This window comes from Scyliorhinus canicula, chromosome 1, assembly GCF_902713615.1.
Source record: "Scyliorhinus canicula chromosome 1, sScyCan1.1, whole genome shotgun sequence".
NCBI classification, from domain to species: Eukaryota; Metazoa; Chordata; class Chondrichthyes; order Carcharhiniformes; family Scyliorhinidae; genus Scyliorhinus; species Scyliorhinus canicula.
In genome coordinates, this window is record NC_052146.1 from 131425046 (window position 1) to 131661569 (window position 236524).

General features: G+C 46.2%; 1 protein-coding gene across 2 annotated transcripts; it reads right to left on the minus strand.

Annotated features, from left to right (window-relative positions):
* Window positions 1–77656: 77656 nt before the first annotated feature.
* Window positions 77657–189712, minus strand: LOC119967479 (transcription factor AP-2-beta-like). Of its 2 annotated transcripts, none has more exons than XM_038800091.1 (7): window positions 189688–189712; window positions 186706–187167; window positions 176584–176644; window positions 117787–118012; window positions 117233–117351; window positions 101924–102065; window positions 77657–78646 (listed from the first exon to the last, which is right to left on the minus strand). In XM_038800091.1, the coding sequence occupies exons 2-7, from the start codon at window positions 187150–187152 to the stop codon at window positions 78355–78357; spliced, it is 1287 nt and encodes a 428-aa protein (XP_038656019.1). In that variant the 5' UTR covers window positions 187153–187167; window positions 189688–189712; the 3' UTR covers window positions 77657–78354. The 2 variants fall into 2 exon arrangements, with proteins under 2 accessions (XP_038656019.1, XP_038656011.1); XM_038800083.1 differs by lacking the exon at window positions 189688–189712 and adding an exon at window positions 187807–188093.
* Window positions 189713–236524: the final 46812 nt, after the last annotated feature.

Genomic DNA, 236524 nt, shown 5'->3' on the forward strand with positions numbered 1-236524 from the left:
TTTTTGTGCCTCTGTGCCTCTGTCTCAATGAGGTGATCTTTATTCAGCGGTGCTCATGTGCACAGAGGTGATTAATAGACATTTGATAATTATTGCTCCAAAATAAACTCGTATTAATCAGTTTGAAAGTAACATATGTTTCGCCTGAGGCTGCAGACCCTCCGGCTTCCCCGCTGAGAGAGGCTGCGAGGCAGCAAGGGTATTACTGCACTCTTCACAGACACACAACCAGCCAGCAGCTTTCATTGAGAATTTCATGGCATTCAAACTCTTGAAATGGAGAAAATATGTTGATTGAGTTTGTTGTATAAACCTTTTTTAAAAAAAAAACATTTGGAACTTGTTTAATATAAGAGGATTTGATAGGGTAGATGAAAGGAAAATATTTCCGCTGCTGGGGGCATAATCTTAGAATTAGCCATGCCACTCGGAATTAAATCATAAAGCACCTCTCCACACAAAGGTTTGTGAAAGTTAAACTTCCACAGAAGACAGTGGATTCTGGGTCAACTGAAGCTTCAAAGACTGGGAAGTGTTTTAGATAATGGGAATGAGGTACAGATCAATCATGATCTAACTGAGGGGCTGAATGGCCTGTTGCCAATACCTGTACCGAACTATTCAACCTGAACTCACTATTTGCATCAATAATGTAATCTTAATATCATTGATATTCACCTAAAATGTATATTTTGTAACCAACGTTTTTGATCAGTTCTCCAAAACTAAATGTGGAATTATTTATTGAAACTTATAAATGATGTCTGAAAAATTCAAAGGGAAGAATTACACCACTGAGAACTGTTATGGAGCAATGTTTAAAGGTACGCTAGGCATAAATTGTCCTGTTCCCAATGTAATATTAAAGAATTTTTAGTCCATGCACCTGGTTTGCACACAAGCTACATAGATACAAAATTAGTGAAATTAATCTGGTAACTAAAGCTGTTGTCATACTATGCAAGACCTCTGAGCACCACCTTTTTTTGTCACTCTGGTCTAACACAGCTCGCTTAACAGAAAATGCTCAAAATATTAAGCATGTCAGGCAGCATCTGTGAAGATATACAGTTAACCTTTCAGGTTGATCTATTTTGCTTTGGTGATTGAAGGTAAACCTGCCAGATTCATTTAGGCCATCTACCGTGAAGATCTCCACCAGGCTCAGCAAATCGGTTATTGGGTTAGAATATGCTGAATGAGGGTGGCGCAGTGGTTAGCATTGCTGCCTCATGGCGTTGAGGACCCGGGTCACTGACTGTGTGGAGTTTGCACATTCTCCCAGTGTCTGCGTGGGTCTCACCCCCACAACCCAAAAAGGTAGGTAGGTGAATTGCCTACTCTAAATTGCCCCTTAATTGGAAAAAAAAATTGGGTACTCTAAATTTATTTTAAAAAAAGAAAGTGCTGCATGAAACCTATGCATAGGGAGCAAGCAGATGTCTTGCAAAGTATATCATCAACTGAAAAGTGCGAAACACAAGCAGAACTAGAGTTACGATACAAGCTGTGCCTTGCTATTATTTGTACCATACCTACAAGAGGGAGTACTCAGGCTTAACATGCATAAAACTCAGCTCCTCTAATATTTTCAATGTCCACTGACTCAATGTGAACAAAGATTATACTGTATTTATAACTGGCATAGGATCTAAAAGACTTTTGAAATTGCATTCAAACTGAAGTGGAGTTAAAACTCCACCTGCTAAGAATGTCAAGTGCAAGATAAGTGCCCAAATAGGATCTTGTATCACGTGTGTTTAGTGCAGTTAAAAGCAAACCTGACACCAGTGTTATGTTGCCATGTTTGGACCGATGCACACTCAGAACCACTTTGCATTGATACAAAAAGGACAGTAATAATTGTAGCCTAAAGCAACCTAAAATTGTCCCTGTCTTATTTACACAAGACGCAGACTGATAGTTTAATTTTGTATAGAGAGCTAATTATTTCCAGTCCCAATTTCTCCATTTACCACTGCCCCCTTGGACTTCCAGCAGAATAATCAGTGTTCTTCCATGTTTCCCTCCCGAAATACAGTCTAAACCCTCAACCTTTTCTCCCCACCCCGCCCCCAATGCTTTTTTCATGTCCAGTTTTAGTCGGACTCCTCTTGTTTGGTTTCACCCATTTACTTATCCAATTGTAGTCAGAGCATCTGTAACAATGGTTTCTCTGCCTCCTCCTGCACTGTTGCCTCTGAAGCTCTCCATGGATCCATCTTTGGTCCCCTCTTCTTCATAAGCTGCTTCTTGGCAACATGTGTAGACATTGCATCAGTTTCCACATGTATGTTGGCAAAGTCCAGTAGCCTCAGCCCATCTAATGCAGAAACTCTGATCCATGCTTTTGATGGCAACAGATGATTATTCCAATAAATGAACAGAAAATGTTGGAAATGGCCAGCATCTGTGGGGAAATGGTCTTTGACTTTACATCAAAGCTTAGGAAAGTTAAATTTGTGTGAAACGGGGAAGGTCTACAATTGGATGGAGAGCAAGACTGATAAATGACATGGTTTCATGATACAAAAGACCAAGGGACAGGTAATGGGACAAGGAAGAAACATGAATTAAGAGCCATTCAACCCCTTGGGCCAATTCCAACCATTCCATAAGATCATAGCAGGTCTGATTGTGACCGGAACTCCACTTTCCTTCCTATCCCTACACCCTTCGGCCCGCTTGTGAATCAAGAATCTAGCTCTGTCTTTAAAATATTCAACGACCTCTGCCTCCACCATTTTCTAGGGAAGAGCGTTCTAAAGACTCCCAACACTTGAGAAACAAATTCTCCCCATCTCCATCTTAAATGGGAGACCCCTTATTTTTAAACTGTGTCCCCTAGTTCTGGTCTTTCCCTCAAGGGGAACATTCTTTTGTCAACCATCCTGTCAAGTCCTCTCAGAATCTCATGGCTGGGATTCTCTGACCCTGCGCTGGGTCAGAGAAACCCTAGGGGGGCGCGATTCTCTCACCCCAGCGCCGGCTTCCTGAATCTCGGGCGCCAGCGGGATTCCCGCCCTAATGGTCAGGGACTGTTGAAAGCGCCCCCCCCCCCCCCCCCCCCCCCCGGCGATTCTACGGGCCCTGAGTGGCCGACAGGTTCGGCCGAGTCCCACCAGCGTGGGTTATTCAGGTCCCACACGGCGGGACCTGGAAGCTGAGTCTGCGGGAGCTGTCCTGGAGGGGAGGGGGGGGGAATCCGACCCCAGGGGGGGGCCCCCACGGTGGCCCGGCCCCCGATCGGGGCCGACCGATCGGTGGGCGGGCTGGTTCCGTGGGGTCCTATGTTCCTCTGTGCCAGGACCTGCAGGGCTCCGCCATATTGTCCGGGGGCCGGCACAGAGAAGGGAACCCCCACACATGCGCAAAATTATGCCGGCCATTCCATGCATGCGCAGAAATACGTCGGCAGTAGCGCGGAAATACGCCGGCCGTTCTGCGCCAGCTGGAGCTGCAGGGACCACTCCGGCACCGAACTAGTCCCCTAGGAAGGGGAGCATTCTCCATTATCAGGGATAGTTGATGCCAGAGTGGTTAGTGCCGCTTTTCACGCCGGCATGGGGACATTGTCCCCTTATTGGACAATCCCGCCCCATATGTTGCAATATGATCACCTCTCAATCTCCTAAATGCCAATGGATACAGGCCAATCTTTCCTCATAGAATAACCTCATAGAATATCATGGGCATCATGATAGCACTGTTGTTTCACAGCTCCAGGGTCACAGGTTCAATTCCCGGCTTGGGTCACTGTCTATGCGGAGTCTGCACGTTCTCCCCATATCACACAAAGCAAAATAGGACCAGAGGAGGAAACTAAAATTATTGAACTGAATGTTGAGGACAGAAGTTGGACCTTCTGGACTCAAAACACTTTTGAATAGGGCATTATTGGTTGGCAGGCAAATACAGGAAATAAATGGATTTTTAATCAATTGCATATCTTTGACTAACAAGGTGTATTTTACAACTTGATATGATGATCTATATTCATAGCTAAGATCTTCCTAGTGCGTCCGTCATTTAATAAAGACATTATTAAGGAAATTAACTTTTCTGACTGCTTTTGTTGATTAAACTAATACAAAAACAACCTACTAATCTGAATATATATCACCTATTCCAATGCACTGCAATATCACTGTGGAGAAAACTTTGATGCAGAGGATAGATACACTCATGCTGTTAGCATTTAGGGCTGTTTAGCTCAGGGCTAAATCACTGGCTTTGAAAGCAGACCAAGCAGGCCAGCAGCATGGTTCATATTCCTGTAACAGCCTCCCCGAAGAGGCGCCGGAATGTGGCGACTAGGGGCTTTTCACAGTAACTTCATTGAAGCCTACTCGTGACAATAAGTGATTTTCATTACACAATAAAGTTGACATTAAATCAGCCCAAGGTCTTTGGTCTTTTGAGACTGATTAAAATGTAAATTTGTAGCACTGGATAGCACTGCTGCCTCAACATGCCAGGGACCCGGGTTCAATTCTGGCCATGGGTGACTATGGAGTTTGCACTTTCTCGCCGTGTCTGGGTTCCCTCATGATGCTCCTCGCTCCTCTCACAGTCTAAAGATGTGCAGATTAGGTGGTTTGACCATGCTAAATTGCCCCTTAGTGTCCAGGGATGAGCAGGTTAGATGGGGTTACCGGAATAGGGCAGGGGAGTGGGCCTAGGTAGGGTGTTCTTTCAGATGGTCGGTGCAGACTCGATGGGCCGAATGGCCTCCTGCACTGCAGGGGGTCTATGGTATAAAGCATTGTTTAAAAAATATGCACATAGACAAGGTCATTCAGCATGTATGACATTACGTTAGGACTTTTCATCAGAACTTGGTCATTCTAAGTTAACGCTTATAGATGTGAGCTGATTTAATTCTGTAAATAAGGCTGCCGTTTGTGTAGATGGTTAGCATTTAATGGCGAAAATCAATCGTAACTATTAAATAAAGACGAGAGTGGAGTTTAAATTTCACCTTTATGGTCTGTGAGCTAATGTGGCGGGGGGATAAAATGGCCTTTTAAAACCCACCATCCATTAAAATCAATAGGATGCAAATTATGCATATTCTATAAAGGGCAGGCAATTCGTCCCAACGCATTACTGCTCAGGCAGTGAGGACGATATTATTCCATTGTTTTCTCTAACGAAATTGCTTTTATGGTTCAACGTCTGGAGACTTTACAGCCACAACGCCACCAGCGAGAGACACATTAATCGTTTTTGCATAAAATGGACCGATTACAACAAACTTTCCCAGATATTTAAAACTTTGATACGAATGTGAAATAAGATTTCATTCTAACTAATAAAGCGAATGGCCGTTACAATATGAATTCCAACTTTATAGTTCAGAGACTGCTGTTCGCCCGAATTGATACGGAGCTCGATTGTCGCCAGTGCGATTCGATATCACATGAGGTATATTAAGATATCCTTTGCGATACTGAACCGCCTGTCGAGCAAAATGCATTTTACTTCCAAAACTGCACGAGGATCACATTTTACTTGGAAAGAAAGAGAAATTTGGAACTTAACGCTAAAGTTCAACTCACGTTTATCAAACATAGGAATTTATCACATTGACATCCAATTAAAAAATATCTATGCTTATTGGAGCATCTGTACTAATAGCCCTGAAACCCAATTCCGAGGCTTTCTGATGAAGGGTTATCACGACCCGAGATGTTAATTCTGTCTCTCTCCACAGATGCTGTCTGATCTGCTGAGTATTTTCAGTATTTATTTCGGATTTCCAGCATGTGCAGTATTTTGCCTTTCTTTCAGGAAGGTTTATCTTTTGAGGATGTTAGTAGCAGTTGCAAGTACTAAGTAGCGATCAGTTTGTTTTCCTGAAGTTGCCCACAACAAAGAATGTTGTTGTATCTGGATGGACTTTTTTCAAAGTGTGCTTTTCTGGATTATTATTGTTGCCGTCGAATCTGGATGGACTTTTTTCAAAGTGTGCTTTTCTGGATTATTATTGTTGCCAGTCGAATGAATCTTAGAAACAGAGTGATGCATGGTGGGGGGGGGTTAGTTAAAGTAGCGAAACATGAAAGTCAATATTCCGATCTATTTGCATGTAGCTGATGCTGGCTATTTTTGAATTTGCAAATATTTCCCACGAAATTTCCAACAGACAGAAAATGTAATCCCTTAATGTCTGACACCAACTGAATCTGACAACTCGTTTTTTTTTTAAACCATGATTTGTCAGCACCTCACCCGGCAAACGCTATCAACCTTTTGTGGGAGCCAGTTAATACACGAGGCAGGGACTGTCTGCCGGCGATGGACGAATGCTTAAGGCGTTCCCCCAACATTTCTCAGTCCGCTATTCAACAGATGTCTTGAGCAATTTTTTTTTCGTGTTCGCAACATTATTCGTTTTCACATTTAACAAATTGCACATTCATACCAAACAAGGTGCCTTCTCGTTGCATCACATCTTACAGAGTGAGAGTCAGTGGCAAATGTCTTCCAGTTGACTTGAGAAGCTTCATTACAGGGACGACACTAGCGGATTCTCTTCAATCCCGGTAACTGTACGCCTCCAAAAAGCTAGAATATGTCAATAATGTTTCAATCTTTTTCATGATAAGATGACAAACGATTCAAATGAAACGAAAGAGTTTCCTTAATGGCTCCCAAGATTATATCCGCTAAGTATGAAACATTGGAATTATCTCCCAGAAGATATTTGCCAAAATGAATAAAAGAAGCTTCTGGCCGCCAAAGGTGGGGAAATGAAACTGTTTTAGACAACAGTTCATCCAACGTCATTACTAAAATCACCATGGAGTGGGTCTATATCAGTGCAATTTACTGTGCGAATGATCTGCATAAATGCTCCATGTTGACTAACATGTATATTCACTGCTTTGGTTTGTTGTGAAGTCCTCCTGAATGCGTGGGTTTCTTCCCACAGTCCAAAAATGTGCAGATTAGGTGGATTGGCCGTGCTAAATGGCCTCTTAGTGTCCAAAGGTTAGGTGGGATTATTGGGTTACGGGGATAGGGTGGGAGAGTGGGCCTGGGCAGGCTGTTGTTTCAGAGGGTCGGTGCGGACTCGATGGGTCGAATGGACTCATTCCGCACTGTGGGGATTCTATGGTAACAATCTGTTTGAAGAAAAGCGATTGTGTCTCCGTGTTATGTAGGCACAGACCTAAGGACCTTATTCCATCAGCTCATTTCAAGCAACCCCAACTGGGATAACATTTTCAGCCCAATAAAGCTGCATGTTGCTTACTTTGTTCCAGTGTTCTCCTCACTGACTCTGAAAGTGTTCACTTCTCCAGGGTATTGTCTATGGAGGCTGTCAGCATCGTCAGTAGCAATGAGGAGTCAGAACCCTGGATGATTTCTCGACCCAGTGCTTCGGAGGACAATTGTAACACCTGAAATGCTGTCTTGAAAGATGATTAATTGACTCAGTGGAGACTGGAAGATGGGATATTTACTCGCTGCTAGTACTGTATAGGGATTGCTTTATTATTCCACAGTCCAAAACGTCAACTCTTTCTTCTCTACTGCATCCCAACAAATGGAACGATGAGAAAATAAAGCGACGCAAACTGACTTCAGGCATTCCTCGGTTCTTAAACAGTTAACAGCGCTGATCATTTACATTTTGTAAAGATTTAGCTCTTCTCTACTCGTAATACTTGGCCTTTGCTGCCTCGATTTCTCTTGTAATCAGCACCATATGTTTAATTCCCAAACCATGAGGAAATCCGAGGTCAGGTTAATGGAGAGCGGGAGAAGGCACTTGGTTTCAGGGAGTGCCAGGCTAAATGATTCAATGGTCAAACTAAACGCTCGTGTGACTGTGTCCCCTAATTCTATTATACACATTAAATTCATTGGGTCCCGAAGCATTAGCCTCTTTTTCTAAACGCTGAAGTTTTTCAGTTAAATAGCATTGTTGATGACAGATTAGAACTCGATAGGGTGTGCGTGTGTTTGGAAACAGCTGCAGCCGTCAGCTGCCTCTCCCCATTGTCGAGGTCAGAGGTACTCGGTCATTGACAATACCTGTATTATTACCAGTTTAATGAAGCACAGAATGACAGGGTAATCCTGGCCTGTCACAGATCACCATTCACTGCCAACACTCTTGGCGGCCCTGTCACAGGAACCTCCTCTAAACCCCCACATATTTGTTTCCAAATCAAGGCTCTACAGGAGCTTCTGCCTTCAGAGAGATTAATTGCCAATAATCTGATGTCAGGAAAGAAATGGGACCTGAGTGATAGCTTACATTTTGGTATCATTTTTAATCTATATGGTACATTTATTGCAAATGGCATTCCAATTGTCGAATAAAACAACAACAAAAAAAGCACAGAACAGAACTAAGATGTAATTATTTTTAAGTTGTGCGGACATTTGTTTAAAAGCCCTCTAGTTTGTGAATTTCTCTTATTCTACTTCACTGATAATGTTGGGTTTTCTGGAACTTGCTGGAGGGGAGACTGGATGTGAGTCCTTATCTGTCAATTCCGGCTCATGAAAGTCCTGGGTACAGCCGAATATTTTAATCAGCTGAATACCAAACACTGAACAATCTAGGTTCTCAGTCACTCCAAAATAATCTGTCACTCGCAAACTTCACAAATGAATTGTCTGATACATAGAAACACACATAGAGAATAGAAACAGAGGAGGCCACTTGGTTTTTCGAGCTGTTCCGCCATTCGTTATGATCATGGCTGATATCAAGTCCAATACCCTCATCCTGCCTTTCCCTTCCCATAACCATTGATTCCTTTAGCCCCAGGAGTTTTTTCTAATTCCTTCTTAAAATTACACAATATATTCCCCATAACTACTTTTTGTGGTAGTGAATTCCACAGATTCACCACTCTCTAGGTAAAGAAATTTCTCCTTAGATCGAAAGGATTTACCGCATAACCTCAAACTATGACCATTGGGAACATTCTTTCTGAATCTCCCCAATCTATTGACAATTAGGATTTGCCACCAGAAGAAAATGGAAATATCTCTTAATTCAGTGTCAGAAGCACATCTAGGGGGGCGGGGAGATTTTGGAGTTGAACTTGAATAAACTTGTATCTTGGATTCCATCTTCCTTGTTTTAAATGCTGTAACCTTGAGAAGTTTTGGTCTGTATCCAGCTCTGATAGGATGGTACTTGTGAGCCCGAGTCCAAATATCATTCCAAACCTGACATTCCAGTTTTAAAAGACACCTTATATTAAGTGACCCCCAGGGAAGACGTGCCTTAGCCACCCTCTTTCTCCTTCCATCCTCCTATCAATGGCAGAGAGGCCTGCAGTTTCTCTTTGGCAAGGGAATCCAACTGTGTTAAGTTTGACACAGCTCGCACGAAGCGTGAAAATATGTGTTTCCAATTGCATCAGTTTTGCAATGCTTGGATCATTTGTATTGTTGGCGGCAATGAATCCTGCGTATTGCAGTTGAAAGGATTATGTTACTGTCAACCCATTTTTAAACTGGTGCTGCAGAACATCAGCAATCAAATGGAACCTGCAAACTCTGAACATCACTCACCTCTTTCTATCTCATTTTATTTCTCTGTCCAATAGCTGGTTGAAAGAGGCCTCCTAACACCAAATGTCCCAGGCACTATCAGTGAATTTGTACTTATCAACATCACAGTATCAGTAAAGCAGTTTCTTTTTTTTTGTTATATATGGTACCTTGGTGCTTAAGAGTCTCCTAATCCAAACCATTGAAAAGTTGGTGAGTTGAGTTTGTGTAAGCCTGTTACAGAATGCATACTGTCTACCCATTTCTCTTCTTGTTGCAGTATTTATGGCCAGAGCACTTAGGAGTCATGGGCAAAAGGATTCTCAAGGCTACTACTGGAACTTAGCCATTGAAATACATACATCTTACTAGTAAGCTATTTGATGCTTGACCAATTACTGCCATGTAAAGCATTAGCCTTGCAGAATTATCCAGTGATGTTGCAAAGAAGCCTGGACTAGCCCCCTGATCCCCATTGATGAGCTTGGCTGGTTGTATCATTGTAATACTGTAGACTCGCCTAGGTCATGTGCGAGATTGCTGAGTCTGCCACAAAGAAGGCATTCAGTTCTGATTTCCCATCTCCAAGCATATCTTCAGGGAGAAAATTTGACTCCAAAGAAACGCTGCTTACCCATCAATGGGTCTCACCAGTTATTGGTCAGCCAATGGGTCTCACCAGTTATTGGTGCTCTAACGTTTAGAGCTCATCATCTGTTAAAGAAAAATTATCACTGGACTTACTTGAACCCCGAGTGAGCCCCGCCCTCTAAGCAGGAGAAAGCTGCGATGCTATGAATCAACGCATACTCTCCGCCAGGAAACATAACCAGATTGAAAGGTAGTTAGAAACTGGAACTGGGGAAAAGGGTGGTGGGGGGGGGGGGGGGGGGGGCAAATACAGCAATAATTTATCCGATTAGTTTAGTCAGTAAACAAAGTACTTCATAGTTCCAAACGAAAATTGTAGGTGTGCCCTGTGACAGAAGCAGCAATTGTCAAAAACCAACAGCTTGAATCAAAATAAATCTACCAAGGGATCTATTTCAGAAACAAGAATATACACACCATCATGACTTACACGTGCATCAATGTTTGAAGGTAAAATCGAACACAAGATGTGCCCACCCTATGGTGAGCACACAATTGCACAGTACTATGAGAATACATTAAGGTGAAATGTATTGCCACTGCATTTCCAATAGTGTTGTAATTATGAATTTAACATGACAGTATCAAGGAGGGGTGAAGCTGAAGGGTAATTGTAGGAAAGTATTTTGCTCAATATTTATAAAACACATAAAATATAGTTTTTTTTAAATATCGTAAACATTTTCCTTCCAATTTTTTAATTTTTTAAACCCACAAGTTAAACTTAATTTTTCCCAAAATGTGTTTATTTTCCTGTGGGAGATGAAGATGATCTTACACACAACAAAAGGAAAATTATAGAATTCGGTTGAGTTTTAAAGCAAAGAAAGGGGGCCTTTGGTGCATCGTGTCTGTGCTGGCCATCAACCACATATCTATTTTAATCCCATTCTCCAGCACTAAGTCCATAGTCTTGTATGCTATGGCATTTCAAGTGCTCATCTAAATGCTTCTTAAATGTTGTGAGGGTTGTCGCCTCTCCCACCCTTTTAGGCAGCGAGTTCCAGATTCCCACCACCCTCTGGGTGAAAAGGTTTTTCCTCAAATCCCCTCGAAATATCCCCTTAACATAAATAAATGTGTCCTGGTTATTACCCCCTCTACCAAGGAGAAATGTTTATTTCAATCTACCCTATATGTATCCCTCATAATGTTATACACCTCGATGAGGTCCCTACTCAGCCTTCTCTGCTCTAAGGAAAACAACACAAGCCTCTCTTCATAGCTGAAAATCTCCAGCCCAGGTAACATCCTGGTGAATCTCCTCTGCGCCCTCTCCAGTGCAATCACATCTTTCCTACAATGTGGCGACCAGAACTGCACACAATACTGTAGCTGTGGCCCAATGAGTGTTTTATACAGCTTCATAATGACTACCCTGCTCCTGTATTCTACGCCTCGGCTAATAAAGGCAAGATTCCACATGCCTTTTTTAAATACATATAGAATACCCAATTAATTATTTCCAATTAAGGAGCAATTTTGCATGGCAAATCCACCTACCCTGCACATCTTTGGGTTGTGGGGGTGAAACCCACGCAAACACAGGGAGAATGTGCAAACTCCACATGGACAGTGACCCAGAGTCGGGATCGAACCTGGAACCTTGGTGCCCTGAGGCAGCAATGCTAACCACTCTGCCATCGTGCTGCCTTGCCTTTTGACCACCTTATCTACCTGTCCTGCTGCTTTCAGGGACCTATTGCCAAGCACCCCAAGGTCCCTCTGGTCATCTGTGCTCCTAGCCTCCTGCCGTTAATTCTGTCCCTCAGAAGTTTTCCCAATAATTTCCCTCCCATCAGCAAAGTAACCTTGACAACACTGAATCCCAAAATGTATGGGTCCCTTTTTCTTAAATTATTGATGTTACATACTTTATCTTTTCTGAGTTAGGCAGCTCCTAAAATGATGTCTGCAGTATTAATATTCTATTTCCAAGGCTTTAAGTTATCGTCGTCAATTCCTCATGAGGCCAAAACCTTGGATGTGAGACTAAGTGAAAAGTTGGACCAGCAGCAACGTTCTTCTAATGCTGTACACGTACACGGCTGCACAGCCCATCATGAAGTTAGCACACAGGCTACTGACAAGCTGTGTCCCCTTTAAGACACCGTGCGTGCCCAGCTGCGCAGAAAAAAAATTAAAGGCGCCATGCATTGACATAAATAGGCCTCGCACAACAAAGGAAGTGGGAGGACATGGTCATCAGTGAACAAAATGTACCATGGCGCAAGTTTATGGGGGAAAAACATCGTGCATTAATTCCCCGGGGACAGGCAGTGCCTCAGGCCCCTCTGCCCACTCCGCCCATGTGTGTTTCTGCAATGATATAATTGAGCAACGCCGCGCAGGTATTACCCCATTGGCGCTAAGAGCCTGCGGCCCTGTCTGCCCCCCAACGAACTCGATGGAAGTCTGCGCAGCAGCTCTATCTGTGGCGCTAGGTGAACAAATGTGCCCCCCTCCCCCTCCCTACACACACACAGACTAGAAACAACCGCGGTTAGCAGCAGTTGTTGAAAGATTATGTAACGATTGAAACACAAGTCGAAACATGGGTCACCATAACATTGAAGGAGCTTTTGAAAGAATACTGCAGTGGACTGAGTTACTTGGACCACGAAAGTGGGCCAGGTGTGTATTTCCAATGTGTCAGTAACATGATTTCTTACGCAAGATGCAACGCTGGGACTTGATAATAATCTGCTGCTCAGGATATTGTCATGAATTAGTTTATAGGAGAAATCTATGTTGCAGAATTTGACTATAACTGCATACTTATTAAATGCTAACATCCCCTATTTAATTTTCTGGAATCTTGAACCCACTACATGTGTAATAAAAAATGTAATTTTCAGAATCCCGATATCACTGAATCGCAGAATTGTTGCAACGCAAAATGAAGCCATTCAGCCCATCATGTCGCCTATTCAAATACGCGTCTCATGCCCTCTTGAGTACCTGGATTGAACCTGCCTCTACCACACTTCCAGGCAGGTCATTCCTGAGCCAAAAAACTCCCTGTGTGAAAAGTTTTTTTTTTGCTTCTTTTGCAAATCACTTTAAATCCGTGCCCTCTTGTTGATCCTTTTACGCGCTGGAAGAGCTTATGACAGTATTTTATTTCAGGTCAATTTCACATAAGTTCAGTATTATTTAACTTAATATTTACTTTCAACAAGAACTATTAATATTGATCCAATTACAGTATACAACTTTTCATTCGGTTGCAAAAAGTCTTCTAAGAGAAACTGAACTCAAATTATTGATACTAGAATCACTGTCATTGTCATTCGACTATCAACAGTTTAAGAATCTAATTTTCTGGGAGTGTGGGGGGGTGCTCTCCAGTGGCGTGCAGAGGGGGGGGGCCGACGGTGCGCTGGCCCCGGGCATCCATTGGATGGGGGCAGCGGCGTGCAGAGAATGGATCGCGCCTGCGCACCACGGTCGCCGCTGGTGAAGAGGCGGCTTTGCACTCGGCGGCTGGAGCGGGAACAGAAAGGGCGCGAATTCTCCCGAATCGACGGCAATGCCACCATGGGTGCATTTTATTTATTCTTTATCTTTATCTTTTGATCCATTTTAAAACTCTTCTCTGCACCCTCTCTATAGTTGTCAACTTACTAAACTGTCGTGCCCAGAATTTGACATTTGGGCCAGGGGCACCCATTTGGGACAGAACCAGTATTTTATAAAGATTCATCATGGCCTATTAACTTTTGCCCTCTTACCCTTTATACTTAAAGCCCAGGGTCCTATAAATGGGAGATTCTCAGAGACTTGACTGCAAGCTGCTGGAGCTCGGATCTTGAACAGAGCTTTTATATCTGGATTTGGGGACCCTTTATGCACTGGCATAGTGCAAAAACAGGCCCCACATGACCAGGGTTTTGTGAAGAAGAAGGGATCTGGAAATGTGTCGACTGTGAAAATTATATTTATGGAAATTGGGTGAAGTAATGCCGGTGTTTGATGAGACTTGGTGCTAAAGCTTTAGAGAAATGAAGATGGAATTTGATTTGAAGAAGTTCAACGTTTTGAAGGATATTGTGGCTGAAATGAATGCGATACGTGCTGAATGGGCTGACTGAGAAATGTGTGAGATATGTCTTTGTATCTGCTATGTGTAATTTATCGGTCATATTATTGCAATTTTCCTGTTAATTCATGTTTAATTTACGTTGATTTTGGTGTGATTGCTAATATAAAAGTGTAGTCTTGTATATTGGTCTTAGTTGGGTTGTTTGTAGTTTGTTTCCACAAGGGTCATAACAGTATTTCCATGATGTTGCTGCTCTTATCCTTCTCCATGGGGGTTGCAGAGGAGGGAGGCACAACTTTCGAGACATAACATCTCACCCATAACATCTCACCCATTGCTGCAAAGCAAAATGACTGAAGAAGAGAACAATATCCCCAGAATCCCAGCGCTAAGGGGAAATTGACTAACTCTTACAGCGCAATTTAACTTCAGGCAGCCGTCCTATACCTTAGAGATGACAAAGATAAAGAGGTCAGTGAATAGCTCTAGAACGGGTGCAACTACGTTTTTTATAGGTTTTTTGGTGATATTTAATGAAATATTTACGTGGGATGTAGTAAGAGTGAAGCCTGGATGATCAGAGGACTGCTATGGCATTTAATCTCGGAATAGGAGACATTTATTCCTTAACATGCTAATATTCGAATACAGATACCACTAATTTGCAAGTCTATGATATAAATTGCACAAAATTATCAGTGTGAAATAATTTGATACGAAGGAACAAAGAAATGAAATATGGTTTATCCGTCTGCAACTGACCGATTGTTTACCATTTTCTGGAGTGAGAGGAGGTGTTCAACAAAAAATTCTTGAAGTTAACCCAAAAGCTGTGTTTGTGAACTGCGAGAACCACAGCCTCAATTTGGCCTGTGTCCATGCAAGTGAGGTGCAACCTGTTGTTGTTACATTTTTTGGCATTCTAGAAAATCTCTTTACTTTTTTTTCTTCATCTACTTCTCGTTGGGAAGTGTTAAAATCATTTGTCACTCGGACTGTGAAAAGACAGTGTGACACAAGATGGAGTTCCAGCCATGATGCTGTGAAAGTAATCCACGAAGAGTGTGACAATGTTATTGCAAGCCTTCAACACCTGCTGGAAGGAGAATTTTCAAGGGAAACTAAATCTGATGCAGGATCGCTACTTAACTCTATTCAACAGTTCCCGTTTATAGCTTTATTAAATTTTTGGTACTCAGTTTTATCATCAGTGGAGAAAGTCTCAAAACATTTGCAGGATCCGAAAATGGGGTTCCATGAAGCTTCGTGTGATCTGAGAGGACTTATTCATATCTTGAATTTGAAGAATGACGAAATTATCCACAATGCAATAGATTTAGCCAATGAATATTGTGAAAATTGGGGAATACCAATTGCACGAACAAGGAGAAGAAGAAGAATGCCTGGAGAGTCAGCAAGAGATAGTGGACTGATGGCACAAGAAGAAATGAATAGAGTAATGGTAGAGATTGTGAACAGATTAAAAACTGAAATTGAAGACCGCAGTGTCCGTCTTCAAAGACTCAGTGACCGATTTTCTTTTCTTCTGAACTTGAATTCAGTAGTGATTGAAGATGAACAAGAAAAAGAGAAATTAAAAAAGGAATGTTCAGACTTTGCAAATTATTATGACAATGATGTGGTTGCAATTCAGTTATATGACGAAATTATTGATTTTGTGATGCTCCTTCGAGCTGGAGGGAATAGAGTTCCCCCTGATCCTAAAGATGCTCTGGAGTCTTTACTGCAGTATGGGAGGGATGTCTTTCCGACGCTGTGTGTTTCATACAGATTACTGCTTACAATTGCATTTTCAGTCGCAAGCTGTGAAAGGTCATTTTCAAAACTGAAATTAATAAAAACATATCTGAGGTCTTCTATGTCACAGGAGCGACTGACCAACCTGGCTTTAATAAGCATTGAAAAAGAATTTCTCACAGCTGATGTAAAAAGTGAAGTAGTTCAGGTGTTTTGTGACAGGAGGTATCATTTGGGGAAAAAAACTTAATAAATTTGATTGATTTATATTAAAATCGAATAAAGCGTTTATTTCATGTTTCATCTGTGTTTATATATTCAAAATGTTTTCCTTTCTCATAATATTTCTCAGTATATTAGGCCTTATACTTGAGTCTTTGGGGCATACAATCAAGATTTGCCCCGGGCATCACCAGACCTCTGCATGCCACTGGTGCTCTCTGCCTGAAGGAAGGTTCAACCCAAGCCTTTAAATAAAGCATTAATACGGCAGACACTCCACAATCCAATCTGGTTTTTGGAAGCTACCTTACTCAGAGAAGATAAAATATGTAATATTAATAACGCAGTGCCATAGCCCCCACCACAGACAGGGCAGAGTCCCAGATGTATGTTTGTAGGGTTTACAAGGAGATATCTGTTTGAATACATTATGAACACACCGCCCATGGCCATTACATCTTGGGGTGGGATTTGAACCCAAAGCTTCTGGTTCAGAGTCAGGGACACTACCCACTGCACCAGATGACCTCAGTTTGGGAGTGAATCTGGTAAAATAGCTACAGTTATTATAAACGTGCAATCAGATTTAAAATTCTGCAATGTTACCAAATTACCCATTTTCATTCAGTTGGAGTCTGGCCCTATTCCATTGAAAATCCATAATTTCCCTCGATCTGGGGGGGGCGGCACAGTGGCTCAGTGGTTATCATTGTTGCCTCTTGCCGACGAGGACCTGGGTTCAATTCCGTCCCCGGTTCACTGTCCGTGTGAAGTTTGCACATTCTCCCCTTGTCTGTGTGGGTCTCACCCCCACAACCCAAAGATGTGCAGGGTAGGTGGATAGCCCCTTAATGGAAAAAAATAATTGGGTACATAAATTTATTTTTAAAAACTTCACTAGGTCTGGAAGAGGAGGAGTCAGTTAATTCGGAGGTGTTCAATACTAATTGTTCAATCTTACAACTACCACTGCATCACTTGCATCTACTGTCTCTAAATTATTATGCAACGTGTCTGACATCAGTACGAGTGGAAGTTTTCCACCAACAAAATATTGGAAAGAGTGAAGCCATTTCTTTGGGTCCCTGCTATTAACTCCACTCCCTAAGCACTGAATCCATCTCTCACCCTGGCAACTGTGAACCAGACTATTCACAACCTTGAAATCATATTTGATCCCAAGACGAGTTTCAGGCCATACCTCCATGCCATCACGAAGAGGACCTATTTCCAGCTCCATAATACCACCCAATTCCACTCCAGCCTTAGCTTATCTGCAACTTAAGGCCTTATCCACGCATCTGTACCTCTAGACTTATTTATTCCAACGCACTCCTGGATGGCCTCCCATATCCCTGTTAAAGCATCCAAAATTTGGCAGCTGGTGCCCTAACTTGCACAAAGTCCCAACCATCCACCACCAGAGTGCTCCTACATTGGCTTCTGGTTAAGGAATGCTTCTATTTAAAAATTCTCATCCTTGTTCTCAAATCTCTCCGTGACACATTCCTCCTCATCTCTATAGCCTCCTAAAGCCCTCACAATTTTGGTGCTCCTCTAATTGCTACCTCATGAGCATCCCCATTTTAAAAACATTGAAATAAACTTCAACATGTAGCATTACACGGGACTGAGGATTAAGGTTTCTGTGTTCAAGTCTGGATTAATATTTCTTAGTGGCAGTGGACACAATATGTTTGGAGTCCCTCTGTACACGCCACTATCCCACTGCAAATCTTCCCCTACACAATTACCGCCTCCCGCCCCATTCCAATTCCCCCCAACCAGCTTCCCAGCATGATTGTCCCGATCGCATAGTGCTCCCTCCAACACAATCTCACTTCACAGGGTCCCCATGCACAATCCCCTCCTTTCCCCAGGATTCTCCCTCCCTCAAACACATCCCCTCCGCAGCCACCCCCCCCCCCCCCCCCCCCCCCCCCACCACCACCACGACCCATTGAAACACTAAACACACATGGTTTGAACAGACAGGCCCATAAAATATTTACATGCAGGTTTAATGATATAGTAGAGCAAATCAGTATATACCGCACTTAAATGGAACTGATCCAGTATGTCGTTTTGTTTGCACCTAGGGAATTTTACCAGAGGTTGCATTTTTGCCTGGGGCCCCTGGGCACAGGCCAGGTAGATACAATCATTCATCCATCCCAGACTCATTTGCAGTTTTAGGAAGTACCAGCGTGAAGCAGCAACTGCTCAGTCTCACCAGGAACATAATGCTGCAATTTAATGAGGAAATGCCATACCTGTAGCAACATTGGCTGTTATCCGAATAGCTCTAACATGGAATGGGGATTTGCAAGTAGGAGCAGCTATTGGAATATCCAAGAGTAACTTGCCCTGTAAAGGGGACATCAGAGCTACATAGAGGAGGGTTTCTGGTATTTGGAGATTTGGAGGAGGGGTTCTGGTATATGGAGGAGGGGTTCTGGTATGAGGTGCTCCAGAGAGTGAATGCCTCCACCTCGTGCGCGAGGTTGGGGCTGATACAGCTGAAGGTGGTATACAGAGCACACCTCACAAGGGCGAGGATGAGCCGATTCTTTGAAGGAGTAGAAGATGTGTGTGAACATTGGGGTGGTGGGGGGGGGGGGGGGTCGCTAATCACGTTCATATATTTTGGTCCTGTCAAAAGCTCGAGGATTACTTGAAGGAGGTTTTTAGGGTAATTTCTAAAGTGGTGCACGTGAAACTGGACCCGGGTCCCCTGGAGGCCATATTCGGGGTGTCGGATCAGCCAGGGTTGGAAACGGGTGCGGAGGCAAATGTTGTAGCCTTCGCCTCGTTGATCGCCCAAAGGCGGATCCTGTTGGGATGGAGAGCAACCTCTTCACCCTGCGCCCTGGCGTGGCAAGATGACCTGTTGGAATTCTTGACTCTTGAGAAGGTTAAGTTTGAACTGAGGGGAAGGATGGAGGGGTTCTACAATTCATGGGCATTATTCATCATGCACTTTCAAGAACTGGATAACATCGAACATTAGTTGGGGGGGGTGAGGGGTGGTTGTGGGGGGAGGGGGTTGATTTTGTGTTGATGGTGACTATGGGGGATTCCTGATCCTTTTTGTCATTTGTTTATGTGAACATGCGGGCTAATGTTTGGGATTTGGTGGGAAGATGGGATTGTTGTTATTGTTATGGGGATTGACATATTTGTTACTGGTTATTGTTTGTTGTTGGTGGGTGTAAATTTGGGAGAAAATGTGAAAAAGGAGAAGAATAAAAAATATTTTTTAAAAAAGGGACATCAAGGGGCAGCATGGTGGCCTAGTGGTTAGCACAACCGCCTCACGGCGCTGAGGTCCCAGGTTCGATCCCGGCTCTGGGTCACTGTCCGTGTGGAGTTTGCACATTCTCCCCATGTCTGCGTGGGTTTCACCCCCACAACCCAAAAATGTGCAGAGTAGGTGGATTGGCCAGGCTAAATTGCCCCTTAATTGGAAAAAATAATTGGGTAATCTAAATTTATAAAAACAAAAGGACATCAAAGCTGCCATGCCAGATCTGGGAACAGTTCTGCCCTGTAAAGCATGGGAGTGTGGCTTACATTTGTGTTACAGTCCTTGAACAAAGTTTATATTTTAAGTGCCGAATGATTGGTAAAATGGTGATGTCCTAATTTTCCCAATTGCCCATCTCCTTTGACACCTGTTAAAAAATGGAAAGAAATCACAAAGCTTCCTTTTTCCAAAATGCAGCAGAGATGTTGATTCTCACCCACAAAGGGTTAAATATGTTCAGAGTTGGAGCCACTGAAAGGTCTTAATAACCAGAAAAAATATTCTGTCATCCCTTTGTTACATATTTTAATTATTCTACATAAGATTAAGTTTAGAGATGGTTACTGGGGCACTTACGGAGGAAAGGTCAGTGCCCCCAACTCCCTCCCCCAGACTGGTAGGAAATGATTGACAGCTGTGTGCTAAGTTGATTTTGAGTAATTAATGTATTTTTCTGGCATTATAACAAATTAAAATTGATCAAGGCAATATGTGAATGGGTTATGTCTTTAGGATGCACCTGGGTCCTAGTGCCCACTGATATTATGTTTGCAAATCTGGTGGCAAGCTAATCCAGTCATCTCTCCTGGATCTGTAATTTCTGAGTCCCCTACATTAACATGTTTAAATGTGAATCTTGACCAGGGGTTTAACAGAACTAGCGATATCAACAGCATGGCTACAAGATCAAGGCAGGGACTGTGTAATCTGCCCCAGCTTTTGACTCAGACGCTGTTCCTCATCCAAAAGGCACAAGGGAGGAATGTGGAGGCACACTCTGCAATCAGCTGAATGTATGTAACTGCAACAGCATTCAAGAAACTTCATAGTTCGTTAAACAGGGACCCCCTGACTTTGAAGGCATCAGCCAGTCCTATCCATCACTAATGCACAATGCTTGCAGTATTTACATGCTGCAGAATACACTACAGCAACTCACCCACGTTTCTTTGATCAGCACATGCTCCCTGTGAATCTTATCATCAAGAAAGACAAGAGTAACCAAATTACACATCATTCTGACTTAGCCATATGTCACTGTTCATTCATCATCCCTAGGTTAATATCCCAGAATGCTCAACCTATGGCCATCGTGAGAGTATCCTCACTATGATAATGTTACCCACATCATCTACATCCAGAGGACTAATAAAACATGGCTCATTTGCTACAGTAAGTTCCTTATCATACCGGGCAGCACGGTAGCACAAATGAATAGCACTGTGGCTTCACAGCGCCAGGGTCCCAGGTTCGATTCCCTGCTGCGTCACTGTCTGTGTGGAGTCTGCACGTTCTCCCCGTGTCTGCGTGGGTTTCCTCCAGGTGCTCTGGTTTCCTCCCACAGTCCAAAGATGTGCAGGTTAGGTGGATTGGCCATGCTAAATTGCCCTTAGTGACCAAAAAGGTTAGGAGGGGTTATTGGGTTATGGGGATAGGGTGGAGGTGAGAGCTTAAGTGGGTCGGTGCAGATAAGATGGGCTGAAAGGCCTCCTTCTGCACTGTATGTTCTATGTTCATCTATGTTCATTTACCCATGAAATACAGCCAAGTTCACTGGAACAGAAGATCAGGTGGAAAGTGACCAGAGGCTGTCGGTTTGCTATTGACTGTCTCCCACTAGAACCAAAGCTGAATTTCACTTCAGATTTGACTTAAAGTCAGTTCTAAGCAACTCAAGTGCCTAAAGCATGAAAAGCACTAACAAAATGGCCTAATACTCAGTATTCACACCTTTGCCCTCTGCCCTACCACAGGCATCTAATCACTCCTCTGCTCCTATCCTATTTCACCATACAGCAACTGAATTCTTTTTCAATTTTTTTTTTACAATTAAGGGGCAATTTAGAATGGCCAATTCAGTGGCCCAGCACATTTTTGGGTTGCGGGGTGAGACCCACAGAGACCCACAGGAAGAATGTGCAAACTCCACACGAACAGTGACTTGGGGCTGGGATCGAACCTGGGACCTCGGCGCAGTGAGACAGCAGGGCTTTTAAAAAATAAATTTTAAGTACCCAATTCATTTTTTCTAATTAAGGGGCAATTTAGCGTGGTAAAATCCACCTAGCCTGCACATCTTTGGGTTGTGAGGGTGAAACCCACGCAAAAAACAGGGAGAATGTGCAAACTCCTCACGGACAGTGACCCAGAGTCGGGATTAAACCTGGGACCTCGGCGCCGTGAGGCAGCAGTGCTAACCACTGTGCCACTGCCGCCCTTCGCAACTGAATTCGTAGGACACAGTTGAAGTAAAATAAACTAATTTAATGGTGCAAGGTGCTTGACCACTCATTGTGTTAGATTAATACTCTCCTTTACAAAAGAGTATGATGTGTGTTCCTCAGTCTTCTGTCTAAATGATACTGCAGTGGAAGGAAGAAGTGTGCTGCTAACTGCTGAGTCTGAACCTCAGTTTGGTGCCGGCCCTGTACCTACAACAGAAGGAGACTTATCTTTATACTGAGAAGAACTTATATTCATATAGCACCTTTAACGTAATGAAATATCCCAAGTCCCTGCATAGGAGCAACTTAAAACAAGATATGACACCAAGCCACAAAAGGAGATATTGGGCGGAATTCTCCGACCGTTCATGACAGCAGGATTCTCCCGTCCCTGCAGTGAATGGAAGATTTGCCTCAGTGCCAAATTCTCCACGCTCGCTAGCAGCGCTGGCGGGGCGGACTTGCAACGGAGAATCTTGGCCAATCATGACCAAAAGCTTGGTCAAAGAGGTAGCTTTTAAGAAGTGTCTTAAAGGAGGAAAATGAGGTAGAGAGTAAAGAGATGTAGAGAGGGAATTCCATGGCTTGGAACTTAGGCCTAGTTGCCCAGGCAACTGAGGGTGCAACTACTAATATTGGGGCCACAATGATTGGAAATGCATAAAGCCAGAATTAAAGGAGCACAGATATCTAGGAGGGCTGGGGGTTGGATGAGATTACAGAGATAGGGAAGAGCAAGATCACTGAGGGGTTTGAAAACAAATATGAGAATTTTGAAATCCAGACAATGCCTGCGAAGCCAAGTAGGTCAGCAAGCACAGAGGTGATAGGGGAACACGATTTGCTGCAATTGTGACACAGGCAGCAGAGGTTTGGATGATGTTATGTTTCTGGAGGGTTAAATGTGGGAGGCCAGCCAGGATAAAAATAGTCAAGTCTGAAGGTAAATATGCAAAGATGTGGGTTTCAGCAGCAGATGAGCTAAGAAAGAGTGAAGTTGAGCAATGTTAGCGAGGTGGTAATTGTTGCTCGTTATGCTCTCCTTAATTTGCTCTGTTTTAATTATGCTTGCTCAAGAGTCGCCAGGTATCTTTTTGATACCGCCACAAGGTTCAAAACCGAATACTGATCAAAGGCTCGATACACCAGTTAGTAAGTTTGAAATCAATGCACATTTATTTACACACACACAGTCAATTATATTCATGCACAAACTCTACTCACTAAACTACAACTACTACTAAAAGCCTATACTTAGCTTCGGCTGCCCACTCAGTCAGAGGAACAATGGCCGTTGTCCGGTTCTGCGGCTGCTGGCATCGAACTGGTATAGAATAGTAGCTAGGAGCGCCTATCTCCTAGCGTGCGTTGACTTTAGGCTTACTTGGCTGGTGCTTGGCGGGTCTCTCGTCGCTGAGAGCCAAGGCCAAGATGAAGATGAAGAAGAAGAGAGCGATCTGTCTTGGGGACTCCTCTTTATACCCCAAAGGGGCTTCGCGCTCTTTTGGGCGGTTTTTGAACTTGACCCCAATTAATTGGGCCATGTCCTAATCATTTGTATTGATTTCTCCAATAAAGGGGTCATTGCTTGATCGCTGGGCGGGCCCTAGGTGACCGTTGGCCTGCCTTTGTTTTAGTCTCCACTGGCGCCGGGGAGTCTGCCCTGGTACCGATTGCTTAAATGTTTCTCTTTTGTCCCCGGAGATAGCTCATTACTATGCTAATGGCTTGTAGTATCGGTTTTGTCTGGGAGCTGCAAACTCCAATCCACAGGCAAACCTTGTGCCTGCTTGTTTTCTTAGCACTGTCCAATTTTCCCTTTACTCTTTGCAAGTGTCCATTTTGAAATCGGGACATGGCCACCCCAGGTGGCTGCATAATCAACAATCATAGAGATGGCACAGATATGAGGTCAGAAACTCATCTCAGGATCAAAGGTCAAATTTACTGTCTTGTTCTGAGGTTAGAGGTGCAGGAGTCAGGTAAAATTCTATCAGGTTGAATTGAAGAACAATTGATCAGAGGTACAGTAGTCTAACAGTTATGCTACTGGACTATTGGTCCAGAGTCATCAGTTCAAATCCCACCATTGCAGCTGGGGATTTAAATTCAATTACTGAAATAAAATCTGAAATAAGAATCTAAAACCTTGGTAATGGTGGAAATGAAACTGTCAGATTGCTGTCAAGACTCATACGGCTCACCAATATCCACAAGGGAAGGAAATCTGTTGCCCAGCTGGTCTGGTCTATGTGTTACTCCAGACCCACAACACTCTTAACTACCCTTTGAAATGGCTTGGAACGCTGCACAGTTGTATTCAAGAAGGTGGCTCATCATCACTGCCTTGTCAAGGGCCATTTGGGATGGGCAATAAATGTTGAACCTACCAGCCACATCCTGTGATTGTTTAAAAAATGGTCTATGGTGTCTATTGAAATTTGGAGAGGAAGAAGGAAGCACAAGAAGAAGAACCATAAGCTATATTCTGATAGCATATATATTAAAACTGGAGCAGGAGATTATTTGCATGGTCCCAGTTAAGAGAGCACAGAACTGTGTCAATTATTGCAGTTTGAAAAATAATGGTCCATTTTTAAAATTCAATCACAGGTTCAACATTTATTGCCCATCCCAAACGGCCCTCGACAAGGCAGTGATGAGCCACCTTCTTGAATACAACTGTGCAGCGTTCCAAGCCATTTCAAAGCCTTTTCATCGCTCGAACCTCCTCAATCTCCACTGACTCCTCAAGCCCTGCCCTCTCCTTCTCACCTGGGACACTCCAACATCCCCCAACAAGTCCCTCATACCTGTTTCAACCCCAGGGGCTCCAATCTCTACAACCTTTCATAAAACTCCTCAAACGCCTTGTTTATCCCAGACCTAAATAATCTCTAGCACGGCCGCCTGCTGGGAGAGCTGACCCGCGAACAAGCGACCGGCCTTCTCCCCTTTTCGCCAGCCTCAACTGTCATACCACTTTCCCTCTGGACAGAAGGTCAAACCGTTCCTGCAATTCCTTTCAACTCACCAGATGTTCTGGAGTGGGATACTCCGCATACCTCCCATCCACTTCCAAGATTTCCTCCTGCAGCTCCTCTCTTGCCTCCCTGTCCACCTGAGCCTTAAGCAAGATGATCTTGCCTCTTGCCACCACCTTCTGCGCCTCCCAGACCACTCTCGGCAAAACCTCCCCGCTCCTATTGAACCCCACAGAGTCATCAATCACCTTTCCCATCTTTACACAAAAATTAAAATCCGCTAGCAGCCCCACATCCAACCTCCACGCTGGCATCTGGGCAGGTCCCTTTTTCAAGAAAAGGTCCACCAAATGCAGAACATTAACTGAAATAACAATTGCCGAGTAGTCCGCCTTTCTCACTCCCAACAATTACTTTCCTATAATGAAGAAGTCGATCCTTGAGTACACATTACGCATTGGTGAAAACAAGAAATACTCACTACCCCCTCGATGCAAAAACATCCACGGATATGCTCCCCCCATCTCCTTCATAAATGCATCCAACACCTTCACCGCCCCCTCACTGTCCCTACCCCTGTCCAAGGGGATCAGCGAGTGCGACTTAGACCAATCGACATGAAATGAAATGAAATGAAAATCGCTTATTGTCACGAGTAGGCTTCAATGAAGTTACTGTGAAAAGCCCCTAGTCGCCACATTCCGGCGCCTGTTCGGGGAGGCTGGTACAGGAATCGAACTGTGCTGCTGGCCTGCTTGGTCTGCTTTAAAAACCAGCGATTTAGCCCTGTGCTAAACCATCCCCATTTGGATTCAACACTATAGTTAAATCCCCACCCAGAATTAACGGATGCATCCAAATTCAGGATGGCAGCCACCATCTTCTTCATACACCCTACATCATCCCAGGGCATACATGCTAACCAACAATACCAACCTCCCCTCCAAAGCACCCATTACTATAACGTACCTGCCCCCCTGATCTGCCATCACCTTCTCCTTCTCAAACTTCACTCTCTTACCCACCAGTATCGCTACTCCCCAGGCCCTGCTATCAATGCCCGAGTGGAACACCTGACTCACCGAGCCTTTCAGAAGCCTCACCTGGTCTTTCACCTTCAAATGGGTCTCCTGCAACAGCACCATGTCAGCTCTCAAGCTCTTCAAATGCAAGAAGACTCTTGCCAGCTTCACCGATCTAACCCCCTCACGTTCCACATTACCATTCAGACCAGGGGTCTCTGAACCTCCCCCCCTCCTGTCAATCAAAATCACTGCCCAGCCCCGCCCAGTGAGCAGAACCCAATCCTGCCCCTAGTTACCATCAACCAGCTACCCCCCTTCCCAGAAACCCCACAGCCACTTCCTCTCGAAACCATTTATCTCTGCATGTTCCCTAGCCCCCCACCATTCACACCTCCCAAGCCCATCGAGACTTATCCACATAGCTCCCGATGACCGTGGCCCCTTGCCCCACCTCGCTCCCATTCACTAGCCAACTTGCATTTGCTAGTGAGATGGCCCCTGCCAGAGCCCCCCCCCCGCCCAATATAAAAAAAACACAAAAAACCCCCACACAGCCTTTCCCAACAACCCAACATAATAGACCCCCAAGCAAAGAGAGACAAACCCCAACATATTACCCAACATCCCTAAACCATCCCCTCCCAACCACAACCGGAAAGAAACAAAGTCCAAACTCAGTTTAGTCCCAGTCCTTCAGTTTTCATGAATGCCTCCGCCTCCTCCACCAACTTTGGAGATCATTGCTCGGCACAACATCGAGGGCCGAAGGGCCTGTTCTGTGCTGTACTGTTCTATGTTCTATGTTGAAAATCGCTTATTGTCACGAGTAGGCTTCAATGAAGTTACTGTGAAAAGCCTCTAGTCGCCACATTCCGGCGCCTGTCCGGGGAGACTGGTACGGGAATCGAACCGTGCTGCTGGCCTGCTTGGTCTGCTTTAAAAGCCAGCGATTTAGCCTGGTGAGCTAAACCAGCCCCTGTTCTAACTCAAAGTAATAATTCTTGAAGTTCTGCATAACTCTCAACTTTGCGGGTAGTGGGCAGCATGGTGGTGCAGTGGTTAGCACTGCTGCCTAATGACGGTGAGGATCCGGTTCGATCACTGTCCGTGTGGAGTTTGTACATTCTCCCCGTGTCTGCGTGGGTTTCACCCCCACAACACAAAGATGTGCAGGGTAGGTGGATTGGCCACGCTAAATTTCCCCTTAATTGGAAAAAAATGAATTGGGTACTCTAAATATAATTTTAAAAACTTCACCGGGTGGACCACCCAAACTGCACGTTACTCTTGTACAAAGCTGCTTTTGCCCTGTGGAAGGTGGCCCGCCGTCTTGCCAGCTCCACCGTGAAGTCTTGGTATATACGAATACCACTGCCTTCCCACATCATCTCTTAATGCTTTGGCCCTCCAGCCCCTCAGGCAGTCCCACAATCCACAGATTCTGCCACTGTGACCTGTTCCCCAGGTTCTCCACTTTGGCTCTCAGTTCTCTGTAGCTCTCATCCACCCTCTGCAGCTTCTCTCCTATCGAGGTGAACTGGTCGCTGTGCCGTGACAATGCCTCCTCCATCCCCTTCAATCTAAAAACTGAAAGCTCTAGCAGAAGCTACCCAACTTGCAACCTCCGCCTACACGTACCAGAGTCTATTGTTGACGTGTGAGTTCAGACATAGGTTTGTTCAACCACGCAAGTAACATAATTGAGCTAATTTTATTGTCAATCAATTATCACATGAACATGTTTTTCTTAAAAATACCTATTGTATTTAGGTGAGAAGGTTTCAGAGTACTTTGGATCACAAAAATTGAAAATATATTGAAATTAACAATTATGTTATTTAATGTACCCAGGGGAAACATTCCTTTCCGGGATGGCAAATGGGAACTCAGGCTGACTATCCTCTGACTAGGGAGATGAATGATCATATTTTTATTCTAAACTCAATAATATATTAGCTATGACCTGAAAATGAACCTGGGACTTTGTGGACTGTATAGCTTCATTACATGCTAGCTTTACCAATTCAGTCATTAGGCAATCTCATAGTTTGCATTTAATCTTAATGTAGAGCAAGTGTGTGCTGGGAAAAGTTGACTTAGGCTAGTGGAAATATATCTGCAAACAGAATGATAAGAAGAACCTAATGTAAATTCTGACAATGTCTTCTGCAGGCTGCCTACAAGATATGGGTAAACAACGAACAAAGGAGCTTATGCAATTTTGAAAATGGAAGGAAAACTATCTGTAAAACTGCAGAGCAGATTATTATATATTTAATCTAGTTGTTATACACCTGACTATGTTGCTCACATTATAATAAACTTTACAAAAATCAGGCAATATATAATGTGAGTTTAATTGTATAATCTGGAGGAGAACTCAGCTCCAGCCAGGCAGTTTCTCTTTGTGTTTCTCTCTTTCTCTCAATGTTTTTCCACATTTGAATACTCTATCCTTATTTCTTCCTGTGCCTTGTTTCTGTCTGTCAGTTTTTGTCTCATTTTCCATCTTTCATTCTGAACATTTCGATGCCTGTGTTCTACGTGAGTAATATTCTTTCTCTGGATCACTGTCAAGTTTTGCTTATGCATCTTCCTTACACCATTTTCCTTTGCAATGAAAATATTAACTACATCTTTCTTCAATATAAAATAACCTTTTTTTCCCTCTTGTTCATTTTCTCATTATTTCTGCCTGTCTGCTCTCTCACCCACACATATTTGGATATTGTTATCACTTTGGTGGAATCACAACAATAGGTGTTCTACTCCTACATGTTCTGAAAATTCTAATTTACACACAATTAAACTTTATTAGAAATGAGTGAACCCCAAAACTAACATTGCGCAGATTGAGGTAAAATGTCAAAATATCCTTTACTGGGGCAGCACGGTGGCCTAGTGGTTAGCACAACCGCCTCACAGCGCTGAGGTCCCAGGTTCGATCCCGGCTCTGGGTCACTGTCCGTGTGGAGTTTGCACATTCTCCCCGTGTCTGCGTGGGTTTCGCCCCCACAACCCAAAAATGTGCAGAGTAGGTGGATTGGCCACGCTAAATTGCCCCTTAATTGGAAAAAATAATTGGGTAATCTAAATTTATATTAAAAAAAATATCCTTTACTTAGGAAGCAGTTCATATGAATTCAGTAGCACACCGATAGCAAGGTAGACTATGGTTAGATTAATAAATAGGTACACAGTGGTCCTGTCAGCCTTCACTAACAGAAATAAATATAAGCAGGAAAGGTTAAATGCATAACTTTCGTGCAAGTTGCAGCCTGGGCAGTAGCAATTTGTGCAGCTTGATGTTTTTCACATCGCCGTCACACCTTGCAATAGTTGCTATACCTGCAACACCAAAAGCAATGATATGTTATCTGTGTTGGTCTAACATCGACTGCAACTGGATGCAGTAAAACGAGAAACAGGCTTCCGATACAGGAGATGGTCCATCACTGTTTTATTGAACCTGTTGATTGCTGTACATAATCTGCTGTGGGTTGACACTCCATTAACCTAACGGATAACCTCCCACTGGCTTTACCAGACTAGCTCTCTATCACATGGCGATGATGTTCATTGGCCTGTGCACAGCGACTATCTCCTTGGCCGTGTCCTGTGAGAGAGGGAGAGCCTTAATGCCCTGTGGGCTTTATAGTGGTGGTGTCCTGTCTGGTGATTGGTTGTTCTGTGCCGTGTGTATTCAATGGTTATCCTGTGTGTTAATCACTGCCTGTCTGCACCTCATGATATACATGAGTGGATATTATGACAGGTAACTCAATGGGCGAACAAAGGGATTAAATGCAGTGACAGCACACAAGGCTTGCACACCATCCAAAGATTTATTAACTCTTTCCTTCACAGTACCTATCATATAGATCCTGCAACACGTGGCAGCATGTTGGCACAGTAGTTAGCACTGCTGCCCCACAAGTACAAGGACCCGGGTTCAATTCTAGCCTTGGGTGACTGTGTGGAGTTTGGTAAGAAGTCTTACCACACCAATTTAAAGTTCAACAGATTTGTTTCAAATTACTAGCTTTCGGAGTGCAGCTCCTTCATCAGGTGAGTGAAGGAGCTGGGCTCCGAACGCTCGCGATTCAAAACAAACCTGTTGGACTTTAACCTGGTGTTGTAAGACTTCTTACTGTGCCCACCCCAGTCCAATGCTGGCATCTCCATATCATGCCTACCATGGACACCGCAAACTGCCAGCTCTAAGTGGAGAGGATCTCCAAGAAGATCGCGCATATAGATACTGACATCAAGTTTCCACAAAGATGCAAGAAAGCAGACAAGATCCCAAAAGGGCTACAGATCACAAACCTACTCAAGTCGACCTACAACACAGACTACGCTGAGAGACTCTGCCATCGCACCTCTCTCACACTCCTCAACCACCTCGTACACCAGCTCTACAGCAGACGCCGCAACCTGGAAACCAAGATAGAGTCCATATTCCCAACTTGCGCTCAGGACGCAGCAGACCAGCTGCAAGACACTGCCAAACAGACGAGGCAACAGTACTACCTATATGCATACCAAGAACAGGAAGCTTGAGAAACTCGGCATCGCCGACAGCAGCAACCGAGCCTCCCAGGTACCATAATAGAAAACAATACATTGTCAACTTGTCGGACTACACCCTTCAACCAGACGAAATCAAAGTCCTCAGCAGAGGGCTCAATTTCTGCATCACCACCAAAATAGACCCCCTCAATCTCGCGGCAGACATGGAGGAATTCATCAGGGGAATGAGGCTCTGCGAGTTCTTCCACAGACCTCAAGAGGCCGACAACGAACCCAATGAGACTTCCAATGAACGGAACAGCAGACCGAGAGATTTGCGGTGCATCAACCGAAGAGGAAAGAGTCGAACTTGACCTCTCTGGAAGGCTGCTGCCCTAGACTCAACATGTATGCTCAAGCCATCAGGAGTCGCATCAATGCCAGATTCATCAGTCGCATTCACAAGACAGCCCCGAACGTCACCCAAGCACAGCACACGCCATCCGCGCTCTCAAGACCAATCGCAACATTGTCATCAAGCCAGCAGACAAAGGAGGGGCTACCGTCATACTGAACAGAATGGACTACTGCAAAGAAATATACCAACAACTCACCAACCAGGAACACTACAGACAGTTACCCACAGATCCGACCAAGGAACACACACGCCAACTCAACAGGCTGATCAAGACCTTGGATCCAGACCTTCAGAGCACCCTACGTGCTCTCATCCCATGTACTCGCGCCTTGGAGATCTCTACTGCCTCCTGAAAATGCACAAGGCCAACACACCAGGCTGTCCTATCGTATCAGGCAATGAGACCCTGTGTGAGAACCACTCTGGCTACATCGAGGGCATCTTGAAACCCATCGTACAAGGAACCCCCAGCTTCTGTCGTGACATGACAGACTTCTTACAGAAACTCAGCAACTCTGGACCAGTTGAACCAGGAACATTCCTCGTCACAGGACGTCTCGGCACTCTACACCAGCATCTCCCATGGCGACGGCATTGCTGCAACATCCTCAGTACTCAACACCGACAACTGCCAATCGCCAGATGCAATTCTACAACTCATCCACTTTATCCTGGATCACAACGTCTTCACCTTCGACAACAAGGTCTTCATCCAGACACATAGAACAGCCATGGGGACCAAATTCGCATCTCAATACGCAACATCTTCACATACAAGTTTAAACAAGACCTTCTCACCGCACAGGACCTTCAACCGACGCTATACACCAGATACATCAATGCCATTTTTTTCCTTTGGACCTACGGCGAAGAATCAGACTCACCTGATGAAGGAGCTGCGCTCCGAAAGCTATCGAAACAAACCTGTTGGACTTTAACCTGGTGTTGTAAGACTTCTTACTGTGCCCACCCCAATTGTCCAACGCCGGCATCTCCACATCATGTGTGGAGTTTGCGCTTGGTCTGCGTGAGTTTCCACTGGATGTTCCCGTTTCTTCCCACAGAAGGTTAGACGAGGTTACAGGGATGGGGGATGGGGAGGAGGTGGGCCGAGTTAGGTAGGGTGATCTTTCAGAGGGTCGGTGTAGACTCCGAATGACCTCCTTAGGAATTGGAGGAAGTCTATGGTTTTATATTAGATGCACGTCATCCTAGATTTCCTCAAATTGATACATCAACAGAATTCCACACCGATTCTTTATTTTAGTCAAGGTGAAGGGTCTATGACTCAGAATGTTGACTCTGTTTCTCTCGTGGTGGATGCTGGCGGCTGACGGATGCTGCTGATGGATCCTGCATCCATAATATTTTGTTTATTTTGTTTTAGTGGAAACGACCTGAGATAATATGGTGCAGAGACTTTTAGAGACAGGTTAGTCCCTTCAATCCTTCCTGATAAACAATGTAACAAAAGTGGACTTACTTATATTGCAACATTTATTCTTTCCTGTAACATAAATCCCGTGACATCACAAACTAACCTAAATAATCTTTGAAAGAGTGATAACAAAAGGTAATGATCAATTTAGGCAATGTGGACCTCTGATAAGATAACCATTCAGCATCCTGTGACTCTGTCTAATAACGTTGTGGAGATGCCGCCATTGGACTGGGGTGAGCACAGGAAGAAGTCTTACAACACCAGGTTAAAGTTCAACAGGTTTGTTTCAAATCACTAGCTTTCGGCTGTTCCTTCCTCAGGTGAATGAAGAGGTATGTTCCAGAAACATATACATACAGTATAGACACAGTCAAAGATGCCAGACAATGCTTAGAATGCGAGGATTTGCAGGTAATTAAGTCATTACAGATCCAGAGATAGTGGTAACCCCAGGTTAAAGAGGTGTGAAATGTCTCAGGCCAGGACAGTTGGTAGGACTTTGCAAGCCCAGGCCAGATGGTGGGGGATGAATGTAATGCGACATGAATCCAAGGTCCTGGTTGAGGCCGTACTCATGTGTGCGGAACTTGGTTCTAAATTTCTGCTCAGCGATTCTGCGTTGTTGCGCGTCCTGAAGGCCGCCTTGGAGAGCGCTTAGCCAGAGATCAGAGGCTGAATGCCCTTGACTGTTGAAGTGTTCCCCGACTGGAAGGGAACATTCCTGCCTGTCGCGCGATGTCTGTTCATCTGTTGTTGCAGCGTCTGCATGGTCTCGCCAATATACCACGCTTCGGGACATCCTTTCCTGCAGCGTATGAGGTAGACAACGTTGGCCGAGTCGTACGAGTACGAGTACGCGGTACATACTCGTGCGACTCGGCCAATGTTGTCTACCTCATACGCTGCAGGAAAGGATGTCCCAAAGCGTGGTCCATTGGTGAGACCATGCAGATGCTGCGACAACGGATGAACGGACATCGCACGACAATAGTCAGGCAGGAATGTTCCCTTCCAGTCGGGGAACACTTCAGCAGTCAAGGGCATTCGGCCTCTGATCTCCGGGTAAGCGTTCTCCAAGGCGGCCTTCAGGACGCGTGACAACACAAAATTGCCGAGCAGAAACTTATAGCCAAGTTCCGCACACATGAGTACGGCCTCAACCGGGACCTTGGATTCATGTCGCATTACATTCATCCCCCACCATCTGGCCTGGGCTTGCAAAATCCTACCAACAGTCCTGCCTTGCGACAATTCACACCTCTAACCTGGGCGGAATTCTCCAACCCCCCGCAGGGTCGGGGAATTGCCCGGGGCCGGCGTAAACCCCCCCCCCCCCCCCTGTGGCCGGAATTCTCCGCCATCTGGGAATCTGCGGGAGCAGGAATCACGCCCCTCCAGTCGGCGTGCGCCCCCGCGGCGATTCTCTGGCCCGCGATGGGCCAAAGTCCCGCCGCTGTCAGGCCTCTCCCGCCGATGTGGTTTAAACCACCTCTGTGCCGGCGGGATTGGCGGCGTGAGCGGGCCCCCGGGGTCCTGGGGGTGGCGCGGGGCGATTGGACCCCAGGGGGGGGGTGCCCCCATGGTGGCCTGGCCGCGATCGGGGCCCACTGATCAGCGGGCGGGCCAGTGCCGTGGGGGCACTCTTTTTCTTCCGCCGCCGCCACGGCCTCGACCATGGTGGAGACGGAAGAGACCCCTCCACCGCGCATGCGTCAGTGGTGATGTCAGCGGCCGCTGACGCTCTGGCGCATGCGCGGACTGACACCGACCGGCGAAGGCATTTCGGCCAGCTCTGACGCTGGCCGGCGTAGCGCCAAAGGCCGTTGGCGCCAGTCAGCGGAGCGGGAGCCACTCCGGAGCGGGAGCCACTCCATAGCGGGCCTAGCCCCTAAAGGTACGTAGAATTCCGCACATTTGGTGAGGCCCAACGCCTGATTGGTTGGCGCCACTCCGCTACGCCAGGACCCCCCCCGCCCCGCCGGGTAGGGGATGAATTTCGCCCCCTATCTCTGGATCTGTAAAGACTTAATTACCTGCAAATGCTCGCATTCAAAGCATTATCTTGCTTCTTTGACTTTGTCTATATATATATATTCTGGAACATACCTCTTCATTCACCTGAGGAAGGAGCAGTGCTCCGAAATCTAGTGACTTGAAACAAACATGTTGGACTTTAACCTGGTGTTGTAAGACTTCTTACTGTGCTCTGCCTAATAATGTTACAGTTCTAAATGTGTTTTCAGAGAGTAAACATGCAGTGTTACTACTCTGCTTTTATTGTTTTATGGGGTAATGTATTATTGCCAAGATTGCGGATGATACAAAGATAGGCGGGAAGGCAATGGTGAAGATGACACAAACAGACTACAGAGGGATATAGACAGGTTAAGTGAGTATACTTGGCAGATTAAATATAATATAGGAAAATGTGAAGTTCTGCAGTTTGGTAAGAAGAATAAAGCAGCTGAGTATTATTTAAATGGAGAAAGATTGCAGAAAGCTGCAGTTCAGAGGGATTTGGGGATCCTTGTGCATAAATCACAAAAAGCTAGCATGTGTTTAGCAGGTAATAGGGAAGGCAAATGTTGGCCTTCATTTCAAAGGGAATAGAATATCAAAATAGGCAAGTCTTGCTAAAACTATACAAAGCACTAGTTAGATCACCTCTGGAATACTGTGAACAGTTTTGGACCCCATCTCTAAGGAAATAAATACTGACATTGGCGGAAGTCCAGAGAAGGTTAACTAGGTTAATCCTGGGTAAGGAGGTATTTTCTTATGAAAAGAGGTTGAGTAGGTTAGGACTGTACTCTTTGGAGTTTAGAAGAATGAGAGGCAACCTTATTGAGACCAAGATTCTCAGGGAGTTTGACAGGGTAGATGCTGAGGGGTTGTTTCCCCTTGTGGGACAGTCAAGAACCTGAGGGCATAAACTCAGAGTAAGGGGGTCACCCATTTAAGACAAAGAGGAGGAGGAATTTCTTCTCTCAGAGGGTAGTGAATCTGTGAAATTCTTTACTGCAGAGACCTGAAGAGGCTGGGTTATTCAGCATATTCAAGGGGCAGCACGGTAGCATTGTGGATAGCACAAATGCTTCACAGCACCAGGGTCCCAGGTTCAATTCTGGCTTGGGTCACTGTCTGTGCGGAGTCTGCACATCCTCCCCGTGTGTGCGTGGGTTTCCTCCGGGTGCTCCGGTTTCCTCCCACAGTCCAAAGATGTGCAGGTTAGGCGGATTGGCCATGATAAATTGCCCTTAGTGTCCAGAATTGCCCTTAGTGTTGGGTGGGGTTACTGGGCTATGGGAATAGGGTGGATGTGTTGATCTTGGGTAGGGTGCTCTTTCCAAGAGCCGGTGCAGACTTGATGGGACGAATGGCCTCCTTCTGCACTGCAAATTCTTTGATGACGCCGAGGACCCGGGTTCAATCCCGGCCCTGGGTCACTGTTTGTGTGGATTTTGCACATTCTCCCCATGTTTGCATGGGTCTCACACCCACAACCCAAAGATGTGTAGCGTAGGTGGATTAGCCATTCTAAATTGCCCCTTAATTGGAAAAAATAATTGGGTACTCTAAATTTAATTTTAAAAAATTAAGTATATTTAAGGCTGAGATAGACAGATTTTTAATCAGGAAAGAAATCTAAGGTATGGGGATAAGGCAGGAAAGTAGAGTTGAGGATTATCATTTCAGACCTCATTGAATGGCAGAGCAGACTAGATAGGTGGAATGGCACATATGGTAATAATAGCCATTCTATGTGCACATTAACAACGAGAGTATAATCAAGGGAAGGTGGCCCACGAACAGATGAAGGAAGGAAGCTTCTGGTTAAAAAAAAGGCAGAAATATGAAATAAGTACTTTTTCTCAATTTTCAAAGGAGAAAAGTATTTTGAAACCAGAGGGAGGGTAGACAGAAGTTGGTAGAGCTTATTGTTCAAAGAGAATTGGTACCACAGAAATTAACCTTCAATTATCAGAGGCTAATAGTCAGCACCGGGCCATTCTGTGGGAACGATGGAGAGAACAAAAAGCCAAGATTTGAATTACTATTTTCCAACATTCTTTGGAAATGACAACTGTGTTAGAAAGCAAGTGGGTATAAAATATGATACTCCACAAAAGACACAATGATAAACCAGAAGCTTAAAAATCATTTAGTCTTATTTCAATTGTTGTGGTAAACTGTTGTTGTTAATTTCCACGTGAATTTCTATCATTGTCTGGCATAGCTCTGGTGGAAGGAGCATGGAAATCTCAGAGAGGATTTTCTGGGGCTTCTGCAGATGATCTTTCAAAGTTACAGCGAGCAATCAGGAGAACTCATTTTGAACCTAACATAGGACAGAAAATCCTAAACATTTGGAGTAACATATTTAGGGCCAGTCAGCACAAATTTTAGACAGGCAAGTCATGCTTGATCGATCTGCGAAGTAGTAATGGAGATAATACATAAAGAAAGCACACTAGATATACTTTATATGTAGTTTATGCGGTCATGAAATAAATAGTGACTGCTTAAAAATGATTGTTTTTTAGTAAGGAGCAATTTAGCGTGGTCAATACATCTACCCTCCACATCTTTGGGTTGTGGGGGTGAGACCCCCCACAGACACGGGGAGAATGTGCAAACTCCACACGGACAGTGGCCCGGGTCTTCGACGCCGTGAGGTAGCAGTGCTAACCACTGAGCCACCGTGCCACCTAATAGTGACAGCTTTGATTACTCTACTATACTCAAAATTCTGTGGAAAGGAATTCTATGCCAGAGAACTGGAGGGTGATAAATGCGATGCTCCTCTTCAAAAAACAGATGGAGATAAGACAATTATTCCAAAATCCTTTGGTGGGAAAATACAACATCATTAGTTTAACACAAACACAGAAAATACTGGACAATCGCCGCAGATCTGACAGCATCTGTGGAGAGAGGGGGGAGCTAACGTTTCAAGTCGGGATGACTCTTTGTCAAATTTGGTTATATCACGGTATGAAAATGGTGAGAAAGGTGATAAAGGATTCAAAATATAGGCTAGCAGTGCGGTGGTCCAGTTCAATGATGAAGAATGTGCATTGATGAATTTTGGAAGTGAGAATAGACAATGAATATATATTTTAAATTGTATGGTTTTAAGGAGCTTGGTAAACAGTTTGTTTGGCTTCACCTGCTGTGTTCAAACCATAAAGGAACCCCCATCGAACCATTTTGAAATCCAGTGTTTAATATTTACATCATACATAGGGCAGCACGGTGACGAGATGGTTAGCACTGCTGCCTCACAGCGCCGAGGACCTAGGTTCGATCCCGGCCCCAGGTCACTGTCCGTGTGGAGTTTGCACATTGCCATAAGACCATAAGACATAGGAGCAGAATTAGGCCACTCGGCCCATCGAGTCTGCTCCGCCATTCAATCATGGTTGATATTTTCTTATCCCCATTCTTCTGCCTTCTCCCCATAACCCCTGATCCCCTTATTAATCAAGAACCTATCTATCTCTGTCATTCTCCCTGTTTATGCGTGGGTTTCACCCCCACAACCCAAAGATGTTCAGGGTAGGTGGATTGGCCATGCTAAATTGCTCCTTCATTGGAAAAAAAAATAATTGGGTACTCTAAATTTTAAAAAAGTATTTACATCATCGGCAAACTTAAGATTGTTACAACCCCCTGGGCTAGTGTGCAGTCAATTCCAGCCCCACTTGGCCCGGAGTCACAACACAATTGAAATTAATAAAACACCTGTGGCTGCCCAATAACAACAGTCACCAGGTTTGTAAATTTAAACACAATTAAGTTTAATAATAACAGTAACTATAATTAATTATGCAGCAGATACAACAAGTTAACTCATATCTAATTCCTAACTCCTCACTTAAACTTGCCCCACCCTCTACACACACAAGACAGACAAACATGGAGGGGAAAAGAGGGGTGAAATATAATGATGAAAATAAAAAGGTACGTGTCTTTGTTTCAGATGATTGTTTTCTTGCTCAACTTTCTTCAGTCTGGGCTTTCAGTTTGAGGTTTCTGTTTCCAGTTTGTAATGGTTTTCACTGTAGATTCATTCAAGTCTCTGAACAGCCAAGCAACCTTTCTGGAGAAAAACAAGAGAGAAAGAGAGAGAGTAGCTCCTTTCCTCTGAGCGTCCAGGACTCCAACTGTCCTTCCCTTGTGCTCTGAAAAATCATCCCACTCGGGCAGGATCCAATCACTGCTTTTGGCAAATTCATTGGTCACCAACAAATCATTCGAACTGAGTCCCAATGATCTCTGAGGTGCTGTAAATTCTGAGTTCTGTTCTTCAAAGGCCAGAACTCACTTCTCCTGCTCGACTTAAAGATATATGTCCATTAAGTATCCATGGATCAAAATAATAACAGCAAAAATAAAGAAAGGGGACAAAAGGGGATCAACAGGAAGGGCCCTCACAAGATTATATCTCATCCCCTTGTCCTGACAGGTTCTTTACAGTTTCTTAGCTGTTTTGTTGGCTCAGTCCCAGAAACGGGTGCCATTTTCTGAGCCAAAATGGGTGAGAGTTGACAGCTCTCAAATTATGTCTTGTTGGTGGCCCCCAACCAAGAGAGATAGCTGCAATTAAAGATCTAATTAAAAGACTTTGAAGTGTAAATAAAATCTGCAGTAGAAGATAACTCAGATGTGACACAAAGAAAGAAGAGCACAAACTCCTACTTGGTTTTAATCCAACATCTAAGCACGTTGATGACACGTTGCAACTCGGATAGGATGAATTATGCAATAGGATTCTGTGACTCTTTAGGAGGTGCCTGCTGTTTCTTCCTCTCTCACTTCAGAATCTGAGAAGGCTTTTGGAGCCCGTGAGTGTGCAGCAAACGAAGTAGCTAGCAGCTGACTGAAGTAGCTGATAATAATGATGGGATAAGTGGCATCTCAACAAAACATTAAACCAACTCTAAACAATAAACATTGGACCTCAAGCAATGCTACGAGGAGTTTGAGTTTGAGATATAGATTTATTTATCTTTCACATTCGTGCTTTGTGTGAACCTAAACATAAATCATTTTTAAAAATCTGACTGAACATTTCATGCACCCTCGCAGGCACCAATTGATGTGCTGTTAATTTTGTTTTTGTTTTAGTGAAACATTCAGTTGGTGTTGATGTTTTCTTCAGCTCTCCCACTTTGTAGATAGATTTTTGTTTCCTTCAAATTATGTAACATAAAATACTTTCACAGTTTATTCAGCCATTACATATATAGGTGTGTTTTCAGACGTATATTCGATGAAACAATCATATACTTAGATGTACAATCCCATATGTATTTAATGACACTACTGAACATCCTGATTCACTAGTGCCTGTGAGAGGGATACAAGATGCACACAATGATCTAGGCACAAATGTGCTTGTAGGCGGATATAGGCGGAGGCAGCCTGGTTAACCTTTGGTTCAGGGAATGATGGGGGCAGGACTATATTCTGATGGTCATGTTATTTTTCTGCAAGTATGAAACTACAAGCATATCGAAATTTCATGGGTGAATCGCTTTAACTTGATTAACCACCCCTGGCATAAGTGATTTGTCATTGCTTGAATTATTTCCTCATGAATCATCTCTGTCTTATAAATTGCAATTATCCAAATCTCCATATCAAATGAGTGTTATAATTTCCCTCCTAACTTCGAGTGGCGTCCATCTTAAATATCATTGCAATTTACAAAGAATTGGGACAAATATTTCCTTGTAATCATAATGTTGTCAAGAAGATAAATGTACTCATCTTTCAGGCCATTATGTAAGGTTTTTTTTAGAAGGTGAAATCTAGTAGATGAGAAATTTATATTTGTAATTCCTGCATACCGTCATCCTGTTCCTGGCTATATTGTCAGCGGACGGTTCCAAGAACAAAAGGGAGATATGACGCTGACCCATAGGAACGAGAAATTGGGTCAGCCATTCCTAGGCTGCTCCTGTATATCTCCCAGAGAGAGAGTGAAGACTGAAAGTGGTAGAGGTTGCCTGGCCATCCCATTAGTTTGACAATGACATGTATGCGTCGTATGGTGAGGCATGAAGCCACTGGAGCAAAATCATGTTTGGCACCATCCAAGCAAGTATCAATCCCCCCCCCCCCCCCCCCCCCCCCCCCCCCCACCCCCCCTCCCCCACCCAGTCTAAAGTAATTATATCTGCTGTAATAATTCCAGGGCAAGCAGGCTAGCAGGCAAAAAAGATTTATTCTGGAACACAAATAAAGCTGCAGCTGCCACATACAAAACAAGTGTCCCAGCCTGGGATCATCGGGATCTGGGTCAACATTTAAAACCCCACTACCGATTCCCCATTGTGCGAGTCTCTGTCTTCTTGATACAGGAACCCATACTCCATGAAGCCCACGGGGAGTTCAATGTGGCCTTTCTGGGGATTATAACTTCTACAATTGCCATTCAAGTGTAGCCACCTGGGGTGGCCACTGCCCAACACAAAATGGAAGATTGCAAGGAATGCAGAGAAAATGGACATGTTGGAAAGCAAGCAGCTTGCAAGGCGATTGTGTATTCGGACAACTGCAGAAACCGGTTTTGACTGCTGCAGAGACCAAACAGCACTGTGAAAGAAAACCCGTTAACATACTAATGAGGCAATACCGGGCGAGTCCCAGATACAATGGACACAAGTTAAGCACAAATCGATACATTCTATGGAAGGCCAGACCCAGTGGCGCCAGAGAAGGCCAAAACAAAAGGTCCCAAGAACCGCCCCAGCAACCAAGGAACTGTCCTAGGATTGGGGGGTTCAAACATATCGATTGGGAAGAGACCCAATCAATTCCAAGCAGGTAAGGGAGTCCGCCCAAAGGGGCACGGACCCCTGGGACCTATAAAAGAAAGGTCCCACACATGGTTCAGTCTCCTGTCTCCGGGCTCCTGTCTTCTACTACAGCCGTCGAGCAGCAGCCACCAACAAGTAAGTGCCTAACGACAACGACCGCTACCAGAAATAGACACTCCTGACACCCTTGGCAATTGATAGCAATCCGAAGTCTGCAGACCAGAGCAGAGCAAGAGGCCTTGTTCCCTGACCTCGCAGTTCCTTCAAAATAAGTATTAGTTGTTTAGCGGTAGGAGTAATTTTAATCCTTTAGCGTATCCATGGGTAGTTATTATAATTGTATTATAATAAACTCTAGTTGTTTGGACTTACTAATTGGTGTACGGTTTTATTGCTTTGAACTTCACCTTGAAGCTTGTGGCGGTGTCTTAACGGCACCTGGCGACTCCAGAGCTTAGAACGAGAAACAGAGCCAAAGTGAGTGTTAAGCACACTCACCCAGAACGACCAACACAACAAACCACCATCTTAAGCATGTCATATTGTAGAGTCAATAACAGAGATTTAAAAACAAACGTTTTTATGACCTCTTTCTCAAAGAGAGAGGAAGGAAATATTAATGGCAAGCTCACACTGACATCCTACCCATTGGCCAATTAGAGAGCAACACTGGATGAGGACCAGGGCAAACAAGGCCATTCATTTACCACCTTGGCTGGGAAATGAAAGAGACAAAACAATTGCAATCTGAACCTTTGTATTGTGTTGATATACAGCAATTTTGACAACATAGTTCCTTTGACCTCTAAAGTTCTCTTTGCTGGTACTGCCCCAGCTACAAATAAGCATATACATGGCTGCATTAAATCTCTTGCATTCTAAAATTTGATACTCGCAGATTGAAATGCATGCCACATCTCAGAAATAAGTTTTTTGAGAGGTTGTTCTCGCATCCTCTAAATCTCATTAGTGAGAAATCCACCATCAGCGGCAACATATAGTGACCCGTTTCACTCAGGACACTTATTATACATCTTGGGCGGGATTCTCCGTTGCCCGATGCCGATATCGTAATCGGCAATTGGGCGGAGAATCCCTTCCGACGCCTAAATTGGGGAAAGCGTCGGTTTGACGCCGGCTTTCGAGTCTCTGGCCCCCTCGAAACCGGCGTCATCAGAAGGCCCTCCCCCGATGCTCCGCCCCCGATGGGCCAAGTTCTCGACCACGCGGTTGATGTGTGCATCTGAACGGTCAGGAACCCGGCATTGCGGCCGCAGACTGTGTCCAGCCCCGCCACAGTCGGCCGGGAGCTGTGCTGCTGGACGGGGTCTTCCGCAAGAGCCGGGGAGACTGGTGGGGGGTGGGCAGGGGTTGTCATGCGGGGCCGTTTTTGGCAGATCGGGTCCGCGCATGGCCGAAGCCATGTTGTAAGGCGCAGCCACTGCTGGTCATCGCTATGCGCATGCGCGGCCACGGACCCAGCCATTCTCCGGCTGTTTTTGGCGCAGGAGCCAGTAGTTTCACCTGGCGCCGCTGCTAGCCCCTCAACGGTCCCGGAATCGGTGAGAGTTCAAAGCTGATTTTGGCATCGTAAAACGGCACAGTTCCTACGCCGGCGTCAGCACGTAGCCGCAGAATCAGAGAACCCAGCCCCTTGTTCTCATCCTGTGTTCACTCCTATTGAAGTCAATCGAAGTGAATACTAGATATGGTATATAATGGGAGAGTAGGTTTATGCTACTATCCCAGATACATTTCTCTCCCTCTGACTTCTCAAAAATCCATCACCGCTTTGCAGGAAACATGGGGCGGGGTACTCCGCTGTTGGGATGCTCTGTTTTGCCGGCAGCCTGAGGGTTTCCCAATGGCGTGGGTGTGGAAGGGAAATTAATGAGTTGCCCACTTAGAAGCATGCTGGGAAATGCTTGACTATCGTTTAACACTGCTTTTGAACGAAAATAAGTAGGTCAGGTAACATAAACAAAATACTGCTTAATATTTTGGACTCGGCCTTATTATGATAAGAAGTTGTTCGTCTCACCCAGTTGTTTCTAAACCAAGGGCAAAACATTCATATTCCTTCTTGCGTATGTTCTAAGGTTTTATCTCTTTAAAGTTGTTTATTTTACACTCTAACTATAATGGTTTTTAACTGTATAACTCAGAGTGCTGTGGAATGGCTCCTGAGCCAGACTCTGGGCCTGTCCGCAAATATTTGTGTCAAATAAATTTCCTGAATCGAAGCCTCAAAGATTTGTCTCTATTATAATTTCCACGACAGTGGGGCTGCCCCACAATGGGAAACTCTATTGACCAGCCGGTGAAACGGAGCATCCTGCCGGCGTGCTGAGTCAGAAATCTGGCACGGTAGGATGGAGAATCCAGCCCATGGTCTGGTGACTACATTATTGATATGAAAGGAACAAATTTAATTGTACAATAGTCAGCAATTTAAGAAAAGCGATTAGTTTTGTGGTATGAGGTGGGGAGAACAGGTGAGTCAAGGTTTTATCAGCTATAGTGTTCGGTCTCACTGAAATCCATCCCTTCAACTTGGCATCTCTGGAACTGCCAACAGTGTTGTGTACTTCATTAAACGCCTGTCATACCACGTCTGGAGTGTTCAGTTTTATTTGTGTCACTACAGAAAGGCCTTCTGCTGTCAGCTTAATTATTTTTCAGAATGAGCCAACTTTTAAACTGGCGAAAATTTGTTGGAGCATTTGACATCTAAACCACACTGGAGTTGAAAAATGCTCCATATGTTGTGTGGTGACAGCCATGCTGCTATTTGCTTGCTGGAGTTTAACAGTACAAGAATCAAAGCCTATGATTAGGAAATCTAACAAGTTTCCTCATGGAAGAAGATAGATGTATCAAAATGACCTCCCTTCACAGCAACCAGCCATGACTACCAATGTCAGTGTACAGACAGAGCATCATGATTGACACGAATGGCAAATCTATTTAAAGAATTGAAGATGTGTTCAATAGCCACATGAGTTAGAACATAGAACATAGAACAGTACAGCACAGAACAGGCCCTTCGGCCCTCGATGTTGTGCCGAGCAATGATCACCCTACTCAAACCCACGTATCCACCCTATACCCGTAACCCAACAACCCCCCCCGCCCACCCCTTAACCTTACTTTTTAGGACACTACGGGGCAATTTAGCATGGCCAATCCACCTAACCCGCACATCTTTGGACTGTGGGAGGAAACCGGAGCACCCGGAGGAAACCCACGCACACACGGGGAGGACGTGCAGACTCCGTATAGACAGTGACCCAGCCGGGAACCGAACCTGGGACCCTGGAGCTGTGAAGCATTTATGCTAACCACCATGCTACCGTGCTGCCCCCACCATGCTACCGTGCTGCCCTCATTAATTAAATTCTCATTTTTTGCAGTAAATGTTGTGTAGGGTCCAGCCAATCTTTTTGGAAGATATCTGGCTCCATTCGCACAGAGGGCAAACTAGAGGGAATATTATTTTCAATGAAGGAATGAGCTAGAAACCTGGTACTCAACCAGCTAATATGGTTAATGAAAATTATCTTTGTGGATTTGAAGGTTTGGAATAAATCCTGGTGAGTAAATCCTAATCAGGAAAACAAGACAAGTTGCTTGTCATTCAGGAACATAGATTTCAACTGTATATACGGCATCTGAGTCTCCATGGAGGCAAGAGAAAGAGCACCTCAGCAATACTGCATCACTTTGTTATTTTTCATTTCCTACACATGCTCGGTGGGATTCTCCATTCCTGAAACTAAGGGATGGATTCTCCGATTTTGAGGATATGTCCGGAGGATCCGTGGTGTTTTACGCGGGACAAATCGCGCTGTCCCAGCATTGATCCTCTAACCAGGGAGGGGCTAGCAGCCACGTCAGGTACAACACCTGGCCTCCATGAAAGAAATTGCCAGAGAATTGCCGGGTCGGTGGTCGCGCATGCACATGGCGACAACCTGCAGCGGCCGCGCCGTACAACATGGCGATTAAGAAATCGGCGTTGGGAAATAGAGAATCCCGCCCTAAGTGCTGACGCCAACAGAGAATCTGTAGACATCTACGACAGAAAATCCGGCGCCGCACCTAGGTTGATTCTGCTACCATTGAGGGGCTAGCACCGGTGCCATGTGGAACACGCTCAATTCCACTGAAAAACGGTGCGGGATACGCCAGGTACATGATCAACACTCGGGAGCCTGACAAGCTGCAGCCGCATATACACTTACACTCCCTACACTTGCCCTAGGCGGACACCTATATGACCCATGGCACCAGGTTCAAAGCAGGCTGTTAGCGGTGTGCACAGCTGCTTGGCTGCCTTGCCAGCTGTGGCAATGGTATTCTGTGTCCATCCACCCTGACCCCACAGGCCCATCCCCCTGGCCACCCCCCACTACTCGCCCCGGCCCTGGCTGAAGCCCCCCCCTGCCAGCAGCACAGCTGTCGGCACATTATGGCGATGTTGGACACACTCCGCACCCCCTCTCTCTCCCTCAGCAGCCGTCACGCCGTTCACAATTTTGAAAAGCACAAGTGAACGATGCCATCAGGAACTCGGCCCATCGGAGGCGGAGAATCGTGGAGGCCCTTGAGTATACCACTAATGATATGCAAAGTGTGCTTACTGTACGTGCAGAGTGAAACGCATTCGAGGTGAGAGAGAATCACGATTTGGTGTCAATATGGCGCCTGCTGCGATTTTGGTGTCAGGAGCTATTCTGCTCCCAATCGCATTTCCCGATTTTGATGTCGCCTGACGGAGAATCCCGCCCTCAGTGTTGAAACCAGCGCAGGATTCCACGACAGCAAAACTGGTGCTGCACCTAGACCGATTCAGCGACTGTTAAAGGGCTAGCACCGGCGCCACGTGGAACACGATCGACTCCAATGAGAAACAGTGCCAGGTTTGCCGGGTTTGCGATTGACACTCAGGAGGCTGACAAGCTGCAGCTGCACATACACACACCATCCCAGCCAACAAGATGACAGCAAGGAGAGCGGCACCCTGTTTCACAGACGCCGAGCTGGAGACCCCCCTGGAGGCGGTGGAGGAGAAGCGGCCGACCCTGTTACCCGGCACGGGAAAGAAGCTGTCAGCCTCCTCCGTCCACCATGCTGAGGCGCAGGTGGCAGAGGCGGTGAATGCCACCAGCAACACTGTCCAGACTGATATGCAGTGCCCTAAAAAAAAACTGCTCAACCTCCTCAGGGCAGCCAGGGTGAGTGGGCAGCACTTTGCCCCTGGTACTAATCTCTGTCCCACAGACCCGTAGCCTGCCCAACCCCCCCCCCCCACCCCCTAACCGGAGGGCAGCAAATCCCCAAGCTGTACCACATGCCGGCAACCCCCTCCCCATGAACAGAGCAGTGATGAGGAGAGCAGCTCGGACACCAGCCCTCTGCCCGAGACTCAGGACACCCGGCAGCTCGAATCCGATGTTGACAGTAATTTTCCGTCACAGCTGTCTCCAACACCCTCCACTACCCCAAAGACACTCACCTTGGTCAGGCACTTCAGTGAAGAGGCTCCTAGGACACTATCTGGTGCGCACCACACAGCTGCTTTGGCACAGCAGGTGGAGGTAGGAACACCCGGGGGGGTGGACAGTCGGAGGGCAGGCTGACCCCAGGGGACTAGCTGCCGTCCAGACGGGTTTTGGGCTTCTGGAATGGACAGTCCCATCGATTGTGGAGATACAGTCACAGAGCCAGGGATAACATGAGGGGTTGTCAGCGAGCATCCAGCACCTGCAGGTGCAGTTGGAGGAGTCCAACCGTGTGCAGGAGGTGGTGCAAACTATGCATGCCACCCAGGCCAACACCGCATCGGTGGCGTCCGCGGTGGAGGCATTGGGGCCGAGGATTTTGGCTATGGATTAGCATGTCCAAGGCCTGGCGCTTTCTGTGCAGCCTCTGGTCGAGGCCAAGGACAGAGTTGCCGCTTCACAGACAACCATGTGCCAGAGCCACCTGTAAATAGCAGCGGCGCTTCTGATCTGCAGATGACATGTACAAAATTTATCTTTTCCAATTAAGGGGCAATTTAGTGTGGCCAATCCACGCCAATCCACGTAGCCTGCACATCTTTTGGGTTGTGGGGGCGAAATGCATGAAACCATGGCGAGAATATGCAAACTTCACATGGACAGTGACCCAGAGCCGGGATTGAACCTAGGATCTTGGCGCTGTGAGGCAGCAGTGCTAACCACTGCATCACCTTGTGCCCTCATACTCAGTAATAACCTGCTCACTGATGCTCTGCTTGAGTTCTGCCAGGGCTACTCAGATCCAGGACTCATTATAGAATTACAGAAATGACGTGAGGGTTACTGTCCTTGACATTAAGGCAGCAGTGTGATATCAAGAAGCCCAAACAAAGTTGAAGTCAACGTGAATCATGGAAAAACTTTCCACTGGTTGGACTCATACCAAGTGTAGTATTAAGTTATTCAATTGTTTGGTGTTTGATTCTATGCACCTGTTGACTCTTCAGTGCTCTGTGTGCTGTTAGTCAAGCCTGGATGCTTAATGAGAAAGAGAAACTGAACTGAAAGAAGCTGTTGGAATTTGGAAGATAAAGCTCTGTATAAAACTCCTGTCCAGACCCAGAAGGCAGGATTTTCTGTTGCCCAATGCCGACATTATAATCGGCGATTGGGTCGAATTCCCTTCCGACGTCCAAATAGAGGGAGCTCCGCTTTGACGTCGATTCACTAGTCTCCGCCCCTTCTGAACAGCGTTACCGCATCGCGCACCACACACCATTGGAATGACGTTGGCGCGTCATCGGAAGGCCCTTCCCAATGGGCCGAGTTCCTGACCACACGGTTGACATATGGTCTGAGCGGTCGGGAACCCGACATGGCGGCCGCGGACTGCATCCAGAGCCACCACAGTTGGCCGGGAGACGTGCTGCTGGCCGGGTGGGGGGCTTCCGTGAGGGCTGGGGGTCTGGTGTGGCCAGAGGTTGTCCTGTGGGGCAGTATTTGGTAGGCCAGGACCGAGCATGGCTAGCACCATGTTGTACAGTGCAATTGCTGCAGGTCATCGCCGTGAACATGCGCGGCCACGGACCCGGGCCATTCTCCGACCATTTTACCCGCGCAACTGCTAGCTTCTCACCGGTCCCAGAATTGGTGAGGGTTCGGCACCAAATTTGGCATCGTAAAACACCACAGTTCCCACACCGGCGTCGGCACTTAGCTGCAGAATCGGAGAATCCAGCCCAGTGTGTCATCTCTGCATATCTCTGAGGCATAAAACAGAACAATTGGCAAAGAAGTTGGAGAAAAGTTTAAATTTAATGGCTCCAGCCCCTATTCTTTCTTCCCTGGTTGATCCATCCATGCCATGGGATCATGGATTTCAGTGTTCAAGGCTCACTACAAGGATGGATAAAACAGAGCAGAGACTTGCAAGAAGGTGATACTCGTACATTTTCTTGGAGCAGAAGGCCAGTGAATACTTGAACAGCTAACAGGGGGACGCATCTACAATTTTTACAGTGGTAAATGCTCTCAAAAAATACTTTGGGCCAAAGAAAAGTGTGATGATCAAATGATATACATTCCACCAGAGATGCAAGAGAACCCATTCTGCTCAGATACGTTCAACTATGCACCAAATTGCAGAGATGCTCATAGATTCACAATACTATATCCAGCTCAGGGGAAAAATGGAATCATGTTGTAACGATGTCAAGGTCATCAAAGAAGAGCGCTTTATCGGTTCAACACATAGGGGACTCCTTTCTGAGAATGAGCTCCAGTTCGCAACATGAAAGCTCCAGGTCATTTTAAGAAAAGCTCAGTCCATATGGCAGACATTTCAACATCACTTCTGATCAATGTTGGCATGAAAATATCTATATTCAGCAACAAACTCGACATCATTATTTTTTGCAACTTTCCCTAAATCCTGTGGTAAACACTATTCAAGCTAACGATGACTGTTATTCCAGTTTTGCAAACTGTCACAGCTCCAGTACACAATAAAAACATTCCCCAATGCAGATTCACCTACGACATAGTCAAACACAAAGCCTCAATGGGGGAACAAACATTTCGATAAACTTTGTTTTAAACTTAAAAGTCCCATCGAGCACACAGTAATGTGATCAATGACATAAGCTTTTCACAGTGCTTTTCATTTTTTTTCATCAGATTTGGGAACATTGAAGAATATTATCATGCTCCTCGCATAAACACGTCAATCCTGCCAGTTTTGCAAAATGTGAACAGTTGCTGTTTGCAACTCATGCCTAAAATAACTTGAAGCAGATAAAATCATTGAGCGAATCATCTCATCGCCATGGAAATCAAACGTAATCATTGCACAACACAAAAATGATTAACTTAGATCTATGCATCAACCTTAAGGTGATCACATGCAATCATTCCAGTCAACATCCACTTCCTCCAATCCAAGAACTTTCAGCATCATTTTACAAGTTCACAGTCTTTGTGAAGTTTGACATGCAATGGAGATTTTGCCAGATGCCACTAGTGGAACAAGGCAGATATCTTACAGCTTTTGTTACTCATGATTATGTGATTCAGTACCACAGAATGTCCCATGTACTAAGTTCAGCACCTAGCACATTCCAGAAGATTATTTCTTCAGTCTTGTCAGAGGGCCGCTTAACCTACTTGACAATATGACTGTCCGTGGAAGGAACAAAGCAGAACATGATCAGCAGTTATAACCAGCACTCACTCGACTCAACAATACAATCTGGGGCTGGATTCTCCGACCCCCCGCTGGGTCGGAGAATCGCCGGGGGCCGGCATGAATCCTGCCCCCGCAGTTTCCTGAAGTCTCCGGCACCGGATATTCGGCAGAAGCGGGAATCGCGCCGCGCCGGTCGGCGGGCCCCCCCCCCCCCCGGCGATTCTCCGGCCTGCGATGGGCCGAAGTCTCGCTGCTGTAATACCGGTACCGCAGGTGTGGATCAAACCACCTCCCTTACCGGCGGGACTGGCGGCGCAGGCGGGCTCCGGGGTCCTGGGGGGGGGGCGATCTGGCCCCGGGGCGTGCCCCCCACGGTGGCCTGGCCCACGATCGGGGCCCACCGATCCCACTGTACTCTTTTCCTTCCGCGTCGGCCATAGACTACGCGATGGCCAACGCGGAAGTGACCCCCTCCCCAGCGCATCCGTGGGAAGACGTCAGCAGCCGCTGACGCTCCCGCGCATGCGCGAACGTCCGCCGGCAGGCAAAGTCCATTCGGCCCCGCCTTCCATGCCAGCCGGTGGGACGTGAACCACTCCGGCGCGGGCCTAGCCCCTCAAGGTGAGAAATCCACACCTTTGGGGTGGCCCGACGCCAGAGTGGTTCACGCCACTCCAACCCGCCAGGACCCCCCGCCCCGCCGGGTAGGGAAGAATTCAGCCCCTGGTGTCCAATAAAAACAAATGCAGCATTTCGAGGGCACAGAGTGATAACAGCTGAAGTCTGCAGGGTTCAAGAAGGCGGCTCACTATCACCTTCTCAAAGGCAATTAGGAATGGTTAATAAATGCTGGCCAAGCCAGTGATCCCCACACCCCATGAGAGTATACATTTTTAAAAAACCTACAGACAGTGGCAAAGCCATTCATGTGCTTCCGATCCCATCTAACATGAAAGAGTTGGCGTTGTTCCTCAGTTCTAGAAACATTTTTCATAAACTTTGTTCCTGAGTACACTGAAATTGTGGGGTCCTTTTAGAAGCTACCTTGCAAAATTGCACAATGGGTATAGACAATCGCACAGCAAACAGCGTTTGACAACTTAAATGTAAAGAGAGCATCTACGTCATATGTTTCTGGTAATGTGACTGTACTCTCACAGTACATGGAAGAAAGTGAACGACCAACCAATTACGTGCCATGACCCTTTCAGAAACTGAATGCAATTTTAAAAATATATAAATTTAAAGTACCCAGTTCTATTTTTACCAATTAAGGTGCAATTTAGCGTGGCCTGCATCTACGTTTGTGAACTTTGACACATGGATCTCACAACGCTCTATGCTGCTCTTCCTCATGTGTTGCTTTGTTTGGTCCGTGTTCCATTTCCATACTGTTTGTTGATGTACCATTTGTCAATATACTCTGTTGTATTCGTTTGTCTATAATGTACGTACTGTGTACGTTCCCTTGGCCGCAGGAAAATAATTTGCACTGTACTTCGGTACATGTGACAATAAATATTAATCAATCAATCAATCTACGGTAGAAGGTTCACTCTATGCACCAATCACCAAGCACTGACAGCACTGTTAGTCACATCAGGATCTGGGAACCTATCACTGCTTAGCTTACAGATGGTCAGTTCACTTTTATCAGTATAACTTTAAGGTGAGTATGTCACAGGTTTACACAACTGAATAAATAACATGCTTAGGCTTACTACAATTGCAGATAGTGTTAGCAATGGTAAAACAACTTATGACATTGAATACTATTCTGCACAGATAACAAGATAATGGGTGTGTATTCAAACAAGGTGAATTTTGTACGGAATACCTAGCATATTTTGGCTTCATCATCATAAAGTAATGAATATCAGTAAACTTCAAGGAGCGGGAGGTGCTGGTGAGAGTGACTGCCCTTGACATCAAGGCAACATTTAACTGAGTATGACATCAAGGAGCCCCAGCTAAACTGGAGTCCATGGGAATCAGGGGAAAACTCTCCACTGGTTGGAGTCATACCTGGCACAAAGGAAGAAGCTTGTGATGTTGGAGGTCAATCATCTCAGGTCCAGGACATCACTGCAGGATTTCCTCAGGGTAGTGTCCTCAGCTCAATTGCTTAATCAATGACCTCCCTTCTATCATAAGGTCAGAAGTAAGGAAGTTTGCGGATGACTGAACAATGTTTAGCACCTTTTGAAACTCCTCAGATAACGAAGCAGTCCATGTCCAAATGCAGCAAGGCCTGGGCAATATGCAGGCTTGGGCTGACAAGTGGTAAGTTACATTTGCACCACACAAGTGCCAAGCAAGAGAGGATCTAATCACCTTGATATTCAATGGCATTACCATCGCTGAATCCCCCACTATCAACATCCTGAGGATTACCATTGACCAGAAACTGAACTGGATTGCCGTATAAATACTTGGCTACAAGAGCAGGTCAGGCTAGGAATCTGTGGTAAGTTACTCATGTCCTTATTCCCCAAAGCCTGTCCCCCATCTACACGACACAAGTCAGGGATGTGGTGGAATACACTCCACTTGTCTGGGTGATTGCAGCACCAACAACACTCTAGAAGATCAACGTCATCCAGGGCAAAGCAGTCCACCCGATTGACGCTCACTCACCACTTAAACATCCACTCCCTCCAGCACTGACGCACAGTGCCAGCTGGATGGGCAGCACAGTAACACAGTGGTTAGCACTGTTGCTTCACAGCACCAGGGTCCCAGGTTCGATTCCCGGCTTGGGTCACTGTGCGGAGTCTGCACGTTCTTCCGGTGTCTGTATGGGTTTCCTCCAGGTGCTCCGGTTTCCTCCCACAAGTCCCGAAAGGCATGCTATTAGGTAATTTGAACATTCTGAATTCTCCCTCTGTGTACCCGAACAGGCGCCAGAATGTGGCGACTCGGGGCTTTACACAGTAACTTCATTGGATTGGATGGATTGGATTTGTTTATTGTCACGTGTACCGAGGTACAGTGAAAAGTATTTTTCTGCGAGCAGCTCAGCAGATCATTAAGTACATGGGAAGAAAAAGGAATTAAAGGAAATACATAATAGAGAAACACAAGATACACAATGTAACTACATAAGCACCGGCATCGTATGAAGCATACAGGGTGTAGTGTTAATGAGATCAGTCCAAAAGAGGGTCATTTAGGAGCCTGGTAACAGCGGGGCAGAAGCTGTTTTTGAGTCTGTTCGTGCGTGTTCTCAGACTTCTGCATCTCCTGCCCGATGGAAGAAGTTGGAAGAGTGAGTAAGCTGGGTGGGAGGGGTCTGTGATTTTGCTGCCCGCTTTCCCCAGGCACGGGAGGTGTAAATGGAGTCAATGGATGGGAGGCAGGTTTGTGTGATGGACTGGCCGGTGTTCACGACTCTCTGAAGTTCCTTGCGGTCCTGGACCGAGCAGTTGCCATACCAGGCTGTGATGCAGCCCGATAGGATGCTTTCTATGGTGCATCTGTAAAAGTTGGTAAGGGTTAATGTGGACATGCCAAATTTCCTTAGTTTTCTGAGGAAGTATAGGTGCTGTTGTGCTTTCTTGGTGGTAATGTGGGTGGATCAGGACAGATTTTTGGAGATGTGCACTGATGCACGATCAATTGCACAAAAGACTTAGATTGGTACAACTGTGGCTTTATTACAGTCAGATGCGTGGCCTCCTACAGCAGCTGGCGAAATGGCTGATCAGGAGAAGGACATATTTATATGGCTCCTTGTGGGCGGAGCTAGCCGCAGGGGCTACCGGCGAACCTGTAGTGCAGGTCCTACCGTACATCCCCTAATACAGGTGCACAGTGGTTCACCACATGCACCCCTAGGAAATTGAAACTGCTAACCATCTCCACCTCGGCCCCATTGATGCTGACAGGGATGTGTACAGTACTTTGCTTCCTGAAGTTGATGACCAGCTCTTTAGTTTTGCTGGCATTGAGGGAGAGATTGTTGTCGTTACACCACTCCACTATCTCCCTCCTGTATTCTGACTTGTCGTTATTCGAGATCTGGCCCACTATGGTCGTATCATCAGCAAACTTGTAGATTGAGTTGGAACCAAATTTGGCCACGCAGTCGTTTGTGTACAGGGAGTAGAGTAGGGGGCTAAGTACGCAGCCTTGTGGGGCCCCGGTATTGAGGACTATTGTGGAGGAGGTGTTGTTGTTATTCTTACTGATTGTGGTCTGTTGGTCAGAAAATCAAGGATCCTGTTGCAGAGTGGGGAGCCAAGTCCTCGGTTTTGGAGCTTTGATATGAGCTTGGCTGGGATTATGGTGTTGAAGGCGGAGCTGTAGTCAATAAATAGGAGTCTGATGTAGGAGTCCTTGTTGTCGAGATGCTCTAGGGATGAGTGTAGGGCCAGGGAAATGACGTCTGCTGTGGACCGGTTTTGCAACAGTGTGCAAATTGTAGAGGATCAAGGTGTTCTGGGAGTATGGAGGTGATGCGCTTCATGATCAACCTCTCGAAGCACTTCATTACAACTAACGTCAGGGCCACCGGGCGGTAGTCATTGAGGCACGTTGCCTGGTTCTTCTTTGGTACTGGTATGATGATGGTCTTCTTGAAGTAGGTGGGGACCTCGGAGTGGAGTAGGGACAGGATGTCCGCGAATACCTCTGCCAGCTGGTCCACGCAGGCTCTGAGTGCACGACCAGGGATCCCGTCCGGGCCCGTCGCCTTCCGAGGGTTCACTTTCAGGAAGGCCGATCTGACCCGGGAAGCTGTGATGGTGGGTATGGGTGAGTTATGGGCTGCTGGGGCACTCGACAGCGGATTGTTGGTTACCTGCTCGAACCGAGCATAGAATGCATTGAGTTCATCGGGGAGGGGTGTGCTGCTGCTAGAGATACTGCTCGGCTTCGCTTTATAACCTGTTATGTTGTTTAGTCCTTGCCACTATAGCCGAGGGTCTGTCTGTGACTCTAGCTTGGTTTGATATTCTCTCTTGGCATCTCGGATGGCTTTGCGGAGGTCGTACCTGGATTTCTTGTATAGGTCAGGGTCGCCTGACTTGAACGCCTCAGATCTGTCCTTCAGTAGGGAGCCAATCTCTTGATGAAATGAAATGAAAATCGCTTATTGTCACAAGTAGGCTTCAATGAAGTTACTGTGAAAAGCCCCTAGTCGCCACATTCCGGTGGTACGGGAATTGAACCGTGCTGCTGGCCTGTTTGGTCTGCTTTAAAAGCCAGTGATTTAGCCCAGTGAGCTAAACCAGCCATGGTTTCTGGTTGGGGAACGTACGTACTGCTTTCTTTGGCACGCAGTCGTCCACACATTTGCTGATGAAGTCTGTGACGGTGGTGGCATACTCATTTAAGTTGGTCGCTGAGTTCTTAAATATGGACCAGCACTGCACACTGTCTCTAAGCAGTCATGTAAGAGTTCTTCAGTTTCCTCGGACCAGCACTGCACAACCTTCTTAGCTGGATTCTCCCGCTTGAGTTTCTGCTTGTGTGCCGGGAGAAGGAGCACCATCGTATGGTCTGATTTCCCAAAGTGCGGTCGGGGGATGGAACGGTAGGCGACCTTGATTTTTGAGTAGCAGTGGTTAAGAGTGTTGTCACCCCTAGTGGGACAGGAGATGTGCTGGTAGAATTTTGGCAGTACACTTTTGAGGTTGGCCTTGTTGAAGTCTCCAGCCACGATGAACAAGGCCTCCGGATGTTCTGTTTTGTAGTTGTTTATAACTGTGTACAGTTCGTCCAGGGCCTTCCTCACTTCTGCCTGGGGTGGGATGTAAACCGCTGTGAAAATGGCTGAAGTGAACCCACGTGGAAGATAGTAAGGGCGGCACTTCATAGTCAGGTATTCCAGGTCCGGGGAGCAGCAGGTCGCCAGGGTCGCCACATCCAAGCACCAGGAGGAGTTGATGAGGAGAAAAACCCCTTCACCCTTCGCTTTGCCAGATGATGCGGTGCGGTTCGCCCGGTGAATTGAGAAGCCTTCAGGTTGTATGGCACAGTGTTAATGTAAGCCTACTTGTGATAATAAAGATTATTATATTATTATACTATATCGAAAATGCACTGCGGCAACCAGCCTTCGACAGCAACTTCCAGACCCACAGCTTCCAACTTTCAAACCACTTAGAAGAACAAGGACAGTGGGTGCCTGGGGACACCACCATCAGCAAGTTCCCCTCCAAGTCACTCATCATCCTAACTTCGAAATATATCTCTGCTCCTTCACTGTCACTGGGTCAAAATCCTGGAGCTCTCTCCCTAACAGCGTCAAGGGTGTACCTTATTCACATAGACTGCAGTGGTTCAAGAAGGCAGCTCACTATCACCCTCTCAATGACAATTAGAGATGGGCAATAAATGCTGGCCTAGCCAACAATGTCCACGTCCTGTGAATTAATACATTTTAAAAAGGCCGACAGCCATCAGTGCTCTGGCCCAAGTGATGTATCAAAAGACTGCAACTTCTAGAGCTGGTTACTTACTGTTTCTGCTTCATTCCCGATTACAAGGCCATTGTGAAAATTAATAATTAAAGGCCCTGCGTGGGCTTCACCCCCAAAACCCAAAGTTGTGCAGGTCAGGTGGATTGGCCACACTAAATTGCCCCTTAATTGGAAAAAAAATAATTCGGTGCTCTAAATTTATATTCAAAAAAATAATTAAAGGGCACACTTCAAGTCATGAATATAAAAATTGGCAAGTCATGTTGCAGCTGTTTAGAAACTTATTTAGGCCACACTTGGAGTATAGTGTTCAATTCTGGTCGCCACACTACCAGAAGGATGTGGAGGCTTCAGAGAGGGTGCAGAAGAGATTTACCAGGATGTTGCCTGGTATGGAGGGCATTAGCTATGAAGGGAGATTGAATAAACTCGGTTTGTTCTCACTGGAACGAAGGAGGTTGAGGGGCGACCTGATAGAGATCTACAAAATTATGAGGGGCATAGACAGAGTGGATCATCAGATACTTTTTCCCAGGGTAGAGGGGTCAATTACTAGGGGGCATAGGTTTAAGGTGCGAGGGGCAAGGTTTAGAGGAGATGTACGAGGCAAGTTTTTTACACAGAGGGTAGTGGGTGCCTGGAACTCGCTGCCGGAGGAGGTGGTGGAAGCAGGGACGATAGTGACGTTTAAGGGACATCTTGACAAATACATGAATAGGATGAGAATAGAGGGATATGGACACCAGAAGTGTAGAAGATTTTAGTTTAGACGGGCAGCATGGTCGGCGCAGGCTTGGAGGGCCAAAGGGCCTGTTCCTGTGCTGTACTTTCTTTGTTGTTTGTGTCATAATATCCACTCATGTATATAATGAGATGCAGACAGGCAGTGATTGACAAATAGGATGACCAATGAACACACAACACAGAACATCCAATCACCAGACAAGACACCACCACTATAAAGCTCACAGGGCATTAAGACTCCCGCTCTTTTCGGGACCCAGACAATAAGACAGTCAGAGTGCACAAGTTAGTGGACATTATTGCCATGTGGTAGCTAGTAAGTCTGGTCGAACCAGTAAGAGGTCGTCAGTAGGATTAGTAGAGTGTCAACCCACAGCTGAACATATACAGCCGTTCATAATTTAAATAAAACTGTGTTGAATCATCTCCGGTGTTAGACGTTTGTTTCTAGCTTCCCTGCATCCAGTTGCAGTCAATGTCAAACCAACTCACCTAACATGTCACTTTGTTCATGAAATCAAGGTTAATTATGTGCGCCCCAGATTTAGTGATAGCTGCCTTATCTTTGAAGTTGCGAATTTCAGATGGATTGTATTATTGGTGTTTGGTCCAGTAAGGGTTAAAAGCGTCGGTTAGTGTGTGTTTGACTGCTGCAATCATGTTTTAAAAATGAACCCTAGTTTGAAAGGCCAGTATATTTTGGGAGCCTGGTATGCCATTAAACCATTGTAAAAGGCTTGGGATAATGCAATTTTGTTTGGATTAATGGGATTCCCTGTGGAGTTAATTAGATTTTAGTTTGGTAAAATGGTGGCATTACTGGGTGGAGCTAGGATATCTGGCATTTTGGAGGAAAAACAGGTCAGTGGAGTTCTAGCTGTAGCTGTGACCACAAGTCAAGCAGTTTGTTCTCTGCAGTTGAATGAATAGATATGTCTGTAGACAGAAGAGCAGTGTTGTTGGAAAGGTGAACAAACCAGCTGAAACAGCTTCTGAAGACAGACAGCAGTGTTTCTGCATGGGTCTGACAGGAGTCAGATCATCGGCGGGATTCTCTGTTTCTGAGACTAAGTGTTGACGCCAAGGCAAAATTCGTGGACATCCACAACAGCAAAACCGGCGCCACACCGTGACTGATTCCTCTACTGTTAAGGAGCTAGCACATGCGTCACATGGAACGCAATCAATTCTAATGAGAAATGGTGCCGGATTTGCTGGTTTTGCGATTGACACTCAGGAGGCTGACAAGCTGCAGCTGCATATACACACTTCACTCCCCACACGCATCATCCCAGCCAACAAGATGGCAGCAAGGAGAGCACAGTTTAGTTTTAGGGGCTAGGGAACAAATCTGTACATATTCATTCAATTTAAACACCTGTTGCCACCGATACAACCTGCCTCGATGTTCTGTTTGATGGGTGTGAGGTGTGGGCTGGTCTCGGCTGGCCGGTGGGGGGGGGGGGGGGGGGGGGGGGAGGGCCAGACTTTGGGGGGGGGACCCTGTGGGTGGCCTCGGCTCCACACCCTCCCGACCATCCCCACCCCTGCCACCGCTCTGATTTGGCAGGGCCGTGTGATGGACTGGCCAGCTCGCATGCAGGGATCACCCAGGTGGACGGTGGTACCGTGGTAGGAGTCAGACATTGTCAAACGATGTGGATCACTGGAGCTCATCGCAGAACGGGCTGTCATCATCCTCCATCCCATGGACCAGACCCGCTGTCACTGCCAACCCAGGCCCGCACCCGTAGTGAGGCAGGTAGGAGTAACAAAGGGAAACACCATGGGCGGGATTCTCTCAGCTTGGGGCCAGGCCGGAGAAAGCCCGCGACCGGCAAGAATCGCGCCACGCCGCCCCGACGCCGACACGCAGAGTGGAGAATGGCCGCCATTGGCGCCGACGTGGTTGGCGCACCGCCGGTCGGGGGCCATTTTACATGGCCGGCCCGCCAATTCCCGGCCCAGGATGGGCCGAGCGGCCGTCATGAAAACCTCGAGTCCCGCCGGCACCGTTCACACCTGCTCTCAGAGGGTGGGAACTTGGTGTGGAAGGGTCGGGGGCGGCTTGTGGGGGGGAGGGGTGGTCCGACCCCGGGGGGGCCCTCCGATGTGGCCTGGCCCGCGATTGGGGCCCACCGATCGGCGGGCCAGCCGCTCTGGCTGGGGGGTCTCGTTTCTTCTGCACCAGCCTCTGTAGCTCTGCGCCATGTTGCGTTGGGGCCGGCGCATTGAAGCACGGCACTGCGCATGCGGGCATTGGTGCCGGCGCCACTGCGCATGCGTGGATCCCACGGTGCCCAGTTCGCGCCAGGATCAGCAGCTGGAGTGGCGTGAACCGCTCCAGTGTCATGCTGGCCCCTTTTCCGGCCCAGAATTAGTCGTGGGGTCGGACCGTTCACGCTGTTGTAAAACGAGACGGCATTTACGACGGTGTGGACAGTCTGCTGCGGGATCCCATCCCATATCCCTGTTTCTTTGTGAAATCACTCCTGGGTCGAGGTATCCTATCCTCACAGTCTTACAAAATTAAAATAAATTATTGAGGTTATGTCCAGTATCTTAGCCACTGTTGAGATCTGGTCTGGCGTTGTAATAAAGTAATAATCGACTTTGATATTAAGGGTAACCTCTGTCTATGGATTTATTAATCATTCTTAATGCAGTAAGATGATTTTTGTACAATTAGATTAATCATTAAACCCGATCATCCACTCAATTTCTCAGACCTACACCATTGACAAATTGAACATAATTCCTTTCCAATTATATGCAATTTTTAATTCATACATCAATGGATTACTAAGCCCATTGATACCATGGTTTTGGAAACTATACTGAGGCTAAAGTTTTCTTTTAATTTCGAGTACGCAATAATTTTTTTTCCAATTAAGGGTCAATTTAACGTTGCCAATCCACCTAATCTGCATATCTTTGGGTTGTGGGGGTGAGACCCACGCAGACACAGGGAGAATGTGCAAACTCCACACGGACAGTGACCCGGGGCTGGGATCGAACCTGGGTCCTTGGCGGCGTGAGGCAGCAGTGCTAACCAATGCGCCACCATGCCGCCATACTGAGGCTAAAGTTTATTTCACTCAAAATATATTGCTTGAATTATTTTTGACTGAAAAATTAAGATTATTTTTGGTCTGATCCAAAAATTATGATGTTAGATTAATAATATTTTTTACATTGATTATAGATTGAGGGAGTGTAAATTCTGCTTTCATTGATGATGGTGAAGATGAGTAACACGGATTAAAATCTAAAGTTCTAAACCCTTATATCAGAAAAGAAACAGGCCCAACTGTTGTGCAGGGACTTTTTTTTTTTGTAATTTGGTCATTGTTTCAGCAAAGCTAAAAGGAGCTTACCCTACAACGGGAATGTTTATTTCAGAGTTTAAAAATGGAGTTGATCAAGATCAATCTTTAAACAATATGCTGAAGGACACAAAGATCGAAGTACAGACTGGAGGTTAAGGGAACATCTTGAAATGTTTGTTAGATCCCTGAATGTGGACCTCCAGACAGCTCCCTAGCATGGCAACGGAATTTCTTAAAACTCTAACACCTGGGGGCAAATGCTTGCGGCTGTCTTCACCTGAAGACTGTCCGCACTATGAACTCATGCAAACTGCACGCCTTCAGACTAATTTGCGTTGTGGAACGACTTCAAAGCTGGCCTCACGGACAGACACAGACACCAGAGACCTGAGTTGACAGCCCCCGGAAGATCATGGGTAATTACAGGGCACTGGATAATTACAGTGCAACAGAGAGCCTCGGCCTCTCAAGCGAGGTCCCAGTGCACATTTTAGTCTTGGGTGTCCCCCGCTACGTGAAGGTAGCAAGTTTGACCAGCCCGTGCCCTGGTGATCTGGGTCAGCTGCAGGAAGATGAAAAACTGTCAGCACAAGGAGGAGCCATTGAAAAAAGCCTCACCAATATGGGGTGAGAACCAGCAGATGTTTTCAGCTTGCAGCTCTCTAACCATGAAGTGTGTAGCTGTGGGCAGTTGACTTGTTAAGGGGGATTTGAAAGAAGGAAAGGGAACTTCAAAGTCATTTTCTTCTTATCTGGTACAAAAATCTTGCAGCTACAGCAAGGCAATTTCCACATTGGTGTGGGTGGGGGAGCACGTGTTCCAAACCACCGAACGGAAACATATTATTTCAGTAATGAAAGTTAAACCAAATGATTGGTGGGAGGAGAAAACTATTGCACAGGATTCGCAGTCCCGCTCGCATCTTTATTAAAAAGATTATTTTGGAGGACTTCATGGCCAGTGATATGAACTGACCTCCGAAAGAGAAAGAATATATTTATTGTGTTGTACGTAAAGAGAACTCTCAGCAAGAATGTTTGTGGCCAGATTCCCTCTGGCCAAATATCATTCCATTGATCCGTCCCTGCACTTTCCCTTTTCACAAAATCAAAATCATTGGCCGTTTGAAACAAAGGTTTGAAACAGAACCTTTCCGCAGGGCTGTGACCTATGGGGCATGATTTTAAAAAAATAAATTTAGAGTACCCAATGATTTTTTTCCAATTAACGGGCAATTTAGCGCGGCCAATCCACCTATCCCGCATATCTTTGGGTTGTGGGGATGAGACCCACGCAGACACTGGGAGAATGTAGACAGTGACCCGGGGACGGGATCAAACCTGGGTACTCGGCGGCGTGAGGCAGAAGTGCTAACCACTGCGCCACCGTGCCGCCCCAAGGAGTGTGATTTAACGGAAACATTTCTAAGTTTTCGGGCGCGAGTCGTTCCCTCCCACTCCACCACCAGCAAAGAGTACTCCTTGAAGGAGAGCTCCAAGGCTACCACCATCGATGCATTACAGCTACTATCCCCACCTTCCACCAGCACAGACTCACACACAGTGGTGGGCGAAAATAATGGACAGGCTCCTGGGGCATAATCTGGTGGGCCCCACATAGTTGCTGTTGCACATCAAGTGGAGGCGGGAACTTCAAAGGGTGTCAGCTGGACCCCAGGACCCAGCTGAGTCCCAGTCAGATGCCGAGTCTCTGTAAAAGGTTAGCCTAAAGCTGCTGTAGATACTAGGACAGAGCCATGAGATTCAGGAGGGGATGTCAGCGATGGTCCAGCGAGTGCAACGCCGATTGGAGGAGTCCCAAAGGCTATGGGCACAGGAGATGATGCTGACAATGCGTGGAACCAAGGCCAACACTGCTAGGGTGGCTACCGCAGTGGAAAACCTGGAGCACAACGTCAGCGTCGTGAGTGGTGGTGTCCAAGGCATGGCTCAGTCTGTGATGACCAAGGCTGAAGGCCTCAACTTCATATCCCAGTCGCTGAGGGACATGTCCCATATGCAGGTGGACTATGCTGAGGCACTGCAGAGCATGTCCCAGTCACTGAAGGCATCAACACCATGGCGCAGACAATGGGGAGCCACCAGGGCTGATGAACCAGATAATGCAGAGGCCTCTGGAGCTCACTGCAGCTGCCCCTCCATTCCATAGAGACCCCCTAAGGGCCCTAAGGGCACCTTCAAGGTGAAGGAAGGAGAAAGCACCAAAGAGACTATGGTGGTCTCCTGTTCTTCCACATTCCCCCACGTCCTGACACCAGCGCATCTCAAAGGCAGCGGGCAGAACAGGGTGGCACAGCAATGCTACTGACACTGGTAACTCATCCAGGGCGCCCGGCTCCAGGTCCTCCAGAGAACATCCGCCAAGGGCATCAAAGATCAGAGCACGCAGAAAGCAGCAGGCTGCCTCCACCTCTGTTGTGCATCCTGGGGACAACCTAGACATAGCACTAGACGAAGAAAGATCAAGAAGAGAGAGGATCGCTGAGTGGGTACCAGGGGGGGGGGGGTGGAGGGGGGAATATCTGCAGCTGGGGGAATGGAAATGACAAATATTCACAATTAAAACATGCTAAGCCTAAAATGTGCAAAGCTTCTGACAGGTTAATCTTCACAGCGGATCTGCCTGCGACTCCCCCCCCCCCCCCCCCCCCCCCCCCCCTCCCTCTACCCCGTCACAGTGGTCCAAGATCAATCGCCCCGATACAGGCCACGTTCAGAGGATGGGTGTGAGCACACTGTCAGCAGAAAGACAGGAGTCAGACTTTGGCATAAACTGAGGATCACCAGAGCTTTCCTCACAGCGAGTGATCATCACTCTCCTGCCTTATTGACCTGCTGATAGTGGCCGATACAGGCCCATCACCCCAGGGTGATGTTGCACAGACCTTGGAGGGTGGAACAAGGTAGCCCGGGTGGGGGAGTGTGCAGCAAAGGGTTTGAGAGGGTTAGAGAATGGGAAAAGGAGTGAAGGATAGGAAAGAGGGGAGGGTATTTGGAGATGGAGGGATGGGGGGGAAAGGAGGAATTGAGGGATTAGAGGAAGGAGGGCTTGGGGGAGAGCAGGAGTTTGGGGGGAGGAGAGATTGGGAGGCGGGAGCTGATGGACAAAGCCTTTTCCTGTGAGAATCGGGCGAGGATGAGGGCCTCCCTGGTCCTCTGGCCATGCCAGACCCTTGCCGCCACCTATCCTCCATCCTCCAGCACCTCCTGCGGCTTCACCCCATGCTCGTCCTCCAGCCCCTCTATTCCTCCTCAGCTGAGGCAGATGTCCCTCCTCCTCCAGCATGTCACCACACTGCTATGCCAGGTTGTGGAGGGTACAGCAGTCCACCACAAAGCAGCAGACTCTCTGGGGGCTGGACTGCAGAGCACCACCGGAGCAGTCCAGGCATCTGAACCACATTTAGAGCAGTCCGATGCACCGCTCAATGACAGCACAGATGGCAACATGGACCTCTTTGTAGCAGGTCTCCGTCTCGGTCTCTGGCCTCATGTACATTCCCCCCCCCCCCCCCCCCCCCCCCGCCCTACGGCCCCAAGCACGGGGGCAGCAGCTTCAGTACCCTCTATCTGCATGCTGGAAAATGGAAACGGCTCCTCATCTCCTCAGTTCCCCTCAGCAGCCATTGCGCCAGCTTCACGTTTTTAAAAGGAGTACGAAACAACGCCCCTGTGATTTCTCGCTGGGGATTCAGTTAATTTCCAGGAGGTCGTTACATTTGACTTCAATCTTACAAATGAGATAGAAATTAATGCAAATAAGGGTTAGTTATATGCGCGCCATATTTGGGCATGATCCGGAACTCGCCATTGGCAGCGGGCTGATGAGATACCAAACTGATTTGTGCTCGACACAAATTTAGAATTTGGCTTTTGACGCTATTTAACCTGTGCGCCCAGACCTGGGCTGAGTGCAACGGGTTGGTTCCATGATGTTTCCTTCCAATAAAGATGGACTTTATGGCTCATTTTCTTTTACTCAGTTCACGGTATAAAGGTGCTCTTTGCTAATACAAGTGTGTTTAGAATGACAGTGGACCCCTGTTCTGTACATTCATTCGGGTTAGCTGCAGCCTGATTGCATGAGGAGGAAACGTGGGGTGTGGCTACAGTATGTCTATGTCAGGGCATTTCCAGGAATGTGCCCATGTGCTCAATCCACTCTTATTGCTGGATTCCTGCAGGGAAACACTTTAAGACTAATCTCAATGTTCTCCCTTACTAACACCATTGATTGTTAAATGTGTGTTCGTCATGAGACTAGGCCTGTCACTGGAAATTACCCAAAGAGGCAGAGTTCTTGCTGTGTCACCTACGGAAAATGAGCCGACCTCCTCGAAGCATTCCATATGTTTGTTATTGTTCTTTCTCATTTTCTTTTTAAAGCTGCAGTTCAATCATAACCCATTCACTGCCATACTTGGGCTTGAACAAAACATTCCCACAACAGCATTAGCTAAAATCCTGACTAATTTTACTAGTTTGGTGGGGAGGGTGAAGGCCCATCTGGCAAGCTGGGACAACCTCTCTCTGTCGTTGGTGGGCTGGGTGCAGGCAGTTAAAATGAATGTGCAACAGCAATTTCTGTTTCTATTTCGGTGCCTGCCGGTCTTTCTACCAAAATCTTCCTTCAAGGGGTTGGACAAATTGGTCATCTTGTTTATTTGGGGGGGGGTGGAGGTGGCCAGGGTCAGGAGAGTGGTCTTGCAGAGAGGGTGACAGGCAGGGAGCTCTGGGCCTCCCAAACATACTATACTATTACTGGGCGGCGAATGCTGAGAAGATGCGGGGCTGGGAGAAGTGCGGGGTGTGCCCTGATAGGTTAAGATGGAGGAGGGCTTGCCTCGAGGGTCGGGGCTGAGGGCACAGGCAATAGCGCCGCTCCCGATGGTTCCGGGCAAGTATTCGGTGAGTCCGGTGGTGGTGGCCACTTTGAACAGTTGGAGGCAGTTTCGGCAGCACTTTAAGCTGGGGGCCGGGTCGGGGGGATGCCGATCAGGGGGAATCGTAGGTTCAAGCCAGGGAGGCTGGATGTGAGGTTTCAGAGATGGGAGGAAAGGGGGATTAAGGAAATGAAGGATCTGTTTCTTGGGAGGGGTGGGGGCGAATGCGAGCTTGGAGGAACTGGGAGAGAGGTGCGGTTGGCACAGGAGGAAGGGATTAGGTACCTGCAGGTTCGAGATTTTGCAAGGAAGGCTTTTCCAACCTTCCCGATAACACTGGCCTCCTCACTGCTGGAGGCGGTACTGTCGGTGGTCAGGGGGGGCCGGAGAAGGCAGTGGTATTGGCGATCTTTGGGAGGATTCTGGAGGAGGATAGGATGTCCATGGAGGAGCTAAGGTGAAATGGGAGGAAGAGCTGGAGGAGGCAATGGCTGAGGATCAGAGGTGTGAGGTGCTGTGAAGGGTGAACACCTCAACCTCATTTGTAAGGTTGGGGCTGATACAATTGAAGGTCGTGTATAGGGCGTACTTCACAAAATCAAGGATGAGCCGGCTGTTTGTGAGAGTGGAGGATGTCTGTGAGCGATGTGGGAGGGGGCCCGCAAAACACGTTCTTATGTTGTGGTCCTGCCCAAAGCTGGAAAGTTATTGGAGGGAGGTATTTAGCACTATCTCGGGTGTTATGGATATGGAGTCTGGTCCCCTAGAAGCCATTTTTGGTGTTTTGGACCAGCCCGAGTTGCAGGCGGATGCGGGGCAGATGTTTTAGCCTTCGCCTCACTGATCGCTCTTAGGCGGGCCCTATTTGGGTGGAGGTCAACTTCTCCATCCTGTGACTCGGCGTGGCAGGGGGATCTGCTGGAATTTGTGATCCTGGGGAAAGTGAAGTTTGAGCTAAGGGGAAGGGGGGCGGTGGAGAAGGAAGGGTTATACAATTCATTGGCTTTGTTTATCATGCACTTTCGGGAGTTTGTTGCCTTTGAAGCTAAGGGAGGGGGAGGCTTGTTTATTTGCTTTCCGTTTTTTGACTTACAAGTCAATGTTTTAGGTTTTACATTGGTGGGGTTGTTTTGATGTTTATTTTTATATGGTGAAAAAGATAGCGAGTAAAATTATTTAAAGAAAAATCAAATCCTGAGATCTGAGCAATCCTGTGCTGGATTCTCCGCCCCGCCACACCACGGGCGCGATTCTCCGGACTCACGACGGTTCGGAGAATAGCGGGCGTCGGAAATTTTTACGGCGACGCTGTTCCGACGCCCTCCCGCTATTCTCCGAACCCCGCAAATTGTCAGAGTCGCGTTTCCCGACAGACGCCTCCTTCCCGCCCCTGACACGACCAGAATCGCCACTGAGAGCCCCCCCCGCTATTCACCGGCCCGGATGGGCCGAAGTCCCGACGTCATGGCGCCCTGTTTGGACGTCGTGAAACACACCTGCTTTTTAAATTCGTCAACCAGTCGGCCTGGCTGACGACTGCTTGGAGGAGGTCAGGGCACCACTCTGCGCACCGTTCAGCGCACCGCTCGAGTCTGGCCACAACGGGGAAGGCATCCCTGGGAACGGGAGGGGGTCCAGAACGGGGGCAGTGGGGGGGAGACGGGGGGGGCAGTGGGTGCGACGGGGGAGGCAGTGGGGGCGACGGGGGAGGCAGTGGGGGCGACGGGGGAGGCAGTGGGGGCGACGGGGGAGGCAGTGGGGGCGAAGGGGGAGGCAGTGGGGGGGGGGAGGCAGTGGGAGAGGGGGAGGCAGTGGGAGAGGGGGAGGCAGTGGGAGAGAAGGAGGGGGCAGTGGGGGGGAGAGGGGGGAGGCAGTGGGGGGGAGACGGGGGAGGCAGTGGGGGAGACGGGGGAGGCAGTGGGGGCGACGGGGGAGGCAGTGGGGGCGACGGGGGAGGCAGTGGGGGCGACAGGGGAGGCAGTGGGGGCGACGGGGGAGGCAGTGGGGGAGACGGGGGAGGCAGTGGGGGAGACGGAGGGGGCAGTGGGGGGGAGACGGGGGAGGCAGTGGGGGAGACGGGGGAGGCAGTGGGGGAGACGGGGGAGGCAGTGGGGGGCGACGGAGGGGGCAGTGGGGGGCGACGGAGGGGGCAGTGGGGGGCGACGGAGGGGGGGGGGGTTAGGTAGAGAGTGAGCCGTCCAAGCCCGTAACAAAATGTCTGCCACCATGCCATGGTGTGCAGGTGATGAGGACACGGCCGCTGGTTCCCCTGTGGCTTCCGGACACAGGCCACTGACGCACCCGTGAGGAGGCCATAGTTTACTGGCCGTTGGATGCAGAAAGTGACCAGGGGTTAGGCTGACCGCGTGTCAGCAGCGCGACCAGGCCACCGGGACACACTGGTATCCCATGGCTGGCGGCTGCCGAGGTGTCGACTAACCTCCGTCTAACATGTCCCGTTTCTCTGCCTCCCACCACCCTTCTGTAGGTTAGCACGATGCATGGGAACAGATCGGCTATGTTCTGCGCAGTGGTTGGGGCCGCTCTACTGGATTTGGAGATGCAGCAGCATCCACACCCACAACCCGCAGTGGCTGCAGGGCCAGCTGCAGCAGCAGAGGGAAGGGCCGAGGAGTTGCCAGTCGTCGAGCAGCATGGGGGGGGGAGGAGGAGGAGGAGGAGGAGGAAGAGGAAGAGGAGAGAGTGAGGGTGCAGCCACGGCATCAGAGGCGACGACCAAAGCCGAGGGTGTACCGTGTCCGGGTCTCTTTCCTAACAATGCCGGACATCATCTGCAGGAGGAGACTCCGGCTGAGTAGGCAGACGGTGATACATATCTGCGAACTCCTGTCGCACCTCGCCCCACGTGGAACGGGGGGAGGACATGCGATCCCGGTAGCCATCAAGGTGACGGTCGCTCTGAACTTCTATGCTACCGGCTCCTTCCAGTCTCCGAGAGGGGATGTCTCTGGGATCTCCCAGTCATCGGTGCACAGGTGCATCCGGGATGTGACCGACGCCCTCTATGCCATCGCCGATCGCTACATCACCTTTCCCGAGGACCGAGCAAGTCAAGACTCACGAGCCCGTGGATTTGCCAGTGTGGCCGGGATACCGAGGGTTCAGGGGTCAATCGACTGTGTTCACGTCCCCATGCGCCCGCCTGCTGTGGACAAGGAAGTGTTCACAAACAGGAGGGGGACATACTCCATTAATGTCCAGGTGGTATGCGACCCCCCACATGAGGTTCATGAACGTCTGTGCAAGGTTCCCAGGGAGCGTGCATGACTCCTACATACTAGTGCAGTCGTTCATCCCTGCGATGTTTGAGGGACGTCCCCCCCCGGCTGAGGGGCTGGTTGCTAGGTGACAGGGGTTATCCGCTGAGGTCTTGGCTGATGACGCCTATACGGAGGCCTCAGACCAATGCGGAAACACGATACAACGAGGCCCATGCAGCAACCAGGGGTGTGGTGGAGCGCTGCCTTGGCCTCCTGAAGATGAGATTCAGGTGCCTGGACCGCTCCGGAGGGGCCCTGCAGTACCAGGCCGACAGGGTCGCTCGCATTGTAGTGGTCTGCTGTGCGCTGCACAACATCGCGATGCAGAGGGGAGATGACCTGTTGCAGGAGGCGGAGGGAGAAGCTAGTGGCAGTGGTGCCAGCACAGAGGAGGAGGAGGAGGAGGAGGAGGAGGAGGAGGAGGAGGAGGAGGACGACGCTGGCGGAGTGGCGGGCGCAGCACGCAGACACGACCCAGGTGCTGGTGATGTCCAGGAGGCGGCACGACGGACCCGGCAAGGACGGCGGGCACACGACGCCATGGTGGCAGCACGGTTCACGCATCGCATGTGACGTCCCCGATGAACACCAAACCACCACCTGCATCGCTAGTCATGCAGAGGGTCACCACACAACTGCCACCACCACAACCCCCCCCCCCCCCCCCCCCTCAGTGTACACTGCTCCACTTCGACATGACGCTTATCACTGGGTACAGACGGAATGGCACAACATTGATGGCTGTGTCAGCGGGTGTGATCAGTGCCATGTGGAATGATGACAGCCCGCTCTGCGCAGAGCTGTGAGCTCAGAATCGTTAGAGAGAGTCTGACCCATGGCAATAGCTGAACCATCCACCTTGGTGGCCGCTGAGTTCGTCACTGACACTCCATCACGTGCCCGCGTGGGCTAGCTGTGGGAGGGGGGTAGGGGCAGGGACTGCACACCCGGCACCGAGGTTTCACCACCCGTCAACCCCAGCGACACTCGGTCACCATCACGATTCCTGTGGCTGTGGAACAATCACACGGTATTACAAGTAAGGTGGAACAGTGCGTTTAATATTAACAATTATTTACAGGTGCCCTAGCCCCTACAACTAAACTGTGCCCTTCACCCGTGCCAACTTACTCAGTGTCTATCTTAGTTGCCTTACGGGCCCTACCACTACGTCTAAGTGAATCCCCAGATGATACAGCAGGAGTGGAGGAGGATTGCTGCGAATCGCCCCCCTCGACTCGTTTCTCCTTGGCCAAGCGTTTCCTGGGGCGACCCGGCCTTGATGGGCCAGGCTGCTCTGCGGGCGTCTCGGGTGACATTGTGCCACCCTGCTCTGCCTGCTGCCCACCCGATGCACCAGGGATGGGACGGGGGGAGGCCGAGAATTCCGGGACGTCCCGTGATGGAGTTAATGGGACGGGCCCCGAAACCTCCTCCTCCCTCGGGGAGCCCGGTGGCCCCCGGGCCTCACTTTGGGACAGAGGTGCGAGCGGGGAGGTTCCCCGTCGCACCACCGACACCTGGCGCTGCCAGTCCTGGAGGCCTGCAACGGTATCCACCAGGATCCGAAGGTTTGCAGAGACGGAGTCCAGGTAGTTAGACATTCCCGCCAGGGACTGTGCGATCTCAACCTGTGTGTGCACGACGCCATCCAGCACATGTGTCAGGCGGTTGATGGTCTCCGCGACTGACAGCTGGGACTGTGCCAGCGACTGCTGGGACTGTGCTATCGACTGCTGGGACTGTGCCATGGCGTGCTGCGACTGGCCAATGACCTGCTGAGACTCGGCCATGGCCCGCAGGGCGCCGGCAATGTCGGTTTGGCTCTGGCACATTGCTGCCTGTGAGAGGGCAACCCTGTCCAGGGCCGAGGATGACGCGTGCACATTAACCCCAACGTCTTGCATAACCTGACCCATTGCCTCCACCGCGGATGCCACCCGTGCTGTGTCGGCCTGGGTCTCTGCCATGAGCGGCACCACTCCCTGCTCTTGGACGCGGTTCGACTCCTCTAACAGCGTCTGCAGAGTCTGGAAGGAAGCCCTCATCCCGTCATTGTTTCCCTGGGTTTCCTGAGGCATCGGCTGTGCGGGTGGGTTGATAAACTCCAGGAACTCCGAAAACGTCTGGGAGCCAGCTGCATCCTGGGCCTGGTCTGGCCTCCGCGAGTCCGGGCCCTCTGTTGCTCCGACCTCCACCTGCTGCACCTGCTCATCTGTGATGTGCCAACCAGACTGTGCCCCAGGAGACTCATCACTAAATAGGCCCGCCGGGGTGTGTATCTCTGGGATGATGGATGTGGTGGGAGAAAGCAGTGCCGCAAGCCCGACGCTCTCAATGCTTAGGTCCTCGTCCATGGTGTGGGGCTGCTCAGCGACAGGAGGGTTGTCCCTGGCCATTTCTGGTGGTGGTGGTGGACGTCGAACCCTCTGTGCGTCCTGGTCCGCAGATTGGGTTGGGGCGGATAGGGCTGCCCGCTGATCGGGCACCCTCTGTTGTGAGGCCCGGGGTGAGGTGGCGGCAGATTCCTGTCTCCGTCTGCAGCCAGACGGCCCTGGTCGTTCGGCATCACGTCCTAGGGAAGAGAATGAGACGGGTTATTTCGATTTGCTCGGCAGGCCGCTGGACGGTCCCAGTGGGCAGGGTGTGTGAAGGGACAGAGGATGGGGGAGGTGTCCCAGTGGGCAGGGTGTGTGAAGGGACAGTGGATGGGGGAGGTGTCCCAGTGGGCAGGGTGTGTGAAGGGACAGAGGATGGGGGAGGTGTCCCAGTGGGCAGGGTGTGTGAAGGGACAGAGGATGGGGGAGGTGTCCCAGTGGGCAGGGTGTGTGAAGGGACAGAGGATGGGGGAGGTGTCCCAGTGGGCAGGGTGTGTGAAGGGACAGAGGATGGGGGAGGGGGGGGGGGTGTTTGTCAGGGAGGGTTGTCTCACTTGCTGCAGTTCCGCCAAACTCGCATTGCGCGATATCGCGGCTGGCAGACCCCCCAACAAGGTCCAGTGCCCTCTGTTCAAAGGTGCTGAGGGGGTGCATGTTGGGCGAACCCCCTCCAGTCTTGTGCCGCTCACGGTGGTTATGACCGGCCTTGGCCTGTTGGGGGAGGGAACATAGGTAGATCATTACAAAACGGTAGGTATCAGCAGTCCGTTCAGATACTGGCACAGTTTGGGGGGGGCAAGTTGTCATCAGATGATTGCATCTCTCCTCGGGGCCAGAGCGCTGGGTCTGTGACAACTTTGTGAACCACCCTCAAATAACTCTGCCCCAATCCCTCTCCCCCCCCCCCCCCCCCCCCCCCCCCCCCCCCCCGGGTAGATAAGGGGGAGGGATGGTTGTGACTAGGGGGCACCCTCATGGCACTTACCCTGGCAGACCTGGTGAGGTCGTGTAACTTCTTCCGACATTGCTCTGCTGAGCGAGGGGTCTGCCCCACAGCACTGACGGCAGCAGCCACGTCACGCCAGGCCTGGCGTACCGTGCTGGCAGGTTGGCGATGCCCTCTCCGCGGGCGGATGATGCCCCTCCTCTGCTCCACGGCATCGAGCAGCGCCTCGACGTCTGCATCTACAAAGCGAGGAGCAGCTCTCCTCGGCTCCGACATCCTGCCCGACAGATTCTGTGGTCGCCCGCGCCTTTTTACGGCGTCGGGCGGCGTCACATGGGCGGGTTCGTGTCGTCGTCGCGTTCCGTCGTCATCACGCCCATAATTGACGCGGCCGCGCTACTAGCCCATTTCCAGGAAGTGAATCCGTCGGGAAATGAAGCCTTCGCGACCGTCGTAAAACGGTCCCGATTTTTACGACGGTTTGCCGACTTTCCGCGGGTGCGGAGAATTTCGCCCCACATTTCTGCCCCAAATCACTGGCGTGACACTCCATTACGGCGGCTGGTTAATGGGGTTTCCCATTGTGAGACAGCCCCACGCCGTCGGGAAACGTCCGGGCGCCGGCAAAATGGAGAATCACGCCGGCTGAGAACCCCTATAATACACCAAGGGCGCGATTTTCCGCCCCCCACGATGGGTTGGAGAATAGCGGGAGGGCCTTCCCGACATTTTTCCCGACCTCCCACTATTCTCCCCCCCCCCCCCCCACGCCCGCCCCCCGACACGAATCGCTGCTCGCCGTTTTTTTACGGCAAGCAGCGATTCTCCCCTAGCCGATGGGCCGATTTCCCAGGCCTTTACAGCCGTTTTCACGAATGGCAACACACCTGCTCTCACCGTTCGTGAAAACGGCCGCAAAGTGCCGTTCTGGGTAACCATGGCACCGATTGTCAAGGCCGCACCACGGCCGTGCCAAGGGTGCCATGGGCCCGCGATCGGTGGGCACCGATCGCGGGCAGCGGGTCCGAACCCTGCGCACTCTTTGTTCCTCCGCCGCCACTGCCCGCGATCGGTGCCCACCGATTGCGGCCCCATGGCACCCTTGGCACGGCCGCAGTGCGGAGGCTGCCGGGAAACACGGCCGGTTTCACGGCAGCCTTCACGACTCTCCGCATTTGCGGAGAATCGCGCCCCAAATGTCTCTATAATGGCCAAGATGTTAATGTGTTTAAAATAAATGGGGTAACAACTCCTTTGCATAACAGTAAAAAAAACTGTCACAAAACGCTATTGCGCCTCAATGCGTAACTTCCAGGCTAAATAGTTGAAATTGCCAAGAAGGCAGTTTGTTAATAATTCTGATTAAGAATCTCGCAGAAATGTTAACTTATTTTTTCTCTTTCCAATGATGATCACCCTGTTGTGCATTTCCGCACTTCCTCACTTTTAGATTTACAGTCCTTGTGCTTTTCCTTTGAGCCCAACATGAACTTGGTTACACCATGTGCTTTTTATAATGTTTGTTCTTCAGGGTCACACACTATGAATAAATTGGTGAATATGGGCACTTAAGAGTACAAAGGAGACTGTGAGTAACTTCCTTCCCTACCCCACCCCCCAGCTCATCCCATCGCACAGACTATTGTTTCAGATTCCAATCTGATGTTTTCATTATTTTTGCAACTCCAAGCACATATTCCTTTACTCACTGATAAATCAGGAACTAATTATATTCTCTGTTGAATCTCCCATTGGAAAACGTATTTGCTGTTGTAGCTCATGTAGTTGAAGGTTATTAATTGTCCTTAAAGTTATATTTATTTAGTATAGCTAAATTCTTTCAATGTTGGAGGTACTGTCTTTCATGCGTGATGTTAATTGGGCCTTTGCTGCCTGTTTAGCCAAATGTAGAAGATCCAACGGTGTTATTCAAAGGAATGCCGGGGAGTTCTCCCAATGTTCTGACTAATATTCACCCTCAAACCCTTACTCCAGCAATTCATCTGGTGTCTTTGGCAGTACCTTGCAATTTATGGCCTCCAGCTCCAAGAAGAACAAGGGTAGCAGGTGCGTGGAAAAGCCACAAGTTTCCCTCTGAATCGCATGCCGTCCTGACTTGCACACGTGTCGTAATGTCTTGATTGTCACTTGCATCAGAGTCCTGGAACTCCCTAGCTTACATCATTGTGGTCACACCTGTACCACTGGGACTGTAGCGATTCAAGAAAAAGGCGCACCACCACCTTCCCAAGAATAATTAGAGATGGCTAATTGAAGTTGGTCTTACAAGCAATGCCCACATACCATGAATAAACAAAATAAAAAGATTAACTGTTTGCTGCATGTGAAATGATTCTGCACAAAGAGTGGCAGCTTCATTTGCCTACAAAACGTTACATTTCAAAAACAATTAATTTACTGTGTCGCACATTGGAATGTCCTGTGGGTATGATAGACATTATCACTAATGCAACTTTTATTCTTTCTTTTCAAGTTGTGAGATCCATAATTTGCACAAATTACCTCTTTATTTTCATATGATTATTCACTGTCATTATTTTCAAAAGTTAGACAATTATGTTCAGGTCTAAATTAATAAGAATCTGATTTAAAAATCTGAAGTTACTTATAATTTTGAAACACAACTAACCTAATTGAGAAATGTCACATAACCAGAGTTCAGTGCTGCAATAAGAGTTTCTTGCCACTAGTGGAGCTCAAAGCAAGTATTGCAGCTTATTTGTGTAGAACTGCCACCTTTACTGTTTTTACTTCCTTCAAACACAGTGAGCTAGACTTTCTATTAAACACTAATTCTTCAGTCCAGTTGTCACTGTTTTGTTATGCTTTTGACGTAGCATAAGCTGCTTCCTTGATGTGTACTCTGACAAAGGAAGGTTCAGACTTTCGATAGCTTTAACACATTTACTAAACTGTTAACGATTCTCCTACTTGGATTCAACTCTCTTGTTAATCCTGCTATACCTACTCAGACTGACAAACCAGTCTGCTACAATCCATGTGGTGGGTGTGATGTGTTTCAAATCAACCCTGTGTACTCACTGAGTGTCTCCACTGGAAAGAGGCTGAGCATGTGTGCTGTGTCCTTTTATATGGGTTGGTGTAATGCCCTCCTGTGGTGTCACCTCTGTGTGTGTGTCATGAATGCCCATTGGTCGTGTCCTATCTTACTGACCTATTGGTTGAATGTCTGTGTGTCATGTCTCTGGTGCTCCCTCTAGTGCCTAGCTAGTCTACGTGTATTTACATTAACCCCTTCTGTATTTACAGTGATGCATATCACCACAGTCACCAGTCAGCTTCAAATACTTTTCAAGTCACAATGCTCAAGTAGGATCATTTTCCGACTGGTGCTGATGCTTCCCACGGAGTCAGAATAGTCTAAGAGGAGAAGGGGAGGAGTGGTACAACAGAATCACTAAGTGAAGAGACCCATTTTTGCCATTTCAAGATATGAATGTGCCATAAACCCCAAGGGGCATGATTGATTGTTGCAATAATAGATGTTTTAATCTTGCAAATAAGAGCAGTCTTGTCCCTGTGAAAGTAGTGCTCCAATCACATGTTCTAACGGCACCTGTCATGAAATGGAATTTGTTGTAGCTTCATCTCATTGCTGTTTGTGAGACTTTGCTGTGTGCAGATTGACAGCTGTATTTCCTGACACTACAACAGTGGCAACACTGCAAAGATGTTTCAATGGCCTGAAGTCCTGAAAGGCATTAGATAAATTCAAGTGATTTCTGTCTTTCCTGCCTTACTTTCAGCTCATATTAAGCCACTTCTCACCGGGCCTTACCCTTAGCAGTAAGTATTTTCCTGCATTTAGCGGAAGGCACCAGCAACCAGTTGTTTAACTATTCACACCTAAAAACTAGAACCAGATCTGGAAAATTCCCTTGTCTCCTTTTTAAAAAATTACAAGCTTCCTTTCTGTTGGATGCAGATACAATGCCATAAGATGCCAGTGCATAAATTATTAATTATCATCACTGCCGATTTGGCAAAGACAATAAAGCCATTCATTCCCATGGCTCTATTTCAGGTCCCAATCCACAGAAAGGCAGAAGAGTCGGCACAAGACGCCATATCCTTAAATGTGCTGTAGCCCACAACAAATTATCTACAATTTCAAAATCACCAAATAAAACATATCCAGTTTGTAAAACTAATGCATGCCGGAGCAGAAATGTTCTGTCACTCAGTTACTTTCCACACTTTGTGTTAATGCAAAGGGGCCTTCACTTCATGTCAATGCAAAATGTACAATGAAACTCAATTGTTAAACAATCTAAACTGAATGAGGGTGATTCTAAATAATTTTCAAGATCATCTTTAATCTTTTTAACATTAGCAGGGAGCCAACAGTCCCACGAAATCTTTCTTCATTTCCTCTTGTGCAGTTTGCAGTTTAACTTGGTTCTGCCAGCTCCATATCTGGGATGGAATTGCCCTCCCACACCAAAATCCTTTAGCAATCACAAGAGTAAAACTAATCAGGACTCTTTAAACTGCAAATACTTCCTTACGGCCAAAGTGGTTTTAATTGGTTTCTTATTTGGATTGGGATAGGAAAAATGATTCATAATTACTTTGTTACGGCTTAGAACAGGATTCCACTTACTCAGGACATCACCAATTCCTTGGCCCAGCTTATTTTTCGGTTTATAGAAAATGGTTCAAACACCTGAGCTGGATCCACATGGTGTCTTTCAATATTATTTGTTTTTTAAATATTGAGAGTTTCAATGTTAATACGTGCTGAGACTGTGCAGGGTTAATTTTATACTCCTGATTCAACAGCGGCAAACTGGAGACAATATTAATTTTTCCTGAGAATGTATTTTTGCTGTGCTAGATTGTACCATGCTTCATTTTTAAGATACATTCTCAATGGCACGGTTTTGATTTTATAATTTTACACTCTTGATTTATCAGCAGCAAACTGGAAACAAAATATTAGTTCTTACGAGAATGTATTTGCTTTTCTGGATTGTACAATGCTTCATTTTTAAGATACATTTTCAATGGCACAGTTTTGATTTTATAATATGGAATGCGCTTGTACCTTAAAAGACTGCATTTGCCAAGAGGAATGCCAGCAAAATCTTACTGTTCATGAAGATAGTCCATCTTGGTTATTTTGCAGTAATTATCTGATTTAAATTAGCGGTATTTTGCTGCTTCATGCCTGGATAGTCCCTTTTACCATCACAGGAATGGAATGGGATGTAGATGTATCTTCTGCCCAGAAACGAAGAGCTGATCACTAGGAAAAGCATACAGCAGCACTTCTGTCTAGGGTATACCTCCTGTTGTGTCTGATATGTAGCCCAATGCTTCTGCTGTTGATTTGATGATGTGAACTCCCCTATTTGCTGTTATCACAAATGTTGTTTAAATGATGGAACACCAGGTACAGGATAATTATGCCATGTTATGCTGGTTACACTGACTGCACCAACAAATAAAGAATTTCTCCTAGTATGGGTATCAAACAGACCATGTTTATTTCAAGTCATTGTTGCTACTGCCAGGTTAAAATTAAAAATTGGATGGTGTAGGTTTCATCAGGTTCTAAATTTTCCTTTCTTTAAAAAACAAAGTTAAACCGACGCGAACATTTAAAGTTTAGCACGATTTAAATTATTTTCCTTTATTAAGAAGGCAATCTGCCCCATGGGTTTAAAACTCAAACATTGGTTCAGCTTAACCCTTTTTCTTTGCAAAGTCCTGACAACTGTGTTTTCATTACATGAAAGAAGTATATAATAGAAATGTTCTGTATAGCAGCACAATTTATTCAACAAATTATGAAACACGCTAGACAAACAAATTAAGAGATTTATAACCTCGTACCTCATACGCCACCTTTTCAAAATATGGTTCAGGAACATATTCACAAATATTCCTCTGTGCATCACTTCCACAAGAAAATACAATAACCTATACACAGATACTGCCAGTCTGTCCTTATTCTGTGTCTGAACCCTCAAGTTAAAAAAAATCTAAAACCAAGTCTTCATCTCCTATCAATCACAGCAGAAAACCAGGTCAGCAGATAAATAGCTTGCATGGGTCTATTTAAAGTTCCCATTTAATTACACATAAATAAATATATACATATGGAACACTATTTGCTTGCTCTGCTGAGGCTGATGCTCCAAGCTTGTGCTTTATTAATGTCTTGCCATGTTAATGTTCCAAAATTCTGGATCAATTGTCCCAAGGTAATTCAATGTGCATATCATTGACTGAGATCAGCCCCGGCCCAGGCCTGATTTGGTCCTGACAATACCAGGCTAACTCTTTTCTCCTGCTTCTTCCTTGTCTCAATTAGAAAGTTGTCACTGTGCAGCCATCTCCACACAATCCTCCTGATGAATTTTTTTTGTCCTTTTTTTTTTAATTGCACGTTGAATGACTGTTTAATCTCTTTAATAATTAGAACAGTTTGGTCCATGCCATCTGTCCCTGGTTATTTCCGATGTTTGGACTCTTTGTCTGTGCTTTTAGTCCCAGATTCCCCTGAGGGATGGCTGTTGGATGAGCTCAGGAACATCTTATCCAGCCCCTTTAGAGCCTCCACCAGGTAATTCTGGAAGGCGGTTAACGCAGCAATGATGGCAGGGCTCCCGAAGCCATGTGTAATCAAGCTGAAGTGAGTCAGGCAGCTCTGGACTCCGTCCTCAAGGATTGCTGAGGGCCGGCTGTTTCCCAAGGGAGAGCGGTCCTGAGCCAATAAGTCTGTGAACTCTTTACAGATCTGCCTAAGAAAGAAAGGAAATGGGAACAATAAATATTGGCAGCGAATAAACATATGGGTTGAAATCGTATTGCACAGTCATAAGAAGAGTTTTGGAGCTTTTTAAAAAATTAAACATCATTGCTAATTTGAATCAGGAATTGATTCATTTAGCAGATTGGTTCCTTTACCAAGCAGCAATGAAAACAATTTAATATGATCACATTCACCGTGATGTTCACTATTTTGGATTTCTGTCCATTAAATATCACAGGCCTCTTACCACAGCAATTTTGCCCTCTTTGGCTTGTATAGAAAGAGTATCACCTTTAAAATTATTATAAATAATTATGAATGACTTTTGTGTCTTTTTTATTAAGTTAGGTTAAATAGTCAATACAGATGGCACTAAATTAGAAATGTCTTGTGGCATTAGCCTGACAGTCTGAAGGGACTACGTTAATGGCATTAAGTAAATCCAGAGTCTATTAAAAACAGTTCAACTCCAAGAGTGGATTCTTTCTCCTCCCAGGTAAGATCTCAGGAGGAGAAAATTTCCTCCACATGCACCAGTTCCCAAAGTGTTAGGCAAGGCAAACAAATATAGGATATAGATCGGTTAGAGACTTGGGTGGCGAGATGACAGATGGAGTTTAACCCTGACAAATGTGAGGTCCACAGGTCACTGAAAGTGGCAAAGCAGGTGGAGAAGGTAGTCAAGAAGGCATACGGCATGCTTGCCTTTGTCGGATGGGACAGTAAGTATAAAAATTGGCAAATCATGCTGCAGCTGGATAGAACCTTAGTTACTCCACACTTGGAATATAGTGTTCAATTCTGGCTGCCGCACTACCAGGATGTGAAGGCTTTGGAGAGGATCAGAAGAGGTTTACCAGGATGTTGTCTGGTATGAAGGGCATTAGCTATGAGGAGAGGTTGGATAAACTGGGTTGATTCTCACTGGAGTACTAAGCACTGCGCCACCATGCCGCCCCAATATATATAATGTAGAAGAGGCAGCCAGCAGACGCCTCAGCTTCTCTGTATGCCTATGGCATATCAGGGCTGTACTGAAGGGCATGGTTGCTGTTTCTCACAAATGTCATCAGATCAAAATCAAACCACTGGAAATTTAGACCGCCTTTAAGGCCTAGTGCAGGGAATAACTGCTCTCCCCTGTGGTCTCAATTTCTCATTTACACAGAGCATTAAATTGAACTGAGCTCAGAAGAATAGCCAAGCTCAGCCAAGGTGGACCCAGGCATTTTTGAAAAATACATCAGCTTGCTGACAGCGGAATTAACTGGTAACTCCTTAATAACAGCTGTTATAACCTGCACGAGACCTATGGGGTTGAAGCAATCAGTCTCCTCATGAGTGTCACTGAATACGACCCCCCCCCCCCCCCCCCGAAGAGGCAGGAAGCCCGAGGACATTCATGATTGAGTTCTATATTTGGAGGCACAGTGGTTAGCACTGCTACCTCATAGCGCCAGAGACCAGGGTTCAATTCCGGCCTTGGGTGACTGTGTGGAGTTTGCACTTGCTCCCCGTGTCTGCATGGATTGCGCCCGGGTGCTCCGGTTTTGTAGCATAATCCAAAGATGTGCAGGTTAGGTAGATTGGCCATGCTAGATTTCTCCTTAGGGTCCAAAGATGTGAATGTTAGGTGGGGTTATGGGGTATGGGGATAGGGTAGGGGAGTGGACCTAGATAGGTTGGTGTAAACTCAATGTGCCAAATGGCCTTCTTCTGTACTGTAGGAATTCTATGGTTCTATAAAGTCAGCCAGGTATGGAAGCGACAGCAGACCCGGCTGGGATCTGATGTATATTGCAAATATAATTGCTTCGCAATAAACCTAGTTTTCTTTTTACAAGCTCAATTCAGGCCTGTTTATGGCCTACAAAGCTGGCGACGAGGATCAAACTGCATTGTTTTCGACGCTGCTACACCATCAGACGAACAACCACCTCTTTTCCATTGCTGGACTAAGGTTGGAGTCATTTTTTTTCCATTGGATAAATGGCTTTGTTCGCGCGATTGGATGTATTCGATGCAAGCATAAATGATTGGACACAGTATGCAGAACGCATGCATGACTTTTTCCAGGTGAACACTATCACTGGTGATGATAGACAGATATGACTGACTGCCTGTGTAGCTTGTGGAGTGATAAAAAGCCTTGCATATCCCGCAGTTCCAGACACTAAAGCTTTTGAAGAATTGGTAACCCTATTAGCATAACACTTCAATCCAAAACCACCTGTTATAGTGCAGAGATATCATTTCAACATGGCAGAGAGGACCCCAGGAAAGTTCGTAACTGAGTTTCTGATGAGGCTACGAAAATTAGCCAAATATTGTGAATAGGGAGGGGTGGCACGAGGTACAGTGGTTAGCACTGAGACTACGGCACTAACTACCTGGGTTCGTTCAAATCCCGGCCCTGGGTTACTTTCTTTGTGGAGTTTGCACATTCTCCCCATGTCTGCATAGGTTTACAGCCCCACAACCCAAAGATGTGCTGGTTAGGTGGATTGGCCATGCTAAATTGCCCCTTAATTGGAAAACAAATTTTGGGTCCTCTAAATTTAAAAAAATAGAATAGGGAACTTCTCTTTCCGAAATGCTGCACGACCATTTGGTCTGCGGTGTAACTAACATGGCTACTCAAAGGAAGTTGCTAGCCGAACTATTCCTACACCTTCAGCAAGCTTATCCAATTTTGTTTCCCGTCAAAATGCTGAGAGAGGATTAGAAGAGATACAGGGGATGGAAGTAAACACCATAGGATGCTCCCCTTCCCAATGAGTGCCCCCCATCCCATCCTGGACCGAGTACTATAGGGGCCAGGTACAATGGTCAAGGACTAAAATGTCGCAATGGGATACCTCCCGATGTCTGTAGAGGGAGAGCCCAGGCGTTGTGGGGCATGTGGAGACAGGAACGAAAGGGGTGCAAGGCACAAGTCAACCAGCAAGCCCGGTCCTAACCAAGGGCTCGCACCTTCTACCTGGACCAACTAGAGGAGTGTATGCAGCTGAATTGCATTGCCGCACCCCGGGTGGCCCCCATCAAATTAATGGTCATCCATTAGACATGGAACCAGACACGGGAGCCGCATTTTTGGTTATTGGAAAATACCTTTGACAGGGTAAAAGACGGGGGTGCAACAGATAGATCTGCAGGATACTGAGACAAAGTTAGTAACGTACACCAGCAAACAGTTAGCCATTGCGGGAGCCACATTGACCTTGGTAATTTATGGGCAACAGTTGGTACGACTCCCATTAATCATAGTCAAGGGACACAGCCCCAGCCTGCTAGGCCACGATTGGCTAAAGTGCCTACACCTGGATTGACAGCACATTTTCCAAATGAGATCCAGGGGCCTATACGATGTGCTAGGGAAATACCCTGAGGTTTTCCAGCCCGGACTGGGAAAAATAAAAGCGGCCATGGCAAAGTTCAGGTACACTCAGACGCACAACCAAGATACTTTAGGGCTCATCCGGTCCTTTATGCTTTGTTAGCGAACCTTGAGACCGAATTAAGCTGGTTTGAAGGCCTTGGGATCATTAAACCAGTGCGTTTCACCGACTGGGCGGCGCCAATGGTTCCGGTGCTCAAACCAGACAAGATGGTCAGACTGTGTGGGGACTATAAGTTGATGGTCAACAGGGCCTCCCAGCTGGATCATTACCTGATGCCCTGCCACATAGATTTATTCACAAACTGGCTGGTGGACACTCATTTACGAAACCCAATATGAGCCATGTGCACTTACAGTTAAAAGTAGACTCTGCCTCATGTAAATATGATATTCTAAACATAGAGACGTATGCGAGTACAGCAGACTGCTCTTTGGAGTATCGTCCGCCTGTGCCATTTTCCAGAGGGTACTAGAAAACATACTAAGAGGATTGACATGAGTGGCAGTGTATCTGGATGATGCTGGCGCTGTTCGCCCCGGTCGCTGCCGGCGGGAACTCTGCGGGAAGGGTCGGGGGGCAGCCTGTGGGGGTGGGGGTCTCCGTCCCCGGGGGGGGAGGGGTCTCCGATGTAGTCTGGCCCACGATCGGGGCCCACCAATCGGCCGGCCGGCCTCTCCACCCCCAGGCCTACTTTCCTGCGCGTTAGAAGTCCCCCGCGCGTGCGCAGGTTGGCGCAGCCCAACTGCGCATGCACGGGTTGGCAAGGCACCCATTCGGTGCCGGGAAGGGAGGCTGGAGCGGCGTGAACCGCTGCAGCGCCGTGCTGGCCCCCTGTGGGGGCCAGAATCGGTCGTCCCCATGCCCATTTCGCGCCGTCGTGAAACGCGACACGTTCAGGACAGCGCAAACACTTGTGGACTCCATTTGGGAGAGTCGCCCCCATAGCTTTCTTTTAACCAACTCAATTCGGACTTCTTTGTGGCCTATAAAGTCATGTCATTGGCACTCTTTAAAATATTCAAAATTCAACAAAAATGGAGAAAAATTATATTAGGGAGGATCCTACTTCTCCAGGACCTTTTAGTTTTTTATGCAGAAGTGAGGTCACCTTTTAGTTTTTTTTATGGCAAAACGGAAACCTGCTATCGGATTTATTTGTTTTCATGTTATTACTGATACATTTTTTGATTCTGATGAAGGCTTTTAAAAGCCCCAGCTGTATTTATAGCAATGTCACACTCAGAATAGCATCATAATTAACATCAGAAGTGCCCTCTTGTCGAAAAGCAAGCTTTGCAGACTTGTCCCCATTTACTGTACTGGAAATCAGCTATAACACAGCAGCCTCTATTCAGTTTGCTGAAGCTAACGTAGCTGGCTCTTTGGATAGGTTTGTTCCTGTTCACAATCAGAAAGGTTTTCATTTCAAGGAGGGTGCTTCATGCAAACCCTCTACAACAAACTGACAGCATTTATGACAACCTCAGTCCAATTGGACAAGCACACCACTGTCTATGGCAGGTATTTTCAAAGTCGGGGGCTCGATGGGAGGGTCGCTGAGCCGTCCGTCGTGGTGCTCCCAATTGCGCAAATTCGCGCGCAACAGCCGCAGCAGCCGGCTTTTCACAATGCCAGCTGCGAGCGACCTTCAAAAAGGCCGCGACCATATAAAAAAAGTGCAGCCGCACTGCGCATGTGTGTTTGCTCATCGGTACGCATTCTTCCATTTTGACAGCAGCAAACATGGTAATATAAAATGGTGGGTCGCGAAGGTCAGCCGGCAGGGGCCGCGAAGGTCGGCCGGTGTGGGTTGCAAAGGTCAACCGGCGTGGGCCCTGAAGGTCGGCCGGCGTGGGTCGCGAAGGTCGGCCAGTGTGGGTCGCGAAGGTCGGCCGGCGTGGTTCGTGAAGGTCAGCCTGCGTGGGTCGCGAAGATCAGCCGCCGTGGGTCGTGAAGGTCGGCCGGCATGGTTCGTGAAGGTCAGCCTGCGTGGGTCGCGAAGATCAGCCGCCGTGGGTCGTGAAGGTCGGCCGGCATGGTTCGTGAAAGTTGGTAAAAATGGGTTCGCGGAAATAAAGTTTGAAAAACAGTGGTCTATGGGATTCTTTTCAACCCTCGCGTGTGGAATGCCAAAAGCTGGACATGAGTCTACATCATGCACCAAGCAAATAGTTGGAGCTTTTCCTTGCCAAGGAGGGGGGAGGAATGGGCTCTTGTATTACCTTCCAGCAGCTCGCTGGGCCAGATCATGGGCCTGGAAACAGCTGCCAGTTCACCCTCTCAACCTGGTAGTGTGTGTGTCATGAAAACATGATTTGGAGATGCCGGCAGTGGACTGGGGTGAGCACAGTAAGAAGTCTTACAACACCAGGTTAAAGTCCAACAGGTTTTGGCCTTTACAAACCTGTTGGACTTTAACCTGGTGTTGTAAGACTTCTTACTATGAAAAAATTATGAAAGGTTGTGGGGGAGAAAAGCCGTTGGAAGCATTGAAAAGAAATGCCAGAAAAAAATTAGGTAAACTAACGCTAGATTTGGAGAATGGCATGGAGTGCCAAGTACAAAGACCCTACAACCTGTTTTTTGAAATAAGATTTACTCTGCTCACGATGCCCATAGGATATGGAAACAAATGTGAAATAATTATAGGTCACATATTATAAGGGACACAAATGTCTGGTAGAAAGTTAACCAAGCAGTAATTCAATTAAGTCTTCTGATGTCATCATAAACCATGAGAGCAAAATTGCTTACGAACCTTAGCAGAACCACAAGACTGAACTACTGAGTTAAATTTACTATGAGACATTTGTTACGTTTTATAATATAGAGTTTGTAATTACTTCACACGAGACGTTTTATAACTGTGATGGGCTCACCAAGCACAGTAAAGGTGATGTAATGTAGATGAGAAAGTGATGAATATGGAGAAGTATTCAAGGCCTGAAGGCATATGGGGATATGTGGCCACTGCACAGTTCAGTCCATCTTCACAGTACTACATATTGTACAGCAGCAGCTTGCAGGAAATACATAACACACTATTACACATAATGTGATATATTAAGGATTTACAATACAGTGTACGATTTGCACATTGATCTCACATATTTGTTTATGGGAAATCCCAGGTCTTAGTGCAATATTGTGATGGTGAGTTGCTGAAATGAATCGTCCTTAATCTGGCCAGTCTGTCTAAAACCACTGTTCAGGTAACTCATAGGGGAAGTGGTGTTTCTGGAATCAAAATACTGGGAAAGATTCTCTAGATTGGCTGCTACTTATAATTTCTTGGCTAATGCTCGAGGGGAGAGTCCAGATGATCAAAATCAGAGAAATCAGATCATTGTATTTTCAAAATTTGGACAGTTTGAAGAGTGATGGAAATGTACTGGACTTTTATATACTTTACTGGACTTTTATATACTTAAAATTTTTTTTAGAGTACCCAAATCTTTTTTTTTCAATTAAGGGTCAATTTATCATGGTCAAATCACCCACCCTGCACATCTTTTTGGGTTGTGGGGGTGAGATCCACTCAGATATGGGGAGAATGTGCAAACTCCACGCGGTCAGTGACCCGGGGCCGGGATCGAACCCGAGTCCTCGGCGCCGTGAGGCAGCAGTGCTAACCACTGCACCACCGTGCTGCCCTGACTTTTGTATATCTAATGGACCTCCCATAAAAGATATCTGATACATGGTTTCATAAATGTAGAAGTGCTCAAACAAGCAATGTGTAATCTGCTATTCCATTAGCAAAATAGACTTCAAGAATACAAGGTCTAATTGTTAAATAAAAAAAACCTCAGGTCAATCATTGTTTAATTACTACCTGGTCAGGGAATTCAGCACCATTAGAATACAATGGCAGCACAGTGGCACAGTGGTTACTATTGCTGCCTCACAGTGCCAGGGAGCCGGTTTCGATTCCGACCTTGGGTGACTGTGTGGAGTTTGTATGATTCCCCCCATCTGCGTGGGTTTCCTCCGGGTGCTCTGGTTTCGTCTCACAGTCCAAAGATGTTCAGGTAAGGTGGTTTAGCCATACTAAATTACCCCTTAGTGTCCAAATGTTGGGTGGAGTTACGGGGATGGGGGTGGAGGAGTGGGCCGAGGTAGGGTGCTCTTTCAGATGGTCGGTGCAGACTCAATAGGCTAAATGGCCTCCCTCCGCACTGGAGGAATTCTATGGTCTATGACTAATGCCTGAAAATATTTGTTGCTTGGTCAGGAAGCATTTCGTATTGGAATGCAAAGCCTCATTATCAGTTATTGTTTTGAAATTCTATGTGTAAACAAAATGAAGTATAGGTTCTAATCATCATTCTCGATTTTTTGGGTGGCACGGTGATGCAGTGGTTAGCATTGCTGTCTATGGAGCTGAGGACCCGGGTTTGATCCCGGTCCTGGGACATTGTCCATGTGGAGTTTGCACATTCTCCCTGTGTCTGCGTGGGTCTCAGCCCCACGACCCAAAGATGTGCAAGTTAGGTGGATTAGCCACGCTAAATTGCCTCTTAATTGAAAGAAAAGAATTGGGTACTCTAAATTTAAAAAAAATCTAGCTCGATTTTTCTGACTTAAACTCTTTGAAGCAAAAGCAAACACTGAATATAACTCTGATGGGTAGCACGAATTACATCTATCTTTCAGCATGTCCTGAAATCATTTGGAAAAGCAATATAGCCTGAGTTAAGATACAATTTGACATTTTTACTGATGAAAATAAATACATATTCTATGAACAACATTGGTTTAGGATTACTCACTGGGAACTAATTAAGGCACAGGTGGTGTATTCACTACTTTTAAACTACTCCTGAATTAAAAAACATTCCGTTTTTCAATTGCATTCTCCGGCTTTCATCTCCATCATTCGGAAAAATGGAGAAACTCAGAAATCCCAGTACAGCATGAGGGAAAGCATACTTCCACTTGCACTGAGAAAATCATCTTAATGTTGGGAAATTCTTCACACCACGTGCTCATGGTAGCATCATGGGAATCACAGGCACAGGTGTAGCTGATTAACTTTCTTCAGCTGACAGAGGGAGAGCTCTGGGAAAAATATCACCAGCAAAGCAGGCTTTTCAGAGAGGCTGACGTGCCCAAGTAAAAATCTTAATTACGGTATACAAAAGACAATTTATTGGGGAATATGCCATTTTTACCCTGTTTCTATTGTAGCAGAAGTTGCATTTTCAGCCCACAGTTAGGTAGCAGGAGGAAACAAATGCTGGACCATAGGATTTCCACTCAGTATTCCGAGAGATCTGTTTAAGCTTTTTCCAGGTAGCATCTTCTGACTGACCATTTAAGCCTGCCTCTTTCCTTAAAACTTTTCTCACTGGTAAATTTCCAGCCACTTTCCTTACATTTGATTCATACAATTTCTGATTCCTCAGTTCGGATTGGTCCTGGTTTACTTGACTGAATCATCAAAATATGAAACCACAATCTGCCGAAGTGTGTCCAACAGAGAATGCCGAGCTACTGATTTTATAATTTGATAGATGGGTACAATATGACATATTACTCACTATATGGTAATTATATCATGTAAGATTTGTTTTGATATACTATATAATTTAGTTTATACATTGTGATATATATTTTATAATATTGGTGGCATGTACAATGTTTTTACCATCCTGTGTATTAGAAAGGTCGGAAGAGTGTTGCCATCATGATTCTCCCGTATCATGCATGAGCTTCCGACCTCAATCATGTCAACATGGGCAGTGCTAATAACAATTCCGGCCCTTCCTCACAGGGAGGATGGAAAAATTAGACAATCCTTCTTCTGGCTGCTCTGAAGCAACATTGAACACAGGTTGGTAGCAGATCTGAACGTTCCAAGGAAGTGCACAGGGTAGGAAAAGTCAAAGGAAAAATAACACAAGAAATATAATTTATATCAACTGACTGCATTTATTTTGAGTTATGTAGTATACTATGAGGTGCATATGCATAACTTATATTAGATATCACTCACTGCCTTATTTATTGTTTTCTTTTGACATCTTTATTCTTTTCAATTGATTCATCATTCACTGATCTGGAAATGTCACCAGAGTATTAACTCGCGATTCCCACTTTCAGTCAGTCTTTCTAAGTGCAATACCAGTTAGAATTTCTACATGTTCTTGGCTCCATCAAAACAGGCAATGGAATCCTGGCAGCATTGCAATACCCACTGCTGCCTGGAATGACAGTCTCAGTTGATGTGGGTCGCACTAAATAACAGTTCAACCAGAAAGTTTCACAGGGAAAAATATCACTCAAGTGAAACCCTAATACTGTCACATTCTGCGTGGTGTGACTTACCAGTGGAGCTGGCAAATTGATGGTGACAGTAACAGGGATCCAATACAACACCAATTGTATCAAATGTTGTGAAGGTTATTCTTCCAAGAAAATTTAATGATATCACAGTGTTAAGCCCTGTGGGTCCAAGGTTGTTGGCAGGTGTACAAATTCCAGTTCAAACAAAATACACCCTGACGGCAATGCTTGAAAAACATTACATCATGACCTATTAATTAATACCAGACAGGGAAATTTGCCAGTTATTCCCCCACAGACGCATAGACATCAGATACTGCACTGATATATCAACAGGCCAAAACCTTACTAAGATAGAGCTCAGCCTGTGGGCATATAAAACACCTTCTCTTTAACTGGATGCTAATCATGTCTTCTGCATAAATTCAACCATTTTCACTCGATAAATGGCAATAATAAAAACTGCCCCAAGAAATTCCAAAGTAATCTGCAGGGGTGTGCAATAGGCGGGAGGCAGTGAGCTCCAACATCACTGGGTGACAGATTTCACCTACTATCTCAAACCTAATAAGAGTCATCGATGGTTATGCTGCATCAAGACTATCTCTGATATACCCTGAACAATAACAAACACGTGCATTCCCTTTCATCAGTTTTCAACTTCAGAAAAATCTTTGCAACCAGATGGATATAGTAATGGGCCTGATTTTCTTTGTATTTTTTTTACCCCTTCTAGAGGCACTGACCTATTTTCATGGTACTGACCATCCTCAACACGACACGCATTCATAATGTGTGGGCTTGAGCTTAGATCATAAATTTTGGCTCTTTGTACATGTCGCCACTGTCAAACCAGATCTCTCTCACGCACATGTATTTCTCACTGGATTGCACTCTTAAATAGAAACAGACTTTGGCAGCTTCTGTCTCATGAGTTGATGCCTTGCACCTTGATGGTCAAACCTCCATTAAACATTGCTTGGTGTGGCTCAAGTGCCCCACTTTGGCATTGCAGTCTCTGCTATATTTGTTGCAGATGAAGTGAGTGGGCTGGCAAGGTGCAGGATTTTCTGGCTTTTGTTTTCTCTGGACTGCCATCACACTCATCTCTTCCCATGCCACCATCAGCATTGATAATGTGACACTGGAGGTCGTTGATATCTAGGCTCCATAATTACCAGCAATCTGTAACTTGATGCTGAAATCAATACGTGCATGGCAGAAGCGGCAGCTGTTGTTCCCAAGCTGAGTAAGAGTGTGTGGAACTGCAGCAACCTGACAGAGAACACTGCAAGTCTACAAAGCCTGCTTCCTCAGTGCACTTCTCTGCAACAGTGAGGCCTGGACAACATATGCTAGGGAGGAGAAAAGGCTGAACAGTTTCCACCTTACTGTCTCAGACATATCCTCGACAAGCTTGGCGAGACAAGGTCACGGGCTAAGAGCTCCTGGAGTGTGTTGATCTTCAGTGGTCACTCACTAATGTGTATGATTGTCCACCTAAAATACGCCTTGTTGCTGGTCATGGGTTCTGTGGTTTCTTGTGTGGCTGATGAGCCCGATGCTGGAGACACATCTTCGACCACACACAGGTGTTTCCAGGAGGTGGGATTGGTTCTTAGACTCGCTGGTATTCCTTTCTCAGGCTCATTTTCTGGGCCTCGTCTTGCCATTGGGTGTCCTCGAAGAATTGTGTCCCTCCAATCAGGAGGTTCCTCTAAGTAGGTCTCTTCTGAGCAGGAGGAGGGGTCCTCGAAAAATTGTGTCCCTTCAATCAGGAGGTTCCTCCAAGTAGGTCTCTCCTGAGCATGGGTCTCCCAGGCGTTGATGTCAGTGTTGCATTTCTTGAGGTGAACCTTCAGGGTGTCTTTGAAGTGCTTCCTTTGTCCTCCTCTTGTTTGGAAACATTCCTTGAGCTTGGAAAAGAAGATTTGCTTCATCAGTTGGGACTCTGACATCCGAATTACATGGTGCCCAGTGGAGTTGGTTTTGGATGATCACGGCCTCAATGCTAGTGCTCATGGCTTCTTCAAGGACACTGATGTTAGTACTTTTGCCCAGCTGATGCAGATAATCCATCTCAGGCAGCATTGATGGCACTACGCCAGGGCCTTGATGTAGCATCTGTACATAGTCCAAGTTTCTGAGTCATATAGAAGAGTAGGGATCTCCCTACTGCTGCAATCTTCATCAGCCATAATAGCCGTTGATACCATACGAGTATCTTCTGCCTGATCCGCCGTTGAGGACTTGTTTTGTATTGTGCTTTGTCTGGTTCCACCCCTCCAACCTTACCATCATGGATGACCCTGCCAGGAGCTTAAGACTCCCGATGGCATTGTTCTCGGGATTAACGGGATGTTCAACCCTCTCCACCACTGCAAGGTGGCAATCCAAGAAAATGATACACTTAATACAAAGCCAAAAATGTTTCACTGGCTCAGCTACATTCTTCGGATGAATGACGGCGTATATGCAAAGACCTTCTGTTCAGTGAACTGATCATTGTCTAGAGTGTTGCCCAACGCAGCTAAAGTTAAAGTGACTGTGGCTTCCCTGCTCCTAAAACCAAATGAGAGATATTGTGGTTCCTCAGAATGTGTGGATTTAACAGAAAGTAAAATTTCAACACAGTAGCCACTCGTATTAAAGAAGAAAGTCAAATATAACTGGATGGATTCTTGCCAGAATGCCTTCAAGAGATTAAAGCACTCTTAATAACTGAGCCTATGTTGGCTGCTCCTAATTCCAACAAATCGTTCAAGATAGCCATTGATGTCAATGATGTGGGTGTTGGGAGCTGTAGTTTACAAGATGATGATGCCAATAGAGCTTCCAGTAAGTTATTTTTCAAGAATAATTAATCCTTGACAACAAAATTATTTCGCAGTTGAAAATGAAGCATTAATTATTATTTTGGCTCTTCAGAAGCATGAAATATTCATTTCGGGAAATGCCGGCAAAAGCTGATTTCCACGGACCATATCCACTCGTGTTTTGGGAGGAATCCTGAACCAAGAATTTGCGTTTGCTTCATTGGAGTCTATTGTTGTAACCACTGACTTGAAAAATTGTTCATTTTGCAGGAAGGAATAACGTATTGCGGGCACTTTATCCAGGGTTCAACTATATTTAAATATCTTGTAATTGCACAGAGGAAATTTATACATGTTGTTTATATGACAAATGTTTTGGACCTAATCTCTCAATCTGTTTAAATGCAATCCTCTTTGAATCAAAGACCGGGGTTCATAAGCTGTTGGACATCTGAATTTTGATTGCGTTTGGGGGGGGGGGGGGGGTATTACATAATATATGTAATAAGGTAGTTGCTAAAGTGTTTATAATGCTAAAATATACAGTATTTTAAAGGGTTGTGAAAAAGTCCTTCAGGAATGCTTTCTCCTTTTGAGAAGGGACATGTGATGACTCATGTCTCTTCTGGAATTAAATGGTATTTTATGCTGGAGTGATGGTCCCTTGAAGAACTAGGTTCCTCTGAGAGATGAGTTTTGGGAAAGCATATTGCTTCCAGTAATTGATCATCTGACCAGGTTGTCTGAGAGATAAACAATAGAATAGGAATAGAAGTTAATTCTAAGGGTGAATAACTTGTGGGTGTGGCTCTGGTCTCAAGCAAAGTTTTGGATGTTAGTTTGAGAACAAAAAGGTTGGAAAGATCTAAATATAAACGTAAGATAATGATTCAAAACAACACAATTCCTTTTATCTCATCAATACTCTTAAAAGATTTGTATCTGGAAGAAGGGTTTGCCAGTATAGATGAATTGAAAGAGAGGGTAGAGCTCCTGAGAGGAAATGAATTTAATACCTGCAGGTAAGGGACTTCTCGCAGAAGAGTTCCCCAGGTTACCAAGGTACACCCTGCTGGAGCGATGTGGAAAGAGAGGGCAGGATCGAAAACATATACAGGTGGCTGGGAGGACAGGGAGGTGAGCGGGTGGTGAAGATTAAAGAGAAGTGGGAAGGAGAGCTGGAGGGGAGATAAACTGGGGAGCTTGGAGTGACGCGCTACGAAGGGTAAATGTGACCTCCTCGTGCACAAGGATGAGCCTAATACAGCTCAAGGTCATACACAGGGTACATATGACATGGGCAAGAATACGTGGGTTCTTTCAGAGGATGGCAGACAAGTGTGAGAAGTGTGGGTGAGGACCAGCAAATCACACACATATGTTCTGGGGCTACGAAAAGTTGGAGAAATTCTGGGCGGAAATGTTCGCGGCGCTAGCAATGGTAGTGGAGGAGGAGGAAAGTAAATTACTACGGATGCTGGAATCTGAAACCAAAAAAGAAAATGCTGGAAAATCTCAGCAGGCTTGGCAGCATCTGTCGAGAGAGAAAAGAACTAACGTTTCGAGTCCAGATGACCCTTTGTCAAAGCTGTAAAGCTTTGAAGTTGTGAGGCAACTGTGCTAACCACTGTGCTACTGTGCTGCCTGTTTTGGAATATTGGAGAAATCAGAGCTGATGGAGGGGAGGAGGCCCACATCGTAGCCTTCGGCTCTCTGATTTCCCAGCGACAAATTTGATTGGAGTGGTGGTCAGCAATGCCACCGGGGTAGCGGTCTGGCTGGGTGACTTATAAGATTTCCTTCAGCTGGAAAAGATCAAATACGGGTTAAGGGGTTCAGCGGAGGGTTTCGGGGCAAGGTGGGGGATGTTTGTGGCCGTGTTTGAGGAGTTGCTCATCGCAGCGGATGGGGAGGGGGGGGGGTGGCGAGGGTGAAAAAGGGGGAAAAGTGGTACAAACTGTATAGTTATGTGTTGGGAAGTTTGTATTGCGAATTGTTTATGTGTTGTAACTTTTCATATAAGTTTGGAATAAAATACATTTTTTTAAAAAGGGAATCTGCAACCTTGGAATGGTTAGAGGAGATTTGGAGGGACAACCTTGCCAGAGTAACACGGAAGGTCCAAGAAATTTCTACCTTTATACGTAGCTTTGAAATTGTCCTCAGCCAAAATGGTTAATATTTCAATTTCTGATAAATATCGGACTTGAGTTACTGGGGATGCAAGTAGAAGAATGGATGTATAAGAAAAATTGATATAAGAAGTTTATAAGTGACTGTTTAGTGTCTTAACCTGGATGATTATTTAAGATAGAGTGTAGCTATTAGTATTCATACCCTTTGATTTTGGTGCAGTAAAACGTCCTTGTTTTAAACTATGAAGCTTGCCGCTACATTTCACAAGATACTGGATTTTTGGATTCTAAACAATAAACAAACATCTTTGTCCCTTTTGAGAACATAACAATAGAAACCAGGGGGAAAATGTATTCATGTAGCATCTCTAGGCAAACTGGGTCAATTTCTTGGTGGCAGGCAGCACCAGCAGCAGGTATTTGCATCATTATTCAATTACATAAAGAAAGAACACAGTGCATGAAAAGATGCTGCACAAATGAAGATTTCCCACCCCCACGTCTGCTTTTATTTACCTTCTTCTGCCCAAGAACAACACCAAAGTCAATTTTAGCACAGTCATTGCCATTGTAGCTAAGACTGAGGGATCAAAGTAAGAATGCACCTGATCGGTTCAAGGTTACGAAGATCTCTCACCTCTTGATTTTCTTTATCTCTATCCAGTGAAGAATGTCCAACTACAATCATCACCACTTCGAAGTTGATAGTGCAATTAATCAACTTTTATCACTCCCCCAACAGAAAAATCACTTCTGACGGAGTGATTTGCCTTGCTCCCAAGTAGCGTTCAAAAAAAGGTACAACATAGGATGAAAGGGCCAATAATCCATTCTGCTCCTGAAAAGACTGCCCGTGAATTTCCTGTATGGTTAATTTGACGACTGCTTCGAACTGTGCCTGAAAAGGTTGCAGCAATGTTAATTTGATACAGATGAATGTCAAGGACCTCTGCACTCGGATTTCCTCCAACAGTGCTGGGTGCAGTTCAGAGGCAATTTGTCCTAAACAAACCTGTTGCTACTGCTTCAAAAGCTGCTGTTCCAATGATAACTGTCTCAAGGGACAGTTTGAGATTGTCAAGAAACATTTTTACTTTTTGCTATTTGAGTAAAAATAGAGCTGTTTAGCACTGCTGTCTCACGGCACCAGGTCCCAGGTTCGATCCCGGCTTTGGGTCACTGTCCTTGTAGAGTTTGCACATTCTCCTCGTGTTTGCGTGGGTTTTTCCCCCACAACCCAAAGATATGCAGGCTCGGCGGATTGGCCATGCTAAATTGCCCCATAATTGGAAAAAAATGAATTGGGTACTCTAAATTTATTTAATTAAATAGAGCTGTTGCTTTAAGACTTTTGAAGAATGGCTGTTATTCTTAAACAATTGGTGGCGGAGGCCATTGTCAGTGATATTACTGCTTAGTTCTATCCCTCGTGCGAGTGCATTCTTTTTTTTTTTATAAATGTTTTTATTCAGTTTTCATATTTTATATTGAACAAATTACAAATTGTTAGGAGAAAAAAAACAACAAACAAACACGCAAAAATTAACATACATATTTACAGGTAAGCATCTTCGTAGTAGTAACTGTGCCCGCCCCCCCCCCCCCCCCCCCCCCAACATGTTTATTTAGTTTGGTTTTGGGCCTTAGCTAGCCATCGAACCCCCGTACCGAACCTGTAGCCCCTCCCGCTACCTTCCCCCGACTATTCTTCCTCTTGTACATTGGCCACAAATAGGTCCCGGAACAGTTGCATGAATGGCTCCCACGTTCTGTGGAAGCCGTCGTCCGACCCTCGGATGGCAAATTTGATTTTCTCCATTTGGAGAGATTCCGAGAGGTCGGACAGCCAGTCCGCAGCTCTGGGCGGTGCTGCTGACCGCCAGCCAAACAGGATTCTACGGCGGGCGATCAGGGAGGCAAAGGCAAGGGCGTCCGCCCTCCTCCCCAGGAATAGATCTGGCTGTTCTGAAACCCCGAAGACCGCCACTATCGGGCATGGCTCCACCCTCACTCCCACCACTTTGGACATAACCTCGAAGAAGGCTGTCCAGTACTCCACGAGTCTGGGGCAAGACCAGAACATGTGGGCGTGGTTGGCCGGGCCTCTTTGGCACCGTTCACATCTGTCTTCCACCTCCGGGAAGAACCTACTCATACGGGTTCTTGTTAAGTGGGCTCTATGTACCACTTTTAGTTGCGTCAGGCTGAGCCTTGCGCACGTGGAGGTGGAGTTGACCCTATGCAGTGCTTCGCTCCAGAGTCCCCACCCTATCTCCATCCCCAGGTCGTCCTCCCATTTCCTTCTTGTTGCGTCCAGTACGGTGTCGTCCCTATCTACCAGTCGGTCATACATGTCACTACAGTTCCCTTTCTCTAGGATACTTGCGTCCAGTAGGTCTTCCAGTAGTGTCTGTCGTGGCGGTTGTGGGTACGTCCTTGTCTCCTTTCGTAGGAAGTTTTTGAGCTGCAGGTACCGTAGCTCGTTCCCCCCAGCTAGCTGAAACTTCTCTGTCAGTTCGTCCAGTGTTGCGATCCTGTCGTCCGTGTATAGGTCCCTGACTGTCAGTGTCCCCCCGTCCTGCCTCCACCTTTTGAAGGTGGCGTCAGTCAGTGCTGGTGTGAACCTATGGTTGTTGCAGATGGGAGCCCTGTTCGACATTTTGGTCAGGCCAAGTTGCTGCCGCAGTTGGTTCCAGGATTGGAGGGTGGCTGTCACCACTGGGCTGCTGGAGTGTTTTTTGGGTGGGGATGGGAGTGCTGCCGTGGCGAGGGCCCGGAGGGAGGTTCCCATGCAGGAGGCCTCCTCCGCACGCACCCACTCAGCCTCTGGCTCCTGGATCCATCCCCTTACTCGCTCGGCTGTTGCTGCCCAGTGGTAGAATTGTAGATTCGGGAGGGCTAGCCCTCCCCTGGTTTTTGTTTTTTGTAAGACCTTCTTTGGGATCCTAGCATTTTTACCCCCCCATACGAACGCCATGATGAGTTTGTCCAGCGCTTTGAAAAAGGCCTTGGGGATGTAGATCGGAATGGATCTAAACAGGAAGAGGAACCTGGGCAGTACGTTCATTTTGATCGTCTGAACTCTCCCCGCGAGGGAGAGCGGGAGTGTGTTCCATCTTTGCAGGTCCTTTTTAACTTCCTCCGTCAGGCTGGTGAGGTTCCATTTGTGGATCCCTTTCCAGTCATGGGCTATTTGGATCCCCAGGTAGCGGAATTTATGTCGGGCTTGATTGAACGGCAGCCCCTTTAGTGCTGCCCCCCCCCCCCCTTGCGGGTGTACTGGGAAGATCTCACTTTTGCTCATGTTGAGTTTGTAGCCCGAGAAGGCTCCAAACTCTTTCAGGAGCGCGATGATTCCGTCCATGCTGCTTTGTGGGTCCGAGATATAGAGGAGCAGATCATCCGCATAGAGTGAGACTCTGTGCTCTCTACCTCCCCTTCGGATCCCCCTCCAATTTTTTGCTGCCCTGAGCGCGATTGCTAGCGGTTCAATTGCTAGTGCGAACAGCAGCGGGGACAGTGGGCATCCTTGTCTGGTGCCCCTGTGCAGCTGGAAGTATTGGGAGTTGGTATTGTTGGTCTGTACACTCGCCATGGGTGCGTTGTACAGGAGCTTTACCCAAGCGGTGAACCCTGTTCCAAGCCCGAACCGCTCCAGTACCTCTATGAGGTATTTCCACTCGACTCTGTCGAAGGCCTTTTCTGCGTCCAGGGAGACGATCACCTCTTGTGTTCTCTCCCCGGAGGGGGTCATTATCACGTTCAGCAGGCGCCTGATGTTCGCGGTAAGCTGTCTACCTTTGACAAAGCCCGTCTGGTCCTCTGTGACCACCTCAGGTACACAGTCTTCTAGCCTCTTGGCTAGGATTTTGGCCAGTATTTTGGCGTCTGCATTCAGCAGAGATATGGGTCTGTATGACCCACATTCCGTTGGGTCTTTGTCTTTCTTAGGTATCAGCGAGATTGAGGCCTGTGCTAACGTGGGTGGCAATGTGCCCCTAGCTAGCGAGTCTGTGAACATCTCCCGCAGGTGCGGGGCCAGCGCTGTCGCAAATTTTTTGTAGAAGTCCGCCGGGAATCCGTCCGGTCCCGGCGCCTTCCCCGCCTGCATGGAGCTAATGCTCTCCATGATCTCTCCCAGTGCTAGTGGTGCTTCCAGATCCCGTTTTCTGCCCTCTCCCACAACTGGTATGTCCAGTCCGTCAAGAAACCGGTTCATCCCAGCCTTCCCCGTTGGGGGCTCTGAGGTGTACAGCTCTTGGTAGAAGGCCTTGAAGGTTTTGTTAATCCTCTCTGGTTCTGTTTCCAACGTGCCTCTGGTATCTCTGATTTGCGCAATTTCTCTGCTGGCTGCCTGCTTTCTCAGCTGGTGGGCCAACAGGCGGCTGGCTTTGTCTCCGTGTTCGTATAGGGCCCCGCGTGCCTGGCGGAGTTGGTGTACTGCTTTCCTGGTGGAGAGCAGGTCAAAGTTCCTTTGTAATTCTTTCCTCTCCGCCAGGAGTTCTACGGTCGGGGCCTCGGAGTATTTATGGTCTACCTCCAGTATGGAGTCGACCAGCTTCTGCCTAGCCACCCTTTCCTCCCTATCTCTTTGCGCTTTGTAGGCTATGATTTCCCCTCTTAGTACGGCCTTAAGCGCTTCCCAGAACGTGGAGGGTGAGACCTCCCCGTTTTGGTTGATCTCAGTGTACTCCGCTATGGCCCGCGCTATCCTTTCGCTGAAGGCCTTGTCAGCTAGTAAGGCACCGTCCAACCTCCATTTGGGGCGCTGGGCCCTTCCCGTCTCTAGCCGCACATCCATGTAGTGTGGGGCGTGGTCTGATATCACAATTGCGGAGTATTCCACCTTGTCTATCTCTGGAAGCACCGTTTTCCCCACCACAAAGAAGTCAATTCTGGTGTACACGTTGTGTACTGGGGAGAAGAAAGAGAATTCTTTCTCCCCCGGGTGGGCGAATCTCCAGGGGTCTACTGCTCCCATCTGCTCCATATAGTGACTGAGTTCCCTTGCCATGTTTGAGGTTTTCCCCGTTCTGGGGTTTGATCTGTCCGTCGTTGGGTCCTGTACACAGTTGAAGTCCCCCCCCATGATTAGTCGGTGCGTCGCTATGTCCGGGATTTCTGCCATGGTCTTTTGGATGAAGCTCGTGTCGTCCCAGTTGGGCGCATACACGTTAACTAGGACTACCGGCGCCCCATCCAGGGCCCCGCTGACCATGACATACCGTCCCCCTGGGTCCGTAACCGTCTTTGTCGCCCTAAACATTGTCCTCTTGCCAATCAGGATCGCCACCCCCCTGGCCCTTGCCCCATAACAGGTGCGAGTGCATTCTTTGGATTCAGTTAAGGGAAGCAACCACAAACTTCACTGTTGAGTTCATTGACATCAGCCTCTTCCGAGTCACTGACAACTGTCTGCCTACCAGAGAGTAGACACTCCTTCTCCCCAGACTGTACACCCACTCCACGCTCAACTGGATTAAAATGAGAAGCTTCACAGTCAAGCATGCACCCTCCTCCTCTTCTCATACCATCACTCTTAATTTCCACAATTCATGTGTTCTCTGCCTATTGCCTGGCACCGCTGGGTTTCCCTCTTACCAGTTGCTCTCAAGTAGATTGAATTACTGCCGACTCTGCTGCTTGGGGAGCTGCTACTATTCCATGCAGCCACACAAATGCATTCACAGGAAACCCTGGGCGCAATTCTCCCCCCCCCCCCACGCCGGGTGGGAGAATCGCTGGGGCGCCGGGCGAGTCCCGCCATGCCGTCCTGGCACCCGCACACGATTATCCCACTCCCCCCAAACCGGCGCAGCGAGATTTATGGCTGGCCACTCGGAGAATCGCCGCTCGCCGTTTGTAATGGGTGAGCGGCGATTCTCCGGCCCAGATGAGCTGAGTGGCTTGTCCAATACGACGGGTTCCCGCCGGCGCTGTCCACACCTGGTTGCTGCCGGCGGGAACAGCGTGGGAACACTGTGGGGGGTGGCCTTTGGGGGGGGGGGGGGGGATCCAGCACCGGGGGGGCGCGCAAAAGGGGTCTGGCCCGCGATCGGTGCCCACCAATCGGCGGGCCGGCCTCTCAGAAGGAGGAACTACTTTCCTCCGCCGCCCCGCAAGATCAATCTGACATTTCCTGCGGGGCGCCCCCGGAGAGGACGGCAACCTGCGCATGCGTGAGTGACGTTATTTACGCGGCGCCGGCCGCATAATTTACGCGGCACCGCTTTCATGTGGCGCCAAGGCCCGGCGCGCGTAATTGACGCGGCACCGCTCCTAGCCCCCCGGTGGTGGGAGAATAGGGGGCGAGGAGCGGCCTCCAACGCCGGAGTGAAACACTCCGGTTTTCACTCCGGCGTAGGGACTTAGTCTCTCGATGGGAGAATCTCGCCCCCTACCTTTAAATAAGCATGAAGACCACCAACGTACAGTACATGATTATCTGTTTCTTAAGCAGCCAGCCTCTTTAGAAAATAGTACTGAGAAGATAAAAGCAATGTACAGTTAAGGGCTATATTTCCCTATTATCCCAGTTTGTAGTAGTGATGAGAAAAAAATAGCAACCAGACTGCACTTTCAAAGACTGATCTTTAACTCTCATCAAGAAGCTAAGGCGTCACCACATAAATGGAGTGCAGTGTGCTGCTGCAGCTGTGGTACGGTGTAAACAAGACTCACTGAAAAGCTGACAACATGCCTACACGTGTTGGAAGCCTATTGTTATGCCATACAATCAGAAGTGTATTTAAGGCTGCTACATTTTATTCTCAATGTTATTGGTAGTGATATTTAATATAGACAATGAGAAAACTCCCACACATTCTTCTTTTAATTAAATTTTCCCAAAAGTGTGAGGGAGAACTTTTTTACACAGCGAATGTAATGACCTGGAACTCACTGCCTCGAGGGCAGTGGAAGCAGAGAGGGTCAATGGTTTCAGAAGGAAATTGGACGGATACTTGAAGGAAATAAACTTCCAGAGTTACAAAGATGGGTAGGGGTTTGGAATGGACTGCATTGCTCCATGGAGTGCCGGCAAGGACTTGATGAATCAAATGGCATTCGTCCGTGCCAAAAATGACTCCATAACTCTATAAATGATTTTCGACAAGAGTGTCCAACTCTTTGAAAAGGTGTTTTATGGCTCTTTATTATTTACTTAATTTTCAGTTTGGAGGCATTGCTTCTGAGGCCTTGAAAGTCAGGCTTTGCATATTTGATTTTTTTGGACTAGTATAAATTATTGCGACCCAGCTAAACAAAAACTGTATTTTGACTTTTACAGTTCATAGAATCATAGAATTTACAGTGCAGAAGGAGGCCAATCAGCCCATCGAGTCTGCACTGGCCCTTGTAAAGAGCACTCCACTTAAACCCACCTCATCCCCATAAACCAGTAACCCACCTCACTTTTTTGGACACTAAGGCCAATCTATCATGGCCAATCCACCTAACCTGCACATCTTTGTACTGTGGGAGGAAACCGGAGCACCCGGAGGAAACTCACGCAGACACAGGGAGAACGTGCAGACTCCGCACAGACCGTGACCCAAGCCTTGAATCGAACTGGGACCCTGAAGCTGTGAAGCAACTGTGCTAACCACTGTACTACCATGCTGCTCCATCCAGGTCATTTATTGCCCCCACTCACTCCTATGGCTATTCATGCCCACCCCCCATATCAAGATATACTCCCCATACAATCCCTATGGTCTCTCATGCCGCCCCACCCCGCCCCAATGACAAAAAAAATCCCTTTTTCCCTGGGCTCAGGTGTTGCATTGATTTGGCAGCTGAGTGACCTTTATCAGCATTACAGTTTCCCTGCATCCTCCAGTTCACTTGATACTGGACTAAGAGACTTAGGGAGTTGGTAACTAAGTGCTTCAATCAGTTCAAGTTACGTTATTCTATTGAGGAAACATCTCAAGACTGTGGCATTGCTGTTAAATGTAAAGAGTATTGATTAGAATAGTCAGATCCTGTCAGGACTGCGAGCCGCAATTCCAACCAAACAGCCGGGATACAATTTGACTCTAGTGGTGTTGCACAAATCCTGGGATGAAACTCAAACTCAATACCTCGGTTTCAATATGAACTGTATCCAGCAGAGATCCTGGGATTGAGTCTTTTTAGTCTACCAATTAAATTTCTCCGTTAATCTGGGGGACACTACTACAGTATAAGGAAGTGCATTGGAATATATTCACTCTCTGTAATTTATCCATGGCGCGGTTGGCCTTATACATTTACAGGTCATTGGTCTTGAAGAAGGGAATCAAGAATTCCATTTCAATAATTCAGTCTTGGAACATTTGGCTTGAGACATTCATAGGATATGTGGCTTGAAGGTGGGAATCACTGAATATGGGGATGAGGTAGGAAAGTGAAATTGAGCTGGGAGATCAGCCACGAGCTTTGCGAATGGTGGAACAGGCTCAAGGGGCTACATGGCCTATTCGTGCTCCTTTGTTTTATTTTTCTATGTTCTCGCTGAATTCTGACAACTCCAAATGTTCAAAAGGCTCTGATTAAAGAACCAAAGCTGCCCACATGAAGTGTACGTCAATATCCTTTTCACTGGAGGAAGATATATGTATTACAATTCTAATACTGTACTCACTTGGTGGCAAGCAGCATATTTTTTCGAGCATGGAGCTCAGTTGGGTCTGAATGTTGTCGGGTTAGGAATTCTGCCGTTGCCTTTGCAGGGAATTCAGTCTCACTAATATACCCAAAATCCCGGGCCAAGTGCACAGCCTCTCCTGCAGAAAGCAAAGCGGAAAAGAAAGTGAATTAGGTCATTTAGCAGCAGAGGATACAAACAAAATTTATTGAGCATGAAATCAGCGAAATATAACAGTTAATTGCTCCTACTGGCAACTCTGGTATGCTGGTATGCCATTGAGCTAAATTTCAAACCATACAATCTACAATATTAAGGCAGTCATGCCTCACCAGTACTGCCCCTAACCTCTAATTCGAGCCTTTAACATTTCCAGGCTTCACTTCTCCAACCTTCGTCTAACCGGTGTTTGGATCACCATCCTATACTCCAATCCTTTCATAAAGTTTACCATTCGTTATGTCCCACATAGACCATTGCTCTATACTAGTCAACTTTCACTGGGTAGGGCAGCACGGTGGCCTAGTGGTTAGCACAACCGCCTCACGGCGCTGAGGTCCCAGGTTCGATCCCGGCTCTGGGTCACTGTCCGTGTGGAGTTTGCACATTCTCCCCGTGTCTGCGTGGGTTTCGCCCCCACATCCCAAAAATGTGCAGAGTAGGTGGATTGGCCACGCTAAATTGCCCCTTAATTGGAAAAAATAATTGGCTAATCTAAATTTAAAAAAAAAAACTTTCACTGGGTCTTCATTTCAAATACATTAGTTTCAAAATCCTCTTGCTTGGTTACAAGTTCCTCAAAGGACCTCACTCCACACCTTATCCGCAATTTCCTCCAGCTCACAATTTCTGCACTTCGGATTTTACTGAGGTTGTTCCACTCTTCTCCTATAGGAGAGAGACAGACAAGACATCACTCTCCTAATCTCTGTACTTCTGTTCCTCAACCTTGATTTGTGTCTCCTCAACTGCAAAACCATCCTCAAAATCTATTTATTGGACCACACCATCAGTAAACATCCCTAACTCACGGCCTAATTCCTGCCTGATGTCCATTTCCCCTTCCCATTTCTTCCCCCTGAAATGTTTGGCTTTCATTTTTATTTTAATTATAAACAAAAAAAATCAACACAGCCTTTTAGTTACATTGCCAGCTTGTTGGATTCTCGGATGGAAGAGCCGGTGCTTGAATCCCAGATATGGGTTTCCCCTTGAGGATGCATTAGATATTAATCGCCATGTTTTCTTCGATAAGTACTACTATATTGTGTAAAAGCATTTTCATACAGTTGACCAAGGGCAACTTTGGCTGCACATCAAGAATGTACATAGCTAATTCTGCTACGCAAGGAACAAAAGAAAAAACAATGGCAGAATATTGTGCCCTCCCCTTGGTGGGTTTGGTGGTGGTAGGAGCAATTAAACAGGTGAGAGGGTGGCAGTTCTGGACCCCACCCACCTCCATCTTGATTGGGTCTGTGGAGGTGTGGCCTGTCGACAGCCTTCCCACCCCAATGCCATTTGAGGCCCAATTGTGGGCCTCATCCTGTTGCTGGTACAAAGAACAAAGAAAAGTACAGCACAGGAACAGGCCCTTCGGCCCTCCAAACCTGCGCCGACCATGCTGCCCGTCTAAACTAAAATCTTCTACACTTCCGGGGTCCGTATCCCTCTACTCCCATCCTATTCATGTATTTGTCAAGATGCCCCTTAAATATCACTATTTTCCTGCTTCCACCACCTCCTCCGGCAGCGAGTTCCAGGCACCCTCTGTGTAAAAAAACTTGCCTCATAAATCTCCTCTAAACCTTGTCCCTCGCACCTTAAGCCTATGCCCCCTAGTAATTGACATCTCTACATTGTCTCTGACTATCCACTTTGTCTATGCCCCTCGTAATTTTGTAGACCTCTATCTGGTCGCTCCTCAACCTCCGTTGTTCCAGTGAGAACAAACCAAGTTTGTTCAACCTCTCAAAGAACAAAGAACACTCTCCTCATAGCTAATGCCCTCCATACCAGACAACTTCCTGATAAATCTCATCTGCACCCTCTCTGAAGCCTCCACATCCTTCTGGTAGTGTGGCGACCAGAATTGGACACTATACTCCAAATGTAGCCTATCTAAGGTTCTATACAGCTGTACTTGGATTAACCCAGCAGCAGGTGGGGAACTCATCATGCAGAGAGCACGTAAAGCAACTCCTGGGGTGTCAACTTTCAGGTTCAAGTTTGGAGTGGTAGGGTTCCCTCATTCAATGGCACATAGTGCCTGATCAAGGAAAGCAGCATCGGGAAGGGGGGCTACTGAGAGACAACCCCACTAGCTTTGCTGCTGATCCCCCTTCGCCCCCATACCCTCACGATTCCAAGCTACCCACCATCAATATGTGCTTGGGACCCTCCACCAACCAAAGCTTTGAGTGGATGTAGTAACGGCAGCAGCCACTGCCTCACCAGTAGGACTGCTGAGTACAGCAGTGCGACCGGCCAATCTTGGATGGGTGGAAGGTCTGTCCCCGGGGTTCTTGATCCATGGGGAAGGCCTTATGCTGGCCTCTTAGCAGCGTAATTGGCACCAGATGTGGCAAGCCATCTCAAAGAGAGGTGACATGGGGCTTCACCAACTCTCCAGCTGGCAGCCGAGACCCCACTGGCCTTCACAGGATTCCGCCCTGCAATGATAGTTATTACTAAGAAAGAAAAAAATATATACCCAGGTAGCAATCAGCTTGTATAACAGCTTGTATTCATCTTACTGAACCGGAGCAGCTGAGAGTGTTTTTTTTTAAGCAATCCAGCAAAAAATCATTTATGGAATTTGGACGTTGGATAAAAATGATTTTGTACTCTGTGAGTTAACAGCTGAGTGACTTCCAGTGAGTATTCACTCTCCAGTGTTAGACAATAAGGAGAAAGAATGGTGAGCTTTTGATGCCATTCAATGAGTGACAACAATTTATTCTCAACAAATTTGCAAAATAAAAAGGTCTCATTAAAACATGAATTGCTGAATGGTTCCATACTATGTCCCACAGCTGTGCTGCCAGAACATGCAAAATTGCCAGAAAGTGATCCCGCCAATATGGGTGGGATTCACATCGCATTGTCTCGCGAAATCGCATTAGACCTCATGAGACCTGGAGAGCGGGGTAGATCCCGGAAGTGGGCTCTCCTGGCATCTACCGGTCATGTTGCGCCACGCTGCTTTTCGGGCACAATGCGACCGGTAGATCCACCCTGTTAATTTTATTGCTCAGTAAATATGTTTGGCGCTTTGAGCCTGTCAAAGCCTAGCAGTGTTATTCTGTGATCTTCTGAAGACAAGAATGATCATGTGTAAACACATGATAGAACCAGTAACTGAAATCAAATGCAAAAGGTTCTTTGTTCATCATCTAGGCTGCCTACAAACTTAGCTCGATATCTAGGCAAGTGGAAACATTTGGGCAAAAGGAACTGGAACTCATTTACATAGTCTGAAACGCAGAAGTCAAAAATATCTCGAGGAAAGAAAATTTAAAACTCTATATTCTTATAATTTACTATTTTGTTTTCTGCTATTGCACTTCAGTGATGAGCTTTCTCTTTCTCGTTTTTTCTCTCTCATTTCCTTTCTTAAATCCTTCAGTTGCAATTTCCTTAGAACTATCTACATCTGTCTTTTAATTATGAATTCAAAAGAAACTCCAGGGGCAGAGACACACACAAAGGGGCTTAGTGCCTCCAAATTGTTTGTACATGTCCATTAGGTTTTGGCTGTGAGTAATCCACCAGCCATTGTTCCACTAATATCATCTGTTTTCAAAATGTAATTTTTCAGATTAATGTTCCATCATAAACTCTTTCAAAATATTTTTCTTTCTAGATCAGAAACTGATCCAGTTTCTGAATCCCACTAATCTGGGGCGGGATTCTCCCCTACCCGGCGTGACGTAGGGTGCCGGCGTAGGGGAGTGGCGCCAACCACTCAGGGGTCGCGCCTCCTCCAAAGGTGGGGAATTCTCCCCACCTTTGGGGGCCAGCCCCGCGCCGGAGCAGTTTGCACCGGTAGACTGGCGCAAACACCCGGCGCAGTCGGAAGCGGGGCTGGCCGAAAGGCTTTCGGTGGTCGGCGCATGCGCCGGCAGTGACGTCAGCGGCAGCTGGCCGCTGACCTCACTGCCGGCGCATGCGCGATGCGGGGTTCTCCTCCGCGTCCGCCATGGCGGAGGCCGTGGCGGCGCGGAAGGAGAAAGAGTGCCCCCACGGCACTGCCCCGCGGAGTGAGCGGGGGCCCCCGATCGCGGGCCAGGCCTCCGTGGGGGCACCCCCCCGGGTCCGATCGCCCCCCGCCCCCCCCAGGACCCCGGGGGCCCGCTCGCGCCGCTGAGTCCGCCGTTTCCGAGGTGGTGTACACCTCGGCGGCGGGAGAAGGCCTCCCAGCGGCGGGACTTCGGCCCATCCGGGCCGGAGATTTAAGGTTAGTTGTTAAAAAAAGAAATCCCGCCGGCGCCAGCTGTTTTCACAGGCTGCCGGCGGGATTTGCACAACGCCGGTTTTTTACCGGCGGGAGAATTAGGAGACCTGCGGGAGCGGAAATCACGCCGCTTCCCGCCAATTCTCCGACCCTGCGTGGGGTCGGAGAATCCCGCCCAAGAAGTCAAAGGGCAAAATTCTCCCAAAGGGAGACAAAGTGCCGATGGCGGAGTGAAAACCGGAGTGTTTCACTCCGGCGTCGGAGGCTGCTCCTCGCCCCCAATTCTCTCCCCCCCCCCCCCCCCCCCCCTTGGAGTGGCGGCGCGTCAATTTTGCGCGCCGGGCCTTGATGCATGCGTCAAAGCGGCGCTGCCTGAATGACGCGGCCGCCGGTGCCTGAATGACGTCACCCGCGCATGCGCGGTTGCCGTCTTCCCCTCCGCTGCCCCGCAAGACATGGAGGATTGATCTTGCGGGGCGGCGGAGGGAAAAGAGTGCGTCTTTCAGAGACGCCGGCCCGACGATCGGTGGGCACCGATCGCAGGCCAGACCCCCCCTGAGCACCCCCCTGGTGCTCGATTCTCCCTCCGCCCCCACAGGCCCCACACGCAACGGTCGCGCGCTGTTCACGCCGGCAGCAAGCAGGTGTGGTTGGCGCCGGCGTGAACCGGTCGGGTTTGGCAGGCCGCACGGCCCATCTGGGCCGGAGAATCGCCGCTCGACCGGAGCGGCGGTTCTCCGAGCGGCCTGTCGCAAAACGCGACACACCATTTTGGGGGGGGGTGGGAGAATCGCATGCGGGTGCCAGGGCGGCGTGGCATGATTCGCCCGGCACTGCCACGATTCTCCCACCCGGCGTGGGGTCGAAGAATTGCGCCAAGGATTTCCAGCAACACAAATCCTATGTAACAGTTTCTCTGGAGCAGCACGGTAGCGCAGTGGTTAGCACAGCTGCCTACGGCTCTGAGGACCCCGGATCGATCCCAGCCCCAGGTCACTGTCCATGTGGAGTTTGCACATTCTCCCCGGGCGGATTTCTCCGCTCCCCACGTGGCGTGGGAGAATCGTGGGAGGGCCTCCCGACATTTTTTATGTCCCCCTGGCACCCCCAGCGATTCTCCTCCCCCCTCGCCGCTCGAACAAATCGGCGCTCGCCGTTTTTCACAGCAAACGGTGATTCTCCGAGCCTGATGGGCCAAGCGGCCGGCTCTTCACGCCCGTTTCACCACGGCAGCAACCACACCTGGTCACTGCGTTCATGAAACGGGCGCCAGAAGCCCGTTTGGGGCATCCAGGGGCCCGATTTGGATGGGAGCACCGCGACTGTGCTCCGGAGGGGACAGGCCCGCGATCGGTGCCCACCGATCGTCGGGCCAGCGTCCAAAACGGACGCACTCAATCCCCTCCACCGCCCGGAAAGATCAAGCCGCCACGTCTTGCCGGGTGGCAGTGGAGAAAGACGGCACCGCCCATGCGCGGGTTCGTGCCGTCTGCGTGCTGATGTCATCCGCGCATGCGTGGGTTGGAACCGGCAACCCGTGCATGTGCGGATGACATCAGAGATGCGCCGTTCGGGCGTCATTTCCGGCGTGACGAGGTCACGGCCGGGAACGACGGGGGCCCGCTCCTAGCCCCCCGGGTGGGGATGAATTAGGTTGAGGGGAGCGGCCCCTCCGCGATTTTTGGACCCAGCGGAGAATTCCGCCCCCCCGTGTTTGCATGGGTTTCACCCCCACAACCCAAAGATGTGCAGGGTAGGTGAATTGGCCACGCTAAATTGCCCCTTAATTGGGAAAAAAAATTAAGTACTCCAAATTTATAAAACTAAAATTTTTAGAAGTAAAACTAGAATTTCTCTACTGGGCTAGAGATAGATTAACTGTTGAAGAAAAGACGCTGAAAATGTATAGAAACATACATTTAAATCATCCAGCTGACGTCTGCACAATATTACAAGTATATTTCACTGTTGGTCATATTGTCCTATCTTACTGACAGCTCAATAGAACTATCAACAATAAATATTCAGAAAGGAAAGTAGTGCTTTTTAAAAATGTTATTCCTTTCTCAGAGTTACAAGGCAATGTGCAGAGTGGTCAAGGCAAGCTCCTAGTCCATCTCCTTACTTGCTCCAAAAACTAATTCATAGAATCATACAATACATACAGTGCAGGAGAAGATTCAAATTAAATCCAATTCATAGTCCCCACAAGAGAGATGAACTAGATTCAAACTGAAAAGAACAGGCATTACACCTGATCACATGCTTGATCCCACACTTGATCTCAGAGTGTTAGCCTTGATTTTCTTTTGCTGCAAGTCCTACAACTCTATGACTCAGAGGCGAGAATCTTACCAAGTAGGTCACAGTGACACTCACTTTACACCGACACTGAGAAAATGTTTGGATGGAAAATGCCAAAAAAGGACCCACTGAATGCAATGGCTTGTCCAGAGGTTTACTGGAGGTGAACCAAAACAAGACAGGAGGTACAGAATGACTCTGCTACAGTTAGAAATGAAAGAGAATTAATTGTAAATAACTTTTGCTTTCCAAAAATGAGAATAATTTTGAACAATTAAGAGACAAATAAGGAATTCACCAAGGTCCCTCCGACAGAAAATTCCAAAGCCACAACCTCTACCATCTAGAAGAACAAAGGCAGCAAATGATGGGAGTAACACGTTGTCTCATTGGTGGCACAGTGGTTAGCACTGCTACCTCACAGCACCAGGGACCCGAGTTCAATTCTGACCTTGGGTGACTGTCTGTGTGGAGTTTGCATGTTCTCCCCGTGTCTGTGTGGGTTTGCTCTGGGTGCTCCAGTTTCCTCCCACAGTTTAAAGATGTGCAGGTTAGGTGGATTGACCATGCTAGACTGCCCCTTAGTTTCCAAAGATTTGAAGTCTAGGTGGGGTTAGGCCGAAACTGCAGGAGAGTAGGGTGCTCTTTCAGAGGGTCAGTGCAGACTCCATCCAGGAGCTGCAGCTGTGCAGGCCCTTCCACACGGCCCAATCTCACGGGGACCAAATCCTGGTATCCACATATTCCACTTGCACTCAAGGTGCAGTTGAACATCCTTGACTTCCAGTGGGTAACCCATGATGCCATGCCGGTTACATACAGCACCCACCACACCAGCAACAACAAGCATCAACAATCTGTGAAACTGTTTCTTCAACGGCATCATGGGTGGTCCATTTTGATCACTATCGTGCACCAGGTCCTGCAGCATCTTCTTCCTTCAAACCGGATTGCCTTCTGAATTCGTAAGTCCCCCTGAGCCTGGTGTTCCAGGGGCCCAGGTGTCTTAGAAAAAAAACTGTTCTTCTTTACAGCTACAGAAAAGGAAGGAAACAGCAACAGCAGCCTCCAGACATTTGCAGCCACAAGCAGGAGCAAGCAGCAAACACAACCTGCAGCTGTGAAGTGCTCTCACAACTAACAAGGACAATTTGATTTGCAATAGCCTTCAGCTGTAGTGCCCATGAGCTGCATGCCAGTAAATGGAAATGGCCACTCATCTCCTCACTTCCCGTCAGAAGCCATTGCTCCAGCTTCATGTTTTTGAAAAGGAGTACTAAATGTGTGCTTTCCTGCTCACAAGTGGCATAATTCAACTTTCATCTCACTAATGAGATTGAAATGAATGCAAATGAAGGCTAATAATATTTTCACCACCTTTGGGCGGGTTCCGGAACTCGCCATCGGGAGCGCGCCGGGTGAATTCCAAACTGGTTCAGGTGCGAACCTCGATTTTGGCCTTTCCAGCTATTTACCGGGTTTGCCCATATTCGCTATGGGTGCAACGCAGTGGTTAAATTGTATGCGGAGGGGCACAAAGAAGAATGTAACAATGAGAGAAAATGATACTGCCTTCCAATAATGAAAGACAGATACTTGTTGAAGAGCACAACAATGAGCAAAGAAACGGGAAAACTATGTAACAAACATTGAGGAAGAAGACACGGAGAAAGACATTTTGCAATGAGACGTTACCTTTAAAGCAGTAAACAATTCCAAGGTGGTTAAGAGAGTAGAGATGGAATCATAAAACATTTATAGCATAAAAAGAGGTCACTTGGCCCATCCTGTCAGTGCCAGCTGAGAAACAAGCCACTTTCCAGCATTTGGTCTGTATCTCTGCTGGTTACAGCACTTGAGGGACTGAGTTCCAAACCTCCACAACTCTCTGGGTGATTAGACTTTCCCTCATCTACCCTCTAATCTTTCTGCCAATCACTTTAAACTGATGTACCCTCGTCACTGACCTCTCTGCTAAAGTAAATAGGCCCTTCCCATCAATTCTCTCCATACTCTTCACATTTTTATACATGACAATCAAATCCCCCCCCCCCCCCCCCCCCCCCCCTCAGTTCCCGGGAGGATAACACCAGCTTATCCAATCTTTCCTCACAGTTGCAATTTTCAAACCCTGGAAAATTTCCTCCGAACCTTCTCTGATGCAATTTAATTCTTTCTGTAACGAGGTGAACTAGAACAGAATATAGTGCTCAACTTGTAGCCAAACTAATGTATTATAATGTTTTCTTTAAAAAAGAACAAATTTAGAGTACCCAATTATATTTTTTTCCAATTAAGGGGAAATTTAGCCTGGCCACGTGGAGAATGTGCAAACTCCACATGGACAGTAATCCAAGGCCGGGATTTGAACCCGGTCTTCAGCGCCGTAGGCTGCAGTGCTAACCACTGTGACACATGCTATGACACACGCTGCAACATTATGTTTTCTAAATGATGTAGTGCAACAGTGGAACATTTAGTGATTTAATGAAGGTGACAAGAGGAATGGTTGATGTAAGCTTTGGACGCTTTTTTAAAGCTGGGTAAGAAGTAGCAGGGAGAGTTATAGAGCACAGGATCATGATGACAAAAGGCTGTCAGTGATGGTGAATTGGAGAAAGCGGGATACACAGAGCTCCACATTGGAAAAGCGGTGAGGTCAGGCTGCAAGAAATTGAACAGTGGGACACAGGAGGGTGCGGGGGTGGGATGACAGAAAAGGGAAATATTGTAGGGATGCGTGTATGTGTGTGGTATTTAGCCATATTCTTTACAATCACTTGGATTACAGTTCAGAAACTTCAAAACAACAAAAATACCAAATAGATTAGCCTTCTTCAAAGACTATGATTGAGAAAACAAACAGATCGTCTATAAAGCCATTGTTTATTATTTGTCAAATGTTAGCAATTTCCTTTTAGAAACAGTTCTTCATTTCCTTGTACAAACTCTGGCTAATCAGGCAGATAATTAGATTTGCCTTCAAAATGGCCTGATTTCTCCTACCAGACTGTAGTGTTCGCATTATTTTTCAATCACGCCAGGCTGTGTTTTTTTAAGTTTAGTATTACGTTGTGCCTGAAAAATGGCTTCAGGAGCAGAAAAGGTTACTTCAGCACAGTTCTAGGTCCAATAGCGAGAGCTGGATTCAATGGCCTGATGCTGACCAGAAACAAGCCTACCTACATTAATAGAAGCAGAAATTCAACTCCTTTCTCAGCATTTGACCTCTAAGTTTTGTGAACTCTAAGGACACTAGAGGTGAGTTTTCCCAGCACTAATTCTAATTTTAATCTAAGTCGCCTAACAGGAAATTGGCAGGTTCAAGTTGACTGTCCATGTAAATTGCCCACTTAGTTTACCCTCCCTTGACTCCAATTGAGAGAGCTCAGTCAAACCTGCTAAAACCCTAGTCTGAAAAACGTATCCCTACTTAGACTCCAAGGAATTGATTTTTCAGTCCCTCTCGGGTAAGGATGGGAGGCAAGTGGGTACTAAAAATAGCATTGCTGGCCTACAACCAGTTCCAACCTGCTCCTGGGCCAGCTTAACTGCCTGGAGGTGGCCTCCTGATTGGCAGCAGATTGGGGGCAGACAGTGCTTCTGGCAGTCCTTGGAGGCCCGCCTTGCTTATCTGCACGCCACAGCAGCCTCAGGCTACCCGGTGAAGGTTCCCTCCCTCCCTGGTGGCCCGGTTGCAAACACATCTTCCAGTTTAAATTTTAAAATGTTGGAGAGAAGGTGGGGCCCCCATTTTGATGTGCCCCAGTCTCCCTTACTTAAATTCCATTACTGCCGACTGCTTCTTTTCAGCTGAAACATTTCTGATTGGCCTACCCACCATCCTTAATTGCTCGGCAAGTCCACCCTCTGCCATATCCCTGGAAAACTCACAATTTGTGACTGTTTAAGTGCCGACTTCTGACTCATCTTTCAGCCTGACGAACTGTTAAAAGCCAGCAGGGGCAATCTAGCCCCTGGTCTGCATGGTTCATCCTTACACTGGGCAGAGACCTTCTCAGCTGCCCAGTAGGAACAAACAGCTTGGATCTGTATACTTATTTCCCCGCTTACAGCTGCTCCATTTTAAAGTATGCAAGACCAGTTTGGACCAGTATTCCTATTTCCCTGTTTTACTGTTTGTTCCTTCTGGGTGAAGCTGAACAAGTGTCTGTTCAGCAGTGATTAGTTCTGTGCAACCAGTGCTCATTAACTGAAAACAATGCCATCACCAGTAATTTCACCCAACAGTGCAAAGGAAGGCTGGATTCGTGTCTCACCAATAAATAGAAACATTTATCAAGAGCATCCTGAAAAATGAGCCCACGTAAGTATTGCAAAGAGGCAGCGGGCGGAATTCTCCGACCCCCCCGGCCGGCGGAGCGGGAGTCACTCCGTCGCGGGCCTAGCCCCTAAAGATGCGGAGAATGTGGTTCTGAAAATTACAATAAACTATTAATGTTTTGAGTTTGGGATTTCTCTGGTAAACGCCACGATCAGGATGTTAGCCCTGACTTTAGAAAATCACAGGTTGCAGTTTCCAACTATTTTGCATAAAACAAACTGAGGGACATATTAAAAGGGGCAACCTCGTAAAGGGATATTGCCTTAAACAAAAACAAATCACAAATGAAACTTAAAACATCAAGGTGAAATGTGATTAAATGTGTTAATAAAGCACCCCAAATCCTGCGGGGCCCACCAGGCATGGAAGGCCTCAATGGTGCCCATGGACACCACATGCTCCTTCTCTAGGAACACCAGGTCATGAATGTAGCAACGGTAGAGGGGCAAACAGTTGGGTCAAATTACCCCCTTTGTTGCCCGCTGCCTGGACCTGTTTATGGCAAGTTTGGCCAGGCCCATGGAGTAGGTTCATGAGGAGGTCCTACTCCCTCCCTGCCCCTCTCCGCATTAAGTGCCTGCAGGTTGTTGTTTCCATATGGGGCTAATAATTTCTCGTTAAAAATTGTGAATATTTTAATTAGGTTTTGCTTTGTTTTTGTAGCAATACAGATACCTCTGTCCTCAAAGGGTTATAGGGGATATGGTGGTGTAATGGTAATGTCACTGGGTTAGTAATCCAGTAGCCCAGGCTAATACTCTGGGGACAGGGGTTCAATGGTGGGATTTGAATTAAATCTGGAGTATAGAGCTAACCTTACTGAAAATGACCCATCTGGTTGACTAATGTCCTTTAGGGAAGGAAATCAGCTATCCTTACCCCAGTCTGCCTACATATGATTCCAGACCACATAGCAATGTGGTTGACTCTAAACTGCCCTCTGAAATAGCCTAGTAAGCCACTCACTTCAAGGATAATTGGGGATGGGAAACAAATGATGGCTAGGCCAGCGATGCCCACATCCCATGAAAGAATAAAGAGAGAAAATATAAGCTCTAAGTAATCGCTCCTGACTTTCACACACACATGGCTCAGCATCCATTCCTTTATTGCTTCCATCTGCTCAGCTGCAGAAGTTTCTACATTAAAGGTTTGTTGCTGAGAGCTAATTAATTGTGTTGAAGAGTACTGCATTTAATTTTTTTTTGTCTCTCTTTTGACTTAAAGGCCCAGATTTTCAGGTTGTAATGACACTAAAACTGTCAGCTTTCACCATTATTCAAATGTGAAAACGACAGCAACTTCTGACATTGCGCAAGCTTGGTCGAACGCAGACATCCAGAAGGTTCTGTTGATGATTCTCTGATCCTTCAGAGAGTGAACTGTTGAAGACTATGCAGAGCTCTTCTGAAATTATTTGAATTGATGTGAACTTCCACTCTTACATTATTAGTCTCACTGTAAAAACCCTTGAAAAAGTTGCGCCGTTTTGAATGAGATCACTAACTTCATAATTACTGCTAAAGAATCTCTCCAATCCTGAAAAAATTAATTTGGTATTTGTGGAATGTCAAATTTTTCAATTAAAGTATAAAAAATCCATTGATTTTTAAAATAATAAAACTATTTGCTTTAAAGTTTCTGTATGGTAGTTAAGCTTCTACCATGTCCCCACGTGTATGCCCCAATCTTCATTTTGCTGTCTGAAAAAGTATTAAAAAGTGAAAGGCAATCAGTGCTTTTCACTTCCTGGTCAGCTGCCTGAGAAAATTCTTCAATGTGATTGAGGGCTCAGCCTACTTCTTGATCTCACTTTTGTTGCGTGTCAGAGCTCCCCTTGTACTAATGCCAGTTAAAAGTAATGTCAGCATATGAAAAATCCACCTCACAAAGATCATTGGATCTTTATGGGCAGCTTCCTTTGAGTGGCAAACGCCAGATACTTTGCCATTGTCTGCAAAATCCAGACAGTAAGCGATGACTGTCATAAGTTCAGACTTGGAGCAATCTCCAATCTAATGTGATGGCTCTAAGTGAACAAATGGCAGCAGCAGGAGCATTTGATTGACATCAGTCTAGCTCACTCACACTACTGGGTTTGTAGCTCCACCTGACCAGTTCTCCTTAAAGTATCATTATCAACATTTACTGAACCAGTTAGGCCAAAAGGATGTTATTGTTAATCTTTGTAACAGTTTGATTTTTCAAAAGACAGTACAAAGGTGAAGTTCACCATTTAAGAATCCAAACAAAAGAATGTTTGTTAAATCTTTGATTGTTTTCAAAGAGTCAATGCAGTATTTGTTTGCTGAAATGGAAGAGAGGCAGCATGAATAATTTGTTCTGGCAACCTTTCAAACTATAAGGATTATAATGATGTTGCACATCTCAGTGGGAGAGATTCATCAATGGATTTTTAGCCTCCAGACCAAAGGGCGCCATTCTCTCAAAAGCGAGCAGCTTCAGCCGCACGTTTCCTGTGGCTCGCAATGCCGAGAAACACATGGCTATTCAACGCGAGGAACGCCCAACTGAGGCCCCACATAGCCCCATTTTGTACAGTGGGAACCTCCATTTGCTGGATCTCTCCATTGTAGAGAGAGATCAGGATGTCATTTTTAAATGGTGTTCCGATCTTTGAAGCCCCCAAAACAATCCCCGACTTTCCCCCCAGCCTGAACGCACTTTGGGAGAGTCCCCACCATCCCCAAAGCCCACGTCGGGTAACCCTGGCAGTGCCCACACCAGCTGGCAATGCCACATGGGCACCTTGGCAGTGTCAGACTGGCACCAGGTGGCACTGCCAGGATGCCAGGCGGGCACTGCCAGGGTACCCAGGTGGCACCAGCAGTGCCAGGGCATCACCCTGCCCAAAGGGCATGCATATATGGGCCTGCGATCCCCTGGGAGAACCCCACAAGACACCTGGTCCCCGTTTGTGAAACTTCATTGAAACTTCTAAGTATAATAATCTTTATTGTCACAAGTAGGCCTACATTAACACTGCAATGAAGTTACTGTGAAAAGCCTCTAGTCGCCACATTCCGGCACCTGTTTGGATACACAGAAGGAGAATTCAGAATGTCCAATTCACCTAACAACACATCTTTTCGGACTTGTGGGAGAAAACCGGAGCACCCGGAGGAAACCCACTTAAGACACAGGGAGAACATGCAGACTCTGCACAGACAGGGACACAAGCCGGGAATCAAATCTGGGACCCTGGCGCGTGAAGCAACATTGCTAACCATTGTGCTATCGTGCCGCTCTTACAGAACTTACAGAATATTTTAGGGGCTAGACAGGGTAAGTGCAGAAGGATGTTCACTTGGCTGGTCAGGGGGTGCATCTAGAACCAGGGAGCATAGTCTCTGTAATAAGCAAGCCATTTACAACTGTGGCGAGGAGGAATTTCTTCCCACAGAAGGCAGTGAATCTTCGCAATTCTACCTCCGAAGGCTGTGCAACCTCAGTCTTCGAGTATGAGCAAGATAGAGATTGATGGATTCTAGATACTGATGACATCAAGGGATATGGGGTTCGTACGTGAAATTGGTTTTATCTAGTTGAATGGTAGAGCAGACTCGAGAGGCTGAATAGCTTTCTCCTGCTCCTATGTTCCTATGTAATCCTGAATATGTGATGATTTCTGCACGCTGTCCATATATTCATGTCAACTATTTCTAATTCAAAGTTGTTTATTTTGAATTGTCAGATAATTCTGTTTGTAGTATTGAAGTCCAACTTTGCTGTGCTTTTACATGCACAATTTGAATGAATAGATTATTTCAGTTTTTTATTACATAAAAGTATTTTTTAACTATCAGGAACAGATTATATTTAAGGATACAGTCACAACATTGGGAGTCAACAGAATGAAGTTAAGCTCCTTACCTCATTTACTTGGGCAATGAGTTCAGTAGACATGTTGTGGATCTTCATTTACTCGTGTGTTTCCATTATTAATATAAAACAGTTTGTGATATGTTTGTCACATACCAGGAAATTGCAGTTGGATTTTGAAGCTCTGAGTTTGAGAGCCTCAAAACTAATTACTTGACTTTTTATGAGCAATTGATGAATTCACAAGGACATAAATACTTCCTGTGCTCTGTGTGCATACACGAGCATGCAGAACCAAAGGTTTAAGGATGAGCAAAAAATTCTGATTCCCTTGAGTGGTTGTTGAAAAGATCCTTACCTTCGACGAGTGAGGTGAGTAAGGTGACATTGGCTGCTTTGCGCCTTCCTGCAGGCAAATTCAATCCAATCTTTTCCAACTTCTCCCTCAAAGACCTTCCTCCATTTTTTGATTTTGCCCTAAGGAAGATAGAGACATGTTTCAAATCTGTGCCCAGCTGGAAAAATAACAATTCTATGAAATTCTTGCCTGTTTATTTGAGATATTTACGAGCTGAAGTATACTTTGTCAAAATATATAAAATCTTATACCTGTGTACTCTTACTTGAAATAAATTTAATTTCTATGTATTTTGCGTTGTCTCCTTTTATTCTACTTCACGGTTTGAACTTTTGAAAATGTCTTGTTAGTCTTTTTTCTTCCTCAACTTTTATTTTTATGCATTATTTTCCCACTTATCTTTCCATTTCACCCTCAATACTTCCCACGTTTACTTTTATCTCACCGTTCAATCGCATGTCTTCATTACTCCCCACCCTTCTGTTTGATCCCAACTCCCATTTCCTCTCAGCAGTTCCCCCCGCATCTCTTACTCATTCTCCTCCCTCACTCACCTCCTGAGCACTCCTCCGAGTAGTGATGCGTTCAGACACTCTGGTGGTGACAGGCGCCTCTGAACCTCTCCCACGGTCACCTTGTACTTGGACGTGGAGCTGAGCAGTGACAGTCGGCCTGGGACAGAGCAGAACACTTCGTTTGGGTTTGTCACTCCTCCAATCAAGCCATCCTTGTGCATGCTCGCTAAAAGTGAACTACCATTGGCTTTAATTGGCATTGGAACTGAAATAAAGCAAAGATAAAGAGACTCATTAGAGAATATGGTACATCAAATTTTATTGCATCCCATATAGAAATAATAGGGAACAGAACACAGGTGAAACGTTCCACAATGTGAAAAGTGTTTGTCAAGCAGTAAAATTATATGGGCCATTTCCATTTAAATTATGATTGTATATTGAAAGATGTTATGAAAGATATGCATTCAATCTAGGTTTGTGCATCACATCAAAAAACCACAAACTCATGTAACAAGACCATCGGTGGCACGGTGACGCAGTGGTTAGCACCACTGCCCACTCCGCTGAGGACCCAGGTTCGATCCTGGCCCCGGGTCACTGTCTGTGTGGAGTTTGCGCATTCTCCCCGTATCTGCGTGGGTTTCAGCCCCACAACACAAAGATGTGCAGGTTAGGTGGATTGGCCATGCTAAATTGCCCCTTAATTTGAAAAAAATAATTGGGTACTCTAAATGTAAAAAAAAATGTAATAAGTCCAATACTATTGTACTATTCCAATGCTTCTTTTATAATAATCTTTATTATTGGCATTACATTAACACTGCAATGAAGTTACTGTGAAAATCCCCTAGTCGCCACACTCCGGTGCCTGTTCGGGAACACTGAGGGAGAATTCAGAATGTACAATTCACCTTACAAGTGCGTCTTTTGGTTATTAACCCCAGCCATCCCTTCATAAATATGTCAACAAGCACATAGCTGATCACAATCTTTAACTAGGATGCTTTAAAGCAGCCAGGGCACTGTAATTTTCCCCAGGGCCTTAGAATGAATGAGAAGGAAAAGAGGCCAGGATTTTGTCTCCAGTGACCACAATCGGAAAGTGCGCAGATCGAGTCAAACCAATTTGTACCAGTCCTGAACACTGTTCTGAGGTACAAAGTAGTTCTCTTTTCAAAAAACAAAAACAAAAGCTTCTCGGAAATGGGCACTGACTTCATCCACCTTTTCTGAAACTGTGACACTTCTTTTTAATCTGTGGGGGGGGCAAAAGAACACATCTAGCCTAATGTAGTAATCCACGGGAGGCAGGAGTTCCATCACTACACCAATATTTATTTACAATAACGGTATTACAGGAGCAGCTACAAACAGTGCTGCTAGCAGTCCAGTCAACTTAAGACTGGCTCACAAAGGCTACACAGGTGATTATATGGGCCCCCTCAATGAGCTATCATTGAGGGAGCTCATACTCCAATTGGCCAACCAATAAAGCCAATTGGAGTTCATTACACCCCTCCCCCCCCAAGGTCCGAGGAATTCCTGCCAGCTGGCATTCCTCCGAGTTTCTTCCTGCTCCTCATGTCTGGGTCTGTCACCTCTGTGTCGTCCGCCGGGTCGTTCTCCGAAGTGGGTGGGGTGTACCTTATAGGTGCCCGTCTTTTCCTTGACGACATCCTTGGAAGTTGTTCTTCCTCCTCCTCGGGGAGAGGTGTCACGGCGGCCTCGTCGAGTGTGTTCATCTCTGACTCTGATGACTGGATGACGGGGTCTGGAGAAATTGCTCGGGGCTGGGGTGTGGGTATCCTTTCCGTCTGGGCTATCCCAGCTTGAGACGGTCCTGCTTCGCCTGCCTCCAGGTGTGGTTCCGCTGCCCTTATTTGGTCTAGGTGTTTCTTCAGCACCTTACCTCCTATTGCAACCTCATAGGATATGGGCCCTGTTTGGGACTCTACCGTGCCTTTGACCCACGTTGGTCCATTCCCATAATTCTTGACCCAAACTGGTGCCCCCACCTGGAAATGTCTCTGCTGCCGACTATTATCATGCCCCCTGCGTTGGGCCTCCTGTTGTTTCTCCACTTTCCCCGTTAAATTTGGGAAAAGGAGACTCAGCCTCGTTCGCAGCTGCCTTCCCATTAAGAGTTCAGCTGGCGGTATGCCCGTTGTGGAATGCGGTGTGGTCCTGTAATCAAACAGCCAGCGGGAGAGCTTTGTGTCTATTGACGCTGCCGGCTGCTTCTTGAGTCCTGCTTTAAGTGTCTGGACCGCTCTCTCTGCCAGGCCGTTGGTCGCTGGATGGTAAGGGGCCGTTTTGATGTGACGGACTCCGTTTTCCTTCAGGAATTTTCCAAATTCCCCACTTGTGAATGCCGTTCCGTTGTCCGACACCAATACCTCCGGAAGTCCATGTGTTGCAAACGAGGCCCTGAGCTTTCCAATTGTCGATGCTGTGCTTGCCGCGTTTACCCGGTGGACGTCCAACCATTTGGAGTGGGCGTCCACTATCACCAAAAACATTGAGCCCATGAAAGGGCCGGCGTGGTCAATATGCAGGCGGATCCACGGTCTGCCTGGCTATTCCCAGGGGTGCAATGGCGCCGCTGGTGGCACTCTTTGCCCCTGTTGGCACTCCTGGCACCGACGTACCAAGGCTGCTATGTCTGTGTCCAAACCTGGCCACCAAACGTAGCTTCGAGCTAGCATCTTCATTTTAGACACCCCTGGGTGTCCGTGATGTAACTCAGTTAAGATTGTCTGACGGCCCTGAGCTGGGACTATTACCCGGGCTCCCCATAATAGGATACCGTCTTCTACGGTTATTTGGTCCCTTCTGCTCCAGTATGGGTGCATCTGGGGCTCCACTGGTCTTTCCAGTTCCCCTGTTAGTAGTAAATGCTTCATCCTGGCTAAAACTGGGTCTTTTTGCGTCCACAACCGAATATGTTGTGCGTCTACTGGTAGGGTGTCCAAAAAATTTAGAGTCATTACTGTCTCCTCTACTTTTGGTATTTGCGGCGGGGTGTCCGGGAGGGGAAGTCTGCTCAAAGCATCTGCATGTGCTACTCGCGTTCCCGGTCTGTGCTCCAGAACGTATCTATATGCCGCCAGTAGCAATGCCCAGCGTTGGATTCTAGCTGATGCAATCGGGGGTATTGACTTGTCTTCTTTTAATAACCCTAATAACGGCTTATGGTCCGTCACTATGGTGAATTTCCGCCCGTACAGATACTGGTGAAATTTTTTTACTGCAAATATCACCGCCAGTCCTTCCTTCTCGATTTGGGCGTACTTCCTCTCAGCCATCGCCAATGTCCTCGAAGCGTAGGCTATTGGCCGTTCTTCCCCATTCCTTCTTCTATGGGCTAAGACGGCTCCTACCCCGTAGGGGGATGCATCACAAGTGACCACCAATTCCTTCCTTGGGTCATAATGCTCTAGGACATTTTCGGATGACAGTTGTTCCTTAATGTCCCTAAATGCTCGGTTTTGGTGGGTGGACCATTTCCATTCTTGCCCCTTTTTTAGTAGCTGGTGGAGGGGTTCTAGGATGGATGCCATATTTTCAATAAATTTTCCATAATAGGTTACCAACCCTAGAAATGATCGTAACTCCTGGACCGTGGTGGGAACTGGGGCTTCTTTTATTGCCCTTACTCTGTCTTCTAATGGATGTAAGCCTGACTCGTCTACTTTATATCCCAGGTATGTCACTTGTGGGGCCAGAAAAACACATTTTTCCCTTTTTAGCCGTACGCCTGCCTTTGCGAAACGCCTGAGCACTTCCTCCAGGTTCCTCACGTGTTCCCTGTTTGTCCTACCCGTGATTAAGACATCGTCCAAATAAATCGCCACCTGCGGTAGTCCCTGCAGAATATTTTCCATCGTACGCTGGAATATAGCGCAGGCTGATGACACTCCAAAAGGTAGCCTAGTATAACGAAAAAGGCCCTTCAGGGTGTTGATCGTAGCGAACTTCTGGGAGCCCTTGTCCAGTTTTAACTGCAGGTAGGCGTGGCTCATGTCTAGTTTCGTGAACAAAAGCCCACCTGCCAATTTGGCATATAGGTCGTCTATTTTCGGGATTGGGTCCAGCAGTGCGTATTTGTTTACTGTCTGTTTGAAATCTCCACAGAGACGTATTGAGCCGTCTGGCTTCAAAATTGGTACCACCGGCGCTGCCCATTCCGAGAACTGTACTGGTCTGATAATGCCGTCGCGCCGTAACCTTTCTATTTCGTCATCTACTTTCTTCCTTAATGCAAAAGGTACCGGCCTGGCCTTACAAAATTTCGGAAGGGCTTCTGGGTCCACGTGCAAAGTTGCTTTGGCGCCTATGGTTTCCCCCAAACCTTCCTGGAAGACCTCCGGGTATTTTTGGAGTACTCCACTCAACTGCCCGCTTCCACTCTGGAAAATCTTCATCCAATCTAATTTTAGGTCTTTCAACCAGTTCCGTCCAATTAAGCTCGGTCCGGAGCCCTCTACTATCGTCAACGGTAATCTGAGCAATTGTTTCTCATATTCCACAGGTACATGAGTCGTGCCTAGAACTTCCAGGGGTTCCCCCGTGTAGGTTTTAAGTTTCGTCGATGTTTCTGTTAGGGTTAGTGGCTGGAGTCCATCTTTGATTTTTCTAAATGCTGCCACTCCCATTACTGATACAGCCGCACCCGTGTCTATTTCCATTATTGTCGGCCGCCCGTTCACCTGTGGGGTAATCCTAATCGGTTCTGCTTTCTTCGTTGTAATATTATATAATTGTTCCCCTTCGGAGGAGGATGGGGCGTCTAGGTTGTGTACTTCCCTGCGTCCCCACCTGCTATTCCTCTTTTGCCACCTCCTTCTAGGGTTTCTGTCGTTGTTACCCCACTCTGTCTGGTGCCAGAAACGGTCCTTCTCTGTTGGGGGAGCCTCAGCCGGTACTTCCCTCTGTCTCCAGTTAGTCCTGGCAGACTTGGGGGCAGTTCTGGGGTTTTCCTTTTTCCCTCTATTCCTCAGGTTTTTCCTGAGAGCGGCTATCTGGTAGCAGGACCCATTGTGGTAGTCCCTCTCACATGTATCTACCTCCATTGGCGTGCCCTGTAGTTCCTGTGCCCCACTTGCTGCCTTTTCTAGGGACAGTGCGAGCTGTAACGCCTGCCTGCAGTCTAGCTCCGTTTCCGCCAACAGGCATTTCTGTATTGTGAGGTAGTTTATACCACACACTAACCGGTCCCGAAGCATTTAATTTAGCGTTGGGCCGAACTCACATTTTTCCACCAGCCTTCTCAGGCGGGTCAAGAAATTCGTGACTGACTCCCTGTCTTCCCGCTTCGCTGTGTAGAATCTGTACCTACGCAAAATGAGGGGTGGTTTTGGGTCGTAGTGCTCTTTCACCAATTCCATTACTTCTTGGAAAGTTTTCGTGTCCGGCGCATCGGGATAAGTCAGACTACGTATAATGGTGAAAGCGGAGGGCCTGCACGCCGACAGCAGGATAAGCCGTCTCCTTTCGTCCGTCAGTATATCATTTGCCCGGAAGAAGTAACACATTCTCTCCACATACTGGGACCAGTCCTCAATAGCCGGGCCGAATGCCTCTAACCTCCCAAAAAACAGCATTTTTAAAATGGCAAGGCTTACCCTCTGAGTGCGGCAGCTGGTCTCCACAAAATTCGTAGTTTACCTCGTCGCCACTGTAGTAATCCACGGGAGGCAGGAGTTCCGTCACCACACCAATATTTATTTACAATAACGATATTACAGGAGCAGCTACAAACAGTGCTGCTAGCAGTCCAGTCAACTTAAGACTGGCTCACAAAGCCTACACAGGTGATTATATGGGCCCCCTCAATGAGCTATCATTGAGGGAGCTCATACTCCAATTGGCCAACCAATAAAGCCAATTGGAGTTCATTACACCTAATGTTTACCAGCCTGGGTCAGATGGACGAGCTTACTTTAATAAGGACATGGGGAGTCCACACCGAGTAAAAAATAAGACAAAGTTTTATAAACAATGGAAATGTGTACTCTTCCTGGTAGACCCTGACCGGGTTTCTCCTTGGTCGATGGCCCACCTTATAAGGGATGGATGGGGAATGGGTGGGGGGGGGGGGCATAACATTTTGGCCATAATGGCATTAATCAAAACAACACCAAATGATTTGGACCAGTGCTCAACTGTGAAAGGAGACAAAAAGTTAATCCCCAAAATGCTGACTATCCTGATCAAACATGAATATTTTGCACATATGCTCCAGTCACTATAGGGTCAGTTCTGCAGTAGGCAAAGTTAGATGCTGGTTGCTCAGAAAAACCCTGTATCGCACAAGGCAAACCACCCAGTAACATGCACTGTCAAGGTTCTATAATGAATTTTGATCCCTTGGGCTAGGCACTGAGGGCAACTGATGTTTGTGGAAATACACCTTTGTAAAGAGCAGATAACCTCCAGGGCAGGGGGTGGATCGGAATTTGGAAGAGAAAATATGTCTAAAACAAAAATCAGAAAGAATTGCACAAGCAGGTTAGGATGTAGTAAGTTTTCTTGAATTGCATCAGCACATAGCAAGAGTTTGCTATTGTTACATTTATACCATATGCAAATTTGATTGCAAATAGATTTTGATACAATGTGCTGGCATGTGCTGTAGGCCTCACTTATGTTGAGCAGATGCAAAGTCATAGGGCTAACAGGAGCTTTAGGCTGGCCTCTCTCTCACTGATGGGCCATTTGTTTAATAATAATAATTTTTATTGTCATAAGTAGGCTTACATTAACACTGCAATGAAGTTACTGTGAAAAGCCCCTAGTCGCCACATTCCGGCGCCTGTTCTGGTACACAGAGGGAGAATTCAGAATACCGAAATTACCTAACACCACGTCTTTCGGGACTTGTGGGAGGAAACCGGAGCATCCGGAGGAATCCCACGCAGACACAGGGAGAACGCTCAGACTCAACATAGACAGTGACCCAAGCTGGGAATCGAACCTGGGACCCTGCAGCTGTGAAGCAACAGTGCTAGCCACTGTGCTATCGTGCCACCTACTTATTGATACACTCACTGAGCCATTGATTGGTTCTGTTATGTGTGTGTGTGAGGGCAGTGGGAGGATTATTAATTTTGTGTATGAAATGACAATTTTGTCCCATTGCAGGGTTATCACAGATGAATGATTGAATCATAGAATTTACAGTGCCGAAGGAGGCCATTTGGCGTATCGAGTCTGCACCTTCCCTTGGAAAGCCTGCACCTACACCTCCACTCTATCCCAGTAACCCAGTAACCATGACACACAGTAACCTTTTGGACACTTTTAGACAAGAAGTATTGCTCTTCAGTCAAACAAAATGATCAGTGGACCACGTGAAAAGCCCAATATTGAATCAAACTATTTTCCAGTAGTTTATTTGGAAACTGGGCTCCCATTATTTCCTTTGGTTAGGGATTGTGGTTAAAGACACTGAAGCCAGTCTGGCACATGGCCCAGTGGTCAGCACTGCTGTCTATGGCGCTGAGGACCCGGGTTTGAATCCCAGCCCTGGGTCACTGTCCGTGTGGAGTTTGCACAAAAAGGACACTGAAGCTTATCACCATTGATTTAAAAGAAAATCTTGACAATACTTTTCCATGGTTGTTAATAATTGAATCTTTGTCACTTTTTGTGTGGAGTTAGCACATTCTCTCCATGTCTGTGTGGGTCTCACCCCCACAACCCAAAGATGTGCAGGTTAGGTGGATTGGCCACACTAAATTGCCCCTTAATTGGAAAAAATAATTAGGTACTCTAAATTTAATAAAAAATTGAAACTTTAAGCTTGAGGCATTTGGTTCCAGGCTAATTTATTTAGCTTGTACTTATTTGTTTTCTTGCCCTTATTCACTGTACATACACCTTTTCGTCTTGCACTGTTTAACTGGCAAATTTTCAGTTCATACATTGATGTAAGGTCTCTCCCCACCCAGTGTACAAACAAGATAATATTCAGCACTGGTACAGGCAGTCTTACTGCACACAAAGGTGATTAGAAGTACTGCTTTGCTTGCCCTAATCCATTAAGAAGATTTCTTTGCATGTCTAAATGCCAATGTCCTAACGCCATTATCAAGGCAGGGAACAAACAAAAAACGATTGTGTTGACAATAAAGCATGTGCTGCACTCAGGTGTGTTGAGATTTCAGTCCTTCCATCACTCAATCTCAACTGCATTGCTGCAAGGGGCAAAATGGGGAGTCAGGCGCAATGGCAGAGATTAATTGGGAAGTGTTATCAGCGGCCTTTCTTAAGAAATCCATAGGCCAAGAGTGGCTTGGTGGCGCAGTGGTTAGCACTGCTCCATCATGGCGCTAAGGACCCGGGTTCGATCCCAGTCCTGGGTCACTGTCCGTGTGGTGTTTGCACATTCTCCCCATGTTTGTGGGGGTCGCTCCCCCACAACCCAAAGATGTGCAGGGTAGGTGGATTGGCCATGCAAAATTGTCCCTTAATTGGAAAAAAATAATTGGGTACTCTAAATTTATTTTAAGAAATGAAACTCGTAGGCCAGAATTTTACATTGATCGAGCAGGCGCGTACACAGTCTGAAAGCGCGTGAAATCATGGGAGAAGACATTGGGCACGTATCCTGACATCATTGCGCACTCGCGCAATATTTTGCCTCTCGTGCCCGCGCCAAAAATCAAACACAATTTAGCCCATTAAGGGGCCAATTGGAGCCAATTTTACATGGCCCATCGGCGTTTGTGCTTGGTGTGTGGGCTGATTGGGCAGGCGGCATTTACAGTTTAGCTGCAACCTCAATCCAGGGCAGAATAAACTGTCAGGGGTGAAATAAAATTAACAAATATGTCTGGAATCTGAGGTCGGTGTATGATTGTGCTCTCTAGACATTTGAGGCATGCTTTTAACATTGATGTTTATTGTTCACGGGTCAGCAGCTCCCCGAGACAGTTCTACAGTGGCTGTCCCCTTGAGGGAGCACATTAGGAAAGCCAGCCCGCACCCTCCTTTTTCTTTTTTTTTTTAAATTTAGAGTAACCAATTCATTTTTCCAATTAAGGGGCAATTTAGCGTGACCAATCCACCTAGCCTGCACAACTTTGGGTTGTGGGGGCGAAACCCACGCAAACCAGGGGAGAATGTGCAAATTCCACACGAACAGTGACCCGGGAGCCAATCTGGGATCTCGGCGCCATGAGGCAGCACAGCTGACCCACTGCACCATCATGCTGCCCATACCCTCCTTTTTCTTGGCGCCTACCCTCCTTGCAGTGCTCAGCCTTTCGCACAGCATGTTTCACGCTTGATGGCTGTTAATTGGCCAGTCAGTGTGAAATCGCACTCCGGAGCCGACCCTGGTCGGGAATGGGTTTTGTTTCTGCTCTCAGGCCCACCTAGTGTACGTGCCCAACAGGCAAATAGATTCAGGCCAAAGTGTTGGTTTGAAGGCTGCTGTGGGTTTAAATTTGGAAAAATGACTTCCGGTCATGGGGATGTGCTGAGCAGACACACGAAGGATGGCTCTCCTCCTGGAAACCTGTAATTAGGAACCTTTAGTCCAAAAAAGGACTACTAAAACCAGGGAAACAAAATTCCCACCCCAGTCTCCTCCAACACTACTACTGTACAACGAACGAAGAATGCCAGGCAACAACTTGAGGAACTGAAAAGTCTGAAGAGGAAGACTGAGTTGATGGCGAACATGCAAGTGGATGAGGAACCAGCCACAGCCGAATGGGTGCGGCCACCAAGACATATGCCGGGCTACCCCCTGATAAATGAATAGAGGGGCCTCCTGAAATAGGAAATCCAAGAGCTCAAAGACGCCATCTCGAAATGATGGCAACGGTGAAAGTGGCAGTAGGAGAGGTGCTGGTCCCCCTTCAAACAGCGCTGCAAAATACAAAGCGGAGTCTGGAGGTAGAGGAAGCGACAATCAGAGAGCTGGAGAAGGCCACAACCAACCAGAGTGACCGGATCGCCTCACTGGAGTCAGAGATTGCAAAGTTGGTGGCGACACAAGGGACGCTAAGGGGGAAGGTGGAAGACCAAGAGAACCGGTCACGCTGCCAAAACTTCTGTATTGTGGGTCGACCGGAGGGTACCAAGAGCAGAAACCCTACTGCACAGGAATGCTGGCAAACCTGTTGGAGGGAAAAACTTCCCCAAGTCCCCAGAAGTGGACAGAGCCCACAGGTCACTCTGGCCAAAGCCCAAGACTGAGGAGCAGCCGCAAGTCAACATCGCGAAGTTGCACCAATGCCAAAACTGGGAAAATATCCTGAGTTGGGCAAGGCACAAACAGCCCTGCAAGTGGGAAGGACACTCGGTCTGTGTCTACCAGGACATTGGGGCAGACCTGGCCAAGTGCCAGGCAGAATTTCACACAGCGGGGTGGGGGGCACCACCCAGTGGGTGATTTAGAACAGGGAAGTACGAATGAGAAGGATCAACTGAGGGTAAGAAAGAGTTGGGTAGGACAGACTTACCGATTGTGCTATGGGACAAGGGCTAGGGGGTGGCCATAGTACTATATAAGAGGACAGCATTTACAGCAACAAGGATGGTTACGGACCAAGGAGGACGGTACGTCATGGTTAGTGGGGTCCTGGAAGGGGCACCCCTGGGGCGAAATTCTCCGACCCCACGCAGGGTCGGAGAATAGGCGGGAAGCGGCGTTATTTCCGCTCCCGCAGGTTTTGTAATTCTCCCGCCGGTCAAAAACCGGCGTTGTGCAAATCCCGCCGGCAACCTGTGAAAACAGCTGGCGCCGGCGGGATTTCATTTGTTAAAAAACTTACACAAATCTCCGGCCCGGATGGGCCGAAGTCCCGCCGCTGGGAGGCCTTCTCCCGCCGCCGAGGTTTAAACCACCTCTGGAACGGCGGGCTCAGCGGCGCGAGCGGGCCCCCGGGGTTTTGGGGGGGCGGGGGGGGCGATCGGACCCGGGGGGGTGCCCCCACGGAGGCCTGGCCCGCGATCGGGGGCCCCGTCACTCTGCGGGGCAGTGCCGTGGGGGCACTCTTTCTCCTTCCGCTCCGCCACGGCCTCCGCCATGGCGGACGCGGAGGAGAACCCCGCATCGCGCATGCGCCGGCAGTGACGTCAGCGGCCAGCTGCCGCTGACGTCACTGCCGGTGCATGCGCCGACCGCCGAAAGCCTTTCGGCCAGCCCCGCTTCCGACGGCGCCGGGTGTTTGCGCCAGTCTTCTGGTGCAAACTGCTCCGGCGCGGGGCTGGCCCCCAAAGGTGGGGAGAATTCCCCACCTTTGGGGAGGCGCGACCCCTGAGTGGTTGGCGCCACTCCCCTACGCCGGCACCCTCCGTCACGCCGGGTAGGGGAGAATCCAGCCCCTGATTCTTGTAAACGTTTATGATCCCTACTGGGACGATGCAGAATTCATGAAGAAAACCATGGTGGAAATCTCTGGCATAGGTATACGCCAACCCATCATGGGAGGGTTGGGGGGGGGGCGGACTTTAACTGTGTACAGGACCCATGGACAGACAGATCAGACCCCAAGTCGGGGAAAACAATCAAACATGGCAGAGAAATTGAATGCTTTCATGGAACAGATGGGGGCAGTGGACCCATGGAGGCTCACACACCCAGGGGAGAAGCCATTCATTCTCCTTCTTCTCCCAGGATATATCCTTGGATCAACTTTTTTGTAGAGGGGAAAGCTTTTGGGATAGTAGAAGCGGAATACACCGCGATAGTAATCTCCAACCACATTCCAAACTACATGGATGTGAGGTTGGAGGCTGGCCACGCTCAATGCCCCCCCCCCCCCCAAGGAGGCTGGACACGGCCCTCCTGGCTGAAAAGGCATTCTATGAATGGATGTCATGGGTCATTGGCGGGTACGTTACCAACAACCAGAATAGGGAGGTCTCACCCTCTACATTCTGGGAGGCACTGGAGGTGGCGATAAGAGGTGCAATTATTGCGTACAAGACTCACAAGGATAGGAAGGAGAGGACGGTTCGGCCGAGGTGGATCGGCGGTACTCCTTGACCATGACTGTGGAACTACTGGCAGAGAGGAAAAAGTTACAGGTGGACTTTTACCTGCTCTCCACTAGGAAAGCAGTGCACCAGTTCCACAAGACACAGGCGACCTTTTGAAAACATGGAGACAAAGCCAGCCACCAGCTGAGAAAGCAGGCCACCACGAGGGAAACAGCCCAGTTTAGGGTCAGTAATGGTAAGCTAGTCCCCACACCAGAAAGCGTCAACAAATCCGTTGCAATCTTCTACCTGGGTCTGTACATTGTTAACATGTACTAGATGCTATGGTATGAAGAGGCAAGAGTTCAGCTCCTTTTTCGCCAACACACCTTTAATGGTTCAAACTCACTCTGCACAGAACTCTACAGATCATCACAAGCTCCAGAGTCCACCTGAAGCCCCTTTACATATCAGTGTCAATCATTGAACACTTAACATAAATGAGACAATCATTGAACACTTAACATAAATGAGACAACTAATTGCAATGTCTCTTAACCCATTACTTAACATACATCACCGAGCCCCCCGAGGTAGACTCAGGGAAGAAGCAGATCCTCGACGGACTGGGCATGCTTGTTGTGGGGGAAGATAAGAGACGGAGCCTGGAAGCACCATTAGAACTAGGGGAAATCATGGAGAATATCAACGCCATGGAGCCTTGGAAATCGCCAGAGCTAGATGGATTTATGGCGGATTTCTACAAAACATTCACGTCAGCACTGGCCCCGCACCTGCAGGAGATGCACACAGACACACTAGTAAGGGACAACCTGCCGCAATCACTAGAACAAGCCTCAATATCGCTGATACCCAAAAAGGACAAAGACCTGACTGAGTGCGGGTCCTACAGGCCCATATTGCTACTCAATGTAGATGCAAAGAACCTGGCAAAGGCCTTGGCAAGAGGGCTGGAGAGCTGCATGCCAGAGGTAGTCGCGGAGGACCAGATGGGCTTTGTCAAAGGCAGACAGTTAACATCAGTAGGATGAAGTAAGGTTTATATTCAACACACAATCTATAAATAAGTTGCCTATTTCATCCATTAATCTCTGCCATATATGAACAAATGCCGTGTACAGACCACATATTTGTTACAATGAATATTACAGCACTGAAATATTCCATGCAGCCCAACAGGTCTAGATTGGTGCTTATGCTTCACACAAGCCTCCTCCCAATGCACTTCATCTTGCCCTATCACTACATACTTTTACTTATTTCTCTCTTAAATGTTTAACTAGCTTCCTCTTAAATATGTCCATGCTATTTGGCTCCAATACTGCCTGTGGTTTCGAGTTTCACATTCTAACCAATCTCTGAGTGAAGAAGTGTCTGCTGAATTTCACAAATCTTTATACAGTGTCTTTCACGACCTCTGGACATCCCAATGAACTGCACAGCCAATAAAGAACTTTTTTGCGTATAGTTACTGCTGTAGGGCAGAGAGCACAGCACCAATTTGTGCACAGCAAGATCCAACAGCCAGCAATGAGGTAATGATCAGATCATTTCTCTGTTCATGATGTTGGTTGAAGGATGACTATTGGCCAGCGTTAAATACATTCATAATTTGTTATTCTGTTAAAAATGCACATTATATTAAAAAATAATCTTGCAATATATCAGGTAGTTCAGTGTGTGCTATACTTCTGTCCCTATTCTATATATTAGAAGTGTTCAGAAGATATAACAATAAGTATCTCTCTGTTTTGTTAAGCTGTGCTTTATCATAAAATAATATTCTTTTAATGAGACAAAGTTGGACAATTAGATGCCGAGCAAGAGCCCTTTGAGGAGTCTGAGGATGGGGGCAAGGGTTAACATGAGCAGGAGGGCTGGAGACACCTTCATCACTTCCTGCTTCAAGGATGAAGATCAGCTCACTGGCCTAGCATGACCAACCCCCCCCCCCCTCCCCCCCTTCTCTCCCCCCCCCCCCCCCCCCCCCACACACACACACAGAACATCGGGATCCCTCTGTGACCAGGGGATGGAGGTAGCCAGGATCTGTGTTCTGGGGCTGGGGAGTTCTCGAGTGATTGCTGCCCGATCCAGGCAGCGAGCGGTGAAGGTGTGCACAATGAGGAGTGGTCTGTGATGCTCCTCAGAGATACTGTGTATGTCTGACTCCTGACTGTCTGCTGCCAGTACTCTGACTCCCAGGCTCTAGTCTGAGCGAGAATCTGCATTACATTCCTCTGTCCCTTTGCTCTGGGGGAGGATTAGGAGCGAGGATCTAGGTCTCACTGAATCATACCTGACTCCTATCACTGTGAGTGATACATTCGCACCAAGAGAGTCTAACCGTCTGCAGGCATGGAGGGCCAATGAGAACAGCTTGATCCGATGGGGAAAAGTGCCATGCCACTGGGAGGTTAGCTTAAAGAATCTGAGGTGTTAAAGTAGTGAGGAACAATAACAATTAATTTAGTGAAATTTCAAAAATTTACACGTGACAATGATCCCCGACAACAGTGCCCAACTTCACTTGTCCTCACGCTATGCCCCTACAATTACTCAGAATTGTGTACCCTCCCACTATGTCTAGGTGTGTTCCCAGGATGTACATCCTGGTGGTGGCGGCCTGCTGCCTTTCACGTACAGTTGCCAGAGATGCCCTTGACAGGCGTCCTCTGGCGGGCCGAGTCTTAGAGGACCCCAGCTTACTTTCGGGTGGCACTGGTGTTGTTGCGTCACCCTGTTCCACCCGCTGTGCTTGTGTTGCAACATCTCAGGCAGGGGAGGAATTAAGATTGGCTGGTCACTCCCAGGGTCTCCTGGGTAGAAGATCCCAGACTCTGCTCCAGCAGATCCTCCTTCCTCCGAGTGCTCGTGGGCCCCTGGGTTACTCCATGGGATGAAAGGGCAGCTGGAGTGAGCTCCAGAAGCCTCACCATCATCTGACGCTACGAGTCCTGGAGGCCCAGTATTGTCTGCACCATGCAGTTGATTCTGTTATCCATGGTCCTCAGGGACTGAGCCACGCTTCGGACATCTCCCACCATGGATCTGACTTCAAGCTCAAGGATTTCCACTGCAGATGCCACCCTCTCTTTGCTGGCACCATTTCCTGTGACAGGAGGCTTTGGGGCTCCTTCATTTGGCTTTGCAGTTGCAGGAGTGTCACTGACACCCCCCCGATTCTACCTTTCACTTCAAGCAGCTGAGGGATGAATGTATCCAGAGGTACTGCACCTGGCTGGGGTAGAGCTCAGTCCTGGGATCCAGCAGACCTCTGACTGTCTGGTCCCTGGGACATTCCTGCCTCCACCTGATGTGCATCAAAAGCAGTGTGCTGCGCACCAGACAGTGACCCAGAAGGCTGCCTGCTAAGGTCGCTCACTGGTGGATGGTGCAGGTGAGTTCCGTGACACTTCTTCCATGTCTTCCTCGGGCATCTCCTCCAAGGTCATGTGGAGAGTGGGTTGTGGGACTCTGCTGGTAGATTGGCCAGGCTGATCAGGGAATGTTCCTGCAAGGAAAGGAACATGTATTAGTTCATGGCCAGGGCAATGGACTGGGATACACTAAACTCACTTTATTTTGGTCATCTGGATGAACGTGCAGTGGCTCCTCACTTTTATCTCGCAGGCCCACCTGAGTCTCAGCACAGGCTTGCCCCTGCTCGTCCCCTGCAAGCTCCAGGACTCTGTCCTCAAAAGGAGTCAGGATCTCCAGCTCTTGCAACCCACCATCAATCATCGCTTGCTCGCTCCCTCCCTCACTCACGGCGGTTATGAACAAACTTATCCTGCAGGAACACAAATGGAGATGGTGTTAGCTGGCCGCCTGGTGGTCAGCTGTTGATGAGATTTGGCATGTGTTGGCAAGGCGTTTGTGCAGGGAGGGGTTGTGACGAGAGCAGTGTCAGAGGGTGTGAGGAAGCATGTGGAAGGTCAGGTGCTGGGGCCTTGCTGGATGGCAGCATGTGGGGTCGCGGTTATATTCCGAGGGGTGACGGTAAGATGGAGTGCAGAGAGGGTACAGTCAGCATTTACCCTTGCAGAACGGAGTAGGGCATTCATCTTCTTGTGGTATTGCAACCCTGCCTTCTTGTGGAGGGTGTTGGCACTGACCAGTGCTGCCATCGTCTCCCATGTGAGGTTCTTGATCTTGCTGAAGGGTCTCCTGCCAGCCTGAGGGTAGATTGTTCCTCTTCTCTCCTTTACAGCATCACACAGATGGGTGATGCCTCCTTCAAGAAGCAGGGCATAGGCTTCTTCACTGCCATCCTCCTGGCCTGACTGTGAGCAAGTGCTAAGGAGCAGTTTAAATACAGCGTCCCTTTGATAGAACTATTCAGATGACCCTCCCCCCCCCCCCCCCCCCCCCCACTCCACCCCAGGTGAATCAGGCACTTCGCACCACAGGTGAGTTGTTATTTCATGTGGGGATTTTTTTTTCAAAGTGCCTAAAATTTGTGACCAGGTCACACTGGTGCGGCCTGTGGGATTTGTACTGGTTTTCATGCCAAAACTGACACTTAGTCAAATTTTGGGAAAATGCGGCCCACAGCTAATATAATCAAGACACATCTGACTCACTGGAAAATGAAAGGAAACTACTGCAATGTTTTATTCCCGCCACCTTTAAAAGGTGCAAATGGCATTTATTTTCTCAAATCGGTTAAAACTCCAAACTGTAGCACACAAGACAATTGATACAGGAGAGAGTCACAAGATGTGACTGATCGGTTTATGCATGCCACCTGAGCCCCAATGTCAATGTCGTCATTACTCCATCTGCAGTGTGTTTCATTTCTCGTAATATCCACTGCCAATCAACCGTGACATTACAGTTTTTGAATATGCAATCTATTACACTCCACTTTGGCAAAAAGGCCTGCGGATTTAGCGCTTTGGTTATGTTACAACACACCAGTTAAAACTGGTCTTGAATTATCCAATATTTTTTGCATTCAAACTCTGCTAGGACTGGGTTATACTGCCACCTGTGTACTGGAAAGCCAGTGTGTTTACACATCTCTGACTTTAGCGTGATAAAAGAGCTACATGGTTTCTTCACATGTCATTTTAAAGTGAAGGCTGGATTGCATCAAAGCAGAAGTAGCAATAAAATTGAAGCCTTACAAAACAGCTGCCTACAGAAAAACATCACCTTTGGCAAATTATTTTATGTGCATCTGCATGCTTTTCAGTGGGAAATTTCCTTTGAAATCTCAAACATTTCCATTTAATTTCTTGAGCACAGAGTGTTTATGAACTTATTCAGTGAACACGTGTGCAAACATAATCCCAAATAATTACTTTGTACTGTCTGACATATTCATTCTTTGCATGCTAGTCTGGATATAAATTCTGCCTTAGGAATTGGTTCAATAATAATGGTGTGTGCACAGTGACCTCTTAATGTGGGTTATTTTAGAAAAAGTAACAGTAGAACAAAATACACCTGAACTGGAAAGATTTTTAACATAAAGATGATCGGGATGCAAAGACATAAACCCTTAAAGTTGGGGGCGCAATTAAAAAAGGCCACTCTGGGCGGCATGGTGGCGCAGTGGTTAGCATTGCAGCCTCACGGCGCCAAGGTCCCAGGTTCGATTCCGGCTCTGGGTCACTGTCCGTGTGGAGTTTGCACATTCTCCCCGTGTCTGCGTGGGTTTCACCCCCCACAACACAAAGATGTGCAGGGTAGGTGGATTGGCCACGCTAAATTGCCCCTTAATTGGAAAAAATGAATTGGGTACTCTAAATTTATTTTTAAAAAGGCCACTCTGTGTTTTATGTATCGGATCTGGAATACAAACAATGTATTAGTTTGTACAGAAACTAAGTATTGCATTAATTTCTTTGTATCCTATTATAGAAAATATGTTAAGAGCCTTGGAAAGCTTTGTTGTACTAAGGTATTAAGGATTATGCAACCGAGATGGGTAGATAGAGTGAAGATACAGATCAGCCATATCTAATTGAATTGAAGAACAGGCTTGTGGTGTTCAATACCTCCTCCATTTCCTATGTTCCTTAAGGGTACAGCAAAGTTCCACACAGATAAAAACAATTAGAAAATACAAGATTGTAGATATCAGGGGAAGACAGGATCAAACTTGAATGCTATTCCCCCCTTGCCAAGTTTGCAAGTAGTCTACAGATGCTCATGGGGTACAAATCCATTTTAGGGGCTATTGCACAAGATGGGTGGTATTAGGTCAGCTGCCTCTTATACACCACATAGTAATCAGCCTTAAGGATATCAATGGGACTGAATATTGAGCAGGGTATAGATTGGATGTCTGGGCACTACCCTGCTATTTGTGCAGACACTCAAAATTAATTATTTTTTAAAGTTATATTTTATTCCAAACGCAACAAATCACAAAGTCAACAAAATTGGCATTTTCCCCTTTTTCTTCCCTTAATTAACACAACACCCCCCAGCAATCTTCCCTCCCCCCACCACCCTCACCCACCTACCTACCCACTGCAGACACAAATATCCTTGAATAGAGACAGAAAAAGCCTCCATCCTACATAAAATCCCTATTCTGACCTTCTAAGAGTGAATTTTATTTTCTCCATTTGTAAGAACTCCGCCAAACACGCCGACACATTTGGTGGTGCCGCCAACCTGCACCTCAATAGAATTTGCCAGCAGGCGATCAGAGTGGTGAAGGGCCCCGACATCGGCCCTCCTCCCTTCCAGTAGCTTTGGCAGCTCCAAGGCACTGAAGATCGCCACCAATGAACACAGCATCATCCTCACCCCCACGATCTCCGTCAGTGTCTCGAAGATTGAGGTCCAGAATCCCCCTAGCTTTGGGCAAGACCTAAAATATATGGACATGATTCGCAGGCCCCTTGCGCAACTCTGATATTTGTCCTCTACCTCAGGGAAGAATCTGCTCATGCAAGCCTGGACCCGATGCGTCACCTTAACCTGTATCAGGCTCCTCCTGGCACAGGGTGATGTCAAATTCACCCGGTACATAATTTCACTCCCGTCCCCCCACTAAGCACTATCCCCAGCTCGTCCTCCAAATTCTGTCTTATCTCCTCCACTGGCGCCTTGTCCATTTCCAACAAGGACCCATAAATATCCGCAATCTTCCCTTCCTTCAGCTCATCCTGAGTTAACAATCTATCCAAGAGAGTATACCTTGGCAACTGAGGGAACAAGGGGAGCTCCTTGCACACAAAGTCCCACACCTGTATGTACTTGAATTCACGCCCCCTCGACAACTGGTACTTCTCCTGCAACTCTTCCAGCCTTGCGAACCTCCCTTCCATAAACAGACCCCTTACTTGCTCTACCCCTTCCTTATGCCAACTCCAGTATGTCGTGTCTATCTCTGCTGGTTTGAACCTATAATTCCCGCATATTGGAACCAGTAAAGACATGCTCCACTCCAAAGTGCCGCCTCAGCTGGTCCCATACCTTGAGGGATGACACCACCACTGGGCTATTGGTGTACCTAAACAGGGAGAATGGGAGGGGGGATGTTGCCAGGGCCCTTAAGGACGCCCCCACACAGGAGGCCACTTCCACATTCCTCCCTCCATCCCCCACCACCGTTGCACCTTCTCCACATTTGCAGCCCAATAATAAGGTTTGGAGGCTAGTACGGGAATTGAACCGTGCTGCTGGCCTGCCTTGGTCTGCTTTCAAAGCCAGTGATTTAGCCCTGTGCTAAACAGCCCCTGAGTATTAGCCTGCTCATACAAATTCTGAGATGAACTTATCCACCCTCTGAAAGAATGTCTTTGGAATGAATTTCGGGAAGGGACTAGAAAACAAATAAAAACCTTGGGGGAATTGTAATGACTTAGGCCAGGCCTTTGAGATTGGCCAATTAGAATATGAGTTCTCTGATTAATGGCCCAATCAGGAAACCCCTTTCTCTGTATATAACAGGGATGTGTCAGATCCTCTACACTCCCAGTGTAGACAGCAAGCTGAAAGCACCTGGTTGTTTGGCTGTTGGTTTTGTAAATAAAAGGAATTCTGGTGAAGGGACTTCTGCCTCCGTGAACTTATTACAGTGGCGACGAAGAAAACGGAACTACCCGAACAAACCTGCTTATTAGCAGCCGCCGCATACTGAAGGTAAGCCACTGACAGGCAAAATGCCTTTATTTGGGAAGTTGGACTCTTTTACCCTACAGTGGAAGACTGGGCCCAATATGTAGAGCGGATGAAGTACTTTTTTAGAGCAAACAATATAATTCTGGATGCAAAGCAACGAGTCATTCCGCTGACCGTGTGTAGGCCAGCAGCTTTTGCCATTATGCGCAGTCTCACATTTCCGGAGGCATCCAACACAAAAACCTTCCAGGAATTGATGGACTTAATAAAAGAGTAATATGACCCGAAACCACCTCTGATCCTGTGAAGGTGCTGATGAGTTACAAACTTTTTAACAAGATTAAGGCGTTTAGCAGAGTCTTGTGAATTTGGCCTGGCGCTAAATGAGATGCTCCGAGACCGGTTGATGTGTGGAATAAATAATGCAGCAATACAGAAATGTCTGTTAGCGGAGACCGAGCTGGATTGCAAACAAGCATTGCAGCTGGCTTTGTCCTCAGAAAAAGTGGCAAGCAGAGCACATGAGTTACAGGGTACTCTGATGGAGGTAGATGCCCACACCAGCGAAACTGAGTTAAGGGACTACCACTGGGGGATAGGCAACTGCATAGCCACCCTCAGGAACGACTCGGATACTAAGAAACCCAGGCCCCTTGCAGAACCGCTCCCAAGCAAGAGAAATGGTTAAATCAAAACACATTAAATTAACCAAAAGGTTGAATGGACGTCCCACACTAATGGAAGTTGACACGGGAGCAGCCGTATCAGTGATAGGGGAAACAGTATTTAATAAAATCTGCACTGGACTCCAACCCTTATCTCTAACCAGGACCTCAGCAGAACTGAAGACATAGACAGGGAAACCACTGAGCGTGTTGGGCGCAACACATGTACCTGTGGCTTATGGAGAGCAACTGGTTAGGCTGCCTTTAATGGTAGTGAAAGGTGTGGGGCCAAGCTTATTGGGACGAAACTGGCTAAAAGAAATTCAGCTGGATTGGGTAAACATTTTCCAGCTGGAAAATGGTCGCCTGAACGAACTCCTGTGCAGATACCCAGAGGTTTTCCAAGAAGGGCTCGGAACAATAAGGGAGTAAAGGCGACATTGCATGTAGATCCAAAGGCAGTCCCAACATTCTACAAGGCCTGACTAGTACCCTTCGCCATAAAGCAGAAAGTTGATATGGAAATAAAATAATTAGAGCGTGAGGAAAAATAAAACCGGTCCAGTTTGCAGAGTGGGTGGCATTGTGGTGCCTATCCTTAAGCCGGACGGCTCGGTCCACCTTTGTGGAGATTTCAAACTAAGAATGAATTGTTACTCACAATTGGACAAATACCCAATTCCCCGGATTGAGGATTTGTATGCAAAGCTGGCTGGTGGACTTCTATTCTCAAATCTGGCTATGAGCCATGCATATCTACAGCTTAAGTTGGATGAAGAGTCGCAAAAAGTCTCAACGATTAACACCATGAAGGGCCTATTACAGTATACAAAATTATACTTTGGGGTATCGTCAGCCTGTGTGATTATCCAGAGGACAATGGAGAATATATTGCAAGGGCTACCACAGGTTGCCATTTACCTGGACGTCGTCCTCATCACGGGAAAAACAAAGGCAGAACACCTGCAAAACCTGAAGTTAAAACCTGCGCCTAAAGAGGGAGAAATGTGTTTTTCTAGCACCAAGTAATTTATCTAGTGGACAAGGATGACAACCCAGGGTTGAACCCTTTGGAGGATCGGGTGAGGGTGATTAAAGATGCCACAGCCCCCACCGCAATCCAGGAGTTAAGACTTTTTTAGGACTGGTGACATACTATGGAATGTTCATACAGAATAGGGCTTCCATCCTGGACCACCTACACCAATTACTAAAGGGGCAAGCCTGGGAATGGTCCATCCCCCAAGACAGGGCTTTCAAGAAGATCAAAGAGCAGCTCTCTTCAGAAAACGTCTTGGCACACAATGACCCCAGGAAAGAGTTGGTGCTCACTTACGATGCGTCTCCATATGGCGTTGGGGCAGTTCTGGCACAGAGAGAAAAACGGACAGGAACGACTTATAGCGTTTGCTTCCAGGACGTTAGCAGCAGCAGAGCGAAAGTATGCCCAAACTGAAAAGGTAGGACTGGCTGTGATCTTCGCGGTAAAGAAATTTCACCAGTACTTGTATGGGCGGAAATTCACAGTAATCACAGACCACAAGCCGTTGCTGGGCTTGCTGAAAGAAGACAAAGCAGTGCCACCAATAGCTTCGGCCTGGATCCAACGCTGGGCCCTACTACTGGTGGCGTACCATTATCAACTGGTGCACCAGCCGGGAACCCGAGTGGCAAACGCCGACGCACTAAGCAGGCTGCCATTACCGAACACCCCACCATTGGTACCCAGAATAGAGGAAACGGGAAATGGTAATGACGTTACATTTCCTGGACACCCTTCCAGTGGCCGCACAAAACATTTGTTTATGGACCCAGAGGATCCGTGTTTTATCAAAAATAAAACATATGGTGCTAACGGGGGAGATGGAAAGACCGGTCCAGGCGAAATTCCACCCTTACTGGAGCAGAAGAGAGTAGATCACTGTGGAAGATGGGATCCTGCTATGGGGGTTCCAAGTCAAGGCCATCGAGCCATACTGGCTGAACTACATCATGGGCACCCTGGAGTCTCAAAAATGAAGATGTTGGCCAGAAGCTATGTCTGGTGGCCGGGCCTGGACACGCACATAGCGGCATTGGTAGGTCGGTGCCAACAAGGGCAGAAGGTGCCACCGGCAGCCCCACTGCACCCATGGGAAAAGCCAGGTAGACCATTGTTGCGACTTCATGTCAATTTTGCAGGCCGGTTATGGATTCAATGTTTTTTATAATAGTAGATGCCCATTTCAAATGGCTGGATGTCTGCAAAATGAACTCTGCAAATTCAACAACTACCAGTGAAAAAACTCCGCACCTCGTTCGCAACTCATGGGGCAGGATCTCCGCCGGCGGGGGGGGGGGGGGGGGGCAGCCCATGGTATCCCGGAGGTGTTAGTTTTGGATAATGGATCGGGTTTCACCAGCCAGGACTTCACAAAATTCATAAAGTCAAATGGCACTCAGCACATATGGACAGCACCATACCACCCGGCATCAAATGGGTTGGTGGAGAGAGCTGTCCAGATCCTAAAGGTCGAGTTGAAAAAACAGTCAGCAACATCAAGAGACACCAAACTGTGTGCTGGCTATTTGACTACAGGACAACCCCATACGTCACAATGGTAATAGCACCGGCAGAGCTACTCATGGGCAGACAACTCCAAACCAGGTTGAGTCTACTATTCACATATTTAGGCGGAAGAGTAGAGTGACACCAAGAGGCCTAATGCAGGGGCCACGACAACACTCAAGGAACAGTCGAGGCCAGGACAGGACCTGTGTTGTATCAGATACGTGTGGGAAATCATGTAATTAAAAAAAGACCTGGGCCAGGTGCGGGCCTCAGATTTGTTTCCTCCCCCAGAGCTGAAGTGGAGGATCCGGACCTGGCGCATAAACAAAGTAGGAGACCTGTGAGTCACGAGGACTACGGGAGCTGCTCGGACTTTGGGGGGGAGGAGGGTGTAATGGCATAGGCCAGGCCTTTGAGATTGGCCAATTAAAATATGAGTTACATAGAACATGCAGTGCAGGAGGAGGCCATTCGGCCCATCGAATTTGCACCAACCCACTTAAGCCCTCACTTCCACCCTATCCCAATAACCCCTCTTAACCATTTTGGACACTAAGGGCAACTTAACATGGCCAATCCACCTAACCTGCACGTCTTTCGACAGTGGGAGGAAACCGGAGCACCTGGAGGAAACCCACGCAGACACTGGGAGAATGTTCAGACTCCACACAGACAGTGACCCAGCGGGGAATCAAACCTGGGACCCTGGAGCTGTGAAGCAACAGTGCTAACCACTGTGCTACCCTGCCCTATTCCCTGATTCGTGGCCCAATCAGGGAACCCCTTTCTCTGTATATAACAGGGAGAGTAAGATCCACTGCACTCCCAGTGTAGACAGCAAGTTGAATGCACCTGGTTGTTTGGCTGTTGGTTTTGTAATAAAAGGAATTCTGGTGAAGGGAGTTCTGCCTTCGTGAACTTATTACAGGAATGTTCTTCTTTCTGGTATGCACCCTTCCCACTCAGGACAGCGTGCGGGTTTCCCACCTCCTCAGATCCACTTTTACCCCCTCTACCAACCTAGCCTAGTTTCACTTTTGCATCGTGTCCCATGAGCCACCTGAATTGCCAAATAGCGAAACCTTGTTTTGGTCAGCTTGAATGGCAGGGCTCCCAAATTGGTATTCTTTCCCAGGGTATTCACCGGGAATGCCTCACTCTTTGCCACATTCAATTTATAACCAGAAAAGACGCTATCATTGGTCCATTATTTTCTCCATACACTCGAGCGGGTTCGAGACATAAAACAACAGATCATTCAGGTATAATGACACCCTGTGCTCCCTACCTCGCCTTTTAATGCCCTTCCATTCTCTTGACACCCAGAGCACATGGAAATATCCCAAACCCATTGTGTTCATCCTCACACTTGCCATGGGAGTGCATACAGCAATTGCACCAATGAAATGACCGCTGGCCCAAATCCAAGCTGCCCCAAGGTGTCAAACAAGTACCTCCATTCTACCCGGTCCAAAGCCTTCTCCACATCCATTGATATAATAACGTCCAGTGCTTTTCCCCCAGATGGAGTCATTACCATATTCAACAGTCACCTAATATTGCTTGTCAACTGCCGCCACTTTACTATACCTGTCTGATCCTCAGAAACCACCTCCGGCACGCACCAATCCAGCCGTTTCATCAGCACCTTAGCCAGCAGCTTCACATCGGTGTTTAACAGGGAGATAGCCTATAAGAACCCCACTCCACTGGGCCTTTGTCCTTCTTTGTGAATAAAGAGATCTATGCATGAGCCAGTAATTCTCCCCCCCCCACCCCGCGCCAATGAATCATTATATATCCTCAGCAGATAGGGTGCCAACATTGCCAAAAATTGTTTACAAAATTTAACTGGAAAGCCATCCAGCCCTGGTGCCTTCCCCGACTGAATCAACCTACAGTACTCCATTATCTCCTGCAGTCTCAATGGCTCCTCTAATCCCTTTCCCTTCTCCCTCTCTCCCTCTGGGAATACCTGACAATGCAGTGTTACTGTAAGCCTATTTGTGACAATAAAGATTTATTTATTTATTTATTTATTTATTTATCTAAGAAGTTCCCCATTTCCGTGTCCTCCCTTCGGGTCTCGGATCTATACAGCCCCCTGTAGAAGGCCTCGAATGCCTCATTATTTTTTTCTGGCATTGTCACCGACCCTCCTCCCTGATCCCTCACCTGCACTATCTCCTGTGTGGCTACCGGTCACCTCAACTGATGATCTAACAGGTAGCTGGCCTTTACTCCATACTCATAAAACACTCCACTTGAGCAACGGAGCTGGTCCACCACATTCCCTGTCGTTATTAGATCAAACTCCCCTTGTAGCTTCTTCCTTTCTGCTAACAATTACCTGGTCAGGGCCACCGTATACCATCGGGCCACTTCCACAATGGCATCCACCAACCTCTGTTTCTCTGCCCTCTCAACCTTGTTCCTGTGTGCCTTATAGTATATAATCTCTCCATTTTGGTTGAACTCTGCATAGTCCTCCATCACTGTGGCCGCCTTCTCGCAGAACATCTTGTTTGCCAGGAGTGCCAAATCGAAACTCTATGAGGGACTCTGGGTTAAATCCATTTCAAACCTCACATCCACATAATGTGGTGGGTGATCCAAAATCACAATTGCTGCATATTCCGCCCTCACAATCCCTGGGAGCATTGATTTCCCCATCACCAAAAAGTCTATTTGGGAGTATACCCAATGCACATGGGAGAAGAAGGAAAACCCCCTCTCTCCCAGATGCCTAGACCTCCACGGATCCACCCCCTCCCCCCAACTGATCGATTAATACCCCAGCTCCTTTGCCATTCCCAACTTGGCCAATGACTTGGGGTTCGATCTATCTATCCTGGGATCTAACACGCAATTGAAGCCCCAATATCAATTGATGTGAATCTGGGTCCGGGATGGATGCCAATGCCTTCCTAACAAATTCCGCGATGTCCCAGTTTTGCATGTATACGATCACTAACACAATCGGCGCCCCTACCAAGACATTGCTCACCATCATGTACCTCCCTCCCAGGTCCCACACCTCATTGGCCACCACAAAATACTTACCATACACATTAACACCACAAAGTTCTCACAATTAGCCCTCCCCCAACCCATGCTCCTTGACAAAGTCATTCGCCTCCTCTGGCATTGTAAAATACTGTTCTTTGCCCTTGAAAGTCACGCAGAGTTTGGCTGGGTACAACAGCCAGAACTGGACCTTGCTCCGAAAGAGTGCTGCCGTGTCCCTGTTAAAACCCACCCACCGCTTGGCCAGGTTGACCCCAATGTCCTGGTAGATCCAAATCCCCTGACCCTCCCAACTACAGCCTTGGCTTGAATTGCCCACCTCAGAATCCTCTCCTTTTCTTGAAACTTATGCATCTGGTCGATCACCGCCCATTTCAGCTCCCCAGCTCTTGGCCTCTGTCACAGTGGCCAGTGGGCCCGATCCATCTCCGGGTGTTTCTCGAATACACCCTCCTCGACCAGCTTCATGAACATCCTCAACATGTAGTCCATGGCACTCGTTCCCTCTAACCCCTCCGGCAGTCCCATGAGTCTTATGTTCTGCCACCTGGGCCAATTCTCCTGATCATCCACCTTCAATACCTTGCAGGCCTCGCCCAAAATCACCACCTCTCCCTCCAATGACACGATCCAGTTGCTGTGGTCAGAAACCGCCCTTTCCACCTCACTGATCACCGTACCTTGCGACTCCAAATGTTTCGCCACCCGTTCCAAAGTCCCGCGAAGAGGGGCTGCTGCTCCCTCAATCACCTTGGACCAGTCCTCTTGCATCTTTTGCCAATGGTACCTAAACTCTCCCTTGATCAGTTCCACCAACTGCTCCGCAGGCAGTGGGGTAGGTGCTGACGACACTCCCAACTCTGCCATGCTCTCAGTTACTGTGCCACGTGCATCCTCCACCTCTTAGCCAAGGCTTGACTTTTGCTGGGTGTTGTAACCTGCCGATATTCCACTTTGGAGGAGAAACCAACTCTCTCCAATTATTTTGCACTTTTTCAAACAAAGTAGCCATTAACCGGGTAGAAAGGGCCAAAACTGAAGCCTCCAAGCAGGAGCCACATGGTGTGCGACCGATCTGCTCACGGCCACCACTGGAAGCCTCAATAAATTCTAACCCCTCACTAACTCAGTTCATACTTGAATGAGGTGCTAGAGAGCTGCCTGCTGTTGTCCAACTGTACCTTGCGTAATTGTCCTCAAGCAAAATGGGAAATAAAGAAAGCAAATAGCCATGAAAGGTGTTGGTGGCTATGCTGTAATCTTTAATATTTTGTTATTTTGCCCCCAAATACCGTGTCTCATTCATAATAATGACTAAATGACAAATATTCTTGGATTGTGCTACTTTCTATTTCCATTCAGCTGTAATGAGCAATGTAAAGTGTTTCACTTAAAGCGCTCCCACCTCAGTTCACCAACTTCATTTCCCCTCTGCAATCCCGCGCTTGTAGGCTTCCTTCTTCATTACAATTTTACTAAATTCATCTTAGAAAAAACAGTTATTCAGCAGCATCACCTCCAGCCTGCTATAACTTAACACACCCTGTGTTGTCTTGGGGGAAAAAAACAGCTGGTGCTCACTCTAACAACACACACCTGAAAAGCCTACACTGGTGTGGTTACCAAAACAGAGTGCACATACTACGCTGATCTAATGCATCTTCTGCTCATTTGCACATTGTACCAGAATGAGCCCCCAGGCCTGAAAATGACTTACTGCAGGCAATTCCTACTCTCTTTATGGAACCGGAAGAACAACATCTCTGTATTCAAGATCACATGTGGCTCAGCAGTACAAACCTCCGATATCTTCAGCCCTTGATGATCCAGTCTAACTGGCGCATATTTTACTGACTGATAGATTCATTTCAATATTTGTGTAAATTTACTTCTTCATGTAACCTCAGCCAACACTTAAATGTAATACTAATTGAGCATTGTTTCACCTGGGTTCCTTGGGTTATCTGCCTATTTGAGTAGACTGAAAACATGCTATGCCATTGTTTTGATATAAAGCAGGGTGTCCTCTCAGTGTCCTAGTTAGCATCTATCTTGCCAACATCACCAGAACAGATTAACTGGGGATTCACTGCATTGTTATTTGTGGGGGCAATAGGGCAGCACAGTGGCACAGTTGTTAGCATTGTTGCCTCACGGTGCTGATGCCCCAGGTTCGATCCCAGCTCTGGGTCACTGCCAATGCGGAGTTTGCACATTCTCCCCGTGTTTGCGTGGGTTTCGCCCCCACAACCGAAAGATGTGCAGGGTAGGTGGATCGGCCACTCTAAAATTGCCCCTTAATTGGAAAAATGAATTGGTTACTCTAAATTCTTTTTCTTTTAATTTGAGGGGGAATAAATGGCTGCCAGGTTTGCCAGGCTATAGTGAGTAAACATATAAATACTTCAGGACCTTGTGAAGAAATATTCAAGTTCTTTCTTTATTTACTTTTTCTTTATAAGTTTAGAGTACCCAATTATTTCTCTTTTTTTCCCCCAATCTAGTGTGGCCAATCCACATCTTTGGGATGTGGGGGTGAAACCCACGCAGACACGGGGAGAACGTGCAAACTCCACAGGGACAGTGACCCAGGGCCGGGATTCGAACCCGTGTCCTCACGTCCTCGTCAGCAATGCTAACCACTGTGCCACATGCCGCCCCTCTTTTTCCTTCTTATATAATTGATTTGAACTGAAGTCAATCCATTTTAAAATAATAGTAATAGTCAAGTTTTGTAATGTATCGAACAAAGTAGAAACCTTAAGATAATTTTTTTAAAAATGTATATACTAAGTTTTTTTTTCTCAATTTTCTTCCCTCTTGTCTAGATGATACTGACTCCTGTGGTATGATTCCATAAAGGAACCAAGACAAAAATATCAACTAATTTTTCACTTACTAGCCGAGGTGCACTTAGTCTCCTATTGCCGCCTCAGCTGAGACTAGATGACTCCATATAAAACAGAGATCAAACCCATAACTTTACTGGTCTACAGAGCTCACCAAGTGATGAGTTTGTCCACTGAACCATATAGAGGATCTCCACTAATGTCCTGGGAGGCCACAAAGCTGGAAATTGTACTCAGGATGCAGTTACAGTTTCTGATTAGTGGATCTCCCTAGTTAATATTTGGCAAGATTTCTACAGCTGCAAAATTCAAACATTTTCTGACGGTTGATGTTCCACTGCTGTTTGGGATGTTCAATAAAGTTACAGGCATGATAACAGCGAAGGCAAGTCTCGGTGACCTTGGACCTCAGCATTGAAAATGTGTTTGCTGAGCACCTTCATCCAATGAATTGCAGTTGTCAGCAATATTGTTATGCTGTGGACAGGATTTTAGCTTTTCTCCAGCAGAGAGAACATTTTTTATTTACTATCCTGGAAACGAGGGCTATTACCTGCATTCCTGCTGATATTTGAAAAACAGAAAAATCAACAGCGAGCGATAAACGCTCTGTCGCATCATTCAATTAGTCACTTCCATGCGTTTGGTGTTAATTCACTACTGGCAGCATTATTCACAGTGGGAAGTAATTTTCAGATCTGTTGGTAGACTTTAATACCAAACAGAAGTCTTGCATAGGTGGAGCCAATTTCTGACAGCAAGAATCTCATGGTTTCTGTTTCCTGTCTTTGCAACTGAGCAGCATTTATCAGGTAATTTACTTTCACCTCACTGAGATTCTGAAATTACACCATGAAATGTGATTGTATAAAGAGGAAAAAGTCAAGGGTGGATCTTGGGGACAGCAGAGGTGACGAGACATAGATGAGAAGAAAGCCATTTCTGGTCAGGTACTGACTGCACCAAAGCATAAAGAAGTGGAAACTCATAAACGCTGTGCTTTGGTGTTGAACCACTGGGGAAAGATGGCGGAGGAAAATGGTACAATCAATCATGACAAGGGCCATGGAGAGTCGAAGAGATCAAGGAGGGATAATGCACCACAGTTGTAGAATACAAAATAGTTGATCTTGATCAGGGCGCTGTTTGGTGCTGTAAATGGAAAACTGAAGGGCGTGATTTTCCGGAAAGATTTGTGGTAGCGAGCGGGAACTGCTGTGAGCTTCCTGGCATTTGGCCCAGTGAGGCCAGCAGTGCTTTTCAATGTTAATTGGTCCACATAAGAAGGCGCCACAGGCTTCTCACCACAAATGAAGGCTCGCCAGCCGATTTGCCGGGGCGGTGCTCATCCGCCCGCCCCCCCCCCCCCCCCCCCCCCCCCCCTCCTTACTAACAAGGTCAAACAGCATTTGCGTCTCACTGCTGTCCCAGGTTCGACCCCAGCTCTGGGTCACTGTCCATATGGAGTTTGCACATTCTCCCCATGCTTGTGTGGTTTCGCCGCCACAACTCAAAGATGTGCAAGAGTAGGTGGATTGACCACGTTGAATTGTCCCTCAATTGGAAAAAATGAATTGTGTACTCTAAATTTATTTTAAAAAAGCATCAGTTGCACAGCCAGCCCCACTCAGCTCACAGCCAGGCCGCCGAGACGACCGGCCCCAAGATTTGGTGATGGAGACCTGGGGAGGTTCCTCGATGCAGTGGAGGCCAGGAGGGATGTCCTGTTCCCTTGATAGTCCTGGAGGGTGAGCCACAGGGCAGCCAGTGCGGCCTGGGACGAGATAGCGGCGGTCGTGAGCTCGGGAGTGTGTCCAGTAGGACTGGCCTCCGGTGTTACAAGAAGGTCAACAACCTACTTCAGGCAGTACGGGTGAGTTGCCACCAATTACCCTCCACAACCTCTCCTCGAGACCTTTCCGCGCCCAGGCAAGCATCCACCCCAACCCTCTGTTCATCCCCTGTTCCTTCAACCCCCACCCAACCCTTCCTTCACAGCACCCACTCCCACCACTGTGAACCATGCATGTGGCTAACGATTCCCCCTCTGTGTCTCCGTAGGAGAAGCTTTCCCACAATCGTCGGGAGAGAGCCCAGACTGGAGAGGGTGCCTGACATACAAATCCTCACCACCTTCGAGGAACAGGTCTGGAGGTGACTGAGGTGGATGAGGAAACAGAGGTCACCAATTCAGAGGTTGGCGGACGCCACAGAGGTGGGGATCCACCGGGCCTGTCACACATGAGTTGTTATTGCCATACTGATGAACCCTTCCCTCCTACTGACCATATGTCCATTCTCCCACAGGTCCTCCAGCTGATGACACCAGCCCATCCTGGGTGGCCCCCACCCCTGCCTCCCAGGAGACCACCTCGGAGGAGATCTCCGAGGTTGCCACAATCGATGCGTCACAGCTGTCATTCTCACCCTCCACCAGGGCAGATACACACACTTCAGTGGGAAGCGTTAGTGGTCAGGCTTCTAGGGTACAATGTTATTGATGTCCATCAGGTGAAGGCAGGAACCCCCAGCAGTCAAAGATTTGCTGGATCCCAAGTCCCAGCTGGGTCCCAGCCAGATGCTGAGCCTCTGGAAGAGTGTTACCCAGGGCTGATGGAGACGTTAGGGAGCAGCCGGGATATTCAAAGGGCGATGTCAGCAACACTCCAGCAGGTCCATAGCCGATTGGAGGAGTCCCAGAGGCTACAGGCGCAGGAGATATCACCAGCAATGCGTGGAAATGAGGCCAACAATGCTTGGGTGGCACAGTGAAGAGCCTGGTGCATGGCATCGGAAACATTAGGGGAGTTGTCCAAGGTATCGTGCAGTCGGTGGCGGCCACGGCTGAGGGCCTCGGCAAAATGTCCAACTCGCTGGAGGATGTGACTCAGTACCAGGCTGATCTTAATGAGAAGTTGCGGGACATGTCCCGCTCTCAGATGGGAATGGCTGAGGTGCTACGGACCTTGTCATAGTTGCCGGTGGGCATTGCCGAGGTGCTGCAGAGCATGTCCCAGGAGTATCGCCAAGGCCATTGACACGATGGTGCAGACCATGGGGAGCCGTCAGGACTGGCAGAGCCAGATGTTGCAGTGGCAGTGGGGCTCGAACCAGCTGTCCCTCCATCTTAAGTTGAACCCTGGTGCCACATGGGGTCCAAGCGGGAGGAGAGGGCTCTGGGAGCCAACCCGGTCCCGCCCCATGGAGTGTGGATGGTGGCCACCAGCCCCTCCAAGTTCCACCCCTCTGATGAGGTTACGTCTCAAAGTCAGTCCATGGGAAGGGTTGCATGGCTGTATATGTGTCGGTGACAAGTGTGTTGAGGCTCTCAGGCCCCAGAGACCCCAAAGGACGCATGCCAGGGGCATTGAAGACCATGGAACATGGTAAGTAGCTGGCTGCCTCTACCTTGGATGTCCATCTTGGGGGCGCACCTAGACGTAACGGTAGAACAAGGAAGGATAAGCACGTTGAGGATCACTGAGGGCACTGGAGGAGGGTGGGGATAAGTAGGGGTGAGGAGGTGGTGAAGGGTGGTGGGAAGAGTAGGACAGCACCATCAGGAGAATGGGGCATTGTTGGACACATGTGTCACATTATAAAACCCTTGACCACAAACAGTACGACACTTCTGTCACTTTCTTCCATAATGCGGCTTGACCTCTGAACCCTTGGCCCTCTCTCCAGGCGTCACCCCTCTCCGGAGCACTGACCCACAATCCGACCGTGGACATGTCCCCGGAGTTGTGTTCCTTCCCCTGGGTGTTTGGATGTTGGCTGCTGCGTATGTGGTGTTGCCTCCCATAGTGTCCATGCATCAAGGTGTGATTGGGATGCTAGGCAATGAGTAATGACTCCCACATGCTACAGAGCCTGCCCACCCACAGGAATCCATCTACCCTTCACATCTTTGGGTTGGAGGGGGGGACGAAACCCATGCAAACACTGGGAGAAGGTGCAAACTTCACACGGACAGTGACCTAGGGCCGGGGTCAAACCAGGGACCTCGGCACCGTGAGGCACAACTGCTGTTTAAGTGCTGTTGTGTCAAGTACTCCCTTAACCATGGATTACCAATTCACTGTTAGCAACAGCCTTCAGCCACACAGCCAGAAACCTTGGCAGTCAGTGGGGGTTATGGGTGGTTGTTGGAGCAGGCGGGCAGGGTTTAGGATTGCCCCTGGAACGGTAGACATGATGCAGGGGTTGGCATGCTGGTGCCGTGTGTGGTTGCCCACCCCAGCACCTCCCCCCCCCCCCCCCCCCCCATCCTACCCTTCACATGGCAGCCCACTTGTGTGAAGTGCTCCCCTACAGCCGAAGGTCCCCCACTCTCACCGAGCACCCGGGCGGCAAGCTCAGCATACCCGGTCTCTTTCCCTTTGAGCAAAGATGGCTACTCAGCTCCTCTGCTCCCCGCAGAAGCCCATCCACCAGGTTCACGTTTTTCAAAAGGAGTACTAATCGGCGCCAGCATGACCAGTTGCTGGGGAGGCCGATGAATCACAGGAGGCATTTGGATGTGGGCCACTCTCGTTAATTGTATGGAAAGAGGGCTGAAGTGGTGATAATTTGTTTCTAGCCACGCTACAGAGAGATCCCGATTTAGCCTATGGGAGCGGGCTGGTTGCATCGCAAACTGTTTGCCGCCTGGCGCCATTCTCAATTTTGGCCTCTCCCGCTATTCACCAGCCTTGTTGTGCTCTTGCTCGAGTGTAACAAGGTCGGCGAATCGCACCCAAAAGCATTTCAGCAGAGCACTAATTGGAAAAGATAAAGATCGTGGCATTGTGGTAAAATCATAGGATTAGTAACCCAGAGACCCGCATTAATTCTATAGGGAGCTGGATTCAAATCCCTTGGCAACCTGATGGTATTCAACTATTTAATCTGGAATGTTCAGCTGGTTTCAGTAATGGTGGGCTTGATACTTATCATCAATTGTTGTAAAAACTCACCTGGTTCACTAATGTCCTTTTAGGGAAGGAAATCTGCTGTTCTTACCCGATCTAGCCTGTATGTAACTCCAGACCCACAACAATGCAGTTGATTCTTAATTGCCCTCTGAAAAAGCCCAGCAGGCCACTGAGGGAAATTAAGGATGGGCCAAAAATGCTGGTGTTTTGTCATTGAAAGAATAACAAAAAAGACAACGGTGGGTTTTCTGAGTGGGAAAGCTCAATACCAGCAATGTTGAATATGAGAGGAACAATACAATGGCAAAGATGTGGAAACTTGGGAATCAATTGAAGAGGGACGAGGAGATAGGTCGCATGGAAAGGCTCAGCTTGAAGAAGAAAAATTATGTAGACAGCTGTGAAGTGGTAGAGTAGTGTACACAAGGCAATTGGGAAGAGGAGATATGGGTGGCTGCGTACAGACAGTCTCAATTTTAGAACAATAGTCTATGAGCTCCTACATCTGGTGTTGGAGATGAGGGGTCGGCAATCCTCATAAAGCTGGACATAGTCAAACCAGATGTGCTAACCCATATTGTGCCAAATCCATTCATATCTGCAAACTCTGGACTTCAGGACTGAAGAAGACTGTGCTAGCAAAACAATGGGGTAGACAACAATGAGCTGCAGTAGGAGATGAGGACATCAAAGGCAGAAGGAAATAAACTGTTTGGCAGAGCAACATAATTGGTACCATCGTGGCAAATTTTGGGCCAGAGTGGAGGGAGTGAGGTGCTTGAAATCAAGTTGATAGAGAACTAGGTGGTGTTTTTTATTCTTGAAAATGGATTATAGGAATGCACTGAGATGTGGATGTTAGAAAAAATAGGAAAGTGGTGGGAGATAGCCTAATTGGTGACTCAGATCTAAAAGGTGGTAAAGCCATATGAAATGGGATGGCCAGTGACACAGCATTGGTTGTGGTGGAGGCAGATTCTATTGTAGCTTTCGACTGAGAATTGGATAATTATCTAAAGAGAAAACCGGGAAAAGGCAGGAAAGTGCAGAGAACCAGCATGGACACAATGGGCTAAAGAGTTTTCTCATGTGATATTATGACGTGAGAGAGGAAAGCATAGTCATTGAGTGAGGCCAAAGGATTTAGGTGGAGGTTGAAATAATCAATGAGGAAAAGTTGATCAGAGCTGAGGCTCTGGGGGAAAAGAAAGACTTAGGTGGTGAGGCTGTTAAACCAGAAAGGTTGCAGATGATCAGGACTATGAAAGAATGATTGGGAAACTGAAAGAGAAAGAGAAACAGGAGCAGGAGTGCTGGTGGAGCACTCGAGCACAAACCTGTCCAAAGGGTTGAATAAAATGCTTTTCAATGACTCTGACCTCAATTGTATTTCTATTAAACTTTTGTCTCCTTATCCTAACATCTCTGTTTAAATTGAGACAGCCTACCAAATTTTCCTTACATTCCCAATTAATATCATTTTACTTCTATAACTCTTTTTTCAAAAGAGCTGTGTTTCTCCACTCTCCTTGGAATCAGTGACCAGACTCTGAACTGTCTTTTTGACTTTATTTTTCCCCCCCCATTCTATCTTTCTACATGTTCCAGAGTAAATGAGTGGCATCCATTGCCCTTTTGGATGTACAGTACCTCACATGTATTTGTGATTTCCATATTTTATCCATGTTCTCTGAGAGCTATTTCGATTCAATCCCTCATAACCATACCCGAACCCCCCCCCATACAGATCAAGTTTAGTGTCATCTTTCAACTTGGCCAATTTCCACTTCAGTAATATAGATTCGCTTTCAGAGGTGCTTTGCTACATCTGCATGAATTTAGAAAGGCAAACAAGCCTTAGTGGCATCAGTTCCAACTGGTAGTAGCTTAACACACCCAGTGCTGTATTGGAAAAAGAAAGCAGCTGCTGTTCTCTCTAACAGCATAGACGCTGGTGTTGTTTCCAGGAGTGCACACATTGTTATGAGTTTGTGCGCTAATTAACAAACTAGCGGAATGAGTACCTAGGACTAGAAAATGACTTACTGCAGGCGATTCCTACTCTCTTTATACAACCGGAAGAACAACATCTCTGTATTCAAGCAGAGCACAGCAATGCAAACAAACCAAGATTTGCTCAGATCCTGATTCGCTCCAATATACATGCATTTGAGTAACGGTTGGTAGATTTGCTTTTTGAATCAATCATATTATTTCTCAGTGTACATGTGACATCACTTGTTGCTCAATGTAAGTCTTTGCAAAATTTCCAGGTTCTAAAATGGACTGCTGACAATGGGGGCGGAGTTCCCTAGTCCCCCAGCCGCGTGTTTCTTGGCTGCATGATGTTTGCTGGTGACAGGATTCTATCTTTCCGCTGCTTGTCAATGGGACTTTTCATGTAACCATTTCACGCTGCCGGGAAACTCATGAGGGGGAGTGTGCTGCCGAAGGAAATGTGGAATACAACAAACGGAGAATTCCAGCCTAGATATCCATTGGACACAGTTAGGAGCTTAGGAACAGGAGTCGGCCCCTCAAGGCTGGTCCACCATTAATTAAAATCATGACTGATCTGCAACCCATTCCATATATCCACCTTTTCTCAGATTCCTTAATACCTTTGGCTGACAAAAACTTATCAATCTCAGGTTTGAAAATAACAAGTGATCCAGCATCAATTCCTATTAGCAGAAGGGGGTTCCAACATTTTACCATCCTTTGTGTACAGGCATGCTTTCTAATTTTTTTCCTGAATCATAGAATCCTTACACTGTAGAAGGAGGCCATTTTGCCCATTGAGTCTGCACCGACCCTCCGAAAGAGCACCCTACCTAGGCCCATGCCCCAACCCTAGCCCCGTAGCCTCACCTAACCTTTTGGACACCGAGGAGCAATTTAGCACAGCCAATCCACCTAACCTGCACATCTTCGCACTGTCTTTGGAATGACTGACTTTAATATTTAAAATATGCCCCTTAGTCCAACCAATGGAAATAGTTTATTTCTATTTACCCTACCTGTTTCCATTTAAATCTTGAAAACTTAGATCAGCCCACCCTTTCACATTCTAAATTCCAGGGAAAACAATCCTGGTTTGTGTAATTTCTCCTCATAACTTAACCTTTGGAGTCCAGGTTTCACTCTGGTGAACCTAGGCTGCACTCATTCCAAGGCTGATGTATAATTCCTAAGGAGCAGTGCCTGGCACTGATCACTGTACTCCAGGTGTGGTCTAGCCAGGGCTTTATGGCTGAAGCATCAATTGTTTCCCCTTGCATCCTCGGCTTCTAGTTATAAGGCCAACATTCCATTAGACATTTTGATTTTTTTTAACCTCTTCATGACATTTTACTGACCAAAGTAGCTGGACCCTCAAGTCTCTTTGGAACTCCATGATTTATACCTAATTACCAATTTGGAAAGTACTTTATTTTCTTTTTCGGTCCAAAGTGGTTGACATCCATTTGCATACATTGAAATCCATTAGTTTAACTCATTCACTATTTCCTTGTATTTGTATACGTTTCCATCTACATTGCTTACTTATGATCTTGCCTATTTTTGTTACATCAGCAAATTTGTATATGTGACTTTCTATCCCTATAATATGACTAACTTCCTGTTTCTACTACGGATAAATTTGGACAATGGCACTAGATTGACAGTGCATATGGGGCCTCGACAAAATCATGTTCGTACCTTGTGATTTCTGTCTACCGATCTCCCCAACATTAAAGGAAAGTCACTCAGGTCAGCAGGATTGTACTTTCTCACATATAGGGGAACTCAGGCTACCTATTTGCCAAAACAAAGTGGCAGGTAGCACAAATGGCAGACATTTATGGTTACCTCTGAAAGCATTTTACTCGGGAATAGTGTAATATAAATTATACTAGCAAAGAATGGACAGGCAACCTTTTCCAAGAGTTTGTCAATATAGCCTTTTAATCTGGAATTTCAAGCATAAACATTTCCACACAATTCATTCCACAATTGACCCTCTCTCGTACCTCCACCTGCAACACCCCCTAATTTGGCTGAGAGCATTAATTCACCAAATGAGGTTCCAAAGGAAGGAGACCACATCCTCAGCAGCGATATGTTTTAGTGCTGCACCACGAAGACCATTAGTTAGTGTCTAACAAATATTTTGAAAAACTTGAACATTCAAGCTACTGCAAATTTGCTTAACAAGTTTCTCAAATAACAAAAATCAAACAAGCCTAAGCTGTAATTTTAATTGTAAAATTTCATCGATGAAAATAAAGCACAAATACAAAGTTGATTACATGACCATTAAGCATTGAAACAGCCATGATATAAAAACTAAAACTTGCCCCAAACCTGACCCAGACAACATTCATGAAACACAATTTGTATTTGTTAATATTTACAATCCCCTCTATGGCAAAAATTGACACATGCATTTCTTTATATTTACATATCATCTAAGGATGTTTGAGTCATCCAATGGGGGCTGGTTTAGCACAGTGGGCTAAAGAGCTGGCTTGTAATGCAGAACAATGGCAGCCGCGCGGGTTCAATTCCCGTGCTGGCCTCCCCGAACAGGCGGCAGAATGTGGCGACTAGAGGCTTTTCAGAGTAACTTCATTGAAGCCTACTTGTGACAATAAGTGATTATTATTAACATATATTTTATCTTGTGTACCTATTTGTAGGGACTTCCTGTAAACAAGGACTTTATATTAAATTATGATTCGCTACTGATTGATGGGACACTCATTTGTACTTATCCTGTCAAAATGGTTTTGGCAAAAATAAATACAATACTTTATCTAATATTTTAAACAGATGTGATCTGAGGCAATTTCAAATCTGTTGCTATTATCTTAAAGGCTATTCCTCTTTTATGCCCCGGGCTTTTGTAAATTTTCTCAAAATACTTTATAAGCCAAAGAGAAAAATAAAACCTGATTTTCAGGCTGTTCATGTGCCTGCCACTGCAAAGCATTAATGTATTGATTGGGCAATAGCCAAAGGTATGTCACTCAAACATACAGGTTATAGTGTGGAAGTTATTTCCCAATAATCTGGTGCTAAAACAACATGTGATACCATTTATCAGTGCCAGTCATGTGATGTGATATACTTTTAGGTTTTATACCATCATTACTTTCTAAAATGTCTTCATGTACTCTCTCAACCCTTTCACCACATACAGGGTTAAAATGCCAACATTTGTGAATATAAAATTATAGGTTTCACATTATAAAGAATAACAAGCAGCTGGCAGTGAGTTTTAGGCAGTAATTTAAGCTTGGCGTTCTGTTGACGTTTACAAGTCTGCTTGAGCTTCAGTCTTGCTATTAATGGCGTCATCAGAACCACTTTATTGAATTACTGCTTTTGTAACTGACTGCCAGCCATCTGTTATCCTATATGTATGTGTTATGATGTAACATTAGACATAGATAAAACCCTTGCTGTCATTCAAAAAAAAATTGAAAATCTTAAGTAAGTGGAAATGGCAGCTCCTGCACAAGTAATAAAACAAATGTATTTCCCTGCAATATCTGCATACTGACATTGATCAAGGAGCATCTGTAAAGGGGCAATGGGCTAAGTGAGCCAATTTTATCCACATCTGATCAGTGAAGCATTGAGTTCTAAATGAAGCATTTAATTTATCTGAATCAAAACTGTTGGAAACTATTAGGGAAAATGAAGGAACTCGAATCAGCAAACAAGATCTCTTCCAAGTTTTATTCCTGAAAGTGCTAAGTACTGTTGAATCCTTTGATAATACTTTTGTTTAACTGTTAAAGGTGGAATTGTAATATTATTGTAATATCTTATGCTTACAATACATAGTGACTGCTGTTTCATTTTCTTATAAGGTGAGAGATCCCCACTGATTACTCACACTACAGTATTGATCAAAAACACAAGTTACATAAAAACCTGACTGTCTATAACAGAAAATTGCTCGTATGTTTTTGTCATAAGAGGAAGAAGCTCAATTGGAGGAGTTCAAATCTCCACTTCAACCATTATTTAAAAAAGTAATACCACAGAATAATTAAGTTTTGTTGTCTTAAATAGAACATGCAGCAAAGTTACTCTTAAATCCTGACAAGTATAATTTGGTTACACTAAAGAAAAGGCTTACTCTTAAAGGACAGTGATCTGATGGAGGGTGACACCATTATGCTGTCCTATGTGAAATGTCAATCTGGTTTACATGGGTTGCCACCTCCTATGTCCAAAATCTTGAATATCTCCAATAAAATGTTATTAACAGAAAAGTAAATGTCCAAGCGATTTTCTTTCAGATAAATAATAATCTTTCTTCTTTAACATTGCATCAAAGTTGATAGCATGGGACATCTATTCAAGCTGAACTTAAAGAACAGAGAGGTAGTCAGTGTTGAAGTCATATTAAAAGTAATAAGTTGGGACGTCTTTTGGAAATTGACCCAATATGAAGACATTCTTTAATAGATTCAGCTACATTGTTCTGACAATTTGTATGATTTGTCTGCTACTGTTTATTTAGGGACAGTAAATGCACTGAGACATATAAAATAGATAAGCAATAATCATTAACTTAATATATTGCATTGGAATAATATTGTCTGTACTTACTCTTTAATATTCTCAGAAACATCGTTCAATGAAAACCTAGGTGATTATGAAGTTGAAGAAGTCTTATTATCATGATTGCTTCCGATGAGGGTATAACCAAAACATAGGACAAAATCTAACATGTTTTCTTCTATGGAAGTCAGTAATTCCTTGCTGTTTATTCACTGGCTGCAGTTATAATGTGATAGGGAGTGATTATTAAACAGATTGTAAATGAATTGCATTGAAGTTTACTGGAGTGCTAGGGTATGTAATATGTTCACAGGGAGCAGGAGGCCACCTTGAAGAGCTACAATTACACATCTCTGCCAAAAGGAGAAATGTCTGTCTCAGAGACCCTGACACTAATGCTGCTTCTTTAATGTCTCGAGATAGAAGAAATGTTTTACTGTCAAACAAGGAAACTTAAACAACATTGGCACAATCCTTTAATAATTATGTTTTTAAGATATATATAATATATTGCACAATCAATAACATTTATGCATGCACTATTTTCACGGCAAAGCAAGTGCTGGAATAACTTTGAACAGAAAAGTTGCTTGTTTTCTTAATGAAAATAAAAGCCATCTGCTGCTGTTTGTCACTAATCAGTAATTATTGCAAACTGTACAGATCCCCAATATACTATGCAATATCTACTTAGCACTGCAAACAATGCACTAATCAAAATCAGACACTTTAAATGTTTATATTCTGTAAGACCAAACATATATGCTCATTTATATTCATTACTAATTTTATTGGTTAAATTAACATTTCTTACATCAAATAAAATATAGTTGTTCAGGAAAATGAAATATTAAGTCAAGAGAGAAACAAGTTTTGTTCTTAAAAGAAAATCTAATGAACAGAGCTACTAATAAGTGAACATTTATGTTAAGTGAACAGAAAAGTGAGCACCAAACCCATTTGTCCATCTGTTATATTTGCAATTCACTGGGTAGAAGTGGAAAATCCAAAGATGTCCTTTCCAGTTCACTGAGTGCCTTTAGCTGTACATTCTCATTAAGTAAAAAGGGATTGAAACTAAACCTGAAGATTTATTATGGAATAAGCATTACCATATTGCAATGTAAATTCCCTGATGACTATTGTTAACATCTGTATGATATTTATGATATTTGTGACAAACAACTTATACGGTGAATAGAAACCAACTGTATAATGATTTCCATAATTTTACTGTTAGGCAAATTCTGTGGAAGACATTCATATCCAAGGGTACATAGTTTACTCAAGTTTTTAAATGCTTCTTTTGTTTTCACTTTGATTATGCAACGACAAAGCTTCAGTATCAAAAACTTGTAATCATAACCATACTAAAATGCTTTGTTTGCATTAAAATGTAAAATAATACGTAGTTTATTCTCCCTCTTGAATTAAAATTAATTCTGGCAAGCATGTTGAAATTGAGGATGCTGAAAACACTTAGAACAATTCAGAATGATTCACCATTTTGTCCTGATTATATTTTTATGTCTGATCATGCATTTCCAAAAAATATTTTCCTTATGTTTTCAAGTCTTCTCTCCAACACACAGCATTATCCAATATGGAAGCTATTCAATCCATCTGATTCCAGAGCTATGGTAATATTGCTTTGCAACACACAGCTTGGATGTGTCACTGCACATTTTAAGGAGGACTAGGGGAACTTGCCCCCATCTTTATTTCTCTTTCTCCAACTACGAAAATGTGAACATCAATGTGTGGATGGTCCACTTGAGAGGCCACAGTGTAAAGAATCATAGTGTTAGCATGTAATTTTCCATCCCATGGAGCACAACATTTTTTCTTTCATAAATACATAATTTAATTAGTTAATTCCATTAATGTAGTTACTAATGAAATCTCTCCTCAGTCTTCAGTTTAATACACAAAGGAACATTTGGAATGTTTTAATCCACAAAATTAAACCAGCAGTCTCTAACAATTCTTGGTTTAATATAACCATAACCATACTTTTAAAATTGTTAAAATTGAAATGTACATCATTTTTCTTTATTAAAATGAGCAGAATTGATTTTGTGTGAATATTTATTTTGAATCTCATGTTATTGAAATGTTGATTACTCCTCTGCACCTCACATAAAGTTACTGATCACCAAATCACAACAAATCAGTCCTGGTTTATGGATTAGGTTGGCTCTTTAACTGTTATTCTTAATGTTGTTATATTAATATGATATAATATTTAAAATTAATACCTCTTATAAACCAATGGAAAAATTGTTCCACAAGCTTTCCTAATCGTACAGGTTTCCCTTTGCTGGATTTGACTACTTTCTTCATTGAGGCGTTTATAGAATCTATTAGCCTTGAGCATTGATCATTAATTTTGTCAGTCCTATGTGGCACTGTATCTTTGAGTTATCTTAACAATAATCCAAAAAAGTAATTAAGTAAAACAATTTATAGTATAACTAAGAGTCTAAGGGAATTTGAACAAAGTACAGCTCTTTAATTAAACATATGTGGATGGATTAATAGTTCTACAAGACCATGAATGTTTAACAAAAGTGTATATCATGCGAGATTAATTGAAATCATGAATAGCTCCTAAAAGGGGGCAGCACAGTGGTTAGCACTGTTGCCTCACAGTGCCGAGGACCTGGGTTCGATCCCAGCCCCTGCCACCGTCCATGTGGAGTTTGCACATTCTCCCCGTGTGTGTGTGGGTCTCACCCCCACAATCCAAAAAGATGTGCAGGATAGGTGGATTGGCCATGCTAAATTTCCCTTAATTGGAAAAAACATAATTGGGTATTTGAAATTTTAAAAAATTGAATATCTCCTAAAACTGTTTAACACGACAATTAATCCTTGTTAACCAGTTGGAAAGTACAGGAAAATATTTGTCTAAGCAGTACTTATTCATGAATATGACATTCGAATAAAATACATATGGTATTAATGTCAATATGTATTGAACATATGAAGTAGAATTTCGTTTTAGGCAAAATTGCGATTCCAGTGCAAAATCTGCCCATAATTGCTCCTATTTTGAAAAGTGTTTTACCCCCCAAATTTCCACTCAAATTAATTTGCATATCACTAAATGTAAAATATACCATGAATTAACACAATCTAGCTTTGTTTCACAACAGAGCTTTTGAATGTTGTTGCTATAATTAAGGATGGTAACTTGGTTTGATTAATACAACAGAAACATATTTATGGAAAAATATAAAAGCATAAGCATTTAATTGACCATGTCAATCCATCAGCTGCAAATCACCTGATCACTGAAAATTAATCGATATGCAAAACTATTTTTGGTTTAGTTTGGGGTACAGAGTCAGTTCCTTGTTTCATTTTTATAAAATGTTGTTCAAACCCTTTTAAAGATTCATCTTAATATTTGGAGCCTCCTCAAAGGCCTGCAAGTAAGGGTCTTTAGCCAAAATTTCCAGTGCTGTTTAATTCACCCGGCCAGGTTGTCAGTGCGGCCTGTATATTGCACAATATTTTTAAAACAAGAACAAGAAGATCTCAAAAAGCCTGAATCGTGGTGAATGCTATTTGCGCTTTAAATTCTGCGATCTTTGTGATTCTGCGTTGGTTAAGCAAACTACGGGCGAATTGAGACAATAAACAGAGTGTAATCAATCAAGCAAAAACTCCAGACCATTGATGTAATTTTGTCTTCGACAATTGGGCACAATTCGACTAAAAGTGCCTTTTTAGTTCTGGTTTGGAGGATAGCCACCTGATATGCATCTGCTCAGCGCATCACCGTCACCGGAAGTCAATCCAGACATTGATATCATAGTGGAAATCAAACGGGTCAAAATATGTTGGAAAAGGTTTGTTATGCTTGTAGAACTGAAGGCTCCAAATAAAGGCAGGTATATTTCCTTGTGGCCAGAAATATTCACTTAACAGGAATTTGCATTTAGATACAATTTCTACATTCTGTACCAATTGTTCTACTATACTTTTAAAAAATAAATTTAGAGTACCCAATTCATTTTTTTCCCCAATTAAGGGGCAATTTAGCCTGGCCAATCCACCTACCCTGCACATCTTTGGGTTGTGGGGCTGAAACCCACACAAACACGGGGAGAATCTGCAAATTCCACACGGACAGTGACCCAGAGGCGGGATGGAACCTGGGACCTTGGCCCATGAGGCAGCAGGGCTAACCCACTGCGCCACCATGCTGCCCCATTCTACTATACTTTAAATTGCAATTGCACTTTTTAAAAAAGTAAACAATGTGAGGGCAGCCTAGTGGCACAGTCGTTAGCACTGCTCTCTCACGGCGCCAAGGACCCGGGTTCGATCCCGGCCTCAGGTCACTGTCTGTGTGTAGTTTGCACATTCTCCCCATGCCAGCATAGGTCTCACCCCCACAACCCAAAAAAATGTGCAGAGTAGGTCAATTGGCCATGCTAAATTAGAACATAGAACATAGAACGATACAGCGCAGTACAGGCCCTTCGGCCCTCAATGTTGCACCGACATGGAAAAAAAACTAAAGGCCATCTAACCTACACTATGCCCTTATCATCCATATGCTTATCCAATAAATTTTTAAATGCCCTCAATGTTGGCGAGTTCACTACTGTTGCAGGTAGGGCATTCCACGGCCTCACCACTCTTTGCGTAAAAAACCCACCTCTGACCTCTGTCCTATATCTATTACCCCTCAATTTAAGGCTATGTCCCCTCGTGCTAGCCACCTCCATCCGCGGGAGAAGGCTCTCGCTGTCCACCCTATCTAACCCTCTGATCATTTTGTATGCCTCTATTAAGTCACCTCTTAACCTTCTTCTCTCTAACGAAAACAACCTCAAGTCCATCAGCCTTTCCTCATAAGATTTTCCCTCCATACCAGGCAACATCCTGGTAAATCTCCTCTGCACCCGTTCCAAAGCTTCCACGTCCTTCCTATAATGAGGCGACCAGAACTGTACGCAATACTCCAAATGCGGCCGTACTAGAGTTTTGTACAACTGCAACATGACCTCATGGCTCCGGAACTCAATCCCTCTACCAATAAAGGCCAACACACCGTAGGCCTTCTTCACAACCCTATCAACCTGGGTGGCAACTTTCAGGGATCTATGTACATGGACACCGAGATCCCTCTGCTCATCCACACTACCAAGAATTTTACCATTAGCCAAATATTCCGCATTCCTGTTATTCTTTCCAAAGTGAATCACCTCACACTTCTCCACATTAAACTCCATTTGCCACCTCTCAGCCCAGCTCTGCAGCTTATCTATGTCCCTCTGTAACCTGCAACATCCTTCCGCACTGTCTACAACTCCACCGACTTTAGTGTCGTCTGCAAATTTACTCACCCATCCTTCTGCGCCCTCCTCTAGGTCATTTTTATAAATGACAAACAGCAACGGCCCCAGAACAGATCCTTGTGGTACGCCACTCGTAACTGAACTCCATTCTGAACATTTCCCATCAACTACCACTCTCTGTCTTCTTTCAACTAGCCAATTTCTGATCCACGTCTCTAAATCACCCTCAATCCCCAGCCTCCGTATTTTCTGCAATAGCCGACCGTGGGGAACCTTATCAAACGCTTTACTGAAATCCATATACACCACATCAACTGCTCTACCCTCGTCTACCTGTTCAGTCACCTTCTCAAAGAACTCGATAAGGTTTGTGAGGCATGACCTACCCTTCACAAAACCATGCTGACTATCCCTAATCATATTATTCCTATCTAGATGATTATAAATCGTATCTTTTATAATCCTCTCCAAGACCTTACCCACCACAGACGTTAGGCTCACCGGCCTATAGTTACCGGTAATTGCCCTTTAATTGGGAAAAAAAGAATTTGGTACTCTAAATTTATTTTTTAAAAGAAATGAACAATGTGTACCATTTCCATTCAAACTGGTTATGTGTAAGTGGGAGTGCAATAAATACGTGGGAAGCTGCTTCAAAGGTGATTGTGTCAGTAGAGCTGTAAACATAACAAAACCTGTGTCATCTATGTTTAGCAAATACAAGCTTTCATTTAAAGTTGTCAGGAATCAATGCAATGGTTGTAGATTTTCACAAAAGGCCTTATTTTCTGTTCTGTAATCCCTGAACACAATATTGAATAGTCCCTTAAGTGGAGCTGCCAGTACCATGTGAGTGTAACTGATGAACAGTGCTTTGGAAATTATTATCCCAAGGAGTTGGAGAGTCTATTATTTATCTGTACAGGGAATTTGCCTCAATCTACTGGTTGTTACTGTGACTACTCTTTACCAGGATAATATTTTAGAATTCACAGCAGCCTTTCCAGAATTCCAGGCACATTGATGGAGTGCCTGCAATAATGACAGTTGCTCAGTAAGTACTTTACCACCTGGGAAGAGGCCATTGGGATCGGCCAAGCTCATCAGGGTCCTGTGGAATAGGTACATCTAATCAAAGTTGCCATCATTCCACCAGATAGGCTGTGACTGATGTGGTGACAAGTCGCTGATGATGTGGCATTCATTTTATCTTACAACTTAGATACTCCTGTTTGAGTCAAGTTAATTCAAAAACCGGGAAGAAGTTAATTCGACACAGAGAGTTATCATTGCATCTGAAAGTTAGAGTGCACAGACATGTAGCTCAGTGCAGGTGAAACCAGACTCAGTAACGTGATCTATCTAAGATTATATTCAGCACCTAATGCAATAATTCTGCGGGGGCTAAATGTGAGCAAATAGATTTATTACAGATAAATAATTGACAAAGGACTACTTGTGCCCATGCTCATAATCAAAGCCAATTCAAGTAAATTCAGACTAACTATTAACCACCTTCTGAGTTCCATGTATATCTTGACCGGCTGATGGGAGATTGGAGGCGGGAGTTGACATTTTCTATAGCTGCCTGTCTATTACAATGGATAATTCCAGAAGCTAGTTGCAAATGATGGGTGGGAGTTTTACCTCACCAGAAGTATGTCAGCTTTGCACCACAGCATAGTTTATTTGGGTTGTAGAGTAGCAACACAGGAGGCACCTGTCTCAAACTAATTGGCAATTCATTGAAATATTCATTTGGAGGTGGGATTGGCCTGTACAATATTTCCCAACATTCAAATGACCAGAAAATCACTTGTAAAAGCTTTCCACCTGAATGAAGTAGGTAATTTAAAGGTCGTGGCTAAGTTGAGGCTGTAATATTTTAGTCATTTTTGTTGCCAATTTTGATTTTTGCTTTTGCTGCTGGACTTTTATGTCAATTGTTCAATTTTATTTTGCCCTGAAATTCCCAATGGGAACAAAACTATCACCCGTATTACAAAGAAGAACAGAAGGACCTTAGAAGACTGCCCGGCAAGTCAACTGCATGAGGTTTGTTCTACACCCACTCACTGGTACACAAGAACTTGCTTCTGCAGACACCAGCGGTGGAATTCTCTGACCCCCTGCAGGGTCGGGGAATCGCCCGGGGCCGGCGTAAATTCCGCCCCCGCTGTGGCCGAAATTCTCCGCCACCTGGGAATCGGCGGGAGCGGGAATCACGTCCCGCCGATCAGCGTGCCCCCCGCGCCGATCGGCGTGCCCCACGCAGCGATTTCTCTGGCCCGCGATGGGCCGAAGTCCCGCCGCTGACAGGCCAATCCCGCCGACGTGGTTTAAACCACCTCCATGCCAGCAGGATTGGTGGCGCAAGTGGGCCCCTGGGGTCCTGGGGGGAGCGGGGGGCGATCGGACCGCGGGGGGCGATCGGAGGGGGTGCCCCCATGGTGGCCTGGCCCGCGATCGGAGCCCATCGATCGACAGGTGGGCCAGTGCCACGGGGGCACTCTTTTTCTTCTGCCCCGCCATGGTCTTCACCATGGCGGGGGTGGAAGAGACCCCCTACACTGCGCATGCGCCCCTGGTGACGTCAGCGGCCGCTGACACTCCGGTGCATGCGCAGACCGGCGAAGGCCTTTCAGCCAGCCCCGCCACCAGGCGGCATAGCGCCAAAGGCCATTGCCGCAAGTTTTGGCGCCATCAGCGGAGCAGGAGCCACCCCAGTGTGGGCCTAGCCCCTAAAGGTGCCGGAGTGGTTGGCGCCACTCCGCTATGCTGGCACCCCCCGCCCCGCCGGGTAGGGGAGAATTGCGCCCCAGATCTCATATTGGCAGATAGCTAGTATCATTTTGGCAGATACCTCTTTCCAAAAGAGTGGGTCTTATAGTACTATCAAGATATGTGAATTTATGACTAACTATAATGTTGATAATTCCTCACAAGTACCCCAGCCACAGTATGTCATGCTTTCAGTGAGATTGCATTAAATAAGACTGTTAGATGAATCAACAGGCAGCAATAGCTGACTGCGCTAATCCTTTAAGATGCTACCATTGCATTTGGTCCTGTTGCATCTATATAGCAATTATGGGTAAAAACCTGTCTTCACAGAATCTGAGTCATAAACTAGCCAGATTGAGTGCTGTGCCATCTTCTGCAAGAGCACCTACAGTTAATATGCAGTGACATAGTAATTGTCAGCTGTAATATGAAAGTTGGCTCTGTCTCCTTACAATGCTGATCCATTGGGATCGTCCATGGAGTGACACAGAGGACTACTCTCCTCACAAGTACATTTTGCAGCACCATGTCCACCTCAAGGGCCTTCAAATTGGGTCGAGTGTCAGGTTATTCTGTCAGCTGCCTGTAAACTTGTCTTACATGTTGGGTTTAATTTCCCTTTCATTTTTGTTAGTCACTTGTTAGTTAGTCACCTGTCCATTTAGCTTTTCCATACTTGTTAAGGTGCCTCCTGATCTTTTCCAAAGGCTGCTGGAATTTCTGTGAACTTAATTTAAGACTCCTGTTTAATTATTCCCTTCTCTTTAGTTTTCACTTAAATGCAGAAATACATTTCCATCAATCCATGCTCCCTGGCATCTGTCAAAATCTACAGCTGGTGCAATGAAAACATGAGTAAATTAGGTGAACACTCTTAGTCGAGTCTTTCTGTTTAGCTCTAGGCTGTATTCACATTGGAAATCTAGGTTGAAGTGTTAGAGCTAACCTATAGGCAATAATCTCCCTGTTGTCACCCTGTTTGTCTTTCCTTTGTCAATATTCTACTCAAAAATTCATTAAGCAATTTAATTATTACTCAATATACAGGTATTTGCCCTTTTAAATGAGTTTGTTTCCTCTCTTCTCAATAATTTGCTGCCATCATCTCCTCGCCTAGGAGAGTTGACTCCTTGTTGCAGTATTGATTCATGGCAGCCATGCATTCTCCAATACTTCAAAATGGCCGTAACTGTCTTATGAGCCTTAATGGTGAGTTTGGAAGACTCAGAGGATTTCATGGTCAAACCTACTCCTGACCCCACAGTATATCCATATAATGCTTTCAGCAAGGATCACTGGTTTAGGAGTCAAATGTAGATCTCTGACCGATTTTCTTTTCCTTAATTGAGGGACTAGGCAATAATCCCATTTCATTGCCTTGACTGAGATTAGCTATACCAGGACCTATGTTTGATTTCTAATGAATGAGAAACACATGACAATTTCCACACTTAGGAATAGTGATCCCTTTTTTTAAATTTAGAGTACCCAATTATTTTTCAATTAAGGAGCAATTTAGACCACTTCACCTCCTAGGCACATCTTTGGGTTGTGGGGTGAGACTCATGCAGACATGGGGAGAACGTGCAAACTCCACACGGACAATGGACCCGGGGCCAGGATCGAACCCGGATCCTCAGCGCTGTGAGGCAGCAGCACTTTCCACTGCGCCACCGTTAGGAATAGTGATTGTCTATAAGTTATTTATTTAGAAGTGGATTATTAAATGGCCCACAGTAACCAAGAGTAACTTTTATCTGTTCATATTTTTATTGAGTAATAGAAAATGCTAAATTGTGGCATTTAATATTTTCATAGTAGACTATAAATCTCCAAGTATGATGCACACATTTTCGCAAAATAAATTAAAAAGTGGGGACTGCACATTACATCCAGACATTGAAATGTATTTAAAACCTAAAACCTTCCTAAATGTCACACCCTGAAATGCAGAATACAGATGCGTATTACCTGTGAAGAATTATAGCAAACACTTGCGGGTGTTTTGGACATTTTCTCAGGCAATCCAGGTTGGTGACCTGCAGAAATTGTTTTGTGTTTATTGTTCATGTTTGTGTGGTTCTCAGTATGTGCTTAGTCCAAACTAAACTTGTAAGCATTTCTGTCACTTCCCATTGCTCTATGTGGTCTAACTGGAGGCCTGTAATTTATCAAAAAATACCAGAGTGCAGTTCACTTTGGTTCTTTTAATTTTCTTGGCAATAAATTTTAAGTGGAGCCCATGTGGTATTTGTGACACCAATGGTATTCCAAAATGTAGAATTAACTTCCGATAGCAAATATGAATCTTGAGTGCTACCACTGAAGGAATTGCAAAATATAAAGCTTCAATAGGCCTGCATCGCAACTGGCAACAAACCAGCCAGAAGGAAAGAGGAGAGCCATAGATCATAGATCTCAAAGGTAGCCGAGGCAAAAAGTCCTATTTCAGAAAGTTCCACACTAGCTGTGTCACTAACCATCAGTTCCTCATTTTGATTCAATGAATAATTTTCAGACAGCAATGCATTAAGCCAAATGATACGTTTGCAGATGTAGTAATATTAGTTCAGCTAGATTTCTGACTGACAAGTAAAATAGATTTGGACAGAGTTCAGGATGTTGAATTCTAGTAAATTTTGTTTTGTAGGTGTTTTCATTACAGATAAATTTCAGCCTGATGAGCTTCATTTGTAACCAGGTGCAGACAACATTTTTTGAAGAGCGAAAATCACACTGTGTATCTGAGCATTGCAACAGCTCTACCGATTTTGATAGGTAAGCAACCTATGTTGGTTTCCCTCAAACAAAACCATTGCTTGCAATGATCTGGTTAGACAAAGGTAACACTTTGATGCAATTTCTTACATGATTATTTCATGTAGTTAAACTAAATTATAGCAGTCAGATTATTTTCATTTGATGGAAGGCTCAGTATGCATAAAATTAATGAAAAGAATAAATGCCAATTTTTTCATCCACCTTCATCACTGGATTTGGCTTTGTTGCATGGAATTTCCCAGAGGGGCAAGTAAAAATAATACTTAATGTTTACAGAGTGTAGAAATACATATAAAGGTGAATGGTTTTCAATTTTAATTTTGCTTCAATTAAATCATAATCTTTTACTCTACTACACAATTACAAATTTCTTGTTATATGGATATGACTGATAAATGAATGACATTCTGTGCCAGATTCTTCTCCGAATATTTGATTTGAATTACTATTTATTTCATTCTTTCATGGGACATGGCCATCGCTGGCTAGGACAGCATTTTTATTGCCTATCCTGAATTTGCCTTCAGAAGATGGTGGTGAGCCACCTTCTTGAACCACAGCAGTCCAGGTAGAGTAGGTACACCCACAGTGCTGTTTGGGAGAGTGTTCCAGGATTTTGTCACAGCTATAGTGAAGGAATGGCAATATACTTCCAAAGGGCATGCACGGTAGCATAGTGGTCAGCACTTTGGCTTCACAGCACCAGGGTCCCAGGTTTAATTCCCGGCTTGGGTCACTGTCTGTGCGGAGTCAGCATGTTCTCCCCGTGTCTGCGTGGGTTTCCTCCGGGTGCTCCGGTTTCCTCCCACAAAGTCCCGAAAGATGTGCTATTATGTAATTTGGGCATTCTGAATTCTCCCTCTGTGTCCCTAAACAGGTGCCAGAATGTGGCGACTAGGGGCTTTTTACAGTAACTTCATTGCATTCTTAATGTAAGCCTACTTGTGACAATAAAGATTATTATTATTATTCTTATTATTCTTATTATTATTATTATTAAGTCAAGATGGTGTGTGGCTTGGCTAGGAACTTTCAGTTGGTGGTGTTGCCATTACTAACTTCAGGAAAAAGTAGTTAATGATTTTTCTTTCATTGGTAATATTTTTCTGAGCTTTGCTCACATCCAAAAATGAGTGGAAGGAAAATAGTAATTTTAAAAACTCCTTCCTAAGTATTGTTAAGAGCTTGTTAAAAATCTCACCTGAAAAATATGCACTGAGGAAAGATGAGTGAATCCGAAACTCACATTAAGGATTGATGTTAGTGAAAGGAAATTTTGGAAAGATTGCAAGTACTTATTGTTAAATTATTATTTAAATTGTATGGTGCTTCTCAGAAAGAATTCAAAATGCTATAGAATATTCAGGTGCATTTTATGAAAATTATATTGGATAATTGGCAGCATGGTAGCACAAGTGGATAGCACTGTGGCTTCACAGTGCCAGGGTCCCAGGTTCGATTCCCCGCTGGGTCACTGTCTGTGCGGAGTTTGCACATTCTCCCCGTGTTTGCGTGGGTTTCCTCTGGGTGCTCCGGTTTCCTCTCACAGTCCAAAGACATGCAGGTTAGGTGGATTGGACATGATAAATTGCCCTTAGTGAACAAAAAGGTTAGGAGGGGTTATTGGGTGACGGGGATAGGGTGAAAGTGAGGGCTTAAGTGAGTCGGTGCAGACTCGATGGGCCGAATGGCCTCCTTCTGCACTGTATGTTCTATGTATAATCAAAGTAATTTAATGATAACATTTTATTAAACATGCAAGACAGTTGTATGTTTGATACATTAAAAAGTTTCACTTCTAGTTTGTTTGAGCAAAGTGTAATTGAATCTATTTCAACTTCGTATCACCCTAATGATAAATGTGATTTAACAATTGATTGGATCCACCAAATGTGTTGAGTTTTGAAACATTTCAAAGCCTTTATTTCTCACCCAATTTCTGAAGCTGTAATGACTTGAAGAAATATGAAATGGCCATCAAACATGGATTTTGTGAGGGTTTTGTGAGGGTAATGTGAATTCAAAATAATAACTTGATAACTGGCACGAAAAGGACATGTTTGGCCTTCCAGGGCTCCCAATATTTAAGATAGATCATTTTATAGATTGCTTATGCCTGTGGAGTAAAGTGGACTGGACTCATCCTGTTAAATTAAGCTAGTCTTGGCTGCCATTATAATTTTATCATTTGTCTTTCATCACTTCTATTGATACTAGTTTTTCATTCTTCTTATTATTTTTCATTCAGGTATTTTATATTTCTCATTGCATTTGAGATAAATGATTAGTTCTGAAGTCTATTCCGATATTTGAAATGCATTGGATAAATTAACTTGTATAAATATTTAACTGCTTTTTAATTTTAAACCTCTTAATTGTACATTCATATTTTAGCTTTAAGATAACTGTGCACAGTAAAACCCCATACAAAAGGTTCCCAAGACTATTCACATAGGAACTGATACAAGTCAACGGCTCTCTTTTTAAACAAGGAATTGTGTATTCCAATTCACCTATCAGTTCAAGAAGGAAAAGGAACAAGAGTAAGAATGGATGGAAGATTTGGGATTTTCACAGTAACTTCAGTGCAATGTTAATGTAAACCTACTTGTGATAATAAAGATTATTATATTTCATTTGGCTAGGACTGCCAATATGGTACAGTACTGCCCCATTTCTTTTCCTTTTATTTTCTTAGGTTTAAATAAGCATGACTAGCCAAGGCATTTTGCTTATTGTTTTCTTCTTCTTATTTTCTAGTGTCCTTTCCTGATGTACCTTTCTAATCTATATTGATGACTGCGGATTTATTTGCCTTATCATGTCAAAATCACTTTTTGTTCGATTTTGTTTTTGCAAAGTGTAATTTAGATACGTTTGCCATTCAATATTGCCGTCCTTTTGCAACAGGTGAAATTAAGATGCAATACCCATTCGTTCACAGCCAGATGTGTATGTTCCCATTTGCTAAACACGGGTGCTGTAGAGAGTGGTAGCAAAGGTCATAAGGACAATACATTGATACCTCCCTACCCTCTCTTGCGCGTCACCCCTTTGCCTCTTCTGGTCTAACTGAACACAGTGATGGAAATGTTTGTCTGAGTTGAATAGCATCTAAATGCAAGGTCTGTACGAATGTTGTTCAATCAGATTCTACCAGAAATTCGCACTGAAATGTCCTTCCCCATGTTGAGCACTATTAAGTTGGATCGATATAAAACCTATTTGTGATCAAGATGGGAACATCGAGGATTTAAAAAAAAAACCTCTACACTCCACGGTTGACTACTGAATGTATCATTGTTTCTACATCCAAGTAGCAAACGATTGACTTGAGAAGTCTGAAATGAGCAGTATTGTGGCAGTTTTCCAATCGTGCTTCCTAATGTTCACAATAACAGGTATGTATGTTCAGTATTCGCGATCAGCCACCATCCATTTTCCAGCACCACTAAAGAACGAGGAGTCTGAACTTAGCGCTGAGAAATAAGTAACCTTCTTTCCCCTGTTTTGGTAAAGATCGTCTCGCCCTTCGCCACCATAGCGTATTCTCAGAACAACGTGCGCACTAAGCAATGGGATATGTGTGCCTCGCTGTATAACTTCAGAGCTATGGACCCTTTCTTCCAAACTCTGGGAAATCTGACCTTTTGCGACTGAAATAATTTCACCCTTTTCTCTCTCAGGATCACCTCAAACTGCAAACACGCTCTGAAGTTAATCATTCGTTAAGAATTTTCAGTCCTACAGCAATTATTTAAAATAAAGTACAACACAATTCTTTGATTAGTATCCTTAAAAATACAAAAAAAAAAGCTACAATTTAATCAGTATGTCGGAGTAGATTAAGTGGACGCTTAGGCCTTCCTAAATTTTATTTTATGTGTCGCACGTGTTAAAATATTCTCCTGGTTACTGTTTAAAGTAAATCAATCAAATCATAAACAAAGATACAGTTCCCGGGTGAGTTACGGCCTGTCGGCAGTAATGAGTTAACTACAAAAAAGAACCTCTGCTCCCGACAGTTTATCTCTGCTATATAACATCAGCTAAAACTTAAAGAGGAACAATGAATATTTGAGATTCACTTTTAACTGGGCTGGAGTAATGTTCAAATAATCAAACTTGTAAAAGAATGCCCTTTGCAGTTAGAATAGTCTTTACAGTGCATTCCTAGAGCCTCCCTCCTATATCATTATTGTGCACACGGTATCTTTAAATTATTGTTACAAACTGCAAACGTTATGATAAATGCTTAACGTATTGGCCAGAAACAGTCGCAAAGAAGCATAAAATGTCACTCGGGGGTAAAACGGGTTCTTCCATTAGATATATATTATATATTTATCTATGTTTATTGAATGAAACTGTCCACCGAGAGACAAGTATGAAAGGTAAAGGAAGTCAATTATACGGTGAACCAACTGGGGGCGATAGAAGCAGACAGAGAGGGGGGAAGAATTAAATAGGTACTCGCGGAGCGAGCTGAACTCAATATTTAAATGGTTGCAATATTCCAGGCTGCTCTCTGAGCTGAGATTCCTCAGCCCGGTGTGTGGCTGACGGCTGCAATACTCTCAACAGGGGCTTATCGTGAACATGAGAATGAAACGAGCCCCGGAGAGGGTTAATGAACTCTTATCTATCACACCGCTTTCTAACCCCCCGACCCAATCCCCACACGCATCGCTGCCTTTTCACTCTAACTTCTATTTGCTGCTTTGCACCGTGTTTCATTTTGAGGATGTTTACTGCCACGTCCCTTCTATTCCTCTGTTCGCTTCTTCTGGGATTGACTGTTTCTGACTTTCGTTTGATTTACTTTATGTTGCATTTTCCTCTCTCTCTCTCTCTCTTTATACTTTCTGCTTGTGTCACTTGTTGGGGTGTGTTGTTTCCCAGTTGCCTGTCCGTAACCAGCAAGATCCAAAGCCCCAAGGGAAACTAGCGAGAGAGTGGTTCATGCGCGCGGGTGAACCAACTATTTTGCTGCGGTATCTTTCGCAACTCGAAGTGGAAAATACCCAGCGGCATTTCCTCTGAATTTGCAATCGTTCAGATTGGTAGCTTTGCAATATTCGTTTAATATTTATTTATATGGGTTTGTTTAGATGTACTCAAACACGTGCCCAATGTGTATAAACTTTCGAAATGTATTTTTAAAACTCTTATAACATATAAACTAAATAGAACCATATGACACGAGGCAAAATGTGGGAACAAATAGACGCTGATAACTCCAGAACCAATCAGAAGGGAAGAAAGCGTGTGCACGCAGCCCATCACCAGAGAAATGTTATTTTGCTGTTAAGTAGATTTGACAAGACACAGACTGGAGATGATTGAAGTTGGCTTTTGAGCAAACAGTTTATACAAAAATATTGCAATTACGTTGATGTTATATCATTTAAAAGTCTATCCAAATGTTGGACCAGACAGTGTTCAGGTGCGGCTGAATGATGGTTTATTGTTTGACTGTAGTTTGGACCAGTCCGCTGATCTGTCTGCATTCTGCTGTTTACTTTTACTTCAATTGCGTTGTGGGGCACTTAAAATAAACGTGTGGGGGGGGGGGGGGGGGGGGGGGAACCCAGAGGCACGCACGCCACTCTCTCCCAGTTACATTGACTGTCCATCTGGTTATGAAGTTCACAGTGAGGTTGTTGGGGTTAGCAGTTACGAACACTCGGTGTAGTATTGGCTCACACCGAGTCCTCAATCACAATGTTGAACTCCTAACTCTTATTTAAGAGTTCATCTTGTTAATACCGGGCCTGAATGCAATACGCTGGGTTGTACTATTTTTTAAACACCATCCTCATTTAATCATGCTCACTACGAACCCGTCACTCGCTATATGAAGAACAGGCGAATTCAATCAGCTTCCCACTGCCCTGCGAGAAAGAAACACATGGGAGTGTTGGGACATCTTTGGGTAGAATAGGTTCGGCTCATCCTTTTACAGCGAGATTGAAGGCGGTTAGATCAGTGTTACTAAATGGAACGCATCTGTCTCCTTTTTTAAAAAAATAACATTTTTCAGCTGAACGAAGCAAGGACGGGGTATTTATTTTTCGCTCTTTTATCGCATCTCTCAGGCACACCTCGTGGGCCTTCACCCAGGAAGTAGTAGTTTCGAATGGCATCACCTGCCAACCCTGTGGCAGAGTCTGCGGAGCCAGGATCTGACTATTCAGTCGCCGCAGAACCACCTCCCCGGACTGGGAAGCAAGCCATCCGCGACGCTGAGGGACTGCTCAAGAGAAGTGGTTTCGAAGTATGTTCTTGGGGTAACTATTTAGATTTCGCTCCTGAGCAAGATCACTCCTCAGGACACCTCACCCCCACGCCCCTGGGCCCATTTCCCGAAAAGTCGATTGCATCGACGTTTGTTCTGTGTTAGCACCTCTCCCTCTGACTCACAACAGCCTGTCTTCTGAAAACTCTCCCAACTTTCTCACCGAGTTCCAGTGGCTTAAAAGAAATGATGGTGTTGATATATTTTTTAAAATTTAATTGTGTTTTCCAGCCTCTCCAATGCATTAGACAATTATTACATTCCAAGTACGGGCATAGTCCCAGTCTCACTACTCGAACCACCAGGTTACTTTTTAAAACATGCTTGGCTCCTACTCTGTGCTTCTGCGACAGTTTTAGTTAGGATTAAAGAAATTTAGATACCCACAAATACTTGCCGTAATAGGGCAGCAAGTAGTTCAAGACCGTTATAAATGAGCAATTGCCTGCGTGGCAAGTCAGTTATGATCAGTATATAAGTTAGTACAAAAAAAAACTAACTGGGGTAAAGGAACGTGATTGATTGCTCGTGTATAACAAGGCTTTGACTGTAGCCGGGAATATTTATGTGTCTCTCCTTCCCAAAACATTAAAAAAGTCAACATGCTTGTTCTTGACCCTTAATAAACTACTGGCAGGGAAAATAGACACGTTATTCCATGGATTCTTGTTTTCTAGGCATGTTGTGATGCATTCTGCAATCGTGTTTCCACCAGATCCTTCTTAAAACTTCACACTATCCTATGCCTAATGCCACCTGACCATAAAATAGCCATACAGATAATAATGAGATAGCAAGCAGTTAACAAGTTTATACGAAGTGATTGTAAACTGACTTCTGACAATTCAGATTTTCGGTAGACCGCGGAATGTGAATTGCTAACCAGCAATGCTGTGGATACCCCAATACGTTTTTTTTATGCCGTTCAAGACTCAGTTTCTGACAATATGTTAATAATAGCTCGTAAAAATAAGTCAAATGCGCGCGCAATCATTTGCAGTTTATTATAGAGGAATGAGAGAGCAGGAGGGGTCGTTTACCTTTTTTAATTACAGACTGGTCCAATATATTCATCCCAGGGCTGCCGTTATCATCCACGGCCTGAAGGGGGAAAGGGAAAAAAAGATACGATGAGATCGTTCATTTAAAAGGTTTAATACAGAGACAATAGTTCCTTTCTCATTTGCTGGCCATACTGCAGCTCACTGGAATTCACTTGGTTTATCTGCCTCCTGAGTTGATACTAAACTGACGCTGCTTCCAATAGATTTTTAAGTCTGGACAGGGGAGCAGGGAAAGCAGTGAAGCCACATGTTCTCCTCTCTGTCGCTGCTTCCTTCTCCTGACTGTCAGCTTGTAGTCCCCCTGAGTGATTATCCACTCACATCTTGGTCGCGTCAGTTTCTTTGATAAGTTTTCCCCAAGCCCCTTCATATTTTCCAATATGCACCGACTATTTTTTTTTGTGTGCGCGTGTGTCTTGCAAAGACCAGAACGATCTGACAATAACATTTAAAAAAACCGAACACATTAATGCCAGAGAGGTGAAAAGAAGACTTGCGTTCGTATCACGCCTTTCACTGATATCTCAAAGCGTTTCCCAGCCAATGATTTAATGCAGGAAGCTGGAGCAATTAATTCGGGAACAGCAAGATCCCAGCAACAGCAATGTGATCATTATTTTTTGTGCTGTTGTTTCAGGATTAACTATTGACCAGAAACCATGGGATCTCCCCTCGTCTTTGGTATAGTGGCCACTGGATCTTTCTTTTTTTTAATCCATCCGAGATTGCAGACAAGAGTGTCAGTTAAACATTTCATGGGAAAGAAGGCCTTTCCGACAATGCAGCACTTCATAGGTACTGCACTGGATTGCCGGTCTTGATTTTTGAGTTCAAATCCCTGGAGTGGGTCTCGAACTCACAACTGTGTGTCGGAGAGGACGCCAGCAATTCAGTTAGGGCTGGCATACAGATGTGTCGTTTCGTTTCAGGGCAAATCACTGTCAAATCAAATCTTCACGAGGCGGCTAGGTTAAATGCAAGGATTAAATAGAAGTCTTATTTTGCAATCGTTCCACACACACAAAGTAAATATGGGGCACATTCTGGAATGGACGTTTTAACAAGTCTGATGGAAGTGGCCCCGATATTTCTCCTCCTTGGGATTCTCGTCTTACAGCTGCCCAATTACTGCGTGTTCTTTTTTTTAAATGGGTTTGGGAAAAATAATTGAAGTATTTTGACAGACCCATTCTTTTCAATAACACTGTGAAATGAACAAATTGTTTATTTATTTATGCGGCAGGCGAGCAATAATTAGTGCCACTTACCGAGACCGGGGTTCATAATGAATAAGCAATGGCGGTTGTTCACCAGTCAACCTCCATGTGGTATTATTAAAAACAAGGCTTTGCGAGTGTAGCGCAAATGGTAGTGGCATCATTTCACTCTTAAATTAGTGTAATTGTTGAAATGTGTGTGTGTGTGTGGGGGGGGGGGGGGGGGTGGATGTGTACATCTATCTCCATATAGTTGCAAATCTATATGATCAAAATAGTGAGAGGACACGGCACTCCGGATTAGGTAACGTTAAGTCAATGTAAACTGGTGTTGCTGGGAGGGGATCTTGACTCATTTCCGTGTCCTGCCACAGATTCTTTTCATGGATGGAGTCAATAGTTGGTACAGTAGAAACCATGGCCCGAAATGTTACAACCCACCACCTGTTGAGGTATCCAAAACCCTCGTCCGCCTGTTTGTTTCTAGGTTTCTACCACTGATTTGTTGCTGGGCTCCTTAACTTCAACAAGGTCAATGACTTTGTGAATGCAAAGAGTGAAAGGATTCGAGGGCCGATCGCAGACAAATTAATTACCACAAACATGATTCCAACAATATTGAAATGAGAGTAATTGGAACGAAATGAATCCCAGGTATTTAAACGGGAGAACCTGCACTTTTAAACAATAACCTATAAATGGCCTGAGAAGTGATCCGCTACTTATTGCTCGCTGCAGTAGGGTTGGGCAGCACCGTGGTTAGCACTGTTGCTTCACAGCTCCAGGGTCCCAGTGGACCACTTTCTGCGCAGAGTCTGCACATTCTCTCTGTGTCCCTGTGTCTGTGTGGGTTTCCTCCGGGTGCTCCAGGTTCCTCCCACAAGTCCCGAAAGACTAGCTGTTGGGTGAATTGGACATTCTGAATTCTCCCTCTCTGTACCCAAACAGGCGCCGGAATGTGGCGACTAGGGGCTTTTCGGCAACTTCACTGCAGTGTTAATGTAAGCCTACTTGTGACAATAATAAAGATTATTATTATTTACATTTAAGAGCATGGGTTTGATTATTGCACTTAAAAAGCCGAGTTTCAGCTCACCACCTTTGCAAACGTTCAATCGAACAAGCGGTGAATTAGAAAGCACATAGTTGGATCAAACCTGAATATATAATGAAATAAATGGGACCCAAACCCTGACTCTAAACAAGTATAACATTCCCATGTGTTTATCCATTTACTCTAATTACGTAGCAGGCTGGTCCAAGAGTCAAATGTAATTTGATGATTAATTCATCAAAATTAAACTGTACACGCTCATAAACAACGCTTTTAATCTGTCCCCCACCCCGCCCCCTCAGATCCCAGTATCGAACATCTGACCGACAACATTGCTCCTTATCTCAGAAAAAGGACGAGCGATGGAACGTGAAAAGTGCGGCATAAAAAGGAAAAATTGAACAGAGTTAAAATCTTGCTGTTTTTTTGCGTTGCTTGATATTTCAATCCGCTAGCCCTGAATTGGCATGTAAGGAACCACACTGAACTCGTTTATTTCATAGGCCAAGAACTGATTTGTTCTGCCCTTTGTACTTTAGAAAGGTGTGCTGAACAATATAACACTTCCCTTCCCAAACTCCTGCACGGGCGGCATAGCGGTTAGCACTGCTGCCTCACAGTTCCAAGGATCCGCGTTCAATTCCCGCCTCGGGTGATAGTGTTGCATTTCCCCCCCATGTCTGGTGGGTTTCCTCCCATAAATCGCAAAGATGTGTACTAGGTGGACTGGCCTTGGTTATGGGGAAAGGGTAGAGACATGGGTTCAAGTTAGGGTTAGGGTTAACCTTAAGTAGGGCGCTCTTTCTAAGCGTGGTGCAGACTCGATGGGCTAAATGGTCTCCTGCATTGTAAATTCTATGCTTCTATTGCTGTATTTTAAAAGCTACACGGGGCAGTGGGTATCTTAGAGGGTTAAAGCAGTTGTTGCACATTAAAGACATGCCAACAATTTGGGTTAAAAGTCTCCATATGTCCTGCTTGTTTATGGTCACTTTGGGATTTAAACTTAAGCATCTGTGATACGACAATAATAGTCATCAACAGGAAATCCTATTTACATCTAAACACGTTGACAGAAGAGATCCGACTGCAGTTTGCTGTGCTGGTTTGCGATGAAGTAACTAGATAGATACTGTTTGGGGCGATTAGCTTCCCTTTTACAGGAGAAGGGGGTGAACCAGTGTATGCTTACCCTGGAAAATGGTCGCCAACATGATTGCCTTGCATGCATTTTAGATCATTCTTAAGCAGAATATCAATTATTTTGTCCGGTAACGCTTATTCACCGACACGCCACAGGAGGAGAATAAAGTACAGGAATTGCAAATCTCATGAATTTTAAAAGCATGAACATGTTGGCGTGAAAATCGGTATTTCGTGTTAGGTGGTACTGATCTGTCTTGGAAACAAGAGGAACCCGAGCTATTCTTTCAATATACGCCCCTTGCCGTACTTGTCTATTCCACAGCCACCAGGTGCTACATTGCTGCCGACATGTGTAAGTCCCAAGTAATTTCACCCTCAGTTCACATGTTACACACGATGGAATGGAGCCCCGAACATTGTGTCTCTTTGCTATTTGCACTGCATTACAAAAACAGGCATTTCATCAGTAAGTCTCGTGCTACAGGACAAAATGTGGACTGGGACCAGGCTAATGTAGAGGTCATTAATAAAGGAAACCCTTCAAATGTATTTTGCCCATTATTATTATTAGATCAAATATATTTCCCTTTTTGCTGTTCCTTCGGTGTCTAGATCTTATTTAACTACCAGGACTGTCAACTCGTCCTCAACCTCTTTTGAACAAACACAGGCGAGTATGGTCTGGGTAATTTCTATGTTTGAAAATAAGGTAGAAACAAACTTCACACGTCGATTCCGAAACATCCTCTTTAGAAGATAAAGGCAAAGTTCTACCCTCCCTGGTATTGCCACAGTTTTATTGCCTGTGAACTTTAATATATATATTTCCGTTTTTGCAATTCTTTTGGGTGTACAAAGTACATGGCTCAGGATGAATTCAAGTGTGTTCGATTCTGAACAGACAGGAGACAAAATATAATGGCGTTTATATTTCTCAGATAAAAGTAATTCTACCAAATTGTATCTTTACAATTGGCATCTTGTGACATGCCAATCTAATAAAATAATTAAAAATCAAGCTGAACGGCAACTTTAAAAAAAATTACAACTTGTAAAATTAACTTTTATCCCGGAGGTGTAAAATAAATTAGATTGGCTTCTGTCTTTAGAGAACGCAACGCATTTGAATTAATCTTCAACATATAATTACAGAAGCTAACAAGAATAAATTATACTGCGCGAACCACATATCTACAACTATATCTATTACCCCTCAATTTAAGGCTATGGTCCCCTCGTGCTAGCCACCTCCATCCGCGGAGAAGGCTCTCGCTGTCCACCCTATCTAACCCTCTGATCATTTTGTATGCCTCTATTAAGTCACCTCTTAACCTTCTTCTCTCTAACGAAAACAACCTCAAGTCCATCAGCCTTTCCTCATAGATTTTCCCTCCATACCAGGCAACATCCTGGTAAATCGCCTCTGCACCGTTCCAAAGCTTCCACGTCCTTCCTATAATGAGGCGACCAGAACTGTACGCAATACTCCAAATGCGGCCGTACCAGAGTTTGGTACAGCTGCATCATGACCTCATGGCTCCGGAACTCAATCCCTCTACCAATAAAGGCCACACACCATAGGCCTTCTTCACAACCCTATCAACCTGGGTGGCAACTTTCAGGGATCTATGTACATGACACCGAGATCCCTCTGCTCATCCACACTACCAAGAATTTTACCATTAGCCAATATTCCGCATTCCTGTTATTCTTTCCAAGTGAATCACCTCACACTTCTCCACATTAAACTCCATTTGCCACCTCTCAGCCCAGCTCTGCAGCTTATCTATGTCCCTCTGTAACCTGCAACATCCTTCCGCACTGTCTACAACTCCACCGACTTTAGTGTCGTCTGCAAATTTACTCACCCATCCTTCTGCGCCCTCCTCTAGGTCATTTATAAAAATGACAAACAGCAACGGCCCCAGAACAGATCCTTGTGGTACGCCACTCGTAACTGAACTCCATTCTGAACATTTCCCATCAACTACCACTCTCTGTCTTCTTTCAACTAGCCAATTTCTGATCCACATCTCTAAATCACCCTCAATCCCCAGCCTCCGTATTTTGCAATAGCCGACCGTGGGAACCTTATCAAACGCTTTACTGAAATCCATATACACCACATCAACTGCTCTACCCTCGTCTACCTGTTCAGTCACCTTCTCAAAGAACTCGATAAGGTTTGTGAGGCATGTACTCAATAAAATCGGGAGAGTTACGATTATACTAAGTTAGAAGTTACTGAGGTCCTCAAAGAATTGTGTCAATTTTCTAGTTTCCAAGAAACAATAAAAAGTGATAAGAACTCCTGTGTGACTTGATTATTGTTTCATTTCAGAACAATTCGCGTTGGCCAAGGATAAAAGTATCAGACTGAACTTTTACTCAAGGCGAGTTTGCTGTCCCAAATTTAAGAGCGAACGAAGATCCGGTCAAATCAGCCTCGTACATGAAATCTGCTTCTCTGATTTTGCATATTATAATGACTCCAAAACAAGCAAGAATACGATGTGCTGATGTAGGTCTGGTTGGTTTGGGAAATATGCCTGTTAAGCAAACTACTACTTCAGTGCATCCATTAATGGACTGGATTTCCCCCCGCTGTCCCTTCGCTCTCTATCTGATTTAACTGCCAGGACTATTCACTTAATTTGTTTTGCTCCTTAACACAGACGAGCAAGGTCTCGGTCATTTCTATGTTTGAAAATAAGGTAGAAACAAACTTCACATATTGATTCCCAGCCATCCTCTTTAGAGAATAAAAGCAAAGTTATACCCTCCCTGGGATTTCCACAGTTCTATTGACTGTGAACTTTAGGGGGTAGTGGTATTAGGGAGAATGTGATATTAGGGCGACTGTGGTACTCGGGGAATGCGGCATCAGGGGGTTTGTGGCATTAAGAGGAATGTGATATTTGAGCAGTTTGAATTTGAGGGAATGTGAGATGATGGGAAGGGGGCGTGCTGCGACATCATGGGGTAATATTGGGAGGTGGCGAAACATTTTAGGAAACATTGGGGAATATGATCGTAGGGGAAGATGTGGCGTCAGGGGGAAATGTGATATTAGGGGACATATAATATGTGACATTCTAGGTATATGATAATAGGGGGGATGAGTGACAATAGGGAACTATGGCATTAGGGACAATGTGATACTGGGGAGGATGTGACATTCGGGGACGTGATATCGAGGGAATGTGATTTTAGGGGAAATGTGAGATGGGGACTTTGAGAGAAGTGTGACATTAGGAGCGGGATGGGGGGGGGGGAGTAACATTGAATCGAAGTTGAACATAATGAAAATGTCGCCCCATGCCGCCTGTAAACATGTTTCTCAGCTTGTACAGGCAGCACCTGCGTGTAGCAAACTAGTAAAAGCCAGGCAAGTTCTAACATTCCGTGGATTCTTCGCAATTAGCTTCATTTTCCAGGTGTTTGTGGCTTGTGCTGTATCTGTTCTGATAATTTACAAGGCATCCCGGGGTTCTCGAATTCTTTAAGGGCGAACGTTCACAGAGCAGGAAGTCATCAAACTTCCTTTATTACCCCAAATACATTGTATCTGACGAGTTTACAGAGTGTTGTCACTCCCTTTCTACGTGGCTATATTTTAGTAGTCAGAAGTGGAAAACTTCAGTTGGTTTCCATCTCTGATCTTGGAGAATATTTAGGAACTTGTTTTAATGCAGTTCTTATATAAATATGTAGAGCATGTGCACGATGCGCTAAACGACATCTAAATCCTGATTAAAGCATCATTAATCCGTCATCACCACGGTGATGGTCAGATGTGAAAGTATACCTGGTAATTTTATATTGGAAACAAGCTCTAAATTTATCCACATTTTGTGGGAATTTCAGTTTTAAATAGGAGAAAACAGTGACAACAGCAAGAGGTATTACTATAGTATTCTCAAACAATTATTTACCAGGGCTCAAGTACTTTGCGCGGGTGACAGCCTGTTTCTCACTAAACTGACTCCTGGATTGGAAGAAGTGTGAACGGTTCCCTCCACTTTAATCGCGCAACTGGTTTAGAATTTACATCGAAACTCAAGAAATGTGAATTGCATACTGATTCACCCTGCGGATATACCTCTGGCAGCAAACATCCTTAAACCAGGCTAACTGGTACAGTGATTAAAACTCACTTCTATAAAGGTCCGATTGTTAGATAACTATCGGGTTGCAATGAGGAGATACAGTATGAAGCCGCTCAAGTGAAAACATCACTTTTTAGCACATTAATCCATTGACCAACCTTCGAACTAAGTAAAAGGCGATTTAAAATTAAACACTAAAGTGTTGTTTGAATCCAACCAATCTAAAATAATATTTTATTTATATTCCCATTGCATTTCAAATTAATATTGTGAAATAAACTTATTCGATCGCGCACAACGGACGCATGTATTAATTTGTGTATATGTAGATTACTAATCCTACCCCACCTCCTAGTAACTAGAATTCCACTGGCTTGCTAGCTGGACCATGTTGTGGAAAATGCAATATATTTTAGTTACGTGTACCGCAGGATTTTGCTGGGAGCGGTGGATTGAGTGTTGTTCGAGCCACAGGGGTGCGATTTTCAGTGGCCTTTTGAGAAACGCTAAAAAACAATGTAAAAATAAGCGCGCGTTTCGATTTCGGTGTGCGTGTGGGGGGGGGGGGGGGGGGGGGGTGTTAATGTGCACAATGTTCGCCGATTCTGAAACTTTTTAAAGTCTCTTTTCGTTGCCTCGGCGTCACTTTGCTATTTCCAGCAGTTGCAAACGCCAAACTCCGGCACTGGGACGGAGAAGTCAAAGAGCAGTGACAGAACTCAAACCCCGCCATTGACATTGAGAGCATCTCCCACCTCCCTCCGCGCACAGTTTACAATGGGGTGGGAAGGCTGAGCGCGTCCAGCCAGGGAAAATCCGATCGGATATCACTTTGCTGAAATGATTACAGAGAATGATTGCATCGATAGGCAGGGAAGGTCCTCGCTGCCAGTGTACTGTTTATAGTCACAATGATCCTCGCTCTTGCCGATCGCGCGGGCGAATTCTCTCGGTTTTTGTTCTGTCACTGTAAATTTGAAATCTTTTTTCTTTGGGAGGGGGCTGCCAAACGCGCCGAAGTTAATAGGGCGAGCAGTGTTTTCAGGGCCTATAATTTTAAAAAGCTTTCAGTGGACCAATCCACCGGGATCAGGATGAACAAATCCCGCCAGTGCTGGAGTACAGGATGCAACCGTACAACCCCCAGTGTGATATGTTCAATTCCTATCGTTCTTTATTTAACTAAGGGCATCTTGCCACTCCAGAATGGATTGTAGCGAAGACCTCAAAGTCGAAACGACCCAGTTTGAAAATAATCATGAACTTCTATTGTTTTTGTGACTCCGGTTAACTTGAGAAGAGACGGAATCCGAATACTAGACGTGAATGTGGAACTGGGCTATTTTCAAATTGTGGAATTGACGGCTTTTTATCAACGAGGCTGAAGCTGCAAAATGTTTCCACAATAACAACAGGAATCATTCGCGCGCGTTCCTCTTGCTGTTACAATAAAAATAGATACAACGCGTCATGTGGTTGTCACTTTCATAGCGAACACCGTTGGATCTATCAGGAAAGTCAGGTCACAATAATAAACAGCGCAATGATCTGAAACTTGGCAGCAGGGTTCTCACATTTGCCCCCCCCCCCCCCCCCCCAGATGAATAGCCAGTACCGTGTTAAATCTGTACAGTTCTATGTTAAGGAGGGCTGCTGCGGCAGATTCACCCTGATACTGCTTCCTGTTCAGTGAAACTTGTCAAATTGTGTTATGATCACCCAGCCATATTTTAAACACAAACCTACAAATCTTTCACGCGAACCGAGAGGAAAGGGAAGGAGCCGGACCAAGCGCACAATCCGAGGTGTGACAATAATGAACTGTCTGTATTAATAAACTGTCACTTCCCCTTGGTTTAAGATGTCTCTACTTCGCTTTTCTTTCCAAACCAGCTTGTTGTTGTCAGGAGCGTTGCATGTAGGTCAGAATGATTCTAAAGCACTAGGATCCGTCATCACATGTTACATACCCGGGCCCTTATCCTTCAAACGGCATCTCAGTTGGGCAGATTTCGATTGGAAAATATTTATCATTTAACAATGAAATTGGTATATCAATTTACCTTTCGCCAAATCGGATGATGATTTAGAAATCGATTGGAATATACATTTGCAAAATGAAACTCAAATATGTTCCGATTCGAGCAGGAAGCCCTAATTCAAGAATTAAAGTGGAATGTGGTTCTATTTCCTCAATATATTTACATAATAAAAATGGAGAGGAGACGGCTGCATTAAAACAAGTCATCTTTTCGCATTGCTGAGTGACGATAAATTCGGTTGTCAGTATTAGCAAACAATACTCTCCCGTGCAGGGATCCCGGGGACGAGCACATAATGAGCCAATTCATTGTAAACTTAACAAGTATGTGTGCCCCAATTTATTTTAGTTAATCTGTACAAACTATCGCGCGTAACACGGTGTCAGGGATAACTTTTAAGTTTAGTCCAATATTTCTTAGGGCCTTTTTTTATTCAGAGTTACTAAATTCTCCTGAAATAATTATGCTTCTCTTCCCCGCGATGTGCATATGGAATTGTTATCAAGCGTCAACTCCATTGGGCTCCGTACCTGCACATCGTCCAGTCCGTGATGGTTAAGGGCATGGAGAGCGAGCGTGTCCACCAGTCCATGGTTAGAGTCGAGGCCGTGGCCGGAGTGCAGCAACACATCAGGCCGCCGGATGCCATGGTAATCCCGGCGGTGGTCGAGGCTTGACAACTGGGACAGACCCCGCGGTTGGTGCAGGATGCCCTGCTCAGCTGCCACTTCCTGGCGCTGCCTCTGTTGCCACGGGTGCTGCTGGGGCTGGTGCAGGGGGCTGGCCAGGGAGTAAGGGTCGTTGACGTGAGCGTACGGCTCCTGGCTCTGGGGGTAGGGCAGAGGCTGGTAGGGTGGCGGGAAGTACGGCGGCTGGAAATCCGAGGAAGGGGTGTGAGAGAGCGGCGGGGCGGTGGAATAGGGAGCCTGGCTCATGGAGCCCAGCTGAGCCAGGCGGGCACTGTGACTCCCATTCATCCCATCGTGCCGGTCCTGGAAAAGACAATCGAGAGAGGCGGATTAGAGCAGCGAAAACTCACCCATGCACACAGCAGCGAGTGAGAGCAGACAGCACAGTCGTTCCGGTCCCGTTTTATTATCTGACTTCACTTTTCGAATATATATAATCGATCTTTTTTTAAAAAATCATATTTATTCCTGGTTGAAATCTCACTTTCGTTTCTAGTTCGCCGTGTCATTATTCGAATTATATTTGTCCTCTCTGTCTACAACTCTACCCCCCCCCCCCCCCCCCCCCCCCACATCCCTCCCATAAGTTGCTGCGAACAAACATATCAACCATATATCTGGAAATAAAATCAAGCGCCCGACCCCAGAGGAGACAATATCCCCCACCCCCCCCACCCCAGCGCACACCCAGTCCCCCGTTTGTTTGTATTTTGCTGCTGTATTGATATATTAAAGTTGCCTGGTGTGAGAGTTTGTTCATAGCTCCATTGTGAAATGCCGAAAAGTTGGCCCAAATAACGAAAGCGATGGAAAAAAAAACCCCAGTTAAGCATCTGCCGGACATTATTTGGGAAGGCAATCCTCGTCTGTCTCACACCATTCGCCGAATCTACTTTCAGTTCCATCTACTCGGCAGCGCTTCCCCCGCTCCGCCGGACTCACCATCGCTGCATATGTGTGAACCAACATCTGTGCGATCTGCGGGACAGCGAATCCCAAACAATCCCAGTTTCTTCTTTCTATTTTTGCAACGGTCGGGACAAATTCCAAAGAATTAGGAGAAAGCGAGCCCCAAATCCATAAAGATCCGTGTGTGTGTGGGGGGGTATGTTTGGATGAGGAAGTCAAGCTGAAGGAGTTTGAGGCTGGGATCGGGTGCGAGTTTCTCTCTCTCCCTCCCTGTGTGTGTCTCTCTGAGTCGCGGCTTTTCTCTGCTATTAAATATCAGCAAATCTTTAATCAGCCGAGCGTGAACGAGCGCCGCGCGTCCCCGACGCTCGGCTCCGGGGACGCGCACTTCCTGTGTCAGATTCAACAACTCCTGGTCTGCCAGAGAAAGGGAAATAGCGAAGGGACCAAAACGAGACGTGTACAAAGAAAAAAAAAAAGCAGAGACAATGTCACAGGTTTTGCACATTTTGCTTTTATTTCACACTTGTCTCTGCGGCCCTTCTGCCCATCAGCTCCTCGCAACCTCCCACATGCCGGGCACTTTGTGGCTGGAGCTGGGGAGCAAATGGTTCAAAGCCCGAGGACAGCGGGCAGAAGGAGGCGAGCCACTCGAAAAGCAGAACAGTCGTTGACATTTTACAGAAAACAGAAGCACTTTAAGTAAAAATAAACGGCTTTTTGAATGTAGAATAAGCGCGGCACCAACTGCTGCCCGGACTTCTGTCCTAACCTTTGCGGGAGGACAACTTGCTAAAAGTTAGGGAGGAGATGGAAGCCGGCAATCGCCGCGGCGACTGGCTTCTTCTACCTTTTCTACCGTCCAGGGAAGTTGCCCCAGGGCCTGTTTTAAATCTGAATGCATCGAGCAGTTGGCGTCGCTCGAGGCTTCGCAGCTTCAGTCCAAAGAGCTGCCCGCTTTCCCAATTCTCAGCTCCGTCCCCGACGCCATCTCCTCCGACAAAGAAAAAGAACAAAATGTTGCAGTTAATCTTTGTTCAGTGTCCTCTTGTTATGCTCGGTGTATGCGTGGAAATTAAATGAAATTAAACATTATTCAGAACACGGTTATGAAATATTCATAAACTGCCTTCTGTGCAGTATGTTGGTACAGGTAACTGCATACTTCAGGCTTCTGTCTTTTGGTGGGCATGCCAAAATATTGAAATATAATGGTGAAATATTTCTATTTTAATATAATAAAGATATTTAACAAATTATTTTCAAGAGTAAACATCAAGGCCCACACAGTCTAGCCATGTATTTATTTATAGTCTTTGCACAGCTTCCTTTCTGGGTACTCGGTGTTTTCTATTTTTCCTGCCCTTCCAATACTAATCTTTTCCTCTTAACTCATGCGGTTTACAAGAGGTTCTTTCTCTAAACCAAGTCCAAAGGATTGCGAATGTGTTTAAAAAAAAGTTTCAGACTGCAATGGCATTGGGTAAATATGCGCAACGTTGCCATTGTAATCTTCAACGCGCTCTGACAAAATCTTTCCTACATTTTCAAATAATTGATGTTGAAACAAAGATGATAATTAACAGGTGTAACAAACGAACTAATTCCTGGACTAATCTTTAGCAGCGGAAATGTGTCTGTGTTCTTCTTTCTTCGTCCATTCAGCTGCCTTGGTTTGTGGCAATTATTGTCCCAGTTATTTTTCAGTTAGAATTTATTCAGGCAGATGAACGGGAAAGTGTATCAATGGCGGCTGACACACACACACACTGAAGACTCTGTACAACCGAAAAGGGCCTGAGTGGGGGGGGGGGGGGGGGGAGGGGAGACGGAACCAACTCCAATTTTAATCAACATGCACCTGGATCAATACAGCATTTAAATCTCAGAACAATAATTAAACTTCATCGTTACCTGCGAGCCAGGCTGTGTTCAGAAATATCCCGTCCTCACTCCAACGTATGAATAACCGCAACGTTAATAATACACTAAAGTGTGGGTCAGTTGTAGTGACCATTTCGTGGCGGCATTGCCACGGGGGATGGCTGATTTACATTTTAAATCCCCAATGTGTCGGTTGGATGTAATGTGCGTTGCACGATACATATAAATCGAACACTAACAATTCGATTTCCACGCAAAGACATTTTAAAGAAATAAAACGATATTCAAAAAACTTTCTCAAATTACCTGAAAGTTCAGAACTGTCCACCATAAATAGCAATAGACCAAAAACATACAACTAATTTAGAATGATCTTTGCGGTAGTAAGGATATGAATGCAGACCCTTGGCGATACCTTTGTATAAATGCAAGAAAAACGTGGCTTTACAAGTGTGCTTCTGTCGTCAATTTTAGCCGAATGGCATTTCAATCTTTTGCGAAGAGCCCGAGAGCTTCCTCCACTTTTTCTACCAGAAGCAATGTATGTTCCGGTCATTAATAACAGGTTATTGAGTGAAGAAAATGCTGTTATGAGAATAGGGATTGAGCAACGCCAATAGGAAATGTGCGAGGGAGAAAGATTTGTGGGTTCACTTTTTATTAAAGTAAGTGTCTGGGAGAAACATTGCGCCTGTGTGTGAGGGAGAGAGGGGCTAGGTGGTTCCGAATGTGCAGCTGTGCTGATATCAGTGCCTCTCGCTGGCGGTATTACTGCTGCACAATCTCCACACACAGGGGCTTTCTTCCCTTCATTCCAGTTGCACAGCCTCGTCCTGAGTAACTTTGTGTCAAGCACCGCACCTTGAAAAATGAAAAGTTTCTGATCTGTGGCGAGGTGGATTTCCTCGCTGCAGCTCAGGATCACGAGTAGTACATTTCATACACAGTGTTCAAAATAGCGCAAAACATTAATAAATTGCCAAGCTAAAGCAGGGCGGGAAACCGACATAACTGGAAGGACGGGTTCTACGCACATTTTGCACCCTCTCTGAGATGTAGTTGCCCCGTACATTACCATTTCATTTCTCACAGCTAAACAAACATATTTGAATGCGGTTCAGCGCAGAGTTTACTTCCCGATTAATGTGTTAGAAACTAATAGCGGAAACTAAGGCGGGGGGGGGGGGGGGGTCATTTTCCTTTCCATTGTGTTAAGAACATTTTTTGGATAATCAACGATTAGATTTTCAAAGAATATATTCTTCTGGGGTAATCTTCCTTTTCTTTAAAGGACAGACCCCAGGATATCTACAGGGAAATCTGTTGTGTGCAATTTACCTGAATACGGATCTCAAGATAATTGAACAATAACAGGCTTACACCCATGTTCTAACATACATGTAAATATGTGCATACACTTGACGAGGGTAGTTACAGCTTCATTGCGGCCCAATACACAGTTAGCCTCATTGACGGTTCCATCAGTTTATCATGTTCCTTCGAAATAAATCTACTACCTCTTTGCATTAAAGATAATGCCTTGTGAGGAGGGAAATATGTTAACGCGTGTTCTAAACACTGCGCAGGGAATAGGAATGTTTTGTTTTCGATAATGCGTCCTAGTCTGAAAAAGCTATATATGAAGCTGAGTATAACAGGGGTTTAGTTAGGCCTCGAGAAACTCCGATACTGGAAAAATAAACACATTTTTTCCCCCTTCAGGTTTAGTGCTGTTGGGGGCAGGGGAGAGGAGTGCATTGGTTAACCGTGCGGTGCAAAAGAAGGGGGTCCCGCAAGATATTAATCAGCTTTTAAAAGTTTTTGTGTGAAGGGATGACATTAGCTATTCATAAGACATTCAAACAGAAGGGGACCCGACTGTGCCTTATTAGCATTAACGCAATCCATCAATTCAAACTCGAGAGATGTGACTCTTCCCAGGTTATTAATCCGGCGTAGATGTCTCTTCCAGTTTTCGAAACTACACAAGTCACTCGACGCACCACATCCGCACGATTTCCTAGCGGTGAACACCAGGAAATGACAATACAGAAATCATTTGGGAGAAGCAAGTGGCGTTTGACTCAGTATTTTTTTAAAAATCCGCCAGCAACAATATTGCATTTATTTCAATGCAGAAATGTTTTGCAGCTTTGAAACGATTACATCCTCACAATTGACTTTTCCGTTTCTTTCGATTACATTATATCGAAACCCCATTTATCGTAGACTTTAAGTATTCCCACATGTGCAAATAATGCATCTTTTGTAAACGGTGCCTATTTGTAAATCATTTTCCTTCTTTGGTCTATTTCTGCGACTGGACGCTGGATGATCAGTTTGATGGCATTAACTACTCTCAACGAGCTGTGAGCTCGCGTGTTATTCAATACATTTTATTGCCACTCTTTAAGTTTATGATGTTAAACTGTTTTCTTAATGCAATCTTCATCGCAGATTGCTGTTATGCTTTCTGTTATAAATGTGTATGTGATTTGATTCTCTCTGCCATGTCTTTGTGTAATTCGCGTGTTGTTAGGCGATTTAGCCCTGGTTCTCGGTATGAGCTTTGAGGCACATTCGCAGATTGAAGATCTCACATTAAAATCAATTGAATTCTCCCTCTATCGCCTGCAGCAATTCCCAGCTTTTTGTTGTTGGGCAGAAGGAGAGAAACGGGCGGGATGAATCTTATCGTCTTTGGAACGACCTTTACACATTCTTTAAACAGTTCAACCTCGCCGTTGATTAAACCCCACTATTAAATGGTTCTGGTTTACAAATCCTATTTTCACTGCCAAAAAAATACTAATAGATTTACTTTCTCCTCTGGTCGATTTTTACAAAGAAATCTCAAGCCTGTCCGGCCAGTGACAGACTGCCGGAATGTTACTTAAAACGAATTATTTTCCAGAACGGCGGTTCTCAGTGAATTAAATGTATCGTTCCATCACCAACATGCGCGTACGCACCAATGCACATACAGGTTGCAAATGGCAAAGGATAAATCTAAAGTAAAAAAAACAACTGGTGAAAACAACATGGTTTGGCTCATTTTGCAAACTAAAAGTTCTAAAATGAGACTCCAATTTGAGGCATTTATAAAACTGGTCCTTGATACCAAGAGCAGTCAGGTTCACTTTGCAATAGTTAACATTACTGAGAAAAACACACACTGGCGCGCATGTTTATTTTCCATGGGTCGAGCCCCTTTTCTCTGTATGAAGTTCACAGTTCCCTTTGCGGTCCATGAGTGTGTTGCTGGATACAGAGCAGGTTCCATTCAGTGTGCTCTGCCTCAGCAACACCGTGTATCAGTGTCACAGCGACATCCAGTGGAACACACCGCAGCCGCAGCCCAGTTGATTGAAACTAAGTTCATGCCGGCAGCACAATAAGACTTAAAAATAATTATCCACATCAGGCCACTGCCACCTCCCAAATGACATACCTCACTGGGAAATATAATAATTCAATGCACTGAATGGTTTTCCATGTAAATCGAGGCGGACAACAGGTATGCCACCTCGCCACCAAATACTGAAGTTAGATTTAATTTGACTCTAAATTGTGATTCTTCTGAGTATTTAGGGTTATTTACAGGACGGTAATACGGATTGCAGAAGATCCTACAGTCCTGTTGCACTGGTGTCTACAATCTATCCATTCCTTTGCTCTGAAAAGCAGAATATGACGATTTTTCTAAAACTCTGGCATAAACGTTTTTATTCAGAGCTAGATTGTACCAGAAACTGGGATTATAGATTATAGATGCACAAAATCTGGTTCTCATTGGTGGTAACTGATTTAAATTAGTGGGTAATACTCAATGGAAAGGTGTCATTGGAGACTCACACATTCCTATTCCTAGTCTATCAGAGAGACTGATGTGCATGAGCTTCTGAAGCAGTCTAAGATCACATGAAGATGCAAGCTGACTCTAGCCTGGTAAGAATCCATATTCTAAAAGTCCTTGGACAATACTGAATCTTCTGGGAACTTTATACATTTCTCCTAGTCTAGGTAAAGGCTGTAAGTGCCTGTAGGCTCCCAATATTAAAAATTAACCTACCCAGGGACAGGGCTCTATTTGTGCATCCAAGCACAGCAACTTGTCACTAATCTCAATGTAACCCTCAGAGAAGTGGTGGTACAACAATATTGTGCTTTGCTGAGGATGACATGGTGGTACAACACTATTCTGCTTCAGAGGATGAAGCCACTCAAGCAATTCAGGAGTGCGTGATTGCTTTGGCTTTTGCACCAGTCACAGCAGAGGTTTTCAAACTCAGGGTCGCAACCCACGGGTGGGTCGCAGGCGGGTTTTGGGAGGGTCATGACGCTCGGTCACAGCGTTCCCCATCACGGGAGGAACGCCCAACTGCTGCGACCAGCTTTTTAAAATGCCGGCAATGAAGAACTTTTGAGATTTCCGGCCATCCCGTGCATGCGTGCCGGATCAAGCTGTCCGCAGGCCCGGAGCTCAGCAGCATGGACCGCCCCCTCCGGATGTCAGCGTGCTATACAGGGAAAGCTTTTTTCAGCAAACGTGGGAGTTCTCCCACCGGAAGGATGGGAAGTGCATCCCGTCCACTGGCGTCACATATTCTGGGCACGAGAGAGATTTCTCCATTTTTCAGCTGCCAGCAGTGCTGGTGTGAACTCCTGGGCCTCTGGTGAACAACCCATGAAGAAGCTGAAAACAGTAACAAAACAACATAAAGATGATTACTTGAAGTATAGGTTTATTAATTGTGCCACTGCATATCAGGATTCAAGGTTCATGTGTGTTATCTGCAGGGAAGCACTGACAAATGAAAGTTTAAAACCCTCAAAACATCAAAGCCATTTGAAGACTAAACATGGCGGGTTCGAGGACAAACCTCTTTATTTTTTTAAACAGATGCAATGAGATCTTAAATCATCAGTGGAAGTCATTATCAGGAATGCAACATTGAATAACAAAACAAGTGACATCATGAGGACCAAGCAGGCTCATCTGTTGCATTAAAGGTAAGTGAAAATGGTGGGTCGCAAAGGTCGACACACATGGGCCACAAGGTTCAGCTGGCATGGGTCACAAACGTCGGCCAGCGTGCATTGCGAAGGTCGGTCGGTGAGGGTCCCGAAGGATGGCCAATTGGCAAAAAATGGGTCCTGGGCAAAAATGTTTGAAAAAAACTGAGTTACAGAAGTATGAAATGTTTTAGGCAGTTTACTGAACTGCATTAAAGCTTAATATTGGCCCAGGTTTTGCTCTCAAAATAATGATGCAGCTAGTGGAACTAACTATTGTTTATGTCTAAATGGTACACATTTAGGTGAGGACCAGATGGTGAAAAATTAACATCCAAAAGTTACAGTCCTGTTGCGCTATTTGACCGCACTGTCTCCCTGACCATTGAAATGCATTGAATGGCATAAAGTTGCTGTATCTGCACAGTAGATTCCAGTAAACTCACCACAAAAAGTTAAGTCCTGTTGTTAGAAGCTGAAGTATCTGGATGTGGAAGGGGAGGGAAGAATTGGGGATATATACAAGTGCTGGGAGAGCAGGGAGGTGAAAGTATGGTGAAGTTCAAGGAGAAATGGGAAGCAGAGATAATTAGGGAATATGGATCACGGCACTGTGTAGGGTAAATGGGACCTCCTTTTGTGCAAGGTTTAAAAAAAATTTAGAATGCCCAATTCATTTTTTTCCAATTAAGGGACAATTTAGCGTGGCCAATCCACCTACCCTGCACATCTTTGGGTTGTGGGGACGAAACCCACGCAAATACGGGGAGAATGTGCAAACTCCACACGGACAGTGACCCAGAGCCGGGATCGAACCTGGGACCTCGGCGCCGTGAGGCAACAGGGCTAACCCACTGTGCCACCGCGCTGCCCTTCTTGTGCAAGGTTGAGCCTGATACAGTTAAAGGTGGTGCGCAGGGTGCACATTACTCGGGCGAGAAAGAGTGGGTTCTTTCAGGGGGTAGCAGACGAGAGTGAGAGATGTGGGTGGGGGCCAGTGAATCAAGCGCACATGTTTTGGGGTTGCGAAAAATTGGGAAAGGTTCTGGGCGGGAGTGTTCGCGGTCATAGCCAGGATAGTGGAGGAGGTGTAGACCCCGGACCCTTTGGTGGTGATATTTGGGGTTTCAGAGAAACCGGAGCTCATGGAGAGGAGGAAGGCCGATGTCGTGGCCTTCGCCTCTCCGATTGCACGGCAGTGAATTTTGCTGGAGTGGCGGTCGGCATCGCCACCGGGGGTAGCGGCTTGGTTGGGTGACCTGTACGACTTCCTGCAGTTAGAGAAGATAAATTATGAGTTAAGCAGTTCAGCAGGGTGGTTTGAGAAAAGGTGGGAGATGTTTGTAACCATGTTTGAGGAGCTATTCGTCGGGCGGCTGGGGGGGGGGGGGGGGGGGGGTGAAATACGGGAAACATCTGTACAGACTGTATAGTTGATTTCCTGGGGTGTTTATTTGCTGTAACCTGTTTTGATGCATGGTACATATAACTATACCAGGCTCTTTGGCCCACGATTTGTGCCGAACTAGTCTGAAACTAAGATCAAATCAACCTCCGCCCAATCATTCTAGTGCACTCCATATGCCTATCCAATAATCGCTTGAAAGCCCCTGAAGTGTCCGACTCCACTACCATAGCTGGGAGTGATTTCCATGCCCCAACTCTCTGAGTAAAGAACTTACCTCTGACATCCCTCCTCTATCTTCCACCATGAACCTTATAGTTATGTCCCCTTGTAACAGTTACATCCACCCGAGGAAAAAGTCGCTGAACGTCCCATCTATCTATCCCTCTCATCATCCTATACACCTCAATTAAGTCACCTCTCATCCTCCTTCGCTCCAATGAGAAAAGCTCTAGCGCCCTCAACCTTTCCTCATAAGACCCACCCACCAATCCAGGCAGCATCCTGGTAAATCTCCTTTGCACCCTTTCCAATGCTTCCACATCCTTTCTATAATGAGGTGACCAGAGCTGCACACAATATTCCAAATGTGGTCGAACCAAGGTCTTGTACATTTGGAGCATAACCTCATGGCTCTTAAACTCAATCCCCCTGTTAATAAATGCTAACACACTATAGGCTTTCTTCACGGCTCTATCCACTTGGGTGGCAACTTTCAGAGACCTATGGACATGAACTCTGAGATCTCTCTGCTCTTCCACATTCTTCAGAACCCTACCGTTAACCATGTAATCCGTATTCAAATTTGTCCTACGAAAATGAATCACCTCACATTATCAGGTTAACACCATCTGCCACTTTCAGCCCAGCTCTGCATCCTATCAATGTCTTTTTGCAGCCTACAACAGCCTTCCACATTATCCACTACTCCACCAATCTTGGTGTCATCAGCAAATTTCCTAACCAAACCTTCAACTCCATCATCCAAGTCATTGATAAAAATTACAAATAGCAGAGGACCCAGCACTGATCCCTGTGGTACACCGCTGGTAACTGGGCTCCAGGATGAAAATTTACCATCTACCACCCATGTTTGTAATACAACACATTTATTAAAAAAAGAAACCCAAGTATCTTATTAAATAACGTGATACTGTAAATTATTGATACTCATCTCTCTGGCATTCAAAATGTACCATTAAAACTGTGCAGTCTAATATTAATTCTTGAAGATTAAAGAAAGTCACATTTATTTTTTAAAATTCTTTTTCTTTCTATTAATTCTCGTTCTATTAATCCAAACTTTTTTATTCTCTTTATTTGTTTCTGAACCTGATTTGACATTTAATTCACCTCTCGAATTTACATTCCTACTCCACACTCTGATTATTTTACAACCATTCTATATGAAGGTACACAGTTGTTTGCCCTGAGCACTCAGATCTCAGATGCCCTATTTTCCTCACTCTCCATAATCGGCTCACACTTTTCAAATGCAAAAACCTGAAGGTGAAAAGTCCAACAAACACCTGGTGCCATTAGAGATTCCTATAAAGTAAAGTCTGAGCTATTAAACTTTTCAAAATTAGAAAAAAATTGACTAAATGATCAGCAACGGTGCATTTCATGTAGCAAAACAGTGCAAGATACTTGACAAGAGATCAAATGTAACAATTCTAAAAAACTTGACTGATTGCAGGTAAAGTATTGAACATGAATTTAAATCAAAATGCAGAGCCCTGTCTGAACTGAAGTAGGATAACCCCACCCTGTCCAATTGCACTGTTCTAAAAATGGTAACAGCTTCAATATGAAATAGAATAAAATGAAAAGCAAAATCAGTTTTCTGGATGAACTATCGGTCACAATCTAACTGCACTGTACTGTGGTCAGAGCTCTCCTTGGATACTGTATCCAATTCTGGTCACCGTGACACAGGGTTCAAAACATTGGAGGCAATGCAGATAAGAGTCATGAAACTGAGCCCCTAACATTAAAAGTTTGAATTAAGAGAAAAGATCAGAGAGACTTGGACTTTTCGACCTTCAAAGGAGCTGTCTAATTGGTGGTTCTACTATGGCCCTATGCACAGCAGTAACCAGTATAGAGAGATAAATCTGAGTAGTTATTTGAAATTAAACTAGCAGATTAGGATAAAATACTATAGATACAAATTAATAAAAAACTAATTTGGGACTGATATCAGAAAATTATTCACAGCAAGTATAATCAACAATCGGACAAACCCAAAAGCAAAATATTTCAAAGGCAAAATACTGTGGTTGCTGGAAATCCAAATCAAAAACAGAAAATGTTTGAAATACCCAGCAGGTCAGGCAGTATCCCTGGAGAGAGAAATAGAGTTGTTCATGACATTTCATCAGAGCTGGAAAAAGGTAGAAATAAAACAGGTTTTAAATCCTTAAAAATAATTTTATTAAGGGCCAATTTTACCATGGTTAATCCACCTAACCTGCACATCTTTGGACTGTGGGAGGAAACCTGTACACCCAGAAGAAACCCACGCAGACATAAGGATAAAGTGCAAACTCTACACATTCACCCGAGGCCAGAATTGAACCTGGGTCCCTGGTGCTGTGAGTCAACAGTGCTAACCACTGTGCCGCCCCCAGGTTTTAAACATTTACTGAGGCGGGGAAAGAAATGGGGAGATCAGAGGGCAAGGTCCGTGATAGGACGGAGAACAGATTAAATGACAAAAGGGGATGATGATGCAAGGCAAAAGGGGCAAGAAAAGAAACAATAGACAGACCTGGATTAGTTCTAAATGGGGATAACAAAGCCCTCACAAACAGGTGGCAACTGAAAATCTGAGAGCAGAAATTAAAATCCGAAATTGTTAAACTCAATGTTAAATCCAGAAAGCTGTAAATTACCTAATTAAAAGATGAGGCAATGTTGCTTGAACTAATATTGGGCTTCATTACAACAATGTAGACAGTTGAGGACAGAGAGATCAGAAAGGGAGTGGAGCAGAGACTGAAAATGTACGTTAACTTGAAGCTCAGGGTCACTCTTGCAGATTGAACGGGGGTGTTGCAAAAAGCGGACGCTCAATCTGCATTTGGCCTCCAAATGTATTTTGATTTGATTTATTGTTGTCACATGTATTAGTCTACAGTGAAAAGTATTGTTTCTTGCATGCTGTACAAACAATGCATACCGTACATAGGGAAGGAAGGAAAGACTGCAGAATATAATGTTACAGTCATAGTTAGGACGTAGAGAAAAGATCAACTTAATACGAGGTAGGTCCATTCAAAAGTTTGATGGCAGCAGGTAAAAAGCCGTTCTTGAGTTGGTTGGTACGTGACCTCAAACTTTGCTGTCTTTTTCCTGACAGAAGAAGGTGGAAGAGAGCATGTCCGGGGTGCGCAGAGTCCTTAATTATGCTGGCTGCCTTTCCGAGGCAGTGGGAATTGTAGACAGAGTCGATGGATGGGAGATTCGTTTGCATGATGGATTGGGCTACATTCACGACCTTTTGTAGTATCCTGCGGTCTTGGGCAGAGCAGGATCCATACCAAGCTGTGATACAACCAGAAAGAATGCTTTCATTGGTGCATCTGTAAAAGTTGGTGAGAGTCGTATCTGACATGCCAAATTTCCTTAGTCTTCTGAGAAAGTAGAGTTGTTGGTGGGCTTTCTTAACTATAGTGCCAGCATGGAGAGACCAGGGCAGGTTGTTGGTGATCTAGGCACCTAAAAACTTTTTAAAAAAAACTTAGAGTACCCAATTCATTTTTCGAATTAAGGGGCAATTTAGCGTGGCCAATCCACCTACTCTGCACATCTTTGGGTTGTGGGAGCAAAACCCATGCAAACATGGGGCGAATGTGTAAACTCCACACGGACACTGACCCGGGGCCGGGATCGAACCTGGGACCCCAGCGCTGTGAGACAGCAGTGCTAACCACTTTGCCCAACATCTAAAGACTTGAAGCGCTTGACCCTTTCTACATCGTCCTCTTTATGTAGACAGGGGCATGTTCTGCACTACACTTCCTGAAGTCGATGACAATCTCCTTTGTTTTGTTGACATTGAGGGAGAGATTATTGTCATCGCACCAGTTCACCAGATTCTCTACCTCATTCCTGTAGTCTGTCTCGTCATTGTTTGAGATCCGGCCCACTACGGTGGTGTCATCAGCAAATTTGAAAATCGAGTTGGAGGGAAATTTGGCCACAAAATCATAGGTGTATAAGGAATATAGTAGGGGGCTGAGGACACAGTCTTGTGGGGCACCGGTGTTGAAGATGATCGTGGAGGTGGTGTTGTTGCCTATCCTTACTGATTGTGGCCTGTGGGTTCAGAAGTTCAGGATCCAATTGCAGAGGGAGGAGACAAGGCCAAGGCCACGGAGTTTGGAGATGAGTTTCGTAGGGATAGTGGTGTTGAAGGCTGAGCTGTAGTCAATAAATAGGTGTCTGACATAGGTATCTCTGTTATCTAGGTGTTCCAGGGATGAGTGCAGGGCCAGGGAGATGGCGTCTGCTGTGAACCTGTTGCAGCGGTAGGCGAAATGTAGTGGATCAAGGCAATCCAAGGCAATGTAGAGGATTCCTCTGCTGTTTCACACCTCCAGCATGATGCAAGCACCAATCACACCATCCCCTTTTCTCCCTTTTCAACATTCCAAAGACACTGTTCCATTGTCGACACATGATCCACTCCTCCAGAGCTTCTAATACCTCCTTCGACACCCCCTGCAGCTTCCCATGCAAACATGAGATGTGATCCCAAATACTCCTTCCAGGTGAAGCAGTGATCTGTATTTGCTGCTCACCATGCAGCCTCTTCTATCCTTTGGATAGAATTAGCAATATTACAGGAACATCATAATCTCCAAATGGCACGCCATTCTGAATGGACATATATTGTCGCTCCTTCATCATTGCTGGTTCAAAAGTAATTGAAATCTCTGCTTAACACCGTGTTGAGAACATCATAACCAGACGGTCAGCAGTAGTCCAAGATTAAGACTCACCAATACCTTTTCATGATGTGGAGATGCCGGCGTTGGACTGGGGTGAGCACAGTATGAAGTCTTACAACACCAGGTTAAAGTCCAACAGGTTTGTTTCAAACACGAGCTTTCGGAGCGCAGCTCCTTCCTCAGGTGAATGGCGAGGTATTTTCCAGAAACATTTATATAGACAAAGTCAGAGATGCTGGACAATGCTTGGAATGCGAGCATTTGCAGGTAATCTGTAATGATTTTGATTACCTGCAAATGCTCGCATTCCAAGCATTGTCCAGCATCTCTGACTTTGTCTACATAAATGTTTCTGGAACATACCTCGCCATTCACCTGAGGAAGAAGCTGCGCTCCGAAAGCTCATGCTTGAAACAAACCTGTTGGACTTTAACCTGGTGTTGTAATACCTTTTCAGGTAAGGGAAGGAAAATAAACAGCACCGGTGGCATTCCAGGAGTACATTTTAAAAGCTTGCGTATTGCAAAAGACTGGCCTAGTCTGGTTAGAGTAGGCAGTATTAGCAGTTTTACATGTTTGTATTGGGCTCCATGTTTAATTTTGGATATATTGAAAAGTAAATGTAAAAATAACGGGTTGTGTAAATTAAATTTTTTTTTTAGAGTACCTAATTATTTTTTATTTTATTTTATTTTCCAATTAAGGGACAATTTAGCGTGGCCAATCCACTGACCTGCACATCTTTGGGCTGTAGGGGTGAAACCCATACAGACACGGGGAGAATGTGTAAACTCCACACGGACAGTGACCCAGGGCCGGGATTCGAACCCAGGTCCTCAGCGCCATAGGCAACAATGCTAACCACTGTGCTGCTGACAAGGAGTGGATCTTGAGGTGGGGCAGGAAGACTAGGCGCTGCACTTCTGTAGGCAGTGAAATCCGTGTTTACCAGGACCTGAGTGCATAGCTGGCCAGGAGGAGACTGAACTTCAATAAGGCCATGGTGGCTCTCTTCAAACAGGGGGTGAATTTCTGGATGATGTACGAGGCACACTTGTGGGTGACCTATGAAGGCCAGGAACTATACTTTGCGACGTCAGAGGAGGTGATGGGAGTTTATCAGAGACAATGGACTGGCTGGAGAAAGAGGATATTGAACTTTGGTGTAGATGCTTTGGCGCTGTGTTTAATCTGTGTTTGGGGCCATTGTTTTGCTTCAAGTTTATTTCTGTTCTTTGTCGGAAGATGGGTGGAGGGGGTTGGGGGGAGGTCTTCTCTTCAATTGGGCTTGGAGAGGGCTTGTCTTTCTTAGCATGAGCAGGTTGGTTGGTAGGGTGCCCCCCGACCAGGCTGGTCTTGTGGAACATGCGAGAGTTGAATGGGCCGGTCAAGAGGGCCCATGTGTTCGCACATTTAAAAAGACTGAAGGCGGATTTGGTCACGCTACAGGAGACTCACCTGAAGATAGGGGAACAGACTAGAATGAGGAATTGATGGTTAGGGCAAGTATTTCACTCAGGATTGGATTCTAGAATGAAATGGGTGGCGATCTTGATCAAATCTTGATCAAATTTGGGGCAGCACGGTAGCATGGTGGTTAGCATAAATGCTTCACAGCTCCAGGGTCCCAGGTTCGATTCCCGGCTGGGTCACTGTCTGTGCGGAATCTGCACGTCCCCCCCGTGTGTGCGTGGGTTTCCTCCGGGTGCTCCGGTTTCCTCCCACAGTCCAAAGATGTGTGGGTTAGGTGGATTGGCCATGCTAAATTGCCCGTAGTGTCCTTAAAAAAAAAAGTAAGGTTAAGGGGGGGGTTGTTGGGTTACAGGTATAGGGTGGATACGTGGGTTTGAGTAGGGTGATCATTGCTCGGCACAACATCGAGGGCCGAAGGGCCTGTTCTGTGCTGTACTGTTCTATGTTCTATAATAAGCGGGTGGCGTTTGAAGTGGGAAGTATAGTGGTGGATGCTGGGGGGAGGTATGTTCTAGTGAGTGGGAAATTGGAGGGGATGCCGGTGGTATTAGTGAACATTTATGTCCCGAACGTCAAATGTTTGAGGCAGGTGCTGGGGAGGATCCCCGTCCTGGACTCACATCGGTTAATTATGGAGAGGGGGGGGACTTTAATACGGTTCTAGATCTGAGACTGGATCGGTCGCACTCGAGGTCGGGGAGAGTGTAGGCAACAGCAAAGGAGCTATTGGGGTTCTTGGACCACTAGGTGGGGGGTGGATCCGTGGAGATTTGGGAGACCGAGTGCGAAGGAATTTTCATTCTTCTCCCAAGTGCACAAGGTGTACTCCCGAATAGATTTTTTTGTCTTCAATAAGACATTGCATCAAGGTGATGGCATCGTTGCCAATGGCTCCAATTAGGTATTTAAGGAGCCTGGTGGTGCAGTCCACAATGAAGATATGGAATCAGTTGAGGAGGCATTTTAGGGTGGAAGGGATGTCGGTGCTAACGCCGCTGTGCAAGAATCATGGGTATGAGCCGGGGGGGATGGATGGTGTATGCAGAAGGTGGAGGGAAGTGGGGCTGGTCAAGGTGACGTTATGAGGAGCGTAAGGGCCTACCTTTCAAGAGAGGCCTCAAGCATTTTAAGTCAAAAACAAAGTTTATTCTACAAATTCAGTTAACATTTCTATAAACACACCTAGTAAGCATTTTTATCAACTACAAACATAAATACCCCACACAGCTACAGTTCTCTTTATATATAACCCTTAATAACTTCCCTTTCAACTGTTTCAATTTAATAACAACATCCAATAAACTAGAAAAACTCTATTACCAAAACAGTAAGTTTGAACTCTTTCCAGAAAACAGTTATCCCTTTTAAATTATCATGTAACCTGGACACCATTTAACACGCACAGAGAGAGGAAAAGCCTTCTTTGAATACAGCTTCCAACAGTGTAAACCAAAAGTAAACCACAGCCAGATCCCAGCAAAAAACAAAAGTAAAACCCAGAACCACAGCGTAGTTCCACCCACACAATTACATCACTGAAGCCATTTAATAAGGCACACATTTCTTAAAGGGACACTCCCATGACAAGGGTGAGAGGGGCGGTATATGTGTATAGGTAGAAGGCGAGCAGGATGCCAGCGCACCAGCTGAGGAAGCAGGAGGTGGTGAGGGAGATCGGGAAAGTGAAGGATGGAGGAGGAAATATGGTCTTGGGCCTGGCGGGGGTGAATGGGGTGTTTAGGGACCTTTATAGCAAGTTGCATGAATCGGACCCCCAGCCGGGGTGGAAAGGATGAGGTGGTTTTTAGAGGGGTTGTAGTTCCCAAAGGTGGCTGAGGAGTTGGTGGAGGGCCCGGGGCACCAATTGGGCTGGTAGAAGTGATGGAGGGGCTGGAGGCCATGCAATCGGGCAAGAAGTTTGTGGGGTATTGGGTCCACTGCTGGTAAGGGCATTTTTATCTCAATCTATTTTTATCAAGGCATTTATAATTTTAACAATCTTCAAGAAAAAAACCCAAAGTGAACAACACCTACCAACCAGCAATCAAACCCAGCCAACATGGCTTACATACACAATTCCCCCAATCCCAATTTCCCACTAACCATTACAACTCATTTGAAATGTCAAGGGAAAAGGTTAAATAGCGACTGTAAAGTGGATTAAATAATAGCAATTGATGTACCTTTCATCGTTAAATTGCTGTCATTAAAATTTATTGAGGTTTATCCAACCCTCCATGCCTCCCTCTTTTCTAGAAATTTAATGACTGCAATTTAACTATGAAAGGCACATCAATTGTCATTATTTAATGTCCCCCCCCCGACTGCTGAAAGCTTAAGTTTCCCCAAAGAAGTCGATAAACGGCTGCCACCTCCGAGTGACCCCTCGTATCGATCTTCTCAGGACGAACTTGATCTTCTCAAGCCTGAGAAACCCAGTCATGTTGCCAACCCATACCCCCAATTTCAGGGGTTTTAAGTACCTCCACACCAATAAAATCCATCTCCTGGCTACCAAGGAGGTAAAGGCCAAAACATCAGCCTCTCTCGCCCCCTGGATACCCGGGTCTTCTGAGACATCAAAAATCGCTACCTCTGGACTCGGAACCACCCTTACCTTCAATACCTCAAACATGACATCAGCAAAGCCCTGCCAAAATCCCCTAAGCATTGGACATGCCTGATGGGATCTACCATGCGGAATTAGTGAAGTCCTGCAACACTAAAACTCAGTAGTATTGGAGTTAAACTTCTCGGATGCAAACAAGAATCTTTATTGCCTCTATTTGATTACAATTGAGAGAAACTTAAATCTATTCTCAATAGAGTCCAGCTAGCAAAATTACTTAAAGAGAAGTAACTTATAAACAATTTAACTTTCAAAATAATACAGAAATGGTTTCTTGCTCATGGCAAAACAGCTTACATTTACTTCAAGAGTTAGAGTGAAAATATGAAAATAAGCTTAGCGAGTAGTTAGATCAAAGTATAGGATGATCCTGGATAAAGATGGCAGTGCGGACCATCATGTTTAAGGAGAATCTTATCAGACTTTAGGCATCTATCTACACCTCTATGTCATCCTAATTGATTTGTGTTAGAATCAAACATATTTGATTCGATGATAAGCTGTCAATCCTTAATGTACAATATAAGTTCTGGATGTTTCATGTTTGAATATTTGCATATGTTATGGAATGCGATTCTGTGCTATTATCAAGACTGGTCTCTACTGGTTTTCTGCTGACTTTGCTTTATCCACATTATGAACAATGGTGCCTTCATGTTGCTATGGTGGCTGCTTCGTCCTTGATCTGATTACTGGTAAAGCTCATTTCTTAATGTCAAACTGTCTTTGAAAATATGTTAGAACAATAGCTTTTTCACCTTGCTCGGTGAAAATGTTGTCTTTATCTCCAATGAGTTTATGTATGTGTCAGGCTTTTTGTGTCTCTGTTGAAGCTATGTGTTTGGTCATGACCTGAGGTTATGAGTGCTGAAATCCTCATTTTAAATGTGTATTAAAACTGGGGCTTAATATTTACACTAATTAGCCTTCTTTTACCTATCAGATTTATCAGGAAATAGTCGATTACTATCAGTCCACGCTTTTGATAAATCGAAAGAGCAAGTGAGATATATCACAATAAGATAAACAATATAATAAATGCAAAAGGATAGGTAAAAGCGCAAAGAAGAACTCATTCATATTGTCATTGCAGTTTTAAACAGTAGAGTGGGCAAGCATTGTATTACAAGAATTTCAGCAAAAATTATTATAATTCTTAAAGAATCATTATTATAAAATAACAATTAATCAATTAATCAAATTTGATTCTACTGATTCAGTATTAATCCATTAGCAATATGTTAATAATACAGTCAAATAATTGATTGATCAGTAACATTTCAACAATAATATTGCATTTCTATTTCATCTAAAGGTGGTGCTGTGGGGTTAGTGTGAATCATTCTGACTGTTGGGCCCTTGTGTTTAGTGAATAGTTGTTTAATGCACATGATACACTGGTATATTATGTAAATGATGAATCCCGCTACACAGGGGAATAAGATCATTCTTACTGTGGGCATTCCAGTGTGCCCCAACCACCCGCAAAGTTTCTCCCAGATAGAGGTATCTGGGGTGGATCAAGTTTCTTGATTTCCTTTTGAATATGTGATGCCAGATCTTTAACTTCCTGTGAGTTATCTGGACTCAAAGTGCAAAACGCCGCACCAATCAGGGTGCAGGTGCCACCTTTTTCGGCTAGCACATAGTCAAGTGCTATTCGATTTTGTAATGCCACGGTTCGAATTGCTGTCATTTCGCCAGAGATTTTATCTAGGGCAGTTGTGGTGTAATCGGCTATGTTTTGTATGATGGTTGTTATTTTATCTAGGGCAGTTGTGGTGGAATCGGCTATGTTTTGTATGATGGTTGTTATTTTATTCAATTTATTTCCCAATAGAAAGGAATAATTTTAGCATAAATTGCATCTCGTAAGGTTATAGCATGTTTATTTCTTCGAGTGGTTGGTTCTGAAACATAAGGGAGAGGAGGAAGATGACGGATGGCAGGTACTATGTATCCTAAATAGCAAGATCTTGACCAATATTTGGGGAGCCAGGAATATGTTGTGTCATTACAAATAAAATAAGTTCCATTATAAGCAGAGAATAAGTAAATATCTTCTAAGAACCAGTGATCTGAGAATGTTTTGTTATTTGTGATGTTGGGTATGCCTGCTATTGTTGAGGACCGTTCAGTTCTTTGTAATAAATTTTGTGTACAGTTATAAGCTGTGTGAACATTCAAATAATTAGTACAGACATTATTGCCCATTTTAATCCCTTTAGAGTGAATACTAATGAGACATATTGATCCTTTTTGTTTAATATTAGTTGGAAGGCTAATATATTTAGGATTTTTGTTATGGTTATATTTAAGTTGGTGCCATCCTGAAAAGGTGTTTAGTGGATAGTCTGCAGATTTCCATAAGTTAATAAATTTCTTTAAATAAATCTTGTACTTTCCTTCTTCACATAAATATGCTCCAGAACGGACTACTACAGAGCGAGGGACACTCTGATAGATGTACCTTCTGCTGTTTCTGAAGCATTAAAAGGGATAGTCAAGAAGGGAATACCTTCTCCTCAGTTAGTAGCGGTTGCAATGCATACCGAACGATTGGAAATGTTGGAATTTTTAGCATATATCTTAGATGTGTAAAGGAATATGTTCTCATTTAACTCTGGGACAATGTTTACCAGGCCAATTATGTAACTGAAAATGAATATCACAGCAAATATTTTTACAGTTCCTAATACTTACACGGGCGCTTCACATGTGATGTGTGGATCCAACTTTTCTTTCCTTTGTATTGCTTAAAACATTGATATACTGATTAAAAATTGACATCATGATTACATGATTCAGTAATAAACAATTAATAATAATAATTTCGTGAATACAAATAAAATGATTATACAGTAAAAGGTTGAGTATATGATTTAGTAATAAATGGTAAAAGGATTATCAAAATTGATTCTGTAATTTAGTAACAAATTATTAATAATAATTCACTAATAAATGAATAATAATGCAGTAAATAATAGTTCAACAGAAACTTTCCATTTTGATGTTATTGGCTAGTGGTGCATATGAATTAATATGAACCATGTGGATTGTTGGGCCACTATGGATAGGCATGCATTAGCCAAATCTGATCAGCAATATTAGTACATAAATGATAAGTCCAAATATGCAAAATAGGAAAAGTCCCTTAATTATGTTAATTCATGTGCCACCCAACCAGTTGGAAAGCCAACCCCAAAGAGTGTAATCAAAGGGTTGGTCAAGTTTTTTTTAACTTTGTATTGGACGTGAATTGCCAAGTCTTTGACATCTTCTGGATTGTACACAAAGGCCTGTTGAAAGGGTTAATTTTCCTGCAGAGACAAAACGGGGCGTATAGCTTGGAATGATACCAATCGCATCTTTCTCAAACGTTTTTATATATGTCACTCCAATGGACTGGGAGTAAAAGTTGGATTGCTGCCAAATTGCTGCTTATTAATTATCTTGGAACAGTGTGCTCTTGAAACATAGATTTGCTTTTAATCAGAGTTGTGTTTTTTTAAAAAAAAGCTTCCACATTGTCTGAAGTTTTAATTTCCAGGCTAATTTTAAACACTTATTTTAAAATAACACACACAATAACTTATTGAATATATGACTGAACCAATCTTGCACTGAATGAACTTAGTTTTCTGTAGATAAATTCGTCAACTTTGTTAAAGAAGGCATAGCTAACAAGATTTGTTAACTTCTTAAAATTAATAAAGCAACATTCAAAATAATGACAGTTTTCTCAAGTTAACAGTTCTTGGCAACCTTTAGTGATACGTGACTTGGGGCATATCCCTGTAGTCAGAAGGCGGGCCTTCATCGTAGGAGACCAGTTTGTAATCGTGAAATCTGAAACTCGCAAAATGGCCATCTTCAACGTGAGAAAGGAATTTCACATCTCTTCTGGAATTCTTTTTCGAAGTGAGTACAGGGGTCAGATTTGTCGTTAGCAGAGGAGGAGAGGCAACAATTGACGTGCTTTTTGTAGCAGTTGCGGTTTTGGACTGGGACTGAGGTCTGAGTAGGATCGAGTTTAAAGCTGCAGACAGTTCTGGTTTTAAACCAGTGACAAAATGGGTTTTAGAAGATAGATCTTTTAAATGTTTTAAAACCCAAGCTGTTGTCTTTATTACTTCAACTCCAAGCTCTTTAGTGCTTAATGGGTTAAGTTGTATTACACTTTGTTTGCCACTAGGCTCGTTGCTCAACCGAATAGGCTTTTCTTGATTAAAAATCTCATAGTCTATTAAAGCTGCCATGAGAGGCTTTTGGATTGGGGCCAGGAGCATGTCGTGGTCAGTCTCAGAGGAAGGTAACGGTTTGTTCTGGGGTAAAAGTGTCCTTGAACCCGGAACGGACAGGTAGTTCATTTTCCCAGACTCCCCCTGTGGAACTTCCATCAGTGTATTCATTGTTTTCATGTCAGTAGCAGCTTGCAATAAGGCAGGATCTGATCTAGTTACCGCTGGTACATCTTGGGCCTTAGTTAAAATCATTTCAACTCTTTCCGTTGGAGGCACTGTTAATTTGTCTGTCAGTAATTTGTTATGACATTTCATGGTGTCCATGTCACTTTCCAAAATACATTTTTCCTCAAGTAACTGGCAATTTTGACTTTTAAGACCATCATTTTCATTAACTGTTGAAGTTTGGATTCTGAGTCAGTATTTTTCTTTTGGAGTTCATCAATTTGTAATAGTAATAGCTGAGTTCTGCATTTTGAGTCTGCCAATAGTGTTTCAGTTTGATCAGATTTCTTGAGCTTAGATTTTCCAGCTTGCAATTGGTCAATGACTGCCACTAGTTTTTCTTTGGCAGTTTTAAGTTTGCAATTGTGTTTTGTGTTTGTGACTGTTTCTTGCTGCTTATGGAGCTGTGCCATTACGGCAAAAGACCATTTCATAGGTTTCTTTTTGGTAAATCGTGTGGTTTTCTCCAAATTCTTATTGATGTTGTCACCCCTGTCCTTTAGGGGTGTCATATTTTGATTCAATTTTTGTGGATACTTTCGACAGTCCAAATTGTCTATAAATCAAAGATCGAAGATCACCCAATATATTATCAATAGAGACATCCGGTACAGCGCGACCTCCCTTGGACGTTGTGGGAAGTAGTTCTCTACCATTTGAAGGTTCTGAATCTATTTTAGGAGTCATGTCCGCCATAAACTCAGCCTTACACCCAATTTTTTGGTCGCCAACCACATTATGTGCAATCGTGGTACACAACCGCGACTATTTACCTTTCAGCCACGTGTTATTTTGAGTTTAAACGACCGACACCCGATTGAATAACTCAGTCTGAAAAAAGGTCCTTTATAAGGGGTCGGAGCACTACTTGAACATAGAACATAGAACGATACAGCGCAGTACAGGCCCTTCGGCCCTCGATGTTGCACCGACATGGAAAAAATCTAAAGGCCATCTAACCTACACTATGCCCTTATCATCCATATGCTTATCCAATAAAATTTTAAATGCCCTCAATGTTGGTGTGTTCACTACTGTTGCAGGTAGGGCATTCCACGGCCTCACCACTCTTTGCGTAAAAAATCCACCTCTGACCTCTGTCCTATATCTATTACCCCTCAATTTAAGGCTATGTCCCCTCATGCTAGCCACCTCCATCCGCGGGAGAAGGCTCTCGCTGTCCACCCTATCTAACCCTCTGATCATTTTGTATGCCTCTATTAAGTCACCTCTTAACCTTCTTCTCTCTAATGAAAACAACCTCAAGTCCATCAGCCTTTCCTCATAAGATTTTCCCTCCATACCAGGCAACATCCTGGTAAATCTCCTCTGCACCCGTTCCAAAGCTTCCACGTCCTTCCTATAATGAGGCGACCAGAACTGTACGCAATACTCCAAATGCGGCCGTACTAGAGTTTTGTACAACTGCAACATGACCTCATGGCTCCGGAACTCAATCCCTCTACCAATAAAGGCCAACACACCATAGGCCTTCTTCACAACCCTATCAACCTGGGTGGCAACTTTCAGGGATCTATGTACATGGACACCGAGATCCCTCTGCTCTTCCACACTACCAAGAATTTTACCATTAGCCAAATATTCCGCATTTCTGTTATTCTTTCCAAAGTGAATCACCTCACACTTCTCCACATTAAACTCCATTTGCCACCTCTCAGCCCCGCTCTGCAGCTTATCTATGTCCCTCTGTAACCTGCAACATCCTTCCGCACTGTCTACAATAGCCGACCGTGGGGAACCTTATCAAACGCTTTACTGAAATCCATATACACCACATCAACTGCTCTACCCTCGTCTACCTGTTCAGTCACCTTCTCAAAGAACTCGATAAGGTTTGTGAGGCATGACCTACCCTTCACAAAACCATGCTGACTGTCCCTAATCATATTATTCCTATCTAGATGATTATAAATCGTATCTTTTATAATCCTCTCCAAGACTTTACCCACCACAGACGTTAGGCTCACCGGCCTATAGGTACCGGGGTTATCTCTACTCCCCTTCTTGAACAAAGGGACCACATTTGCTATCCTCCAGTCCTCTGGCACTATTCCTGTAGCCAATGATGACCTAAAAATCAAAGCTAAAGGCTCAGCAATCTCTTCCCTGGCTTCCCAGAGAATCCTAGGATAAATCCCATCCGGCCCCGGGGACTTATCTATTTTCACCTTGTCCAGAATCGCCAACACTTCTTCCCTACGCACCTCAATGCCATCTATTCTAATAGCCTGGGTCTCAGCATTCTCCTCCACAATATTATCTTTTTCTTGAGTGAATACTGACGAAAAGTATTCATTTAGTATCTCGCTTATCTCCTCAGCTTCCACACACAACTTCCCACCACTGTCCTTGACTGGCCCTACTCTTACCCTAGTCATTCTTTTATTCCTGACATACCTATAGAAAGCTTTTGGGTTTTCCTTGATCCTACCTGCCAAAGACTTCTCATGTCCCCTCCTTGCTCGTCTCAGCTCTCTCTTTAGATCCTTCCTCGCTTCCTTGTAACTATCAAGCGCCCCAACTGAAACTTCACGCCTCATCTTCACATCGGCCTCCTTCTTCCTCTTAACAAGAGATTCCACTTCTTTGGTAAACCACGGTTCCCTCGTTCGACCCCTTCCTCCCTGCCTGACTGGTACGTACTTATCAAGAACATGCAATAGCTGTTCCTTGAACAAGCTCCACATATCCAGTGTGCCCAACCCTTGCAGCCTACTTCTCCAACCAACACATCCTAAGTCATGTCTAATGGCATCATAATTGCCCTTCCCCCAGCTATAACTCTTGCCCTGCGGGGTATACTTATCCCTTTCCATCACTAACGTAAAGGTCACCGAATTGTGGTCACTGTTTCCAAAGTGCTCATCTACCTCCAGATCTAACACCTGGCCTGGTTCATTACCCAAAACCAAATCCAATGTGGCCTCGCCTCTTGTTGGCCTGTCAACATATTGTGTCAGGAAACCCTCCTGCACACATTGTAGAAAGAATGACCCATCTAATGTACTCGAACTATATCTTTTCCAGTCAATATTTGGAAAGTTAAAGTCTCCCATAACAACTACCCTGTTACTTTCGCTCTTTTCCAGAATCATCTTGTCACTTGCCAACAGCCTCTCCACAAACCACCTTCAACTTAGGCTGACTGCACTGCACGTATGCAAATTTCCCCAGAACAGCTGATCAGTAGCTCTGCTCTGCTGCCCTCTGCTGGATGATTGCCTTCACTCAAACTCCTCGGGTCTCCTTCGCAGATTCACCTTCAACTTAGGCTGACCGCACTGCATGTATGCAAATTTCCCCAGAACAGCTGATCAGTTGCTCTGCTCTGCTGCCCTCTGCTGGATGATTGCCTTCACTCAAACTCCTCGGGTCTCCTTCGCAGATTCACCTTCAACTTAGGCTGACCGCACTGCACGTATGCAAATTTCCCCAGAACAGCTGATCAGTAGCTCTGCTCTGCTGCCCTCTGCTGGATCTGATGCGGCTTTAAGATTTTTAATTGGTGAAAAAGATGTTTCTTACCCCAGTCTAGCCATTTTTCACATAGATGTCTTTGGGTCTTCCGTCCTTCTGGGTCTTTCTTCGGTCTTCCAATTTCCTCCGGCGCTCCTTCCCTTTTGTCGAACTACGCCAAATTGATGAGATCTACCATGCGGAATTAGTGAAGTCTTGCGACACTAAAACTCAGTAGAAATTGGAGTTAAACTTCTCAGAATCAAACAAGAATCGTTATTGCCTCTATTTGATTACAATTGAGAGAAACCTAAATCTATTCTCAATAAAGCCCGGCTAGCAAAAGGATTTAAAGAGAAGTAATTTATAAACAATTTAACGTTCAAAATAATACAGAAATGGTTTCTTGCTTATGGCAAAACAGCTTACATTTACTTCAAGAGTTAGAGTGGAAAAGTGAAAATATAAAAATAAGGATATTTCCCGCACCTTCACCTGCAGGAAGTGTGTCCAGCTGCAGCTCTTGTTTGACGGCTCTGGAGCTGCGGATGGACTCTTTGCAGCATCCGCGATGCTGAGGAGTTCGTGGATAGCACGTTTAGCGAATTGGTCACACCACAGATTAGGATTGCTGAGGGAGAAAGGGAATGGGTGACCAAAAGGCAGAGAAAAAGCAGGAAGGCAGTGCAAGTGTCCCCTGCGGTCATCTCCCTCCAAAACAGGTATAGCGTTTTGGATACTGTTGGGGGTGATGGCTCACCAGGGGAAGGCAGCAGTAGCCAGGTTCATGGCACCGTGGCTGGCTCTGCTGTACAGAAGGGAGGGAAAAAGAGTGAAAGGGCTATAGTCATAGGGGATTCAATTGTAAGGGGAGTAGATAGGCGGTTCTGTGGTCGAAAACGAAACTCCCGAATGGTATGTTGCCTCCCAGGTGCACGGGTCAGGGATGTCTCAGATCGGCTGCAGAACATCCTGAAGGGAGAGGGTGAACAGCCAGCTGTCGTGGTGCATATAGGCACCAATGATATAGGTAAAAAACGGGATGAGGTCCGACAGGCAGAATATAGGGAGTTAGGAGCCAAGTTAAAAAGTCAGACCTCAGAGGTAGTAATCTCAGGATTGCTACCAGTGCCACGTGGTAGTCAGAGTAGAAATGAAAGAATAGGCAGGATGAATGCGTGGCTTGAGAGATGGTGCAGGAGGGAGGGGTTCAGATTTTGGGACATTGGAACCGGTTCTGGGGGAGGTGGGACTACTACAAATTGGACGGTCTACACCTGGGCTGGACTGGAACCAATGTCCTTGGCAGTGCTTTTGCTAACGCTGTTGGGGAGGGTTTAAACTAATGTGGCAGGGGGATGGAAACCAAATGAAGAGGTTAGTGGACAGTAAGGAGGTAGTAACTAAAGCCTGTAAGGAACTAGATCATGAAGTCAGCGTGACTAAGGGGAAGAGTAGGCAGGGAGCAGATGATGAATGCAAAGGGACTAGTGGCATGAGGTGCATTTGTTTTAATGCAAGAAGTGTAGTAGGTAAGGCAGATGAACTTAGGGCTTGGATTAGTACCTAGGAGAATTATGTTATTGCTATTACTGAGACTTGGTTGAGGGAAGGGCATGATTGGCAACTAAATATCCCAGGATATCGATGCTTCAGGCGGGATAGAGAGGGAGGTAAAAGGGGTGGAGGGGTTGCATCACTGGTCAGAGAGTATATCACAGCTCTGCTGAAGGAGGGCATTATGGAGGACTCGAGCAGTGAGGCGATATGGGCAGAGCTCAGAAATAGGAAGGGTGCGGTAACAATGTTGGGGCTGTACTACAGACCTCCCAACAGCGAGCGTGAGATAGAAGTACAAATATGTAAACAGATTATGGAAAGATGTAGGAGCAACAGGGAGGTGATGATAGGAGATTTTAATTTTCTCAACATTGACTGGGATACACTTAGTGTCAGAGGTCTTGATGGAGCAGAATTCGTAAGGAGCATCCAGGAGGGTTTTCCAGAGCAGTATGTAAATAGTCCAACTCGGGAAGGGGCCATACTGCACCTGGTGTTGGGGAATGATCCCGGCCAAGTGGCTGAAGCTTCAGTCGGGATTACTTTGGGAATAGCGATCACAATTTCATAAGTTTTAGAACACTCATGGACAAAGAAGAGAGTGGTCCTAAAGGAAGAGTGCTAAATTGGGGAAGGCCAACTATACCAAAGTTCGGCAGGAGCTGGGGAATGTGGATTGGGAGCTGCTGTTTGAAGGTAAATCCACATTTGATATGTGGGAGGCTTTTAAAGAGAGGTTGATTAGAGTGCAGGACATACATGTCCCTGTGAAAATGAGGGATAGAAATGGCAAGATTAGGGAACCATGGATGACAGGTGAAATTGTGAGACTAGCTAAGAGGAAAAAGGAAGCATACACAAGGTCCAGGCGACTGAAGACAGACAAAGCTTTGGAAGAATATCAGGAATGTAGGACCAATCTGAAACGAGGAATCAAGAGAGCTAAAAGGGGTCATGAAATATCTTTAGCAAACAGGGTTAAGGAAAATCCCAAAGCCTTTTATTCATATATGAGGAACAAGAGGGTAACTAGAGAAAGGGTTGGCCCACTCAAGGACGAAGGAGAAAAGTTATGCCTGGAGTCATAGAAAATGAGTGAGATTCTTAACGAGTACTTTGCATCGGTTTTCACCAAGGAGAGGGACATGACGGATGTTGAGGTTAAGGATAGATGTTTGATTACTCTAGGTCAAGTTGGCATAAGGAGGGAGGATGTGTTGGGTATTCTAAAAGGCACTAAGGTGGACAAGTCCCCAGGTCCGGATGGGATCTATCCCAGGTTACTGAGGGAAGTGAGAGAGGAAATAGCTGGGGCCTTAACAGATATCTTTGCAGCATCTTTGAACACGAGTGAGATACTGGAGGACTGGAGAATTGCGAATGTTGTCCCCTTGTTTAAGAAGGGTAGCAGGGATAGTCCAGATAATTACAGACCAGTGAGCCTGACATCAGTGACAGGGAAGCTGCTGGAGAAGATACTGAGGTATAGGATCTATTCCCATTTGGAAGAAAATGGGCTTATCAGTGGTAGGCAACATGGTTTTGTGCAGGGAAGGTCATGTCTTACCAACTTAATAATATTCTTTGAGGAAGTGACAAAGTTGATTGATGAGGGAAGGACTGTAGATGTCATATACATGGACTTCAGTAAGGCGTTTGATAAGGTTCCCCATGATAGGCTGATGGAGAAAGTGAAGTCTCATGGGGTCCAGGTGTACTAGCTAGATGGATAAAGAACTGGCTGGGCAACAGGAGACAGAGAGTAGTAGTAGAAAGGAGTTTCTCAAAATGGAGAACTGTGACCAGTGGTGTTCCATAGGGATCCGTCCTGGGACCACTGTTGTTTGTGATATACATAAATGATCTGGAGGAAGGTGTAGGTGGTCTGATTAGCAAGTTTGCAGATGACACTAAGATTGGTAGAGTAGCAGATAGTGAAGGGGACTGTCAGAGAATACAGCAGAATATAGATAGATTGGAGAGTTGGGCGGAGAAATGGCAGAGTTCGATCCGGGCAAATGCGAGGTGATGCATTTTGGAAGATCCAATTCAAGAGCGAACTACACGGTAAATGAAAAAGCCCTGGGGATAATTGATGTACAGAGAGATCTGGGTGTTCAGGTCCATTGTACCCTGAAAGTGGCTGCGCAGGTCGATAGAGTGGTCAAGAAGGCATACGGCATGCTTTCCTTCATTGGAAGGGGTATTGAGTATAAGAGTTGGCAGGTCATGTTACAGTTGTATAAGACTTTGGTTTGGCCACATTTGGAATACTGCGTACAGTCCTTGTCGCCACATTACCAAAAGGATGTGGATGCTTTGGAGAAGGTGCAGAGGAGGTTCACCAGGATGTTGCCTGGTATAGAGTGTGTTAGCTATGAAGAGAGGTTGAGTAGATTAGGATTATTTTCATTAGAAAGACGGAGATTGAGGGGGGACCTCATTGAGGTCTACAAAATCATGAGAGGTATAGACAGGGTGGATAGCAAGAAGCTTTTTCCCAGAGCGGAGGACTCAATTACTAGGGGTCACGAGCTCAAGGTGAGAGGGGAAAAGTTTAAGGGAGATATGTGTGGAAAGTTCTTTACGCAGAGGGTGGTGGGTGCCTGGAACGCATTGCAGGCGGAGGTGGTAGAGGAGGGCACGATAGCGTCATTTAAGATGTATCTAGTCAGATACATGAATGGGCAGGGAGCAGAGGGATACAGATCCTTAGAAAATAGGTGACAGTTTTAGATAGAGGATCTGGATCGGCACAGGCTTGGAGGGCCGAAGGGCCTGTTCCTGTCTACTATCTACACCTATATGTCATCCTAATTGGTTTGTGTTAGAATCAAACATATTTGATTCGATGATAAGCTGTCAATCCTTAACGTGCAATATAAGTTCTGGATGTTTCATGTTTGAATATTTGCATATGTTATGGAATGCGATTCTGTGCTATTATCAAGACTAGTCTCTACTGGTTTTCTGCTGACTTTGCTTTATCCACATTATGAACAATAGTGCCTTCATGTTGCTATGGTGCCTGCTTTGTTAATGATCCGATTACTGGTACAGCTCATTTCTTAATGTCAAACTGTCTTTGAAAATATGTTTATTAGAACAATAGCTTTTTCATCTTGCTTCGTGAAAATGTTGTCTTTATCTCCAATGAGTTTATGCATGTCTCAGGCTTTTTGTGTCTCTGTTGAAGCTGTGTGTTTTGCCATGACCTGAGGTTATGAGTGCTGAAATCCTCATTTTAAATGGGTATTAAAACTGGGGCTTAATATTTACACTAAATAGCCTTCTTTTACCTATCAGATTTATCAGGAAATATACGGACGTGATTTGCGGGCCCACCCGCATACCGCCGACACCAATCCTCCACACCTTTAAAGAACCTGCTCATCCGGGCCACAGTCATGTGCGCCCTGTGGACCACCATAAATTGTATCAGGCTGATCCTGGCACACGACGAGGACGCTTTGACTCTCCTCAGGGCATCCACCTATAATCCGACCTCCAACTCCCTGCCCAGCTCTTCCTCCCACTTTCGCTTCACTTCCCCTATCGGGGCTCCCTCCCAATCCTTGAACTCTTAATACATTTCTGAGATCATCCCCACCCCCACTTTTGACACTACCTTGTCCTGTATCCCCTGGGGCGGCAGATGCGGAAAGGTTGAAATTTGCCTTCGTACAAAGTCCTTCACCTGCAGATACCGGAACCCATTCCCCCCCGGGCAGCTCAAACTCCTCCTCCAATTCCTCCAAACATGGGAAGCACCCATCTATGGACAAATCCCCGAACCGCTCGATCCCAGCCTGCTGCTACCCCCGAAATTCCATCTAGTCCCCCTGGCGCAAACCGGGTTGCCACAAATTGATGCCCACACCACCCCCATATGCTCTGCCACTGTCCCCACACCCTCAGGACAGCCACTACTACCGGGCTTGTGCAGTACTGAGCCGTCGAAATGGCAAAGACGCCGTTAACAGTGCCCCTAAACCCGTGTTCTTACATGAGGCCACCTCCACCCGCTCCCACATGGACCCCTCCCCCACTACCTACTTCCTGGCCATTGCTATGTTCGCCGCTCAATAATAATTTATGAACTTTGGTTGGGGTAGTACCACCCCCGCGCCCTCGACCCCACTCCAGCAGCACCTTCTTCACCTGCAATGTTTTACCCGCCCACACAAACCCAGAAATCACCACATTCACCTTCTTGAAGAAAGCCTTGGGGATAAAAATAGAAAGGCTCTGAAACATGAACAGAAACCTCGGGAGAACACTCATCTTCACCAACTGCACATCCTACCGTCTAAAATTCCCCTTCATCTGCTCCACCAACCGAGCCAGATTCAACATGTGCAGCTGCTCCCACGCCACCTGGGTGCCCAAATACCAAATTCTCCCTCCCACCACCTTGAATGGCATCTCTCCCAGCCTCTTCTCCTGCCCCCGCGTTTGGATCGGAAAGACATCCATGCTGATCTTCAGCCCCTTCTTAATGAGGGCCACTTTCACCTTTTTGAAACTTGCTCTCCTTTTAGCCAGCTTCGCACCCACGCCCTGGTACACATGCAGCTCACAGCCTTCCCAGGTGCAGCACTTCTTCTGCATGGCCCATCTCAAAATCCGTTCCTTATCCAAGAACCGGTGCAGGCGCACCACCATAGTGGTGGCTCATTCCCCTGTGGCTTCCTCATTAGTGCACTGTGCGCCCGATCCACTTCCAAGGTTGAGGTAGTGATCGCCATGGACGCAGAGAAGGCCTTTGATCGAGAGGAGTGGAAATATCTGTGGTCCTGGGGCGGTTTGGGTTTGGGCAGGTATTTGTGGGACTGGGTCCGGTTGTTATGTCAGACACCGGTGGCGAGTGTGCGGATGAATCGGGTGAGTTCAGACTATTTTAGGCTGCACCGGGGGACGAGGCAGGGTTGCCCACTTTTCCCACTGCTGTTCACCCTGGCTATACAGCAGTTGGCAATGGCTCTGAGAGCATCGGGGGTCTGGCAGGGGATAGTGCGGGGGGGGGGGGGGGGGGGGTGGAACACAGGGTTTCGCTACACATGGATGATTTACTGCTATATATTTCACTGGGGTTTCGGAGGGACAATGGGGATCTGAGAGAAATTTCGCCAGTTTTTGGGATATAAATTGAATATGGGCAAGAGTGAGGGCGTTGCAGTTCAGGCGAGGGGATAGAAGAGATTGGGGAGATGCCATTCAAGGTGGTAGGGGAGCTTTCGTTATTTGGGTATCCAGGACCTGCTCTCCACCAGGAAAGCAGTAGACCTGCTCTCCACCAGGAAAGCAGTACACCAACTCCGCCAGGCACGCGGGGCCCTGTACGAACACGGAGACAAAGCCAGCCGCCTGTTGGCACACCAGCTGAGAAAGCAGGCAGCCAGCAGGGAAATTGCGCAAATCAGAGGTACCAGAGGCACGTGGGAAACAGAACCAGAGAGGATTAACGAAACCTTCAAGGCCTTCTACCAAGAGCTGTACACCTCGGAGCCCCCAACGGGGAAGGCTGGGATGAACCAGTTTCTTGATGGACTGGACATACCAGTCGTGGGAGAGGGCAGAAAACGGGATCTGGAAGCACCACTAGCACTGGGAGAGATCATGGAGAGCATTAGCTCCATGCAGACGGGGAAGGCGCCGGGACTGGACGGATTCCCGGCCGACTTCTACAAAAAATTCGCGACAGCGCTGGCCCCGCACCTGCGGGAGATGTTCACAGACTCGCTAGCTAGGAGCACACTGCCACCCACGTTAGCACAGGCCTCAATCTCGCTGATACCTAAGAAAGACAAAGACCCAACGGAATGTGGGTCATACAGACCCATATCTCTGCTGAACGCAGACGCCAAAATACTGGCCAAAATCCTAGCCAAAAGGCTAGAAGACTGTGTACCTGAGGTGGTCACAGAGGACCAGACGGGCTTCGTCAAAGGTAGACAGCTTACCGCGAACATCAGGCGCCTGCTGAACGTGATAATGACCCCCTCCGGGGAGAGAACACAAGAGGTGATCGTCTCCCTGGACGCAGAAAAGGCCTTCGACAGAGTCGAATGGAAATACCTCATAGAGGTACTGGAGCGGTTCGGGCTTGGAACAGGGTTCACCGCTTGGGTAAAGCTCCTATACAACGCTCCCATGGCGAGTGTACGGACCAACAATACCAACTCCCAATACTTCCAGCTGCACAGGGGCACTAGACAAGGATGCCCACTGTCCCCGCTGCTGTTCGCACTAGCAATCGAACCGCTAGCAATCGCGCTCAGGGCAGCAAAAAATTGGAGGGGGATCCGAAGGGGAGGTAGAGAGCACAGAGTCTCACTCTATGCGGATGATCTGCTCCTCTATATCTCGGACCCACAAAGCAGCATGGACGGAATCATAGCGCTCCTGAAAGAGTTTGAGCCTTCTCGGGCTACAAACTCAACATGAGCCAAAAGTGAGATCTTCCCAGTACACCCGCAAGGGGGGGGGGGGGGGGGGGGGGGGGGGGGGGGGGGGGGGGGGGGGGGGGGGGGGGGGGGGGCAGCACTAAAGGGGCTGCCGTTCAAACAAGCCCGAAATAAATTCCGCTACCTGGGGATCCAAATAGCCCATGACTGGAAAGGGATCCACAAATGGAACCTCACCAGCCTGACGGAGGAAGTTAAAAAGGACCTGCAAAGATGGAACACACTCCCGCTCTCCCTCGCGGGGAGAGTCCAGACGATCAAAATGAACGTACTGCCCAGGTTCCTCTTCCTGTTTAGATCCATTCCGATCTACATCCCCAAGGCCTTTTTCAAAGCGCTGGACAAACATATCATGGCGTTCGTATGGGGGGGTAAAAATGCTAGGATCCCAAAGAAGGTCATACAAAAAACAAAATCCAGGGGGGGGGCTAGCCCTCCCGAATCTACAATTCTACCACTGGGCGGCAACAGCCGAGCGAGTAAGGGGATGGATCCAGGAGCCAGAAGCCGAGTGGGTGCGTGCGGAGGAGGCCTCCTGCATGGGAACCTCCCTCCGGGCCCTCGCCACGGCAGCACTCCCATCCCCACCCAAAAAACACTCCACCAGCCCAGTGGTGACAGCCACCCTCCAATCCTGGAACCAACTGCGGCAGCAATTTGGCCTGTACAAAATGTCGGACAAATGTCGGACATCTGCAACAACCATAGGTTCAAACCAGCACTGACTGACGCCACCTTCAAAAGGTGGAGGCAGGACGGGGGGACACTGACAGTCAGGGACCTATACACGGACGACAGGATCGCAACACTGGACGAACTGACAGAGAAATTTCAGCTAGCTCGGGGGAACGAGCTACGGTACCTGCAGCTCAAAAACTTCCTACGAAAGGAGACAAGGACGTACCCACAACCACCACGACAGACACTACTGGAAGACCTACTGGACGCAAGTATCCTAGAGAAAGGGAACTGTAGTGACATGTATGACCGACTGGTAGATAGGGACGACACCGTACTGGACGCAACAAGAAGGAAATGGGAGGACGACCTGGGGATGGAGATAGGGTGGGGACTCTGGAGCGAAGCACTGCATAGGGTCAACTCCACCTCCACGTGCGCAAGGCTCAGCCTGACGCAACTAAAAGTGGTACATAGAGCCCACTTAACGAGAAACCGTATGAGTAGGTTCTTCCCGGAGGTGGAGGACAAATGTGAGCGGTGCCAAAGAGGCCCGGCCAACCACGCCACATGTTCTGGTCTTGCCCCAGACTTGTGGAGTACTGGACAGCCTTCTTCGAGGCTATGTCCAAAGTGGTGGGGGTGAGGGTGGAGCCATGCCTGATAGTGGCGGTCTTCGGGGTTTCAGACCAGCCAGATCTATTCCTGGGGAGGAGGGCGGACGCCCTTGCCTTTGCCTCCCTGATTGCCCGCCGTAGAATCCTGTTTGGCTGGCGGTCAGCAGCACCACCAGAGCTGCAGACTGGCTGTCCGACCTCTCGGAATCTCTCCAAATGGAGAAAATCAAATTCGCCATCCGAGGGTCGGACGACGGCTTCCACAGAACGTGGGAGCCATTCATGCAACTGTTCCGGGACCTGTTTGTGGCCAACGTACATGAGGAAGAATAGTCGGGTGGCCAAGAACCAGGGGAAAATGGACGGGAATCGGGGGAAGATGCTTACCTGTAAATATTCATGTAAAATTTTTGTGTTTTCCTTTTTTTTTCTCTCTCTAATAACTTGTAATTTGTCATATATAAAATATGAAAACTCAATAAAAAAACATTTATAAAAAAAATTTGGGTATCCAGGTGGCACAGGCCACAAGCTGAATCTGGGTCAGTTGGTAGAACAGATGGGGGGGGAGAACTTTCGGAGGTGGAATGCTCTCCCACTGTCATTGGCGGGGCGGGTGCAGACGGTGAAGATGACGGTCCTCCCGAGGTTCCTGTTTGTCTTTCAGAGCCTCCCAATTTTTACTCTCAAAACGTTCTTTAAAAAAAGTAAATGCAGTGATCTAGGGATTTGTTTGGGTGGGTAAAACCCCAGGGGTGAAGAAGGTGCTGCTGGCCCTTCCGACTTTTATAAATTATTATTGGGCGGCGAATATAGCGTTGGTCACGAAGTGGGTAGTGGGGGACAGGTCGGTTTGGGAGCGGGTGGAGGCAAACTCATGTAACAACACAAGTTTGGGGGCACTGTTATGGCACATGGGGTGTCGGTGTGGGCACTGATATTGGTAATCAACGGCTTGCTCCAGTGGGGGGCTGGATGGGGAGGGGTCCGGGGGTGGCAACAGGCGGGGATTGTGAGATTTGAAGATCTCTTTATTGTCGAGGGCTTCCCGAGGTTGGAGGAGGAATTTGAGTTGCCAGGTGGGACTGAGTTCCGGTATCTGCAAGTGAGGGACTTTGTGCAGAGGCAGGTTTCAACCTTCTCCCACCTGCCGCCCCAGGGGCTATAGGATAAGATGGGGTCGAGAATAGGAGTAGGGGAGGGGAAGGTTGCAGAGATATACAAGGAACTGATGGAGTGGGAGGGAGCCCCGAGAGAGGAGGTGAAGAGAAAGTGGGAAGAAGAACTGGGCGGGGAGTTGGAAGCCGGATTATGGGAGGACGCACTGAGGCGAGTCAATGAATCCTCATTGTGTGCCAGGCTCAGCCTGATACAATTCAAGGTGCACACGATGGTGGCCCAGATGAGCAGGTTTGTTGAGGGGGCAGAGGATAGGTGTGGCCATGTGCTGGGGGTTCCTGTGACCATATCCATATGTTTTGGGCATGTCCGAGGCGGAGGAGTTTCTGGCAGGGGTTTGGTGATGTCATGTCAGAAGTATTGAAAGTGAGGGAGATTCCAAGTCCAGAGGTGGCGATCTCTGGTGTGTCGGAAGACCTGGGGGCACAGGGGGTGAGAGAAGCCGATGTCCTTTTTTCTTTGAAAAAAATTAAGTTGTCAGCAAGGGTGGGGGTGGGGGCAAAGGTGGTCGTGTAAGGTCAGGAAAAACAGTGGAAAGGAGGGCTGGGGAAGGAGGTCCTGTTTTTGTAAGCCATGTTGGCTGGGGTTTGTTATTGAGTTGGGGGAGGGGGGGTGGTGCTGTTGGTTATATTGTTTTGTTCTTGTTGCTACCTATTGGTTAAAATTACAAATGCCTTAATAAAATATTTTCTAAAAAAAAACAAAGATCTAACTACGCTAATCCCATTTTCAAGCGTCGGCTCATAGCCCTGGAAGTTGTATTTGGGACCTGTCTTTCTGGGTGGCTAGAGAGTAAGCAATCAGGCTTCCTACTTCTCACTATTACATGTTTACCTCGATTGGCCAGTGTGCATGTTAAGACAAACTAGGGTTGGCTCTCAAAGAATAATAGTCTTTCAATATTTGCTTAGGAGTGATCTTTGACCCAGATCTTCCTACTTTGTTCATCAGGACTCTTCCATCAATATGTATCTTCTGACCGCTCCCCATCAATACATATCTTCTCTTTTCTTTCTCTAGTGCTTCTGTGTGGGCTTTTTTTAAGGAATGGCCAAGTGGGATAAGTATCGTAGGTGATTTTACCTACTTCTTGTGTTTCAAGTGCTTACAGACAGAAGTTTTTGAAATAGCACATACACTATCCTCTTCTCAACCACTTGGTTGGTTTTGTGCATTCCCAAGTTGTCTTCCATTGGCTTAGCTATATAATAAGGCCTTCTTGTGTCGCTGTGTTTACTTACCTGCTGAGATTAACAGTTCTATTCAATTCAAATTGTTCGACTCAACTCGACAGTATCACTACAATTGACAAGTATTGTTGGATACAGCAAATATTGCACCACCAAGCTTCCACATAACAAACACTGTTCTGAACTGGTAGCCAATTCATTAACCCTCTCCTTAAAGTGCTCCCAGCAAAAAAGTGCTTCTAGGAGAGAACAATGTTGAAAGAGTATGTACATTTCTAATTTATTTATTTCTATTGTAGATATTGTTGTGTTTGGTCCTTTATACCTTACGAAGGAATCCACCAAACCCTTTGACTTGTCCAAACCAGAAACTTTTATTGAGCCTCGTGTGGTAAGATAGCAATCTGATCGAGAGCATGTTATCATGGAGTCTGCTTATTACTCCTCTGGAACTTGCATCTCACACTGACCATTCACATGTATGTTTTATTACCCTCTCAATCTTTTTCTGAAAATTGCTGGAAGTGTCTCCCTTTATATGGGAGTCACTGGTCACATGACCTTGGTCTAGCGACCGCATGGTGTGTCTGTACAATCACCTGCTGGTTGGAGGTCACACAACATCCATCTATGATATAGCCCATAGTCAAAGCACCACCGATATGAGTTATAGGGGGTGATTTTGAGCCTGCACCAGCCGTGCACGGGAACGGCAACACGGGTGCAAAATCTGGAGAGAATTGGAAACACAAATTTCTCCGACGAGATCCGGTTTCCGATTTCAACATCCCTCGCCTCCGAAGTAACGCGAAACACGTCACGGGAGCCCGGAAACCTCATTTTGTTGTTATAAATTTAGAGTAGCCAATTATTTTTCTTTTTCCAATTAAGGGGCAATTTAGCTTGCCCAATCCACCTAACCAGCACATCTTTGGGTTGTGGGGGTGAAACCCACGCTAACATTGGGAGAACGTGCAAACTCCACACGGACAGTGATCGAGGGCCGGAATTCGAACCCAGGTCCTCACGCCGTGGTCCCAGTGCTAACCACTGTGCTACATGCCGCCCGTTGAAACCTCATTTTAATGTATTAACATGTTATTAGTGAGCACTCACTCTGGGACTTCACCCTTCACTGAATATTCATCGGCACTGGTGTGTCATCACGCCAGCACCATTTGCAACTTTACATAAACATGAACCTAGTGACCTTACCTCTGAGGGGGATTTCAGAGGTGAGTGCGAAGGCAGCTATCACCCTCCAGGGTGTTGAAAACTCAGGGGGCACTGCACTGGAAAGGACCATAGATAAGTTCAACTCAGGGGAGGGGGTAGGTTTCAGTATCGCAAACTTAGGGGCAGGGGTCATTTGCAGGCCTTACCTACCCTTCATTTTGGGGCAACCCTTGCTTTAAATGGGTTTGAAGGCTAGCATGCAGGCAGTGCTACCCGTGTCCTCTTTGCTGGGCTTGTGTTCAAAAGTGCTGTTGAGGGAACGCCCTTCCATAGTTGGAGCTGGAAAGTGGGTAGGAGGTGAATACAGAGGACCAGCATTGGGGGCAACTGCGAGGTTCTTGGGTGGGTTCCATGAAAGGCCAGGTTGAAAGGACAGAGTGGGGATCTCAGGAATGGGTTGCATCTCTTCCTCATGAGGCATGAAGATCTTCTCAATGGGGGGGGGAAGGATGATTGCAGCATGAGTTGAACCGTACACTCAGGTAGCACTCTGACGACAAAGGGGTCAAGCTGCATGGAAGCTCAAATCCACTTGTCAGGGAAGTTTAACTGCCGGGAGTTAGTGTTGGGGTGGATGGCTGTGGTTAATGGGAGGCTTGTCAACTTTGCAGATTTTCCATCGATGGCGCTGGCAGGATTTGTACTAGTTTCTTACTGGAACCAACACTGCTAAACTCTGGTAAGATTCTGCCCATAGTATTCTGATTAATGAAAAGTACAGTATAGATATAAAACTTGCAAAATTCATCACACCAACTTCTTGGTTCAATGGTATAACAGTGAGAATTCAGTAGGTTATAGTTTCCTTGTATAAAATGATCTTGAAGCATGTGACTAACATATGTAGTTAATCGTCCATGTTGATTGATATTTATTGTCACATGTACCGAAGTACAGTGCATCCACCTGCAGCTCAGGCCAGTCCGACACCCAGAAAATGGCTTCTAGGGGCCCTGGTTCCAAGTCTACGGGTAGTACCCCCAAGATGATACTAAAAACCTCTCTCCAATACCTCTGCAGCTTTGGACAGGGCCAAAACATATGTACATGGGTTTGTGGGGCCCCTCCCACATCGCTCACACACGTCCTCCACTCCCTCAAAGAGTCGGCTTATCCTTGCCCTCGTGAGGTGTGCCCTATACACAACCTTCAATTGTATCAGCCCCAACTTCGGCGCATGAGGCTGAGGCATTCACCCTCCGGAGCTAAATGAACAAAGTAATCGACTTGTCCACTTACTTAAAGAATGCTCCAGCAAAAAGACCAACAGGCACTGAAATAGAAACAGAAATCGCGGCCAGTGACAGAGAGAGGTTGTCCCACCTTGCCAAGTCCATTTTTACCCTCCCCACCAAGCTAGCAAAATTATACCTTTGGAGCCACCCCACCCACCCCCTCCAGCCCCGTGCCACCTTCACCCCCAAATACCTGAAATGGGTTGCCGCCCTGCAAAATGGCACCCATCCCACTCCTGCCCCTACTCCCGGCCGGGTCACCACAAAATATTCACTCTTTTCCAGGTTCAATTTATATTCTGAAAATGACCCAAATCTTCGGAGAGATTCCATGATGTTCTGATATATGTAACAATTAATTGCGTACATAGGCACATTGGGCGGAATTCTCCTTAGCCCGACGTCGGAAACGAGAACGGGGATCGGGGAGAGAATGACTTCCGATGCCTGAATCGGGGCAGGTGCCGCTTTGATGCCTGTTCTCGATGCTCCGCCCCGTCCAAATTGGCATCATCAGGACACGTGCCGTGCGCAGCTGCAATACCAGCCCATTTGCGATGCTCCGCCTCTGATGGGCCTAGTTCCCGATGACACAGGCCACATGTGGTCCCAGCGGTCCTGAACCTAGCATGCCGGTTGCGGACAGTGTCCAGCGCCGCCGCACTCAGCCGATATCCGTGCCGCTGGCCGGGGGGAGGGGGGGTCGTGGTTATGCTAGTGCTGGGAGAGTGATGGGGGGCCAGGGGGCTGGGCTGTGGGGACGAGGTGGGCCGGTACACGGTCCAGCACGGCCGCGCCATTTTTTCAGGCATGACTGGTGCAGGTGTAGGCTTGTGCGGCTGCTGTTTGTCAGCCCTGCGCATGCACGGCCGGGGACCCGGCGATTCTCCGCGCAATCCAGGGGTGTTTCACGTGGCGATGGTGCTAGCTCCTCACCAGTACCAGAATCATTGAAGGATTCGTGCCAATTTACCCATCGTGAAATACCACGGGTCCTCCATTGGTGTCAGCACTTTGCCGCAGGAACGGATAATCCAGCCTCCTATGTTCCATGCTCGCCATACTATTCTCTTCCACAGTCCCGAGCTCCTTAAGGCGATGGCCAAAGGCTCTGTCGCTAGTGCAAATAGTAGAGGGGTCATAGGACACACCTGCCTGGTCCCCCGGTGCAGAGCCAAGTATCCCAAACTCATGTTGTTTGTGCAGACACTCGCCATCAGTTCCTTATATAATAGCCGTACCCAGTCCTTAAATCTCGGCTCGATCCCAAACCTCTCAAGAGCCGCCAAATATCCCCATTCTAATCGATCAAATGCCTTTTCCACTTCTAGTGCAACCGCCAACTCCGTCTCCTTTCCCTGAGCCGGCATCGTGATTAAATTTCAAAACCTAATATTTGAAAACAGCTGTCTTCCTTTCGCGAACCCCGTCTGGCCCTCACCTATCATCTTCGGGAGACACCCCTCCAACCTAACTGCCAGTATATTTGCCAGTATCATTGCGTCAAAATTCAGTCGCGATATAGGCCTGTATGACCCACACTCCGTCGGGTCCTTATCTTTCTTTTAACAGCAGGGAGATGGAGGTCTGCTTCAATGTTTATGGTAGCACCCACTTCCCTATCGCCTCCTTAAACATCTCCCTGATCAGCAGCGCCAATTTGTCCTTAAATTTCTTGTAAAACTCCACTGCGAATCCATCTGGCCCTGCCACCTTCCCTGATTGCTTCCTCCCAATTGCCTCCTGTTCCCCCATCGACCTCTCCAGTGTGGCCCTGTCTTCCTCCTCCAGCCTCGGATATGCCAAGCCATCCAGGAACTCTCACACCCCCTGATCCTCCCCCGGTGGCTCCGACCTATTCAGATTTTCGTAGAACTCCACAAACACCTTATTAATCTGGTCCGAGGCCACCACCAATTTCCCCGTCGTGTGTGGCCATGGCCCCGGCCATTCTGTGGCCGTATCCACAGGTTACGCGTCACAACTGCTAGCACCCAACGGGCAAAGGATCAGTGCGGGGGCGTCATCGACTTTCTGATCGTAAGACCAAACGGATCCTGCGGACATAGTCGCAGAATCGGAGAATCCAGCCCTAAGTGTTGATGCCAATGGAGAATCCTTGGACTTTCACAATAGAAAAATTGGCGCCGCACCTGGCCCAATTCTGTTACCATTGAGGGGCTCGCAACGGTGCTGCTTGGAAAGCAATCGGTTCCAATGAAAAATGGTGCGGGATTCACAGGCTCCGTGATTGACACTCAAGGCTGACAAGCTGCAGTCGCACATACACTCCGCACACATTTATCCCAGCCAAAAAGATGGCACTGATTGTGCTGGAGTGCACCCATACAGCCGATGGGTCATCTGGGGCCAGAGGGCACCTAGGGCGATGCCCTGGGGGGACACCTATACCACCTGTGGCACCAGGTTCAAAGTGGATTGTTACATGTGTGCGCAGCTGCATGGCTGCCTTGCGGGCTGCGGCAATGGTGCTCCGTGCCTGTCCACCCCGACCCTACAGCCCATCTCCTGGCCACCCCCACCCCAGCCTTGGCAGAAACTCTCTGGTCAGCGGCAGAACTGTCAGCAAACTATGGCAATGTTGGACGCCTTCTGCACCCCCTCTCTCTCCCTCAGAAACCGCTACGCCGGTTTCACGATTTTTAAAAACACAAGTGAACCACGCCATTGGGAACTCGGACCATTGGAGGCGGAGAATCGCCGAGACCCCGGAGAATACCTGGTCGGGCCCGCTAATGATATGTAAACGGTGTCTATTGTACGTGTGGAGTGAAACGCATTGATGCCATTTTCAAAGTGTCGGAGAATCGTGATTTGGCTAATCTCCACCCAATCGCATTTCCTGATTTTGGCGTCGGCTAACGGAGAATCCTGCCCCATGTCTTTCACCTTTAGATGAGTCTCCTGTAACATGACAACATCGGCCTTTAAGCTCTTTAAGCAAACACCTCAAACTCTTCACTGACACCCCCAAACTAGTCACGTTCCATGTAACTATCCTTACCGGGGGTCTCTCACCCCACCGCCCCTTCTATCTGCCATCATCATAACTCCGGGCCCTGCCCACTGGGCCTGCCTCGCCCGTCCCTTTGTTGCCATTGAACCCCTCCCCCCTCCCAGAATCCCTCCATCCACTTTCTCTCGAAAACCCGTCACCCAGTATCGGTCCCCTCCCCCAACTTTTCACAATCTCGGCCCATCGAAACCTATTTGACCAGGCTCCAATGACCGCAGCCCCTCCCCCCACCACACTCCCGGTCACTCTCCAGCTTGAGCTTGTTAGTATGGAGGCCCCTACACAGGCCCCATTCCCCTCCAATCCGCCACCTCCCCCCCTCCCCGGTCCCAGGAAAACAAAGAATTCCCCTTCAAACAAATAAACCCAGTGCAAACACACAAACCCCAGAAAACCGTCATTGCAATAAATCCCAACTTACCCAGAAAGGCAACTTCACCCCATTTAATACATATAACATTAAAAAAAAGACAAAACTATATATAAAAATCCACCCCCCCCCCCCCACCCTCAGTCCAAGATCAATCCCCAATCCCATTTCTTACTTATGCCCCAGTCCTTCTGGTTCACAAACGCCTCCGTCCCTTCTACCGTCTCAAAGTAAAAGTCTTTGAAGTTGTAGGTCACCCTCAATTTAGCTGGGTACACTAAGCCGAATCGCAAAGCACTAATTTACAGTGCTTTAATCTCCACTCGGCCGAAGGCTGCCCGCCTCCTCACCAACTCCACAGTTAATTCCTGGTATATACGTATAACAGCTCCAGCCCACTGCACCCTCTGCTTCTGCTTCGCCCAACTCAGGACATTCTCCTTCATGTGGTACCTATGGAAACAAACAATTACAGTTCTTGGTGGCTCATTCGCCTTCGGTTTCGGCCTCAACGACTGATGAGCCCGATCCAGTTCATTCCAGGAGGGATCCTGCCTCAACAACTCCGCCAACATCTTGGCAAAGTATTCAGTTAGCCTTGGGTCCTCCACCCCTTCGGGCAGGCCGATGATCCTCAGATTTTGTCGCCTAGATCTGTTTTCCAGGTCCTCTACCTTCCCTCGCAGACCTTTGTTGGCCTCCACCACCCTCTGCAGCTCCTCACCCATCGAGGAGAGTTGATCGCTGTGTAGCGACAATGCCTTCTCCACCCCTTTCAGTTTCTCACCCTGCTCCTGCACCTCGGCTGAAGTCTGTGACACTGCCGCCTTCATCGGGGCAATCACCCCCTCCATCAGCACCTTCACTGCCACCATCACCTCCTTCCTCATCACCTCCATGTGCTTTGCAAATTTTTTTTCAAACACCCAAACCATTACCTTGGTCATCTTTTCTGCCATGAACAGTGCGGCCCCACCCAGCGACCCAGTCTCTGCCATCTTTCCAGTTGCCGAGCTGACCCTTCCGCTCGACAGCAAACCTTCACTCGCCCATTATACCCTGCCTGCTTACCATTGGCTGGGGACTAATGGCAATCCCACAATCCTTAGGGAGAATGAGCTTCCCCAATGAGGGGGGAAGGGGCGGAGAAATCATTAGCAGAGTCCCGGCATAAATTGAGCTGGCCAGTATGGAACCAGCTAGAGAGGAGTGAGCAGCAAGAGAGTACTGCTGCTGCTGTATATATATGTAATTGTAAATAAATGTTATTTCTTTCTATTCTACAACTCGTGCTAGATTCTTCGTGGCCCTCATAAAACTGGTGGTGAGGGTTAAAGTGGATAGCTGTCTACGCTGCTGAAGCCACCTCCCTGGATTTTTGTTGGATACAGGTCGGAAGTTTTTATTTCTGTTACACTGTGCCTCTTTATGAATGTTTGGATGTCGTTGATGCTGCGCTGGAAAGTTGGAACCAGTACGCACATCGGATGTGTTACTATTTCCGGGCAAACAACATCACCGAAAACGAACGGCAGGTGGTCATTTTGCTCACCGCCTGCGGCCTGCATACTTTTGGGGTGATTAGGAGCCTTACGTACCCAGCTGTGCCGGACACCAAAATGTTTGATGAACTTGTGTCCTTAGTGAGGCAATATTTTAACCCAACCCCGTCCACGATAGTCCAGCGTTACTGGTTTAGTTCCGCTGAGAGGACCCCAGGAGAATTCCTTGCAGAGTTTCTATCCAGGCTATGCAGGATTACGAAGTACTGTGATTATGGTGAGACCTTGTCAGAAATGTTACGAGACCGTTTGGTTTGCGGTATTAACAACGCCAGAGAAAGTTGTTAGCCGAGCCATCATTGACTTTACAACGGGCCATTCAAATAGTATTGTCCTGAGAGCGCAGAACGGGGAGTGCAGGAGCTACAGGGAATGGAGGTGCACACCTTGGGGCGCAACCCCTTCTGTCCAAAAAAGTGTATCCCCGCACCCCTGCGGTACCTTGGGCGGGGCGGCGTCCGGATCGACGGCAGTGGCCGCCGGACGTTCCTCCCCGAATGGAGCCTTCTCCAGAACCGATGGCGAGGAGCCATGTCAGTGTCAGACTTGTGGGCGCTGACCCCGTTGCAGACGCCGGTCCTGGGGCGCAAGAGGCGCTGTCGTTCCCACAGAAACTGGGGCCAGCCCAGGGGCCGTACCTTCCATTTGGATGAACCTGCGGTGACTACTCCTGAGGATGTGGAGACGGAGGATGACTGCCTGCAGCTGCATTGTGTGGCAGCTTCCCGTGTGGCCCCCATTAAGGTGACAGTACGAGTCAATGGTCACCTGCTTGAGGTGGAGTTGGACACTGGCGCAGCGGTCTCTGTGGTTGCCCAGAGGACATTCGACCACATTAAGCAGGGTATTCAGACTTACATTAACCGATACACAGGCCAGGTTGGCCACCTATATGGGGGAACCATTGGACATTGCAGGAACTACGATGACCACTGTTGTTTATGGACACCAGGAGAGGCGTTTCCCACTTATCGTGGTGCGTGGCCATAGGCCCAGCCTGTTGGGTCGGGACTGGTTGCGCATTTGTGGCTGCAGTGGCAGCACATCCTCCAAACAGGTTCTGGAGGGTTGACGGAGGTATTAGGACGATACCCAGACGTATTCCAGCTCGGTTTGGGGAAAATAAAAGGGACTGTATCCAAGTCGAACCAGGAGCCACGCTGCGCTATTTCTGGGCGCGCCCAGTGCCTTACACCTTGCTCGAGAAGGTAGAAGGGGAGCTCACTCGTTTGGAGTCCTTGGGTATTATCAGGCCCATCCGTTTCACTGACTGGGCCGTGCCAATTGTACCTATAATGAAGCCAAATGCCACAGCTCGCTTGTGCGGTGACTATAAAAACTTATAGTGACTACGGCTTCCCGGCTCGACCGATATCCAATGCCCCGCATAGAAGATCTCTACACGAAGCTTGCAGGCGGACTCTCGTTCACAAAATTAGATATGAGTCACACCTACCTACAGTTCGAGCTGGACCCTGCCTCCCGGCCATATGTAACTATTAATACACATCGGGACCTGTATGAATATACACGGTTGCCCTTTGGGGTATCTTCTGCCTGCGCTATCTTTCAACACGTCATGGAGGGCACTTGAGAGGTTTACCGCGTGTCGCTGTCTACTTAGATGATGTTTTGATTACAGGGGTGTCGGAGCAGAAACATTTGGAAAATTTGGAGGCTGTCCTTAGACGCTTTTCGGAGGCTGGAGTCCGTTTACGTTGCACAAAGTGCGTCTTTCAGGCGAAGGAAGTAGTCTACCTGCGTTATCGGGTCGGGACCGCGAAGATTTGCACCCCGTCGCAGAGAAGGTGCGTGAGCAGCCGACAGCTTTCGCCTCCCGCACATTGACTACAGCGGAAAAGAAGTACGCGCAGATCGAGAAAGAGGGCCTGGCGGTGGTGTTTGCATGTGAAACGCTTGCACCAGTATGTGTATGGCCGCCACTTCAATATCGTAACTGATCATAGACCTCTGCTGGGACTTTTCTGAGAGAATAAGCCAATGCTGCCCATTGCTTCCGCATGGATCCAGCGCTGGGCTTTGTTGCTCGCTGCCTACGAGTATTCTCTGGAGCATAAATCAGGGACCCAGATAACGAATGCCAATGCATGGAGCCAATTGCCTTTGTCGACCAGCCCCATGTCGACCCCCATGCAACCCTACATTTTATGGTCTCCTTGCCTGTCACGGCATCACAGATCCATGAGTGGACCCAGACGGAGCCAAAGGTTCGACACATAGTCCTGTATGGTGGGCAACATAGACAGCTCCCAGGCGAGTTGCGGGCATTTTCCTCCAAGCTGTCAGAATTTAGAGTGGAAGACTGTATCCTCTTGTAGGGGATGCGCGTGATTGTCCCGGAAAAAGGACAGGAGCTGATACTAAGGGATTTGCACAATTGGGCATCCGGGTGTGACCAAAATGAAAATATTGGCCCGGAGTTATGTCTGGTGGCCAGGCCTCGACACCGACATTGAAAAGGTGGCCCAAAACTGCTCCATTTGCCAGGAGCATCAGAAGCTTCTGTCGGCCGCGCCCCTACATCACAGGGCAGCCTTGGGCGCACCTGCATGTGGATTTCGCCGGCCCTTTTCAAGGATCCATGTTTCTTCTATTAATCGATGCCCAGTCTAAATGGTTATAGGTGCATAAGATTGGAGGCACAACATCCTGTCCAACGATGGAGAAGATGCGTTGGTCTTTCAGTACGCATGGCCCCCCCCCGAGGTGCTGGTCACGGACAATGGCACTCCGTTCACAAATGAGGAGTTTGCGAGGTTCATGAAGATGAACGGCATATGCCATATCCGCACCGTTCCATAACACCCGGCTTCCAATGGGTTGGTGGAGCGCGCAGTGCAGACATTGAAACGGGGCCTAAAGAAGAAGTCTTCTGGGTGTATAGACACGAGACTGGCTTGTTTTTTGTTTTCATACACGTCCACCCCATAAGAGGTGACTGGGGTAGCTCCTGCGGAACTCCTAATGAGCCGGAGACTTCGCACCCGCCTTACCATGGTTTTCCCGGACTTTGGCGCAAAGGTATGCTGTACTGAAGAACGACAGGGACATGGCCTTTATCGGCATCGACTGATTCGGCAATTTACGCCCGGTGACCCAGTGCTCGTTCGAAATTTTGCCGGTGGTGCCCAGTGGGTACCTGGTGTTATCTTTCACCAAATGGGCCCTCTCTTTTACCAGGTGCAAGCCCAGGGTCGTCTCCAGCACAAGCGTGCAGACAGCGTTCGGTCCAGAAGACTATTTCTTCCAAAGATTCCCTACCTCCGGAGCTTACTTCTACAGCCACAGAGACCAGACACAATGGAGAGTACTCCACACAATCTTCCTCTGGTGCCACACTCAAAGCCTGCGCTGGTCATTGCAATACCGTGTGGAGATGGGATGCCGAGATGACGGAGGCTGTGGACTCCGGGAACTCCGAGATGGAGACACAGGACGCCTCAGAAAGGGAGGCCTCGGGCCCACGAGCCGTGGATGTACAACCGTTATGCCGTTCATCACGGAAGCGCCGTTCTCCGTCTCGTTACACACCGCCCCATCCAGCGCAAATGGTGTCCGGCCTGCGGCAAAATGAGTCTGACGGTCCTGACTTCGCCAGGGTCTTCGATGGATTCCTTGGACTTTGGGGGCGGGGAAGGGATGTTATAACTGCCTGCTTACCACTGGCTGGGGACTAATGGCAATCCCACAATCCTTAGGGAGTATGAGCTTCCCCAATGAGGAGGGCAGTGAAATCATTAGCAGAGTCTCTGCATAAATAGAGCTGGCCAGTATGGAACCAGCTAGAGAGGAGTGAGCAGCAAGAAAGTACAGCTGTTGTATACATATGCAATTGTAAATAAATGTTACTTCTTTCTATTCTACAACTCGTGCTGGATTCTTAGTGGCTCTCACAAAAGCCCTCTTCTTCACAGCGGCTTTCTTTTGGTTTTTGGACATCCCCCTCCTTCCTTATGTCTTCCTGCACTTATTTGTTGAACAATTGCCCCTGGGACCGGGCCTTTTGCTGCTAAGAAGTAACATTTTGGCTACTGAACCCAGTAAATGCCTGTTTACAGTGTAGATGGGTAAAACATTTAATGCTCTTCTAAATTGTCAAATTCCTTCCACCATAATCTCCCCCACCCATTACTTACTCAAGATGCAGGATTATGACTTCATAAATTCTGACTGCTGCCTGTGCTCCATTTTCAGCTTTCTTGCTACATGGACATAGACAGTGAGTCGAAGTTTGAAATTTAACCAGAAGCAGCATCACAAAATGAAATTAAATGAAATGAAAATCTCT

Excerpts from the sequence above, each read along its gene's own strand:
- LOC119967479 (XM_038800083.1), bottom strand. The coding sequence starts at position 187,833 with ATGTTGGTTCACACATATGCAGCGATG. Across the intron at positions 117,352-117,786 it reads CTCGGAGGAGTGCTCAGGAG|GGCAAAATCAAAAAATGGAG; the intron begins GTGAGTGAGGGA and ends TATCTTCCTTAG. Across the intron at positions 102,066-117,232 it reads ACTCACCTCACTCGTCGAAG|GAGAGGCTGTGCACTTGGCC; the intron begins GTAAGGATCTTT and ends TGCTTTCTGCAG.